The sequence below is a fragment of the Lagopus muta genome, chromosome 4 (assembly GCF_023343835.1).
Source record: "Lagopus muta isolate bLagMut1 chromosome 4, bLagMut1 primary, whole genome shotgun sequence".
In the NCBI taxonomy this organism is placed as follows: Eukaryota; Metazoa; Chordata; class Aves; order Galliformes; family Phasianidae; genus Lagopus; species Lagopus muta.
In genome coordinates this window covers 30,871,868-31,155,373 of record NC_064436.1, presented here as the reverse complement: position 1 = coordinate 31,155,373, position 283,506 = coordinate 30,871,868, and the positions used below count along the sequence as shown (strand labels likewise).

The following is a 283,506-nucleotide window of genomic DNA, read 5'->3' as shown; positions in this document are numbered from 1 at the left end:
TTTTACTAATTTCCAAACCATTTGTTGGATGCTGTGGATGGTTTATCTGTTTATATAACGTGTGTTGAGTAAAACGGGCAAGCTTCTTTCATTTATACCAAGATAAATCCAGAGCAAGTAAAATAAAATTACAGTGTAGCTCCACTGAGTTTGTGTTTAGCAGGCTTCCCCTAGATGTAAGCCAATGAAATCAGTAGCAGTTGGGTGTGTTGCTGTTGTTCATTTTAACTTTCCTGTTGTACGGAGGGGATGCTCGCTATCCTGAACTTTGAGGTAAAGTTGTTTCTGCAAAAGGTAAATTACAATTTCAGGTTTTTTTTTTTTCATTCCCAGAACAATGTTTATAATGATGTTTGGTTTTAAGCTTTTTCATAGTCAGTGCTTTTTTTCCAACGACTTTGAAATGTCTTCTCAGATCTATTTTTGAAACACTTACCTGCTAAACAAGATATAAAATTTCTAATTGACTCAAGCATTTCACTCTCTAGGATAAACAAATTTTAAAAAATCAAATAATATTGTTATTGTTTTTTCCAAGTTTTTCATATTGTTGGTGCATTAAAAAATGCAGTTGTCATAAGCCTTTCAATTTTATGCTCAAATGTAATACTCTAATAAAATCTGTGAGCTTTGTTTCTAGGTAAGACATTATATGCTTGGTCTATGCATTTCAGACCATTCTTTGTTGAAATTGAAACCAACCTGCAAAAAGTGTATTTTGGTAAATAATTGGAAATAATAGGCTGGAGTAAAGTACTCATTCATTGTGCTTGCTGATTCCTGCTGTGTGGTGATTAGTTGGCCTCCTAAAATTATTACTGGTGTGGAGAAATTAATCCTGAAGGAATCAAGCTATCTTATGCAGTTTACTGGGTTTGAAAGGAAGTTGGAGAAGTGTTGTAAGTTAACATTTCTCTGTAAATGAAATAACTTGCGCCTTTTCTTATTTTTCCAAGCACTTAATTGAATATCAAATACAAATAAGTAACGTTTTCTGTGTAAATTCAGCATCATACTCCAACCTCACTGGACTCTCCTTGTGTTTTGGGGTAGCTTTAATGTTTGTAACTGGTTCCCAAAACAGGTTTGCTCTTTGTTCATTCCAGTGGCTTGTACAACTTTCTCTCCAAAATTTAAGGGGAAAAAAAGCCATAAGGGGGACTCTTCCATGGCAGCTTGCTGAGGACAGCCTAATTGTGTCTATTTTAGCAAATCACAGAAGAAAGGGTTGCTTCTCTTTTCCTGGGTGAGTCTGTTGGTGAGTTCTGGCTTTCTTGCAGTTTTGGTGAAGGAATTTTGGCCATTGCAGGAGAAAAAAGAAGATTTTAAGTAAGGTACATGAATTTTCTAATAACCTTCACTGTCTGAGCAAATTGAAATTGCTACTGCTTGGTTTTCACTGCTGTTTTCACCCGCTCCAACTTCCAGTGCAGGTATATTTGCAGATATAAATGTGCACTCATCTGCCGCCATGAAGTTACATCTGTAGAGTTCAGCCAAGTATACAGTATTTTTCAAACTCAAGCAGCTTTCAAAGTATTTTGTGGCACCCCAGTGAACCTTTTCTCAGAAACGCTGCTGGTAGAGTATATTCAGGATGCTCTTGTGAGCCAGCTGCGAACTCTTTTCCCAAAACCCAATTTGGGGAAGGTTTTGCAGTAGAGCGGTTTCAGTTTGAATTCGAGAGCCAGTGCCCAGAAGAGGGCACCCCTGCCCCAGGGAGCGTGAAGACAGGTATTCAGGCAGTGCTCCTGATAACCCTGGGGAGGAATTAAAAAACAACAGTTATTTTTCTGAAGCGGCATTTAAAAGATGTATTCTTTTTTTCCATTATGTATGTATGTATGTAATACATATTTCTATTTATAGATAAATGAAGTTAATTTAGAATTAAATATAAAATTGACTCCTTCTATGAGGGCCTCACCTTTCCTTGGTGTATTCAAACAGTGAAACAGTGAAATTTGAGTAGAAATACTTGTAATGTTTGTGTGATACATCTTTGCTGCCAAGTTTTCAAGAAATTCAAACTGCAGAATTGATGCAGGTCTCTGGTTTATCAGCCAAAATAGATACTTGCTAGTGGCATACTGGCTTTTAGATGATATTAGTCCCCTTTGCAGGAGCAGGGGGAATACTTCCTTCATTTCAGTTATTCTATTTATTTACTTTAGTGCAAAAATTGGTTCATTCACAATTAAGAAAACCAAGAGGAACATTGCAAGATCTCTTTTTTTTTTCCTAAGGATAGAAATAAGCTGTGAAGTACCCGTGTACTAACACAACAATAAAAAGCAATTAGTTCACTGACTGCAGACAGCAAGTTAATAGACCATTGTTTTCCATTGCAAAACATAATTAAGAACATACTTTTCCAAATATATCACCTTATTTTAGCTAACACATTTAATTTAACTGCTTTTCCACAGTTTAATTTTCATAGTAGTATTCACTGAGGAGGAACAGATTGGATTGGCAGCTGTAAGTTTAAAGACTACTTTATTTAAAAAAAAAAAAAAAATCACTCTTAATTGAAAATATATTTAGAACCTTATTAACTAATATTAAAAAAATGGATATGTAGTTCATTCTGGTAATTGAAAAATTCAGTTCAGAGGTTTTGTTTGCCTGTCTTACTGGCTGTATAAGATATGTAAAACTTTCCTTATGATGATAAATAAAATTTGCAAATACAAACCAAAATTTAAATCCCCACCTGAAAGAAAGATTCCTTGTTTCTGAATGAAATTGAATGCTTAATCTGTGATGACTTACCCTAGATCCTCTTGTAAATCACTGAGTTCTGGTTACATGTTAGGAGTTAGCTACTCTGGGAGCACCTCTTTCTGTAGGTGTTTTCAGACTCAGATCTGATTCAGTACTGTCTTTGCCTATCTCTTCCTTATCACTTTTAGGTGTCCTGCTTTTTACTACAGGGATTCATTGTACAATGAAAAGGTAATAACTTACTGTTTTTGTACATGATTCATCTCTCTTCTTTTAACTAATTTCCTGTCTGTCTTAGCATCTAGGTAATAATTTCTGTTCAGACTACACAGGATTTCATTTCTCAGGTGTCAGTTTTAGGATGGATGGACATCTTAGGAAAGCAGGAGTCCTTTTTCTATTGCCTAGGTTTACAAAAGTTAGCCAGATTTCCATCTAAGTCCCCACACCTCCATGCCCAAGTCCTGAACTGAAGAACCTGAAAGCAGGAAGACTTTACTAGCTGTGTTCATAACCTTTCTGCAAATGCCATCACCAAGGGTGTTGCTAAATTGAGTGAAGTAAGAAGAAACAGAGCTGAAGTATCAGAATTAAGTGTTTCATTTAAGTAAGCTTAGAACTACTGGCAATATTGAGCTAATTTACATCTGATCTGTTGTGTTACTGTTCACATACTTCACCTCTTAATGTTTAGCATTCTCACTGTGTCTTGGTATATATATATCTGTGAAAGATATGATCCACATTAAGTTAATGGTATTCAAGAATGAAGTTCATGAGTGACCATTTTGATGTTTTGGAAGAGCAAAACTATTTGTTAGAAAGAAATGTCTTCTGGTTTTACTGAAGTAGTTGTAAACATAAGAGCTTCTTGCCTGCCTGGAGGTGTTTTTTTTGTTTGTTTGTTTTGTTGTTGTTGTTTATTTTGGGGTTTTTTTTTTTTTTTTTTACTGATCCTTTTTTGAATATATTTTGAGGCTTTTTAGTAGAAATGCAAATTGGAATGATGCTATTGTGATGTGTAGAGTATACAGGTCAGTAATAGTGCTGGTAGCAATGTGCTGTTGACACATGTAGCATCCAGCAAGCCTGACTGCAGCTATTGCTTCTACTGGGAAGCATTACTGCATCTCACTTTCTCTATGATCTTTTAGATGTGCTGCATTGAAATAGGATCTTCATTATATACATGTGATTCCCTGTTATTACTCAGAACAACCTAGTAATATTATTGTGGTGTTTCCTAACTGTTAAATGCCAACTCATGGAAATAATCTGACTTTAAAACTTCTATCATGGTTCTGGGAATGCTTTTTGTAGATGAAAAACAAAAACAACCTGTGTTGAAAAAAAATTCTTACTAGATATTTACTTTTTCTCTGTTGGTGTAGAAAACATAACATCACCCATGAATAAGCAACAAGCAAATCTCAAAAGATTTTTGTTGTCGCCACTTCCACGACAGATGGAATTAGATTTTCAGGTACTTAGCAAGTTATCCACATTATAACCCAGATGTCGTTAACCTTCATGTTGAGGTGAGAACATGAGAACTGGCTCACTTCAGAAAAGTTCGTTAGTATCAGTGCTTTAGCTGTGAATGCAGCACTGTGATTGATGGTCAATACTCTGAGCTATTTTTGTGTGTCCAAGATTGACATCCTGTCTGAGTCACTTTGGAAAAGTAGATAACTCAGTATATATTCTGACTATCTCTAAAATGAAAACAAACTGTGCTGGCAGATGTTTGTTGAAGTGGGAAAAGGGATAGCCTACAGGATGTAGGAACAGGAGGCAACAGAGGGAGTGGTTGTCTCAGGTAGAAGGGAGTTACGAGGTCAACAACCAGGGAAAAAATGAGCAGCGTGATATAAAATACATTTAAAATACAAAATATATGAGCTAGATAAATGTCTTACTTCTTGTCTATGTGATCAGACAGTTGTCTGGAAGTGTGGATCTGCCTGGGGATAGCGAGGCCCTACAGAGGGAGCTGGACAGGCAGCATAGCTGGGCTGGAGCCAATGGGATGAGTTTCAACAAGGCCAAATGCCGGGTCCTGCACTTCGGCCACAACAACCCCGTGCAACGCTACAGGCTTTGGGCAGAGTGGCTGGAAGACTGCATAGAGGAAATGGACTTGAGGGTATTGGTTGATGCTTGGCTGAATATGAGCCCGCAGTGTGCTCGGGTGGCCAAGAAGGCCAATGGCATCCTGGCTTGCATCAGAAATGGTGTTGCCAGCAGGAACAGGGAAGTGCTCTGGTGAGGCCACACCTTGAGTACTGCGTCCAGTTTTGGGCCCCTTACTGCAAGAAAGACATTGAGGCTCTGGTGCAGATTCAAAGAAGGGCAACAAAGCTGGTGAGGGGACTGGAGCACAGGACTTATGAGCAGCGTCTGAGAGAGCTGGGATTGTTCTGTCTGGAGAAGAGGAGGCTCAGGGGAGACCTTATTTATTATTCTTCATAACTACCTGGAGGGAGGTTGTAGTGAGCTGGGGGTTGGCCTCTTCTCTCATGTAACTGGTGATAGGACTAGAGGGAATGGCTTCAAGCTGTGCCAGGGGAGCTTTAGGCTGGACGTTAGGAAATACTACTTCTCTGAAAGAGTGGTCAGGCAGTGGAATGGGCTGCCCAGAGGCGTGGTGGAGTCACTGACCATGGAGGTTTCAAGGAAAGTTTGGATTTTGTGTTGAGGGACATGGTTTAGTGAGAACTATTGGTGATAGGTGGATGGTTGGACTGGATGATGTTGAAGGTCTTTTACAACCTTGGTGCTTTTGTGATTCTGTGATCAGTAATAGTAAGAAAGGAACTGATAGGAAAAAGGGGAAGTTCTACTCTGATTAATTTGCTCCACAGGACTTAGCCATGCTAAATGCTATCTTGGCTGGTGCACTGGCTAACAGAACAGCTGTGAGTCACTATGAAGAGTGATTTTTTTTCCACGTTATTGAGATAGCAAGCAGAACTTACTCAGGCCTGAAGAAGGGGAACCTCTGTGAAACTCAGTGTATTTGTAGACTAACTCAGTGCTGAGCTTACTGTGTTGAGTACACCATTCATGAGTGTATGGGAAACCTTCTACCAGGCTGTTTTCCAGCCGGAGGCTGGATTTGAAGTGATGGATTCTAGATGTACTGTTACCATCATGAGAGTGGAGTTCAAGTGACAGGTTACTCTAGAGCCAACAGTGAGTGTGCTTTTGGACAGTTGGAGTTCCTCCTGGGGTGAATGATTTGTATTTTACTGCAAGCTAGTGCAAAGTAATGTATGCGCGAGGTTTGCAAACATGAGGAAGAGTTAGTTTCAATGTGGTTGTCATCATCTCAATATCGTGTTTGAGAACCAAGTACAAAGGCAGGGAACTTGGAATATCCCTATGGTGGGTCATGATGTCAGTAAAGCAGGGATAAAATAATACAGTCTTAAATTCCTCCCTATTGCCTAGGTTTCTAGATGTTTCAGAATCCATGTACTCATATTCTCTGGAGTATGGAAAAATCCATGTAACTCTTCTGTCAAGACTTCTCTTCTGCTGATGAATGTATGTATTGATGTATATGTATACCTGATAAGGCATATCTGGCTATGAATGATTCAATGAAATGTGCTTCCTCTTACTGTTTTGTGAGTTAGTAAATTTAAGTGTCGGTAATTCTAAATTGTAGATTGTATTTCTATACATTTGATGTTTGAATGTAAATATTTTTGAGTGTCCTGAAGTGATTTGTTTTTACCTAATGTCTCGAACTTAGAGCAAAACTTTCAAGCCATTCCAAGCAATTTTCTAACGTCTGTTAGAACATTTAGCAAATGTAGTCTACAGAAGCAGTTAACTGAGCCAGAAAAGATATTTTCATCCTTCCACAGCACAGTGTTTTTACCACTCCAGAAGGAGCACAGCAACTAAATTGCGTTGCGAAGAAGCAGAAATATCATGATCTAATAGGCAGCCAGAATGTTACCATTTTAACTAGTGTATTTCATCGGTAACAGTCACTTACAACACCTATATTTTACTGTGAAGTGCTGTAATTCACTGGTCTTTATAAAAGTTATTAATATATTTTAAAGAAGAGCATGTCAGTTAATAAGGAAAGAGAAACTTGGCGATGGACTTCAGTCAATATATTTCTCTGACTTCAGTTCATCAGGACAAAGCATCTGCCTGAGGGTTAGTCCTATAGGTTATGTGAGAAAATCTGTGGCCAAAGGAGTAAAAAAAAAAACAAAGTAGGAGAAAGAAATGAAAGATGGAAATAAGAGCAGTGCTTTCACGTGCATTGAAAAGGAAGGGAACAGATCACGAGCGGATACAAGGTGCTTTGTATTTCTTCTTATATATGCTGATTTCTACAACTGAAAATGAGTGGTACACAGTTTGAGACTTAAAATTTTCATCAAAAATCAGTATCTATTCCAGCCTTTTATTAATCTTCAGTTAGAATTTAAGCTTTGTCTGATAGGACAATAGCTAATAAGCTGTTCTCAAATGAAGATTTCAGGGAGAGATTTTTTTTTAATACCATTAAGTTTCTGTATCTTCTGTAACTTCTTATCTAGTTAAATGGGACTTCTTGTTATAGAAAAGAGAAGGCTTGGAGGGGGGATCTTACTAATGTACAAGGGCTGCTCTGAAAGTAGTGCTTCCTATTTCCTGATGTTGGCCCATGACATTAAAGGTTGTAGATGTTGGAGGTACTGCAGCAGAGGTTGAGTCTTCCCCCCAATATTCTGTTACATGTTGCTGTGTTACAGATGGCAGCAGAGGGATGTTCTGACAGAATGGTGACTGATATGGAAGTGCATATGAAGCAAAGGGGTGGTATTGAATTCCTTCATGCAGAAACAATGGCACCCGCTAACATCCATTGACACTTGCTGAACGTTGTTGGAGACCAACCAAGTGGATGTGAGCACAGTGTGGCAGTAGGTGGTGCGTTTCGGCAGTGGTGACTGTGTTGCATCTACCGGTTCTGATTTGTACAAGTGCAGCATACAGGCTCTTATTCATCACTTGTGAAAATGCACAGTTCACGGTGGTGACTGTGTGGAAAAAAGTAGTGTTTTGTAATTGAGAATTTGCTCTATCCAACAGTGTTGTTGTGCTTTTAGTATCTGATGTAGCTTTTTGTTGAAATAAATAGGAGGCATTACTTTCAGAGCAACCTTCATATAAAAATGGTGGAGCCAGACTCTTTTCTGTGGTGACAGTGTGACAGAGCACAAACTGTGACCCAACGGGGTAGTAGCACTTCTATACTGGGCGGGTGCCAGAGTACTGGCACAGGTTGCCCAGAGGCTGGGGAGTCTCCTTGGAGATGTTCAAAAGCTTGCCTGGACATGGTTCTGAGCAGCCTGCTCTGGGCATCCCTCCTTGAGCAGTGATAGGACCTGGTAGACTCAGAGGTCACTTCTAATCCAAACCGTTCATTTGTTCATTTTTAAGATCTACCATTACATATGCAACATATCAACAAGCGAATGCCAGATACCATTGAAAAATCAGGAATTTCCCCTTGCTGTAGATGAGAGAGATAATGTAGCAGAGAGAAGACTTGCCTTCAGAAATACAGGTGGTATGAAGTGCAGTTATATACTAGATCTGTCTGTGTTTTACCTGAGCATGAAGACTTCAAGAGAGAAGTGCCACTGATTTCCAGGCTGAAATTAGAGCTAAATTAAGTCCTGCCAGCTTGAAATATAAGTGCATGCTTTCTGTCTCTGTCCGTGAGCAATTTCAAACTTACATACATACATACATACATACATACAGCAACCAGAATACTGAGTACTGCTTACTGTCAGCTGAGTTGGCATACGTGTGAGGGTAGCTTTTCACGTTTTGTGAAACATTTGTCTGGATAATACTTTTCTGAAGATGAGCAATGAACAGATAGGTAGTTCTGTCTGAAGTGCAACAGAGAGGGATTTGTCAGATGACCTTTTCTTATATTTATACTTTTTTACTGTTTGACTGGGTCCTCTGTTAGATTACAGGAGGTTTCTTCTGTTGTATCAACTTACTACCTGATCATAGGTGAAGGCTTTTATCCTAGAATGTCTCCTTTCTAGTTTTGTTTTTTTTTTGTTTTTTTTTTTTCCCCAGACTTCGGTCTTTCTATTTGCCAATCTTTCTGTTGTGGTGGGAATTTTGCCTCTGATGGATTTGACCATTTGTCCATACCTTTTCCTGCCCACCCGCCCCAACCTGCTGAGTTAATTGAAGGTAGTTGTTTAACCTTGTGTATGAGACCACACATAAAAATTTGATTGCAGCCCTGGGAGGAAATTTTCGAAGCCTAACACAGATTAAGTGTCTACTGAGTTTTGGAAGGATCTGAGCACCTAAGTTTTGAAAAATTCGGTTTAAGCCTTTCAATTGACTATTGTAGCTCAAAAAAAACCAAACAAACAAACAAACAAACAAAAAAAAAAAAAAAAAAAGACAACCCTTCAGTTTCTGAGAGAAAAGGTCCCTTGTATTGAAAATGCTCCCAATCCAAACTTGTGTTTCCTTAGCGCTAGTAACTGATCTGGGTCTGGCTAAATCCACCCAATGATGGGTTTAAAGTCAGGAACTTAAGTCAGGTTCACAGTAATGCATATAAAAAAAAAGTCTACATGGGTTATTTCACAGTAAGCAAAACAGCCAGCATGCTTCTGCTGACCAGACAGATCATTCTTCTTTAAGCAAAATGACTGAAGAATACATATTTAGGAAAACTAATGTGTCAGAATGGCCATGATGATAAAGAGGAGAACTTGCTCTTTCCATGGATTATCACGGCACAGAGATGCTAGTCTTGTGTTGTGACATTTTGAAGTAGCAATGTATGCAGACTGACACTGATGATTCTGTCAGCAGCTACAAGACCTAAAGCTTTATCTCTGTGCTAACAAATAGATGAGTGAACCCTCTGTGCTGGTGTTTTGGTAGCTTTGTGGAAACCTTTTGTTTCAAGTGATGTCAAACACTGAAGTAGATGTTGGAAAGGCACCACAGAGGAGCATTCTGAAGTAATTACTGTCCTTACTCTGTGCAGTCAACCAAGGAAGTTGAGAGAACCAAATTCATTGTCCTTGCTCTACGCAGTCAGTCACTGAAGGTGAGTACCAAAGATGACGTACATCCCTGTGGCTGTATCATGAATGGAACAGTACAAGTAAACATTAGCCAGGGACCTAAGGCGATATCTGTAATAACCTGGGAAGTGGATAAGAAGGAGAATTCTTCTTTCCACACTGGGGACTTTGATTGCTGGAGTCAGCATTCCACACTCTTGCCAAAGATAGCAGATGATTTTTAATGGCCACACCTACTTAGGATTGTTATTCTGTGTCTCATCCAAAAAAAAAAGAGGATGGTGTAAATGTTCTGTTTCAGAAAAATACAACAGACGCGATAAATGTTTCCAAAACTAACAAGTCTTCAGAAAAATAAGCATGTTCTGAGCAATAGCAGCCTCGAGCTCTTCACTGGTCTAACGCTAGCATAATGCTACTATTGTTGGTGTCATTAGTACTTACTGTGCTGACTCTGATTATAAGATGTGTACCATCTTCTTGTACTGTTGTGGGTTTTTTAACTGTTTTTTTGTATGGCGTTGTTCTTCATACGAACCAGATAGTGTTACTTCAAGGTAACTCTCAGGGGGAACACTCATTATCTCAGCTTGTGGCCGAGAACAGGATGTGTGCTAGCCTTAGCTCTGCTCTCATGTGTTATAAGGCAATGTGGTTATCACGTGATAAGTGTGATAACGGGGATATATTGCCAAGCTCAGCAGTGTGACAACAGTTTCTTGTCTGTTTTTGTAGCTTGTAGCTCGTGCTGCCTCTTTGCAAACTCCCCCTACTTTTTCATATTGCACACTTGTGCAGGTTCAGTTTAAGCAAAGTCTATCCCATCCCTACTCTGTAAAATGTTTTTGGAGGTCATTATATTCCAGTGCCCTAGTAGTGCTATCCTAGATCAAGAGCCAGTGGACTTAGTAGTATTTCTTGATTCTTTTATTCATTTATGTGTTTGCCAAAATAGAAGCTTAAAAGGAAATGCAAACAGTAGAGTTGAAGTGGCTGTTTTGCTTCCCTCAAACAGAAAGTTTCATTTTTGGACAAGAGTAGTAGAAGCCTAAGAAGTAAAGAATGCAATTCCTGGAAAAGTGGTGCTTGTGCTGCTTCTGCTTTACATCCAAGTAGATATTAACTGGGCTGTTGTTTAAGAGGAGTGAGAACTGGGGCTAAGTCTTTTCTCAGTTACTTATACTTACTAGCCTTTTCTGTGGTTTACAAACAACAGATCTAGCAAGCGTATTTTCTGAAGCACAGGTATATGCTTAAAAAAAAAATCAGAAAGTGTCTGTTTGCTTAGGGTCTTATGTGATTTTGACCGAAGAGCCTCTGCTCATCAGTGAAATATACAGTATATATATGAACAGTAAGTTTTATGCCGTATCTTTCAAGAATTTATATTACTGCATAATTTAAGCAGTTTAATATGTAATATATTTACACAGTTACCATGTTAACTTGTGGCACTGAGTGTTCTAGAGTGGTTTCCATCTATTGGTACATAACTATACTATCATTCCTGATAGAGAGAGCATGAATTTAAACTGGGACATATGGTGTTAATAAAAGCATTTTTCATCTTTGAGGCATTTTTTGAAAAAGTTTCTGGTTTGCAATAGCCATCTTTATTTGCTAGGCATCTATAGTCAGAGGCTTTTCACAGCCTTCACAAGAACAACTTCAAAATGGGCCAACTTACTGATTTAGATCCTATGGTATGATTACTGTCCCCAGACTCAGCCAGCATCATAAAACCGCAAGATTCAAGCAAACAATAGGATTTGTTTGGTAAAAAAGAATTTTTCCTACCCCTGAAAGATGTCATTTGTTGTATTTACGTGATTAATTGGAGGGGGTGGGGGGAGAATTCCACTGCTTCAAGCCTAGTCTCAGCAAAACATGCCTTTTGTCCTGTGAAGGGAGATGGGATGGCTAACTGTTAACATGTTTACAGTTAACATATTAACATGACATCTTTCCTGGTATTATATACATTTCTTAGTCTACCATAGACAGTATAGAACCCAGGACTATTTGGAGGTTTCCAAAGTGACTAGGATCTCTTAATAAAAGTTCTGGTTTACTTGACATAGTCTGAATATTTAATAAGCAGTTTTCTGGTAACATTTTATTTTAAAATAGATAGCATGAAGCAGGTATTTATTGTGCAAAGTAATTTGCACAAAATTTTATTTAGTTTATTTTGTGCAAGTGCAGTTTGAAGACTCCTGTTCCATTTCATACAGACTCAAGGGCACGCATTGCTGGGACAAAATCCGATGAGTATTTTAATAAACTGTAATGTTAGGAATGTTCAAAAAACCCTATCAAATATAATTCTCATTGCAACTGAATGTCTAAGAAGAATTCAAGCAGTCCAAAGCAAACATCAATTTGAATGATTAGTTTTACTTTGTCTTTTTAAAATATGTAATTGATACTTTTGGTTGTCTAAAATTCACGCAACATGATGGAAATAAGTGACTATTAGCAGTAACTTATGAGATGATGCTTAGAAGAATCAACCATACAAGAGCTTTCATGTCTTAAAAATATAGTAATGACATTTTGAAGACATTTCTCTTGTGTGATTGGATGTCATGGCTGCAGTTGGTTTCCTTATTATCCAATGCAGTAATTCTAAGACTGTCAGCTCTGTGTCCTTCTTTTTCACCAGGGTGACCTCTGTCTGTGCTCTTCCTTGGCGGTCTCTCTGTAGCCAGTTGAACCGTTGATATTCACTGCTGTATTGGGCCTTTAATAGAGATTTGCGACTTGAGTCATACAAGGTCTGAAGATCTTATACCCTAAACTACTCTACAATAATGGGAAAGCAATAACAGCCAATATTTCAGAGTTGTAGACAAAATATCAATGGTAAGATGTACTCTCTATTTTATAAAAACTCTAAAATTTAAAAGTACCAGTACAATCTTCAGAAGATAAAAAGAAAGGAAAGAAAGAAGAGATTGGCATAGGAGTCTGGTGTGGAACCAGCATTTCTTGGCTATACACAAATTCTTTCAAAGAAACATTTGGAAGAGTTCTTTGCAGCATTTTTATTGTGTTTTTCTTCATCAGTTTTGTTGCCAAAATAATTTAATGTGGGCTGAGCTGAATACTTGCTCTCTCATTCTCTTTAAGTTCTTTGACTTTGTGAACTTCTCATTTCAAAAAATAAAAACAACAACAACAAAGTTGTTCTGTTAGAGAATTCAGACTCTTTCTTTGGAGCATTGGAACATAAAGGCTGCAACTTTATTGTGCTGTAATCTAATCTAAGTCATAAAGCCTTTCATACCAAGGGTAAACATCCAATGGCTCAGCAATCTTTTTACTACCTTGCTGTGGCAGACAGAGATAGTTATTCCCTAATTAGGCAGTAGGGTTGTTAAGAGTGACAGAAGAGATCCTGCCTTTGAAATATCCCAGAAGCTATAGAATATAATGAAATCACTTAAATATCAATGGCTAAGGTGTTTAGTGATTCATATGGCATCAAGTCCAGTAAAATTTTGGAATTTCTATTGTACACCACTGTTTCTTTAAAGAGTAGGAGACATACCTCAGTAGAACAGACAATTGTCTATCTAGCCTAATAATTAATTTCTGATGGAAGCCATTACTGGATGCTTTAAAGCAAGGTGTTGATCTTCTTCCCTTTAGTGTATACTTTTAATTATGTAATACTATAACCATAGCAAGGTTGGAGCAGAGTGGATTTCTTTCTGATCTCAGCTGGTAATCAGCTTATGTCTTGATGATAGGAACTGATAGCCTGAATAATTTTTATATTAACTAACAATGATTGTTTTTTATTACTTTCCATAATGAAAGTTGTTGTGCAGGTGGGGAGGAATGTTACAAATATTCCAACAACCCTTCGAAATTTTCTAATCTGCAAGAAAAACACAGAACACTTGTGATAGCACTTTGTTGGTCCACAGAGACTTAGGTGTCTCCTGACAGATGTCTTCCATGGGTCTAGAAGCATCATTGGTAATTAGGATTAAATATTTTGCATTTCAAGGCTGGAATTTAGAGAAATAAATTCTCGATCTCCCCTTCTGATTTCCTTATGCTCTCATTTCCTCCTGCTTATTGGGGTTAATTTCAGTATAGTCTTAGTGGACAGCTGTAATCAAACATGCATCTTCATTAAGCACATTTTGTAAAACATTTGTGTTGTATCTCTGTTTTAATATTCAAACTATTACAATAAACTGTTCCAGATTAATAGCCAGTATGTCTGGACGAGGAATTTTCATGTGCTAGGATGCAAATAAACAAATGGAACCTGTGCTTTTCTCTTAGCAGTGCCTTTGGCTGAAACAGTTTTGCAACTCCATCTGTATATTTTGAAAGTCAAAGTCAATGCCTTTCTTATCTCCAAGGGAATGTAGAGTTTGACAGGGCCAAATTTCACTGGAATCTAGTATTGCCTTGACTGTGCAAGGGAAAAACAAGGTCAAAAATGTTGTTTGGGTGGCTTTGACAGCACCCACTTCAAACTTGCCTTAGGATTTCAAGATCAAAAGAAGAAACTGTCAGTGATAACCATATCTTAAGCATTGTTATCATCGTTATACTTCACAGCATAGGAGTCTTCCAGCTGCCTGAAAGTGGATCAAAGATACAAGAGAGAAATCTGGTAGTCCACATCTTGTAAACTCAACACAACTGAGATCATATGGTTACAATGTCAGTGAGCCAGACATCTGGCACTTCTGTGCCTGGTCTTAGAAGTAAATATAGTTAAAAGTTAATTATGCTGAATAAATGGAATCAAATTCATTTTAATGTTAGTGATGCTACAAACATACTTGGAAATGAACTGCATTGTCTTGCATCTTTTACTGCGATCTTTATTTCCAAATCTAGATGACTGAATGGAGGAGGGGTATGGGGAATGCTGATACAGAGCTATTCTGTGATTGAGAAGAAACAAATGCCAGAATTCACAGCATGAGTCCTTGCTCATTATAAGTGAGAAGTAGAGTGAGTTCGCTTAAACCACGCTCTGGGTAATGAAGAGACTTAAACTGGGAGGGTGAATTTTTAGTTTTAGCTCATTTTTTTTCTCCTGAAGTTTACTTTTGTAGCAGTATGAAAATGTCCATATTAAGAATTACCATGTTTCACCTGAGGGCAGTATCTTAGTATGTCCTCATACCATTTCTTGTAAACATTAGTAGTTAATTTTCATATATTGCAAATTCAATCACAACCTGATTGAACTATAAGTAGATTTTCATCAGGACCCAAGTCTGTTTCACGTTCTTTTCTTCTTGTGCTTGCTGAAACCAGTGTTCAAACTGCACTATACAATCAACTCTGAATTTGTACCATGCGTGTATGCAGATGCCTCTAATACTGCATCTATACAGCTGGCTAGGAAGTGCTGGGCATGTTTTTCTTTTAGTATTTCACTCACTCTGCTATTAAATGGTATAGAACCGCCAGGCTTAAAGTCATTGCCAGTTTGATGCCAGTGAAATAATGTAAATTAGATGTTCGGTAGCCCAGTCATATGCTTTTAAACTCTGCAGGATACTTGGTTTCTAAATCTGTTACCCATCTATTATCAAAACAGGGGCCAGTATTGTTTATGTTTTTTTCAGTTCTTTGCCTTTCCTTCTGTCTCTTCAAACAAGAATAACATGGAAGACCTTTTGTTTTCTGCGTCAGAATTTGAGAAGGAATAAAACATGAAGTTGTTTGTCTTTCTCCAACACGCGTTGCATCCACAGACCATGAAGGAATCTGTGTTCTGCCAAGGCCATGATAACCATTGCCAGATTTTCAGTTGATGGACAAATTTGCATTTTCACTGCGGTGCTATTATCAGACTGAAAAACAATCCTCCTATATGCCAGACGTGGCCCTCACTCTGATTGCTACTAGGATTGGTAAACATTACAGGAATCTCGTGTTCTGATTTAATTCCAGCATTCCTCAGTGATTCAGTTACTTCTCAGAAAAATACGTTCCATTTGAAATTAACCACTGGCTGTGGTAGTGAGCTTTTATGTAACAATGTTTAACCTGAAAGATCCCAACTTAAGTTCCCACAGTAGATCCTGGATCACATTCTCATTGGCACTGCTCTTAAGGTGTGACCTGTGGTGCCCGCTCTCAGCAACCAGTTTCTCAAGGCAGATATTAGGGCTGGACCACAGCAGGAAAGTGAGATTACACAGCACTTTGGGACAGGAAGTAGAAATCTCCTGCAGACAAATGGGGAGGTTGAAGTATGAAGTCTCCCTCCCCTTTTGTTTGATGACTGCAAGATGTTCCTCAGCAGTTAGGCATGATGAAAGCTGCTGTTTTATCTCATCCTAAGTCAGCAGTTTTCCACTCCATTTAATAGGACGCATGGCAATTTTGAGTGCTTTTAAAATAAAAACCTTAATTTTCTGAACTTAGCATCCTCCAAAAAGTGGAGTCAACCAGAAGTTCAAGCTTTGTTGGAAATGTGACCTTTGAAGGATTGCTATAAAGCAAAGGAATAAGACATTCTTCTTTTACAGTGAGTAGAGCCATGATTCTCAGTGTGCTTTTTTAAAAACTCAGTTGCTCATTTTCCCACTTAACACTGTGGAAAGTCTGTGCTAGATTGTAAGAACTTTCAGGGATCATTTCTCATATTTACAGCAACATGCTCTGCTGCTTTTGAATAGCAGTATGTACTGATACAGGCCACTGATAAGTGACCGTAGGATCAAGTGACACTGGGGTTGTTACTTGTTTTAATTGTTGTGTAGGTTATTTTCTTGATCAGAATTTTACCCTAATGAATTTAGATTTTGTAATACTTTGTGGAAGCTTTATAGATACGGCCAGGATAGGGGCTAGGAAAAGTGTTTAAAAATAAAATAAAATAAAAAAAAATCTTATGTGGATCTGATGGGAAAGTTTGTTTCCTTCTCTTTTTTTTTTTTCCTCTTTTTTTTTTTTTATCATTCAGACCGTATTTGCATTTTAGTTGCTAATCTATTTCAGCATGGTCATTTGACTTAGGTGCATGGAATAAGTTATGAAACGCAGCTTAAAGGCACAAGCTCATATGAATGATACATCTGTGTTTATTTTTTAGTCAGTGTTCATATAGATTGATAACATAAATAGTATGTGTTACAGGATTGATTTTTATACCTGTATTGATTTTTCTGAGGTATACAGGAAGAGCGTCTCATGTCATTTTATGAAATGCAAATTCCTTGCCAGTCTTCAGCTTTTAAAACTACAGGTTCATGCAAATTACTTGTATGTTTAAGCATATTGATGCATACATTCATCCTGTGACTGGCTCCAATCTTAGGTAAATAATTAAAAATTTTAGAGCAAATAATGCCTTTCTTAGTTATTTAAACAGTCGTGCTCTCAATCGTATAAAGGACTGACAATATAAAACCAATTTGTTAACAAATAAATAATTTGTTTTATGTGGAAACTTAGCTGCTCTTAGAATCAGCTATAGTAAAGCTGGAAAATATAATAATGATATTTTTGTAGCATAGCTTATACAGGGCCAGCCCAGGTGGCACTTTCATACACAGTGCCCAGCACCTGTTGCCAAATAGTACAGGGCTTGATCTTGTAGGAGGAAATTCCGGGCAGAGCTAATTCCTGATCTATTGATATTTCTGTATTCTATCTATAAACGCTGCCACTGAGTCAAAGATCACCTTTTAGCTGTAATCAGTTATGGAGCTAGATGAAAGCTGTGAACTGGTGAGGATCTTCAAAAATGTTTCAAGACCAAAGGGAGATGATGTTGGTTGCTTTTTAGCATGCACTCAAGTCCAAAGCAGCTAGTGGATGGATGCTAGTGGACAGTCTGATAGGAGCTGGTATAGCGCACTCAGTAACAGCAGGAAGCTTGACCCATAGCGATGTTATTATTGTCTTTGCTGGAGTGTAAAACCTATGAATAATGTAGTCTCAATCTCATATTCCTGTAACCAAAACTTCAGGCTTTTTTTTTTCTTCCTTTTTTTGGCTACACTTGAGAAAGACTTCTACTTAACAGTCTATTTATTTGTATTTTATTTGGACTGGGTAACTGGGAGGAGGCTTGCTTCTGAATATGGAGAACTACATTATAGAGATGTGTTAGCTTCCAGGATCTTTGCCTTGTTTGCTAAATCACATTCCCAGATGAAAGAGTTTTTTATTGGAAGTATTGCAAATATATAAGCTTCAGTAATCCTGCTTTTCTCTAACCTTCTTCCTATTCATCCAGGAGAATCAGGAGCTTGAATGGCAGGTCAAATGTGGTCTGCAGTAGTTAAAACTGTCATCCACCTCCCTCTTTTGTGTGCTGCTGTTATTCTCAGACCCAATACTTTCTCATAGCCTTAAATGTTTCCCAAAAATGCTTCCTGAAATGTAGCTATCTCATGGCCTATATGGTAAACTGTATGGTGTTGAGTAAACTAAGGCACAGCCAGAAGGCTTGCAAGTTTCTATGGGTTTGAAGATTTTTATATTCTTTTCCAGTTTATTGTTGTGATTGCTATTTTTAGGTGAACGATGAAGAAAATAGTACTGATCTTTAAAACTTTCTACTATGGAGCAGTACAGTTAGAGCTTTCAGTCCTTCTCTGTTTTTCTTTTGTGGGATGTTGAAAGGTGTTTACCTGTGAAAAGTCCTTTAAAGTTTGTCTCCTTGCCTTCATGTTGTGCAAGATCATCAAGTTAGACATTACTTTTTCACAGAACTTGATTATGAAGAAAGAATCCCAGAGAGGGGTTTGAACTGTTCAGGGTACTCGTGCCAGAGGCCATGGACAAGTAATGCAGTTGTAGTTGAGTGCACAGCATTTTTCTTTTTCATCTTTAAAACTACTGTAATTTTGTCACATAAGCCTTGTCATTGAATTTAAACTGATCAGAGGTCTCTGTGAAAACTTGAGCATTGAGAGGACTGAGAGAAAGAAGCTTGTGCTAGAGAGATGCTGAGAGTACAGTTTTCAAGAGGGATGGAAATTGCAGGCTTTTTGGATCATCTCCTTTCAGGGCAGCACTTAGTTAAGACCCAATTGGCATAATTTCAGGGGCTGTTGAGGCTAAGTTGAAAGGATATGAAGGGACGTGATTTGTATCCATAGCTGCTGCGCTGGAGTGTGGCAGCTCTGCACTTTTGGCATATAAGACCTCATTTAACAAACTGAAAGAGTTGCAGATTCTGCCATCTAAAATACAGGCTACTGGCAGCATCTATCTAAAGATGAAGACCTCCAAATGAAGTTAATAAAAGGAAAAATCGTGGTAATAATGTATAGTTAACAAGGCTCTCAGGGATACTTTCTCAGGTATGAAATGGTAACTATTAGTGGATGCTCTTGCTCCAGTGTCAAAAGTCACCATGATAACCCTTCTGGTATCTTTGGTTCTCAATACAAGAGGTTCTGTAGTAACTTCATGATGTCATTCTTCCTGTGAAGTGACGTTACCTCTGCTGGTAGCATTCTTCCTTACGGATTATCACTTAAGAAGCTTTTTAGCATCCAGAGAAACTGATAACCTTCCCTGCATGTATTTATTGCTGGAGCAAATTTAGTAGGATGTTGTCATAGAAACATTTGAGTTGGAAGTTGAGAAGTCATCTAGTGGGAACAGGGTCACCTACAGCTATATCAGATGCTCAGTGCTCCGTCCAGCCTGACCTTGAGTGTCTCCAGGAATGGGGCTTCTACCACCTCTCTGGGCAACCTGTGCCAGAGATTAGATCCTTAGGATCTGATTAGCTCCTTAGGATAGCATTTTGTAGAGTGGCATTAAAACCCAGCAGAATCACATTCATTATTTGATTTGTCAAAGTTTTCTAGTTTCTACAGAGTTTTACTGAATATCATTAATGCCACATTGCTTTCATTCCTCTTACACTACATAGATCTATTGAAAAGGTCTCTGGTCCTTCTGTGCATTTTTAATAACGATAAAAATGAGTTAATCTGCTTCTTCATTATCTGCACTGTTTGCATGTGTGTTTTCTTAGTATTTACTCATCAGCTGTGCTAGGTAGAGCATGTGTTTTGGTGATGGGTGAACCTAAAATCATGTGGGCTGACTCGGTCTTTGTGCTTGGTTCCCTGAGCCACATGACCTGAATGGAAATACCTGAGGATCTGCCTTCAGTATTTGTATCTGTGACAAGTCACTGAATGCTGTGCTGAGGTGTTTATGCAGTTCTCTGAATCTTAATGGCATACTCAGGAAGCACTTTTAACATGATATCTGACATTGCTGACCAAGGGAGGGCTCAGGAAGAGAAAATTCTCCTTGCTAAAAACTCAACTTCTTAGCAAGTTTATATTGAATGAATGTTTGTGTTGTAACCCGTTTAATATTTGGTTTCTTTGCTTCTGGGAAGTTCTGCTATAGGCAATTTAGGTAGAACTCTATTACAGGCAGATTAGAGCATGCACAGAAGACTTCAGGTTTTTAGGTGATTTCATCAAAAACAGTGCAGAGCTACAGTTTTTGAGGTTTTTTTAGAGCTATCTGCATCCTCCCCTGCAATGACAGTGGAACATTCCGTTAGCTATTACATGAGGCAGAATTTCCTTTCAAATGTGTTAGAATGTGTAGTCATTCCAGACATCTGAACTGCTGCAGGAAAAAAAGAGCAGAAGGAATATGCTTTTTTTTTTTCTTTTTAATCTAAATGCTCTCAGTTTGGACTCTGCAATAGGTAGATATATTGTACTTAATGAAAGATATTAGTGCAGATACTAGTAGAATGAAAGTATCTACACAAATGTTTTGACATAGATGGCAAGAACACTTTGCAGCCCATACTAAACTGTGAAACATTGCAGTAAAAATCCTTTCTGTTGTGTTCTTGTCAGGTTGATACAATAGAATATGTGAAGACAGCGAAGTCTAGTTATTAAAACAGGATTGAATGATACTCTGACTGGAAGACTGAAGCAGTCTGCTTTGTTGGTTGTTTTTTTTTATGAGACAGCCCCAGGATTTCAAGGTTAATTTTAAATGTCATATTTTGCCGCCATTCATTAATGATTGCAAATAGCTATGTTTAAAAAGAAAAAAAAAAAAGAAACAAAAGAGGTTTCAGATGTCGCAGTCTGTATTCCAGGAAAGCCTGCCAAGTCTCCAGAAAACTGAACTTAGCAAGTAAAACTATTAAAATCATAAAGTTTTATAGAAATTTTATTTTATGATGCTTTCATCCTAAGTTATTTAATGGAACACATGTTACACATAGCATGTCATACACTTTTCAGGCTTTATCTGCTTGGTCACTATATCTAAGAGCAATTTTTGCAGCAGACCCTATTATCAAGGTGCAGTAGTGTGGCTCACTAATATATTCAGGCATCTATGATATATGCTGGGTCTACACAATTGTGCTTTCACCCACTTAGATCAGAAAAATACTGTGCTCTCAGAGATGTTCTTCATTCTAACTAAGTCTGGAGAGGGCAACAAATAAACTTACTTGTTATGGGACTGCAGATGGAATGCACCACACATTTTTTTTAAAGCAGTTAAATAAAAGGAATTAAAGCACTTTCCAAAACATCGATCTCCATCTGACTGTTAGGACTTCAATTAATGTTTTCTTTTTGTGGGACAACCAAGGACACTGTCACCTTTTAGCAGTTATCTCTGGAAGTTAAATGAACTGTTATTCTTCCATAGTAAATTCAAAAGCAATGGTGTAATAAAAAGAGATGATAAAATAATAACTAAGGGAGAGAGTCTGGGTGACTAGAGCAATTGGCAGAGACTCCAAATTCTATGAATCGTGACACTGATTAATAATTTAAACCAAATCCTGTGTCATCCATATGAAAAGAGCTGGGAAGATACTTAGCTGTGTTATAGCACCAGTCCTCCCAGGGCTTAGTTTCACTGATACTTTTTGTCCTGCTTAATGGGATGTGAGAACTAATTGTTCCTCATTCCCAGTGCAAAAGATTTCTATGACAAACTGTGTAATAAAAGCAGAAAGGAGCGAAGCTGATTTTGGGCATGTGGTTCCCTGCAGCACTGTGTTGATATAGCTATATGCCTCCAGAGCCAAAAATGGCTTTGCCTGTTGCCTGTTAGTTCTGAGCAAGCTCTGTATCGCTAAGACCACGCAGATATTTGGGAGCGTCCCTCCATATTGGGATCACTGTGCCTGCTCATTCCTGTCCCTGCAGTCTCCTCCTTTTCCCTCTCAGAAATTAATGGAACATACTTTAGCTGCACCAGCTCCTTGGTCAGATTTAACTTAAGGTTGCTTAGTTGCTGAACTGACATTGTGAAAAGGCTGAAGAAAAAAAAAAAAAAAAAAGGATCTGAACCATGGTAATTTGAGTTGCTTAATCTTGTGCTCCTGGAAAACCAAAAGCAGAACCACAATTCATGTTGCAGTACTCAATGCTGTATTCAACTTCTGCACAAGTGCTTTGGAAGAGATGCTCCTCATTAGCCCTGGCATCGTGGCATAACTTTTTCCAGTTTCCCAAATGCCACTATCTTAAACAGTCTGGTAGACTGCAGCTGTGGCACGCTGTAGCTTTTCCTTGCAGTGATGAGTGCCTCAAGTGAAGGGATGACTTGCTTCCTACTCTGGACAATCCAGAAAATGTGGAACTCATTCCCTCTGGAGTTATGAAATGTGGACAGATTCCTCTTTTTTTTTTTTTTTTTTTTAACAGTGGAAAAGCATGAAATCATAGCCACATTGGCTAGGGTTATTATTCATTTAACAGTTAAACTTCCATTATGTTTTACTGTTTGCTACATGCCATTTTTATGCGCTTCAGTTTTATGTATTTTGCAGTTAACTGTTTGAAAGGAGAAAAAAGTAATTTGCCAGGACTGTGCCTTTCTCTCTACTAATTTTGTACTTTTCTTGTTACTAGGATGATACTCCTTTCACATTGCATGTGAGAGTATGGTGAAATATTATTGTATAAATTTTTACTGTCTGATTGTAAGAGACTCCTAAGGGGGGGGGGGAGGGGAAAAAAAGATGGTTTGTATGTGGTGATACGTCCCTCTGTGGGGGTATAACCACAGCTGCTGAAAGTCTTGTTACTTATTGATTTGGATCACAGATTACTGAGCCTTGTTGTGTCTTGCTGTTCTGCTAAAAATGCTTAAGGAATAGTGGTTGCTTTTTAAGTTAGTAAGCACTTTATGTATTAGTTTGAAAAACTAAAAAAGAAAACAAACACAAATGAATAGGCTGACACTTGTCATCTAAATAATTATTAGCCTTTCTGTTAAACTGATTAACCTTGGCCTGTGCCCATTTTCTTCTACTTATTACTGTTCATTAGAAAAGATTTTCTTAATGATGTAAGCATTTGGTTTAACTGGAAAATTTGCTTTTTATTTTTTCCAGTAGTTTTGTGCCGCTTAGCAAAGTTCTCTGCAAAGCCCCTATTCTGAAAGAAACTGCATAAAAGTAGGTAGGTGAAACATCATTGTTTTAAGTGTTAGCCTGAGTCTGTTACTTGGTCCAGTTGAATTTAAGCTCATGCTGAAGTGATGGGAGTCACTGTGCAGGAAAGCTTTGGCTCATCTGAAATTCATTCCAGAAGCCGTGGCAGCAGTAACTTAGTGTTAGGTAAATTAAGACTGCCTGAGGAACAGTACTTAGCGGGAAAAAAGGCATGGGGTATTTCTTCCTTAGCCCACCCATGCAGGTGCCAAATGTGGTGTGGATGGCTTTATTCCCAGAACCCCCACCCCACCCCCCAAACACTTGGAAGGGGAGACAGGTTCATGGCGGCTACTCCCCAGGGGAGGGAGGGAAAATGCCTGGGTGGTGAGTGGTACACATGGCTATGGGCTTGCTCCCCCCTTTGCCTTTCAGGCACAAATGTGAAGCTGTTTGCAGAAGAGAGATAGTGTAGACTCTATGTGAGGTGTCAGTGAAATATACTGCAGTATTCCTCCGCAGAGACTGGAAATGGTTATTAGAGATATTTAAGACTGAGCTTTTGCTGGAATAGCAGAATTTTAGCAAAGCAAAATTCATGAACATGTGCACAGCACCTAATACATTTACGGCATTCAGACCTAATTTCTCTACACCTACATAGCTTTACTAAGACAACTGCAACATACCAGAAACTACAGAAGTGACTATGCAATTAATTCTAGAATACTGGAATTATTGCTTGTACTTATGCAGTTTTTATCTCGTTTAAATGTAACTACGTTAATCTCTTCTTAATTAACGTATGCCCCGTTGTTATTATTTTATGTGACCAGAATGATTTTGAACAAGATGATGGAAATTCTGCTTGGCTTGGTATCTTACTTCTTCTCTGTGAAGCTTGTTTCAGTACTGTGCTGATTATGTCTGTTAGGCTGTAACAATAAAATTAAAGAGTTATCATACATGGGTTGCTTGAGGAGTTTGTGGAGTCTCCATCTTTGGAGATAATTCCAAACTGAACTGCACACAGTGGTTTTGTTGATCCCAGTTTGAACAAAGAGGTCAAACTGGATGATCTTCACCAGTCCCTTTCAATCTCAGTGATTTTGTAGTTCTTTTTGTCAGAATTGGGTTTTGGATAGTGCTACATTCATCAGATGTTAATGGCAGTTTTGGGGTTGACTAGCTCTTCAGCAAAGTGTATTGCCAAATGAATATTTTGTGAAGTACAGCATATGCTGTGATGCTGGGTTTTAGTTAAGGCCACTTCTGCTGTGAAGATGCATTTCAATAGTAAAAGAGTGCATCGGGATTTGTTTCACTATTGATGCATGCAGACCTCCAGTGTCTGCATTGTGCTGGTGATGCTTCATCATGAGCACTATCAGGACTCAGTGTTTTATCTGCTAGCATGACATAATCACTGTAGTAATGCTGCTGAAATAGCAATACCTAGGTATGTATCTGAAACTGAGTGGGTGTATAGAATCCTCTCACCTGATGCTTCTGTGGAGAGTAAGGACCAAGTCTGCAGGAGGAAATGTACAGCACTTTCAGTGCCAACTTTCTCAGTAAAAATAAATAAATAAAAATTGAAAGGCTTAGGTGTTGGTGGTGTAAAGCATTGCAAGTTAGTCTACCTTGTCATTCCTTATCGACCAGAGGGGAGTGCTGCAGCATACCTGTTGTGTTGTGGTGGTAACACCCTTCCCTAGCAGAGAACTCTCTGAAGTTGCTGAGCTGGCTTGTAGGTGCCTCATTTTCCTTTAGCTGTGGGGAAAATCACAGCTTGAGAAGTCTGCCTTTGAGTTCCAGAATGACAAAATTCCAGTTTGTACCATAACTGCATTATTTTAAAATACTCCCTGTCAAGTAAAAGAGCATTACCCACCATTATCACCTTCTCTGTATGCTTCTGGACACGGTATTTGTGTATCCTGCCGGATAGCTACAGTTTCCAGATCAAGACAATCCTAACTGTGGTGAAAAATCCAGAGGAGACTGTGTGTCCTGGAGCACCACTAAGTAACATTGTTCGAAGGGCAATCCACCGTTCATGCACTGGGAAGGAAGGGAGGGAGTGGGAAGTCGGGCAGTTTTGATTTAAATGTCAGATTGTTTTGAAACGTAGCCTGTACAGTATGTAGGTCAGTGCTAAAGGGATAGACTGTATCTGCAAAGGTGCTGAGAATGATTAATTTCCCTGGACAGAATTCTGTTTTTATTTTCAGTGTGTGCTCAAGTAAAGCTGCACATTCTCATTCATGATGGGCTCAGATTTCAGACTGTCTGCCCAAAGGGGAAATTTATCCTGGCAACTGCTGAAAGGGGAACTCTTGTGGATTGGCACCAGTTTCTGCATAAAAAATGAAATAAAATAATGCTCTGTTTAGGGTAATTTTTCAAGGATGGTTTATTTACGTTTCCTTCTGCATTCTCTAGCTATTTGCATCAGTGAGAGCTGATACCTTTGTGCTTTCTAGCAGCTGTCAGGCACCAAGTAAGATGTGCATTAGTCTCCTTTCACTACCGTGAGCAAACAATACCTGTATTTCTGTGGAAAATTGCACCCACAGTGCTGAGTGCTTACTTGTGAGTGGATAGACCTGCTAAGAAGTCGATCTAAAGGGCCCCATTGCTTAACAGAGACAATTTTTTACCTGCCAGTCAAATTTATGCTGGTGATTTTGTTACTTTATAGCTGTGAAATTATGTGGGAATGGAAGCTTCCTTTTGGAGTTTGTATGAGTTGAGAAGGCTGGGTCAGATCTTCTCTGAAGCACAAGGGACAGATTATGTTTAATTGCTGTAGCAGTCCTGACCAGAGAAAAACTCCAGAGCTGTGCCATTGCTTTAGGCAAGGCTTTTTTTTTTTTTTTTTTTTTTTTTTTTGAGGTTACACAATAAATATTATGCTATTATTATTATTTTAAAAATAATTAAATCCAGCCTGATGGAGTATTTAGGGAGGATTTAATCTCATTAACAGTCCTTTAAATGAGCAGTCACTTTGTTTTCCTTCTCTCGCCTGATCCCAAGCAGTCCAAACTTTTCTGAGACTTTGCAGTCTTAAACAAAACATATTTAAAATGTGACTGATACGAAATTGTAAATGGCAGTAGAAAAAAAAAATCTGAGAAAATTATTTCATATTGTAAAAACATTAATTTAAAATGTTAATTTATTACTTTTGCTACTTTGCTTACATTTGTAGGAATAGATTTGATTATTACGTAGTCCATCTTTGCATACTTTGCAGAAAAATAGTAGTCCTCAAATGGTTACTCAGGAACGTTTCTTGAAGGCTTAGGTATTTGGTGTGATTACCAAGATGGCTGAATACAAGGCCTACATTAGCTCCTATTCATTCTTTCCTGTCAAATATGCAGAGTCCTCCATGGATGAGAAGCAGGTGGAAGGGTTATGCACAGAGAAGACACTGGAAGTATTCTATGCACTAAGCTGCTAAGATGATTTTAAGATGGCTTTGCTCAGTAGTTATGTCAGCCATAGTTTTTGTGCCATTTGGCAAGTTCCTCCACATACTTCTCTTGGTACATGCACACATAACTTGTACGTGCTGTGTATATTCAAAGAATATAGCCTCATAATTTAAATGAAGGCTTGCAAAAGGTGCTATTTACTGAGTAAAATGTGTTTTCCCGGAGTTCTGATGGATTGATTTATTGCTTCTGCAGTTTTTTCTGTAAGCTACCGCATCATGGAATTGTGCCTTCTGGGTCAGAGATGAAAGGAGCTGGCCAGTAAGTCTGTAGAACTGAAACAATTTTTTCCGAAGGTACAGTGAGATTTTAGCTGTTGTGTTGAAATGGACTGTTTTGCCTGGTCGGTAAAGACTAGTAATTCATATTTCTGCAGAAAAGAGAATATTTGGATCCTGTGTTGCAGGACATCTTTGGTTGCTGCTGCATTTTTGAGGAGTTGGAGACAAAAAGTACTCTATTTTCCTATTAACCTCTTTTTCACGGATCATGAAAAAAAGCATGGTCTGGGATTCTGTTTGTCTCTAAGTGTACCCCAATGCTGAAGTGAATGTGTTTATCCTAAATTTGTTCATTAGCTAGTCAAAACTGAATAAACATTAATCATATTAGACTGGCCATGTCGTTGTTGGTAGGTGGTTGAAATTATGAAGGAACAATAATGTGGATATCTTAACATTATGTGACCTGTGAACATTATGGACGTAATTAGAAATTCCTTTGGTAAGTTGACTATTCCACAGAAGAATAAGCATTGTCAATAGCTCTCCTTCTGTAGTATAAATTCATTATTATAACGCTCAGGGTTGAAGTCATACCCAAACTTGCAGTCTCTAATAGATGATAGAAATAGGTGAAGTAAGTGCCCTGACATTAACCTCTCTGTGATATAACTTCAGGAGATGATTTAGCTTCAGTATCCAGTGCAATACAGTGTCACCTCCAATTAATTTTTTGTCCTGTCTCAGCAGTGTCAGGCACTGCTCTGGGGAGGAAAAAATGTTGTAAAAGGTTTCATCTGACTTTGTATAGTTTTCTCAAAGTAAGGTCTGCTGGACTCAGCTTAAGCAAAAAGCAGATATTCTTGTAAATGTAAGAGTGTGAGCAGAGAAAGAAGAAAATTTGCCAAGAAAGAGGGCATTATTTACCATCAGCAATTAAAAAAAAAAAAAAAGTGCCATCTACACATGAATTTATTGATGTATATAAAGATCTGAGACTGTTCTACTCCTGCCTTGTAGGATAAACCAACATGAAATGAGCACTGGGAAGAGTGTTCAGGAATGTACAAGAACTGAAATTCCCTGCTAAGGGTTTTACACAGTGGTGGTGTGATCTCCCCCCCCCCCCCCTTTACCCCCGCAGCCAATTCAGTGCTATCAATTCCTTAAGTTAATCATCATCTTTGTACTAGGAAAGAATACAAACAAAAATCCCCGCCTTTTAAAATTGTCTGCCATTCTTTGGTAGCATTTCTGCTGTATGTTGAAACATGATTAGTAGAAGCCAAAATGTGATAATCGATACGGATCAGTATAGAAAATTAAGAAGGTCTTGGTAGAAGATATGTATTAGGCCTTGAAATACTTTTTACATTTGACCCTGAATCCAGCTGTGATTGTAAATAGGTACCAGTACTAGCTGCCCAGTAGCTAGGCTTGCATATCTGGAACATCAAAATCTTTGAGCTTGAAGGAAGGCATTTGGTATCCATAGTATCAACTGAATTCTTACTCTCATTGATTTTCTAATGCCTTATTTTTTTTAAATGACTCATCCACTAAAGGTGGGTGAGATGTGGGCACAGACACTTTGCTAGCTCTAAGTGATGCCATTGCTCTTGGTGGCAGGCACTGAACAGGCAAAATTGCCTGCTTGAGTTGTGGGTCAGTAAGTCAGTTATGCTGTATGTATTGACCATTACAAAATCTTTTATGTCTCCTAATTCACCCATAAATTTAACTTGGTAATTCTAAAAGCAAAGCCAATTACATTGGAGTTTTTCTTACAAGTTTTTCCATTGGTGTGTTTTTCATTGACACACATTACCTGAAGCAAAGGTCATTATTTCAAGTAACTATTATTTCAAGTATGTATTCAAATCCTTAACTAATTTTGCATATACTGTGTGTATAATGCAGAATAATTCCTTCAACGTCTTCACTGTAGAATTAAATTAGTTCAAAATAATTATTGGTTGATAAACAAATATTCCTTTGATCTTGCGGTCTTAAAGTATCAACAAAATAAAGTAAAACTACAATCAAATTGTAGATAAAAACCATAGGAGTATGCGTACACGGTTTCTACTAGATCTTCTAAAAAAATCTTCACTTTTAGAGATTTAAAACTGTGCTACTGAGACAGTGGACTCTCTTGGAAGCCAGTGCTTTATGTTTGTACAAGATTAAGCTTATCTCTGTAGATGAAGTTTCCAATCCCAGCACTATTCAGTGCCAGCAGCCTTCCTGCTAGCTCAGGAGGCAGAGGAAGGAGTTTGTAGGGCCAAAGTAGATATGTGTACACTTTGAAGTTGGAAGGCTCCTTATCATTTGATAAATGGACCTGAGAATGTTAAAGAGAAAGTGTAAGCACAGATTAGTGTCAGAAAGTGTATTGCTCCTTATGATGTGTAGCTTTTTGCTGTTCTGGTTTATAATAAAAAAAATACAAATTGTTAGTTATGAGAAAGTGAAGCAATTGCATGCAGTATGTAATTAGCTAAGGCTCAGCTTTGGGCAGGAAATCATTAATTCCTGAAGAGATTGTGTCCATTGAATCTCAGGTTTTGTGAGAACAACTGCAGAAGTGCCATACTGGGTACTGAGAACTTGCAAAACATGGCAGTTCTGACGCTGAAGGGAAATAGTAGAAATGCTTCTTTTAGTAAAATACAGATAATGTGAAAATCTTCATAAAATCAAGTTGAGATATTGAATGTATCATTTAAGTGGCAGTATTTGCAGGAAACGAGAGGAAAAAAATTACTGTTTCTCTTGTCTCCCATGACTGTGCCATTCCTTGGGCATCTTGCCAGATGACACTTGGCAAAGGAAGGAACTAGGCCCTGCAGACAACTTGGACAGCAGAAACTGGGCTTAACTTCTGAAAAATTCAAAATCAAAATTCAAATATCCTACACCAAATGAAAAAAAGAAGCCTATTTTGTAGTGAAGTCCACTTCTATACAGAAAGAAAGCGCCTAATATCAAAAAGGGATTACAAGGTGTACTGTAAAGAGCTCCTTCAGTTCATCACTTTTCTCACATCAGCTTATATACAATATAGACTAGAAATCTAGACTAGAAAGTTGACTAGAAATCACTTCACAAGAAACTCTACATCTAAGCAAAAGTTAAAGACCACGAGGGCTTACAGTTTGACCAGTCTATAGTCTGTAGAGAATGTACAATAAGTATATTATTGGAATTAAATATTTTAACATGTTAGCATATTATTTGGAGATTCTTTCTTCTGACCCAGTAGAATCCTATTTTGCAGAGTTCTTATATTTACAATTAAGGATACCTGAAGAAGTTTGACATTGAATGCTCTCAATTTATATTAGACCTGCATACAAACAATTCTCATTCTTCTGAAAGATCTTGCGGTCTGATTATTTCCGATGTGCGGAAAGTATTTATGGTAGGAACTAGCAGTGTTAAGATAACAAAATGCTTCAGTCTGGAAGCATAGCTAGAGAGGAAAGAGATAGGAACAGGAAAAAATAGTCTCTTTTTTGTGTTTCTTGTCACCACTCAAATCACTCAAAATCCAACTGTTTTTTGATTTTAAATCAATACTTTTAAAAGTCTGCGTATGTTTTTAAAATTCCAGATTTCAGCTAAAACTCAGACTATTAAAATAGAATGAAAGAATCTGTGCTGGAGAGATTTCCAGCCAGGTTGAAACAAAACCGGTACTGGAATTTTCACTTTAAAATCTGATCTTGCAAAACTGGTTTGTGTATTTCCAGACAATTAAAGGCTGGACAACCCAAGATAAGCAACTAAACTCCACATATTTATTGCAGCTAACTCTTACCTGTAGGGACTCACTTGCACCACAGACAAATCCTTTGTTTAGAGGCATGTACAGACTTGGGCTTTGCAGTGCTTGATCATATTTCCTGCATGTCACATAATTCACAGAGATGTTTTTTCACAGTCTTAATGGCCCCAGAGATGTTCTTTTAAATTACCATTTTCAGTCTTACAGAGAAGTTTCTGACTCCTGCACAGGTTCGTGGCTTGAACTGCGTGGATTATCCTGACACATAAATGCAAAATGTTGCCAACACTAACGCAGAAAAAAATGAGAGTATATTTGTATATTTGACTTTCTGCAACTTGATTAAAATGAGATTTTTAATCTCTAGGAAATGTTACTAATTTAGCTTAAACTGCTCAGACTTCCAAATCAAGTTACATTGAAAAGGCTGTTAATTTTGCTTTGTTATATGTATTCAGTCTGTAATTAATCTGATCTCCAAAAGCAGCAACAAAAGAAGACTGAATTTTTTTAGAGGACTTAGTTTGCTTTTTAAATATTAGGGGTTTGTTTGTTTGTTTTGCTTTTTCAATTAGGGACTGTTTATCTATTTTTTCAGATGAGCAAATATTATTCTTAATGATATCTATACATTAAGTTAACAGCAGTAGATTTTTTTTTAATTTATTTTAGAAGTCAAAAACAGATGTTGCTTTGGTAGTTTCCGAACTAGAAATCTGGAACTGGTTCGTTTTTTCTGAACTTGAATATCGTCCTAAAAGCTGTAGTGGGAAGAATTCTAACAAAGGTAGAGACATGCCCATGTGTGAAGGAGAATAGGGAGCTGTAGACTTGCAGTCACAGTGTAACATGAATGTAGGTTGTGAGGAAATCTTTTTCTTTTTTTCCTTATCATTGTCTAACATACCCAAGAAATGTGTAGGAATACTGTGATCCATTTTTAGGAAAAGAAGATGAAAGGTGATGTTGTGCTAATATTTTCTACTCTATTATTTCACTAGAAGTGCTTTGTGGCTCCCCATGTTTTGGGTGATAGAAGGTCTCCTGGAGCAAGATGCAGTGCATTGTGCTGGCTGCTTTCTTATGTTATCATCAGGAGAAGCAGAAGGAGAATTGTTCTAATTGTTATTGTGTGTTTGTATGAATTCATTCAGCCCAGAAACTCTCAACTTCATACAGATAAGTATAGCAGCAGTTTAATAAGGAGATGAGCACATACACGTATGATGTTTTTGTCCACATTGTCTCTGTGTTCTTGACCCTTTTCCTCAAAAGCAGCAGTAGTCAGGGTGGCAGTTCTGCATCTGGATAAATATCAGCACACACGTAACTGCCATGGCTGTTCCTATCAAATGCAAGTATGTAGCATATTTTCTAGGTATTATGCAATTAAAACGAAGCTTGTTTTATTGCTTTTTGAAATTGGTCAACATTTTTCCTTCATCTCCTTCCACTGCCATGTGTTGAAGTTCTTGGAAAGGGTAGCAGCGTGGAGGTATGGCTAGCAAACCTGAGCAGAATTGGTTTCATTTGTAAATTTTTCCAATCTGCCTTAGTACTGAAGCTTCAGAATTTTACAATTACGGAATATATTTGTCTGTCTTTTGGGTTTTGAATGGAACATTCAGAATATCTTCTGAATGAACACAATGGCTTGGAAACGTCTCAGTTTTAGGGAGATGAGTGCTTCTGCAGGTACACACTAGTATTTCTGTCTGCCAGTGTTTATAACAGCAAATCAAACAGATTGAACCTGTTTCTTCTCTTTCTTAAAAATCAGTAATCCTGCCCCTGATATAAGTGAAGAGCTGCATAAATAGAGAACAAGTTGTTTTACTAAGGCTTTGGTTAGTGCTGTTTCATATAGAATTCCTGTGAATCATAACCTGGTAGGGCAGGGTCCCATGCTGAGCTGCTGTATCATATTTGTTAAGTATAGCACTTAACAGATAACACTGGTGTAAATGCAGAGTGAAATGAAGAAGTTCTGATTGCACCTTTTTGTCTCACCATAGTCTAGCACAGTGCTCTCATATTTGGTTGGCAACTGCAGTGGCACACATATGAATCCTCTCTGTTTCTTCTTCTTTAACGGTTACACAATTTTGTTTTTTTTATTCTTCAGTAATTCCGATTGCTGTGCTACAGTGGCGAACTTGAATAATTACACAATTAACCAAGTTTACATGGAGAAGCAGATTACAATCGTTTTGGTGTTTGGATTTTTTTTTTTTTTTTTTTTCTGTTGTTTTTTATGCTTCTATTGAAAAATCTGCTTCAGAAATATTAAAATTGAAAAGAAAGAGGTGATGAAAGATAGTCAAGGAAATTTGTTGCAGGCAAGAGTCTGCCTTTGAAGGAAACAAATCAGAAAGCCCAAAGTTGCTATACTTAAAAATAATAACAATATTATTGAAGAGTTTCATTTAAAATGAACATCGGCTTTAGAATACGAGATGTGAAATGCATCTGCACCTATCTCAGCTTTTAAGATATCTCAGGTTCAGACAAAAGTATTTGTTGTATTCATGCAATTTAAGTAGAAACAATATGATCGTGTTTGTTAGTTTTCCTATGGGTTAGCCTCTGGAAGTTCCAGACAAGTCTCTCTCTCCAACCCAGCAGAGAATTGAGTTGTTATTCCTGTGGGGATACTGTGAAAGTAATGGGATCACAGAGCTAATGTGGAGCTGAGAGTTGGACCCACCATTTGTTTTGTATTCTCAGCTAAGGTAAGGAACCCAATGACAGCCAACACCCTACATTTGATTCAGATGAACCAACCAATTCAAAAGAAGAAAGGGAACAGGAGTATAGGCAGACAAGGGGCATGGCCACAAGTGCTATTTCTTTGGAAACAGGTTTAAAAATAATGCGTGGTTATGAGTCTCCTGTTAGGTTTAAAAAAAGAAGTACTGTAAGTTTAACATGTGCTTGAGCTCTCTTATGAATAAGGACGGAATGATATTAAAGTAGTAGAAGCTAAGCATTGTCAATTAATCTCAGGTCCTTTACTGGAACACAAGAGAATTTAGGGACTCACTATTAGAAGTCTTGTCTACAGGAACCATTTCTGAGTCATAAATGCATCCAGCACAGATGCTTTTTTTTTTTTTTTTTTTTTCACTTCTTGCATCAAAGGAATAATGAGAATCCTGATTTCATCTCACTGGCTTGTTGTAAATTAAATCCTTTTCCTGCAGGGAATCCATATGGTAAGCTCACAATGTGTGAAATAAATTTCCAGTCGTTAGGAAACAAAGCATGGCAGGTAGTTCTTGCTCTTTAGCAAGTAATTGAACATGGTCTTCAAGGCTGAAGCAAAAGCACATGAACAAACTGGGTTAGCATTTAGCCAGAGCATGGCAATTTTGCAAGAGCTAGTATTAAGTGATAGACGTAGGTTAAGAAGCTTGATGATGAACACAGGAAATCATGCCAATAATGAGGTTATTTAGTCCAACAGAGATTAAGTACTTTGAGGTCTTGTCTTTAAATGAAGAAAAATCAGCGTGAAAAATCTCATTTTGCACGGTGGATCACATAGTCCTCAAAGAATAACCACTTAAGTTTAGCAAGAAAAAAAATTAATTTTCCTCCTAAAGGATTAGTTTCTTCAGATGCTCATCAATGAGTGCAGGAGTATTATATCATTGGGAATAACTATTTCAATCTTTTCCTGCCTCGTTCTGTAAAATGCTCAGGAGAATGAAAGTAGAATGAAATCATATTTTCTCTGGCCTCGTCCATGCTGAAGAACCTCGTAAACACAGAAGAGATTCAAACAGAGCACAGGAAACAGCTCTACTTTTTTATTAAAAAATATAAAATCCACGACCTGCTATTTTCATGGTGCTCAGAAATCTCATTTCTTATTATCAGCCAATTTATAGTAAGTGAACTGATATTTCCATAGTGCAAATAATATTAAAAAGTGCTGACAATATTTTCCATTGGCAGCCATGAGATAAGCAGTTACCCATGCATTCGCAAACATAGTATGTACAGTTGCAAAGCTTTTTTTTCTAATGGCATCACTATACTGGTCCATAGTAGTTTAAGGCTATTTTGTATGCTGCTTCACTATGTTTATGAAGGAATAGCAGTAGGCTTCTTCATTTGTTTGCTTCACATTTGTCATGGTAGCATCTCAGGCTTCTGCATCTGAGAATGTTTATTACATGGAATCCGGCGCTAATTTTTAGAGGCACCATATGTCAAGTATCCATATGCATAGCAGATGGTGCTCATACAGATGGGAGCTCTATATTTTGATACGTTGAATGAGATGCTTGGCTATAGGCTTCCTAGCAGCTTGGCATTTCCACAGCATCAAAGAAAAACAGAAAATCCTACTGGCATGAAGCAAAGGTTATGGGGCCCTTTCTGTCAGGTTTATATAGGTAATAATGAAATAGTCTATTTGAGAAGGGAGTGAGTGATTCCTGCTATTTCTTGTGCACCAATAGTTTGCTGTCCTTGCTGATCTGTCTTGGTAACTGTTAGAGTAGTTTATCATAAGGGGAGGTGATTTTTCTCTGCCTTAACAGTCTTAAGATTAAGATGTGCTCCATCTCCAGGAAATTACTGTGTGGATCTCTGTTGCAATGGGTAATAGGCAGCTCTGTTCAGCTGCTAAAATGGCATGGTCAAGATTTGCCTCCTAATGGAGTAATTATTGTATACTACAAGGATTACTCATCTCAATCAGCCATAAATTCAGGGAGATGCAAATATGTGTTTCAAAATACAAAACTGTATATATACTCAAAATAATGATGTTCAGACTTTGCATTTTGCATTCATGTGTATGCACTGCTTTGGTGTACATCACAAGAATTATCAGAAGTCTGCCACCTGCTCAAAATGACCCAGAAACTTCAGCATCTGCAAATACCTGAAATATATTGAGGAACTTAATGACTATGGGATATGAGCCTGTCACTGAAAGGAAGTTTGGAATCTGATTCAGAGTCGCTAAATTCAGTGGGAAGCCCAAGCCTTTCATTGGCAACGAATATTGTTGTTCTACCTGCAGTAATAGTTAGTGATAGATATTTGTGGTTTTGTGAATTTTGTTTGAAGCCTTAAGCCATTTCTCCCAGTAGCTGAGTGTCTACATCATGGAAATCACCCGTTATATTTGGCAGTTGGAAGAGAGAGCCAGAGGCAGATGACTGTGCTTGTAATCTTAGCTGTCCTCCTTCCCCTTATCTTATGGGGAGTGTAGGTAATGTGTAGAAGCAACCAGCACTGTCACGGTGGGAGGTGCCAGATTTCAAATATATTTATCTGCCAAGTTTAATGAGCATCAGCTTGAACTTTAAAGAAGTGCCTTTAAGATGTGAAGGACTAAAACTAAGGTCTGTCTTAAAAAGTGCAGTAAAGAACTGCATGTTCTTTTGGTGGTGGTGGTGAGCATCTCCAGACACAGCTTTTCTTAGGTATACCAAACTAACCTGCCTGTTGATGACAGAGATGTTAACGATGTCAGTGAAGACATCTCTAAAGACATTCTGTATCAAGGTTTTTTGAATGAATGTGAGCTGTGATACTGTCTATGTAGAAGTGTCATACCATAGTATGCTTTTTTTTAAGTGACTTCTTAATATGTCCTCATGAATTAAAATTATTTAGTAGGTATTAAACAAATATTGTCTTTTCTCCTGCAGTATCTTTATCATCTTGTGCTAACAATGGATTTCACAGTAATACCAGGAGAAAGCTGCATTAGAAATCAAATTTTCTGTGTTTTATACAGAAGCAAAGTTTGATCAGCATCATGTTCTAGACTTCCAAATATATACTGAATATGTTGATTAAATCAGTTGGTTGCAGTTGGCACTGTAGAAAGAAAAGCTTTCCAAAATGTACTGAAAGGAAATGTAACGTGATCCAGAGCAGTCATTCCTTCATGCAGCTATCCGTTGGGTGTCACTCTTCCCTTTGTTTAATTTATACCTTATAGAAGACATTAGAAGACCTGTCAGATTGCACCTTGTTCAACTGTTGCAAAAGGTTGTTTCTTCTTGGATGCATGTTGTTGCATAATGTTGATTGAATGGAAACAGTACAAGAAATGAGAAATCATAGTGAAAGTTCAGGCAGATTTGATCAGCTATTGCTTTCCAGCAAACAATTCCATTGACCTTTCCAAGGACTGAACTCTCACATAAATTGTTAATGAATTCTGCATTGGAAAATAAGACTAGATGTGCTATTTTGAGAAGCAATGGTATGCCATGGCTGTGCAATTAGATCTGAATATTTAAACAAGAAATTTCAGTAGTTTAATTATTGGATTCTCACACTATGGAAATATGGATCCTTTAATGTCATACTGAAGGCATGATTCTCTGTTTAAAAAGCCAGGCTGCCGGAAGTCAAAAATAAAGTGTTTCAAGCGCTGGCTTCTTTGGACAATTTGGGACTTAATGAAGGTCTTGTAATCAACTTTGAACTAGTAGCAATTTAACTCCGGTTTTCTTCTGTGTGTGAAATTTAAAATATTTGAAAACATAAGAAAAGACATGGTATTTTTTTAAACAGTGAAAGCTTTCATGAAGCTTGGAGAAATAGCTGGAGAAATATCCTGAAGAAGAATCTTCACTGAAGAATCTTCAGTGGAAAAAAAACAACCAAACAACAAAAAACAAACTAGAGTATAATCCCCATTTTCTTCATTGTTGGCACAAAAAATTATTACTTATGAAGAGCAGATAGCAGTGCTATTAGATGAACATTTTCAATTAGAATTCAGTATGTTCCTAGAGATATAGTCAGATAACAGTTCTTCATTAGGAAATGATAATCCAAAAGCATGAGAAGATCATTAGATAATTTCTCTATTTCTCCACTGGTAAGTCCCAATGAAGTTTCTTACGTGCAGCTGATGTATGTGCATACATGCTAAAAGCTGGAAACTGATAATATGATTTGTCATTCCTTGTATCAATGCATACATCCACCAGGTCGTGAAACCTCACTAAATATAATACATGACCAGTTTCAGTAAATCTTAAATGAAGTTTATAGATGTTCCACAAAAATATCGTTTATGTTGCTCTGGATGTTCGCAGTTTTCTATGAAAAGTGGAATTCTGAAGCATATGGTAAGTTTCAAACTATTTTTATTCTAGTTACAGATTTTTTATAAAGCTATAATTTAGGAATTCACTCTGGATTAAATTTGCATATGTCTATTCAGTGACAAGCCATGCTGGAAATTGCTGGCAAATGGGATTTTGAACAGCTCCTGGTTTTGACAGACTTGGAAGCATAACAAGAGTAGCCTTTCTGGTTTCTTAAATTCTTTCTGTCTTCAAAAGAACTTTTTGTCATTTTGGTTTGGCTTTTCAGGGTGACATGAATTCCAGCTCTTAATTTACTTAAACTTTGTAGTACATCCTCAGAATTGATTCAGTTGTAGAAATTTTGGAGGATTGATACGGAAATCTCATTTTAAGCTTTCAATTCATATAGCACTAATATTAAATGTGGTGTTTAAGCAGCAGTCTCACAAAAGTCCCTTTGAGCTTGGTGGTCTCTCTATTCACAGATCGATGACATACACAAATTTAATGACCTGTCCAAGGTCATCCAGGCCACCACTACTGAAGACAGTTTTGATTCCATGCTCCTACTGCAGCAGGCACAAGAAGCATGTTGTTCAATGTGGTCTTTGTGTTTGTAAAGATTATCCGAAACTCATTTCAGTTATTCACAGAACTATAGCGTACAGGATGTTCTATGAATGAATACTTGACTATTTTGATACAGAGCTGTGTTGCCATTATAATGGAAGCTAATGAATGTTTCCCCACAGGAATAACGTGGATGAAAAACACAGTTTAAAAAGGTGTCTTCTATGCACCTTCAGTACTGTACCATTGATGCCAATATATTTTTTTATGCATGAACTAATTTGCACACAAATTTTAAGGGTGTCTGTATATGCATTTCTAAAATAACTACAGAAGGAAGGATGAGGGAGCTCCCTGGACAAAGGAAGAAGAGGTTATGGAGAAGAAGGGAGGTTGCAGAACTCCAGGGAAATTCCAGGCTTCTGACCTCCTCTTCATGTCTTTTCTATCTCTTTCTTGAAAGCAAAGTCTTTCCTGGTAGCCATGTGATGTATAATATCTTCACAGTAAGCAGTATGGAAAGTTGGGCAAAGCTGGTTTGCAGAGAAGATGATGTAGGAAGTATTTTCATTTTGTTCGTTGCTTGTTTTTTTGTTGTTGTTGTTTGTTTGTTTGTTTGTTTTGTTGTTGTTGTTGTTGTTGTTTTTGACGGTGTAAGTCATTATATGCTGGTAATGTTTTTAGAGGCTTATGACAAACTAGATGTGTGTGGCAAGGTGGGTAGGTGTGAGTAGAGGCCAGGGAATACTGTTAGTACAAAAAAAAAGAAGGCAGAGCCTATCCTGAAAAATACAAAACCTGGTCTATAGAAGCTCTCTATTCTGGCCCTGGGTAAGTGGATAAGATATAAGTCTAGGCAAACTAAATATTGCTTCTTTAAGAAAGTTTGTTTAACTAATACACTTTATTTGCCAATAGTAATCTTTAACTCAGAGTTGCAGTCCTTTGCCTGATTGCTTCAATATGTACTTCTATTTTCCAGCAAGGACTCCTAAATCCCAGGAGAATTTCTCTGAACATCTGTTCTGGCTTCACTAGAGATAGTGATGGGTGACTAATGTGATACTCTAATTAGAGATGGCTGCTTAGTTAACTGTAGTTCCTCTGCATCCACCTGGTACCTTTTTTTTTTTTTTAATTTTATTTTCATATGAGCTGCTATATGCATCCTGTAAGCTAAATAAATGCATCTATTCAACATTCTGAAATTGGATTCAGGCTTGTTTTTCCTGCAAATTTTATAATTCATCAGAGTCTAACTTTGAAAAGCTTAGAATGGCGTATGAGCGTTGAATGCAAAATGGTCACATTCAGAATGTAAACGTACTTTGAGACAAAGCATATTGAGTCCATACTTTTTATGCTATATACTCTCACATGTTAAGAAAATGAAGTTAAAAAAAAAAAAAAAAACAAATGGATGCCATCAGAAAAATTTGCATTGTCTTATCCTAAAACTCTCTGGATGTATAGATTTTACCCATGTATAAAGAATAACATATTGACTATTAAAAAGCTACTGATACCTTAATTTATGTTGTAACATTTAATTTCTTTTATGGAAATTCTTTGAAAGTCATCACTGATGATACTCATGGTATTAAGTGCAATGAATTATGTGCATCCAATGAATATGATGTTAATTACCTCGTGCAGGATAGAATTCCAAAAAACTCAGCACTGATCTAACGCTACTCCTATGGAAACTGCCAGCTCACTTTTTAGATACTTGAGCAATACTTACTGTTTGTAAAATTGTGTGACACTTTCTGTTTTTTCTTCTTTTTGTCTTTTTCAGTCAGGTTCTGACCATTGCATTTTATGAAGCACATGATCTTGCTGATCTGTAAGCCACCAGTCTGGGATTATTTAGCAGATTGAGTTGTTCTTAGAACTGAAAGGAAAATTCATTTCCTGAGTCCTGAGAATGTATAGAGACGAGTTTGATAGCAGCTCATCTCTGGGTATTTTGGCTGGCAGGTCTGGCTCTCAGACTCCTCAGTTCTACCAAAGTCCTTTGTTTGGAACTAATCCTGTATCTCAACCTATAGCCTAAATGTCCGTTCTCTTTTACCAGCCTGGTTGGTCTCAGTGGAAAGGACAAAATGAGCTCTTGTAATACTGTTGTGTTGGGCTTGTTCACAAATGACTTGTTAGATTTCTGGTGAACATGTAGGCATTTCATGGAGACAGCTGGCTTTCTAGAAAGCTCCTTGTTCCATACTTCCCACCGGATATCATTCTAGTAGTTACATAGAACTGAGCACGCCTGAATATCTGGCTGAGAAGCCTTCTGTCTGTGGCTGGCTAGACCAGCGCAGGGAAATATTCTTTCTTCCTTTGCATTTTGGATGTGTTTTGAACGGGTTTTACCAAAAGCTGTGTTTTGAAGCCACTCTTCGTTTCTGCCTTCCAGCTGTACTTTCTCTGCCCTCTCCTCTCTTTCAGGTTGTTTTGAATGCTTTTGGAAGAGTCAGCCAGGATGGCTTCGTAATAAAAAAGCAGGGAATGGATGACAGGATGATCTAATTCTTTATGTTTCTGTTTCTTTCATTCCTTAAGTTTATTTTAAGCATCTGCATTAGCAAGAATTAAGTAGGAGGAATAAGTAAACATTGATATTTCTTTTGTGAAAATGTGTTGATGGGCTTCTGCCACAGATTTCAGATCTGGACCAGAATCATACTCTGGACTTTGCAAAGTTTGGTGATTGTTAAGGTGGACTTGGAATCATGTGGGAATGCAACTGGAAAACTTGTAGCTGTGTCTGATATGATTCGAGCAATGTGAGTAAATAAATGCTACCAAGAATTCACATGATTGTCACTTCTTTGATCTGCTGGAAGAATGTGCACAGCTCCCTGACTTCAGTGGAAGTATGCTGTTTGTGCCAGATCACCTTTGCTAATGCCAGGGCCCAAATTCTAGTATACAGAAAGAAATTAAACTCCAGCATTATCTCATTCTTGCTGTGGGTAAATATCAGGTTAAGGATGGCAACGAAAGAGCTCTTCTGTTGGGGAGGATCTTTTCTGTTGAAGAGACTCCGCTTATTCCTGTGGTTGACAAAGGATGAAATTCTTGACAACTGGCTGAATCCTTTGCACAGGAAACCTAGGTTGGTAGATGAAAGCACTGAGTTAATATTCAGAGCATCTTAAGAAGATGTTAAATACCCAGGAGGAGCTGTGATATGTGGGCTATGTTCCACATTTTTAGAACATATTTCAGAATTAATTGTGCTGACAAAATTTTACAAAGAGCAGCTCCAGACTTTTCATTTTGGCAACAGATGCTTCTGGCTGCTGTAGAACAGATGAACATGTTTTTCAGGTTTTATTACTTTGAGCTTGGCTCACATGCTTACTGTACCGATGATTATGGGGGAGAATTACCTGCACTCATTAACCAGGCTTAAAATACTTGCAACAGTCAACAGCTTTTTAGCATGTTGCCCAGAGATCCCAGAGAGGCAGGAGGGAGAAGAGCAATATGACTAGATAGGAAGAGTGAAGCCTGGAATAGGATCCAGGCTGTGTTGTCATTTGCAGCCAATATAGATGGCTGTCTGGGATGCAGAGGGCTGAGGTCTAGTCTGTGGAGAATTCCAGCGTGGTTTAGTCTAGACTAAACATTTTTGGATGCATTGAGTCTATCAGTCTTGCTCAGACTCCTCTGCCAGGGACTAATTGGAGGTGATGATCACCTACCCATGAGAATTGTGAATCTCACATTTGGAAGGTGCTTTTCTTTTTTTCATTCTTACTTTTTTATTTTATTTTTTTAAGAAGTCTTGGCAGTAGGATATTTTTGGCTTTAAAATTACAAAAATACTTTCAGCATGGATCCAAGGAGAAATTCTAATAGTCTCCAGATTCTGTCATTTAAGAATGATACCATTTACAAACAAACAGAAATCGAAAATTCCTCCCAACTTGGTTAACCAAATTTATTTTATATTCATTTCTCTTCAGACTTAAAAAGCTTTTTCCCTCAATCGCTGCAACATGGAATGTATTCCTTTGTTTTGATAGGTGTTTTTTTTGGTTCTCCCACAAAATTTGCATGTCATGGTAAAGCAATACGGGCGGGATTTCCAAAGCACTCAACCACAAACCAACATTTCTCTCCTTATGGAAGTGGGATCAGTGTTAGGCTGATGTTTAGGTGCTTTTAAAATCTTACTCAGACAGTTTGCATTTATTCATTCATTTCTTAAAATGCATTTCACATGAATCAACCTTGCATGCCTTAACTCCACACCGATTTTTCAGTATATGTCACTGGACTGTATGAACAAAAGGAAGAAAATATGTAGTGTAATATAATTAATTTTTTTGTAGATTTGCTCCCAGACTGTTTCAGGAGATCCAAAGCATCTTCTCACCATATATTTCCATCTTATTAAGAAAGATTTAAGGAGAGGTTTGAAGGGCACATATTTTTAGAGTTGCCAAAAAAGCAAATGTTATTCTGGAGAAATCTTCAGATACCAGCAGGCAAGCATTGTGAAAATGGTTTTGTTTTTTTTTTTTTTTAGAGTTATTCTATATATGTCAATAATGAGAATTTATAAGCAATTATATATTTTTAAAGCAACATTTTTTTTTAATAAGACAGTTTTAATGTATATTTTCCAATCTTTTAAAAAATGAAAAACAGGTTCAGAAGTACTATCTTGGGAGCAGTAGAACTGATCAACCCCAAAAATCAGTAGAAGTCTACATATTCAATAAAAGTCTTCAGGCTGCTCCCTCAAGAGGTGGTATTTATAAGCATAAGCTAGCCTTGCTATGTGGTTAGACATTTGCATTACTGTAATTAAAGATAATGCTAAATCACTTACAGTAAATGAGAAGATAAATGTGATACGGTGTTTTGGACTTGAGCAGCTTTTGCATCTTATGAAGTCTGATGTTGCTCTTACAAACTTGAATAATTTTCTTTGCCGTGATTAACCAGATCTCTCAAAATCATCAGGTTGCAAAATTCTTCCTGAAGTTGATAAAAATAGAAATATAATACTAATAATCACTGTTGTGTGTGTTGCTATGGAAATCAGAAAGTCATCATCTCTTATCTGTGTGATGCGATTCAATTAAGTGCTGTTCCTAACAGGTGTGGCTCAATTGTTTGTCCAAATGGGAAGAAGCTCAGACTTAAAGAAAACTTGCTATTATTCATGGTTCTTACTTTTCATAGTAAAACTTATTTTGTTTTCAGTTGGTTAGTTCTGGATTCCATTTTGCTACAGAAATTTTATGACAGCTTTAAGCATTATTCATTTGTCCTTCTATCAGGAGTGAATGTTCCCTGTTAGACTGGCTCTCTTAGAGCACCATGAGCAAGGAGAGTATGAGGTCAGCAAATGGGGCAGGGACTTTGTATCAATCTGTCAAGTTTTGCTAGTAAAGACAGGTTTTTTTTCATATTCCTGCTCTCTTGCAGTAGGATCTATAGACAAAACCCCTAATGCTGCCAGTCAGTTTCAGAGAAAGAGGCTTCCTGCTTCTGAGGAAGTTTCAGTATGCTTTTGTAGTCATTTTGAATGAACTTTCAGGAGCAGTTTTAGCAATGCTTAAAATCACAAGGAGGTGAAACGTCCTAGATTCCTTGTTGGACTTGGAGCCTCTTGAAATTTTTAGGTCTCCCATGGTCATTTCAGATTGGAAGGAGAGAGAAATTTCTACAGGACTCTTTGGAGCATTCTAGTTCTTGCACAGAAATATCCTAGAGATCCTGCTAACTCTTGCCTCAATTGTATCCTCATTTCTTGGAAAGATTTCTGGGAAAGTAGCAGCTGACCAACTCTAACAGGATCAGTCATCCTTCAGTTCTGTAACCATCAGCCAGCTGGGTTTTTTGAAATTATTTGAGGAGGGCAGGCAGATGAGGATCTGTGAGCAGTGCAGGATCCATCTTGCAGTACTTTGAGTCCTTTATGCTCCTTTTGTACATAAGATAAATGATTACATGTAGTATACCTCCCAAAAAGCATTGAGATAGGAGAATCTTTTGAAAACACATAAAAACATATTAGCTCGTGTTTCTAGACTGTCTTGTCTAGACTGCTGTCTATCAGTCCAGACAGCAGTTCCCCTTGTGTCAACACATATCTCAGCCTTGTGGTCTTTTGTCTCACTTTCTGTGGCAAGATTACAAATGCCTGCATTGAACATGGAAGTCCTAGTAAGTAGCTGAGATTTCCCTGTAAGACTCTCTAAGTCACCTACCTTCCTCTGCCTCTAAAAAATGCTGCTGTCTGCTCTGTGTCTTTCCGATGTCAACTGAAAGTCATCAATTGACATCAGTAAAGAAAAGGAGGATGTTCGGTGTTATTTGATGGAAGCCTCCTGTTTTGCACAAGGTTGTGAGAACTGTTGTAATGTCACACCTTCACTTCTGCTTAGGAAAACAAATTATTGCAGCTTTCTTTCTCTGGGATTACGGCAACAGTAAAGTTTCGTGTAGCATAAATTTTGGCTGCTTATTGTGAAAGAGAGCACCTGGCTGTTTGTCAAATGCTAGATGCAACCTGGAGTAAAAGGCTACTCTTCTCTTTCTTTGGGAGGAAGTTCAAGGCTGGTCTTGACAAAACATGCATTCTCTTTTAAGAGCTTGTGCCACTTGTATGCCCTCTAATTACGTTAACCCAGGAACTGAGATGTTAGAAACAGCACCAAATATTACAAGAGCTGCCCAAGAGTGCTTTCTTCCAAGCATTGATGCATAATCTTAGTTTGTGCTGATCAGGATGCATTTTGGAATAACTTCTTTCACTCTCAGATACAGTGTTATTTCAATTGTGTCCTTTTAACAGAGAAAGCGGAAAAGTCTAGAGAAACAGCACATTACGGTACATAATGCTAGACTGAAAAATACCAGTATCTTACATTTTTTTCTTGAAACGAGAACAAAAGGCAGAACAATAAGCCCACAATATTTTCTTCACAAATAACCAAATCAGTGACTGAAATAATCGGATATCATATCAGATAATGTGTATTAGCATCATTTTGCTGAAGTCCATGAATTTGTGTTGATTTATACCATCTATCTCTTAACAGATATACAGATCACTAGTGTATTTACTGTTGTACTGTGTTTTATGAAGAGATGTCTGTCAAGAATGCAATAATGCCAAGGTCTTTACTCATCTTAACACATGCATAACTCCAGTTGTCATTAACCCTAGTACACCAAATAAAATCCATGACACTATTTTAAAGATTGATGAACGACATTAGTGACATTTCTTGTACTGAGACAAGTTGCACTTGTGAGGTGTGCAGAGTATTTTTTTTTCTTCTGTGCTTTTCTTTAAAGCTCAGAGTTTAAAAAAAAAGTTGCAATACAACGTAGAAAAGGCTTTTTCACATGGTGTGAATTTCTCAGGCTCACAGCCAACAACCATGGATTTGATTTGTGTAACAGCAAGTCACTGGACAACATAGGATTTATATTACAATGCAGTTAACTTTGTTAAATGTCAGAATATACAAATAGTGTGTAAGCAATTAACATTATTAATAGAATTACCCTACCAAAATTTCCAAGAAAACTGACTAGTGCACTGATTTGTTCTGTTTTGTTGTTTCTCCTTTTTTTTTCTTTTCCTTTATTTTTCCTGTTCTTAAATTCATTACCTATTCCTAACTCTTCATGGGAATGGAAAAAAGAATTTTACATAATCATCATAAAACTGAAGTTCGTAGCAACAGAATTAGCCTGTGTATTACAAAAAGGCTTTAGGGAGTCAATATTAATTTATTTTTTTTAAAAGGTAGCATGCTAGAGGTGATTAATAGGCTTATACGTCTGACTTACTACATTTTGCATGGGAGGAACATACAAGTAGTTTTAATGGAAAACACACAAGTAAATATTTTTGTTGAAAAGAATTGTAATTTGTAATTGATTATAACAGGAAAAAAATATTTTCTCAATGAAACTTTTTATTCAGTACATTTTCCTTGCTTGTAATAGACAGGCATTTTGAACTTTCATCAGACTGTTTATGAGCAATATTTGTGCTGTGAAGTGGTAGGGCAGGCAGTGAGAGGATATAAGGAACAAAATAAAAAATGGAATTGCCTGATGAAGGAATGAGATGGAGTAACTGTAAAGGATTGGGCTTTTTTGCCGTTAAAAATCAACTGCCAAGGAGTTTCTTAAATATTCCAAGAGGCCAGAATGAGACTTCTTGGGTATACCTGTACCTCAGTCCATGCACTGGAGTTTAGCAACATCAATGTTCTCAGCAAACTGAAAGCATGCTACTATACTTCCAAGACATTAATGTTTAAAAATTGTGTTAGTTCTAATAAATGGACCATGTTTTTCTTTGTTGCAGGGAAAAATATGAGGAATGTAGCTAGATGGAATTGGAGTGCAAAATCTTCTGCCTCAGGATATTATTCTTACTGGTGGGAAGGGAAGAGTTTGTGGAGAGGGAAGGTGATAATCCCGTGTGGTATGCAAACTCACTTACTTGTACTTATACTTGTGCTAGTGGACAACTTCAGAAACAGAAAAGAGAGAGCAGTAAGTCATGCTTATGTGGTTTCCATAGTTCTGCCTTTTCTTACCTAGCACACAGAGGAGCCCTGGTGCTCTTGGATGAATGTCTTGGGTGTGATCAAGTTGGATGCTGTGGTTGCATGGGTCAGCTCTAGTTTGGCATTTTCTGTGCTCTGCCTTGAAAAATATTTGTCTTTTTTGTTAGGTTTGTGTGCTGTACAATTATGTTATTTGCAGAAGCACTGAACTCATCTTTTGTTTGGGTGATTTCTCCTCTTACTCATGTTCCTTACTACCTTGCTATACCAAGACTTGATTGCTCTCCCTGAAGCAGTGCTATAAGAACATCAGCCATTGTCTTCTTGGATCAGAGGCTCTGGGCATCCAGAATCCAATGTTCTGCTATTTTCTACTTTGTTCTATTATTTAACATACTCTGAACACGCACATAATTTCCATGAACTGCTGCTTCCTTTCTCTGTGGTTTAATTTACATAATGGAAGGGAAAACAAAGGAAGTTGGCATTACTGGAAGTCTTATCTGTGCAGAAAGGTAATGTTCACTCTGGATTATCTGAATATGGAAGTGTTTCTGCCTGGCTTCAAAGTTACTCAGATACCATGCATTTTGGAAGTCTGATTTCCAGTTCAGATAGGGTTTCAGTTAAGAATATAGCTGGAGCAACACAGGTTGAGAGGGGAATTATGGGAGAAGATAGTAAAAGGGAGTAGAAGCGGAGAAGAGAGAAAAAAGAAAAAGCCTGGAAAAGACACACATGTGCAAAAGGAAGAGTGTAGGAACTGACAGAAGAACAGTGAAAATCAGATGCTGAAGAAAAAAAAAAAAAAGAGGGGAAGGGAAAAGCTCAAATGGATAGGCAAACAGTGCATTTACAATAGCAAAAATTTGAGAAATGGTGTTTGTGTGAGATCATTCATGGTATCTCTTACTGTCACGGGCATATTCTCAGTTTTACCCTTCCACCTTTGTGCACCCTTTGTTGTGTTTTTTTAAAGCCAGTATGGTGAAGAACTTTCCTAATCTAACAAGCTTAGTCCCATGTCTCAGAATAGATCAGGAGGAGCAATCTCTTAAAAAACACTGAACACATTGGTTGTTTAGAGGTGTCTCTTATTTTGTCTGTGTCTTCATTGCTAGAACGCTTACAGTTTTGCCCTGGCTTTTGGTGGGATAACAGTTGGACCTGTTCAATAAAAACAACAATGTATATATATTAAAAAAAAAAAAAAAAAAAAGTAACAGGCAGAAATTAGCCTCTTAGGAAAAGGAATTCCAATTAAAAATGCTAAGCTTCAGAATGTCATTCAGCCTTCCTTTAAATTGGAAAGTTCTAATTTTAAATGCTGCAACTGATGAAGATCCTGGCTCTGCCTTAGATGATCAGCTCCCCAGGGGCTCTTTTTCATCCTTCCTTTCTGTTACTTTATTAAATTGATTCCAAGGGGATACCTTACTAAAACACCTCTGATACATTTATAGTTGGACGGCATATTTTTCAAGAAAAAAAACTGATGATAATAAACAGCAACAGCAGGAGTCTGTTCAGGTTTTACAGAGCAGTAACTCATTTCAGGGGCAGTCAAATCCTGAGGCTGATGATTGGATTACTGGGGTGGAAGAATGGAGGTGTCACTTCTGCTTTGCCTGTCAGACTAGGAGTGAAATTCTTTGGTACTAACAGCAATCAGGACAAGAGTCGTTTATGTATTAATAGAGAAATAAAGTTTTCCCGTCTCCTTGTCCAGCTGTCAATAGCTGGGTTTTGATGCTTAGACCACCCAGACTTTGAGATGATTATTGCAGCTGAAGTTTGAATTCACTTCCAGAGCATGGCCAAGAGGAGTAGGAGTGACAGAATGAGTTACAAAATGAAAAAAGCAATGAAATCTGTAGAGACTACTACTGTTCTGTATTTGTGGGACAGAGCCAGGAGGGCAGAAGTCAGAGACACCGAGGGAGAGTGCATGATGGAGAATTTAAACCTATAATTATCTACCTAGTCTGGAAAGGATAAATCCTAGATGGGATGTGAATGCTGTATGTAAAGCAATGCATGCTTATTTTTTATTTCTTTCATCCTCTCCTAGGTGATGAGAAGAAGGAGTTACCAAATATAGTAAAAGGGCAATGGGCTTTGAAGAGATGCTGATTAAAGATCTGTAGGATGTTAAGGAGCTGACTTAAGTGTCATAGAATAAAAGGAAATGCTGAGGTTAGATCTGCCAGCAGGCTGCACATTTCGAAGACTATTGAAAATGTCTGTAACACTGTGATGTTGAGAAAAGTTAAATCTCAGCTTTAGGGAATACCTAAATTAATTCTAAGTTACGTAGGCTTAAGAGTGGTTGCCTTCTTTGTCTGGAGTATGTAGTGTTCAGTATTACCAGCAGCCAACATTATCAGAGGACTACGAAAATAGGTTATCTGATTCTACTTGGCAAATTCTGAGTTTGTGTTAATCAAGGACTGGTAGTTAGAAATTGTTAAATACATTTGATTTTGTGTTGTGTTGGGAGTTATGGATGGGATACGTGAAATGTGCCTACAGCTACTGTACAGGAGGTGTAGAGAGATGGGACAGAAACCCCTTTGCATGTAATGATGCAAAATGTGTGGGATGGCTAGAAGCTATTAAGCTGTGTCCCTTTAACCTTCTTCAGGCTTCAACCAGTTTCTGCAAAGGGAAACGGCATTTGGCAGCATCCCCAACTCTGTGCAGGAGTTGTTTTGTGTCTTTCCCCAGCAGGAAAAAAAAATCAATTTTCTTGATTATGCCTTTCTTCAGGAAAGAAGAAATGTGGCAGCACTATCACTTCTTTCTTTTGTTCTAAATTGATGGAATAATTAGGGCTTTTCTTTTAAATAATTAATCCAAAAGAAGAAACCGTTGCTGGCCACAGAAATGAGAGGAAATCAATACTGTGCCTTGTGTAAAGAGAGGAGGTACAAACAGCAAAGCTGCCTCAGCAGCTCTACTGAAGGTTGCTCTACAGTGCACTCTTGTATTGATTGTGCTATCTTTGTTTTCTGACTGACTTTGGCTATCTTCCTTTGATTTGTGCTAGTAAATAGGCCATGATATACATAGTGATTCACAAATGCTGTAGAGCGTATGTAGTAATAGTAGAGCTGGAGGAGATCAGTAGGTTTGAGACAGAAAAATAATGAGAACAATCCAGAACTTACTGAAGTTTATGTGGATTGAGGCCATATTAAACTATCAGAATATGTCGGGAAACAGGAGGGCCTTGGTGGGAAGAAAAAGGAAGGGAATTGCTCACAGTGTTGTTTCTCTTTCAGTTTTTACCCGCAGTGTCTGATAACAGAAACTGGGACAATATTGTGGATCTTTTTTTTAAGCAATATCCAATTAGAATGATAGGAAGTTTTCTTTAAATGTTCTATTCACTTTGCAGAAAGGTGCAGCTAAGTGTAAGAAGACATATGCCTAAGAACAAGTGAACCCTTTCCAGTCTTATGAGACTTAAGGAATTCCACTATTGACAGTTATTGACATATATAGTACACTATTTCAGTAGTCCAATACTACCATAATCGGACACTGAGAAAACTACCCCTTATTTTGGAGTTTTCAGGTGACACAGTGAGTGGTGCTGAAAGTTGATTTGCCGTCTCTAATTTTTCTTGGTCTGGAATGGCTGAGACATTGTCTGTGTTTTAGTGGAAACTGAATGAAGTCACATGTTCAAGACAGTGAATGAAGTACAGAGAGCGTGGCTATTCAGTAAACTTGAATATATTCAGTTTTGATATTTCCAGTAGAAAATGTTTTGGAAATATCACCTGTATCTGCCTTCATTTTTGTATTTCTTGGATTTCTTGTTCTCATCTTTTCATTCTGATTCTTCCTTTCTAATTAAGTATCTCTGCCTTTTCACATTTCACTCCCTGTTTTCGTATATCTGTTCCCTTTGATATTTTCTGCTCTTTCACACCCTTCAAAGGGAAGAATGAAAATTCAGATGTCAGTACTGTAATTATTTTTAGTACAGTTGTTTCAGATCTTAAGCTTGCAGTTTTGCTTTGCTGTCCTCCTGTCAAATTCTATATGAGAACAGCTGCATTGATTTTCTGGACTGATCACAAGGTAACCAATTATTTAACATAACAGTGGAATTGAATATTTTTTTCCATTGATCTGGTCATAGCTGAATTGGACAAGGCTGCAAGCAACTGATTGTAGTTCTTCCCGCTCTGGTAAAGAAGCTGGACTAGAGAACTCCAGAGATCCCTTCCAGCCTCAACAATGCTGTGATTTTGAGATGATCTAATTTTCCACCCAGCTTTTCAACATACTAAGATAATTCTCTGTTCTGAAAACTGATATTAAAAAACAGATCTCTCTGCCATGAACCTCCACAAAAGTCAGCATTGATCCAAACACATCCCACCTTAGCCAAATATTTCATGATATATTGTCAATTAAACCTTTGGTCAAATTCTTCCCTGAATGCTTTTGGTAAACATGCATTCTTAATGTATTCAGTCTTGTCATTTCAGCACACCTCCCAGTCAGTCTAATGGAAACACTGAGATGGAAACACCGAGATGAAACAATGACACTTTTAACAGGATTAAAAATAAATAAGTAAATAAATGTGTGTGTATACATACATACATATATATATATATATATATATATATATATACACACCACCCTTCAAATATTCTCTTTTTCAGTATATTGATACAAGATTTTCAGATTATTGTTTTAACAATTGATTGTATTTTTTTTTTACTCTGAAGATTAATAAGCTGTCTGGATGGTGTGTTTGTTTAAAGTATTTTAAGATGTGAGACCCATACAGATCCAACTTGAGCCTCATTAAAAGAACTTCGCCAAAAATGGGAAGCCCACAGAGGCCTATTACAGAGAATTATAGAAATTAAAAGCATGAGTACTGTCTAGCAGCTCAAACTGCTTCAGTTAATCTGGATTTTTTCCCAAAGCCTGCAAAAATTTAAGGGCTAACTTATGTCCAGATAAAACACACTGTTTTGGCTAAACAATTAACAATGTTAATAAGTACTCTGGTTTCCTGCACAGCACCACTGTCAATAGCAGAAGTATCAGGTTAGTCCAACACTGCCTGTGCTTCTATAGATAGTGATCATAAGCACAGACAAAATTGTTCTGGATATTGCAGTGTCTTTCATTAATGCAACAACCATTACAGAAGCATCAAAGGACAAAACAGTGATTAAGACCTCACTGTTGACAATAATTCCTTGCCTGAATTCCACATGCCTTCTAACCAGGAGAGAGAACAGCAAAGGAGAGGTGGTGCAGTGAAGGCAAGGGATGTATTGGAACTTAAAAAGAGAAAAACAAAACACCTTCCTTCCTTACAGTGCTGTGCTGTCTCTGGTAGCTGTATCTTCAGATAAACATTTAAAACATTCTTAGGGAATAGCAGAAACTTTTATGGCTTTGCTTTAGTTCTGTACATCTAAAGGGATGACTTGAATTCTAATTATCACTGCTCACTGAAAAGAGCTGGTTAGCCTTGCAAAGAAACGACAGACTTGACTGAATGGTTTCCTTTAGAAGCCACGTTTTTTCTGATTTATTTTTTTAGACAACTCTCTTCTTGGGGACAAATAGGCTAAGGGTTTCTCCGAGAGGACTGGAACAATACTTTTAGAAAAAACCTACTTAAGTATTCAAAAGCATTAAAAAAAGTTCAATGAAATGCACTAAATGCTTATCTTGTCATGATTAGTTGTTACTCTTCACAAGGATATAAACGAAATACAGAAGAGTGTTTTTTTGAAGATACGAGAGATGAAAATAAGCAGATATAGCAGCTTTGCATCCTGTCTGAAGAAAACATTTGTTTCTTCATCATGTGTATTAGGCAAGTATTCTGTTTACTTGCTCACAGATTCTTCATCTCCCTCGGGAGCCTATTTTTCTCCATTAGCTCCTTCCTGTTTCACTTATATATCTGGGAGATAACTAGCCTGGTCTTATCTACTCCAGGTAGATCTTAGGATTTTATATTGTAATTAATGTGATAAATGAATTTAGAATTGTATTTTGGCAGTTCTTCAGTGCAATAGATCTTTGTCTTCAGCTAGTTCTCTTCCTGCTGTTAGCGGAGGGTTTTTTAACAATTCCAGACTACTCTGACTGATGTAACCAGAAACCGTATTATATATTACACATCAAAACAACGAAGGGCAATGGTGTTGGTGGAGTCTCTGCTTTCAGATTCTTAAAATATAAATCAAAGGTCATTAACGAAAGTTGCCATGTTGTTATTATCCTCTGGTCAAAACACCTTGTACTTGCTCCTTCTCTTTTCCAGCTTCTTTCTGAGATCTTCAGCAAAGGATAAGTAACACTGTGCCATTATCTGTTTTTCTACAGAGTATCTGAGTAAAAATGGAGCATCACTGTGGTCTTCATTTTCACCCATTTTAGTTTTTTTTTTTTTTTTTAGCAGGTCTTAACACATCTAGTTGTTTAAATTAATTAAGACTCACCCTATTTCTAAGTCTGTTTTCTATGAAAGGATCAAATTACTTTTGGCTCTAATAATAAGTATAGCTCAGGAGAAGCCATTTTGTGAGATTAAACCAACATTTGATAGACCTGCAAACACATGGCTAGCTAGATTAATGAATGACATCAGAAAATGTTTCTGTTGTTTTATGTGATTCATTTGAGAGGAGAAAGAAAAGAGAGGAATTTCATTTTTGTGCTTGTATGGTAGCAAATTCAACTTTGTGTCATTGGCATATGGCACATTCAGTCAAGTTTTCTAAAGATCTTGTGGCTACATTTTCGGGGACTTACCTGCAACAGTTGGGGCCACAGTTTTGAAAATGCTGTCTGCAAAGCAGCTTCAATGGCAAGAGTTCAGCTTTGCTTTTCTGACTTCCCTTGAAGGGATGGCCCTTGCTGTGTTGCTGATGTACTCTGAACTTCCAGCTGCAAAATGCAATTATCAAATATGTGAATCATTTCATCTCCATCAGTAAATCAGCCTCTATGGACGCATACTCTCAAAACCTTTGGTCTCATTACTATTTCTGAAAAATAATTTTTCTTCCTCTAATAATTTTATACAGGCGAACACTGGGAATTTAAAATCATATCTTAGTCTTCCACGAACCATTCAGGATGATGAAAAGCACAGTAGTGAATGTCCAAAGGAACATATATTTTAATTTTGAATGTAATCTCCCTAGTGTTTCCTGCACAAGTTTTTAGATAAAAGTTCACATAGAAAATAGTCACATTGTATAATCTATGTATTGTTCACTTTAATTCGGAGAGGTGTATTTTGAGTATTAGCTTGAAGTCATTGGTCTCCCTGTTATATGTTATGACTACATATATGTATGTATATGTATGTATGTATGAATGTTTGTAAGTGATGCACAAGCAATTGCTCATCATCCGCAACCAATGCCCAGCCAGCCTCTTGAGCAGCAGAAGAGAGTGAGATGAACTCCCACCCCCTTCAAAACTCCTTCTGTTTGATGTCATATGGTATGAAATATTCCCTTGGGCAGTTCAAATCCACTGTCCTAATTCGATTCCCTTACAACTCCTTGGACCCTTCACTGCAAATGACCTTGGTTCTGTACAATGCTACTTAGCGGCAACTATAAACATCAGTGTGCTATCAGCATTGTTGTTCTCCTAGAACCAAAACATGGCATCACACCAGACACTCTGAAGAAAATAATTCTATCCCAGCTGAAACTAAGACAATATCCATTCCTTACTCCCTACACCTATCATTTATATGTTTATGTGTGTATATATATATATTCACATATTATTTTCATTGTCCATGATATTCATTTGCTTAGGAGGGATGTTATTCATTTAGGAGGGGTGATTCACAGTGTTGAGTTACTGCATGCAGAAGGTAGTACTGGTTCCATCAGAGTTTATTCTTCTTTAACCTGGATAGTTCTTACTCTAATGCTGTTAACAAGACATATATGAAACTAAGACACCCTCAGTTTAGAAGGAAGACTATGTTTACTATCAATAGATATGCACATGATCAAACAGATGAGTGCTTAAATCCATTGCAAAGTAGACTCAGCCAATCTGTCAAGGAGGTTGGAATATTGAGGCATTCATTACTTAATGGAACTAGAGGAGTTCTTGTTCCACTGTGGGCAGATGAATTCCTTTATCCATGGGAGAGTTAATCTGTATCATTGCATTCCAGTGTAGCTTATTTCTTTGTCACAGTCTTCATGCTATGTTCTTCTAATCTGCAAATAATACTGCTATGGTGTTCACTTTGTCTTCATGTAGTAATAAAAATGGTAACTATGTAAAGCTTTTTGTGTGCTAGCCAGATATTATACTGTCTGGATTAGGTAGTAAAGAAAGAAAGATAAGACTGTAAGAGCATGAAACCACTCCAGATTTTCTGAAATTTCAGGAATGATTTCAGTGTATATCCTGTAGGAGGCTTAGATGCTACCTTGGAGTAAGGAGTACAGCTATAGATGATCTCTGTAGCTTTTTCTAACCCTATCTTCTATCATTTCTAGTGCAACTTAGGCACATGCTCATATGTTTTTGCACACTGAGTGCCCACTTTCTTATTGCCTTTGGCTTATGCTGGGTTTTGCCTCTTTCTAATACAACTTGTCCTGGCAATGAACCTATCAGAAGACTGAAACTTGAAACTCAAAAAAAATGGGCACAATCTCTTCATACTGATGAAATAACTGTCCTGAATCTAGTGTGGTTAAAGCAGTATAAAATTGCTAATGAGATCAGAATACAGTTTTAACCATTATCAAGTTAAGTGTGTTTTAAGTGATTGTCCTAAAATGTTTAAGAACTTTTTTTTTTCACTATGCAATTGCGTGACAAAATTTGACATGTTGCAAAACCTGTTTATGGCATTTTCTGTACGTACCGTTTTACTGTGTATTTACTGTGTATTAGTGAAACCATACTGAGATAGTGGAGGGATCTTCATACTGGAAATACCATTCTAAAAATGCTGTCTCTTGAGAAGATTGAAACAACTGATGTACAGAAATACGGGAAAGAAGAAAGATGCGTGTAGTGTCTTTAAATTACTATGCTTAAATGTAGCTTGCTGCCAAGTAGGTTAAATAGCACTGCCACTGTCTTTCAGTGAGAAAGCTGCTAAGCTGCTTGAAGCTTATGATTGTAGTGCTGTTGAGAAAGCAATGTTCATGATAAATGCTTTATGAAGTATGGATCTCTTTTTATCTCATGCAGAACTAGTTTAGATTAAGTCTCTTTCCAATCTGTATTGTTCAAATAATTATATTTAGCTGGAATTAGAGTTTGGATAATGCATTCCCAGCCCTTAGGTTTATTAACTGGCTCCACAACCAGACCACAATGTCAAACAGCCCATAGAGGTTTCCTTTTTACCCCGCATTTTGGCTATTTTCAGCTGTGCTGCTCTTTCCTGCTGCAGTCTAATCAATGTAGGCATTTGATAAGTGCTTCTCCATTATGTGACTCAACTCATTTGCTGAAGCTTTTCTTTTCAAACAGAAACATACACTTAAAATGCAAAGCCTCCATTTAAGACTACATTCTTCAGAGTGAACCACTTCCTAGTTCCAAGGAGTAAACCACAATTAAAACAATAATGGAAAGATGGTGTACTCAGCAAGGATCAAATCTGAGAGCAACATCTGGGTTTGTTAGCATGAGCAGTCAAAGTATGTAGAAGTGTTGCATTTAGTGCAGCTTTTTGTTTGTGTTTGGCATTGTGGTCACCCTGTGTATGTGCTTCATCCCAAAAATTTTAATAGATGGTCCAGGCAGAACAGGGTAGTGCAGTAACAGAGCTGAAATCTGCTGTGGGGTTAGAATGAAATTTGCAAAATTCAGTTCTTGGTGTACCATAATCAGCAACTTGAAGCAACCTAGTACAGTTGACTTGTTACTGTAGGCATGCTGCATAAAGTGCCAGATACTTTCAAGTTTGTCTTTGTGAGTCTATGTTTCATTTGAAGGTGACTTCCTCAAGTGAAATATCTTTCTATGTCCCTTGAAATATGTGAAAATTTACAGTGAATTTCCTCGAGTCACTTGAGTTGGGAAGCGAGGCTGCTTTTTTCCTCTCCTAAGTTCTACCGCTATTGATATCCATGTCACTGTTTCTCTTGTTATTCCTGACTGTTTCCGTTTAGAAGCAACTAGAATGCCTCAGTGGCTCCTTCACTGTTTCTGAGGGCATTAAATCACTTAGGCAATTAGTGTGGTCTTTTAAGTCGTACTTTCCTTTCAGTGGTGTGATGTTGCATAGATGTGAAAAGTTGGTCAGTGCTTCTTTTACTGTTGATAACCTCAGTTCTTCCTGACATCTCTATTGCCAGTCTATTATCAGTAGTTGCAGAGAATGAGCTGCCCACACATTTCTGAAAAATTTACTTGATACAACTGGCTGTTATTCAGCAGCCTGTGCGCATGAGTTTCCAATGACTGTTCTTTTCCAAGAAGAATAAACAAGTAAATTAACAAATAAACCTCCTGCTTATGTTTATTGCTGACAAGATACAAGAAAAAGGAATTGGAAAAGCAGACCAACAAGGACTGAGGAGTTCTGGATCCCTATGCCAACTATTGGGCACTGTATGACTTACTTCAATCCTGAGCATCTCTAATTATGTTTTCTTTCTTTTTTTTTTAGTGTATTTGCTAGCTCAGAGTTGTCTCTTATTATATGTTTACACACATTATCTTGCACAATAGAGGCATAGTTTTGGCTGTGATCTCCAACCATTACGCTAATTCTGGTGAAAAAATTATTTATTGCTTTTCTAAGATATGCTAAATCTGTAGTCATGTATCTCTGCAATGTTAAAGTAAGTTTCTAATGAACATGTGTTAATTACTGATCAGAACTGGATGCTGTGTTTCCTGTTCTTCATAACTTCTGTATTACCGTGAGGCTAAGCATTGCATTTTGAATGGGCTTTGTAGCCTGAGAGGAGTCCAGCATGTTGCAAGAAGCACGAGGACTGTATGTAAGTTTTGCTGTGTCTAGGTGATTCTCATCTCTGTTGGTCTTTAGATGTATGTCATTAGAAGTTCAGAAGGACAGTGACTAACTTGACTGTTTTGTGTTTGTTTTTTTTAACCAAATATTTGATATGCTGCAATGCATACGTACCTTCCCAGTTACAGCACTCTGTCTCTACATCTTACATGACAAAGCTACAATTTAGACAATGCACTAAGAGAAACTGTTCCTTATTTCTTAGGCTATCTTTTCCTCATGTGTAGATTGAATGTTAAATGTATTTTGTATTGAGCCTACTGGTGTGTTGCATGATTGCAACAGTTAAGTTAATTGGCAGTTTTTTATTATTTGCTTGCAATTTGAAAATATTCCTCCCTCTGTCTACAACAGAGACACTAGCAGTGGATCCATTCCAATTCAGTCACTGATTTCTTTCTTGAGACTGCCACAAAATTGGTTCAAGTTATGGTAACTGTTTTCATGATAGAAATGCAGGTTGCTGAGAACCTGACTGGATCTAGCAAATGTCTGTTTGATGATCTGTGTCTCTGTAAGGATGTTTCCCCCCACCTCTGACTGACTGCTATTGTTTCTATGTGGCCCAGTCTGTGTTTTGGTTCTCAAATGAGGTTAGCATTTACACCGATCAGGCAAAGCTAACCCTTAAGAGTCATTTTAAAAGATGGGGGGTTGGTATTGCTGAATTATACCAGCTCAAGGACTAGAGTAAAACCCTTGGATTAAATCACCAACTATGTTGTTTTGATACAATTGGAATTTGAATGTCCCCATTAGAGAAGAGAGAATAAAACAGCAGGCGATCTTGTCTCAGTAGAAAGCCAAGTTTAATACTTAGTGAGTTTTGCAATCCTCTTCTGCCACAGAATTGAGAAAATGATTTTATTCATTTTAATTCAACCCAGTGGCTCTTTTGATGATACATTAATGGAGGTTTCAGAGCCACTAAGTCATCAAGTTAAAGGTTGATGGTAACACTGCATGTTGCTTTAAATAGTATTTGATTTGGTTACAATTGAAGAATCCTTATCTCCTGTGGAGAATAAAACTAGATTCTGATTTTTAGGGAAAAAAAAAAAAAAAATCAAGTGTTGCCATCATATATTTTTTTTATTTTCAATGAGAAATTGTGAGGTAACTTAACAGTGGCAAACCAATCTGGTTACGTAAGTCTGCATAGATATTTGGTAGACACAAGTCAATGGTTGTCCCTATGAATTTGGATGTATCCCTTGGTGTAAGACAGAAGACTTTAGTCTTCTGTCAGATGTTCCTGAAGAATCCCTTCTGTGAGTCAACGTAAGGGTCTTGCTGAGACAGCAGTAAACAGGGAACATTTGCCTTCAAAAAGCAGGCCCTACTGAGACTCCCTGATTTTACTGCCTTGCTATTGCTTGCTTTTGTAAAGCATTGGTTTTGATTGAGAATTTTCATAAGACATGTTCCAGGTAACAAACATAATCATGGTAAATTTCATTTCATTGATTGGATTGCACCCAACATTGTTTTTATAACTGGACTATTTGACGCATCTTATTTGAAAATGCAGTGTGTTGTAGTGCATGTATGTGAAGTAACAGCAGGCCAACTTTGCTCTTAGGTAATGAAAACTAATTTCCTGGAAAGGTAACTGTAAATGTTCTCAGAACGTGAGGCATTAGCACATTACAATGTCTCACTTTTGGATACTGAAACTCCTGGGATAATTTTAAGTGCTAACACACGTACTAATATTACTCATCCTGCTTTCCTTCATTTAAAGCACTGAAGGAAAATGCTTTTGTTTATTGTCACAGGCAACTCAGTCTTGAAAGACCTACTTGAGAGAATAACAAAGTATTTTAGGACTTTGCTGGATCTAGTCCCTTCCTGCCTTCTGCTGTACATTTCCTCTGCCTATCTCAGAGAACATGGGTCAGCTGAAAATTCTGCCTTCTACTCACCATTCTTAAAGTAACCATAATGGATGTGGGAATGAGTAACTATCACAGGACATAAAAAAATGGAATGTTTAAAGTCTTATGATTTGAGAAGAGTCCACAACCAACAGATTTATTGTCAAAAGTATGTCAGATACTTGAAGCTAAAGGTAGCTTAATACCCTGAGAAGAAGCAAAGAGCATTAACTTGCTGTTAAAGGAGGAACTGAGACAAAAGCTACTGTTTTTACACATAGTGCTCTTGATCCTGTGCTGTAATTTTGAGCTTCTAATCCAGAATAAATGCACACACATTCTATAGGCAGAAGCATATGTTTTCCCTGAGAGCCTTTTCAATCCTGTTATTGGCAGCACCATCTGCAGATAAAGCTTTGTCTTTTCAGATCTTGAAAGTGCCAGTCAGTAGGCACAGGTCTGGAATTCTGTTTATTTTTTTTATCTCAAACCCAAAATTATATCCTTTACGAGAGCATCCTTTTAAGTGGTTAACTTTTGAACTGGTTTCCTTACTTTCTGTTCTTGTACAGAGTGATTCTGTATTTGGCATTGAATTCACATGAAGTGTACGTGAACTAGGTTAGACCTGCCCCCACAAAGCACTTGAGAAGCTGAAAAAAATAAGAGCACTTAGACAGAAGTGTACATACTTGAGGTTCTTCATGTACTCAAATATTTTTGCTGCAGCATAAGACTTAAGAGATGCCCAAGGAAAATTTCTGACAAGCATTAGATATAATCTTGTTTATCTACCTCCATTGAATACATGTAGCACTTAATCCAACTTTCTGCTCAGGCTTTTATTCAACATTTATCTGTGTAGTCAAGACTGAATCTCTGCAGTTTCCTTTCAGGAAGTGTTTTTGTGTACGTGATTTGCATCATTGCTTCACTAAAGTATGCTAAGTGCTGAGGTTAAACTATGAAATAGAAATCTCCCAAGATCATGAAAAATGACTTCTGATTTTAGATGCCTGTTTCGAAATATAGCTATGCAAAGTGCTTGGTTGTAAGCTTTCTTTCTTATGTCCCGGATTGTGATTCTGAATATTCATTTCTCTTCAGATCTTCAGAAACAGGGCCTTCCTTTGGGGCACTTGTATGCATCCCATTAGTGAATGCGTTATTATGTCATGGTATGATCCTTAGGTTAGGTTCTTCAAGCCAGTGTTCTGAAGAATGTCATTTAACTTCCATCATTGCACTAGCCTCAAAAATAATGCCAAATCTACACTTCGATTATGCTGTTGAACTGTGAATTACAGCAAAGTCCAGAAAAATATTTTTTTTCCTGTATGGAATCTTCTTATTTTTATGGCATCACTGTAAAACTGACTTTCTACCTGTATATCCATCAAGTTTTGATTCGTCCATCAGAAATAATGATTTTTAAAAAGTTTGTCTCTTTAGAAAGGCTATATCCTAATGTGGAGCAGGGTAAAAATTCTGCATTCCAGCTGCCAGCATTTCAAGTTTCTAGCTCAGTTTTTTTTTACAACACTAACCTTCACTGCTGTCTAATAAAATGAAATTAGAGTGAAAAGTTCAAATATTAGACTTTCCTGTGGAGCTGGTTTCATGGTAGCCTGACAGCCAACATCAACAGTATGATAGTAGGGAGTTCATGTTTCTGTCTAGTCTGTGGTGGCCTGCTGAGATGGCATATGCCTTGGAGTGAATAAAAACCCTAATGGGAAAACCTAACTTGTACCTCATGTAGACCCCTAGTTCAATGACTGAAGGAGATTTTTCTTTTCCTCCTCTGTATCGTTCTGTAGGTATCATTTATATGTATACATGGGGGAAGAATGGGAAGCACATCATGGCTCAGAAAAAATGTGTTTTAATTGGTTTAAAGAGTGAAGGAAACCTCAGTCTTGGATCCTAAATTCTGTTCTCAGATTCAGGCTGTTGCTGTAGAGTTGATGGAGAGAACAGAGAACAGAAGTTCACCCAGACATGCGTGAGTGAGAATCTCTTGTTTTTGCTATGGCTATTGTTAGGTTTTGTGCATCTGTGTTGGAGTAATTAAAAAAAAGTCAAATTATTCCACTTCTTAAAACATGTAGATTTCTTCCATGGAAAAGCAACCACACTGGATACATTGGAGCTGACAAAATTGAATGTGGCTTGGCTGTGCTATCTGAATGAGAAGTAACTCAAACCAGGACTACAGATTAGAGTGAAAAAGAACAGAAATCTTTGTAGCAGCTTTCAATTAGAAAGCCTTCACCAGACCTGCTCCCTATCCCCTTTTTTTTTCCCTGCTAGTGTTGTTTTTTAAAGGAGCTTAGCTGTATTTTCACTTTGTCTGCTAAAAAAGCTCTGTCATCTTTCAGGGACAAATTCGGGGACTGAACATCAGTAATAAAGTGAAATATTATCTCCTTCTTTGAGCATTTGACTCCCATACTTGATTTGGCGTCACTGCATCTGCTATGAGTATTGTGCCTGTCTTTTACTAACAGAACCATATGAAAATGACAGTAAAGTAGAATGCATGCTCCTCTATTTTTCTTCTTTTCACAAAAAAATAAAAGTGAAGGAATGCAAATTCATCAGCAGTGTTCTGTGCATCACGTGTGGTGTGTGAGAAGTAGCTTTGTATAGTGTTGTTCCTATTTACCAGCCTTCTCCCCTAGCACTGATGAGCTACATTAAGTGGACAGTGACGTCTGTTATCTGTTATTCAGCTATATAGACGAGGCACAGCTGTTCAGGAGAAAAGCAGACAGATAGTTCACTAGGCAGCAGACACCTCTTTTCCAGCTCATTCCTGAGCAAATATGACTGTGGGAGATGGTTCCACTTTACACTGGATTTAGTCTGGAATATAATACTACTTGCTCATGCAGTAGCTACATAGTAGGGAGAAATTGACTGTTCCTTTTTAACAGCAGCAGAGAACTCTGATTATTGATTTTGTTCTTTAGTCAGGATGTTCAGGAAAGCCCAGCACAATCCAAAATATGTTCATGTTGCTTTTGTATTCCATTCTCTTCTTTTGGTCTCCTGCATCTCCATTTTACAGATATCACAGAAATTCACTGAAATAAAGTCCCTTCCTGCAGCAACTAAAATCCAAATGTTAGGGTTTTTTGTTTGTTTGTTTTTTTAAAGGGCAAACAGAAATTAAAGTGTTTTTTTTTTTTTAACAATTCTGAAGAAAAAGCAGACTGATTATTCTAATTCTTGCAAGAAAGATTAATCAATTTTTATTTAAAAAAACTGGTGTTCAGTTTTCTAACTTCCTATTGTAAACTACGCACTATCATCAAGGCATACAGGGAGTAAGGGATTAATACAGTAATACTTAAATGTGCTCAAAATTAGCAGTGAATGCAGTCAGAGGTTTCTAAAATTTGTTTCTGAATTTACATTAAGCAAGAATACCATTTTTAGTTTTGAATTTTCTTTTCCTTAAAGTAAGTTGTTCTTTTGCTCCGAGAACAGGTTACAACTAAGAATGAAAAAGGGAGATTTATGTTTATGTAAGAAGTAGGAATACAGTAAAAGTTAATCATATTTATTTTGTCTTGAAGCACTCTTTATGTCAGTGACATGCAACCAAATGCATGAAGATGAATCACAGCCACTGAAAGGTTAAGACACAGTTTGTCCTGTCTGTGAATTTATCATTAAATAAGCAGTTCTGCAAGAACCACAAGTTCTGTTCTCATAACAGATTTTTGTCTCACTGATGACTGATTTTCGAGGCTAAGATGTTTGAAGTGAAGCTTTTCCAGTATGCTCCATGAGGCTGATGTTAAAGCTTTCCTTACAGGACATTTAGTCTTTCTACTTTACGTTACCGCCTATTTGCAAAAACTAGTTGTCTTGGAGATAACTATGCATCTTCCATATTTTGTTAGAATTGTAGAGTGTGATAAAAATTTATTAAGAAAGCATATATATATATATACACACAGTAATAAAATAAGTCTTGTTTCTGCAGTAAATTAGGCATAAAATGGGCTTTTCAAGTATTTAGCTTCCATTTGATCAATTTTCAAGAGGTCACAGTAGCCCGTGTGTTGATTTCCCCTAATGCCTGTTGACGGTTGTAAAGATGAAGAACTTTAAAATATGCCTGATAGTAACAGATCTGTAGTGTGCTTTGTCTATGCAGGAGCTGTGTAGGAGTTCCAGGTGTCTCAGTTACCTTTGCTAGCTAACTTCAGGATTCTGTGTGATGTGAGTCTATCCTAATAGCTCAGATAAAAAACAGATAATAAATACAAAAAAATTGTGCGTGGGCATTTTGTCCACGTTTAATGCCTGTGCAAGAGGCATTTATTTAACATGAGTGTTAAATACAGTGAAAAAGAGGGCCATGAGAAGGAATGAAGAAATAACATTGGCAGTGATGTATGGAAAGAGATTAATAGGAATGTAGTAACACCCACCCTTAATGTGAGACAGAGACCTCTCTAATTCAAAACTGCAAGCAAAAGTAAGTTACAAGATGTTGAAGGCAAAATTCATTAACTAAGACAAATGCTGGAGCTCAGAGGTTTTAGTACATATGTTTTGAAGTTTTCCATTCACTAGGAGGTATCGGAAAATACTGTTCTAGATTTTAATATTGGTGTTGTTGTAAAATATATTCCTAGACTGGGTGTTCATTTTAGAATCATATCAGGTCTCTATTTTTTTTTTTCTTTCTTTTCTTTTCTTTTTTTTTAATTAAAAAAAAGAGGACCTTTTTTCTACTAGTGGCAAAATGGTAGGCAATGTGCATCTTCATGAATAGGGAAGGCCAGAATAAGCTATTATAGTTTCAGAAAATGGGCTGTCTTCTAACTGGCAGGAAAAAGCTACTCACTTTAAAAAGTGTGTGGTTTTTTTTTTTTAAATAAGAGGTGAAACTTTGCTCATCTCAGGCAGGCCAAGAAGGCCAAGTTGTCTTAATAAGCAGTTGTACCAATCAGCAGGTTTTCCATGTATTTGCTTTTTTGTGTTATTTTCTATCATACTCCTTTTCACTCAATGCCTCTTCTCCTTTTGTTTCCTCCAATAACCTGCTTTACTAAGCTGTTTTCTAGGATGTTGAAGATCTATTATAGCTTTAATGTACTCAGTCCTTGAGAAAGTCAGATACTCACCCAGTAGTAACTCACTGTTTTCTAAGGAATTATACCAGTTTATACTAACGGGGTTTTAGTCTTTCTATATAATTGTATGAAAACTCTGCATGCTTTGGTAAATATGTAGAGGAATTAGTCTAAATAACAACATTTATATTTGGAAAAGTAATCTGAAAAAGAGCAGTTTGTAACAAACCTGTGAGTTGCTGACTCATTCAGGGTTGGCAGTTGCCGTTATGAAGTGCCAGCTGGATGCAAACAGAAGTGCAGATGGATAACATCAGTAAAAGCTTAGATAAGCAAGAAACATTTAGATGTTGTACTGAGAGATATGATTTAATGGGAAAAAGTGGTGATAGGTGGATGGTTGGGCTGGATGATCTTAGAGGTCTTTTCCAGCCTTGGTGATTCTGTGATTCTATTAAAAAAAAATGCAAGGGTGCTGGGCAGGGACAGGAGAAGGACTGTTAACGATGTTACAGCACAAATAGAAATGAGAGTCATGCAAGCAATCAAGCAATTAAGTCGAAGTCCAGGCAATTAATGGCCTCCTGTTGTCCGCTGTCGTCCCTGGACTGGTCTCATCAAGTAGATTCAGTTTGGTTTCCATCAACTAAGTATAAAAGCAGCTCTTATTCTTCAGCTATTTTAGAGGCTATTTCGGGCAAAAAGACAAATATTTTATTGGACAGATGTGATTGTCAGTCCAGAATATTTCAGGATATTTTCAATGCTGGTTTCTTTTTTACTATAGCTGGTTGAAAGGATACTGTTTCTGCACACTGTCACAGTTTTTTTTAATGTTCACCACTTATCTGGATGCCAAACCATAACTTCATTTCTTTGGGGTTTTGACTGGCGGCCGAGTAATTTGCTGCAGCTGAACAGCGTAACTATGTGAAATGCAGGTGGAGACCAAACATGTCAAAGTAAGCAGTACAGTCAAATCCTCAGTGCAAGGGAAGGAACCGCAGGGCTCTCTTCTGAACCATTAAAATATATTTGCCTATGGGACAATTTGAGCAGTGAGAGGAAAATCAGTACTCCAAGAACTGGAGAGAGAGGTGCTTTTCCAGGAAGATTTAAGGTAGAATTTAATTTTGCATGGAGCCTACCATACTTGAAGTACCTCAGAGTGTTTTATAGTCGAGTTAAATATAGAACAGTGACTCGGTAGGCAAAACAGAGCAACCACTAAATCGGTTCACAATGAAGGGCTTTAGTAGTAGCAGGGCTGTGATTCCTGACCTCTAGCAGCTCCTGATGGGGTGATTTTAAGAGGTTACGGTTTACTGCTTTCCACTCTGCCCCTTATCAGTGAGAGACATCTCACTTCTAGCAAAGCAGACCGAGAAAGGTAACTTTTAAACATTCCCACATGCTTTACCAGAGTTTGCAAGGTAGAGTTAGAGCTTCCGACTGTGGGAGCCATGTGAAATGAAAGAACTGAAACATCAAGAGAAGACATCAGCTTCTTTTGGAGATAAAATATAATGCTGGCTGAGTCAGGTTATTCAAAAGTTGCATTTGCATTGTTTTTACAGAGCTAACTCCAGGTGGTATCTCATTAAACATCTTGTATTGCTGCATCCTTAGCAAAACAGCCAAAATGTAAAGACACGGAGTTGGTAAATAAGAGACTGCTTATCATAAAGAGAATGGTTGGCAGAGAGATATCTTATCAATGTATGTAAACACCTGAAAGATGCTGCATGGAAGTTGGAAACAAGCTCTGTTCTGTGGTGACTGGTGACCCCCTAGAGGCAATGGTCACAATCTGGAACATAAGGATCTATCTGAACATCAGGAAACACTTTTTCATGATGCAGATGACAGAGCACTGGCACAGGTTGACCAGTCCTCCCTCCTTGGAATCTCCCTTCTTGGAGATGTTCAAAAACAGCCTGGATGTGGTCCGAGGCAACTTGCTCTGGGTGCCTCTGCTTAAGCAAGAGAAGTGCACCAGATGACTCCAGAGGTCCTACTTCAACCATTCATTGACTCTTCTGATGGCCATATTATGTTAAACTTACAGGAGCCTGTTAAATAGGGGACTGCTTTTGGTTGAAATTAGGCAATTGGTTTATGGCTTATCATTTATACAAAGCTCGCTACTTTCTTTTCTCATCATCTTAAGGATGGGTGCTTTCTCTCAGCTCAAGGCAGATACCAGCAATTTTGTAAAAACCTACTGAAATCAATCCAGAGAGAAAAGAAATGTATTCCTTGAGAAGTGTACAAGGATTTTCTTCATTTCCAGATCCATTAAACTGCAGGTTACTGCTGTCTCAGTATTGCAAAGAATGCAAAACTGCTACTTGTGAGAATGCTTAATTTATTCAGGAACAGGAAAAAGTCTGGGGAAGGACACTTTGCCATTATTTTTGCTAAGAAGGTCAATCCCACTGAAATTTACTATGATTCAAAAGATGTGAGAAGTTTTTTTTCCTAGTGGTCTTGTTTTATTCAGGTAAGCAGTTGTGCGCAGATTTGTCTGCTGGTTCTCTACTGATTATGTATTTGCAACCCAAAATTTTGTTACCTGATTTTCAGCCCATCCTGAAGACTAGTCTTTGGGCAGTCTATTCAAGAGACACTATGTGAGATAACTATGGAAATGTTTGCTTCTTGTATTTTCAGTGATCAAGACTGAACAAATAGTATGTTTTGTGTAGACATATGCCAAACTTGAATGTACACTTTTTTTTACACCAGTTATATTTTTATACCAGGCAGACATTCCCTGGTTCAATTTGATACAAAGATTGGCTGAGGAGTCTGTGTTACAATTGCAATCTGGTCTGCTTTTAAGAGAAGTTCTTTGAACATTTGTCTCTTCCTATCTCTACAGAATCTGGCTTATGTAAAATGAAATGTTATCCTGCACCATTAGTTGGTAGTAACTAGAACTACACAAAATATTCACAATTAAACCACAAAACCATATATACTTCATTTTGATTTCATTATGGTCTCAGCTTAGTAAAGCTATTTCATAAACGTGGTCTGATTCTTAAAGACCTTTTGAATGACCTGGGCTGATGAGTGGTTTTGCTGTTTAAATCACATGAAATAGGTAGCTTTGCACATGTGTGAAGAAAAATAGATAAAATCCTGCAGTTTTTATTATATTGTTTTTCAGGTGTTAGGTTCAGTAGAACCCAAGATTCAAATAAAACTTGAGGTATGCCAACCCACGTGGATCACCACCAAAAGTCATTTTTGCATGACTTTTGCACATTGTAGCAATCTGTAAAACATAAGGGGCTGGTTAGTAGTCTATTTCCCTAAACCACTGTAATAAGAAATTCTTTGTATGTCTAGAAGGGATTGCCTATGCTGTGGTCAGAAAGTTGACTGCAAGGTACTGCAAAGATTCCAGAGCTAGTTTTAAGCTGGATAACTGTGATGCTGTGAGTAATCTCGATACCACAGTCTGAACCTCAGCTCAGACTAATTTATCTAGTCATTAAGTTGCAACAGCTCGGATTTTAACTGAAGCTGCCTTGGATGCTGCACTGCATTCATTTCAGTGCAATGGCGCAGGCATCTTCCTGTTTTCAGTCAAAGATTGTGTGCTCTCAGGGATATCTGTAAATAAAAACGGAACTGAAATTATTTCCTTTCAAAAAGATGTGTTTGTAGGCATTGGGATTCACTTTCAGGAGAGGTGTAATTCGATGTCTGTTTCTTCAGAACTTTTATATTATTGCAGAAGAGGGAAGAAGAAAGGGGAAGAAATGTTGGATGAAGTGAAGCAAAGTGAGAATGACCAAGAATACCAGTCACATCTTAGAAATGTTTGCTTGCTTTTTAAGCTTTGCACTCACCGATTTTAAACATTCAAGCTGTAACATGTAACAGTGAAGTTCAGGAAGTGTTCTGATTTTTATTTAGGAAATTTGAAGTCTATGCATATGTTTAAGTTATGCATATGTTTAGTTAGAAACTCCATGTCCTATGAGACTTGACAGTACTGAAATGGTCTGTTATTTGCTGTTTGGTATATATAATGGAAATGTTACAGCGAATGCTCTCTTTATTTTCAGTTAAGACCTCTGTTCTGGTGCAGAATGAAAGGGATGCATCAGTAGCAGTGTTCTTTCACTAAGAAGTGGTGACTCCTCTTGCTTTTTCTGGCTGAGCAAGGGTCTAACCTCACTAGTACCTAGCAGAGCATTGAAATACTTCTCCTTTGCTTCCTTCTCCATGTGTTTGGAGAAGGAAGGAAGGGGCCTGTAAGCCCTTCTCTCCTCACTCCATTACTTCTTATTTCTTTCAAATACCCAGAATGGTAATCTCAAACCTGCTACAGACCTACTACAGTCTAGTTATCCAGGTTTGTTATGACGCCATTACTTTGCAGGAACAAGAATGAAGGGATCAGATATTTGCCTGGTGTGTCCTACTCAGTGGTTTGTGTAAGTAATACATGAAAAGGAATATCCTATTTTCTGATGCTGTTAAATTTAAGAAACATGTTCCACAGCTAGCTGAAACAGTTGAGGGAACATTGAACATACTTCCTAATCTTTTCTTTTAGGTTTCGTGCTTGAGATTGTGAAGTCCTGAAATCTGTATCTATTTTGCAAGCTTTTCCACCAGCCCCATCCCATCTTTGAGTTAGTTTTATTTCTGTTTGAATGAATGGGAATGGAACAAAAAGGAAAACTTTTCTTTTTTTCTAAAGGAAAAGGGAATTTCTATTCCTAAACAAAGTAAACTTCAGATAGACATTTTGCACTTTGTAACTCGCTGCAGCAGCATTTGTTCTGAGTGTAGAATCTGTCAGCTGTGAGCTGGCACTTTTACTGTGCCTAGCACATTGAATTCCCTTTCTCCTGTGCTGAATTCAAAGTTCCAGTAGTTGAGCGTAGAATGAAACCTATGAAACAACAGTGATAGCAAGTGTCTCTTCCAATAGAGCAACAAGGAACAAATAGAAAATAATAGAAAAGAAAAAGGATCATTGCACATGCTGCAAGCTACATGGCACTCTAGAAGAAGCATTACGTGAGAACTGTCCTAATGCATTTTATATGCAGTATACTGAGAGGGCTAAGCCCTATTTCTTCCTTTGAGATTTTAAATCCACATTTTTTCTTCAAGAGGAAGTTCTCTGCTAATAAGTATCCAAACATTCAAATTCTGAATATTTAGATATTATAATAAAGGACATGCTGGTTAAATGGGGGTTTGGACTCGGTGATCTCCAGAGGTCTCTTCCAACCACTACAGTTCTGTGATTCTGTGGTTATATGGTTGTTCTGAAAATGCCAAGGGAAAGATAGGCGAATGATGTCAGCAAGTGAAACAAATGTGTGGTAACAGTTACTGATACTACAAATTTGTCTTTAATTTGCTTAGGTAATGAGCTTATGCATACAAGGCTGAATGCTATACTACAGGAGGAGTTCTGAACCACCTCCTGTAACTGGTCCTGAAGTCAAAACCTACTTCACTGAACGTGAAGCTGAAGGGAAACTGAAGAACATAGACTAGGATTTCAGCTTAATGTGGGAAGCTATGGTAAGGAATATCCAAGTAAGTGGTTAATTGTAGCAGTGCGATTTTATCATTCTTGCTTCATTATTACTTAAATCTAGGAAAAAATGCAAAAAATTTCATCTCCTTTTGAGCTCACACTTATTCATATTCCTCCACAATTTTTTAATTCGTTGGCTGAACTCAATTGAATCTAATAAATCCATACAGGTCTCAGAGTGAATGAAGTTTGAACGTATGACACAGTATAAAGGAGAAACTGCTGTGTGAGTTCACATGTTATTGCACTGAGAGATCTGCCTTAAGATAGAGCCTTTCTCCATTTCCAGTGAAAGGAAAAGCTGCAGTCAGTACTCACAAGCAAGCATGTGATGCGAACCTGCAGGAAATCAGGCTTGATTAGTTCCAGTGCTTGGGCAATTGCCTTTCTTCCCATTCTTCTCTCCTATTTCTCTCAGACTCCCTCATCAGAGTGGAGAAATAATAACATTAGAAGACAGCTTCTGAGATTAGAGCTACATTTAGAAGTGAGATCTCTTGTTTCTAGTCATTGTACTAGCTATTTGAACTTAGGCTGCAATGAAATGGAACTGCAAGGAAGAAATGCAGATAAAGTCTAATAATAGTAAGCCTAATGTACAGGCCTTTGGCATCAGGTGACTGTTATGTACTGTTTAGAAGTTGCAGAAAGTACTGTGATTTCATTTGTGAAATACTTAAGAGCTGAATGGAATTTTATGGCAAATCCAGCAAGGTTTTTGTGTTTTAGCAACAGGTGTTAGCTTTCATCTCCTGGTATTCCTCTGTACAGTAAGTCTCCCAGACCTTGTAATCAATTCCTGCTGTCTGAATGCTGTTTGGGGAAGAAAAAAAAAAAGATGGAAAGAGGAGAAATTGATATCCCTTAGTTAGGCTGATCTTAATAGAATTACATTTTATTAGAATTCTACTGGCCATCAGTAGACCTGAGAGCTTTCTTGGTCTTCAGATGTTTAGCCATTTATTATTGTGTTGTATATTGCTGAGACACAGAGTGCTATAGGGCATTTCCTGTAACCAGAGGCCAATAAAAGCAAGTATTCCAAACTGAATAAATGTGCAAAAACACATAAATTGAGTAAGTAATTTTTTGTCCTTTTCCATGTAGTTATTGTAAGGAAAGGAGTGTGCCACACTTTAAAAATCCAGAAAGAGAATGAAATCAAGCTTGCCTAAGCCTGTGTACAGCACAAAGATGATTTGAGAAGGATGCCTCAAATTCTAATGGTGTTACTTGACTAAAGGCAGAGTGCTTGTTTTGTGATATCTGGATTTGATGATGAAAGAGTTACAAGAATGACTTTCTCCCTCTGTATCAATGTGAGCTGAATTTCTGCCTGGAATGAATATTGTTCACTGTCTTGTTGCAGCCTTAGAGTTTTATTAGAGGTGAACTTTTCACCCTTGAAATTTAAAGCTTAGCTTTTAAGAATTATTTTACCTATTCTTCTTGTGAAAATATTGTATGCGTATATGCATGTCCACTGTGTTCTGTGCCATAAGCACTGATAGTCTTAACTAATGGTCAGGAAATAAACAATAACTAATTAGGAGTGTCTATGTTAATACATATTTTTTTCCATGTATTCTCATGTGTATATGTGTATACCCATACATAACTACACTACTAACCTTACCTGAATTTTCACATGCTATCCTGTAATTTATTGCACATAGACAGCAATTTAAATGAAATCAACTCAGAACAGTCTTAAAACAACACACTATATAGTGTTTTAGTTTTCATTGCAGATAACAATATTCAGCTATTCCATGCTGTCCTGAGAATTTCCTGGAAAACGTGAGAGAAATTAAACACTGATATTGTAGACTTTCTGCAGTAGCACAGCTCTGGAGAATGCTAAGGTGATGGCAAACAGTCACACATTCGAATGCAAGCCTACAATGTAGTCTAATTGAAGTTCACTGGGATTTATGTACTTGAAGCTGAACATATGTGTTTGTATACAGTCCCATCTGCTAGAGGCCTCCCTCTCCTTCCCTCCCTCCTTCCTCTTTGGCACATGCAATTGAAACTTCTGCTAAAAGTTGCCTAGAAATTGAGCATTCTAAAGTTGCCTAGAAATTGAGGAATATTCTAAGCTAGGGAATGTGCTTTGCACATGAGCTACTGACTTGCCTCTGACTGAGCACTGTGCTTCCACCAGAGCATGGGTGTTTTTCAGGTGGGCTTGTGAGGCTGTTTGAGAATCTCTACTCTCTTTTTTCCACTGCTGTTCCTCAGCCTTGCAGTTGAAAAAGCATTCTCTATATAGTCTTGCTCCATTTTTTCAGTCTTCCTTGGCTATTGGCCACTCACAGAGGCAAAATACTGGGCTAGGTGGATTTTTGGTCTGATGTGTTTGACCATTCTTATGTTGTTTTCTGTGTCTGTGTGTTGAATTGCATCACCATCAGTGAATAGGATTTTGTGTTGCTTTGTAATGACACCTCTTAGAAGAGTCTTGAGGTTCAGAAAATTAAGTTTTGCATGAAGCTCTGTATTCCTTAGGAACCCAGAAAGAGAGAGTTTCCCTTGAGCTTGTAATTTGCTATAATTGTAGAAATCCTTAAGTGAATAAACATACGAATAAAATGTGATGAAAATAAGTAGTTACAATTTCAAATACTTGAAAACAGAACACCTGATGAAGGGTTTATCTTCTAAAAAAAAAGCTGCTTCTCTATTTCACTTGAGTGTTTCACTAGTTTACATACCAGTAAGAACAATGTAAGTCTTTTGCTTTAAATCTGCTACGTCCTTGCTTACATCACTCAGTCACAGCTAGATCCTTATTGGATATACTCTCTCTTCTACCCCATGTAAATTCATGATAAACAGGTTGCTGTGGTTGTTTCCCCTCTCAAACCATATACAAGTTAATGCTTCCTCTTGCAAACGGCTTTTCTTTTCCCAGAAACAGTGAGCAACTACATTGAATGGATTTCTCTACAAAGGTTATTTTACAGGTCAGGAGGTTAGCTTACTTTTGTCTTTTTAATTCATCTGTTTCAGAAGAAATCCTCTGTGTGTTCTCCTGAATCATAAAGGCTGGTGAGAACGAGAAGCCTAACTCATCATTAATCCACAGGCAAAGTACTATTCAAGCAGCTGTAGTGAAAGCTCTCGTACACTGCCCTGGAAATAACCCCAGCCTTGACGTGGTAAAATGACCCTAGATAAGGTCAGAAGATCAGTTCTCATTTTCATTTAAGCTTCTGGTTTTAAAACTGTGTTTGGAATTGTCTGTTGTGGTTTAGATGATTTCCTAAAACAGATGGATCCTCACAAAGTGGAGGAGTGAAGTTCAGAGAGACGGAGGTGAATTTGAATGATCTGTTTACACAGTGTAAGAAATGGAACCTCTTGGCTGGGATTTTCAGGAAGGCGTAAGGAAGCTGGGTGTCTCTGTCCTGATGGCCTGAATACTAACTGAGTATGGCATTTAAATGAGCCTTAGGTCAAACCTCTTTCAAAGTCTTTGAAAATCCTGCCTGTGCTAGCCTACCTTGTGCACTGGGGTCAATGTGCACTGCAGAATATGTACTAGAATTCAGTGATTTTGTGTATAATCTGTCTATTTAGATAAAATATGTATCTAATGCAGTGTAAGAGTATCTACATAACACACATAGTCCAATGTGTAAACTGGCACGGAAGCAACATGGATGGAATACTCCACATGCAAAGCAGCATTTTCTTATCCTATTACAAGGGCAAAAAAAATGAAAAGAAATCATCCAGCAGTATAGGCAGTACTTCTGGCTTAAGGCCTGCTACTAGTACAAAAGGACTGCTAAGCAGTACTTATGAACACTCATTCCATTTCCCAATTATGATAATTCCAGAAAAATAAGCTTTGAAAAGAATTGTCCCCAACGCAAATTGAAAAGTAAAGCCCTCCAAGGTCCAAGATAACTAAACTTCAGTAATTCTAGCACACTCTTTAGTAACAACATCTAGGAGATATTAGTGGTATTATACTTGCATGTGAGGCTTTCTAATTAAAAATTGATTATTTCCAATTTAGTCAGATGTGCAATTAAAAATGGGACTTAGTGTCTTCTGACCGTTAAAAGAGTTAACAAGGAAGTGAACTACGTAGGTGTATCTATGCAATATATATTTATCTTGAAATAACACTAGCATCTAAACTTCTTGGATGCATCTTTCTGTAGTAATACAGAAGTCTCTCCTATGCTGACAATATTTATTTAAGCACTTACTCTTATGTGCTGCTTCTAATTTATGCCTAAATATGGCTGCTAGGAGTGACCAGATGTGCTAACAACTGAGAACTTCCTTCTCATTTTTGCTTTTGATGCAATTTTGATCCATGCTTTGTTCTTGTATGTGAAACATATTGAATAGGTCAATATCCATTAGATTTATTGCAAGTATTTTGTCCTGTGGTTCTAGCACACTTATTTGCACCAGAAAACTTTCCTGCTTCCATCTAGAACTGGGATTGTCCAGAATAACAATGTCCATTCCACTTCTGCCATCGTATCCATAGTGACAGCTCTTTTATTTTGCATACTCTTTATCACATAATCCCAGTTCAGCTTTTTTCTCATGTATACTGACTTGAATATGCGTGATGACATAGGCGAGTGCTTTAGATGTGATACTAGGCTGAAGGAAATTTTAATTCCTTATTATTTCAGTTTTTCCTTCTGAGGAATCAAAGTTTCAGTATGTTTCACAGATGAGAGTAATTTCTGTATGACCTTGTTGAGATGGATGATATATGCATCTGCAGTAACATGGCTCATACCTATTGAAGATAGGAAAGAAGTGGGCGGTTCTTTAATGGAAAGTAACCTTAAGCATTTAAAGCATGTGATGAGAAAGCTGATTTTGTCCCAAGTACACAGTTAAAGACTTTCATACCAGTCCAGGTGTCAGTGACACAACACCGCCACCATGCAGCTAGTGGACAGATATCTGAAAATGTGTGAGCCCTTCCGAGTTCCAGGAGCCCTCCCAGAACTGCATGCAGTACTGCATTCACTCTAGATGAGTCCTTGGCATGTTGCATCTCCACAAAGGTTGCTTTTTGCCTTGAATTGTAGTTGTTCATCCCAACCATGGGGACAATTAATAGAAGAGAGTTAAAACTGACACAGAGCTTAAATTATTCTAGTTTTCTTTTAATTTGGGAAAGAACAACTGAAATGCAAAATGTATTCAATACAAAGATAGCAGCATAAACTGTTTGCCTCTTTTCTTTAGAAGCGCTAACACACTATGACGTAAAGCTGATGGTTGGAGGGTGGGAGATAGCTTATAACTTCACATGGTCCTAGTTAAAATGCCCTTTGAGGCATTGGCAGTTTATAGGAACAGTAGTGTCTCTTGGGTCCCAACTGCAGTCATTGTTAAAATGCTTACAAAAGGAGACACTACTGGCAACCATCCTCAAGCTGTTGTTTTTATTCCTAGGACACAGAATGAACTTTTGTAATGGAATCAAGGACATGGAAATAACAAAAACTGCAGACACAATCGACTTGCAGTGTTCAGTAAGGTAAGAAGATAACATCGTAACACTTTGGAGCAAACAGCTTCAAATTGGAGCTGAATCAGACGTTCTCAGTGGCTTGCTTTAGGAACAATCTTCAAACAGGACATTGTTAATTCTTACATTTCATTTTTTATTTCTGTCACTTCTGGTTTTAGAGTGAGAAGCCAAGATAGTTGATTCTTATTATGTTTCTGAAAGATAAGATAATGTGTGAGCGCTCAGTGTTAGAAAAGGAATTGGAATCAAAATTATTCACTTCCTCTCCGTGCAGCCATCCTCCTCCCCAAAAATTTTCTATAAGGATGTGACTAAAACAAAGCACTTACTGATAAATTACGAAGGAAGACTGTCAAGTTGGTGAAGCCAATGGGAGGTGAACATGCAGTAGGGCAAGATGTTGCTCTGGCTCATATTACATTGTAGTTTAATCTCATTGCTTTATGGGCATTGCTTGTGAGTCTAGTGGCTTGATGAAGGGCATGGCCTTTATTGAAAGGCTTTACAGTACCTTTGTTGAGAACCGACAGCTTGTCTAACCTGCCATAAATTATATGTATGTAGCATGTGCTTTAGCACTGATTGAAGAAATTGCACTGATGTGCGCAAATGATAAATAAAAAGTGTCTGAAAATGAGAATCTACAGTCAATGACCTAGCAGCGTAGTATGAGTATCTTTCTTCTTCACCAAGAACAGATACCTTATTGATTGCTAGTAGCGAGAGGAGCACGAGCATCATGTATGTATCTGTATGTGCAATGAGACTGCACAGCATCTCGCATTCCAGAAGGAGCGTAGGTATAAAAGTGTAAATCAGGACTTCTAGAACCAGAAAAATGCTAATAAAAATAAGCATGGATAGCACACAAGTTTCTGTACCTCCAGTACATAGGTATAGCTTAAATAAATCCCTTATGCATAGGTTTTAAGGCAGAGCGTGTGCAAACCACATATTAAGTGCACCAACCATACAAGACGGTACATTATTTTCCATCTGTATTTTCTTCTGAGGGCTTAAGGAGAAGCATTTAATGGGCTTTTGGCCCTATCAGGGTCTGTACTGCATGTGAGGGTCGCTGCCTCAGCACTTCCAGGAAACTCTTGCAACACAAGAACCACTGGTTTCTGTATCAGTACCACAGAATATTGAAAGTGTGGTCTTACTGGAGCTTATTTTTAGAATGATTTATGGGCATTTGTTTATTCATTTCTTTTGAGAATTTGAGGTAGTTTTAATTGAATTTTGTTTGGCACGCATCATTTCAAAATTAACCACCTTAAAATAAGAACAGCTTTATGGAATTTATCTATTATACAAAGTTGTCACAAGTACTGCCTCTTATATTTCTAGTACTACTTTATTTTTCATAACGTATTTTACAACTGTAATTTTCATGTCTCACATTTTTCTCTCCAGTTTCCTATGTACTGTGGTTAAAGTTTGACCATAAATCTTACACTGCTTTGTTAGAAATAATAGGTCTACTATGTTTCTTCATTTAATGATCTGCTAGATTAATAGTGTCTTTAAAACAATTAAATGTAGTCGCATGGTTTAATATTCCCAATTTTAATGCACCATGAAGGAGAAATTATAGCCATTTTCATTTATAAAGTGCTTTTATTTCAAGGGCTGTCTGGTAATTCTTGTCTGACACCCCGACTGAAATCTCTTTCTTATATTTCTGTGGTAAACAGATAAAAAGTGTAATATCCAAAAAAGTTTTTTGTGCAGCTTTGGAAACCTAAGCACAGAAGTGACTGGATGGTAAAATAGGCTGTAACATTAAACGTGGCACCTCAGCAAAAAACGGTATGAAACTGTGGGCTGCATAATGAGAGCTGTCATATTGAGGAGGCAGAGAGGAGGCAGTCTTCTGGATATTAATGTCAAGCACTCCTGTACTGTGGTAGTGGCGAGGTCCAGAGCTGCCCATGGCACCTTCGTTATCTGAATGACACTGACAAATTGCTGGCAGGGCAGAAAAGATGCTGCAGCTGTGACCTTGCTGCATGACAACTAATTGCAGAAACATGCGGCAGGAGATGGGTTCCCAGTTAAGAACATAACATTTGGTTCTTGTGTGTCCGGACTTTTGGGGTTTGTATTTCATGCAGTAGTACGACTACAGCCCCTAGACTGAAAGGTCTTTGTGCATGGCCTTTTTATTGTGTGCACTCACAATGCCTGCTACAATGGGACTCCAGCCCATGAATAGGACCTGAGGCATTACTGAAATGCAAATAGTAACGAATTTTAAAAATGAGACACAGACCTTTTCAGATGTATCCTGTGCTAAGAAACTGATTTGTATCGCCTTGTGTTGGTTGTGCTGTAGGCCTCCTGCATCTCCAACGTGAAAAATTAAAGCTAAGTTCTACCTTTCGTTAAGCAGTCTGTTAGCAGACTGAAAGCTTGGCTGGCTTGGTGTTGCGCTTAGGTTGGAAAAATGTATGCACAGGCACTTAGCTGCCATAACAGCACAGTCCCACTCTCCCATTTCACTGCCAGGCTGAGGACCATGCCCATTGGTTACACATAGATCAGGGCATGCCTCATAGAAAATGAGAATCCTATTCCCGATGTTTTGATCCATAGAAGAAATGAGACTTGGACAGCAGAGCTGAATTTCAGCACAGCTGGGATCTAGACGTGAAGTACAAACTCTGTTTTTAACAGTGAGGCTGAAAAGAGTAAGTCCAAGCATTGCGTAAGGGATGCTGACCTTAAGTTTGCACTAGGTGGCCAAGAAGGTAAGTGCATCTGTAACTACCTTCTCTGGCTTTGTGCCTTTTTCTGATCCAGCCTGCAATAACTCATGTTCAAGAAAGATGTCCTCCATTGCCCAGTGCAGCTTGTTTTACCCCTGGCTAATTTTTAGTGATGTGTATATCTCAGAGAGAATAGAATTAGTCCATTCCAAATTGGCCGCTACTGAGGAAGGTCATGAAATTACAGACTGGCAAAGAACACTGTAAATCAGGAAGTCAACAAATTATAATGTGGGAGAAAAACTTTATTTCTAAGTATCAGGAAACATCACTGCAAAAATTTGTATTAAACAACATCTGCACACATGATTGGTAAGGATATATGATTTGACTAGACTATGGATTTATTCATGGATGTTGTAGTCAAGTTTACTACTGGCTTGTCTCAAAATATGTTAATATTTAGAAACTGATGTTGAATAAGAGAAAAAAAAAAACTCCAGTTAATTTATCAGTTTTGTGTACAGAATATTTTTCTTTAGCATTTCTCTGAATTCTTGTTCCAATTAGTACTTCCTTTGAAATTGTTTTGTTGCAGGCTCTTCTGCTGTGAGAAAAATTGAGACTTCACAGAAACCATGTCCCTGAGCCCTTTGAATCAGGTAATGTCACATCTAACTTGCAATACTGAGTGCTAGCTCCCATAAATATTGTTCATGCTATTTAAATACTGCTGCACTCTTCACTCTACGGAGCCCGGCCCCGTGCAAAACCTTTTAGACTTCAGTGTCTCTTTGCTTCAGGGCCTAACCTCAAGTTCATAAAATATTTGTAGCTGTCAGCCTAGTGCATCCACAGAAACTGCACGGATGTAGAAAGCTTATCTGATGTAGTGTTGGAAAGAATAATTTTAGAGTTGCAAATAGTTAGCAGGTTTTTAACAGATACATATATATACACTTACGTATGTAAATGTATATATATCAGACAAAGTATACATGAGAAAATCTGATTGCTTTGATGATGGCACATCCAAACTGGGCTGTTAGCAATGAAAAATGTCTTTAACATATGAAGACAGTACTTGAAAATTCAGTCTGTGATATTCAGTCTTGTTTCATATTGGAGGTGGCTGATGAGACATGTCATTTTTTATTACTGCTTTGTTATACTTCTGCCAAGCCTTGGTTCTTTGCTTTCAAAAACTGCAGGACAGAATATCTGCCCTGGCCTCCAGGTCTGTCTTTTGTATGTTTTCAGCTAACTGGAAAAGTGAAGTCACCTAGGACCTAACACAGCTTTATTGGAAGACTGTGGTTATGATCACAGAATGCATGAGGTTTGGTTCTTGGTGTGCATTGTGTTGCTGTGTTCTGCACTTGGCTACTTGCTGTGCCCATCCAGTGCCTGGAGAACAGGGGGAAATAAGGAAGAGCCTGGTGTGGAACTTGGGAGTGCTATATTAAATGTGAGAAAGAGAGACCAAGTCATGAATTGTGCCTGTAGTTAGCTTGTGTGAAGCACTGCCTAAGTGCAGAATACTGTTGGTTCTTTGCTGCAGAAAACAAATTCTGGTATGATGTGCTGCAGATAAACCCTCAAGGAAATCAACACTGTGGTTCTCAGGATTTGAATAACATACAATAAATAAGGCCTGAGATCACATAATGAACGTCATGAGGGGAAGTAAAACATGAATAGCTGACGGCATGCGTTCTGAGCACTGCATGAGGAAAGAGTCTGTGAGAAGAATGGTGTGTTATCAAGTGACTGCAGTCAGTGCCTCAGTTCAGGAGCAGGGGAAAGATAGTGTCAGCTGGCGTTTCTTAACTGACAATTACGACTGGCAGTTTTAACGTATAATTATGTAGTTAGCCTTTACAGGACCTCAGCTCTTCTGATTCTAGCCTTTCCAAAAATTGGCTCATGTGCATCATGCCACTGCCCAGTGTTACAGCATGCTGGTTGGAACAGGCTGTTATGTATGTTGTGTGTGCAGAAATGATCTTAGTAATAATGGGTATTAGAGTCAGGCATTTCTGCTTTCTTAGAGTTTTTTTCCTCCATTATGAGACAAGCTGGTGGGAGTTCAGGGCCATGATTTACATAGTCAGGACTTTGCCATACACTGAGGCTGCAGCTCTCTCAAATTCTGCGGTGGGGCAACTTGGCTTTAGAAGAACCAATATTTTCTTTTTCATTTTGAGGTGATGGTTTCTGACAAACAGTTCCACTGAAAGTGGTGATGCAGTGGCATGGGCTGTGCGGGGAGGTGGTGCAGTCACCATCCCTGGAAGAGTTCAAGAACTATGGAGATGTGGCACTGAGGGACGTGGTCAGTGCGGATGGTGGATTGGATGAGGTCTTCAGGGGTTCCAACCCTAATGATTTTGTGATTCTTTGAGTATGGACAGGCTTTCAAGCATTTGTTCTGAAAGCTTCTGGGTAGCAATGATCTGCTTGTTTGTGCTAGGTGAAGGCCAACCATGGCTCATTTAAGCCGCTCAAAGCAGCTTCACATGAGCGCAGAAAGTAGGAGATTGTATACAGAATGTCCAACAGAACAGTGGGATTCGTATGTTTCTGCATTAAGCATGTCAGGTTCCACGGATATCCTCATCCCAGGGAAATTCAGTCATCTTTTTGAGTACTGCTGCAGTGCAGAAATGTGGGAGCGCTTTATCCCCCTGGATATTTGTTTATAAATAAAAAGCATCCGTAAAGTTTTCGCTCGCTTCTCCCCTTGGGGATACCCCCGCTCGTGCCTGTTCGCAGCTGCTCATTGCTGAGCCTTAACGGCGTCACGTCTGCTAGGCGAACGTACGGGACAGGAGAGCTCCCGGCGGGATTTGCGCGGGGAAGGCCGCTGGCAGGGGGTTAGGGTTTCCACCCGGGCCGGGACGCGGCTCTTTGTGGCGCGAGGCTGCGGCCCCGTCAGCCGTTGGGGCGCTGCCGGGGGCTCGTGCTGCACCTGCCCCGCGCCGGCTCCCCTCGGCGGGCCGCTCGGGCCGCGTCCTTTGTGAGCGGGCGGCCGAGCCCCGGGCCGGCCCAGGTGCGGCTCCGGCTGCCGGCGGCCGCTGGCGGCGGGGCGGCCCTGACGTCGGTGTGCCGAGCCGTGCCGAAGGCGGGGCCGCGCCCGGGGGCCGGTGCGGCTTTATTAGCGCCGCAGGTCGCGATGCGTGGCGCAGGCAGGGCGCAGCGAGCAACAGGAGGCGGCGCGGTCGCTCGCCGCCCCACCGCCGCCCGCGCCCAGCCCGCCCGGCCGCCGGCCCCGGGGCGCCGGCGCTAGCGGGGTGCTGCAGCCCGGGGACGGCCGAGGCGGGGGCTCGGAGGGAAAGAGAGCCGGAGAAGAAGGCGAAAGGAGGAGGGGAGGAAGAGCGCGGCCGGGGCCGGGAGCGTGCGGTCGCGCGGGGCGGCGGTACGCGGGCGGCCGGCTCGTGATGGTGCTCCTGCCCCTGTGGCTAGTGGCAGCCGCGCTCCTGGGGGCCCGCGCTGCAGCCGGCCGGCAGGTGAGTGAGCGGGAGAGAGAGCGACCGGCCCGGCGGCTCCGGCGCTCCCCTTCCTTCCTTCCCTCCCTCAGGGTCCCCCGTCTCGGCCGGGAAGGTGGCGGAGCTGCGGAGTTCGCCCGCTGGGTGTAGTGCAGCCCCGGCCCCACGCTGGTGGCTGCTGACCTCCGCCTGCCGCCCCGTCTCTGCTCCGTGGCAGAGCGGCGAGGAGCCGGCTGCCCCGTGCTCCCTGCGGCTCAGCGCCCGGTCACTCGCACCCACCCGACGCCTTTCTTTGGGCACCAGACTCTTTGCTTTCCGTGTTTCCCGATAGATAGAAGGGGTCGTTCTGAATCAGGATTTCCTAGCTCCTCTATTTATATTAAACTTACTAAGGGCTCTCTTAGTTCATTGCCGGATGCAGCTGTTTGTTCAGCTAAGGGAAAATGCCAACCCTGGAATCCAAAAGCAAAGATGTAAAAAGTGGTGCGATGCAAACTGGGGTTTTTCAGCCTTCTAGAAATGGTCGACTGTTGCATGTTGCATAGTAATTACACCAGTTACACTCTGTGCATGTGTTTCTTTTCTCTTCTGCAGGCTGGTGAAGAACAACAGGTCCAAATAGGTAAGTTTCTTTAACTGTTATTTCAGCTGTCAAAAAAGTAACAACAAACTAGTTTATTTTCTGGAAAAATGGTCTTTGCCTAGGCAAGCGTTCCCCTGTGTCCATCCACACTGTTACCACCCAGAAGCATTTGTGGTTTCACAGTGCTGTGGCATGACTTGGATTTGCATGGCCTCTCATTTCAAGCTCTTTCATCCCATTAACTCTGTACATCCCTTTTTAAAAATAAAAAAAACAAAAGTTCAAAGCTGCAGCATGCTTTAACCAGCCCTATGGATGTCATGGCAAATCTGTGCTGGGTCAAATGCTTTGTGTTCATTTGTGCATTACTGAACCAAGGAGTTAGCCAGGGAAAGTCGTATCTTCATACCACTTTCCTTCTGTCCTGAAAGTGCTCAACCTTTTATTCTAATGCAGCCTTTTCTTCTCTAATGTTGATATCTCCACCTATTTCCTTTATGGAAAGATGCTGCATGCCCAGTGGGTTTTTACTGCTGTGTTATGAACTGATACACCCACATCAGAAAGTATAGCACAGCAAGATCAGTGTCCATGATGAATGAGGGTGCTGAAATGAACCAGGGTACGTCATGCTGCAATCTGAAGCCTGATTTTTTCCTAAAAGAGATGGGAAGCTTCATATAATTAGGAGCATGTGTGCACAATCTAGTTGCTGTAGCTCTGCATTGATTTAAGCTGACAGATAATTCAGTGCCAGGTGGGGTGGAAGAGACGGTGGAAGGATGCAAAAGTCAGTGTCCTCTTTCCAGAGCATCAGTGTCAGACTGCCATGTCCCCTGCCCTGTGGTTTTGAGGGCAGCACTGGAACCAGCTGACCACAGTTGCTGTTGAGCATCATTGCCCTTATGGTGCTCTGGAGCTTTTCAGTAAGGAGCAGTAGCACCTACGCAGTTCTAGGGACCCTATGCAGTTCTGTTTCCAGTTGCCATTAGAGTTCTGATTTTTGAGGTTTGTTCAGGTTTTGACATGCAGTTTTGTTCAGAAAATAGTTTCTGGTATTTCTTTAAATTTTGGAGCTCTTGTGTCAGTTTCAGTTCTGGCACTGCATACTTAAAGGCTTAGGTTGATTTCCACTGTCATCAGTGAATAATGGGATTTGAGACAGTTAGGTACATTTAAACCTAGCTGGCAAACAGACTTCTTTTTTCCAGTGGCATTTCAGTGCTTTATTTCTGGTTGTTTCCTTGAGAAATGGATTGTATTTCAATTTCAGAAGCTATAAGCTATACATGAATGCATCATTTAAATTATACAATATGTCAGACAATTTCTTGAGCCTGGAGAACTCTTTTTCCTTTCAGTTTTTTCTTTCTTTTGAGGTCTCAATGTTGGTGTAGCCAGGGAGGGTTTGAGGCATGCAGGATCCATGGGAGAGAGGTGAACACACAGCAGAAGGTGAATGAAGGCCCCTAAACAAAGCCTCCCAGGATGGGGCTGGGTGGCCCATGTGGAACAGGCTCTCTATGTGGCTTGTAGCCCAGCTGTTAGCGATTAAGGGAGCGAAGCATTGGAATGGGTTGCCAGAGATGTGGTGAGTGCCCCATCCTTGGAGATATTCAGGATCAGGCCGGACCAAGCCCTGAGCAGCCAGGCGTACCCATAGGTGTCCTTGTTCCTCACAGGAGAGTTGGACTGGGGGACCTTTAAGGGTCCCTTCTAACTCATATGTTTCTATGGTCTTAGGTGGAGATGGGCAGGGTGTGAGCTGATGGTTCTGTCTACTCACAGGACCATGTGTGCTGTGTCCCTTTGTGTCGTTCAGCAGCACTTGGCCCCTTGGCGTGAGACGCAGTGTTGGTTGGTGCCTGGCAAAAGCGAGCTTGTGTCTCCTTGGCACACATGCATGGTGTCCTGGTGGTATTTTGTTCAGCCTGGCAAGACTGAGAGTTAGCTGTCTGACCAAACCAGGTTGTTTGTGCTAAGCTCTGGCTTTTGAGGGATTTCTAGTATTTCACTGAGGGGAAGTCTGTATTTTCAAATGAAAAAATACCTGGTAAACACAGATTAGATTTGTCCTTTCTGTTTTTTAAACTGTTAATATTTCAAGTAATGTTTTTATCCTGTAAATTCTGATTGGAAAAGGTACTGCCTATTCAGTTTAGAGCGTTAATAACTATAGTAAAACTTGCATTAGGATTGCCTCCAAATGGGCTGTCCTACTTTTAAGTCCTTATTAAGTGTCACTTTGCATTGGTGTTGTGTATTTTGATTTGGCCCAGGGCTGGCTGCTGTCAGCAGCTAATCTTTTTTTTTTTTTTTTTTTTTTTTTGTAGTCTCGAAAGTCACTTAGGACAAATTAAAGCGTATTGGATTTTTTTTTTACTACTATTACAGAATGTATTATATAGATAGGGACTTACTGTATCTTAATTAACCACTTCAATGCATAATATGCTGCAAAACCTGGAAACTGCAAAGAGGAAATCACGCTGTTGCTTGTGAATTTACTGGCCTGAATTTACTGGCACTCAGGGTGGTGCTGCATCTTCACTTTTCATGTCTCTCAGCATCCACACAGCAGAACATCAGCATTTTATGCTGCTACTGGGAGAAAGCTCTGATATTTAACTTGGGAAGAGCAGCATTGGGCTGCTACAGAGCCTGGATAAAACAAGCTCACCAGTGTTATGCAAGGTGACTTTGCAGTTCAAGAGGGGCTGTGGAAACATCACAAAGTTTCTTGGGTTTCTTGTGTGCCTGGGACAAATTGACAGTGATGTAGAGGAATGAGGACACTGAAGAGAGGTGTGTGTATATATGTATATATATATCTTGTGAGCCTGTATTCCTGCAGCCCCTTGTTTTTATTCATCCAACTTGCAGTGTCTAGCACTGAGATATGCTGCACAGCCTCCTCCCTGCTTAGGTGCAGAGTTCTCTGGAAATCCTCTAGAAATCCACCCTGCCTTGGACAGGCAGCCCAGTGCCTGCCTATTTCTTTCTTTGCACGTTGCCCAGCATAGCATCATCTTTGTAAAAACAGTCGTGCTGATATATAATTCTGTAGGTTTACACATGGGTATTCCTAATTAGAGTATATATGCCAGCAATCTAATGAGGCAAATGGTTACTGCATGTAGGAGTTAATTCACATCTCATTGCCACGGAATTGGAAAGAAATTGTGATGCCAGCACTTAGTGAATGTGATTTCGCAGGTCACTGTAAAGGGTGAAGGAGCTCCTGTGATCAAAAAATTACTTTCTCTGGGGCTAGTGGTACTCTGTCTGCAGTGCAGAAGACTGGAATGTGGGAGGTCTAGTTATAGAAAAATTCATGTTGCTTTGAAAGTATTACTTCTTACTTATTTTCATGAAAATTAGAACATATGTGAACAGCACAACAGTGTTATTTGATAGAGCAAATTGTCTGCTGCAGAACAGTATTTTTCTACATAGTCACCACCATTAGCTCTGTGTCTTCTGTAGGCAATCAACAAGAACCTGCATGCCGTGCTCATACAAATCTGCACTAGTAAAGGTGATCCACTGTTTCACAGCTGCTGTGGCAGCATCACCATTAGGAAAATGTTGCCCGCTCGGTCCATCTCTTATAGGCCTGATCAGACGGAAGTCAGAAGGTTCCAAATCCAAGCTATGCAGTGGGTGTGGTAGGACCTTTCAGCCAGGATTGTCACTGTCTTGAAACTGATATGGGGCCTGGTGTTACCCTGGTGCAAGAGAAAAGTTGCCCTCTTCCCTGGCCTGCCTGGAAGTGTGAGAGCCCTCAGCTTAGCACTGCAGTGCAGCAGTCATAGCTGATGATTTGTCTGGTCTTCGAGGAAGCCAGAAGGATCAGCCCTGTGCTGTCCCACCAGGCAGTGCACATCACTTCACCTGCTGAGGGCTGCTTCGTGAACTTTTTCTTCCATGGGGAATTCAAAGGTTGCCACTCCTCAGACTGCCATTTTGATGCCAGCTCATAGTGGTGGCACCATGTCTCATCACCGGTAATGATGTGATTGGGGGAACTGTCGCCTCCACCCCGTGTTGGTTCAGTCGGTCCTGATAAACCTGCATACAGTGTTCTTTCTGCTCCGTGTGAGCATCTGTGGGACCCATCTGCAGCAAACTTTGTGGTATTCTGACATTGCCACCATCATTTCCAATGCACTGAAATCAATATTCGGTGCAGTGCACAGTTCCCTGGTCACAATCCACCAATTAGTGTGGATGAGCTGATTGAGATGCTGTTCATTTCATGGTGTGGCAGTGGTGCATGCCTGCCTGGAGTGAGGCTTGTCTTTCACTGCACTGTTGCCACTGCTGAATGCACTACCCACTGCCATTCTGTGCTCACATCCACTGGTTGGTCTCCATCAACATTCAGCAAGTGTCAGTGAATGGCAGTGGATGCCATTGTTTTGATGTGGAGGAATTCAGTGTTACCCCTTCGCTGCATGTGCACTTCAGTGTCAGATGCCATTCTGTCACGCTGCCCCTCTGCTGCCATCTGTCACACAGCAACAGCATGTAATGAAGTACTGGTGGAAAGGTTCAACTTATGCTGCTACACCTCCAACACCTGCCTCTGATGTGGGCCAATAGAATAAAATAGGAGGCATTACTCTTGGAGCAGCCCTTATACATGCTGTGTTAGCAAAAATCCCACCAGGATAATGAACACTAAATGGCACTTAAATATTTCCTAAGAAAAAAGTAACGTCTTCAAATTTGTGTAGCTTGGTCTAGACATGGAAATAATTTTTCATGTATTTTCAGAAATTCCTGCCTTTCTGCTGTTTTTGCTGATTCCAGTTTATACTGTGCTTTTGAAATCTTGTTCCCTAAAAGAATTTTTATGATTTTCAAATTGTACTGTTGGCATCCAAATGAACAATTTTTGATCAGTCTATTTTAAATATATACATATAAGCTCTCCTAAATGCTGTTGATTTTAACTAATAATAAAAAAGGCTTAGGGCTTCAATTGTCACATGTTTCACAGTACAGAGACGACTGTGAGCCAGTGGTGTTAATTCTTCAGTTTCATGTGTATCTGGGAAGAAAAAAAAATTAGAGATAAGACTTTTGCAGAGGCATTCTCTAACTAATTATGTTTTGGCATGCACTGAAAGAATGTGATATTCTTTCACAAATGTTTCCTTTCAACTTAAATGTTGTGCAACTGGAACAGCAGTTCAAAGCCAGATGCAAAAATGAAGAAAATTTGAGGCTAAGTGCTTTTTCTGTTTCTCTGTGTTCTTCTGTGGTCATTACTGAAAGCTCTGAATTAGCAGAAAAGAATGACTCTGGAATTTTAGCATAGGAAAGGGAACACCTACAGCTGGCATAGTGTTTCCTAAGAGCTGTGGAAAAGGGGTAATAGAAGTCAGTGGAGGAGTTTAGATGTCCTCAGTTATGTCACTTAATTTTAATTACCTTTGGACAAAAGGCATTTCCTCTTCTAGCTCACTACTTAGAGACTCTGGAAGGGCTTTTGCTGACTCAAAAATGTGACAATTCTTATTTTCCATCGTTTATGCTTACCTTCTTGTGGCTAGTTGGCTATTCTTGTTCTTAACAAAAATAACTTTTTTTTATTGCGCTCACAAGAAGGAATTTAGGAATTCTGCTGCAAGATGTACAAAGCAATTTCTGAATTGTGCAGGGAACACAGAATTTGATCACTGAAACTGTGGTCTCTGGCATTGTACAGCCTGCTTTAAGAAGGAGAGAAAAGAAAGGCCATGAAGTGTCTGTGAGGTAAAAGGAAGAATATCAGTCTGTGAATTCTCATCACTGAAGCTTAGGGAGTTATGGAGATCATAGAATCATTTAAATTGGAAAGGACCCTTAAAAGTCATCTGGTTCAACTCTCCTGTAGGGAACAGGGACACCCTGTCCAACCTGACCTTGAGTATTTCCAGGAACAGAGCATCCAACACCTCTTCAGGCAACCTGTGCTGGTGCTTCACTACCTTTTTGCTTATATCCAGTCTAAATCTTCCCTCTTTTAGTTTGAAACCATTTCCCCTTCCCTTTCACAACAGACTGCCATAAAGAGTCTGTTGTTTTCTTCTAACCCTTCTTTAGATACTGAAAGCCTGCTCTCAGGCCTTCCCAGAGCCTTCTCTTCTCCAGACTGAGCAGCCTCAGCGCTCTCAGCCTGTTCTTATATAGGGGACATTCCAACCCTGGACTCATTTTTGTGGCTTCTCTTTGGAGGCACTCCCAACAGGTCCACATCTCTCCTGTGCTGAGGACTCTGCATCTAGACACAGTACTCCAGATGAGGTCTCACTGACAGAGTAGAGGGGCACGATCACCTTGCTTGACCTGCTGGCCATGTATTTTTTGATGTAGCCCAGGATATGGATGTCTTTCTGGACTGTGAGGGCACATAAGTGGCTCATGTCCAGCTTGCCATTTACCAGTACCTCCAAGTCCTTTTTGATAGGTCTGTGCTGCATTCTTACATGCCCCAGCTTGTAGGGATAGTAGGGGTTTCCACAACCCAGGTGCAAGATGTTGGCTTTGAACCTCATCAGGTTTACCTGAGCCCACTGTTTGAGCCCGTCTGGGTCTCTCCTAATGGCATGCCATCCCTTGGGCATGTCAACTGCAGTACACAGCTTGATGTCATCTGCAAACCTGCTGAGGGTGCACTCAATCCTACTGTTGACTCATGTGAGAATCAAGATTTTTGCTTTGACCCAGTTAGGATATCCTAATCCTACCCAGAAACTCCAGATCCTGCTCTTGGCATGATGTCTGTTTCTATAAAGCTCTATACTAATTTTTTTTTTAGAACCTGAACTTGTAGGTGTATGGTGAAAAAGACTATTGAGAAGCACAGTTACTAGTAGTGGTGGGACATGGATTAAGTTTTCAGATTGATAAAAATTCTAAGGAACTTTTCACTTTTCGCTTCTCTAGGATATAGTACCTATCAGTTTGTTGAGTAGATGTACGTCAGTTCATAGAATTGGATTGGAAGGGACCTCAAAGCCCATTTGTTCCACGTGCCTTCAGCTAGATGAGGTTGTTCAGGGCCCCATCCAGCCTGGACAGCATCTATGCGTTACATGAAGATATTTGTAGTGCAAAAACTTAAATGTCATTCTGTCTTCTACTAGTGCTATGCATTATTTTTCAGTCAAATCCCTCAGCAACTGGAATAAAAGCAAGCTGGAGAAAAAGCAGCTGTATGAAGCCCTTAGTAATGTTTTCCTACCAAATTTATTAGTTGAATTTGCAAGTCTTGTAAAACAAGCAGCCGCTGCTTCCAGGAAAAAGGCATTAGCTACCGAGCTTTTTATCAACGTATAAATTTTCAGTTCAAGTGCGATTCACCTTGAGAATGGGTAAAATTTTTCATTTAATTATATTTATTTGAGGAATTCTCAGTGGCACTTAGTGTTGCCATCTGAGCTACTCAACCCAGGAGGCCTTTAAACTGAAAGGATCAGTAATATCACTCTAATAGTGTTTTTGCCAGTTCTCTCAGGAGAAGAACTAGGGAGTAATTCTGTCCTTAATGTCTTTTTAACTGTCATATAGGTAATAAGACTTCAGAGTTGGTGCACTTCTTAGCAGTGTCCTGGCCTGGGAATGTGTCTCCTTCTCCTTTCACAGGATGGAAATCAGACACGGAATATCCTGATTACTCCCAGGTTGCAAAAGTCTTGCAGAAAAGATGAACTTGTTCTACAGTGGTGTTCCTTAAGGTGTGCATGTGTCATGATGAAGGGCTGAATGTGATAAGCCGTAACAGCAGAAAACCTTTCTCTGAGCGAAAGTCTTGCTTTTCTCATCAGTGTCTAATAGTACCAGACAGTGGAGAGGGCAAGTAATTGTTATCTAGGGCTAAGAATGCTATTTTCAGAGCTTCCAGGTAAGTGACTACACAGAAAGATAGAAAGGGGCCTTTATTTATTTCTTTCTTAAGTGTTGCATTCACACAGGCAAATTCAGAACCTAGTGGGAATTCTACAAGTCAGCTGATGTTGCTACTGCTGGTTAGGCAGCATCCTGATTTGACCCATGGGAATGTCTGATTGCAAATCTATACACTCCATTTGAAAATGTGTAGGTAATTTATTTATATTAACTTTAAACAGAATTGCAAATATACCAAAAAATGCATTTTTTTTTCCAGCACTCTTGAAACCTATTCTCAAATTCCTTTATGAGAATGGAAAGCAGTGCTGCGTATTTTTTGCTGTGCACAGGACTGTTTTTAGGCCGTCTATCACAGTGCATACAAATATTTGCTGTAACTTAAGTCAGCTGTGCCCCATGCCCTTGTTTCAATCTATATACACTTAATAGCTCACTGCTGTTTGGCTGGTGCTGAGCAATGGGTGCTCAGCTGGGACTGTGCTGAGCTGCATGCAGCCTGTGGGCTGGGAGTTGGGCATGCCTGCTTCGGGCAATATGATCAACAATGGTTGTTCTGCAGTTGTTATGACTGCAGTTGTACTGCAGGAAGATGCAAGATTTAGATGGAAATCTGTAGCGTAGGAAGAAGCAGCTAATCTGTTACCTTAGAGTTCCATTATTCAAGTTCTGCTAAGAGGAAAGGCATCAGCAAGTTAATGGGTGAGAGGATTTATTAGGTTTTTCCCTCCTGCAGAGGGAAAAGCTGTTGCTTATGCTACTATCAGTGATGTGATATCCACTGGATTCTTGTCTTTTCTGTTTTTTGAAACTGCAGAAAAAATTTAAAATTAGTATCTAAATTGTAGTTACATACCAAACACATCACTTGATTTTCGCAAGTAAAGTCACACTTTATTTAAACCTTGACACAGGAGCAAACAATTCTGTTTAAGGTGCATGACAGATTTGGCATTTCTTACAGGAGAGTTCGGAAGGGTTGCTGCCTCTTCTTTGGCTATCAAGCAAACCTAAACCCCAGGAAACTCCCCAGATAAATATAAATGAATATTTCAGGGTTTGCTCTGCAAGCTTTATGAAAATAGAGTCATGAAAGACCTGCTTCTTGAAAAAGTTGGCACAAGGAGGATATTTTGCATGCGCTTAATGTGCATCCCAGCATCTGTGGTGTGTGTTTATTTGAGGTGCATACCTGGGCACAGCTTCTTGTGTTCATGCACCTTGGCATGGTGTGTGCTTTTCCTATAGCTGAAATGTGTTGCCCATCTCTTTATCTCTGGTTTGTTACAGTTTGCATAACATGATGATCTGTAAAGACACTTCTTTCTAACGTGCCCTATGTGTGCTCACGTGATAATAGTACAAAGCATGTTTCTGAGAACAGTTGACGTGGTAAGAGTACTTCAGGCCTTGCTGTAAGGTAAAGGTCTGTAAGTTTTGAGTACAGTAAAGAGCAGTGATGCATATCCTACATTTGGCTATGACTTCTATCCATACTAACTGACTGTCAGATAATTTAGTACGTATTGGTGCAGTGACTTTGTCCCTCGTCGTTATAAAAACTTACACAAGTTGTTGCTGTTCTTCAGCCGAACTCATCTGCGGAGTGGTTTAGAGCAACTCTAACAGGAATCCTAAACTGGGAATACCAGCAGTGGAGATGAGAGGCAGAGGGGTCCAGCATTGCATTTGAATTTGCATTTGATGTTAGGACTGCAGGCACAGTAGTTGTGTGTTGTATAACAAACTGGGTGCAGCTGGAGCATTCTGTGCGTGAATGTAGCCCATGATGGTCAGGCCAGTAGCCGGCTGCATCCTTGCATTACTTTTTCTTTCCAGGGACACACACTTCTGTAGTTCTGCATCTGTTCTTCAGTCTTAAGGTTTTCTTCCACACTCATGTTCTAATTTTATTTTGTTTTGGGATATTTCTCTTGGCAGAATTACAAAAAAGCAGACCAAGACCGTATGGGTTAGTGATTCCAATTAGTACCGATGCAGATGGAAGCTATATCTCCAATATACTCTCTGCAAGCCATCAAAGAAGATCAACACGGGAGGTATCCCAGAGCCCCAAACAGCTGTATTTTAATGTCACCGCGTTTGGAAGGGAATTCCATCTCCGGCTGAAACCCAACACTCGTTTAGTGGCTCCTGAGGCAGTAGTGGAGTGGTACGAAGACTCTGTGGAAACTGGAAGTGGAAATGGTGCTGGTAACTCAAGTCAGACTAGAACTGCTACAGAGAGGTTGTGGAAAAGAGAGCCCCTGTGGACCAACTGCGCTTACGTGGGAGACATAACTGACATCCCTGGAGCTTCTGTTGCAATTAGCAATTGTGATGGTCTGGTAAGTCTTACTTAATGGCATTAATGTCTGGCGTTTTATCACTTTGTACACAGCTTTTGTTGTTTTTGACTATACAGTACTAATGATCTCACTTGAAAAAATCTCCATTCATAAATTCCTTAGAAAATGCTGCAGCATACTTATGCATAGTCCTTTGATTTAATCTGGGATCATTCCTCTGAGTTTGATGAACAAAGTCCTTAATGTGAGACGGAGAGAAATCAAACCTGCCGTTTGTTGGTTTTCCTTATTACTTTCCTGAGGTGGTGTTACAAATGGGAGAATTTATAATTAAGTTATTTAAACACACAAATGAGTGAGCATAGAATTTGGCATGGAAATTGTCACTCCTTACTTTTTAGGCATCAAATGTGCAGGGTGCCCTGTAGTCCAAAAATGGCAAAAGATATAAAATTTGAAGGATATATTTAGAAGGTAGGCATCTTTCTTTCTTTTTTCTTTTTTTTTAAGGTGTAGTTCTGTTTTATCTGAAGCTCTCATGTAAGAGTTGACTGATTCACATCTATAAATGGTTTATTCTCGAAACCATGCCAGCCTGGTTGCTATGTTAGTTAAAAACGCGTGATATTTCATTGTGGCTTCAACAGTTGCAATGACTGGCTTGGTACACAAATCCCATATTGAAAGACTGGGATATATTGAGTACACATACCATTCGTTAATTCAATCATGCGGTAAAGAAAGCTAACAATACTTACCTTGTGCTCTTTAAGTAGCAGGAGCAGTGGTGGAACATGGCTGCAACATTCAGGAAGATTAATGTAGTGGTTACTCTACTGCTATTCAGGGGAGGAATCATATGAACAAGTCTGCAACAAGAATCCCTTCTTGGAAATACGTTTCCCTCTTCCTGTCACATGCCAGAGATGTTAATGATTTGATTCCATTTTGTGATAAGTGCTGGCTAGCAAACCTCCCAGCTTCTGCAGCACATAATTTATTTCAGGTAAAGCAGTCACTGTGTGACTGTCTGCATGAATATCTGAAACTCCTCATTCCGTGCGTAGGGCTGTGCACAGCCGTAACTCCTTGACTTTCCTTACTAAAAGAAGGAAAGCACTGATGATGTTTACATCTTAGATTGTCAAATTCTGTAAGTTTTTCTTTTTTTTCCTTCTGTTTTTTTAGTGGAATCTGTTGACAGTGTGCTGCATTTACTGTGATCCTGCAGACATCTGCCTGGATAGGCAGAGCTTTGGATGTTACTTTGACAGTGAATGAGACCGTTGGGCTGAGAGCTGTGTTTTATCACTAATCCTGAATGAAGTTCTTGCGTTAAGTGCCAGAGCACTTTAAGACAGTAAATTGGATTAAACGGAATTAGATTAAGGGGTACAGCAATATCGGCAGGGATCGCCATGTGGCTGACAAGCTGTTTGTGTAGTGTTTTCAGTTACTGAAGTGGTTTCTGTATTCTCAAACCTCTGCATATGTGAGAAGAAGCCAACAGGTGCCAGCAAGATCCTAAAGAATGGGAGGTTTCTGAGTTGTGCTCCATATTGCTGCTGTTCTCTCACAGCGCCCAGGAGAAGCCCCTTAGTTGCTTTCCATGGTTTTAGGGGCTGAACTAGAGGAAAATGTGCTTTTTGTTAAAGGAGAAGAGTGGGTAAATGCTCCTGAGTCACTGTTGTCTCTGTTCATCTCAACACAAGCTGTCCTGTGCAGTCTTTGAGGGGCTTCTTTAAGCCCCTGAGCCACCTACCACATGGCAGGATTGAAGGCACCAGCAGGGCATGTGTGTAGTGTGAAAGGGTGAGCTGTCTGACCCTCCTGCCAGCAGCAGGCCTTGGCAAACACTCTGGCTCCTGTGCTGTGTTTTACAGTGCTGCTGAGGGACTCACGGGCTTGTGAAGAGTTACAGCAGCAGCTTTACTGCTCTCTGTTTTGGGCAGCTGTAATGACAACAGCTTGTGCTGAAAAGCAGATTTTTGGAGCACTTCAGCTAGCTTACTTCACCTAGCTCTTGTAATAATCCTTAGGAGCTCTAAACAGATGAATGTGAAATAAATAATCCTGAAGATTGATGGCATTTCAGTTGTTCTTTTCTCCCAACAGCTTTCAGCTTAGCAGAAGTAGCTGTAAGTTAGCATTTCTGACTTCCCTGCTGCTGTACTGTGCTTCTTACAGCCCAGCTAGAATACTTGATCCTCAGTGTATTCTAAATATGTGAAGAGTGAGATGATATGGCTTAACAGAAACTGGAACAACAGTGAGAAATTCTAGGGCCATGTGTCTATTCAAAAGATTTATTTTTGACTTCAAAGAAATGCATGCACTTGCCAGTGTAGTCCCCCCAGGTTCTTACCTTTTGGAGAAAAAGAAAAAGGAATCACTATGGTTACAATCCGCTCGCTGTGTAGCTTATAAAGCAAGCTTGATCTCATCAGTAACAGCAAAAAAACGCTTGACTTCCACTGGTTGGCAAAAGCCCTCACAAATTTTAGTATGTGTGTGAGGAGATTTTAATTATGATTCTTAGGTCACCTGCTGATAGGTGGGCCAAATTATGTTTTGCATTACTCTTTATTTCATAAAGCCTGCTGTATTTCATATTGTTCAGTGTTTGCTTTCAGTGCTTGGATGTATGAGGTTATGTGGAGCACAGTGGTGCTGAATTTTGACTACTTCACTGTAAGTATACAGAATTATTGACATTTACACTAGTAAAGCAGGATTTTGTTCATTGTCTCTTCCTGAATCTGAACTTAGGTTTTAAAAAACAAAATACTTAAACACTTTTGTTATGAATCAGTTTACATATCTACTTCTGCTGTAAAAGTCATCTGCGTGCCATAAGTTTTGGAAATTCCTATCTTCCCATCTGTTTAATATCCCTTGAAAATAACTGTTTGTTACAAAGATCCCATGCATGTGCATGCACTTGTCATAGCAAAAGAACACTTAATTCGTCATGTAAAAGCTGCCTGTTGTTTGCATTACTGTGTTTAAAAAAAAAAAAATTGTAGTGTTAGTGGGTGACAAATGCTAAGAAATGTGAGTGTGTCAGCTTATGATAATAATAAAATAAACCCTGTTTCATATTTTCCATACGTAAAACTCAGGATGAGTAGATTTGTAATGTTAATTCTAACTTGGGCGTTGTAAAGCAGTGCTGCATTTCAGAAAGCCAGTCTTTGGGTTTATGTGCCATATCTCTCTGGATACTTTCACCCCCAATAGCAGCATTTATTGTCAAAGTATTTATAGAGTTTGTCAAATACTTGACAGCATTACAGCAAAACTTGTGACTGAGTGCAGTCATCAAGCAAAATCATCCTTTGAGTCTAGATAGCATATCGGGAAGTCCTCACTTATCTCTCATTTCAGGAGGTGTGGTTTGTAGTTCACTGCTGAATTTGGCCTTCTGTAATTATGGCTGATATTTACTGTAATTAATACTGTATGTTTTCTTCTGTATGTTCATATTACTATGGTTTGCTCTGCTATGGCAGCTTTATGGAGTTCCGTTGGTGCTGGTGCAGTGCAGTGCTGTTGATCCAGTACTGGGAAGGGAAGGGATGAGTGCTGATGAAAGGAAAACCTGATGCTTTTCCTAGAAGGTTATCTTTGTGTCATTCTCTCATTCATGAGCTGAAAATAACATCCTTTAGCTCTGTGGGCTCGGAAAACTGAGGCCTGTGGTCTCTTGTCAGAGAAGGGTAGAAGGAGTAAAGCTCTTAGTGACTTTCATCTGCAGATGATGAAATGAGTTTACAAATAGCAGCCTAGATTTAAGTCCATTTTGCCTTTTCTTTATTTGGTTTTGGTTTAGTAAATGTTCAGAAATAGAATATGTTGCAGTGTTGGAGGAGCGTATCATTGTATGAACTTGACAAGATCAGAAGGAAGGCTCAGTTTAACCAGGCAGCGCTTGCAGGGTGTGATCTTCCCTCACACATTCACAGTTCTCCAGTTCTTACATTCCCACTTCTTGTACTGCTTCCTTTCTGCATTTCCTCCTTGCTGGTGCCTGAACAGCAGTGCTTCACCGTGGTGCTCTTCAGCTGCTGATCTCATTAGGCACAGACTGACCAAAGGGTTAGGACAGGTGTTCCTGCCTGAGTTGCACCAGCCTCTTCCCTATTTACATCTGAGTAGCAATTTCCCTTCTGTTCTCCTTAGAAAGATTATGCAAGCAAACATTAATGAAAGGCCTTATATTATAAAATCATAGAATATCCCAAGTTGGAGGGGACCCATAAAGATCATCAAGTTTAGCTTGTCAAGTGGTGTTAATGGTGCCTTCTTTTTTGGATAACTGTGGGAACAAGTTTTGTGCATCGCTGTACTAAATGAAGTGTTTTGTCTAATTCATATACCTAACCAAGACAGCTGAAGTTATTCTGCTTCCAGGTGCACGTATGATGGGCAGTATGTTAGTTTCTTGCTTCTGTGATTAAGTTTCTTGTTCCAAGACACCAAGATGCTACAGTAGGTTTAATGGCTTTGAGGAGTTTACTGTTCAGAAGTTACTGAAGCCTATCTGGCTTTGTAATTTTGTTACTAAGAAAGTAGATGTATATTTCTAGAGCAGCATATGGCTATAGAAAATTGGGAAAACAATTGCATGTTAAAGGAGGAGGAAGTCAGTCAATTCAAAGCAGAGCTCATAGGAGGCATTTTTCACAGATTGCTTGTGCCTTGTGCTGTTCCTGCTGTGAAGACACAGAAAGTGACTCACTTCAAACAAACATTGCAGGTGTTTCAGATTGTAAACAAAGAGAACACAGCAAACTTTACACTGGGAAATAACAAGGCAGAAGCTTTTGAATGAATCTCTGCTTTTGTTGTAAATAATTACTTTCCCAGTTTTTTTCTCAAATTTTTCTGTGTTGCACAAAAAAAAGTTTCTCATTTAGCTTTCTTCCTTTTGCAATAAAACCCAAACAGATGTTGGTATGTGATGCATTAGACTGTACTTACTATGGAGTCTGTCTCTGTAGACATATGTCTCCTTGTTTGAGTTGTGATCTGTTTTATATTCACATTCATGGAATGCAAGAATGTGTGGATGTTGCCTTGCGTTTCTTATCAGAGCATTAGGTGCTCTACCTTTAAATGCAAGGGTCAGCCCCGGTATGCTAGGTTTTCCATCTTTGACTTTAGCTGCCAAGAAATATGTGACTGACTTTACCCAACAGCCACGATCTTCAAGTCCAGGGCTGCATATGTCTGCGTACGATCATCTGGAAGAATGACTGTTTGCAAGTGAGAGCCCTTCAGGAGGCTGCTTGCCTTTTCGCATGCAGCTGTTGAACCAGGAGAATCCTTAAAGACAGGAAAGCTGTCAAGAATCTATCATTATTTATGACAGATGATTCCTCACTTGTTTATTTTCATTTCTTTTTTTGCTAAGGATATCAAGACATGAAGAAACCTGTGTATGTCTTTGAAGCCATTACAGTCAGTACTTTTATGCACGTTTATGTTCAGCTATTGGTATCTGGGGGGATTTCAGCATATTCTGAGAGGCTTTTTTTGTGATTATCTGACATTACAGTCCGTTAATACAGATCTCTTAAAAACAGGGTCTTCTCAAATGTTTGTCTGACTCTGTCTTAACTTCATGAAAGGAAGCTAATGAGAGTTGCCTACTCTCAGTGGTTTTGGCATTCTTTTCATTACTGTCTGCAGAGCCTTTGAAGTGTTGAAATGGAAGGATGTGCAGAGATGTGCGCAGTTACTTTCTTTTGTGCAAATATGTTTGAGAAAGTCAGAGAGACTTGCATGAAGATTTAAGCCCTGATTCAGAAAGACCCTTAAAAATATGCTTAAGTTAACGACATGCCTTAAGTGTGTACCTGGATCTAAACAGTTTTGAGGTGTTTTGATTAGTTTCAAATGCTAGTTGTTACCCATTGTTCCACTAGGCCTTGAGTAAAGACAGGTTTCACGTTCATATACTGGCACTAATGCGTTGTTTCAGCATGATTTCACCCATGCTCGGGAGGTTACATTACTCAGTGGTGAAATAGCTTTCTAGGAGCTGGTGATCCTTTGCTCTCAGTTTTTAGAAAAGCGTTTTGGAGACAAACAGCTAACATGGGAATCTCTTCTGAAGAAGAATATCATCAGGGATCCATCATCAAGCAGGGCTATGTGTGCTGTGTGTGGGGCTGCAGGAAGGGGATGGAAGTATCGTGGCATGTGAGCAGCTGCAGTGAACATAGTGGGAGCCAGCTGTGATGGGCAAAGGTGTGGGTACTCTTGGGGAGTATGAGATATGTCCTGAGGCTGGAAATGGGACTGTGGCCCCATGAGCTCTCCCCCGGGCTGAGAATGGCGTGGGAAGCAGTGCATTTCCGCAGGCTGGGCTGTGGCTGAGCAGACAGACATCTGTAACCTGGCACATTCTGGGAGCACAGAGCAGGCAGCTGGGGAGGTAGATGGACGTACTGACCATGTGCTGCTCTGTGCAGATGGTTGCAGTATCTCAGACTGATTTAACATTTTTATATCTGTGCTGCCTCCCGTGTTGCACACTTCCCACAGTAATTATATCCTTGCAGTGAACTCCCTTGGCCTGCCATGCCTGTTCTTACCACTTGCATTTCACTGCTCTTGGCAGCCCTACACACTTATTAACTGGGCTTGATATGTTGCAGCTGCCTCTCTGAACTGACGGGCCTGGCCTGGGAACCTCGGTCAGTCTCCCTGGCTCGACAGAGTGTGCCGCTGGGTCAGTCGCCTTTGGTTGCTATTAGGCTGGGCTTGGACTTCATCCCTGTCACCGCTCTGGTACGTAGCACTTCCCAGAGGCTGATAGAGACTTCTCAGGCATGGTAATCCACAGTAAATGGGATTTCTCAATGTTCAGAAACTTAGAAAAAAGCAGTGTCATCATGTCAGTTATTCAAGATTTCAGGCTCCTTACATAAGACACTAAGAGTTAGGAGGATTGAGAAGGGAGGTAATGGTGATGAAAGCAAAATATCAATACAGTGTAGAATGATATAATATTGAAGATTCTTTTATGTTTGTAGTTTGGTTCTTTGTGAGGTTGTCACTCAAGGGAAGCTAGTGCTTCATTCTTGAAGTGTGCAATGTAGTCAGTTTACGCCGGTGTTTACTCAAGCTCCATTTATTTCTTGCTTGATTTTATAAGTTAATACAGTGGGGCCAGATTTGGGCTAACAACGGATTTGCCTCTGCTTCATAAGAGACCTGACTATTAGCAGTTACGTCATTCTCTCTTCCTCTGTTACATCTGTCCCATTCTTGCTTAGAGCAAATTCCCCTTCCCCATGTAAGAACTTCCTTTTATTTTTTTCTTCCAAAGCTCATACCAAAACTCATTTTTTGTGAAGCTTCCTCTGTTGCAGTAAACCAAGGAACTTATGCCTGTTCTGTCTTGAGAAGACAGATACCTAAGGTAGATGGATGAGCCACTTGGAGACCTTTGCAACAAATGACAGAACCAGCTGAGGAGAAGGGAGGAGATGTGAGGTTTTCCAAGTCTCAGCTCTGCTCTTAACCCTCACTGCCTCCCCTCCCTGTTCCTCAGGACTGTTAGTTACCTTAACCCATTAGCAAAGTAAAATGAAACCAAGTGAAATGAAAGCTCTTTTTCAGAAACATGGGGTGAATCTCTTTGCTTCAGCAAGTAGTTCTGGAAACTGCTGTTGTTCATTTTGACTTTGTGCCTACCCGTTTGAGGATGATGAACTGGGGAAACCTCCATGCTTTGTGCTTACTGTACATAGTAAAAAGGACTGTGCTCAGAGTTTCCACTTAGTTATATGGTTCATGTTTTCGAGGCTGATTCACCCGTTAAATCCTCTTCTGAAATGATAATTTTCCTATGGGTTGCAGTTCTGTCTCCTTGCTGTTCCAAGGATTGTGTGGTCATAGGAAAAAGTGAATAGACATGCAGTAGTATTGCTACGGACTTAATGTAGATCAAGTTAGGCCAGGATATAAGGAGCCACACAAATATCTTTCATAGCACGGAAATGTACAATCAGTTTGGATAATAGGTTTTCCAAATGGAAAAAGGTGTTGTGTATTTTAAAATGGAGTACAACAGCGGAAGGCCTGACGGTTTCTTCAGAGAAAAGGGATTTATCAACAAGTATGAGATTGTTTGCCTCTCCTGTAGCCTTCACCCAGTCTAATTTCTTGGGTGAAGAAAAGAGCAAAGAACTAGGACCATAAGCAAATTTGAGTAAAGTGTTTGGAGTCTGCCTTTCAAGTAACTCATTATTCTCCCTCTTTGCTTTGGCTGCAGTAATTCACTGCTCCAAACTGGGACGAACACTAGGATGCTGGTTCCTCTGGAACCCAAGACAGGGTCTGTGTGCATTGCTGCTGTCATATGGGCACTGGAATTAGTCTGGGCACCTGTACTTGACGCTGCAATTTTTTGTATGTGTGTGTGTATTTTTCAAGAGTCCTGACAGGCTTCTGTGTAAACTGTCCAAAGATTAAATGCTTTAAGTTCCTTCTTCAAGCTGTGCTGTGAGTGATGCTTGATCAGGAAATAGGAAAGACTTCTAAGCTTGCTTAAGAACAGCCAACTTTAAAAAGATGTCTGTTTTAACATATTGAAGATTATTTTCAATTGAGAAAAGAGCATTTTTGTACTTAAGAACACGTCCATTTGAAAAGGAGTGCATTTATGAAATTTTCCACGTTGTTAGCCAGGTAGCATATGTATGAACACATCACCTAATGCTACGTGTATTTGGCTTTGATGTAGTCCACTGAGCCACTCAATCAAATTCATGATAACGCTACTCAATAATATTTATATATGCATCTGCCTTAATTCTAGTGGATTGTCCCAGCTTCTTATGGATTGATTAAAATCACTTTTTGTGTTGTGTTTTTGTGTTCCTGGGCTTTGTTACATTTTATTTTTTTTTTACTCTTCAGTGAAAGCGTTGCATTACCACCAGCATATTTCATGGACCTCTGCTGTAGGAGAGAACTTTACATCTGTTGCTGTATTGGAAAAAATCCTATTTAAAGTACGAATGTGTTGCCCATTTCCTTTCCCACAGTTTGGTGCTTTAATTTTCATTTAATTCCTTCCCCACACAATTCTTTAGCTTATTCCAGTAAGGCTATGGTGTCTGCTTTATGCTCTGTGCTTACTTTCTGCTTCCATACACGGATGTTGGAGGGTGAATGTGTGGGCTCATGTTTGCATACATGCACTTAGGAATACCTTACATAGAGAAAAAGCTTATGTTTCTCAAGGGGTGTAGCAGTTAAACTTGAAAATCACCTTTATTAGCTCTTAGTTTATTTTTTAATATTTTGGTGTGGCCTATTTTAAGGAAAGGGTCTGTCTAAAATATATTTTATTTCTGCGTGTACCCATCTGAAAGTGTTGTGTGTGTGTGTTACAAAGCAGAATGACTGTGTTCTTATCTCTTGGCTTACTCTCCATTTTCCTGATAGAGTGCCTTGCAGAGGCGAGAAAGCGGTTAAGGTATGAAAGGGATGCTTGTTTATGACTATGAATATGTGAAAATAAACATCTCCCATGCATAATTTGGACAGGTTTGCATTTATATTCCAAGAGTGTCCAGTTATGGTTTTACAGCCCTCCTTGAGCTAAACTTGATGGAAAGTAAATTTTGCTAAACTTCTCCTTTGCTCTTACATTTAGAGTATGCATACTGTAGCATTTTTGAGGTATGAGGAATATGCAGAGGGAAAAGAGAAAGTTACCCCTGTTTTTGTACGATTAAACAAAAATTTTCTTCCTTCACTTCTCCCTCAGAACACTGCTGAATCTGCTCTCAAGTCCATATTTTTCCAGGTTGTGCAGAGCCCAGGAAGAGCAGGTGTGGGTGCTGAGCACTTCCCATCAGAAGCAGCGTTGGGTGGGATGGAAGTGACATTACCAGCACTAGCTTTTATATCAGCATCTGGGGCCAGAACTCTCCCGTCTTAGCAGGTCTGGCGCTTGCTTCACTTAAATAGCCCATTTCACATGCAGCAACAAAGTGAGATTCAGTGCTTGTTTCATCAGTGTTTGTTCCATGAGTATTGTTCTGTAGTAAATAAACTTCTGCTGTCATTTTTGATTAGCTAGCATGTGGTTGGTCAGAGACTTGAGCTGCCTCCAGTTATTGGAGGTGGTTCCCTTCAGCTGTCAGGGTTTAGCGCAGGCTTGCTGTAGAGAGATTTTCAACCTCAGTATCAGTTCACAGTCACTCTGATAAAAGGTGTGATACAGTGTTTTGTAGGATTCATGCTGGAATAGATAGTTATGCCTTGCTTATCCCGTGCCACCCTCTTCTGCTTTCCATGATGGGGAGCAGGACCACAGGGATGCATCCCTCTTCTGCAGGACCATGGGTAAATGACTGTGTGCAGTGAGAAGCTTTGAGTGCAGGAGGGTGCTGCTGTCATCTGAGGCACTGCCATTAGGAACTGCCACTACTTTGCTTGTATAAGTGAGGTACCTGGCAGACTAAGGGTGTCTATTCCTTCATGGTTGGTGTGCAATTCAGGGTATAAATGAGGAGTATAAGAGGCAAGGATACTACATGTGCATGTTCACAGGTGCTGTTGCTTGCATGTAACGCAGTACCTTCCTGGAAATAGTTCTGCCTTATGAGTACCTTTCATCCCCAAATTGTAATAAATATCTGTTAAAAAGCTTTGACTGAATTGCTGAAGCCCTGCTTTGCTATGGCTGACCTTAAAAAGAATTGCAAGCCCTCACCATCTGCTGGCACCTCAAAGGGGGACAACCCTATTTCCTGAAGCATGTCTCCACAACCCTATTTCCTGAAGCATGATTCCATTTAGCAAATGCTTGCAAGCTTAGCAGAGCAAATGTCTTTTTCACATGGTGAAGGATCAACCAATCCCAACTGTTATTGGTGTACCAGCAATTCCATAATAGCTGGAGACAGAAACGAGATTTTCTTGGGAGTTAGCAAAGGGAGCCCTTCTTGTAGGCAAAACATCTTCCAAATTTCACAAGATCAGTTTTTTTCCTCATCTGACTGATAGGCTGCAGTAGCCACTGGCAGGGGCAATAAGCCTTTTTTCTACCTGAAAAGAGAGAGAATTTTACTGGATAAACACTTCACGCTGAAAACTAACCTCCCTGGCCTGTGTGGGATCTGTGGCCCTGGCTGCACTCAGAGGAACCAGAGGGTAAACGTTTTTTCCTTGGTGCCACTGGGATGGGATGATTTTCCCCATTGCTTCATCCAGAGGAAAGACTTTCTTTCATTATCTTGTTATTGCCATATTATATCATCTACTTGTGTAGATTTTGGAGGAAGTCAGTTCCCAGAGATCTTTTGCAGTTCTCTCCCTTGAACTATGACCATTCAAGAAAGGTGAAGGTGGTTTTGTTTTGGGTGTGGTTGTTTTTTGGTTGTTTTTTTTTTTTTTTTTTTTTTTTTTTTTGTTGTTGTTGTTGTGTTTTGTTTTTTTTTTTAAGTGGGCTCACAGGAAGCATCTGTATGGCACTTTTTGAAGACTGAAAAAAAGTTCTGATATTTTTCTTAAAACAGGGTCTCTATTATGCTTTCAAAAGAGAATGACAGTAGAATTTTAAATCATTGAAAGCAAGGATGAAAGTAGAATCATTTCCTTCTCTTCGACTGTCCTTCATAATTCCTCGTCCTTCATTATTCCTCGTCCTTCATAATTCCTCATCCTTCAATTAAGAAGTGATGACTGCCACCCACACTGTTACTGATGTGTCTTTTAGGCAATACTTCTACTACTCATTTTTTTCTTAAGCTTTCTGTCTTTTGCTGGAGCAGCAGCAATGAACATAATGTCCTGCCTGAAAGTGTGTTTGAAGAAAGTGAAAATAACACCGTTTTATGATACCAAAGAAAAAACAAAAAGACAGCAGGTTGGAAACTAGAAAAACAGCCTTGACTGGAATTCACAAAAAAAAGCATAATTGTTTAGCTGACTTTAAAGAATATTTCATCTGATCATAGAATGTTGAAATTCCAGAAGGCATATGTGTAATGGACTGGCAGACCTCTTTGCCTGAACGAAGAGTTCATCAGAAGCAAATGGTTGCATGATCTGTTATCAAGGTCATGGGAGTTGCGGAAGGACCATGGGGAGCTTGTGTGCTGTGATCCAAGGAGGGATGAAGCTGCTAGCCTTCCTTTGAAATGATTCTAAATGTCAGGTGGAATATGGTTACCCAGAGAAGGTGTGGATACCCCATCCCACCCCTGGAGCTGCCCGAGGCCAAGTTTAGTGGGGCCCTGGACCCCCTTGTCCAGTGGGTGGTAACCAACCTATGGCAGGATATTGGAACTGGGTGGGCTTTTAAGGTCAAGACATTCTATAGTTTTATTGTATGGAACTGCTGTGTCTGAGTGCAATCAATGCTCCTCATTTTGTCCTGTCTCATAAGACTCAGCGGAAACTATAACTGGTTGAGCAGACTGAAGTCTGTGAAGCAGAAAAGTGGGAATTTACATATTACCCATATTTGCATCTTCTCTGCTGATTTTCAGTAGTAACTTCTATTTAAAAGTATGCGGACCAACTCAAAAGTCAACAAGGAGGAATAGCCAGTACTATTGCATTTGGCAATGCGTGCATCCTCTACACGCATTTGGCATGTGGAAGATAAGCCCACACTTGGGGAGGTGGAGACACATCAGAGTGGAATCTGAGAGCAGTTAAATGATAGTGTCCTTAGTGAAGGTGGTTAAAAAATGACCTGAAAGGAATCTCTGTGACTGGAAGCTGCTCTGGATATCTATTTTGTAGCTGTTACTGAATCGCACCCTTTTGTCTTGGATATGTATTTTTACAAACCAGTGTTTTTAGGGCAGTTTGACAAATAATTTCCTTTCTGGGTTTTTGCTTTTTGCTACCAAAACTTTTTTATTCCTGGAGACTCGCAACTAACAGTTTATAAAATAGCCCAAGCTTATTAAAATTAGAAAGAACAACCCTTTTTTATAGTTTCTGTAATAAAAAACAGGTTGTGTAACTTCTGTGGATGCCTGATAAACATATATAGTGCACATGAATTGGGCGCTCATTCATGTTCTGCCTTCACATATCACATGTGGTAAAATATGTGTCTCAGTAAAAGAAAGTAAATAGATACTGAAGTAGTCAATGTTCTCAAAATTTAATCCTTGTAACCCCTCTCAAAGCTCTTACTGACTGTAGTGTTTGTACTGAATTTGAAACTGCATTTTGTAGAGTAGAGATACAGAAGCCATATTCACTAGTGCCTTTTTTCATGTTCCTTGTTTATTCAGCACCATACTTATTTGTATCTGGAATTTGACCTCAGAGCCACATGGTCTGAGGTTTGCAAAGGAGCAAGGAACAAGACAGGATAGAAAGTATCATGCAGCATTACTGAAGGGAAAAAAAAAAAAAAGGAAAAAGCAGAAGGCATGCAAATTGGGCTTGTCTGCTGTAGGAACTGACCATCTGTGTGCAAATTCTTACCTTGTTTGGAGGGTCCCACGGAAATTCTAATCATCGCTCTCTGATCCAGGCCCTGAAAGAATTATCTAAAGAAATAAACTGGTCACTTTGACCTCCTGACCTCATATTTCATTATGAGTTTCTTGAAATGATGGATAAAGTTAAAGCACTGTTGCTCCTGTTAATGGGCTAAAATATATACTTCATTTAGATTTATAACACATACTTAGTTTTCATAGGCTGCTTATGCAACTTGGTTGATAAATAAATTTTACTTTTTCTTTTCTAAGCAGTAGCAGTGAAGCAATACATTAACTTTCTAGCCACATGCAAATCACACTGTCATTTGCTTTTCTTGTTTTATACCTGAGTAAATTGCTAATGTTTAAAACTGCATTTCCTTTGTGGGATTTTACCGTGGTTTTACAAAAAGATGTTGAGCCAGTTGAAAAGAATGAGTCTGTTGTAAATATTACTCGCTTTGGCAGTTCGGTACTTTGAAATGTTGCTTCCTAGGTTTTGAAGAGTAAAATACATCAAATTTCTGTATGGTCTTTCTGGCATAAAAACAAAAAACACCAAAAGTCTGACAATTTTCTATTATTATGGAAAGCTTTTTATGTAGGGACTGTCTTCATTATCTGCACTGATAGTTTGCCAGTAGCATTAAGACCTGTACAGCAAAGGACCTCTGAGTACAGCACTTTTGACTCTGGTGAAAGGCCAAGTGCTTTACAAAGCTCATTTATTTGCTCTTTACAACATTAGCAAACCCTGGAAGTCAATACTTGTGAAAATGAAAACTGTTAATGTTGAGCCAAGCTGTCCAGTGTCTGTACCGTTTCTCAGGAGCATGTAAGTAATCATATTTGATTATTTTCAGTCTAGTCTAGAGCTGTGTAATTGTTATTCTGTGTTTGTGAAAATGATCTGTAGAAGAAGCTCCATAGGCAGAGAAAGTACAGGCAACAGTGGAGACAGTACCCTGCTGGAAAGCCTCAGTATGAGCCCACTAACCTCTAAAATCAGTGAAGATGATGGAAATAAACCCATCAGTTTCTACCTTATGAATACAGCACAGAAGAATCAGGAGTTTTAAAAGTGACTCAAATTACCCTCTTGCTGGAATTTGGTAGGTGCCACATGGGAGGTACTAGCTCATGGATTTGAACATTAGGACTCTAGGTATCTAATGCCCTAGAAAATGGTAGAGGTGATGTCAGTGTTGGAGTACTTCAGATGGCTTTGCCTTCCACGGTGCTGAATGTCGTCACATGAAGTGTGCTGCGTAACTTGGAATTCCTGAAGGAGAGGTAAAAGTGTGAATCTGTAGTGAATTTGTGAATTTTGTAAACGCACATGCAGGGAAATGGCAGGATGGGCTGATACTTGCTGCTAATGTGAGCACACAAATGTCACTGATGAGGGGATATATTCAAATCACTGTGGTGCTGAAATGTAGAAGTCACCCTCTAGCACTCAAGGTCAGGACACCCGTGAAGCTCTGTGAGAGAGTTCAGTGGTGCTTCGGGGGCCCTGGGGTTCTCTCCCCAGGGAGGCTGCGGTGCATTTCGGTCTTACAAGTGGATGTAGGGATTCCTTACCTTTCTTTCTTCACTCTCATTTCTCCTGAACCTCCTTAGACAGAGCCATCAGGCATAGCTTGGTGCATGGCTGTGGTGGGTGCAGGAGGAGAGCTGCTGCATGAGAGCTGGCCCCAGCTCACCTGCCCTGTGCAAAGGGAAAGATAACAACATGAGACCTGCTGGGCCAGCTGATGAGCTCTGCGTGGGCAGAATGGACCACGCAGATACCTCAACATTGCTTAATGCAGTGATTCATGTCATCGTGCATCTGGGACGTTTGTACTTGCTGATAGTTCTGCAGCATCATTCGTAGCTACTGCATACAGACAGTAGACAGATAAATATTGCTAATGTATGCCACAACAAGCATAATGCTGCTGGCCTCAAGTGTCCCCCTTTTCAATTCCCCAGATCGTATCACCCAGATAGGTGTTCATATTTCGGGATTCTTTTCACTTACTTTGTAGTTTTGGAGCATGCAACACTTGATTTGAAGTTATTTTTCCTTCCTTGAGAACTATCAAATGTCTTTGCTTTTTGTTTTCACTTTTTGAAGGAAGCTATGACTTTAATGTAATCCCATGACTCCGGGAGTTGGAAAAACACCAAGCTTACCACAGGCACAGGTAACACAGCGCATACAAATGTTACCTGTGGCAGTGGACCTGAGTGCCTGTTGTCACACACACCTCTGGCTGCTTTCACAGAAGTGAATTTTGCTGCTGCATGTATCTTTTCACCATAAAATAGCTACTAGCACAGAGCTGTATTTGCCACAAAGATAGAACTCATACTCAGTAAATATTTTCACAGAGATATGCTGGGCTCAGGGAGATGCCTGACCGCACTGAGCATGTTCCATGCATACTTTTCAGTTTTTAATAACTGATATTTTAAAACCACAATTCCTTCTTTAAGGACAAAGCATTTTTCATGCCAGTTTTGCGCTGTTAAAATGAATCTCTGTAGGTTTTCCAAGAACAAAAAATAGGGACACATTTTTCCACATAAAATCAATGTTTGTTATTTCTTTTTGTTTTCATATAACTTTTAAGGGGTTTATTGATTTTTCTTAGACTTTCTGAAAGGGAGAAAAAGGAGTCCAATTTGGATTAAAACCAAGCATGAGAAATTTTAGCATAAGGGAATTTTCCAATGTATGTTTGTAGAGAAGAAGTAAAAGCTTAATTTTAGTCCTGTGCAATGTCCTGATAGTATACCTGTTATTTTCTTTTGTTCTGTGCACGTTGAGCAGAATATTGGCTAGTTTTGTGACTCTTTTGAATGTCTTTTGTCTCCCTATGGTGATGCATCAATCAGCAGTTGAGAGCGCTTCTGTTCTGCAGAGAAGCAGGCAGAGATTGTGAGAAGGTTCTACTCTTGCATGGGATGCAGACAGTAACATGCAAGAGCAGTTTTAAGTCCTGTACGTTTTCAATGTGGTTACAGACAGAAGTCTGTGGCAGCTTCAGGTCATTTTTACTACCCCGCCTTGTGTCCTGTTTATTGTAAATTTACAGCTCATTACCAACCAAGGACTCCAAATGGCACCGTGCTTTTAAGGGTGGCTTGATCTCAACCAATTTTCATTATGTTCTCGGTTGTTCGTGGCACTTAATAAGAATCTAATTGTTAAAAACAGATACAAGAGATCTTTGTGGTTCTGATCCAAGTTCATATAGTGTAATTCTCCATCCTCTGTCTTTTCTTTGCTATATTAATGGACCATTCAGAGATCATGATCTCTTTCTTGTGTTCTTAGCTTTTACCTTTCTATGTTACAAAATGATTAGTTGTGCATGGCTTTTGTCTGTGTTATTTTTCACAGGATTGTGTCTAATTACTGCTCTTAAAAGGTTTACATTATTCAGATAATGCAGTGTTCTAGAAAAGTTTTAAATGCAAACATGCTTTTCATTTAAATTAGTTTATTAACCACAGAAAGAACTGTAGTTGAGGAAACAAGTGTACTGTTTCTGGTCAGTTTGACAATTGACATTTCAGTAAGAGTGTGTCTTAGCTTCTTATTCTTAACTTGTGTCTGTAGTTTGGAAGAGGATATTAAACATTCCTAAGTTTTCATCCTGTTTCTGAGCGTTCATCCTGGTATTCTGTCAAACAAGTAACATTTTTCCCTATAGCTGCAGAGGCTTTTTTGCTTTTAAAAATCTGATGTTGAATGATCGGCTGAATAATTCAACTGGTTGTGAAACCTGAGCAGCATGGGCTGTTTTAATATTTCAATTCAAAACTCTTTAATATTTTTAAATATATGCTATCTTACTCTAGGAGCTTCTTTAATAAGAAAAGGTTTATGCTTCTCTTTGCTGTCTGTGCTTAATAGCCTTCAAGAAATAAGAGCAAAACGATTCAGGAGCTCTTGCTTTATTATGAAATGTATTGCAAGGAGTTCTACAACAGATAAGACTTGCTTTAACATTGATTTTTTTTTTTTATCACATTAATCTTCTAGAGAGGAAAAATCAACCACTGCACTCTGGCTTCCTATACTAGAAACAGCTCAAAGGTTGTTGGTGCTGAGGAAGCCAACAAGTGCGAGTGTTCTGCCTCGAAGTCGCGAGGCCGTGTGTCTGCCTGGAGCCCAGGAAGCTCTGGAGGGGTCTGTGGGGATTGGAGGTCCATCTGTGGTGGAAAAGGAATTTCATGTGCAGCCCTCCTCTCTCCCTCTGTAGGCGCCCAGCAATTGTATCAATAACATCTGTTTCTCAAAATGTGCAGGTTACTGCCATATTGCTTTTTTCCAGCATTCTTCTAATGCGTAGTATTTTTTTATATGCCAAGTATGTCGAGGCCATAAATACTTTAACATGCAGAAGATGTGCAGCAAGAGAAGTATGTCCTTTTGGACGGCTTCCCCTCTCTCCTGCCAGCCCTGAGAGACAGGCCTCGACAGGGATCTGGATCACTTGTGATGGAGGAGCAGAACACAGGTGGCAGCCTGAGCGCTGTGCCACCCATTGCGGGTCCCAGGAACAGCCTGTGCCATCACCAGGCTTGGACACTTCCCAAGTTGTGGTGCTGCCTCTCCCACGTTCAACAGTTCCTTCTGTGTGTGTTTTCCTCTGCTAACACCTTCATATGGTAGGGAATGTACTAGTACTGGTGTCATCACAGTCTTGATTTGTCACGTTTTCAGCTGCACAAACAAGTGATGGAAAGACCTGTTTGATCAGCATGGAAGAGTGAAGCTGTGTATCGATGTGCAGTGCCCATCCTCAAGGCTTTTGCCTCTCTCCAGCTGCCTGTTGCATGGCCCAGGTCTTTGCTTGTCCGTTTCATTTTTTGGCAGTTTTGTTTTTTGAAGTCTGCTCAACAGTGGAAGGCTGTTCCTGCTGATACCCTCTTTCTCAAGGACAAACTCCATGCGCTCCATGGTAGTGAGGAATTGTGGTCCTTCTGGGGCTGGGACAGCCTAGCAGCTGCCCTCCATGCAATGTGCTAGTAAGTATCAGTGAGTCTAAATTACTCAGAAATATTCATAAATAGAATCAAATGTGTGCTATTTGATTGCTTTCACTTTCTTTTATTTTGATTAGAAACTATGTTTATCTAAGCAAGCAATAACTAGAGAAAATAGAATCAAGAAAAACGTAGGTAAGCATTAGGGAGATCCTAATATCATAAACAGAAAGTGAACTCTACCTTAGTTTGCCAGATGTGTTTTGTATTTAAGAAATGAGACTTCTATGTATCTGTTAAGTTACTTGACTCCAGCTATCCAAAGAAGTCTCACTGAACTGAGATTTTCTTTGAGAACTGACATGTTCTTTGAGGGTATTAGGAGGATGGCTGAGCTAATCATTTTTGTTTGGTATGGAGCACTGCTATGCGCAGTGACTACAAAATGATGCTCAGGGAAGGAAAGGGAAAAAAGAGATTATGAAGTCTTTTATCTAGCAGGAAAACGCAGCTGTGCTGTCAGAAGTGTATCTGTAAGCATTCTACCAGAGATTTTAATGCCTGGTTAAAAGATGATGAACATACTTTAGTATCAGTGATACATGAGCTTCTGTAGCTTAATAAACGAAGCTGTGGGGCTAGACAAATGTGCTTCTACTTGTCGGTCCTCTTTAGGGAGAGAATGTATTTTGTTTACTCCTGTTTCTAATTACCATTTTGTTTGTATAATGTGTTCTTTGCTAAAATGTGATGCCTTTTTCCTACAGGTGTCAAGACTTGATTGTGTATGTCAGTGACATGTAGTTATTCCATCAAGATTTAATGTTGTGCCCCACTGTGTTTAATAGATTGGATGTTTTTTGTGCTTGCTTTACAGACTGCAAATGCTCAGTTAAATCACTTCTCTGAGTAACCCTGTCAAAAACTGATCAGGAGTGATCTGCTGATACTGCAGCACCTACTGCAAGCTGCTCTTTGCCTCTGCTGTTGTCAGAAGCTGCTTGGCCTTTCATAGGATCACTAAGTTTGGAAAAGACCATTAAGAGCATCTAGTCCAAATGCCATTCCATCCCCAGTGTGCCCACTAGCCATTTCCCTCAGTGCCACATCTCCACGTCTTGATTACCTCTGGGGATTGTGACTCTACAATCTCCCTAGGAGACCTGTTCCAATTCCTCACCACTCTTTCTGAGAAGAAATTCTTCTCCGTGTTCAATGCTGCATGGCCTTGGCACTATAGGCCAAGCAGATAGAAGGGTCCCTTGCAGAAATGCTAAGGCCAGCCATCAATGCTGCCAGCATTCTGTCTCTGTTCCTGCTTCCATGCAGGAATCAAGAATCATGTCCAGTGAAAAAAGCCAGGGGAAGCAAGTCAATTCACTTGAACAGTTGTACCTCTTTGCATTTGTCTCCTTCAGCCTTTCAAAATTTGGTCTTCACCAGCCTGTTTCCAAGCCTGGGCATATGGGTATATATATACATGATGTGCCTGAGCAAAGGGTTCATTGCTCAAGCTTGCAGCTTTGCTGCTTTGCCCGATATTTGAAGTTGTGCCTATCTACAGCAGAAGCTCAAAAATACACCAGAATAGATGTTTTTACAGTGCATGAAAAAATTCTGGAAAATAGCAGTTATGAATTGAAATGGGGCATCATAGAGTGAAGGATTCAGCTTCAGAAGTCATAGAATATGTCACTCTTCTTACCTTGCATAAACATTTTTAAAGAAGAACCTGGAGGATCAGTTGATTGTTGACAAAGTATGGCTGCTGTGTGGCATGAGGTGTAATAGTGCACTGAAGGTATAACCTTGGAGTGACACATGTAGGAAGCTTATAATCAATTTCCACCTACTGTAACTCTGTTTTGGTGGAGGCGGGCAAAGCAAAGTGTGCTGCAGGCAAAGCATCCTTCTTTGCTTTTATTTTTCTTTCAATAAAACAACCAGTGTTCAGTGTGGCTCCAAAAAGTTTTCATCTTTGGATTAAAAAAGCGAGCAGCAGGTAGCTGTGACGCAGGTTTTGCACAGTCATTGAACTGAACACACCTTAAACTAACAGAGATGGTGAAAGGTAGTAGTGTTTTTGCACTGAATCTGTGTTTTTAGACGAGGCAGCACCTTTTTTATAAAAGCATGTTTATATCGACTCCTTAAGAAGTTTAGACTGGAGGGCTGTCTCCAGAAACTGTCCCCCTCCCCTTTTGCCAAGTCCCATATGTTTGTCTTGGCAGGATGCAGTGTCTGCTTGGCTGGTGCTGGGATATTAAATTGAGGGAACACAGAGCTCTTGATGCTTTTCAATAGGGCTTCTATTTAGTTAGTGGCAGGATAGAGCTGTCAGCCACCTGCGATTGTCCAACCGGGAAAAAGAGAGAAATAAAAGGGGTGGGGAGAGAGCCCACATTTTGTAATTTTATTGATGTGTGGACAGAAGAAAGCATTTTCTGGGAGGCAGCAGCTTTGTGTTGGTTCGATTTTCATTTAGTTCCACGTGTACTGGGTCCTTGTGCTGTGATTCTCTCTTCATCAGTGTTGGTGGAAGGTGAAATAAATGATGATGCAAGCTGAAACAACCCAGGTTGGCTCAAACAAGTTTCTCATTTAACTTATCACCTGTGGAGAATGCGTTAAGAGATTTTGTTAAGAGCCAAATAATTCATGGCTCAAAGTTGTGTCATATTCGTTATATAAGACTACTGTTGGCACTCCTTCAACAGAATGGTGCTCATCTTCTCTGTCTCTCTTCTACCACCATCAAGTGCTTTGAAGAATGGAAGAAAAAATTGAAAGGTTTGGGGAAATCTCCAGGGGGAGTGGAAAAGATTTTTGCATTTTTGCAAGCCTGAACAATGTGTTGTTAATTGCCCTTACTCATTCTCTGATTTGCTTTAGGTGGTATCATATTTCTTTCTCTCTAATTCAGTAAGATATGTGAGAAGTCAGTTTTTGGAGATTACAGACATGAAGGTGAGGCAGGAGGGCTGATATGCAGCACTGACTGGCAGCTTGTCTGAGAGGAGGTGACTTTGTCATGTGAAAGAAGAGTGTCCTTCCTTGTTGTGAAGGACAGATGTCAGGATGATGGAGGAACTGCTTTCTAAACAGGCTGATCAGCTCTTTGAGGACAAGCTGCAAGCCTAAATAGCTGTCACACAGGCTCATAGAACACTGAAGTATGTATTTTCACAAACCTGTAAGTATTTGGTTGTACTTCTCTGACCTTGCCTCTGTAGTCCCTTCGCTCCTGCTCAGATGACAATTGATCTGAACAGCTGTGGGCTCCGGACTCCAGAGATATTACCATAAATTTTACAGACAAAACCTGTCAATGTGTTTCCCCATGTCCTCTCTACTGGATTGCAGCCATAGAATATAGATCTTGTTCTTCTAATCAAGCAGAGTAATCACCCTCCTGAGCGTGGTCTCTCCCCTAGAACAGGAGTGGTTTATTGTGCAGGAAGTTTTCCCCTTTCGCACTGTTCTTAGCTGTCTTTGGGCTGGAAAATAACTATCCTGACTCTTTAACAGATGGCAGCTTGCACAGGTGCTGTGGTGAAAGCTACTACCATCTTCTCATTTTCACTTCCTAGGTAGAATCCAGCTGCATCACTTGTTCTTACTGCTCTGTATTTACACATGTAAAGCTACTGAATGGTCTAAAGTTGAAACGTTCTTCCAGGGCAAAGTTGGGTTTTGCTTCCTCAGATCCCTGTGGCTGTTGCTCATCTTTCTCCATGTAGTCTGTGAGTTTCTCTCCAAGGACTGTTAATGCAGTCTGAGTTCATTAAGGCAGCTTCTTTTGGCTCAGCAATTTTAGCCTGCTTTTTAATCTGCTTCTTCTGTTATTGGCAACCCACTCTTATTTGAAGATGAAAGCAGAGCCTTAAGTATGATGTTAAATTTCAGTTTTGTAAGCTTTTAATGTCTCCTCTTTGAAATCTTTGCACTAAAGATGTGGTATTTCTTAATTGTTCTTTGTATTACAGATGAATGTAATCATCCAGATAAAAGCCAGATAAAAGATGCCTGTAATATGAACAAAGATTCTTATGTTCTTATGTAGGAGAATGAAGTGAAGCTCTATTGATCATGTATCCCCTCATGGTGCAGTGTAATCAATTATATATTGGATGACTGACTTTTTTGGACTGCAAAATTTTATGCCTCGGGTACAGATAAAGTAAGTCTGAAATGTGTATTCAGCTGGAGCAGCTACCATTTTGCTAAAAGCCTATATAATGGTTAGTTGCAAGAAAGCTACATCAAATAGGCAAACATTTGACTTTAGGATTCCACGAGGGACTTTATCTCCCTCTTCACTCTCTTCAGTGTATTGTCTTCATAAAAGCAATTGAAAGCAGACAAGGCATTTAATCTAAGAGTGTGAGCTCATACAAAGCTAGTAAGCATGGATTGTCATGTATTTGTATACTCAATATCGTCAGAAGAGAGTGCCATTTGATGTTTATCCATTTTAAGCACTGAGTGCAACATGGAACAAGTATTTGCATCCTGGTCTCCAGAGCTAACTCGAACCCACCAGGCCTGATGTATCTCATGCAACGCAGTGCTGTTTGTCCTGTGTTTGTAAAAAAGCTTTCATTAAAGATGTAATCCCAATTAACTGCCAGAAAAGTACTTACATGATGATGTTAGTTGCTAGTTTGGAACAGAGAAAAGACAAATTTAAAAAACAAAAAAAGAAAGGAAGTGATGGGTTTTAAGCCTGGAACAAGACTGAAAATGAAAGAGTTGATTAGAGAAGCCTGAACAGAGCATAGAGAGCAGGTTTGGTGTGAGGAATGCTTATTATTGAAAGGAACATTTTAGAATGTGATCTTTTCTTTGTCACCTAAATTTGTGTGTGTATGTATATATACACATATATATACACATAGATAAGGAAGGGGGGAGAGAGGAACCTGGTGCAAGTAGCCTTCGGAACCAGCTTGCAAATAGCCCTGCGCTCTTTATAGTTCACTGCTATGTGTGCCACACTGATGTGGGAGCAGCCATGTCACAATTGGTAAATTCTTTGGTATTGCATTTCTGATATGCTTAAGGCAGTCTTACATGTTCGCTTCTCTCACTGTTTAAAGCTGGCTTAGGAGAAGTAGCTGTTAATTAATGCCTCTGTTCCCCTGAGTATCACAACAACATTTTAAAAATTCTTTCCATGTAGTACAAGGGCACAAGAGGCATCAAAAGAACTTAATTGGTGTATTAGCTTCTCAGTGGTAGATTAATTATGACCTAATGAAATGCATTCAACTCTAGGGTTTTCAAAATGGAGATACCAGCTGAAATCAAATATTGTGAAGGTAAATGCATACGTAGATGAAGTTGATAGTAAAACATGGGAAGGAAAGCATTCTTTTCTGAAAATGATCATCATACTGTATGCTCACTATAAAGTCAGTGGAAATACTACCTTAAATCTCTTTGAATTTCGCTATAATTCAGTGTCATTCTACTTAAAAATAGGAATTCTTTGAGATATTGAGATATTTGAGAAAATGAACAGCATAGAATTCCCTGAGCATGAATGTAAAGCTGCTGGCATACAGGAGACATCATCAGTGGTAAAGATCTCTATCTTACTGTCTTTAGTTTCAAGTAGTCACTTGTTTACAAACCGTGTTGGGAAGCACATCCTGAACCTTTACAGTCCAAGCTGAAAAATGGAGGGCTTCTCCCTTAATACACTTTCATATCCCCTGTTTGTGGGGTTTTTTTTCTTCTAGCTTTTAGCCCTTCTGATGGAAAGCTAAAGCGTACTGGTTTAATGTCCTTCAGGAGTCAGCTGTCTCAGTGAGCGCTGCTTGATGAAAATGCAGCCAGTAGCCAGTTACTGAGCAGCATTAGCTGGGATGCGCAGAGAAAAATGGGAAAGTGAACTCTCCCAGGAGGGGTTTGTGTGACACTTAGTCACTGAAGTCACTGTTCATGCTTTTCTCTTAGTGATTGATATACTGGTGTTTTTCTGAAGGACTACTGGATGAGCAGCATGGTTGCAGTCACCCTGCTCCCATAAGTAATCCTTGCTGCTTAGATTAAGTGGTGTGGCCTCTCTAAGGAAATGAAGCTTGAATGAGTATGCATGCAAGCCAGCAGTGCATAGCTGTGGTTGAGTTGGCCCTGCTGCTACCAGGGAAACACTCGTTTTCTGCAGCACAGGGTATTGCACCAGTCTGGGCTCTTGCTTACAAAGCTCCTAAGCTGGAGCCAGGAAAGTGCCCTGGGGAGGTGTCACCACATTGTCTTGCTTTTTCTCCTCTTTCTTTCAGAGCCCACAGTGACTGCTGTGGTATGTGATTTAAAAAAATAAAAATAAAAATCTGTGAATTGACGCTTGGTTGTCCCAGAGCTTGACTCCTTGTTCTCATCTGCCTTTGTTCACATTCATACCACACCAAATGCTCTGTACTTGCAATTTCTTTAGCACCAAAGCTGTACATGCTGAAGCAGGTAACTAGCAATAGAATGAGATGAGCCTTAAAGTTACACCAGCAGAGGCTCAGGTTGGGTATTAAGAAAAAATTATTCTCAGAAAGTGGTGATGCAGTGGCACAGGCAGCCCAGGGGGGTGGTGCAGTCACTGTCTCTGGAGGTGTTCATGGACCATGCAGATGTGGCACTGAGGGACGTGGTTAGTGGGCATGGTGGGAATACACTGGTGGTTGGATCAGGTGATCTTAGAGATCTTTTCCAGCTTTAGTGGTTCTGTAAGATCTAATGGACGTTGGTAATATATAGTATGCATACCTGGATCCATTGTAAACATGGACTGCTTGAATCATTCTGATCCCCATCTGACTGGTTGTTCCCATTAAAGATTCCATGATCTTTTCAGTAGTTTCTGTTGATGGTGTGCTTGGAATGTGTTTGCTGTAGATCAGCATCTACTGATGGGTCAAGTGTGCTGCCATGCTAAGTGCTGTAGCACTTGAAGGCAACCGCTGCCAGTGAAAGCTTGCAGATGTCAGTGTGAGATGGGGGCTGCCAATGCAGGCTGAGCTGTAGGTAGGAGCAGTGAGATATTACTGATGGGTACTGTAGTTAGAGGCCTTCGCACTTCAGAAACTCAACTGTTGTCAAGCTTTTTTCATGGGTAGTTGTGCAAATCAATGCTTTGTAAAGGAATTAGTGTGAGAAATTGTAGCTTTCATTTTTGAGGCAACAGTTTGTTCATTGTAAGAGAGGACAAAAACAAAAAAAACTACCAGAACTCACAGAGAGATGGGCAGTGGAGACTGGCATCAAGAGGTGAGAGCATTAACTAACTTCCCCATCTTAGGATGGGGATACTTCATCTTAGTTTTATTTTGTAAAATAAATGCACTGTAGATTGCAACAACCCAAAGCATTTCCTACCCTAGGGTAGCATTCAGTGTCACGTATTAGCAGCACTTGATTTGATAATGGCTGTAACTGCTGCCTTGCTAAACAAGTGCTTTCACTTTCTGCCATTTGAGGGTGAGCTTTTCAAAACACACCTGAGAATTCAGTGACATGCCCCCATTGCAAACCACTAGAAATGGGGCATTTAACTTCTTAAAATACTTTTGAAAATCCCACCCATAATGTTTACTCAAATACTGAAGTTAAATGTGTCCATTCTTAAGGACCACTCTACAGCTCTCTGTTGTATTCCTCCAAATAAATATTTCTTTCCCCCTCCCTGCTTTCAGTTAATGCCCTATGCATATTTATACAGAATCATGTTCCCCCTTAAATACTGTTGACTTTGGCTCAGTAGGGGATTCCTTATTTAACCTGCCCTTGTAAGCTATTTTCTCAAGGCTTTGTATCATTTGTAATTCCTTTATTATTGTTGTCTGTATCTTTTTGCATTTGGAAAAAAAAAAAAGCAGTTTTCCAGATTTGTCAGTGGATTATCCAGTATGAGTACATGGTTTGCTGGCTCTGGGAAGTCCTCATAGGTGGGCTGCCTGTGCCACACTACATTTGACCTTGCTCCCAGTTATCGGACAGGACCAGCTCCTGCATTTGTTTAATTTGACAGAAAGGCTTTCCCTCAGTTCTCTCTGCATTGCTACTTCTGGACCAGGGAGGGCAAGAAAAATTGCAGGGATGACATGGGATGATGGTCACAAATCATTTGAAGACAAAATTATGGATACTGTGCAGCAAGGTGGGTGTGGAGAAGGTGTTTAACAAGAGCTTCGGGATGTTTCCCCTATGGTACATTTCACTGAGGGACATTTGCTGCCCTTTTAAAAATGGGAGAAGTGCATCTGTAGGAAAGCTGAGAAATTAATACACTTCCCTTGAGTCTCAGTCAAGGTGGGAATAGTGCTGAGAACGGGCAGGTTTATTCCGGGCCTTCTCAGTCACAGTGCCACAAAGGCTTCTTTTGGCTATCAGTGGTTTTGTTGTGTTCTTGCACCTTTTAAGGAAAATGAGGGCAGTTCTTGATAAACACAGAAGCACGGATTTCAAACTGCATCTTTCCGTTGGTGGAAACTTTGGATGTTATTAATTTGTAAAAAAAAAAGTACTAAAATTAATAGCATTCCAGGATTTCAGACTCTGCTTTCCTGTATTGCTCCATAAATGTGCTTTTGTGGAAAAAAAAAATTCCACTACATACTTCTTTCTTGAAAATCCACTGCAGTCTTTCCTCCAAGTGAGTCTTTAAAAATATGTGCTCAAAACACCTGCTTGCTTATCTGGCTGGTCAGAAAGAAAATGCTGTGTTGACAGTAGAGTTTACAGTGAAGATTCACTTGGAAATGTAACACCTGCGTATATCCTCTCTGCATTCATTTGGAAAACTCCAAGCTCTTTTTATTGAAGAAAATGTAGGAGAGAAGAAAAAAAACACAATGGAAAGAAAGCTGGATTTTGCATTCACACTTGAGTATAGGCTGTTAAAATGGACCTGAAGTGTTCCTGTTGATTCTACATTTCTTTTTCCAATGAAAGGGACAAAAATAAAATAAAGGTTATTTATAAAAATGTGTCTTGGAATATGCTTTGAAACATAAGACCATTCTAGTAATTTTAAGTCCTATGTATTCAGTGCTAGCACATGTTAATATTTGGGGTTTTTTTTGCTGCAGCAGACAGTATAGATGAGTATTTCAGAAGTGGGCAAATTACATATTTGAAACTATGTGAAAAATTTATTGAACCTTCACACAGGTGAGAGAACACCAAACATACAGATGAAGCAGAGTGAAACAAGGCTGAGTGAAGAGTGCGGAAAGGGTGAGGAAGAAAGTCAGTGAGATGCAATGCTGAAAAAGCTCCAATTGTGTTCATGTCAATATAACAGATACTCCTTCTTCTGGTTTTAATCCGTATTCATTTTTCCTTCATCAGCCCTTTAGGTTTGGCCCTTTGACTACAAAATGACAATTGCATGGTCTCTGCTGTAAATCTTCCTTTCTCTCTTGGGACTGCGGGGAGCACTGTTTTTCCAAAAGGCACACTGTGGCATGTGGTAAATGGTCTGTGCGGGCCACCTTCAGTCTGTGTGAGCCATTTGACTCTGTACTTTTAATTAGCTTCTCTGCTGTGCCAGGGGGAGGTTGTGAGCTGTACTAGGGGTCAGGTCATTGGTCTTACACTGGATCCATGGGGGTCATCGTTCTCCAGGAGACCCACGTTGCTGACGAGCAGCCTGACCTCCAGCCTATGGACTCCGTTTGTAAATGCTGCAGAGAGTTTGTGTCACATTTATTCATGGTTACCTGCCTGAACCTCCTCAAAACTGTTCCAATCCACTGAACTTAGTGGAGTTATCTGCTTGCATAAAACTGAACCAAAGGTAGAGATGTGCTTTATGTCTGCATAAATAATCATCCCCAACAACTGTTAAAAAATAAAAGTCAGTGTGCATTGCAGCGATTAGTTTAGCATGATTATGTGAAATGGGTACAGCTCTTCTTAATTAGTAATTAGACTTGTAAAATAGCTAATGTTTTTGTCTCATTAATACAACAGGATTATTGGTATCTATGAAGTTAGGAGGAGTCTTTGGAGGAGCAGATAATGAGTTGCAGCTTAAGGGGGGTGGAATGTGTTAGGTCTGTCAGAGTGTTTTATGGAGAGCTGTAAAAATGGAAACTGTACTTGATACTTGCAGATTATTCTTATATTCCTTTCACAGGAAGGCACACCCATTCTCAAAAATATAATTGTGGGCTCTCTCTTTGCAGATTTAGCACATACAAGAAGAGGCATACACATTAAAGCTGGGAACTGGAGCCAAGGCTTCACTTCTGTGCTAAGCTCTGACTTTGGATAGAACTACTTTAAACTCATAACTCATAGGCAGTAGCTTCATAGAAGGCTTTTTTTGGTGTCATTTTTTGTTATTTGTTTTACAATTATTTTTTTTCCAAGTTAAGGTCTTACACAGCAATTATACATCCAAAACTTATTTCTGCTCCTTCTGCTTAGGAAGATGACAAGCAAATAAGCCATTAACAGCAAAGGACATTTGTTAATTCCCAGTCTAATTATGTGTACTGAATACATGAAAAACTGATTTGTGATGTCAACCTAATTTATTCCTACCAAAAATTTCACTTGCTATTGCTGTTTCTGTAAGGAAAATACAGGAAAAAATGTGGTAGTTAGATGTATGCAGTTTAAGTAAAATATGAAGAAACATTGAAGAAAATATTTGAAGAAAACAAAAATTGAAGAAATATATACATAGATGTAAGAAAACTCATGGAGCAAGGAAAGCTTGTGGTGCAATACTCTTTGTGCCATTTTGGATATTTTGATTAAAACATTCATTCTTATACTTTGTCAAAGACATTTGTAATTCTAATTGTATGTGATGAATTATCTAAGTTTGAGCTATGGTAATCTCTGTTTATTGCGAAATAAAATCAGTGTAGCCGTGTCATAAGTAAGTATGATGGCATTCAGAGCTGTAGTAGATGGCATTCAGGCTGGAGAAGCCCCTAGAGCAGTTTGTGTAACTGTTGGGATTGCCTCATTCATTTGGATTTGGGATGCACGCTTGCTTTTCTGTCCATTTGCCCAAAGAGTCATTAGGCAAATCAGTCAGTCATGGGAAACCCGGAGCCTCACTGGGGCAGCTCTGAAATGCTTGCCATTGTTTTTTCTGCTACATTTTATGTACATGTTCATGTTTTGTATATTAATGCCCTTGAGAAGAGCTTGCAGATTCATCAAAATACGTATCCCATTGGTGTGTTCTGACACCTTCGATTATTCCATACCTGGTTTTCATTCTGTGTCATGTTCCTGCTTTTACTGGTTGTGCCAGAAGGAACAATATCGTGCTGCTGCCTTTAAGGATAGTTTCAGAATCTAGGGCCTTTTCTAAGGATTTCCTAAGTGACTGTTTCCTCACGTGTGTTGCCAGATTTCCTTTACCAGTATTTACTGTGATTTATATGCAAGTGCAAGCAGAGAAATTTTCCCTCCTGAGTTCAAATCTCTTTCCCCTTGAACCAGACTGAGGCAGGTGTGACTGCAGCCAAGTTTAATTGTGGCAGTCATCAGAATGAATCTGCCTTCCCTCTGAACCCATTCCACAGCTTCTACAGATGAAAGAGATAATGTTCTGAAGAATCATCAGTGGCTATGTAGTTAGAGGATGGAGCCATGAGTGCTTAAGTAGGAAACCGTATGACATCTGCTGGTTTTAATTAAGTAAAATGAAAAGCCTGAGCTGTGAGGGATTCAGAATATGTGTATGAGTTAAGGATTTGCAGGACATTGCAGTACATAGTGTTCAGCATATAATACACAGATTACAAATTAGCTGTGTATAACATATAAGTGATAAACTCCTGTATGACTTTGGTGTTGGTTGTTTTTTTGGTGGGATAATGCATCCATATGTATACAAGATTTTCTCTTATTATCTTTGAATGCTGGTCTCAGCCAGATGGACATCCTTAGAATGCAGAGGATATTGCCTCTGGCTGGAAGTCTGCAGAAGGGAAACCCACTGGTAATTTGATACTTATAATACAGTAATATGCTGAGTGTTTTATGCTTCACCTCTGTTGATATTTGTTTTTAAAGCCACAGGCAAGGCCATTAGTCTCTCAGCTTATGTGTTTGTGTGATTTCTCTCTTCCTTACCAGGCTGGTATGATAAGAACTGATGAGGATGAATACTTCATTGAGCCTTTGGAAAGAGGAAAACAAATGGAAGAGGAAAAGGGAAGAATCCATATGGTGTACAGGCGATCAGCTGTAGTGCAACATATCACTGATACTCTGCCTGATGTCCACACTGAAGGTACAGTACACCTGTGTGCTTGTTTACAAATCTCTTCCAGGTAACTGTAGCCTACTGTACCTTTTGAAAGAGGCAGTTTTGACTGAGTTGCTGGAAAAGACAGTTTTTAAATATTTTGCTAAAATACATCAATGTCATGTATACACTTTCTCTGCCAAGAGCAGCACTTGTGCATGCGTCTAAGAGACCAGAACCTAGCCACGAGGTGTTCTCTTCAAGAAATGTTGCAAAATTCATGCTTGGTTCCTGCTTAAGCCAAAAGCAAAGTTTGTACTGATTTCAGTGGAAATAAGTCAGAGCTCTGCCTAATATGGTAAGATGTTATGGGACATGTTAATAGAAATACTCATATGACTTGAATATTCTAAGTTGTTATTAAGGTTTGCCTGTCTATGCAACTTCTGTTTAAAATTTGGATCTTATTTCTTTCCAGATAATAGCTGAATTGTGCCAACGGCTGATACTGTTTTCCCCCTTCTATGAGTTGTAGTCAGTGCAGTTTGAAAGCAATTGTCTTAACTGGATATATGCTTTGACAAATTCTGGAGTTACTCTCAGTCTTAAAGACAGTCTGGTCTATCTGAGAATAATTATTGTGTGGTTTTAATCCATTCCAGCGCATGTTTTTTCCCTTGTTTTAATATTAAATGAATGTTTACGAGCCAGCATATTGCATAGGGAACGCTGAAGTTTTTGATGCTGTGGATTAAAGAGCAGCTTCATTCCCCTTCTGCAGTCGGTTTTTTCAACATCTCTCAGCTTCTCAAATTCCTTCTGTACTTTCTTGTGTTCACTTGTTCATGCAACTTAGAAGTGTTTGAAAAGAGCAAAAAGTACAATACAGAACTAGAATTAGATACAAATATTAAGCAGAGAGGATGTAAGCACTCCCTCATCACCAGTCCTCATGAACTTGAATTATTTAGTGTGGGTTTGGAGTTTTGTCTGGAAAAATTAGGTAGGAATTGACAAGCATTTCAAATAAAATCCCATCAGGATTTTATTAGTCTTTCAGAAGGTTATGCTGGTTATGCCATGCTGCACTATGGCATGGCAGTATCACAGCAGGTTTGGGGACCAGCAGCAGTCTGAACAATACAGGCTAATACACCTAGCATTTCTCTGAGGTCTGTGCTGCTGCCAAAGGTACTTCACTTTTGATAACCCAAATGAGGTCATTTAAATCATGCATCTCTGTTGTGTGAGTGACTGAACGACGCTAAAAAAGAGCTTTTATGCTAATGATAACAGGCTTGATGCTGTGTTTCTACCTTGAAACCATTTTGTCAGTTGGGCTGACAGAGTCAAACCAGACAGACAACAAAACAGACATTTTGATGATGGAGCCCCAGGTCTGCATTGGTGAACTCAGCATCTCCTTCCTTTACCATACTTCATGTACTCACAGACTTTATTTGCACATGCTTTGAATCCATGGAAACCTTTGCAAATTCCAAGTAGTTATAACATGGGGAAAGGCTGCAGGAACATGCAATAGCTGTGGCCAATTATTCACAGCTCTGTGGAAGAATTTATAAATTGCAGTTTGTAATACATGAAGATTAGTGTGAGTCTTTGAATGTTGTTTGGCATGTGGTCAGTGCATAAAGCTCTTAATGCCTTCGGCATTTTCTGATCTTCTGCTTGATTGGTCGGAATCCTTAAGAACAGCAGCTACCTTTTTGAAACTGGTAGTGATCTTTTTACTGTCAAGGCCATGTGTCTGTAGCTGACTTCTTTGTGATCAAGAAGACCAAAAAGGCTTGTTTCTTACAGGTAGCTTTGTTTCATCCTTTGGCAGAGGAGATCTGTTTCTGTGATGCTGAGTGTTTGTTTGGAAACAATCTATGCAGTACATAGTACAGCCCTTATTGGTGAGGGGAGCTGAGAACCACAGAGGCACATGTGGCTACCTTGAGTGTATTCTGTGAAAAAGGAAAGTCATGAAATAAAGCAGAACTTGATCAAATGTAGACATTCTTCCTGGATTGGGGGAGCTTACTGTGTCACCAGGTTACTCTGGAAAAGTCTGTTTTAAGTGGAAGTGGAGGATATGGGTGAAGAGGTGCTGGTGTCTGCCACATGTGTGCAAGGCTTATCAGTCTTATACTGAAACAGTTGAGTGCAGTGTGACATTTCTAGGATTGCTCTAAGCCTGGTTGGTGCTATAGAGAGCTGAGCAGTACAGATCCCAGATTACCAACCTGTTCACTCCTAGCAAAAATGAAGAAGTACAAACTTTTAGTTATGGTAGAGTCCAGCCGTCTGTGTTCATTGTGTATTCAGTTAGGTGCTTTATTGATGTACTACACAAATATTCATACAGAATGTTTGTATATGTCAGTTGACCTGAGGCAGTATCTTCTGATGAGGGAGGTCCATCGAAGCTGTCACTTTCTCATACTCTCTAACTGATATTTCTGTATTGGTGCTGTCCAACCTTTTGGCTTGCCTGAGCTGCATTGAGTGAAGAAGAATTGTCTTGGACCACATATAAAATATATCTGTAGTTAATGTGTACAGGCAACGGAACTTTTTTTATTTTTTTCCATTTTTTATTAAAACATAAAGAAAAGAGAGCAACAAAAGCAGAAAATTAGAGGTTTGGGCAGCATTTGTTTTCTAGCCATCCACAAGATATCTTTTCCCTCTTCTTTCTTTCATAATTTAAAATACAAAACCAAGGAATGCTGTCTTGTTCATCCACTTATGTATCACTGTGTTTACAACTAAGTTGTTGATTAATGTGTTTTGAATTTTAAGTTCGTAGAAGTAGTATTCACTGATTTGTGGATAACTCACATAACTATACTTGGGTGAAAGTGTCCAGTGATGCCGAAGTATGACCCAGTCCTGTAGCACATGCAGATTATCAGGGTAGGAAAAAGGGAGTGCTTTATACTACATTGCTGGCCATCATTTTTTAGCAGAGCTCTATTCCTGTAAGACACTCAGACTGTTTCAGTCCAAAGTTTATATTTATAGGCAAAACCTTATTTAATATCAAAGAATTTCCTCTGCCAAATAACCAGAGTCTCACAGGCCTTTTGGTTCTGTGTGTGTGGTATCTAACTCTATCTTTTTTTTTTTTTTTCGTCATTTCCTTTATTGTGAGCTGACTTATATCCAGAGTGGTGTTGGCAAGTCCAGATCTGTGCTTCTGAAGTAGAAAAAACCTTCAAGCCTTGGTAAACTGTGTCTGGACAGCAGACTTTAAACATCCTTTTTGAAAGGTAATAAACACATAAAACCTCCCTCTGATTGTTGGCTTGCAAATTGGTTCAGTGTAATAGATAAACTGCTTGTAATGCAGCTTTTTTTTTCAGTTCAAAAGTGGTCAAAGAACCTCTTCTATAACCCACGTATGAGAACACTGGCTCCATTGCTAATCATGGCGTAGATAACAGTATGGCATGCCTGGGCTTTTGTGAGAACACTGTACATAGATATTTGAGATACTGTCATTATCTTGAACTTCCTCCCGGGAGGGTTTCTTAGAATGTGACAAATGAATTTTCTTCTAGCGATGAACTTCCATTCATCTGTAATTCTCCTAAAGTTCTCCTTTTCACAGGTAAACAAACCACTTTCTGGTCTGTTATAAATCGTAGAGTCATTGAATGATTTAGGTTGGAGGGGACCTTAAAAGCCCACCCAGTTCCAGTCCTCAGCCATAGGCTGGTTGCCGTGCACCAGATCAGGCTGCCCAGGATCCCATCCAGTCTGGCCTTGAGTGTCTCCAGGGATGGGGCATGCACAGCATCTCTGCACAAGCTGTTCCTGAGGCTGCCTCACCACCCCCTGAGTAAAGAATTTCTTCCTAACGTCTAGCCTTAATCTTCCCTCTTTTAGTTTTAAGCCATTCCCCTTTGTTCTATCACTATTAGACTATGTAAAATGTCAATCCCTCTCCTGTTTATAATCTCCCTACAAGTACTGGAAGGCCGCAGGGAGGTCTCCCTGCAGCCTTCTCTTCTCCAAGCTAAGCAATCCCAAATCACTCAACCTTCCTTTATTAAGAAAGATGCTTCAGCCCCTTGATCTTCTTGGCCTTCTGAACCTGCTCCAGTGGCTCCACATCCCTCCTATACTTGGGACACAGTATTCTATGTAGGATCTAACAAGAACAGAGTAGAGGAGGATAATCACATCCCCTCTCCCATGGGTGCTGGCCACCCATCAGTGTGATGCCGTCAGCAAACTTGCTAAGGGTACGCTAAGTCCTGCTGTCTGTGTTGTTGATAAAGATATTGAAGAGCACTGGTCCCAAGATAGTCCCCACCTGTGATTGGCCTTGGACATAGAGCTGTTGACAACAACCTGACTGTGACCATCCAACCAGTTCTTTACCCACCGAATATGCCACCCTTCAAATCCGTATCTCTCCAATTTAGAGATAAGCATGTGGTGTGGGTGTCAAAGGCTTTGTACAAGTCCAGTTAGTCAACATCATTTGTTCTTTCTTTCTCCACTCCAACAAAGAAGGCCTCCACACTGTTCAGGCATGGTTTGCCCTTGGTGAAGCCATGCTGGCTGTACTGGTTCACCTTCTTATCTCACATGTGCCTTAACATCTCTTCCAGGAGGATCTGTTCCTTAATCTTCCCAGGCACCAGATGTGAGGCTCACCAGCTGGTAGTTCCCTGGCTCAGCTATGAGCCATGGTAATCCTCACTCAGCCATAATAGTTTCCCGCCTCCTCTGCTTGATTTCTTCTGCTGAGGGATGGAGAGCTCTTGTGCTCTCAGAAAGGTGTCCTTAAAGTGCTGCCAGCTCTGTACTGTTCCTTTACTTCTAAGGATAGTTTCCCAGGGTATCTCATTCAGCAATTTCTCAAATAGCCTGAAGTTTGCTCTCCTGAAGTTCAGGGTCCTGATTCCACTCTATTCCAGGCCCACATTCCTCAAGGTCTCCCACGCATGGTTGCTGCAACATAGGCTGCCTCCGATCTTTACCTCTTTAGCAATCTCTTCTGCACTGGTCACCAGATCTAGCACCAATTCACCTCTGGTGGATGGGCATGTTCAGTACCTGAACTAGAAAGTTGACCATGGACACCAGGAATCTCCTGGAGCACCTCCAGGTTGTCATGTTGTTTTCCTTGCAGATTTCTGAGTGGTTGAAGTCCTCCATTAAGATGAGAGCCCAAAGCAAGAATGCCTCATCAACAGGTTCCCTTTGATCACGTGGCCTTTACTAGACTCTGACCACCAGATGCCCTTTATTGATCCAGTCCCTAATTCGAACCAGCGAGCTCTCAACCTGTTCATGACTGTTTCTCAGAAATAGCTCTTCACAGTCAATCCACTTCTTAACATAGAGGGAAACTCCCATATAACCCATGTGATGGGTTAACATAGCAGCCCTCCTAATCAAATAAAAGACTAAACATTACTCTTGTTCACAGGAAATCTTTATTACATTTGACAGTTTAAAGCTTTTATACACATTTGACTTCAGGAAATACATCTGGATGTGCTGCTTTGAAACAGTCAGCAGTGTTTAAGCAGTCTACTTTATATAGATTCATGAAATCATTCTTCATTTCTTCTGCCTCTGTCCTCCACTCAGGCTATAGGCAGAAATGAGGAATACAGATTGCTGGTGACTTAGAAATTCAGACTCATCTTTAGCCAACACAGACAAGTATCCAAGTTTTTAGTCATAGATGACAGATGACTCATCAAACTAGATACTAAGGTTAAAAAAGTACTTAAAATTGTTATTGTCGGTGAAGTGGAAAATATCTTTAAAACCCCTCTACCACAATGAAATAGCATATAGTGCATTGCATTCCCTCTAAAAGTAGTCAGTTTTGTTTGTAAGATACTGTTGTCAGAAAAGCTTCCAACTGCAGCTATATAGACATCTGGTGTTCCTTCAGGATTTTATAACATTTGGGAATTTGGTGTTCTTCAAACAATCGGAAAGAATGATATCAGGAATTTTAAGTCAGGAAAATTACCGGCTCAAGATCAAAATATTAGTAATGATTGCAATGTAATTGTATGTTTATGGGTTCATGTGCTGTGCTCTTATATAGATAGATACACATCTATGCTCTGTCTACCTCTCTGTTTTTCTGTATTCCAGCTATTTGTGATAAAGTTCCAGTGAGCTTTCTTGGAAAGGGGGTACCATAAATTGGGGTTTCTGGAGAAGGCATTAGGATGCCTGATTACTATGGGTTTAGCCTTCCCTCTTAGGCAGCAGTGTAATCTTATCCTTGAAGCTGCACCTTGTGCTTCTTTCTATTTACCGTATCCATGGCTATGAATAGCCACTTTAGAGAATGACAGCGTATGGTGTGCGCAATATTGGTTTCATCATTTGCTTTGTGTAGAGATTGTTTTCAATTAACTGCATTAATTCATTGATATAAAGAGCAGTGCTTATCTAGCATATGGCAGGCAGGGTTTTGTTGTTGTTTTATCCCTACAAAATGCCCCATCTGCTTACACCCTCACCCTGTGAGATCAGAGAAATATGGATAATTTCTCCATGTTTTGACAGACTGGTGGCAGAAGCATTCATTTTTGTTTCATGGAGTGGTTATTTTTGTTACATAGATAACCTTCCTGCTAATTCAGTTGATTTTGTTCTACTGTGTTTCTCTGAAACTGATCTTTCTTCTGCAAATGTGTGACAGTGAAGGGACCTGCAAGGAAGTAGTACATCCCCAGCAGTTGATGTTGAATATTGAATAAACACCCTGAATGGGTACTTGCAGTCTCCATTGCACTGGCTGAGCTTGTTTGCTGGTTTGAAATGCCATGGTAGTTAATGCCAGTTAATTCTTTTGGACAGAGAAAGCTATTCCTCTTCTGCAGGATGATGACCAAGACTTCCCCTGGGAAATCCCTACTATTGAAAACCACTTTAATGTAGTCGGATGTGACACAGCATCAGGAAACATCGAACGAATTTCTCCCTTGGGAATGTAAAACAGGCTTGGTTATTCTTCCTTGTGAAAAACTGGGTCAGGAGAGTTACACAGAAAACCATGTGAAAATGGCCAGCTCATAATGTTTAATGTAGTCATGACCCAGAACAAGGATTTCCATGCCATGGAAATGGTATGGAAAATATATGTACTATCCTCATTTTTGTTTGAATTTAAGAAAATTACTGGAAATTTCTCTCTGTGCTCAAAAGTGAAGTAGAATCGACCATCATGAGCCTGGTAGCAGAATACAAATGAGTAGATAGATGCTTACAGCAAGTGACAGTGAGTTGAACCAGGCTGCTGAAAATACAGAGGGCTTTCTCATCAGGCATAATCAAACGTGGATTTCTGCATTTCATAGAAATTCCCAGCTAATGCAACGTGCTTTCATCTAATCTTTTGTAGAGACAAAACACATCCAGTGAGAGTTTATAGCCCAACAGTCTCAGTAAATCTTTTCAGCTTTAGTAAAGGAGATAGATGAGCAGAGGGAGGAGGAGGTATTTCCACAGCCATGGTTACCATCGTTAACTGACCTGTTAGTGATAGGTAGAAATGAGTGAGCTGCATAGAGAGTAATCCTGTTCCTATGTGTTGCTACTAGAGATGTATCTATATCCAGTACTTTTCTTGAAGACAATTTATGTAAGGCTGCACGCCGTTTCTGGAAATATTTTAAGTAGTTGATATGTTCTAGAAACCATATGAAAAGCTCTGTGATGTGACATTCCCTACTAATGCATACATACCTTGTGGGGCAGTTGTTTGCAGGATGCCATCAAGCACATGCTCTGCTATAATATTTCACAAGTCTGTAGCGTCACTGGGGATCTGAAAATGCTCTGCTTGCTGTGAGTGTTGATGCTCAGCAAGAAGACAGTGCTGGGCCCCTAGGAGGGAAAGCAACTTTTGGGACTTTTTTTCCTAAATACATTGAAGACTTGCTTTTAAGTGTCGGAGATGAGCATCCCATCAGGTATAGTCTGGAAATCCTATCATAGAGCAGGATGATTTTTCAGTTCTTCATGGGTGTGAATGTGCACGATCATGTCCTAATGGCTTTTCCATGTCAGATTGCCCTAGGATGACGTTTTGTAAGCTTGACTTCCCCAGTAATCAAAGTCTTGATCCTAAGGACACGAAACATCTTTGCTTCTCATTTTATTTGAATACTACAGGTACTCAAGGTCAGTGTTCACATTATGAGTTAGTCCCAAATAATGTCTTAAGGACAAAAAGAAACAAAGATGGAAAGACTTCATATAGTGGATGGAAGTTCTGTGGGACAGAGGGGAGAGCAAGCTATGCATACAAAGCTGAAAAAAAACTCAGAAGAATATGAGAGTGTCATGTTAGAACATCGTTTAAAGAAATCTTCAAGATTTTATCACTGTTCCAGTTAGAGACAGAAAGATATACTCTGTGGACAGTCCTGAGTTGGAAGGACTTGAAAGGATTATAATATCACTCTGTCTGGATGAGATGAAAATAATCTGTTCTCTTTCATTAGTAAACTGACAAACATCACCAAGATGTGTGAATATGAACCATATTCCTTGAAAGCATTCAAGAAGCAATAGCAACAGGTGGAGAACTGAAGAACTAGAATCAAATTTGCATCCAGGAGGCCTTCTTTTCAAGTTTTTTTGAAGCAGAATTGGGAGTATGGTAAAGTAAAATCTAAATCATATTTCTCAAAAATGTAGAATTTAAGTTCAGTGGAGTTAGTGAGAAGACTCAGATTTACGCCAGTGAGGTAACGAGGCAGGCTTTGGATCATATTCTACTTGAGCTGATTACAAACAATATGATTTATCTTTCCTCCTGTTCATTCCTTTTTTATTTTTTCCATGCACTTTCCTTTCATATAGGATAATACTGACAACAACCTTTAGTTTGGAAGTTAGGCAGCATGTTAATGTACTCAGACTTCTCCTATTTTATTTTTCCTTTCACAATGTAGTGTTTTTTTAAGAAGACAACTTACATAGAGAGCACTTCAGATTAAAGTATTTTTGTAATTACTTCCTAACAGTGGGAAACAAGAAATAGGAGCCTTTATCTCCCAGCTTCCTTTCAAAATTTTCATTTTCCCTGAAGAACCAAAGTGCTTGTATGGCTGATGGAGTTGCCATGGCACTGGGTTCAAGTGTCTTTGTCCCAGGTGGGAAAAATGTAAGAGGAAGAAATGATTTGGGAATTGCTCATGGTTGCTGGGGAATGAAAGCCTGGAATAGAAGATAGAAGAATGGGAAAGACTATTGCTTGCTTCAGAGACCTCCCTGAGCACTTCCCCAGTCACATTAGTGTTTCTTAGAATTGTTGTTATGCCAGAAGGTGTCTGAAGGTTTTCTCAGCAGAATTTCTCATGACCTGTGTTCTGATGGAGGATATTTTAGGTACTGCACAGCATGTTGTGTAAGTTTGTAGTGCAATAATAATGAGAAAGACAGAACTGATTTCTATGAGGACTTACTGGAACACATTTTGTGACATGCTGCATTATGATATAGGCATTCTTCTCTTAAGTTGTACTGGTGCTAGTAACCTGAAGACATCTTTTCTCTTTATCCAGAACTGCTAGAGCTTTTGCGTATAAGTCAACCTTCTATTTTGCTTATAAATCTTATTCTGTCAAATTGAAACATAACAGGGTACATCAAAGTTCTTGATTAAATAGAGATTTGTTGAGTGAGCTTTTAAGATAACAGTTTGCTTAATCAAAGAGAAGGTAGTCAACAACACTGTTTTCGTATGCATGGTACAAAGGAAAATGAGTGTTGATGATGGATGAATTTACAGTGCATGGGGAAAAAGAGAGAGCTGTGGAGGAGGAAGACTGAGAGGGAAAACAATGAAAAATGTATCGCGTGCTTCTAGAAATAGAAGAAGACAAATTATGTCTTTGGCTGCAATGGAATTACAGCCCTCTCCAAGGGTATGAGTGGGCATGTTTGTATTGCAGACAGAAGTGTAGTCACATCCTGGTTAAGCATAACTTGAATTAGATTTAGCCTCACTTGTTTGGATACAGTATCAGTACAACTGTGGAGTCCGTTGCTAACTGCAAAATATAACCAAGAAGCTGAGAGTGTTGCTGGTGGGTTCTACTGTGCCATGCTTGCTTTGGTCTCAAACCAGAATGCCAGCGGTGAACATGAGCCAGAAAGTGTGTCCTCTGTATGTCTTCTTCATACTGAGGTCTAGACCATGATGAGGCTTCAGACTTGCGTACTTTGCCCTCAGAGTTCACAGCTGGGCTTGACCCTCTTGTTCTCAGATGGAATTTGGGATTTGTATTGTTCTTGAGAGGTGTCTTGGTCTTTTCTTTTTTAACAAGTCACCAGAGACAGATAGAGAAACTGGGCAATTTGGTGTAGAGTTTGGTTAGGGAGGTGTTCTACCTCACAGTCTATGTCAGTGGACTTTGGGTATTTCCCCTCATGTGCTGGACTGTGCAAATTAGCATCTAGCTACCAGATTTCAATGATTAATGCCAGTTTCTTTGTGTGTGCATTAAACCCTGCTTCAGAAACTAAAATACAGTCCATTTCTTACCATAGGTGAACATCCAAAGTTTGTGACATGAGTGGATAGAATTGAAGGTCCTTGTTTGTAGACTGTGTATTAGATGCTGTCTTCAGTGATATCTCTCAGCTCTCCTTGTGTGTTTCTGTTTGGTCTCTATATCTTGAAGTTCATAGAATCAAAGCACAGTATCTCAGCAGTTCCTTCTTTTCCAATATCTTAGCAGATGGAGATCCCAGAACCTTTCCAGGCCCTGGTTCCAGTGTTTGATTTAACATTACGAGTTATTTTTCCATAATGTCTAATTGGAGTTTCCCTATTTCTGGCTTACCTCTCATGCAGTAACAACTTTCTGAAAAAATTACCCCAGATATTATGTCCAAAAAATTTCATAGGCTGTGAGGTAGTTGGGTGTTTCCATCCAGCCATGCCTTATCAAAATTTACTTAATAATTGCTGTGCATTAAAGATTTTGTAAATGTACAGAAAGCATTTACATAAATCATGGCATGTTAGGCAGCAGGAGTGAAAAGTGTAGGTAATAATTGACTCAAGAATGTGCTGCAATCAGAAGGTTTATGGCAAAGCTAGGAGTAGAAACACATGCTACAAATACTTATCTTTCATTTTAAAAGGGTAAGTTTATAAGGAGTACTGAGATATACAGAAATTATATTCCAGATACATTTTAGAATTTATATTAGTTAAGCACACCACTTCTGGGCTATTGCACTCCATGTCAGCATGGCTGTGATAAAGAGGTTAAGGCCAGAGCAGTGCACAGCTTGGGGAAAGTCCTTTCAAATTATCAAGATAATTAAGAAAATTATAAATAGATGTATGATCCCTGGTCTCTGTTGTGCAGGCTTTATCCAGTTTGCTTTGAAATGTGTATAAGTGAAAGAGAACACAGACTCACCACTGAAAAAAAAGGATTGTAAAATGTTTTTTAAGAAAGAAAAGTTCAGGAAGAATGGATCAAAAGGTGCTGGAAAGTGACTTAAATACTGTGTCTGTGTCATGGAGGTTACACTTACCTCCCGATGATAGGATTAGGGACATCCATCTGTTTAAGTCATCTTTAATTCTTGGCAATAACAAAGGAAAATTATTCTTAAATACAACCAAGGATAAAGGCTTGATTCCCACTGCAGGCACCCAAAGCCAGAGTATTAAAGCACACACAGAAATCTATATGAGGGAAGATTTGGGGGGGTGGATAAAAAAATAGAAAGAGAAAGATCAGTACATGCATTTTGCAGCCATTGCAAAGTGTACACCGCTTCCCAATAAAAGCTACTTAAAGCACCTGAATTACATAAGAAGAAAAAAAGACAAATGGTGATAATGAGCAGTAGAAATTTTAAAATATTCTGGAAACAACTATTCTCATGTGAAAGGAGCCTGTTTGGTTTACAGATTATATTCTTACACTAATGAGTGAAGGCATAGCAAGATTGGGACCACCCTTTGTGCTCTTCCACACAAATCCAGCAATGTGAACAATTATGTATAGTGTTAGAGAGGGACATTGCCTGGAACTTGCTGTTGCCTCCATTTGAGAAAGAGATGCTAAACACTGAATGTGTTGCTGGCTTTATCTGTACTAGCAAACACTAGCCAGCATTTGAGTCTTTCCTCTAGCACTACGTTGACTAGTGCTGTTATGTCAGATGTGAGTAGCAGCAGGTTATGCTTTTCAGGGCAGCCTGATTCACCAAATGAGATTCACTAAGAAACACTGAAAGACTAAGTAACTCTTGCCAAGGTTTCCTCTCTTCTGCCATTTTAATTCCCATTACTTGAGGTGAGAGGAGAAGCTTCGAAGAGAAAGATGATATTAATATAGATGAACCGTTGCTGTGTAAGTGCTGGACAGCACTGTAGAACCAAGTCTAGTTCAGATGAAGATTAGCTCATTTCTATTGAGTTTGGTAAGAAGAATACAGACGAGATGGTTTAAATGCTTTGACGTTGGCTGGTAAGGCAGCATTGGGAGCAGGGGGACAAGGGCTGGTTGCCCACTGAAGTTCTGCGAGCTCTGGTTAGGAATCTGCCCTTCCCCAGCCCCTCTCACCTTAAGCTGTAAAACTGGACAAAAAGGGAGGAGCTTTGCTGAACCTCAGAGTACCAGGGCAGTCTTTGTCTGAGCACACACACTAATTGAAAGCAGAAGGGCTGCCTTATGAAGATGAATTTATCTGAATTAAAGGTCAGGAACATGAGGAAATGAATCCTCCTACAGCTTGCGGGGGCAGATTCTTTTTCTGTGTTTTACATGTGCCTCATACAAATTTAGTATTAAAGTGTAATTTTATGAAAATGTCAAGATGCTTTCCTTCACACAAACAAAAGATTCCTTTTTAATCAGTGTGTTCTATGTGAAAACTAATGAGAATATAGCAGACTGTAATGCAATATTGTACTTTTCATAACAAGTGACTGTTGCTGTTTTCTTTTTTTCCCTTAAGTTAATTGATTTTGGCTTTTTTTTTTTTCCTATTGTGAGACACCTTCTGTCAATTTGGTTTGTTATTCAGTATATTTTACAAAGATTTTAGAAATGCAGAAGTAGGTAAGAATCCAAACCCAAGGGGAACTATGCAACTTACTGTAGGTATTTCCAAAATTTTCTGGATACCATATCATCATGCTTCATTTATGATAGCTAAGATGCAAAACTGATCTTGGGTGTACTTTGAGCAATTTGGATGATGCCAAGCAGCCTTTGGATGATGACTGGCAGCCTGTGCTCTTTTTGGTAGAACTTTTCCTCTGTGGGCCACATGAGGTTCGTGCATAGTAACTCTCGCAGTACTGTGCTTTGAGTTTCAAGATGCCCTGTGGAGCTCATTGCATCTTTCCATTTGTTCTTCTAAAGCATTATGTAGATGATGAGTAAGAGTAAACTTGTCTTGTTTGTCTTAGGCAGGATGACACAGTATTGGGCAACTGAAGCTGATTGGAATGCATATGGAAACGACTAACATGAGAAAATCATCCTTGCAGTTAATTTTGCTCCCAGTGGACTGAGTTTCTTCAGCTCCATTTCTAGATTACAGATACGTAAATCTTTCCAAAATGCAATATTAAAACACCAGAGTAACAGCATGACCCAGCTGTTGTTTGCAGTAAAAATAATGATTTTTTTTTTTTTTTGCCAGAATGCCTTGCCTAATAACTCTTTTGAGTATTCTAATAACATGAGATAAGAATGTTGAGATAGTTAGGATTCTGGATGTTATTAAAAGACATACAAGTCTGAGTCTGCAATTTGAGTTGGAAAAGAGAATTGCTATCTAAGAGAAGCTGGCTTCTACTGCTGTAGTGACCTGTGGGAAATCAGTGTTAGTCTCTGTTAAATTCTGTGTGGTTTGCAAAGAAAACACAGTGAGTGATGAAGAGGTTTATTGGCTTGTACCATTAGAAATGGCTTAAGAAAGCTTTTTGTTTGTGTGTCTTTCTCGCTAGTATGAGTGACAGTGCTGTTTTTCAAAAAACATTCCTTGGAAAAATGAGAACATTTCTGGAGGAGATATCTCAGTAAAGGCTCTGGTATGTCTTGGGGGGTTTATTTGTGTCCTTTAGGGTATTAACACTTCCTACAAAAAAGCAGCTACTTCAGCTACAAAGTCAGTGACAAACATGCCAGAGAGCAGGTTTATCCCAGAACAGGATAAAGTAGATAAAATAACTCATGAGACTAATGAAGGCTGAGTTGACATGCACTTTCCTGACCTTTCTTTTCTTATTGCCCTCTATATGAGTCAAGGAAGAGTGATTGTGTGGGGCTCAGCATGTGATGCAGTTCAGAGACTTCAGAGAGTTCATACACAAATATTTGGTTATGCATGACTTATATAAGGAAGAGCTCTCCTTTCTATTGTTAATGACAAACAACTCTGTGGCAAGAAAGAGTAAGAGTTTCTCCCATGTTTCAGCATGGCCTATCTTGTCAACCCAGGAACCTGGAGAAACTTGGATTAATGTGCTTATATTGTCTAGTGAGGACAGGGAATGGTTGTGGGCAGAGTCTGCAGTCAGGGGTTCATTTAGCTGGGCCAAAGCAAAGGATGGATGAATTACTGTTGGTCTAGCTTGATGTCTGCCCTGCTCTGAGAGCAGGGGAAATGTTAGGGATTTGGATGTGCTTCTCTGATGTGTTGTTTTCTGGGGTGGTGTAAGCTGGGATAGGCATGTTGCAAAAAAAAAAAAAAAGAAGAAGAAGAAATCTTGCTCAGATGCTGAAAATGTCTTAAGCTAACTCAGCCCCTTTATACACTGTTACCTGCACTTTTTACAAGCACCTTTTTTTACAAGAAGCCTTACAGAAAATGTGCTACATATTAAAGTCTGGTTATCCAAGTGAGAGGTAGTGCACCTGCTCATCCACTTAAAACAGCTTTGTAGACCCACTGGTGAATTCAAGAGTGTATGTCTGCTATCTCTTCACTTTAATGCATGTACAGCTGCTCTGTCTGTTACTGCTTTCAAACTGGTCAGCTATTGCTAAAATTGGATGGATTCCGGCCTTTTAATTTGCTGCAGGAATAGAATAGAATTAAAGATTTTTCCTGTTTTTTATTGTTGCCTTTATCATAATAGGCAGCAGAAGAAATTCTGTTCATGTCTTTGTAGTGACAGTCAGTAGGCAGTGACTCATGGAGCAGCTAAGCTAAAAAGGGTTACCACTTGCTGAAATCCTGTGTTAATAAAATTTTCTTACAGAATTAAATGAAGTGGTCCAAATTAGTGTCACTTCTATATTAAAAAGCATTTGTGACATTAGTACAATCTGATTGTTAGTTGCTTTGGTGATAGGAGTAAGCATTAGAAAGCACTCTCTTCAAAGAAGGAATTGAGGTGTTGCTTTTCTTTACTCAGCAATAAATGTGTTAGCAATATTAAGGCAACAGGTCATAACTCTGTTAATTATTTTCAAAAGTCAGAGTGGTGTGATAGTCAGCCACAGGTTTGTGGCTGTTTCCTACCCTAGAGCATCTTATTAATCATGTTATCATGAAGTTCTTGGGCTTGCTTTTTCCCAAAAGGGAAATGTAAAGGTTAATGCAGTAATAATTTATCGCTTTAGTATATACTCTGATCCCTTTGATTCAATCTCTTCTTGAATGTATTTCAAAGGTACTGCAAAGTGGTGTGCTTATATTTGAGAAGATCTGCACAAGCAGGTATTGACAGATTGTTTTTTTTAGGGTGTTACTTCCTATAGCTCACCATTTCTATTTGCAACAATTGACCAAGTGGGAATGAAGTAATGATTCAGGAAAAGCCTTTAGGACCCAATCTGGACCAGATATGTGGGATGCACTGTCCAGCTACCATGAAAAACTGACCAGATTGCTAGTCAGCATGTGAAGTGCTGGGAGCAAGTGTTCTCAATCGAAGGCTCATTTGTCCAGGATGGCATGCTGAGTCATATCACCTCTTGCCTCTCCCAGCAGTCATGCTGCTGTGGAAAAAGAGATGTTCAAGCACGTAGATTAGAGAAGGCACTGCAGAAGAGAGGCTGCTGCTGAGCAGTTCCTTGGGAAATGTAAAAGCATGAGAGAACCTCATGGGATGATTGCAGACTTCCTGCCAGTATCACAGGCCTTACTGTCCTCTTAAAAACTAAAAAATAAAAACACAAGACCAGCATTGCCGAGAGTAACCGAACCCATAGAGGCTGTGGTACTGAGGTGATTGCCCCTTAAAGGGGGAAAAAAAAAAAAGAAAACCCACAATAAACCTACCTACCTTTTTGTCAGCAGCCAAGCTCACCTTTCTGTGCCTCTTGTTCTTTCAGATCGTTGAATAGAGTCTGATTCTTCACTGTTTTGTTTTGTTTTTTTTCCATAACAGGAACTGGCAATAGCATGCCTGGGCTCGTTTACTTCAGAAATGGATCTGTTCGTTGCCCTGTTGCCTAGAGCCATTCTGCTCTAATTGCTGAATGCTCTATAGAGGCAGGTGGACTGAGACATTTACTGTTGTGATACGGGAGGAGTTAACCTGGAAAGCTTGTCAGGGAAAAGCAAAATAGCCCCAGTTTTCAGAAAAACCTTGAATAAATGGCATAGTTGCTATTTTGTTACAATTTTTTTGACATTTAAGCTATTGAGAAATAATTTTGTCCAATGGGAATGAAGGCAACAATTTCATTTTATTGGGAATTTGAGTACTATTCACATCTCAAAATGGTTGGAAATGCAACTTATGTAACTCTTTGAGGTCAAGTCAGCGTTACCCTTCTTAGGATATAGAAGTCAGTGACATAAAATCATCCTTGATGATTTGTTTTTCACTGGGATCTTAGACTTTCTAACTAAGTCCAGCCAGAAATAATCGGTGTCATTTGGTTCCGTTTTTTTGCAGATGTTCATTTGACTTTTTTGAGTATCTGTGATTTGATTATAAAGATTCTTCATTATTTTTTTCAACTTGCTTGTAACAGAAAGGGATGCCATCAGCATTTTTGCCTGCGAGATGAGTTCTTTGTGAAGCGGTCCCAGAGTAAAACTGGAGCTTTTTATTTCCTCAACTATGCGTACAAACTGTGGTATGCGTACCACGGCCTTCCTGAAGACGGTATGCTTGGGCTGGCCAAACTAGCCTGCACGTGGCCTGCTGCCCCTGGGGGTCTGCCAGGCCTGGTCTGGGCACTGCTGTCCCTGCTGTCTGTGCCAGCACTGAGCAAACAGTGTTTGAGAGCACCTACCGAGGTGGAGCAGTTTTGATGTTAAACTATGCTGCCTCCTAGGCTTTCAAGGGTTAAACTCAACATTAATGTTTTCCAGGTGTTCTCATAACACTGAGTGAATACATCAAGCTTAACTTGAAATTCATGTTGTCGAACATTTCCGGATGCGTCACGTCCAAGATGCTTGCTCCTTTGCACCCATGCACTTATGGGAGTCAAGTGTCACGCTCTTGATTTTCTGCAGATTATAAATAACAAGTCTGTGTTGCTCAGTTTGCATGTGTGACCCTTTCCATGTGGAAGCAATGTTAATACTCAGCTGATTCAGATTTCAAGTGTGAGATACAGCATGCTTGTAAATTTTCCTTATGCGCTTTCTTTCTCTCTTGGTATTTTCTCCCGATTGGTTTCCTGTTTTAAAACTTACAGAAATATTCACCAGCTTTGGTGAATAGTAAGCTAATGTTGACCAGATACTTCTAGACTGAGCCCAATTTGAGGTATATCTGTTGCTTTAATTTGATCTGTGGCAACAGCTGTTTTGAAAATCCCTGAAAAATATCTTAGAAGGTTATCTTAGTATGCTCAGTGGGTTGTAAGTCAAATGTAATTAATATCATCATAGATTCTATTAGTATTTGGAGAAAACTGTATTTCTTTCATGGAGCTGTTACAACAGCAGAAGCCAAGGACATTTAAATATATATATATATAAATTAAAAACTCTGACAAATGCTTAGGAAGCATTGAGGAACCATGTAATTAATAAATAGTTTGTCCTTAGCAGACGTTAGCTGTACCAGATAAAGCTGGGTTCTTCTCAGCTTCTTCCAAAACAAAACAAAACAAAATTTTTTTTTTCATTGCTGACTGCAAGTGAATTTGCAAACAGATGCATTTGTGTCTGGGGTTTGCTATTTTTATGGTATTTCTCAACTTGCTTTCACAGGGCTGATTCTTGATTTATTTCAAGTCCTTTTTCTTAATCAGTTTGCAGAGTTTCCCTGCCAAGAATAAGTAATGATATATTTTCATTACTTCCAGCACTTCAGAGATTCCAGATTTCTGATGCCCAGAACATTAACTACTAGAGAAGAAAATAAGTGTTCCTTTTCTTAACAGTTGCTCTTCAACAGGGAACACAAGGTGAGATAAATCAATTAAAAGAGTCAGGTGTCTGAGTGACCAGCAGTTCAGTTCTTGTAATGCCATACAATGTTCCCATGGCTGATTATGAACTAACTTAATTGGACAAAGGCTGACAAAGCTCTGACCTCCTCAGATTTGCTTTGTTTGCTTTTTTGTCAAACATGCTTTTTATTTTTGCTGGCAAGACAGACTCATCATTCATATTTATTTTTTACATCTGAAGTTTGTCAAGCTGCTTGGAAAAATATGACAATGAAAGACATCTGGGCATCCCATCCACTTTCTATTTGGAAACATCTGCATCATTATTAGGAACTTCTTAGTAGCACTGAAGTGAGCAGATATATTCTCTTTCCTTCTCCAGGCTAATTAATAATTGCTGGTAGTGAAAGAAATTCAATAGGTACTAAAAAACAAGTATCTGTTTCTTGGCCAGTCTTTTTAATACCACATAGTTAGGATGCCTTAATGTTTGTTCCTGAGTAAAGAATAAACTCATAGCTTTGGATGGGGAAGAACAAGGAAAAACTGCTGAGAAAAGTCAGCAGTGTCTCCTTCAGATTGTTCATTAGTTTTATCTATAGGACTTTAAAAGTTAAGCACTTGTATTCCTGAATCTTTGCCAGGCAGGTTGATCATCAACCTGTTGTTCATCAGATGTTTTTTCTTTGTAAACCCAGAGTTCTCAGTCTCAAGCTGCCCTTCCTCCATTTTTAAAGCCTAAGAAATCTTCTTTAAGGTCCTAGCCTTTCTTTTTTTCACTTAGTGTGGGAGAGCTGCTGAATTGTAGTGGCTACAACTGGAGAACAGTATTTGATGAATCATCAAATACAAGATACATTCATCACATTACATGAGACATACACTGAACCTTGTAGTTACCAGAAGGTAAGACTGTCAATTCTAAGCTCTAGTGAATGTTCAGTAACCTGTCTGTGACACTGGGTAGGAACTGATGCAAAGAAAGCATTCAAATGAAGCCATGTTCCTACATTCACCAGTGTTAGACTTTCCAGGGCACTTCCCAGCAAGCTGTGGGTCTCTCCTACGTTCATTTGTATAATCCTTTTTGACCTTTTCCTGAAACAGTGATTTATACAGTTCAGATAGGTGCTGTGGAGCACTTCTGTTCATTTTGACCCTGTTACCTGGCTGTTTTATTCAATCCACCTTATTCCCTATGTTAGGAGAATATTGGTATATTGATTTTACTTGTCCCTCCTCATTATCTCTTTTCCAGTCTAGAAGGAAATACTTGAGTTTATCTCTCAGTGTGTAAGCAGTTCTTTCTTGTCACTTCTCCACAACTTTCCAGCCTCTCTGAGTCCTTCTGGAGATGTCAGTGTGGGTACCTGTGTGCAGCAGCCAGGATGTAGGCATGTTGTGTGTATGTGCAAAGGCATCATGTTTGCTTCTGTGCAATTGGTTTCTTTTCAGCTTCTCAGTTGAGGAAAGTTATCTTTAGGGAACTCTGCATTTTATTTGGCATTTCTAAGACACCATAAGTAATGACTCTGCATATGTGCATGTTTCCTTGTGTATTAGTTCTCTCATCTTAGGGCATTCCTTTGTTACTAGGTGGTTGACCTATGATGAGTGTCTCTTAGGAAGATGCATTTTCTTTCTGTAAGGTTTACTTGTGAATATTTGATGGTGAGCCTGCTACCTGTTCATAGGCTTTGGAACCACTTTGTTTAGCAAAATGCTTGTGGTCTTTACACCCATAAACTGCCCATGTCCACAGTTATGCCACATGTCTGAGGAGCATTTCATGTGTAGGGGTCTACCATGGTGACCATGGTAGGATTTGTCACTGCCATATTACCATCTGAGGAGTTGTATTAAAATTAATGAAAGAAGAATGGTGGCTTAGAAATACCAATGGATGAAGTTGTTTTTAAAAATCTGAAGTTTGATAGTACATGTAGATAATGTGGTTTGTGGATGACATCCCTCTGACCTAGAATGAACTTACTTTGTTCTTTCCATAGTAAGATACTGAACTGGCAATGTGCTGATTTTCTGAAGTTGGACTGTGTTTAGACTGCATGGAAAAGTTATTGTGATGCCACTGATGAAATACATGAGTTTGAGTTTAAAATGTTCTAAATGCTGAAAGGTAATTGAATATAGCATTGTAATAGCGAAAAGAAATCCTAATTCAGATACGTAACATCAAAATGTGCCACAAATTGTAAGCTTTTTCCATTTTGTTTGGTATTTTCTGAATGTAAACCACATTCTACTTCTTGATGTCACAGGTTAGATGGACAAATTAAATAAACCTAATACAAGCAGTATACTAGAGTATTCTGTACTGATGAGTCAAAGCCATTTTTTCAGACCAGGATACTCTACACTGTCATCATGAGCATATACTAAGTCCAGTTACCAGTGAATTTCTTCTGGGGGCTTTATATTGATCTCTGCTTTTATCATACTCATCAACTAGCTGCCTGATAGTAGAGAGTGCAGCTTCAGTAAATTCAGAGAGAACACCCAATGAGGGAATGCATTAGTGTACTTGGGAAAGGGCTTGGTGGTAAGGGGCCTTGGGCAGGGCAAAAATTGGGGTGCAACAAAGGCAAAACTTTCATCTAGACCTGGACAACCACATGCACAGTGCAGCCTACACTGCACAAAACTCACTTTACTGTTACTTCTTTAACCTTCATTAACCATGCTAAGATAAATGACCTATTGATTTGTAAAATTATTTCATTGCTTGAAGGTTAATCCTGGATTTGCTGGATGTACAAATTAACTTCGTTATGCGACTGTCCACAAAGAGGGAAGATCAATAAGCAATTACATCTAGAAATAAGTTTGTCTTTGAGGGTTCATAGGTGAGATTACAAAATGGTAATCTATTTCCAAATGAACACAGAAATCGCTTCCATGTGTTTACTGTGATTACATTCAGCACTTGCCAGAAAACCTTTCTTTAACAGGAGACTACAGCATGGTACAAGGTTTGTCTTGATTCTCACGAAGCAGTCACTTGGTTTCCCTTTAAATTAAAACAATACTAGCATGAAGCAAAACAAAACCATGATGCTTGCAGATCCTTTAAGTTCTTGCAGTTGTTTCTGATTTGTTTATTCTTCTGTCAGATAGTACGCAGTTATGTTTCCCCCTATTTTCAAATGACTTTTCACTGTTCTTCCACACCACAGTCTGCACAGGCAGCAGTAATTTTAGAAACAGTGTGAGAGAACTGAACCATTTAGAATTATTTTGGAAGCTCATTTATGTGCCACTGAAAATAGTAATTTTGCCAGTTTACTTTATATGAGGAAAAAGGAAAACTACTTGTCAGATGTCTGAGTGGTCTGGTCTTTTTTTTAAACAGTACTTATATTCTTGGTGCATTCATTATCCTTGAGCCAAAAGCATTTGTGCTGACCTCAGGAGATGGACATTTGCTTCCCTTTTCATTTTCTATGTAAACCAAACAGTTTTCTGATCCATTTTAAACTATTGCAAGGGTAAAAGATGGGATTCTGGTTCTAATGTGAGGGAAAGTAAGGCAGAAGCTGGCTTTCCAAAGCAAGGAAAGCCACTTGCTTTGATGGACAGGGAATTGCCTCAAGAAGGTGAAGATTTCAGATTTCACTCATTTTTCTCTTAGCAAGTGTACCTTCTTCCATACATTCTCTCTCTTTATTTTTGTTTTTGTTTTTAATAAAATGAAACTCCATTTTCCATTTTTCCACGGAAAAGTTGGACAAGAGCCTCTATGAAACCTGATAGTTACCTGAGGCATAATAAGCTGCTTTCAGCACCCCTTTTAAAGATGGTTATAATATTTACAGCCAGTGTAAGATTTTTGAAGGCATTGCACATCAGTGTCCCATCTGTAGAAGTAAGTAAGCTGATATCCAAGGTTAGAAAGAGATTGCACCACAAGAAGTGACAGATACCAAAGTGGATTATGTCCTCCAAATTGCACTGCGTGTCTCAGTCACAGAATCACAGAATCACCAATGTTGGAAAAGACCTTCAAGATCATCCAGTCCAACCATCCACCTATGACCAATAGTACTCACTAAAATGATGGCTACCTAGAGTATGAACTGGCTTAACTGAGAGATGGGTTTGATATTGTTTGTTTTTCAGTTCAGAATAGTTATGGATCTTTTTACTTAGTTATTTTATTGAAGTTTTTTTTTGTTGTGTTGTGTAAACCCAGTACCTCGTTTGTGCACATCAGCATGTTTTATTGGTGTACCCCTTTCCTCTTTTTATGTGGTGTTAGAGGCGTATGGCTTCATACATATTTTTGCCATTATCTTGGATGATATCTTGGTACATATACTGTTTAGAAATAGCTTGGATTTGGAGACATTTGTTGGTCTTGGAATGCTAGTATACAATGCATTCATGGAAAAAAAAAGCAGGAACCAGAGTTCAACAACATTCAGCAATAGTTTATAGTTGGAACTTTTCCTTTATATTTATGCCAGTGGAATTTTTAAAAATGGCTGAAATTCCTTATGGCAAGAAAGAGAAGCTTATTATCTGCATTTTTAAAAATCAGTATTATATATTTATGCATAAAATGCAATTATGCATTTTTTAAAATTGGCATTCTTATGCTACTTTTACATGACTGCTACCTTTGCTGATTGTGTTGTTTTATTATATTAAACAGCTTTTCCTCTAGCTTTGCTTGTTACTCTTGCATTACTCGTGTTGCCATCTTCCTCTGGGGATCTGGCCAGTGCAACTGCACTATTGAATCCAAATCCAGAGTAGGGATAAGCTAGCCTTTGTGCTACAAAGGCTGAACCCAAGTGAAGGTCTGGATTTTTGGATGATTTTTGGTAGTGAAATTATGTGAAGTCTTCAAAACAAAGGGCAGAAATACCATATTCACCTTTTTATTTTGTTGTCTGACTTACTAATTCAGGGTAGGTATTTTTAAAGATCAAATATTTTCACTTTTTCAAGTGACTGTTAATTCACAATGCAAAAATTAGTCCCCTGAACTTAGAATCTGTTTACTTTTAGATCTAACAAATGTAGTCCACCCTTATTATATGTGGTTTGACAGTCTGTTGCTTGTATCTGTATTGATATGCAGTAATCTGGAAACAGATTTTTTTAAGCATCAGTGTTACTGAAAATTTAATTGAAGATAAAAATTGAGTTAACCTTCTCAGAGGAATTCCAGAGAAGAATATACATGTGTTCAAATTAAAAGAATTTTTGCTAACTGTTTATCTCTGAACCTTCTGAAAAAGGAGCTGATTGACAGCACTGATAAATGTGCTAAGAGAGGCACAGCTCTGCTTTTTCTTCTTCTGTTTTACTGATAGACGCTTCCTGAAGATTCGTGCTTCTGTTGTTGGAAGCAACAGCATGAATACTTGTTAGATAGGATAAAAAGCAGGGGTAAGATTTGTGTTTTTGCAGTGGTTTCTCTGTCTGACAAAGGCGTAAGTGTAGCTCAGCACTAAAGAATCCACAGCTGACAACTAAAAGAGAAATTGTTCTCAAATACAATATGATGTTGCACACAACAGATTTGGAAACTGGAAATAGGTCAGTAGCAGAAGAAAGATGTTATCACCACTGCGGATATTTGGAGTAGTGCTAGTCTTGTATCGGCTGCAGTGTCTCTATGCTGAGTGAATCTAAGGAAGGAATGAGGACAGGGAAAGCACAAAAGCATTTGCAAACATTTTTCATCCATCTTTCTGAGCTGCTGTGAGAACCACAGCACGGGACATCACCACAGAAAGAGGTCTGCTAACTTGTCAGTTACTGTTTGCAATATAGAGCTGCTGAAGGCCTGAACCAGGATCTGTGGACTGACAGCAGTACCTGCACTGCAAGTGCAGTAAGGGGCTTTATCTCAAATGACTCCACCTGGAGAGGCAACATGGCATAGCCTGTGTCAGTGGCTGGAGGGCAAGAAGGGAGGCTTGAAATGGTCAGCCATCATATTTTCATAAATCAGGTCTCCAGTTTCAACTACAAGCTGAAAGAGGATGTGCTTGTATTAGCAAGCAGTGCTGCTGAAAGGGGGAAGTGTTGCAAAGGAAAGTGGTGAGCGTCCAGCATCTGTGCTCCTGGCAGTTAAATCAAACCAGCTATATTTTGGTTGTGTGGACCAGATTCCTGATCCTGAGGCTTCTGAGGCTATGCATAAACTAACCCTGGACATATGTGTATGCTTTGTTTTTTTTCTCCTGTGACATAATTTGTGCCTAACAGAAGTGAATGCCAGCTGCCAGGTTTTCCTAATTGATCTTATAAAGTTGCTCTGCAACTTCTGCAATTACTTTTACATGCAACTACATTACTAACCATGAGATGTGTCAGGACCTTCTGCTGTGTTGTTAACCATGTCCAATGCTGTAACACAGTCACGCTATTGGGATTTGTAGTTGTGTGAAAAGAAAGCATCATCTACGCACCTCATGTCTTCTTTTAACACCTGATTCAGCTTTCTATAAACTATACTGTTAATTTCTTTTGGTGGCTTGGACTGTCTTTGTAGCTTCTATTTGTGAACTAATTCCGAGTGCGCCTGTAATACAAATAATACTCTACTGACCAGTTTTCTTTGTAATTTCATTTAAAAGTCATGAAAAGTTCCTAAATAACATGACCTGAAGAAATCTTTTGAGGTGTTTAAAACTGACAAAAGGAAGACTACAAACTGGGTAGTCTGAGTTCACTGTAAAATGTGGTCTAATCTGGACCTCTGGTTCCTGAGGGTCAGAGAGAATCCTCAGGAATTACACTTTGATATTGTTTGAACATCTTAGCCAGCTTCATTTGGTACAGGAGTGTTAGCAGGCTGTCTGATAAGGTAAGACCTGTTGTATCCTCAGGCCTAGAGATCACTTCACTACGCTTTGAAACAGTTCTTGTCATGTGCTGGCCTCCTTTCTCTCCATTCTTTCCCTTGCCCACTCCACAGCAGTGTGCACACTGGAGCTGTTTTTCTCCTAGTGTTTAATCCACCTTTCATGGCAAGCTGTCCCTTCTTGTCATGCGTTTAGTCGGACCCATTGTATATTCCATGGAAAATTCTTCTCCCATCTCAGGTTATTCTTTTTTTTTATTATTATTTTTTGCAGTCTCTGTTAGCTTTCCACCAGACTGGAGGGCTCATTAAAGTGCACTGTGCAGGAAATCGAGAGAGGCGCAAGAATGGGACCCTTCTTGCCAAAGAGGGAAAGTTGGCAACACTCCTTTAATAGGGAAATTCCTTGGCTTCAAGGAACAGCTCCACAGAGGGAGTGCTGTTTAGAAAGGTATACAGGGCAAGTACTGCTTCTTGAAATGCCGTTCCATAGATGCATAGCACTGTGTATTCTCACACATTTTGGTGAGATTCTATCAGTATTAATATGAATATAATAGTTGGAAACCTATGGGGTTATCTGAGAAGTCTTAAAATCAAACTGCAAATGCCACGGGGCAGAAAATCAGTGCTGGGCATAAGGAAGTTAATGTGTGTAGTAATCTCATACAGAATGTATTTTCAGCAGACTTCATCTCCATTGTCAGATCGCAGGCAAAGCACTGAAATGAATTTATCTGAAAAAACTCAGCTTAGTTTCTGCTTTTTGAAGCTGTGGTAGATGGCACCATCTTTCAGGCTAGAAAGGGATGGAGGTCAGACAGGAGAATTTATGACTTTGTGCTATTTTGGATGGGATTGAGATGGGGAGGCGGGGGAGAAGAGAGGGAAATGATCAAAATATCTTGTATGGAAACATTGTGAGTTATATTCATAACACATCTGTGCGAGGTGCAGTCAAGATTGGCTCACTACTAGGAATTTGGTGAGATGGAAAGGAAAAAAAGTGCCTCTTTGAATAAGAGTCTATATGAGAAAAGTAAAGTATCGAAGAGTAATGAATCAATCATGAAATAACTTCTGTTGCAGTTACTGAGGCCATGGTGCTTTGAGCCTTGCAGAATATTTATCCCTTCCCTGAAAGGAAACAGGGAGGCTAATGTAGGATTCTCTTCTGTTTGTAAACCAATTTTGTGGTAGGACAGCTACAATTAAATCTTACAAGCTGTATTTTCTCTTTCTTCCCTGAAAATACTACAACATCAGTTACGCACATAATGTCAAACTGCGTGATTTTTAGAAGTACATTACAGTTGGGTCATAGTGTCTGTAATTACAGTGAGGGCTGGGCACGAGAGTTATACTTCATTAGAAATTGTGAGATTTGAGAACTTGTTTCCAATTCAGGACAGCTACCTCCCACTTTTAACTCAGTTTTCCATTTCTTTCTTACAGAAAGTGAATCTCTTGGGGAGGCTTTGACTGACTTGCTATGATTTTGCAGAACTTACAGTAAATGTGTATGAGAGAGGAATATGTTATTTTGTAATACAGAATCAGAACTTTTCAACCCAGAAAGGCTATCTGGAATATGCTTATAATCCTTCACCTCTTTTGTTTTGCTTTGTTTTGTTTTTCCAAATCAAACATTGCAGTTGCTGTTGAAAAATGATTCCATCTAAATTATTCCAATTAGTTTTTGCGTATATGTTACTTAAAGAAAGTATCCTTGAGAGCAGCCCTGCGGAGAATGACCTGGGGATCCTGGTGGATGAAAAGCTTAGCATGAGCCAGCAGTGTGCACGGCTCGGAAAGCTAGCGGTATCCTCAGCTCCATCAGAAGAGGGGTGGCCAGCAGGGACAGGGAGGTGATTGTCCCTCTCTACTGTGTCCTTGTGAGACCCCTCTGGAGTGCTGTGTCCAGATCTGGGGTCCCCAGTACAAGAAAGACAGGGAGCTGTTGGAGAGGGTCCAGAGGAGAACCATGAAGATGATCAGGGGACTGGAGCACCTCCCCTGTGAAGACAGGCTGAGGGAGCTGGGCTTGTTGAGCCTGGAGAAGAGAAGGCTGCAGGGTGACCTCATTGCAGCCTCCCAGTATTTAAAAGGGGATTATAAAAAGGAGGGGAGTCAACTTTTTACTTGTTTAGATAGTGATGGGACGAGAGGGAATGGTTTTAAGCTCAAGGAGGGAAGGTTTCGATTGGATGTCAGGGAAGTTCTTTACAGAGAGAGTGGTGAGGTGCTGGAACAGGCTGCCCAGAGAGGTTGTGGATGCCCCGTCCCTGGAGGTGTTCAAGGCCAGATTGGATGGGACCCTGGGCAGCCTGGTCTAGTGCCAGATCTGGAGGTTAGTGGCCCTGCCTGTGATAGGGGAGTTGGAACTTGATTATCCTTGTCTCTTCCAACCCAAGCCATTCTATGATTCTGTGATTCAGCTAGAAATAGGAGTTGACAAGCAAATGAAGCTGTCCTCAAAACCTCAATTTTATACATCTTAATATCTAAACATTATAATCTCATATATCTGTCTATGTGTATGTGTGTGTCTATATGTTAGATGATGCTTTTATAGAAGGATAACATCCTTTATATAGTTACTTTGTTACAGTGCAGTAATGATATGCAGCGTTTACTAGATGTTGGTTCAGATGTTGAAATGCATCATTTCATATCGTAGGCAGCCTCTTCATGTTTTGATCTGTGATCAGAACACAACAGGAATCTTTGCTTGGAAGTCAGCAGGCTTTAGGTTAGATCCCCAGTCTTTAATGCTTGCCCAAATCACAGTTTGCTGGGGACTTTCAAATAGAAATTGCCACAGTCCATCTGCTTCTGGGAAACCCTGGCTAAGATTGTCTTCATTTGCAGTCTGTTGGGGGTACATGCTTAGAGCAAACAGCTTTGTGCCTTTCAGCAGCCTGTCATGCATGCAAACTTTCATCTAAACCCTGGCTCCTGATGCTGTCTGGCAGTTGGTTGCTAGTGGTGGAGGAACTCTGCTTTGGACTTGAGTTGGTATCGCTGCAGGTGCATGGGCTCATCGAAAGCCAGTTTCCAAAAAACAGCTGTTGGGTTTTATAATGTCAGAAGGCCAGAATCCACTTAGTGACAACTGAACAATTAAGGACAATTATGCTTTCAGCTACATTAACGAGTAACTCAGTAGTAAGACACTGGAAGGAAATGACCCGTTGTTGAATGTTGGAGTAATTTGTGACTCATGGTATCATTGGAAGGATGTTTGAAGTTCTTTTTGTTTTGGTAATATGGGCCTATAATATTTCCCCACATTTTTTTCCAGTTTTACACGCTCAGTTATTCCTTTTATCTGACTGAATACTGTGAATTCCTTTCTTCTGTTTCTTTCAAGTCTCTGCATAAGCCATCTAACAGCTGAGTCTGCCCATTATATTCACCTGCTTTGCTTTAAGTTGCAGTAATGGCCATGTGAGGAAAGCATGCTTAGAGTCATGAAAGGGAGTGCTGTTCCCTGGAGTGTCCTCTGGAAAAATACTCCCAGGATTGGGGTTGCAATTGGTAAAGCAGTGGCACATCCAGCTTGGGATGAAGTTCAGTCCTGAGGCAGGAAGTACCCATCTGTGACCTGGAGCTTTCCAGCAAAATTATTATATGCCAAACACTGCCTCAACATTTTTTATAGAATTAGTTGAAATGCAAGGAAGAGGATTCAACAAGAGAGAATTCTTTCATGTACTTTCTATGTCACCATTTCATAGTTAAGGCCAAATGGATGTTATGTCTAAATCTGGAGTGTGATGAAAGTGAAAAATTACTAACATGATATTTTTTTCCTAATTTAAGTGTGATATGATTAGTCCCACAGCCTCTGGATTGCTGCTGTAGGCTTCCTCATGGTTATCATGTATTTTACCTCATGCTTAGTTTGATATCACTTCTCTAAGCACTCATAGGTTAAAATGCCAATATTAAATATCTCTTCTGAAACAAACAATAATGCACAGTGATACTGTTTTTTTTCTGACCAAGGCTTTACCATATCTGATCTCATCTATCAGAGCTGCTGCTTTACAGCCAATCAGCCTTTCTGAAAGAAAGGAAGACAAGTGCCATGCGTGCTTGATGGGGTCAGTATCAGCTGATACTAGATACATGCTAAAAAAAGTCCTCAGCACAGTGTCTGTTGTAGCCACATCAGAAGAGAGACTGAAGATGCTGATCAGTAACATTCCCCTTTACACATGTAAAGAGGTTCATTTAGTATAAAAGGGAAACAGGCCTAGGTATTCTTTCTCGTATATCTGTTGTTTGGACAGACATGAACATATGAGAGGTAAGAGGAAATGATTTCAGTCCTAAGAAGTTCAGAAATCTTTTGTTTCTTCACATGGAAAGCTTCTAGTTTTGGCATTTTGACAGTCTCATCTCTTTCCACTTCTCATTCAGATTTCAGATGTTTTATATCATTAGACTGAAAGTCTTCGGCCCGTGTCCTCAAATTGTACTGCCCAGATTCCATAGCCCTGTACAGCTAGGAAGGCTATTACAGCAGTAGAGAATACAGAATGCTCAGTTCTAGCAAGTCCTCTTTTAAAACCCTGTGTTGTCAGTGGTTTGTTCAGACTCTTGGGTTCAAGAGAACAGTGCAAGTTGATGAGAAATGTGTTTTGCCTGTGGCTGTTTATGGAAGAAAAGAAAAAAAAGTCTTTTTGAGTTTTCCAGTGTATTGCTATATGAGTTGTTCTTGCACTTTACATTTTTAAAGAAGCAGGTTACTGTGCCCCACCTTTTTGCAACTGAATTTTTTTCCTTGGCTTTTTACCATGTGTGTTCAGTGTTGGTAATTATATTAATGGAAAAGCTTAGCTGCATCATCTTCATCTTTTCACAGCTCTCCTCTCCAGCTGGATAGCGGTTTTGGCTTAGTCTGTGTTTCTAAGGCATAGCCACACAGCAGTTCACTTGAACCATTTTAGTGAGGGAACCATTCCTTCTGCTTCTGTGTAGGCAAGAGAATAGAAAAGATGCCCTGGAAAAGGGCAAAGACTTTTTCCTGGTCTGATGAGAGAACTTTCCCCTTGCAAGAATCAGACTGACAGGCTCCTGTTATAGTGATTTTATATCATTTGTGAACCTGATTACAGCACAGATTCTGTGATACTTATTTTCAGGTAGATAACTCAATTGAATGTTAGTAGACTATGGAAGTCCTTCTAATTAGTTACCAAGCTCTACACTTTGAAGGAACGAAAGCTAGGTTGTGTCATTTGTCTGTTTATTTTTCTGCTTTTGTCAAGGCGTTCCTCATGATTCCAAATAACTCTGTATCAAACGGAGCTGTTTTGATGTCTTGTTGTTCTGTCTGGACAGTGTAGTAGGCTTTGCAGACTTCAGAGGCTTAAGGCAGATAAAGAGATGATTAGAATGTAATTGTTGTTGACAGTAGACAGGGAGCTTCTCAGTGCAGATAATGACTGTGGTTGGGAGTACAGATGAGCTCAGGCTATGCCAGGCTTCTGTTACACATTTACTGTTGCAATAACATGTTCCACATGTTTAAAAACAAATTCCTTTCACAGTATCTAAAACTAAGCAACTGTATATAAATGCATCACTCGCTTCATCGAAGCAAAATGAACAGCCAAAGTAGTTAGATGACCAACAAAAGAAATGGTGTAAGAGCCACATTAATGATGGGGAAATGATACATAAGGAAAAATTGTAAAGAAAGGCTACTCCAAGAAGAACTTTGTTAGACTGTTATGATTAAGAAATTGGCTTGTTTGTTTCTTATTTTTGCTTTTCCTCTTTTCCATGCCACCTGTAGCTATCTATTTATAAATGCAGTTTACTACTTTTTTTTTAATCTGGTAGGGAAGTTATTCTCTTGTTACTGACTTCTTCTGTCATATCAGAGGTTTAAAGCTTCCACTACCTGCAGTGACCTCAAGAGTGACCAGTGGGGGATCTAAAATAGCAGTGGCTGTCAGTCTTGAAAGAACTACCTTGTGTCCTTCATGGATGTGTCAGATTTGCTACCAAAGTGAGTAGATTTACAAGAAAACCAAACATTTGACAGTTGTAATAGAACAGAATATATGTAATTTTGACTTTCACAGGTAGCATCAAGCAATCAGTAGCCAGCTGTCACTGCTTCGAAGAGATTTTAGTCCTATAATGTCCCCTGATCTGTCCAGATTGTGGAGGGAATTTTAAAATCCCTATATAGGAACTGTACATGTCCATGCTGATGTCACTTCTTACAGCAGATTAAACAGTGAAACTAAACTGAGAAAAACTAGATCTGAGCAAGATATTAATTAGTTGCTGACATTGTTGAAAACTGCATTTTAGAAACAAATGTACCTTTTCTGTTATTGAAGAATGGGGGGTGGTGAACTGACTGTTAGTGGAGCATTTCTTCTCTAATGAGAAATGTGTTTGAAGACGGTCGTCTGTGGCACGCTGAAGGCAAAGCTGACAATGTTTTCTATTTTAAATCTTAAAAAATACCAGGGAAATTTCTGGAGCTAGAAAATATGTCATTTGGATGCAAATTCTGTGGTGATACACATGCAGATATTTGCAAAGTGTCACTGGATTTCTCTTTCTTTGAGCCATAGTTTTTTACTGCAGCTATCCATGTTTATGCTGATAGTTTGTGAAGACCTTTCCTCTACTGTCCATCTCCCTCACTCTCACATTTTGACTTCTGAGGGTTTTTTCAAGCCTTACTTTGAAGATTAACTGTGACCAGAAGCTGAGTGTGTGCTGGATGTGTTTCTGATTCTAGTGATTTGCAGACTACTAAGCCATTTAATGGTTGTGACCTGCTTACAGTATGCCGTACAAAACTGACAATCATGTTTGGGATGTGGAAATGGTTTTCCTCTGAGGCACGTGACAGCTATGACTTCCAGTCCTACCCAAATCTCACTTTGAAGTTTTTGATCCCTGGTACCGAGTGGTGTGTACATGTGTTTGTTGAAACTGTTTTGAATTGGATAGTCATCTTGTGGTCACTTGAGACCATGGAGAACAGACCCTAGTGCTCTTGCTTTTTCCTTCCAGCCCATTTTTTTGCCCAGATATGGAGCTTTGCTCTTTCTGTGTTTTTGAACAGCTGACAGAAGCTGGCTTGGATGCCTACGGGTAAAGAATCAAAATTGTGACTGAAATAATTTTGAAACATTATTATGGCAACTTGGTTAATGAACACCAGAGGCTATATTGCTTTTAAAGCAACTTGTCAAGTATTGAAAATTCATAGTAGTAGTCAGCTCCTGAAAATAGCTCTGGTACTCAAGGGTTGTTAATACAGAGCTCTTCAGTGTTCCTGTGAGAGTGTCTGACTTTGAAAGTTACCCACTGTACTCTGTACCCTCACTAGCTGAAAACTTTGCAAGTGGAGACCTGGCCACTCTGAGCTGTACAAGTGAAGAGGATCCTTACATGCCCAAACCTGCATTTAGTTCCAGTAGACCAGATATCTAAGCATGCATTTCAGTGGTGGGCCACTGCAAATTGCTGTGGACTTAATCTTTCCCATCTGGAAACAAAGCACTAGAGCCTCTAAGGATGCCTTTTGCACCCTTTTATGCACCGATGCGTCTGATGACTGTTCAAAATGTGACTTTTTTTCTTGTTATTTTTCATCTTCTGTTAAAGTGGTGCTGAAAAAACAGCTCATTCATGACAAAGTATGGCATTATGTGATAGACTGATAGATCTGATAGACTTGGTTAGATTGTCCTGGTCACAGGTGAAGTTACATTGTCTGTAGGTACCCCATGAGCTGTCACTCTAATACACTGATAGAAGATGTAAGTGTTGTATAAAGTAGAAAGATAATATTTTTGCCTGTACTGTGTATATATAACACAGTGTAAACTTCCTTTCTGAGTGTATCCTGTATTTGATTGTTACCACAAGTGTAAGATATCAGGGAGATCTCTTAAACAGGGAGAACCACGTGTTTCTTTCATGTTAAAATCGGATAGAATGTTCTTGTGGTATTAAACTGTAACAGCTTTGATTTGTTAATGACCAGAGGCATAAATCCAACTTGTTCGACTAACTTGAAAGAAAAAGGTGTGTTTATTTTTTTCTTATTGCCTTATTAACAATATCCCGATTCTGGGAAAAATACTCTGGCTCTGCAAAGATGATGTGTCTATCATCCCCTTCTGCTAATGTCTAGTTTTAGCTCTTCCAGATAATACCAACAGCCTGCTTGCCATAGTCCAGTGTGCACTGGATTCTAGCCAGAAAAAATTCATCAGCTCCAACGTTTACCTAGCAAGTCTACAAATATGTATTACTTCATTCTCTGATGAAGGAAATAAATATGAACTACCCTTTTCTCTCCTAGGAACAATTGTTGCAAGTTTTGTTGATCAATATATCTTTTCTTTAGTCTCTTCTTTTACTGAGAGCAGGAATTGGTTGCTAAGCTTTTAAATGGGAGAGCTACTTTTCTAGCAGGGGGCTGGAAGGATCCCACTTCAAGAAGGCAGAAGAGCCTTCCTCCACTGTAGCTCCTGAGCCTCTGTGACCAGGCACCGTAGCTGTACTCCTCTTTTAGGTTATCATGATAAGAGAACAAAGGAATACACTTTTTGTATGAATATAAAACAGTTAAAGTTTGTTGTTAGTCTAATTAATGTATTAACATCCAGATAGAAATACAGAATGAACAATTTTACTACCATGTATAATTCAAATTCCCTTGCAGATGTTTGTCCCTTTCCATGTTGTTTTCCTCCCCCTTGCTGTGCATTACTGCCCCAAGTTGCAGTGGTGTGTGCTCCTCACAGAGGCTTCTGCTCCTGGTGGATTTTTTTTCCATGTTGGTCCTGGCCCCCCTTGGTATTACTAGTGAAGGTTGTCAAGCAGTCTGTTTCTAACTCCTTAGGGGACCACAGATAGCATTATCCCATGATGGCTTAGATTTTTTAGCTTTTTGCTGTATATAGCATAACTCTTTATGGCAATATTGAAAAGAGGAAGCTAAAGCTGAAAAAAATAATACATTAGTCATCAGTCCAGTGGGCAACTTTGCTCTTGGTGTTAGATGAACCAGACAGTGGTCATCTGTTGATGGGCAATGTGTTGTTACAGCTAAAACCAAGCTAAAAATAAGGTCAGGAGCAGATGAGCCAGGGCAAGGCCAGACAAGTCCTGAGTCCCACATTAAGCTAATGCAGAGCTGTGATCTGGTATTAGTGATGGTAAAGCAAGGTGCTAATGTATTCCTTAGGCTATGGGATTATACAGAAAGTGGGCTGTGGATTTTTTCTCTGTTACTTCTCTTCTTTGTTACAGTAGTAGATATGGGGAGTGTACTTACTGTGTTTTTAAGCTTCTGATTGCCAAAGTAAACGCCAATATTCCTTGAGCAAAGACTGGTAGCATGTTCAAAATGAGTTCAGTTTGATTCTGGGATTTGTCATCTTTTTGACAGCAATTCATTAAACCTAGGATATCTGAGTAGACTTGTATTTCAAGTCTCAATGCACCTGTGGTGCTTTTTTTTCTTTTTCTTTTCTTTTTCTTTTGTTTTCCTCTTTTTTTCTTTTCTTCCAAGTATGAGAATCTGAAAAGTGCCTTGTGTGAATCTTTGTGGTATTTCTTGCTGCAGATTCAGTGGTGACAGCTGTTTTTACTTAAAGCTGTAAAACGTATTGAAGGAGTTTCCAGCATGCGTAAATACCAAACCAGTTTATATCATGTCAGGACTATGGAAGGAAGGTCTTTTGAGAAATGATCTCATAGGCATTCTTTGTTGTAGATCTGGCACATGCCGTGGGCTTCATTCTTTTCTAAAAACAACTCCTGTCTTTAAAGTTGGCATGCCTCAGATGTATGCCTTTTGCTTGCTTTATGTTAACCAGACTCACTCTTGCTTGGGAATTTAAAGGCAGTAGATTGATGCAGTATCTCTTACATCCAATTATTTACGATAGTGCTGTGCCTGCTAACACCCCTCACCCACATATACTTTGTGGCTGCATTTAATCTTGGTGTTATTGTATGTATTACAACCTCAGAGTGACATTTTCTTTTCATCACAGCATCACTCATACATATCTTTGAATTTCTAGGACACGGCAAGTTCACAGGCAAATCTAAAATTACTTTTGTCCAGAATCATTTGCAGTGAGAACTAACTATCCTGTTAGTGTATCAAGTGTAAACTTGTTCTAGGAGGCTTGCATTCTCCACTAGTGAGAGCTCTAGAACTGGATGTTCCCCTTTTGCTTTTGGTATTACCAGTTTCTGTTCATTGGATGGAAAAGAAACAGTTTAAAATTGGCCCAAACTCAGACATAGTTAATTATGGTTTCCTTAATTCCTTTTAAATTTAGGCTTTGTTTTGTGTACATTTGCTGTCAGATAAGGAAAACCTACATTTCTAGCAAACCCTCATGCCAGGTAGGGAGGTGTTGACAAGAGAAGTATAGAATAAAGTTCTAGCGATTTGCATTGGAAAAGCTTATCCCAATTTGGCTCTAAACGTATTCAAATATAGAGAGAGTTATGCCTTTGGTGGCTCTACATGACCTTCTAAGTGTGCTGCTGGCATCAATCTGTCATATAAACATTTTTGCTGATGATGCATGGAAGTCAAGAGTTCTTGTTGTGTCAAAGCAGTGCTGACTCTGCAGAGTTAACAATAATACACTGCAGAAAATCTTCCACTGTTCCCAGAATTCTGTAACTGGATTTACTATGGTACCAGAGAAGCAAATATTTTATTAAGTCAGCCAGCACTTAAAAATCTTTTCTCTAACAATAAAGTAAGATAATGCTTGTATTTGCGGCCCATTGAGTTCATAAATTTAATGAATAATTCTGAAAGTCAGAGATCAAATCCTGCCTTTAATTCACATTTGTTTCTAATTCCCTGAACCACAGTCACTCTAAGGATCCAACTGAAAGTTTATGTATAGAGCTGAGGCTCCAAGCTAAAATTCACTTCTTCATCTAGAGAAGGTGGAAGATAACCAGAGTTAATACGAATTCACAATATTTTTCTCTTCTTTTTTTTTTTTCTTTTCCCCTCTAATTCCTCAGTGCAATTAATGCACTATGAAAATGAAGTTTTGCATAAATCTACTGGCTGCTATTCTTATAGTACACATACAGTATAGTTCCTCAGACAAGACACATTACTACCTTGCAGGTGCAAGCAGTTTTCTGCTGCAGGCTAGAAGGTCCTCCTTCCATTTTTGATGGTTTTTCTTTTTCCTAGACTTCCGCCGCACTGTCCTCACTGAATTACCAGCACTCTAACAGTTAAGTCACTCACTAGATGACCATCTTTGGTCACAGTTGCTGCTTCCTCCACAGTCCATCTTTAACACCAGTCAGGCACCTAATAAATAACCAATACCAGCTTGGAAGGAAGCTCACTGACAATTGATGAAGAACAGAAACATTGTGGGGGATATGGGAGGATATTACTCCAAAAATCCTCATTCTATCCCTGATACTCAAGGTAAAAAAATTCATGCTTTCAGTGAGATACTTGCTCAACAGGACATTTTAACCTTTCCCTGCCCAAATCCTTCTCCTGCACCATCCTTAGTGCTCTAAGAGCTCTAGAAGTATGTATCACTCCATTTTCCTTAGAAAATGCTTCAGCATCTTTCTCTTTTGCTGATGTCTCCTCTCATCCACAGATGGGAACTCGATTTCCTGCCACATAATCTGATCAGTGTTATTAATCTCAGAGCAGTTGTTTCCAGCAAGTTGTTTCCCTTAAAGATTTCTTATTTCTGCTTCAAAAGGGTAAGGTTGTGTTATTATTTTCCAGTTCCAGCTTGCTTTATAAGATGTAACATCTAGCAATGAATCTTGCTTATCCCATTCTTAGGCTCTCAGAGGTACAGCAGCATTTTGATACATGTGTGATATGTAACGTTCAGCAGAAAAAATAATTGATGTTTGCTATTTTTTCTTCATTTTGTTTTCCTATGCCTTCATTTTCTTGATATCTCTGGTCAACTTATACTGAGTTTTTCTTCAAAGTTCTTTAACTCATAAATGTCTTCAGTTAATATTTTAAACACTACATTGTTTAGTCTGTAAAAAGTTAGGCTTTTTGTAATTTCAGACCTCTTTCATGTTTGTGTTGTGTGACTAGCTTCTCTTTTTCTACCATCTTTTTCACTACCCTCAGGTGTAGATCACTTTGTGTAAATGTATTTACAATACCCCTCAGCTCAGTGAGTGTTGGCATGCAAATAAGTTCACATTCTTTTTAAGAAAGAAGTATTTTATAAACCTCAGAAGGAAATATATTCTATATTTAATCTGAAGCCATTTAGAAACTACATTGTATGTTCAAGTGATGCAAGTATTCCCTTCTCTTTGAAGTTACGTATGTGTATTTGTAATAGTATATAGGTTTGGATAGGGGAGGATTTGACCTATCTCCCCCTTCCTTCAGAAGCAGTCCTAGAAAGAGGAAAAGACCGCAGGGGAAAATAACTCAGCACTGCTTGCTCAAACAGTATGCCTAGTATCATATGCTTCAGCAGGAGCTGGATGGCTTTCACTGAGTTTTTACTTCACTTTTGAATCTTAGGTAATTTCTGTCAAAAAAAGTAGCCTGGAGAAATTGTGTTTGGAGATCTAGGGCTGTATTTACCACAGAGCTGCATTTACCATAGGGCTGCAGCTCTCACATGAGAGGCATGGCATTTTGGCTGTTTATCTCCACTTGGCTGTGCCAGTGAAAGTATTGGGGAACTACGAACTTAGTGCTCTTTTTATTCTGTTTTGGTGTAAAATCTGCTCATTTTAGAGCCTCACCACCCTGAGTAAAGAATATCTTCCTAACATCAAGCCTAATCACCACTCTTTTAGTTTAAAGCCATTCTTCCTGGTGTGCAGATCTCCAGTACAAACAATATGACTGTGGACACTTGCATGTTGAGCATTGCAAACCTTTTTTAAAAAGTTTTTGCCTTGGTGGTTCCACAGGAGCTCTGTTTTCTTCAGTATCCTCTGCTGTACATCTCGTTGCCTCTGAGACTCTGCATCTGTCATTCATGCACAAATCAACCTCCCATGAAGAAAAAGCCTAGTGTTTTTCCAAGGCTTTTCAGCACCTCTTCCTTCTCCTACCCACATTTGGTGTGGTGTTGACAGCAGCTCAGTGAATTAGGAAACACTCAAATCTCACCCATGTACCTTCTTAGCCTGAGGAACTGAGGGTGCCTAGCAATTATTAACACTTCACGTTACTTTGAAAGGACTTTAAAAAGCGAGCTGAATACCTAGCTGCCACTGCAAGTCATTTTTGGTACTTTTGAAAATCTGACTAAATTGTATGATTCAGAACTAACTGAATACAATTCCCATTTTCCATTTATTTTGTTTGGTAGTGAATAAAGCAGCATAACTGGGAGTCATACCCAGGTAATTTTCTGATAGCTTGGTTTTCTACTATGCCTTTTTCTGGTCTTTTCCTATGAATTCATACTAGTCTTCAGGAAAGGGGGAAAGACTTGTGGTTTTTCTGTGGATTTTTTGTTGTTGCTCTAGCAATGTTTCTGTCTTTCTTGAAGAGAAGGTACAATCTGATTCTCTCTTCTCTATACCTGCGCTATGTTTCTGCGGTATTATACCTGGCTTTGTTTATATTACAAAAATGTCATCTGTAATACTTACTGTGACATATTCATAGAATCATAGAATGGTTGGAGGGGACCTTAAAGCCTGTCTAGCCCCAACTCCCTGCTGAGGGCTGGTTGCTACCCACTGGATCAGTCTACCTGTGGCCTCATCCAACCTGGCCTTGAGCATCTCCAGGGATGGGGCATCCACAGTCTCTCTGGGCAGCCTGTGCCAGCGCCTCACCCTCTGAGTGAAGAATTTCTTCCTAAAACCTAACCTAGTCTCCACTCTTTTAGTCTAAAGCCATTCCCCTTTGTTCTGTCACTATGAGACCATGTAAAAAGTTGGCCCCCCTTCTGCTTATTGAGCTCCCGACAAGAACTGGAAGGCAGCAGTGAGGTTTCCCCGCAGCCTTCTCTTCTCCAAGCTAAACAATCCCAACTCACTCAGCCTTTCTTCATAGGAGAGGTGCTCCAGCACTCTGAGCATTTTTGTGGCCCAATTCTGGTCCTGCTCCAGCAGTGCTGTATTCTTGTCATGCAGGGGGTCCCAGACCTGGACACAGTACTCTAGGTGAGGGTTCAGCCTGCTGCCACCCTTCTGTTGATGCAGCCCAGGATACTGTTGGCCTTCTGGGCTGCAAGCACACATTGCTGGCTCATGTTCAGCTTTCTGTCCATCAGGACCCAAAAGTCCTTCTTCACAGGGCTGCTCTCAATGAATTCTTCTCCTGGACTGTGCTCATGCTTGAGATTGCCTTGACCCAAATGCAGCATCTTGTGCTTTGTTCTCTCGTGCCCACTTTTTGAGCATGTCCAGAACTCAATGAATGGTGTCCCTCTCTTCCATTGTATCAGCTGCACCATGCAGCTTGTTGTCATCAGCAAACTTGCTGAGAGTACACTTGATACCATTCTTTACATCACTGATAAAGATGATGAAGAGCACCAGTCCCATGATGGTCCCCTAAGGGACACCACTCGTGACTGGCCTCCACCTGGACATAGAGCCATTGACCTCAACCCTCTGTCTGTGATCACTCAACCAATTCTTTATGCGCTGAATAGTCCACTCTTTAAGTCCGTATTTCTTCAAACTAGAGATAAGAATGTCAGCAGAGATAAGGGTACTGCACAGAGATGCCTTGTAGGGTGTGCTCTGGCTTCTAGAAGCGCATAGCAGTAGTGCCCTTAATGTACAGTGAAACATGGGGTGAAAGCATGTATCATTGTAACTTTTTTCATCTGACTTTTTTGGTAAGGCTTGTTTCACATACTAACATATCCTTTCGCTCAGCCCTCAGAAACAAAGAAGCAGAAACTGGCAACAGTTAAGCAGTGAGGAGTAGCAACAAACTTGCATGCACATTCCATCAAAGACAACAACAATATTAAGGGTTTGGCTCTTAGTCAAGTTTGTAAGTTCCAGTGTACGTGTTTGTGTGGGAGTGGAGGAAATTCAAGGCAGTGATGCTAAGCAAAGAACAGGCTCTTTGCATTGTGAAATGTATGGTTGTGGTCCTATTAGGAAGTCATTCTGATACGCCTGATATAATAGGCAATTTCATGAAATTGTTGAAGAAAAGGTAACGGAGAATGATTAACATCATGGACTGTTTTGGAAGGGTCTAATAAATTAAAGCACACAACTTTCAGCACATCCTAGAATCTAATGAGAACATCCTGTCGTAATACTTTCCACATGACAGTCTGGGTGGTTTCTATTGCAAGCACTGATCCTTCCTAATTGGGCTGTAGCAGAGCCACAAAAAAATTACATATTTGCAGTTTCTGGGAAAATAAATTGGAGGACATAACTGGTTTCAAAATCTTCATTTGAACAAAATGATGGTTCTTCTCTTCCTTGGATTTTTGAAAGGCACACTCCAAGATAAGCCTTAACAGACAGAAAATTGTGGGCTTTCACAGATTTAGTGAAGTGCAGTTACTGACCTTTGTTATAATTACACAGCCTACTGTATTTCTCATAGTAATTCTTCAGCAAAAGCTTCAAAGAAGCCAACAAGTGTTCTTGTACTCCTGCTGAAATCTGTGGCAGCTAGCTGCTGAAGAACTTGGCCATCAGCTCCTGATAGCTGTTATATATCTGAAGCACATATCGAGGCCTTAGGTAGTTCTTTCAAGATAGCTGGTAAAGAACAAACGAAGCAGCCAGCAATGTGTGTTACAGAACTGTTAAAAATCCACCATAATACTTGAAACTCTTCCAAAATGGAATGGGTCTTGTGTGCATTTAAATGAGAGCCAAGCTTTATATAAAGCATGTCGATGAGGACAATTGATGTACATGAAACATCAATAAAATCTGGTTAGAATATCAATCTTTGATTTTAATAGTCTTGAAACTACTGAACAGCTTTTTTGTGCCAACTTTTTAGTATCTTGAGGGCACTTATGTTTGAGTGTTATACAGATCCCATATTTTCAGCTGATTTTTTCAATGAACAATCCCTGTTTTTGTGCTTATTGTCTTGGATGTGCTGTTCGGAGATGGTAAAGGCCTACCCTTAGAGCCAACTCTAAGAAGTAAGAACTGTAGGTGACTGACTTCTCTGGAAGCACATCACACCACTGCCTGGTCCTTGACAGCAAGGAATTACAAAGCTTGGCCAGAAGATCTGCTGAACTGAATGCCTTCATCAGCCATCCTGACGCAGCGATTACCTCTGTGCAGTTTACTCTAGATGTGGTTTCTGTGCTATTCTACATCATGAAGAAAACTTCTCAAAAAGAGAGTACAGTTTATTGAGGGTATTTTCACTGTTTCCGTCACAAAGTTGCTTTACTTTTTCAGTCTGGTATCTTGCAAAATGGGCAAGACTGCCTTCAAAGGTTTTAGACGTTATCTTTAGGGTGTAACAAAGCCACTGGTTTCATCGGCTGCATTTCTGAAGTGAGTCATCCTTTTCTCCAGGCCTTTCTTGCATTTGATTGTGAGAACAGCTTTCAGCTCATCTTTCTGTGACTGGGAATTTCTCATATTGTTGTCCTGGATACAAATGCACTGAAGTTTATCAGAGAAAAATAATAGAGTTGACTAAGCTCTGTAGCAACCTGGAAGATTTAAACATTAAGACAAGAGGGAAAGGGGCAGAAAAATTCTAACCATGAATGCCTATCTTCAGCCTGGTAGCACAGGTTTTGAGAGCTGAAGAAAATACAGTTTCAAGAAATGATAACTAGGAGAGAAAGTGGTCATTGTTCCAGTATATGATGGTTATTTAGTGCCACTATAGGAATGACATGTGTTGGCTTGGTTTCCTTTTTTTGAAAATAGCATAATGGAAATTTTTGGTTACTACAGAATAGAGCTGTCCTTGGACTTTTTATATGTTACCATTCCTGTTAAGAAGAGATATACACTGATCTCAATTTGTTGCAAACTGATTTCTCAAACTGAATATGAATTTTTAATTCATTTTATTCAATTATTTTATTATTATTTCTCATTCATTATGAATTTCTGGAGCCTCCCAGGCTGTCCTGCCATAGCAGTATTTTCAGGAAGAGGTTAGATTAAACAATCAAATACAATCAAATGATTACTTTTCCTAAGTTTGTTGTATGGTTTTAAAATTTTCCAAAAAGAAATTCAAGCTTATGGCTAACTCTGTGACATCATCCTGCTCCTAGAAAGTCTAAGTGTGGGTCTACATAACCTGCTGTGCAGCAGCAGTTTGGGTGCTGGGACACAGTTCTCACAACTGGTGATGAGCTCACGCATCCAGGCTCCCAGCTGTACCCATGTGCCCCAACATACACCTGACCTCCTCTGGCATCACTGCTGGGCCTTCCCAAGCTGAGAACTTCATTTCCATGCCTGCAGGTTTCTGACTTCTCCATTCTAACTTTAACCATTTTTCCTTTCTCTCCTTTGATCCGATCTCTGTTGATTACTGTTTTCATTTTTAGGATCCTCACTGCAGTGCAAGTTTTCTCCTCTATTCTTTTTTTTTTTTTCCTTGTAAGAGCATTGCTATTAATATGAGTCACTAAACTATGTGTAAGTGAGGTAGGTCACCTTAAGTCATTACAGTCCTGCACCACTGAATCTGTCCAACTTGAGATGTGAGAGCACCGATGAAGGAAGAAGCTGAGCCAGGCTTCTCTCCAGATAGTGGTCAGTGTTTGGGAGTGGAGCGTGAGTCACATCTTACTCTGCCACTGTTATGAGACATTTTCCTTTTTGTGCACAAATGTAGTAGACCGCTTGTCTACTGGCTCAGACGTGTTGAGATGAGAGAAGTGCCTCCAAAGAGACACAGGAAAATGCATAAATCACTGCCCAACAGCACAACAGCAGCTGTTGTATCGATTCAGCAGATTTAGATAAATGCAGAGCTCATCCCTGAGTCTCGCGTCCTGGAGAGGTGTTTTCAGAGCCAGGTGTGGGTTTCAGTAAATGAGGACCTTGGTGGGCAGGTTCATTAATGTACTTATACTGCATTAATCTCTGTCTTGCACTTTCAGAGGTAATTCTTCAGGACTGCTTATTTTTTACTTGCTGACTTTTCTTTGGCACAAGAGGAACAGTCAGGGACCAAACGAGACTCCAAGTTGTAGCCACCAAATTGTGAAGAAAACTCTGTTAGTACTGCTGAAGAGCTTGTTCCTGCCTTCTGTCCCTTGCCTTAACTAGGCAAGCAAGCATTAGGTCTCTAGTACTGGTTCTGAATGAGTACAGTGTTGATGTGTCACACTCGGCTCAATTTTGCCAGGTGAAATGTGCGTGAAGAAAAGGTGCAATACCCAACAATACACAGCAATATCTTGTTTTTTCTTAAGCAAGTGGGTATATATGAGGAACAGACAAACATAGGTATATGAAATGAACACTGCTGATTTCAGTGGCATTGCCAGGCAGCGCAAGCATCACAGGAATCATCCTGTATTTTAATGTATAAAATGTAAGAATCTTCCATGTGAGAAATGCTTAAGGTTTTCTTTAAGTATACAGAGGTTTAACTGATGACACCATTTACTAAATTAGACTTGGGCAGATCACAGCTTTATTTAACATAATAGGGAATGAGCTATAATTTCATTATTTTAAGTTGTTTTCTAGGAAAAGCAGAATAGGTACTTCTTGCAACCCAGAAGGACATGTTTTTTAATATAAGAAAGTATTCAGGAGGGATACAGTTACGCCTCGTTTTTTACTTAGGTGTTTATATTAAATGTTTGGTGTTTCTGAAAAAGGATTTGGAAAAGAGGCAGACCGTACTGGTGTGCAAAGCAGTTATGGCTTTCTGAATAATACACACATCTGGGTTCACAGGGAGGCTCTGAGATATATGCGTACTTGACAGAAACGTACTGTCTGATTCCAGCAGCATGGTTCCAAGTCTCTAGAGGTGGCACAAGGCAAGGCTAGCAGCCGCGGTTTTTAGCAAAATACGATGACAAAGCATGTGGGGGAGATTTCCTTTTGGTGTGTCTGTTCCATTTCCACTACTTCATTTGCTTCGTGAGCAAAACTCCTCCTGCCTTTCCTTGGCAGAGGAACCCCAGCTGGACTGGAAGAAGGTGTCATTCTTTGTTCTCCTTATTTTTGCTACATGATGCATGAGACAGGCTGTGATGCGTCCTGTGGAAAAAAATAAAATAAGAATACATGTCTGCACATGTGTCTACAATCTTGTATGTTCTGTCCTACTACCCACATGTTTACATAACCACTTCACTTGATGAAAGAGCATGGACTAATTTTTTCCTGATAGGTAAAATCTTGAAGTAAAAGATGCAGATGACTAGTAAAATAAAAAAGGAAGAGGTAACAAACCAGCTAATTCCAGAATGAGATTAGGGAGGATTAGTCTGTCTAGCACAAATCTGCAAACAAACAGGCTAGTTTCCTGTGTGTGTAGCAAAGAATTGCCATCCAGCAACAGTTCTGTTTACTGTGTTAGACAATGCCAATAGGCTTTGCAGATCAGTCTGTAGAGGACCTTTGTCTTCAGATAATTAATTTAAATAATTTATTTCACTAAGAGTTCTTGTGATCTCTTTCCACTCACAATAAGTGAGTCCTTCCTCCAGCTTCAGGAGTTTTATTAGGAAAGATTGATTTTTGTATTACACAATGACAGCAGCTCCAAAATGCCGGTAAGAGAAGTTCCAAAGGCCATTTATGTGTCTCTCACCTAGCAAATCTACAGGGCTACCTATGTGTAAACAGTTCATCTCAATGCCAAAATCACCCCCACGTTTAGATATCTGCAGATTATGTGCTCCCTGCGTTGATGCACAGTAGAGTTATGCCTCCCTCAAGGACCTCAGGTTTTCCAAAACCTTGAATCAACATGAAAAGATGATTTTTTTGAATGCTGATTTTCTTCATTGCTCATTACATTCCAGGCTATATTCACACATAAACATGTACATTTCCTAACCATTTGCTAGAGAGCACTAGAGGCTTAGCAGTGCTTTGCATCCTGAGCTACAATAGTGTGTAGTGCTACCATTAAGTATCACACATTTACTAATGCTGCAGATATCTGTCAGTCTCTAAAATTCAGCAGATTCATGCAGATATATTTGAGGGCAGAATTTGAGCTGAAGAAAACCATTCACGTATCTTTTGGTTTTAGGGAGAGGGAGAGTAGGAAAGAAAAAGATCATTGTGTTTGCTATTTATTGCAGTATAGAGGGGACTTCTGTGAAAGTGTTGCAGAATCACATTAAACAATTTTATTTGTGCTCTAAGAAAGACTTTGTGCAGGAATTATTCAGACTGAACTCTGCCCTTAAGTTACTGGTACCCATTATTACCTATGGAATGAATTGAATGTGGAATGCTGGTCTCTTTTCTGTCTGTATCAATCATATTGCAGTAAATAGCCTTCTGCTAAGATTTTTCCGTGTGTCCTCTTCTTGCAGTTTCTATAATGACATATCACAGTTTTTGCAAGGACTGTGAATGATAGGGGTTGTGGCCTTCTGAGAAATGGAAGCTCTCTGCTGAGAGGAGGCAGAAGATTACTTTCACTGTATCATTACTGTAATAGTTCTGTCATTAGTCTCAGTGGAAGCAATACAGTGCACAGATTGAATGCAAATGACTTGGATAACCTTATTGTTTTCTATAGAGCAGTTTAGATACAAATACCTAATGTGTTTCACTCTGCATCCATATGCTTGGGAGTTTCCAAATTGCATGTTTGTATTTTGTATGCATAATACAGTGCTCTCATCTGAAAAGGACACATCTGAGGACTCTTTCTGTGCTACTCAGAAGGAATGTCTACTGATCCTTCTTCTGGGAGTAAGTCTCTACTATAGTTTTTTAGAATTAGCCAATATTAATGATAACAAATTGTAGTAAAACATTTCATGTTGATGGAGGTATTAGGAACAGGCTTTAATCCCATGGAGAGCTTCACTGACTCTGAAGAGTTCTTCTAAGATTTCCGCAAGTGAACTAGCACTTAGCTGAATCATGGAGAAGAGTGAAGAGATTTAATGACTGGTTTCTGGGAACATAGGCATCTCCTCACTTTGCAGAGCTCTCTCATGTGTCCCATTTGTCCTTGTATTCTAAGTGTTTAGCAATAGATGGAGATTGCAGTGTTTGTAAACACAGAGCTTACTGTGTATGGACTGACTTTGTATATGGTTGTTTGACTCTGAAGTCATTGGAGTGATAAACCATGGAAACTAGACAAACAAGAGAACAGATGAATCTCTCCTGTTACTCTGGTTCCTGGGAGAGAGCATAGCAAATTATGGTGAGTGTTTAGGGAGAAGACTTAGCACAGAATCATAGAATATCCCAAGGTGGAAGGGACTGACAAGGACCATCAAGTCCAACTGCTGGTCCCACGCAGAACCAGTCAAAATCCAAACCATACATCTAAGAGAGTGGTCCAAACACTCCTTGAACTCTGGCAGCTTGGAACAGTGACCATTGCCCTAGAAAGCCTGTTCCATGCCCACCACCCTCTGGTGAAGAGCCTTTTCCAGTTTTGGTTCCCAGCACAGACGTGGGGAAAAGCAACACAGAGAATGCAGTTGATTAATTACTGACTAATAAGTAGCTCAGATTAGCCTTTAAATTAATACTTGTTTTCCTGTCTTAGCATTTCATAGTTAAGAAATGTTCTTATAGTGGCATCAGAAGCAGTGCACAGAAAGTTAAAAACCAGTTAGCATACCAAAAAAAAAAAGGGAAGAACTAGAGAGAGTGGATGCTGCTTAATATCCTGAAAAGTGTTGGTACATTTCATAGAATATGCTGCATGACAGGGTGAGTGAAATGGTGTGTGTTTGTTTGTTTGTTTGTTTGTTAGCCCAGTTTGGGGAAGAGTTGGGTCTTTCAAAGAAACAAACAAGATGCATTTAAGGAAAGCAGGATGCTCAATGCTTGAAAATGTTTCTGATACTTGTTGTGCTGTTTTTTTCCCAAATCTTGTCCAACAACAAATCTTGTCACTACATCACTTCCTAGAGTGAGTTTACTTTTTCTTGCTTTGTTGGGATTACACACTTGAAAAAATTCTGTGAGTACATTTATGGAAAATAGTGGCCTATTAAGTGCACGTTCTGTTTGCAGAAAGTGGCTACATATTAGAAAAGTGAGAAAAAAGAAGTCCTCTCTGACTCCTCCTGCCTACTCACATGAACACGGTGAAAGAGATTCTCCTCTTATTTGAACCACAAAACCACCCATTTAATAGGGGGAGTGACAGCCAAACCAAAGGTTCTACACAGAGCAGATAGTTGGTTCTTTCTGAACCGATGTCAAGCTATTCCATTCATGCCGTGGGTGTAGTGATATGATGACATTGCTGGTATATTTCCATTGGACAGTGTGCTCGGCAGCTTTGCCAGCTGCAGCAATTTTTAGAATTGGAGCTTGTCTATGAATTTCCCACTTGTGTGCTATCACAGGGTTTGCATTCTTGAGAGTGAAAGGACTTGCGGTTGAATTGTAAAGCTGTTTGCAGACCTGGTCTCTCACCCACAGTGACAGGCTAAGCTTCTAAAAACAACTGGGGACAACCTTTCCATTTGATGTGGAGTTTGGGGAGAGTTATTTATGTATTACTGTGAACCACTGTGGTACCATGGAGGGAGAGGTTTTCCAGTTAATTGAGCTGGTTGTTGAATCTGCTCTGGATGAATTACAGCATGGCTATCCAGCACATTTTGCAAAATTGGCCCTAGTCCTACTGTTTTTCCATGAGCATAGCTTACATCCAATTTACTGTGAGTCTTCACTAAACTATGTGAAGGACAAATGCATTTACTTGCAACCTTGGCTTCTATCACCTCCTATGTAGAGAAATAGGGCTTGAAAGCTGTGCCATCATTTGAGGAAATGTGCCTTTTTTATACAAGTCTGTATCAGACTTGGACATCAGTGGAGAGCAAGACTGTACTCTTTTCTGACCTTCTGAAGCTGGTTGCTTTTGCTGAGTTCACAGAGCAGGAAGAGCTCTGTGTATTTAAGGACTGTATTGTCTATTTTTCCTGAATGGAAGAGTTAAGGAAATGGGCACACTCCTGACTCTGTCACAGAGCCAGAGACTTAAGAGCAGTTCTATTCCTAGTGAGGACTGCAGTACTTAGCTGAAGATTTGCAGTGTAAGATGTTCCAAAAAGGCCTGTTCACTGTTGTTTATTGCTTAGAGCCAGTTGATGTGTTGGCTTGGATTTTGGAAGAATTAAATAGCCTACAGCTGTTACTTTTTCCTGTCAAAAATCTATGATAATGTTTTGCTTTACTGTTCTAAGAGGAAGAGATGGTTTTTAAGTCATTTCAGATACGGGCTACTAAATACATCCTCTTAAAAGCCAATTCAAAATAGTTTATTATAACTCTGCCCATTGACCTCTGTCCTCATGGGATTCTTCCAGTATTTCGCGATATTCATAGGGTAGGATATTTAAACATCTGTATTTTAAACAGAGAACTCTTATGAAATGTAAGAGGAATTGCCTAGCTGTTCCAGTGGTTCTGTACAAGGGCACTGAAGCCACAAGTTGAACATTGCACAGCATCCCACAGCCCATGTCTGTGGCACTCTGCAACATATGCCTTGTGCTGTAAAAAGAAGGGAGGAAATTCTGGATGAGGAAGAGAAGTATTTGGTCTAACTTGTACTTAAGGATGATTTTTATTTTATAAGAATCACATAGTAAAGTACAGAACCATATGGTGAATTATATTTTTCAGTGGTATCCGATGACTTCCCCACTCTTATGCCTTTAGAATATCTAAATCTTTTTTCTTCCTAGTTTCTGCTTTATTTTATCCAAAGAAGTGTTGACTATACAGCTGAACATGTTGTGCGGGGGGATGTTTCTGAAGTGGAGTTGGAGTAGATGTTTATATCTTACTGTTTCGTTGTAGAATCTCTTCTTGGGGGCCTTGGAGACCTGAGTTCCCTGTACAGCAGTGTAGAACAGCAACTGAATGAAACCCTGAGGCGACGCAGGCACGCAGGAGATGACGACTACAACATTGAGGTGCTGCTAGGTGTGGATGACTCTGTCGTCCGGTTCCATGGCAAAGAACATGTTCAAAACTACCTCCTTACCCTCATGAACATAGTGAGTATCTTCCATAGTATTGTGCTGTTTTGCTTTAAAAATGTTAAAGGTTTCTGTAAACTCTTGCAGCAGTACCTAGGAGATCATGATTGATACAAAGATGATAATTTTGTCTGCTTTTCGGTTTGCTTCTTTATTTTCAAGGTGCTCCTTCAACTGATCTTTTTCATAATGGTATTCTAGGGCACATTCTGGGGTAATTCCAAGAATTTACTGTCCTTCACCCTCAGTGAAAGTACTATCCTTCATACATCTCACAGAGCTGCATAGAATAATTCTATTAGCCCATGCATTCATGACTGTTCTTGCATGTGAATGCTCTTGAAATTAAAGACTGCAAGATACTGTGAGACTGGGAAAGCAAAGGCTTTCTCACAGAGCACTGCAGGACATGAGCTTCCACCGAGTGTCCTTTGGATGGGTAACATGTGTGTCACATTCTCCTTCCTTGATAAAGTGTGATTATACAGAGCTAAAGAGGACGGGATGGAGTTACTAGCAGTCCTGTTGATGCTTTGGACAGATGAGGTTTATTTAAAAACAAAGGAGGGCCGTTTTTTCCACAATCTGCATTATAAAAATGGAAACGCACCTGTATTCCACAATCTCAAATTCAAAAAACAGAAAAATGCCCAGATAATTAAAAAATGCCAGATGTTGTCCCTTATGTTCAGGGATAGAATCGTTATTCCTGACAAATGGCTTTTGGTTGATAGATGCTCTGTGTATTATGTGAGGCCATATGGGCTGAAGTTCCCCATGTTGTTAAGTGCTCTTGGAAGTCATTCATGATAGTGAGTGACCTGGTAGTCTCCTGGCTTCTACAAGCTTAGTTAACTACTGTGATAGTTGTGTTATAAACATAACAGTGGGATCTAGCAAGCAGCGCTGATCACTGCAAGACAGCAGAGTACTGTCATGGGAGTGTCCCTTGTTTTTCTCTCAGTCAGTCTCTTTCTCTGCTACTTGGCTAAACAAGAAGGTGTGAATATCCCCTATCACAACACAAGCTACAGATAACAGCAGATAGCATGATGTTTGTTCTGTAAATGAAATTCTGTGGGAGCAAGCCAAGCAGGTTTGTTAGGAGTGTTTAGCAAATCTGGGAAATTTTATTTCTGTTCCTTTTGCACAAGCAGAGGAAAGTGGGAGAACTGGGGCAGTGACAGCATGTATTTGTGCTCCATTTCTTCAGGAGGTGCCTTGGGGACTGGAGCCTTGGTATGCTGTGAGATTGCCTTTTGAAGGGGGGTTTGCTGAGAGAGGCTATTAATGCAGGAAGATTATGAAAACTATTTATTTAAAAAAATCTACTACTAGGTCTTTGCATAATACCTAAATAAGAAAAGATTAAGTTAAACTGATAAAATTGGAATGTGTCAGCTTACACAAATAACTAGATATAGTTACAAAACAGTGTAATTGCTTCTGCCAATACTGCCAGTTCAAAAAGTAGCAGTGTAAACTTAAAAAACTGTTTTCCTGTTTGAGATTTTGAAGTTCTTTTAACTCTCCTGTTGACTCAAAGTCAACAAAGCTATAGTAAAAGTGTATTTCTCAGAATAGTTGCCATTGGTTCCAAGGAAGTTTTGCCTGAAAGGCCTGGATGAGGACCCCACGACAGGAGTCTGATTCTACTTTCCTTATATAGTGAGAGATTGTAGTTGAAAAACAGTGGGAAGAAGTATGTAAACTTGAAACATTCTTGACAGCTCGTAATGTCTTCTGTTTCTGAGGTTAAAGAGAAAGTATGCAGAATGAAGAAGCACCCTAAATCATAGAATCATAGAATGCTTTGAGTTGGAAGGGACCTTTAAGATCATCTCTTTCCAGCCCTCCTATGGTAGGCAGGGACACTTCCCTCTAGACCACGTTGCTCAAAGCCCCATCCAGCCTAGCCTTGAATGCTTCCAGGGAGGGAGCATTCACAGCCTCACTGGGCAACCTGTTCCAGTGTCTCACCACCCTCACAGTAAAGAATTTCTTCCTAATATCTAGTCTAAATATATACCCTCTTCCAGTTTAAAGCTATTTCCCCTTGTCCTGTCGCTGCGTGCCCTTATGAAAAGTCCCTGCCCAGCTTTTCTGTAGGTCTTCTTCAGGTACTGGAAGGCCGCTATAAGGTCTCCTTGGAGCCTTCTCCAGGCAGAAGAGCTCCAGCTCTCTCAGCCTGTCCTCATAGGGGAGATGCTCCAGCTCTCTGATAATCTTCATGGCACTCCTCTGGACCTGCTTCAACAGCTCCATGTCCTTCTTGTGTTGGGGGCCCCTGAACTGAACAGAGTACTCCAGATAGGGTCTCACGAGAGCAAAGTAGAGGGGCAGAATCACCTCCCTCGACCTGCTGGTCACACTTCTCTTGATGCAACCCAGGATACAGTTGGCTTTCTGGGCTGCAGAAAATAAAGACGAGGTGATTGGTGGTAACCAGCATGGCTTAAGCAAATACAAATCATTGAATCATAGAAAATATAAATACCAAATGCTACTTTCAGCTACCTTCTAGCTGTACCTATTCCTCAAGTGATGTGACAATATCTATAGAAACTGCAAAGAAACTGTAAAGAAACAAACTTGTAGAATTCTAGCTGAAGAAGCTAGAGGGTTAGCAGTTATTTTGTGTCTAGATATACATAGATGACTCCAAAAGTAATGTCTGTTTATTTCCTTGGAAATTTCAACATATGGATGCAAAGAGTACAGTAATAGTATTTGACAGAGCACATTCTTGGCTACAAAACACTTCTTTTCCACACATTCACCACCATTGGCTGTGCATTTTTGCCACTGATGAGCAAGAGTCTGCATGAAGCACTCATACAAATCAGAACCAGAGCAGGTGACCCACTGCCACTGTTGCCACTGCTGAAATGCACCGTCCACTGTATCACTGTGCTCACATCTATTGTGAGCCATTTTTTTCTGCAATGAGAAATTCAGCGATGCCCCTTTGCTTCATACACACTTCCACATCAGACACTGTTCTGTCAGACTGCCCCTCTGCTGCCATCTGTCCCACTGCAACAAATTGTAATGAAATATTGGCAAGAAGGTTCATCCTCCACTGCCATACCACCAACATCTGCCTATAACATCTTGGGCCAGCATCATTAAATAGGAGGCCTTATGATATTACTTTTCTCCCATGCCTTCTCCCTTTGGTCCAAGCTTTGATCCTTGTGACTTATATTGCAACATGTCCTGCCCAAAGCACTTCAAGAACTCCCATTTAGTGCACGCTGTGCAATGATTGCATCACACTGCTACCCAAAGATGGAGAGCTGAGGCTGAAAATGTGACCTCTTGTGTCTCAGACTAGGGGTGAGTTGCAGTATCTAGATGATGTCTTTTGGGTTCCTTTGTAAGCTCTTCAGTTACCTAAGTAAACTGTATCTTCATAATGAACTGTGTTTCCAACAGTATGTGACCAGATGTACTGCTTAAGGAACAGAGAAGATGTATACATAATGGGAGGGAAGAATAGAGCTAGGATTGGAGTGTACCTGCAGTTATGGTCTCTTTGTTTTAAGATGCCGTTTATCTTTTAGATACTCAGAGCCAGGTCCACTAAAAAAAAAAATCCTCAGCACCATGCACCTGTCTCAATCTCGTCTCAGTTTCCAAGTGCACAAACACTCTGAGCATGCTTGAAGATCCATCTACCTGTTGAGCTTCCAAAATGAGGACCAGCAATCTAAAAATGGAATCTGTAGAATTTGGCCGGAAAAAATCTTGATATGAATTTAAACCAAGTGATATCTTTTCCAGCATCGCTGTGTGTAAAATTGTAACAACTCTGCTATAAATCTAGAATAAGAAACTCCAGACGTAACACACACATTGTAACAGAAAAACAGAATTCAGTCTGCTAAGTTTACAACCTGGAGCGTTGTTCAGTCTTGTCGCGTTTCCTACTGTTTCTGTAATTGGGAGCTTAATTTTTTTAGTACTATTTCAGTATGCCTGGGGAGTCGCTCTCTAACACTAAGTGAATGGATGCCGTAGAATCTTGGTTTGATGAAAAGGATCTGTTGAGTAACATCTGCGCGTTTGGTTTTGGAGCCCAAAACATTTAATTGTAACTTCCTCCATTCCTCTGACATGCAAACAGGAGGCTTTTGACTCTGGTGAGTTAGGAAGCTGAGTGTGAAGATCTCTGAGGAGAAACAAGCCATTGAACCTGAGCTGCTTTGTGGATCAGGGATAACACAGGAATGAATCAGCAGCAGGACTTTGGTGACTGTGAATGCATGTCTAGTAACTGTGTATCTTTGTTGTTAGTCGAAGTTTCTTTTTTAGACTTGAGGGAATTAGAAAGCACACGAGCAAGTAATTGCTTATTCCTAGATCATCAGCCATTGAGACTGCAGCTGTTGGCAGCCTAATGCACTGCTGACATCAGCAGACACAGTTTGGCCTGGCTGAACTTGACTGATGCAGAAATGAACCTGACTTTTGGGTTCTGATTTAGGTTTAGATCTATCTGTGCGAAGATTCAAGATCTGAATTTAGCATGTCTCAACTTGAATCTTTCACTCTTCCTAAAAATGGAAGGAGAAAAGCAATTTGTGATGTCCTAGGGTTCCTGGGGATTTTTGCAAGGCTGATGCTGATTTTTTAAGCCTAGCTTGCTTCCCCAAGTAAGGAAGTTATGGGCCGTTTTGCCACGTGTAATGCAGTTAACTCCAGGTTAGCTTTGAAATAACTAATATACATAGGCATCATAGGCAATTCTATTTCACTCACGTGCAGAAAAGCAGTATAAATCACACTCAACCCTGTGCTACAATTGGTTATCCTGGGCACAGTGCCATGGTGACACAACTGCACAGCTCTTAGTGCCAAAGCTGGCTTGCTGGCTTGCTGAGAGCGAAGGATTGCATGTTCGTGTGATGTCATTGGGAGTTCTGGAGCTAGAGGTTGAGTTTCAGCTAAATAAATGCCTGAAATGTTTCCCCTTATTCAGTATTTACGTGTTCTCTTAGCTTTAGGAACAGGGATGCATCAGAGGTGTGTATTAAACAGCTGTTAAGGGGCAGAGCTGGAAATCAGAAGCTCAGATGGGCTCATCTATTCCCAGATAATAAGATTTAGTTTCGTCCCTAGCTGGTAGGTGACACTATAGCCTTATCTCACAGCAATTACACTGGAGTCACATACAGCTTCTTTCCAGAAGGGCTGATGACTAAAGCAACCCACTGGGGAGAATGTAATTGCTAGGAGCTGTTTCTGGTAACACTGTGGCCTGCCTGCTGTTAGTCAGTTTCTGCTGAATTCCTTGAGGTGACACAGTTGACTTTTTCCTGATCTTCCTGTTACCAGAATCACAGAAGGGGTACCAAGCCCTTCTGTTGCATTAGCACTGCTTCTGATCCCCAGTGGATCAACCCTTGGTCACCCTGCAGAAATATAGTGGGAAACCACATAGAGCAAAGACTGGGAGATGGAAATGGGGCGCTGCAGGACTGAGAAAATCTCAACCTCCCCTTCCTTTCCTGTCTCTCTTCCTCCCTTTTTTCATTCTTCCATCCCAGTCATGCTCCAGAGCCAGACAGTCCTTCAGTAACCAAGTGGGTCCCTCAGGAGCCAGACCCTGTCTTTGTCACATGGCAGTGCGCTACACTGCCACTGAGGTCACTTTTCAGGGAAGAGAAGAATCAGTTTTCGCCATTTGTTTAATGTGTTATGGGAATGTGGCACTGACAGTATATTGCAAGCTTCAGCTTGCTCTACTTTTGTGTTATGTTGTCTCTCAGAACATGGTTTTCCTCTCCTCCACACTACCTGGGAGAAACATCAAACGATAAAAAGAGTTCTTTAAAGCACTGCATTCAGTTTAGAAGAAGTTTGATTTTCAGCTAACAAAAGAAGAGTGAAACATTCATGATCACTTTCAGCAAGAGGTAACCAATAGACTTTTTAAAGCAATCTCTTAAAAAAAAGCTTGATGTTTTCAGCACTATTTCCCTAGATTTGAGATACAGTGTCTCCTGTGTTAGTCATGTGACATTTGTTACTCACTTGGTAGTTACTTAAGATGAAGTTTCCCTGGATTAAAATAACTGAGATCAGAAAGATAGGCACACAAGATACCAGGTAATACTGTGGGATTCTAAACAAGTTTGGGCTTGTCAGTATTTATGTCTTTCTATTTTTTTCTTCTTGAGAGTAAACCAAAATTAGCTAGTAGAGTGGTACTTCTGTGCATCGTTCATTCTCAAATTGCAGACCGAATTCCAGTTCTGGCAATCACTGTCCACTGAGCACAGCAGCTTTGAGGATGTCACCTTTCTAAATAATAATTCTGCAATATTGTCCATTAATATAGCAGAGAAAAGCATGTCCACGTTTAATTTTATTTCTTGTGCAAAAAACATTTCAAGGAGGTGACTATCAAAGCTGCTTAGTGCTGAAGTTTACAGAAGCTTTATGATTCACCTCGGTAGGAAAAGACAGTGCCAGAAATGTCTACACCTTTATACCTGCAGCTCTTTATCTCCATCAAAACTTTATCTCTCTTAGCTTTTTTTATAATATGGATAGGACCACCATGAATTTTAGAGTCTTTCATTCACTTCAACTAGAAGTGCATAGCAGAGCCTAAACACACTGAGATATCTGACTTTGTCTGTTTCTAACCTGATCACCTGCTTGAATGTTACCAACATGGATAAAGGAGAAAAGGTACATTGAGGCTCATTCTTCTGTGAGCTGTTCCACATGGAAATGAGAGCTAATGCTGGTGACTGAGTACAGCGTAAATTAGCAGGTAATCTGCAACATGTTGCCATGTGGATCTGCTGGACTTTTCTTGCTACAAGTATTTCAGAAATGTCAGTTACAGATTTTCCCTGAGCAGTAGCTCGTGACTATGCTAAACTGCACAGATCATTGACGTTACTGAATAACATGAAATAGGAGCTAAGATAGTTCGGGCAAACATGGAAGCAAGAGAATATTTGCATCTAGAAGGTTTGAGATTAAAAGTTATGCCTGAGAGTAAAAAAATAACCTTGATACAAGACTTGCAAGGAATTGTTTTCTTTTTATCATACACCTCACTGATCATCAGCACAAACATGATTTTTGAGCAGTCTTCTCTTTATGTTACCAGATAAGGGATCTTGAAATAAGCAGTCATTGAGTGTTGTATTTAGAAGTTGTCATCTCCTCTGTGCCTTAATTCTGATCGTTGGCCACCGATGTTGTGGAAGAATTAACAGATGTGAGGTGTTATAAGCATGTCTTTGTTCTTTGCGTGAATTAATGCAGAGCATTGCTGGCAGGAAATGAAAAAAATCTGTTGTATTGTTTTTTCTTTCCGAAATAAATCTTCACTGAAGAAGATTTCAGAATATTGGCTTTTTAGTCTTAAAAGCATTTAGCTTTGCAAACAGTGGAACTGAAACATGGTTGAGTTGTGTGTTTTCTTAAACGTCAATGGCTCCATCTACTGGGAGTACTTCCCCATACAGTACCAGTGCAAGGTGAAAGACCTCATCCTTCAGGAGCTATAGGTCAATTACGGTGAAGATTGCTACTTTTTTTTTAGATTTAATGGTATTTTATAACAACTAGGCTTTCCTGTCAAGATTTTAATAACGTAATAGTTGTTACAAGACTTAAAAAACATGCAGTGGAAACAGGAAATGAGGGGAAAAAAACCCCATATTGCAAAAAAAGCAGATTCAGATGACAGACACAGAAGCATACAAAGCTTTTAAAAATTATTTTGAGGACATGTGTATAACGTTGCCAAAAAAGCCCAAACTGAGCACTGTTCCTACCAGTTCTTTTCACTCTGCTGAGTGGTGTTCTGGGAGGCACAGCAGTACTGCGAAGCTACTTGTGACGGCAGCAGTCTCACTGCTGACAGCTGGACTACAGGTTGTGTGTTCAGTTGGGAGAGACCGCTTGTGTTCTCTCACTTGAAACTTTGAATTGTCATTTCCCAGCCTGGTTTTCTGTGGAACAGCAGGCATTTTCTCACATTTCCAGATCACAGTGCGTACTGAGGGATGTTCTTTATCAGCAAATAGCCTATTCTGTAGATAGTGACAAAGATTGTAACTTACCTTGTTGTCTGTCAAGGTTATGGGTTGGGAGAGCTATTTCTATACTTTCTCCTATGTATTAGTTTGTCAGTTTTAATTTAATTTTGCCCCTAGCTTTTGATAAAGAGCTCATCTCACTCCTTGCTTTTTAATCTAGTGGTTTGTACCTATGCGTAGTCAATAGATCAATAAAAGGCTGTATTTTCAAGCTATTCAATTTCCAGTGATGCGAGCAGTACAGTGGATGATGTTATTCATCATTAGATTCTGAATTACTCAACTTTCCTGCTAATCAATAAACTGCACTTCCCCCTGCACAAGTCAGACATGGAAAAGTAAGTAGTTTTATCAAGGCAGAAAGTCCTTGAAGCTGTATTGCCCCCCAAATCCAAGGACAGTCAAATGAAACATTTGGTGTAAGGAGAGAGGAGCTTACTGTAACTGAGCAGAGGAAAATGTCAGCACATTTCTTTGGGTTAACCTGTAGCCCCTGCCTGCACACCATGAAGGGAGGGAGGGTGGGCAACCATGAATAGGAATTGCACAGTACCTGCACAAAAGCAACTGTACATCTCTGCTTTCTGTCTGTCTCAAATTTGAAAGGCCAGCTACTAAGAGCACATTTGATTTCACATCTTTGATTTCATCACTGCAGTTTACAAGTACATCAGTTTAGGACTGTGGGTTCACCCTTGGCATTCATAATGTGTAGAGAGGTGAGTGTCCACGAAGGCCCTGAAGTCCCTTGGTTTGCAGTTATCTCCATTTTCCAGTACTTCTTACTGTAGCTGTAGGGTTTCCTGCCAGGTACATTTATGTTGTCTGTTTGAATGATTATCCATTTAGTAAACAGATATGTCCCATATGTGGAGTCTCCCACTTGTCACCACTGTCCCAAGCAGAGCACTGATTTACTTCTTGCGTATATTTCTATTGAATTCAACCTAATCACTTTTTCCTTTTAAATACTGCACCAGAATCCGTATGGCCAGCTGGACATCTGTGATATGTTTCCCAAGTTCAGCTTAGACAAATCAAGCTTCCTGGGGTGTGATTTATATATGCATTTTGTACCAGTACCAGTATCTTGGAATGTAATTTGTTTTGCCAATATAACCACAGCATAGATGCAATTACAGCAGTCTGAAAGCGCTACAGTCTACACTGACAGTTTTCAGCACTTACTTTGATTTGTGGCCTTCTAGCAAGGTTACAGGTTTCCAAAATTTCCTGTGTCTAGGTCATGAGAGCATATATGAGCTTGCTCCTCATGGGAATCCTGCAGTGCATCCTTCCAAAGCAGTCCATAGAAAAAGGTGTTGTAGAAAAGTGTTGAGGAAGACTTGAAACTTTCAGTTGGTTCCAGGATCCTTTATGTCTTTTTGAAGGTCACTTCTGGGAAGCTTGTTGTTTCTTGGCGCAAGGGAAGTTGTGAACGTTTTTCTGAGATGAACTTTGGTGGAAGCAATACTATTGCATTGCTAAGGAGAAAATATGAATAATTGAACTTTGGAATAATTGCTTCATGAGGCGAGCAGTCTAAGCTATGTGCTCATTTCTTGTAAAACTATCCTGCTGACAGTCTGTTCTCAGTTAGTCCTAAAAGGGATTGCATTTTTTAAAACCATGGAGTGAAATCATTGTGCCAGGTCCCACAAACTGGACAACTCAGAACGACCTTTTTTGCCTCAAGGAAGGGGAAAGTTTTGTTTAGCCTAAGTAAAAAAAAAATAAAAAATCTCTAAATATTGCTCAAATATACCAACCTTGCTCCAAACAGTGGTATTTGCTTTTCACCAATTACCCATAATATAATATTTATTCTATTTTGATGGGAATAAGTAACTTCATTGATGAGCTGCAGATGTTTTAGCTCCCTAATTCATACTCTGGTGAAAGGACATTTCTCACCTTACCAGGCACAAAGAAAGTCCTCAAGAGGAACAATTTCTGACCTGTCATCTACACGATTTTTTTAAAACTTAAATTCCACTAATACTCTATTTAGAATTATGTTACTTTTGTACTAATTTGACTTTAAAGATCAAAGCAGCAGCATTTGTTGCTTCTGAAATAAATTATTCAAAGCTAAAACAACGGTGAAAAATTTCAGCTGTTTGGTGAACAGTGGAACTGCTACGTTACCTCTGGATGTCTGTCCTATGGCTGTGCTCTCTAATGGGATATAAGCTGTTCTCATGGGAGTGTTGAAGAGCTTCTGTGTGCATACTCTGAGCTTCCTTTCCTGCGTGTAGGGGAGAATATTCAGTTTTTGCTTGCATGGGAGCAGTAGTAACATTGTTATTTCCAGTAAACTGCTTACTTTCCTCAAATCTTCTACATACTTGATTTCTTCAAGGTCTTTGTAGTTTTGCAAGTGTTGCTGGAAAGCAATCAGCAGGCCCCAAATGTACTGGGACACTAGCACTGACAGAAGGAGCAAGTATCTGATCTTTATTTCATTTGGAAATCAAACTAAAAACACTGAAATAAAAATTCTGTCTTAAAACGTTGTGCGTAGACCTCATTGGAGACCTCTGCAAACCTTATTTCATGCAAAGCCATGGACTCTTTTGTGAGGGCTCTTTGTGAGATTTTAGTTTTTCCTGTGTGTTTTCTACAGCCCTTGAAGATGAGAGTTTTGATGTCTCATGAGGATGTCTTATGTATGGGTGTTTTCTCTGGCTAGCAGTTGTTTTTAATGTGCATAGTAAGTCTTTCCAGATCCTGTAAACGTTACATGCTTTCATGCAGTTGGTGAACTTTTAAAATGGAATGTGTTGACTTGCAGAAATTGAGTGTATTTGGAGATATCATTACTCTGTGAGGTATACTTCAGAGTTTATGTCTCTGGCAATGCTGTTGACTTTAAAACTTTAGATGAGAACATCCAAAGCATTTCTGGGATTTGGAAAGACTTTGCCCATTAATTTTAAGATTGATCTAGAATCTAGAATCAGGACTATTATTCAGATCTTTAAAGCTAAACACATGCTTACATGTGTGCAGAAATGGAGTCACATTGATCGTGTCGTTGTCTGAATATTCTGCCTTCCCAACCTAGAGCTTCAAAATGCAGAAATGGCCGTAAGTCAAATCCTCAAGTATTTTCTGAGGACAGACCTATGCTGAACTTAATGGCATATTTCCTTGAGCGAAAGCTACTGGCAGAAGAATCTTTTACAAAATGAAAAATATGTGCTCCCTCTCCCCACTAAAATATTCATCCCATGTGTTTAAAATGATTGAATTGAGACAAATGGTTGACGAAGCAAATAGGAACAGGATCTGGAGTTCATCTACAGTTAGAGTGGCCAGATGGCAGAGCAGAAGTGGCCATGTGGGCTGAATGGTGATGGTTTTATCTGTTGTTAATGCAAACTCTTAAATGCTTTTAAATCCCTCAGTGAATGTGACCATACTGCAATAGCCTTGCTTTCAGGAATAACTTCATTTTCCTCATCATGTTTATCAAACAAGTGAAATTAAGCATTTAGACAAGTATTTGCTGGGTTTGTAGTCTTTCTTTCTCCAAACAATTTTTCTGTTGGCTCTGATCCAGAGGCCATTAAATTTGAGAGGAGTCTTGAAATGTGCTTCAGAAAGTTCTCAGTGAGGGAGTGCGTGATGACAGGAAGTATAGTCTACATTTCTCACTGCATGGAAGTGATTTGAGACTTGAATCCTCCTCTGAGAAAAATAGTGGTTGAAGCTCTTGAAATAACAGATACATGGCCTTGGAAGTTCCCTTTGTATCATCCATGTCTTTTTCTTTTTAAGTTTTCCTTTCTATTTTCTCAGGTGAATGAAATTTACCATGATGAATCCTTGGGTGTTCACATAAATGTTGTGCTGGTCCGAATGATCATGCTGGGGTACGCAAAGGTAAGCAAGCCTCCAAACCAGTTCTTTGCATTCATAGTCTTTGTAATCATAGTCCATAGGAACTACATGAGCAGCTGTGGAAGCAGAAGTCTACCAAAGTGTAAATTCCAGGGAGCTGCCTCCTTTTTCAACACATGCTAAATGTGCTTGTGCTCGCATTCCTGCAATGAGCCATCACTGTCCCTTTTTGTGAAGAGTGGTGTAGAACAGGCTGCACTGTCACTTTGCACTTTATTTATCACTAAGAATCTGGAAGACTGCAGCAATCAAATATTTTTGTCATATCAGATGGATTCATTCCACTGGAAAGCTCCTTTTCCAGTGTATTTTCTTAATGTCACCAACTATCTGTGCTTAAATGCAAGATTGCAGTGATTGGTGCAGTACCTGTGAGGACTCTTGCTTCAAGAGACAGAAGTGATTAGTTCTGCCCCTATCCTGCTGATGCTGAGGGATAGGCTGAGAGGACGTGGGGGGCACGTCAGCCCACTGCAGTCTCACTCCAGGGGCTTGGGCTTGCAGCCTGACTTTTTGCCCTCACGAGTCCTCAGGGAAGAAAATGACTTTAGTGGTGGTAATCAACTTGACTGATCAACACAGCTTGCTGCTGCCCTGTCTCCATGCAGTCTTCTATGGTAACTATCTCCTTTTCTCATTGTGCTGTACACTCCTTTTACTGAGTCACAGCATACTCCTCCACTTTCTGCCTTAGACTTGCTTGTGCCAACATGTTGATTGTTGGTAAAATACATTCACAGAGCTTTGAAACAAATACTTGTTACGTTGTTCAGGATGAGAATGTTCTAAGTGCTGTTTGAGGTTTGATAAAGATCATGTCCCTTCCATCTAACTCATGCACTGAATTTGAGCCTGCTTTGATGTTTGCCTTGTAATTAAATTTGGTCACTTCCTTTTGAAGCATTGAGGTTGTAGACATACCGTGTAGTGAAAGTCTCAAAAAACAGATGGCTAATCTGTGTTAATCAGTACAGATTTACTGGTGCTATGGTGTTTTATACCAGTTGAGGCATTGTACTCTGTGTTTATGTTACTCACTTCCTCCACACAGGCTGTGTGTTGTCACTCCACTCTCATTTAATTAAACTGAGTCACATTGTCTTCTGACATTTATCCTGCATATTACAGGCTTTATCTAGATATTATTCAGGAATGTTGCACAGAAGGGCCATTATTTGTCACCATTTTAATAGAGAATGTAAATGCTCGTTACACTGTCTTTTAAAAAAATCCTAAATATGTGCTATTACATATGTACATTCACTGTTACATACAGGTATATTGATATAAGCAGTAGCACTCCGATTTGGCAACTCTTGTACGTTTCCTTGTCTCTGCCTGGGGATCTAGGACAAGAAAGCTAGGAGAGAGTATCAGTCCTCTTTAATGGATCAGTCAATGTCCAGTGTATTCATTTTCTTTTCTCATATCAAAGAGGACTGCTATGACTTAGACTGATAGTGAAATCGGGAAGGAGAAACAGGAACATGGCTGGTTCTTCAAGAAAATCAAAACTTGACTGAATTTCTTACCTTTAGAATATCCTGGCTCTAATATATTGCTTTTTCAGTCCATTAGCTTGATTGAAAGGGGGAATCCCTCGAGAAGCCTGGAGAATGTTTGCCGCTGGGCGTACCAGCAGCAGAAGTCAGACCCCAATCACTCTGAGCACCATGATCATGCCATCTTCTTGACTAGGCAAGATTTTGGGCCTGCTGGTATGCAAGGTAATGCAGCTGACGTGAAGCGAAAGTATCGGGACTTTGGGGTTTTTGTCTGTGTGTGTCTAGTGCCTGACAGAAAAGGAGAAAAAAATGAAAATTGCATTGTTGTGTGACCCAGAGAGATTAAGGAATGTAGGCATTGATTCAGAAAATACCTGAAGTGTTCAATTTTAAAGATAGATTGAAACCTGATTCTGTTCAGGAAAGCGTGTACACTCATAACTTTCAGTTTCGTATTCTGGGTTTAGAAAAGGCCCATATGGACAGTCTAAGCATGTACTTGCTAGTACATTGTGAAGAGAAGGTACTCACTCTATTTCATTCTACATGCTTTTTTAAAAAACCAGGTAGACCTTGCCACTTATATCTAACTGCAACAGATTAAATTTTACCCTATAGTATGTAAATAACTGTTGCCTTCTTCGGACAAATATATTTTTGCATGTGCATGCAGGGCACATGAGGAATTCTCAGTGTACTTTGCATTCCACTTTGTTTTTATTTTACTGCATCACTCAAAGTAGATTTTTTCTTATAACTAGCTTTTTACCTCGTTTGATAGATGCATTAGTCCTTTTCACTCAAGCAATTAATGATAATTGAAAGTAAATTCACAAAGCATGATTTATGTCAGTGCAGAAAAATGGGAGTCTGGGTGAGACTTCTGAAGTGTTACTGCTCTGTGCAGCATTGCAAAGTAGTCCCGTTTTTTATTTCTTTGGTTCTCATGTAGTTGCATTCAGAATATGCACCCTATAATCATTTCCCCAGACCAAACTAGCACTCATCTTGTATGCTGTGGTCTGTGGTAGGACTAAGGGCTCCTCTTAGCAGAAACATTGTGGGTTTGTGTGCTTCTTTTTTCTGCTTGCAGGTGGAAAAAAAGGACTAGAAAACAGAGCAGTTTCTGAAACAAAGCTGTCCAACTAAATGTGATGGCCTTCACTGCAAAAAATCTAACACTATACAGTCAGAAATGTCCTCTGTCTTCCATGTCCCAGTTTCCTCAAACACACAGTTTCCCCTCTGAATGTTCTCTATATCTGTTGCTAGAAAGATAAAATCCTCTAGCTCCTCCTGGTACTTGAGCCACATGCCACATGCTCTGCAAATGGTTCTTTGGCTTCATTCTCTCTGTCAGCCTTCATAGTCTCTTCTAGTGCGATGCCCAGTTTCTTTGCCTTTGATACAAATTCTGCAACTTCTCTTGGAAAAATAGGCCCCCATTCATTATCTAGTCATGGAGAAGCAGTAAGATACATGGTTTAGCATGGTATCATTCAGGTCTAATGTGCAGAATTTGCCAATTTTTGCTTAGTACAAGGTAAGAGAGACCTGCTTTTAGTCAGAAATATCCTTTATTAAGAAGGCTTTTCAGATTTTATGCTGGTGAGCTCTTACTGAGGCATGAGTCTGCTTCTTCACATAGCTTTTTGAAAAATGTGCCATGTTCTGACCATCTGGCTAGAGATTTTGTAGATGTCTATGTTCAATTCCTTCATCTTTCAGGATAAGGCAAGAGTCCTGAGTCCTCATTCATGTCTGGACTTGCATTCCAGGATGAGATCTTAGGCAGTCTCCCTACCTTCAGATTTTGGCTTTTGCTGAGGACAAGGCATGTAATATTTACTAAGCAGTAATTACATTATGGCATTAATATAAATACATACAAACAAATGAAAAAAACTCTGTCTTTTAATTGAATGGGAATCTTCTGCATTTTTTTTTATGAGTATAAGTGCCTGAAGTAATCTAGATGTATGCAGAATCAAACCGAGTTTGTCAGAGCCATTAGCACTGACAGGAATTGCAAAGACAGGAGAAATTGACAATCAGAGGAAGAGAATCCTTGGTTCTTCTCTGGTAGTAAATTTATTGGGGTGGCAAGTGGAACAGGCTGTCCAGAAAAGCTACAGATGCCCCATCCCTGCAGATGCTTAAGGCCAGGTTGGATGGGACCCTGGGCAGCCTGATCTGGTGGGTAGTAACCAGCTGCGTGTTGGAAGTGAGTGGGATTTAATTTCTCTTCCAACCCAAGCCATTCTGTGATTCTGTGAAATGTAATGGGTAAAGCAGTCAGACATGATTTCTCTCAATAGGATATGCTCCTGTTACTGGCATGTGTCACCCGGTCCGAAGCTGTACTCTCAACCATGAGGATGGGTTTTCATCAGCTTTTGTTGTTGCTCATGAAACTGGTCACGTGTAAGTCTAACATAAAATTAGATTAACAATATGGTGCTGCATCTCCTTTTTACTTAAAGTGATTTAATTTTAATGGCTATATGACAGCCATCTAAATAACATTATCATCATGGAACGCATCGGTGGTTTTAGCAATGAGTAAGTAAGCGAGGGAAGAAGACAAAGGAAAGAGAGAGCAGGAACCCATTTTCTTTAGGGTGATGGTGAGATAATTAAGAAAGAAACCTGGAAAGCCCAAGCAGTGGAGACGGTAGCTTACCAAGCATCCTTAAAATTCTTTCTTCTCATTGACTGAAAGTGCTGATTTGTTAATTTGATACTTCTTAAGGAGTGATAAAATGTTAGGCTGAGAATAATTGATTCAGGGAAAGATCTCTGTCAACTGCTGGGTGAATTAATGTTGTCTTTAAGTAGTGCAGGCTTCTTGTTCAGCTCAGTGGGCTCTGTTGTTGTTTTTGTCCAGAGTAATGTAGGAGGAGTTTAGCCAAATGTGAGGTGATCATGTCACTTGCCCGACAAGCTGCACCAGATGCACACTTTTGGAAATTTATTATGCTAACTTAGTTAGCTCTTTGGATGCACAGCATTACAACCGAGTGTTAGCTCGATGTATAAGTAGGTGCTTTTGATAAATGAGTATGCAGTCATGAGTAATTAAATGTCTGAATGAGATGCTCAGTGGTAAGCAGAACTGCCGTTTTCTGTTATCCAATGTAGAAATCATCATCTAATTAGTTTCTAAAGTATTTAGAGTCCTTATGTTTTGACATCAAAGTTCTGTTTGAAAAGCAGGTGATATCTGTAGCATGCAGAGAACAATTTCATCTTGAATGACTACATTTGCATGAGAAACTGTTTTCTTTACAGCTGTTCTACCAATTGAAAAGTAGAAACTGCTGAAGCTCTGATACCAATTCTTTGTTTCAGGCTGGGAATGGAGCATGATGGGCAAGGGAACAGATGTGGGGATGAGACAGCAATGGGGAGTGTTATGGCTCCCTTGGTGCAGGCTGCCTTTCATCGTTACCACTGGTCCAGATGCAGTGGCCAAGAACTCAAAAGATATATACAGTAAGAACTTATTAGCACTCATTGATGGTGGTTTTACTAAAGGAAACAGAAGTCTTTGCAGTTCCCTGAGATGTGGGGCCAATGGGCTGCCCTTCATCAGAGAGCAAAGAAGAGAAACAATCCTCAAGTGTCATAAATTGAACCCTTGTCTGTGGAAGTCTCTTTTATAAACACAGTGGTACTGAGGCTTCACAGATAGGAAGGAATGGGATCCTCTTGTGTAGGCTGCTCTCCTTCCAAACAGATATACAGAGGAATTCCAGTAGGCTTCCCTGTCCATCACTGCAGCAGCAGTGAGGAAGAGGAACCTCCATTTCTGGCTCTCTCCAGTAATACAGTTTTCTGATCACCTTTGTTGCCATGCATCTATATTAGAAAAGCAAAATCAGGAACAGTGCATCCTCACCTACAGTTTTACACAACACTCGTTGCATCTTCTGGGAATGGTACCGGGTCTCTCTCTGGAAGACTTTATTTAAGGAAGTTGGTGTTTTTCCTACATTTTTTATTTCTGTACAAGTGGTTTTGTGAAACTGGGAAGATGAAGCCTTAAGCTGAGAAGAACTAGTAAAATCTGTGGAAGAGAGAAAATGCAACATGAATGTCACTGAATTAGGGAGAAAAGGGAAACAGAGAGCATAGGAGTGATGTCTCCCTGTATTTATGTGCATAGTCTCCCATGTAAATGCTTTCTCATCCAGTTCTTACTCCTTTATTGCGAATAACTGGTTTTGCAAGTCAGAACTGAGTGAAAACTTAAATTGACCCACTATGGCATGGATTCCAATGAGGAATCCCATCAGTAACCTGAAGCATGAAATTTTACATCAAGACCTTTGAGATTAAAATGGAATTTTATCCTTGTGCAGGAAGAGCAGCCCACCAAAAGTTTAACAGGAATGAGTAAAAAGCAGGCCTTATTCTTGCCCTTTGCATAACCTGTTTTTTGTCCCTGTGTATGCTGTAGATTTCAGGTAAGAGGGCCTGTTCTCAGACTACTGTTCTATTTTAAAGCCCCGTAAAGTCAGTGGAAAGGCTCACTCTGACTACAGAAGGTGTATAATCCTTATACTGGGATTATATAGGATTCATGTTACAGTTTGAAGCACATTGAAATGTTGCCTTTTGGAACTGAGAATTGAGAAGTGCTTGTTTTCTGTCTCTGGTGATGGGAAAAGAAAGTGCAAATTCTACATGTACCATTAGATCAGGGAAGGGCGGGAGATGCTTCTCCTCAGTATCCAGCAAATACAGGGATTCTGTAGGATCTTCTCATCCAGTGCTCAGTCACATTTCACTGAGCAGTATTCTAGAGAAGGGGCTGTTAGTGCTTCAGGTAACAATAACAGGTTTGAGAAAATGAATATTGTCACAATATTGACATCTCAGAATGAAGAGTTTGATTGTATTGATAAAAGAAAACAATTACTACATTTTCTCACTATCTTTTCTGTGCATCTTTCCACAGCTCTTACGACTGTCTTCTTGACGATCCTTTTGAACATGATTGGCCCAAGCTCCCTGAACTGCCAGGCATCAATTATTCCATGGATGAACAGTGCCGCTTTGATTTTGGTGTTGGCTATAAAATGTGCACAGCGGTATGTCCAAGGCAGTCATTGCAAAGACAGACATTCATTTCAGCAAGTTGGTGTTTGGCCTTACTTAATAGTTGCAATGTATTTTCTCACAATTAAAGATCAGTTAATGGAATAGTTTAAGCAGATACAATAAAGAAGGAGAGAGATATTTATGGGTGAAAGCCAGAGCCAGTCATCTGAGTCATTTGGTATAGCAGTCAAGAGGACAGCAGCGTGGTCTACATGACACAGACTTGTGGCAGCAAGCCTGTGATCCCAAGAAAGAAAGGGAGAAAACTAATTTTCCTCCCACTTCTGGGCATCTCCTCCTTCCTTCAGCACCAGAGGATGTGGGGAGTAATCATTGCCATTTTCTTTCCAAAGATACTTGACTTGTTGGTGGCTATGCTACATTAGCATAGATTAGATTGGTTTGAATCCTTACCCAAAAGGTATCAGTAATCTAATGTTGTTTTTCATCTCATAAATGTCCTATATTTCAGTTCCGAACCTTTGATCCGTGCAAGCAGTTGTGGTGTAGCCATCCAGATAACCCATATTTCTGTAAGACTAAGAAAGGACCTCCACTCGATGGGACAGAATGTGCCCCTGGAAAAGTAAGTATTGCGTTTCCAACTATGTATTAAAAAGAAACACAAGCAGTTGCATTAATTTGGGTTGAAAAGCGCACAGGAAAATAGACAATTGCACAGCATCCCCCCAGTTGGCACCAAAGAAAGGAAAAAGTGGGAGCTGTGATTTCCCACTTTGTCTTCTTTGAAATGTACAAAGCTGGCTGTTACATAGGCTATATTTTGGAAGGTGAGGGTGTTAAAATCATAGGTGAGGTGTAGGGCACTCACATTTTCCTCTGTAGCCTTTTTGTTATGTTTTTTTTTTTTAATTATTATTATTTTTAATGTTATTCTCTCTTCTGCAAAGTGTCCTTAAAGTGTCATTAAGAATCCATGGTAGCAGATGACAGAATCACTGTAGGATGGGAGTACGTAGCCCCAAACTCTTCTTAGTACTTGTGGTCCAGACATCCTGTGGCTAAATGTTTGTACAGGCTTAGGATTAGCTCTTTAATTTTGTCTTTTAACATTAGAGAATGTTCTGCTGCTAATTCATTTTTGATCATACAATTATACTCAAGCAAATGTTTATTTAACAAATTCCATGTATTTTCAGCTACAGGAGAGCCACTTATGATGTCTGGAAATGCCCTAACCAGTAGCCAAAAAACTTGCTGACTAGTGACTAGCCTGCTGTTGCATCTTGTTTGCGTGAATATAATGTTTGAGTATGAGGAAAAAAAGAAAAAAAAGCTACTGATCTTCAGCAAGGATCTTATTCTGTGATACAGTAGTCAGAACATAAAAATTCCTTTAAAACATGGTAGGAATTAGGATTCGTATGAGACAAAGGATGACTTCAATGAAGTCAAAAGAACATTAGAACGTGTTGATCTTCGTGTTTCTGCCCATAGAAGGATACACGCTCAGATGTGGCACTGTTGTTTATCCATGGAACAGACTGCCATGAAAGAGAGGGATTGGGCACTGCTGGGCCTAGAGTACGAATACCCTCTTTGCTCCACGAGCTCACCTCTTTGCACTTTTAAATTTACTGTGATTATGTTTGGTTTGATTTTGTTTCTGCTCTCCTGCTTTCCATGCCTGTTTTCTCTCAGTGGTGCTACAAAGGTCACTGCATGTGGAAGAATGCTAACCAGCTGAAGCAGGATGGCAATTGGGGACCCTGGACAAAATTTGGCTCCTGCTCACGAACCTGTGGAACTGGAGTTCGCTTCCGAACGCGCCAGTGCAACAATCCAATGTAGGTCTTCTGCCTTGGTGGTAGTTCCAGTGAACTGGTAATCATTGTAGGTGTCTGCTGAAATGGCATTTGTGTTTTGAGATGGAATCTCCTAAAATTCACATTGTGTTCAAGCCCCTTGAAACATCACCTTTTGCAAGGAGCCAGAATCATTTTTAGTGAATCCAGTAATTTCCAGAGGAAAGCCTGTGGAAAACCATCCTATGAAAAATTTAACTGATGTGTGAGAGAGTGAAGAGAACATAGAGTGCAAGCTCAACAAGCTTTGGGATGAACTGTTAGATAGTCTCCAGTTGTAAATCAACTATTGACAGCATAGATGTGTATATGTATTGTTTCTGCATGTCAGCATATGCCTTTGGGATGTTTGAGTAAGCATGGAGGTTACGTTGCAAGTGCATACCTGTGCAAGGTAACTGCTTTGTTTCCAGTTCTGTCAGTTCACACTCCTATTTTGTGAAATTGTCTCTTTAGAATCGAGTGTGAAATTCCACTTAAGACTGATAACAAAATTGTAGACCCAAAACCTTGAGGGTTTTATAATCTCACAGATGTTTTCTTCTCCCAGGCCAATTAATGGAGGTGAAGATTGTGTTGGTGTCAATTTTGAGTTTCAACTGTGTAATACGGAAGAGTGTCCGAAGCACTTTGAGGACTTCAGAGCGCAGCAATGTCAGCAACGCAATTCCCACTTTGAGTATCAGAACAGCAAACACCACTGGCTGCCATATGAACACCCTGACTGTAAGTTCTGTTATTTGTGTTTACTACAAGTCAGTGCTGGAATCTCACAGATCTTATGGGGGAGGGGTCTTGTTTCTTTTGCCATGTAGAGACTACAGCGTAAGAAAACTGTAGTAGGTATGACTAAAAAGCAGGAAAAGAGGATGGCCCATGGTAAAGGAATAGCTGCAGTGTGAGACAGTTGTAACTTCACCAACCCTTGCCCAGCTGTTTTCCTCTGATTTTCATCCTCCTCCTAGTGAGAACAGGATGTAGCAAGAGGCATAGAGGCTCTGAGCTCCTGATGGAATAGCTGGTGGGTGCCATAGCAATTAATGCAGCACACTGTGAAGCTCTGGCTCTGCTGTTGGGGCCAAATGTGGAAAGGTGCTGCTCAGATCATGAAGGACTCTTCTTGGTCTCTCCTGTACAGCTGTTCATCTATATGAGTGCAAAATGTTAATGGTCAATGAGGACTGCTGCTAGGAAATTGCACTGGAAGTTGTAATAGCGTTCTAATTAGTGTTCTACTTGAGAAGTCCTTCTAAGTATTTTCCCATTCTTAGATAAATCCATCTACCTGAGCCTGACTCTTCACTCTTAACATTAATATAATCCAGCAGTCATCTTGAGTAAAAAGGACAGCTTCAAGCATAAAGATTCATTGCTTGCTGAAAGGGATTTCAGAGCTGCTTTGAGTTGCTAGTATTTTTTCTCAGGCATCTCCTTTGAAACTCTTCATATGCATGGCTAAGGGATCAGATTCAAGTAGTGATAAAGAAATATTTGTTCAGCTGGAATTTTCCAAAAAGACTAAAGGAATTTGAAATCCAAATCTTCTATTCTTTCATGTGATGTAATTTCCTAAACTCTGCACTGCTGCAACAGAATCAAACTGAAGGCTACTTGAAGAATAGTGGGGAACCCAGTTCTAGGAGCTTCTTTGGAAGCAGTCTGATTTCTGTGAGAGTATCTGTGATAATGATAGGCCCAAAATTCACACAACAGCAAATTAGTTGTTTTTTCCCCCCCCCGGTGTCTGCATAAGGTCCATTCTATCTCTGTAATATTCTCTTTATGCCTTTAGTGAGATGTTTTTCTGAAACTCATCTGAATTGCTTTTAACTTATGCAGTTACGTCTGTTTTCCTGCTATGCAGCTAATAAGAGATGCCACCTGTACTGCCAGTCCAAAGAAACGGGAGATGTTGCTTATATGAAACAATTGGCACATGATGGGACTCGCTGTTCATATAAAGATCCCTATAGCATTTGTGTTCGTGGAGAATGTGTGGTGAGTGACAGCTTCTCAAGCTCATTGCTGAGTTTGGACTGTGCTGTGTTAAATAACTGTTCAGCAGCAATCAGAGAAAAAGAGACAGACTTTGCAGATGCTTTGAAATATTTGCAGCATCATATTCATCATAATTACTTCAGAATTAAATTACATTAGAGCAATGACACAGGTCCATTCCACGGAAACAATTTACTTTTCTTCAACTGACAATTTCATTTGCCATTTTTTCACTTAGTTTTGCATCTGAAAGGAATTGTCCCTATTTTGCTCTTTTCCATCTTTCCTAGTCTTGATGTACAGTGGATATAATCTGAGAATCAATTCCTGTTCTTCACCTGAAAACCATTACCCAGCAACAGGCTTTCAAGTAATCTGTGTTTAAATGAAATAGATCACTGTTGGCTAGTAATTTCCTCTATGCATTGATTTTGAGATTGCATCCCTCTACAGCTAAACCTTACAGCTTATGATAAAGCCATGTTTCTTTTTGCTCTTCATTCTGCAGAAAGTGGGTTGTGACAAGGAAATTGGTTCTAATAAAGCTGAAGATAAGTGTGGCGTCTGTGGTGGAGATAACTCCCATTGCCGAACTGTGAAAGGAACCTTTACCCGCACTCCCAAAAAGCTTGGTAGGAATAGCATATTCATGCATCTGAATATAGTTTCTATTATCTCATATGTTTCTGTCATGCTTACTGTTTTTGAAGACTGATCAGAAACGTGGCTTACTTCAAGGTAGCAAAACAAGAATTTTAGCTTGATGTGCCAAAATGGTTTAGTGCTTGATAAAGAAATTAGATCCTTTAAAACACTGTAATGTTTCTGTCTTTTGAAGGACCTAACAGAAGAAAACTCCATTTGTGCAGTGTATCTAGAAATACTCCCCAGGCATAGCATGTTTAGCTCTTTGTAAATGTTGAAGCCCACAGACAGTGTTTGTGCTAAATGGGGATACACTGAGTTCTGCCAAAAAAAAGAACTATTGTCCCTAAGAGTGACATTCAGAAGAAATTGAGGTGCTTTGCCTGATGCTAAGTATAGCATGCCTTATTCTGTAGGAGGACTAGAAGAAATATTTTTCCTCCCTTTTGAAGTGTAAGCTATTCATGAGTTTTTCTTCTTAAACCTAAACTTAAGAGTCGTTAATTGAAGTTCTGAACTTCTTTTCACGTGAACACGTGGATTCTCGTGTCAGATCAGTCTCATCACAAATTGTAGCCTTTTAGTCAAATAAATAAATGAAAAATAAATTCAACTTAATTCTAAATCAAAGACAGAAACATTTTGGCAGAAACCCTCATTTCTCTCAAGTTGTGTGAATGACATCCAATGAAGCATATGATGACATTAACCTGGTTAAAGTTTTCAGACTGGACTGGGGTACTCTATAACAAATCTCTTATCAATAATAATTCAAGACCCCTTGGTCTTTTCAGAAATTTCTATCTGGTCAGTTATTTGTTGAGTTAGGGCAGTATAATGTTTTATATACATACATATATATATATATGTACATACATTTAAGAATACTGTGCATTTTAAGACTTTCCTATATGGCCTTTATTTCACTTTGGGGAATGTACTCAGGGATATGCATCTTCTGTATGACTGGTAGCAGCTATTTCAGGAACGTCTGTTTGGTAGAACCAAATGTTTTAAGATAGAGTGGAGAAAGACTTAGGGACAGATAACATGGATATCTGCATTAACAGTTTAAAAACTGGTAGTTGCTGCCATGAAGCAAGCTTTATTTCAGCATCAGTAATTACATTTGGACAGTAAGTGACTAACCAAACTAAACTTGGACAAAGATAATGTGCAAATGGAAAGAAAATATGTAAAATATTCTGCTGAAAATACATATTAATTACAAGCCAACTGGAGTTTACAGCTTGTAGCTGCAAGTGCCATAAGAGGACCTTTCTTAAAGTGATAAAAGCAACTGGTGGATTAGACATGAAATTACACAACAATTACTGTGATGTGGGGAGTAATGGAATGAAGATTATAATTTGAGCCTCTTATACAGGCCTGTGTGTTTCTTGAGCTGGCAGTCACTGTGCTTTTCTGAAAACAGAAAAAAAAACAAACTGTAATCAGCAGAAATTAGTGCACGGCCTTCTAAGCATATTTCTAATCTTTTTCACTAGAAGTAAATGATTGTACTTTTGGGGGCAGAGGGAATATTCATGTCACAATTCTGGATCCAGTCCAGTAGAGTTTTTTCTGGTGCATCTGGTTTCTGTATTCTATAGCAGTGGTTTACAAATTATAGCTTGCAGTTGATGTACAAGCCTAAGCTTGAGGTTTGGCTTACTCCCTAGGAGATAACAGGGCAAATGAGAGGTCAACAGAGGGCAAAGTATAATACTAACCCCATCATGTAGTGGCTCAGTATTTTTGCCTGGGAACCACCGAGTAACTGCATTGTCTTCTAAGGTGACAGCACGTTACTGGGTGTTTTCACAGTGTTCTCAGTGTCTGGAAAGTGCTACGTCTAAGTGATAGAGAGTACTAGAAATATAGTTCAGGAAATACTGCTATTAGTGAGCCATTTCCAAATGTTAATGAAAGCGTTTATGAAATGTTTATTGTTTTACAGTATCTGTGGCAGTCTAGTCATTAAAAAAACTAATTGACCTCTTCCAACAGGAAAACATTTAAGCAAGAGGTGCCAAAAAGAATTCAAGTTTCTGGAAAATGAAATCTGCAAGTATCCAACTTAAAATCACCTACCTGAATTTTCAGTGGTCTAAATTTCATTGACTGTTAAAAATTGCTAGATGTGTCTAATGCTGCTTTAAGTGCATCTGAACACATAATGTAAATTATACTTTATATTTGTTAAGACCATCTGGCTGACAATGCAGTCAATGAAATAGCAAGACTTGGCTCCCATAACACTAATTATAGACATTCTATTTAAGGGAAGACGAGAGGAGCATTTACATTGCCCAAAGGAGCTCGCAATATTTCCCTTTCTGAAACAAGGGAGTCTAAAAATACTCTGGGTAAGTTCAGGTGCTTGCAGAAAGAGGCATCCATGGCAACTGGAGAGTTCTTGCTGCAGTTCTCATCTCCAAAAAGGCACTGACACATAACACCTATTCAGGCAAAAGCTTTGTTTCATATGCTCAAAAGATGGACAGTAAAAAGATCATTGAATGCTGTTTTTGCAGACTCTCATCAGCCAAATCCATGAAATTACACATATGTGGCTCTTTGTTCTTTAAAAATGGATCTAAAGAGATTTGTCATAACTGAATATGCAGACATTAAAGGGAAAATACAGAAATATGAAAGTGCCATACACTAAGAGTTTTGCATCCTTACATCAAATTAATTAGATTCACTTCAGTGCTTGTGAAGCTCTTGTTTAAAACTTGCAATAGAAGTGACTGTTGACAGTTTCTCAGGATGGATTTTAGTCTTCCTGAATGACAGAATGACATACTGAACATTACATTAATTATTTAGACGGATAAATAATTGAAATTTAAAATATGAATTACTGTCTTTGGGGACAGCTTTTTATTCTTAACTGCATAGAGCTGAAATCAGCCATTTCATTTCAGCAGTAATACTTGAATTGATACATTTTACATCTGTAGTTTTAAATTGTTTGGATTAACTTCCATGTAGACAAGCCCTTCCTTATGTGTAGTGACAATACAATCTACTACATCCACCTTTCTCCAGGATCACTGATGTCTCAAAGGGAAACAGACACACTGAAGAGACATATGTGTATCAGTACAGTAAGTAAACTCAAATCCCACAGCCTGGCTGATGAGTGATTTGGAAAAAAATAAGCAGGAAGAATCGTTCTTCTCCCTTGTACACTCAGAAACATTGGAAACATTTTTTTTTGCCTGAATTGTTAATCAATATGACCAATAGCAATATAGCTAATCAAGAGACAAATAGATTTGTAACTGGTTTCTCTTTACTCCTGGAAAGAGGAAAAACACAAGGAGGTCCTGTCAAATATGTTACAAAGCTATTTGATCAGTTTCTTTCTGACACTGCTTCTCAGTTGGTGGATGCCCCTTTCTGCAAGTAGAAGCTGAATAATGTAGAGCACTCCTAACCATGGCTATTACTTTTTATTTCCTCCTCTGCTTTCTCCATTGACTACTACACATGCCAAAGGGTACCTTAAGATGTTTGACATCCCTCCTGGTGCTCGACATGTGTTTATCCAAGAAGACGAGGCTTCTCCTCATTTTCTTGGTAAGTTCCTCCCTCAGGTTTGGCTTTGAGGCATGATGAGAAGCATGGGCAGTCATGCAGAAGAACCTGAGAAATGAGAACCAAACTAAAGTAGTAAATTTCTGCATTCAGAATCGCATGTTACAGATTGACGATGTAAGCTTAGTAATGAAATTTACTTCTCATATGAATTCCTCAAAATATTAGACTGATCCCAATTTGCATGTTTACTAATAAAAGACTCTCATCACTCTTATTTAAATGATACTGTCAAGGTAAAAAAGATGCATTTTAATATGTGAATTCAGTATCTTCAATTCAGTGTCTTTAACAATCTTATTTGCTGCAGATTGCAAACAACAGCTTTTTTCATGAAAAGAAGATTGGGAAACTTGTGATGTATTTTCGGTCCCTTTCATTTTGGATTTTTCTTTTGTAGGAAAGATCATATATTGTTATATCAGTCTGTAACTTGCTACTTATTGCTGTATAATGCTTAGGGGATTTTTAGCTTACACTGAAGGGATGAGGTCTTCCATTGACTTTGACATACATTTAATCAGTTTTTTATCTGCCCTGGCAGTGTCTGAATTATAAACTCTTCTGGCAGAGTTATATCTGTTATTAAAAAATTAGTAAGAACAGAAAAAGAAATTTAAAAAACAAAGCAGAAGAGAGGAAATAGTTAAGGCTGTGATAATGTCAGAGAGAAAAATTGTTGGCTTTTGAGGTTTGAGAACTTCAGTTTGGACCAAGCACAATGTGACAGTACCCCTGAGAGAATCATTTTGTTTTGGTAGTAAGTAGTTTTATCACAATTTCTAAGTAGGTACACTGCAAAACTCTTGCATTTTGATTGCTATAATAATAGGAGCATGTAAGATGTTGGCATATTTTTAAATTTAAATTAAATGTTTAAATATTTTTAAATGTTTTACGGTGATTTAGAAAGGGATGTACAAAGGAAAGTAATGAAAGTCTTTCTCTAGATTTCTAATTTATCAGCTTGTAATCCAATTCCTACAGGACCTGATTTGCAAAATGTGTTGCAGGAACAGTTTCCCAGAGGTTTGAATGCCTTGACTCTGCTTATTCATTTTAGCATCTGGCACATACATATGCTGAAGAAACTGAAGTGTGAAAAAAGGTGTCACTTGTATAATCTGAGGAATATAAGAAATGCATCTGTAGTCTGCTGAGATGTCTGTTACACTAAGGGGAGTTCTCAGTAGTGTTGGGTTTGGTCTTCTGCAAACAAGGAGGACAAGAGACTTTGAGGATTTGACCTGAGTTTCTTGCTACTACTGTACTTCCTGGGAACTATGCCAGTACGGAAAACATACGTAATACATGTGAAGAGGTACTTTCTGTACCTAATTCATATGAATAAGGTGGTGCAAAATTGAATCAAATATTCAGATGTACTTGTCATCAGCCTGGAATGTGAAGGTTACATGGGTTGGCCTTGGAGGGCCTATTTCTGTGCAAGTGCATCTACAGCACTAGCTGGTTTGTTCAAGAGGCTTTCTGTGATGTCTCCTGACAAGTTTCACATAGGCCTTCATGACTGGAGATGGTATGATAAGAGGCACAACTGTCACTCTTTTCAATCCTTTCAGCAATTAAGAACCAGGCTACAGGGCACTATATTCTGAATGGAAAGGGGGAGGAGGCCAGATCTCGATCTTTCATCGACCTGGGTGTGGAATGGGAATACAATATAGAAGACGACATAGAAACTCTGCACACTGATGGGCCTTTGCATGATGCAGTGGTTGTCCTGGTAAGTAGTATGCCAAGCAGTGGGAACACAGTGATTTTGTCTTTTACAGAAGTCCATGGCCAGCATGGAGATTGTGCCAAGATTAGACCTTGCTGTGTAATGCCTCTCTGAAAGACCTATGCAGATGGAACAGCTGACAGGCTAAAGCCCTTTTCTCATTAGCTTTTACTCTCCTTGGTAAAATGCTGTCTGTTCATGCTGCAGTAGTGTGTTCTCAGATGTCAGTGGGACACTTTGGACAAAAACAGGCATTACATGTCAAACGCTGTTTGCTCTCTTGCCAAGTAGATCACTGGGCCACAGCATCATTTCATCCTAGGTAGAGGTGTTCTATTTGGCCAGCGAATAAATCTAGCATTATAAAGATGTCTCATTTTAAACAGCTCTGTTGATCTTTCTGTTGTTAGTTATAGCTGTGAAGATAAAAAAGAAAACCTTTTTTTCCCAATTAGTTAACCAGCAGTTTGCACGTTTCCCTAGGAGGCTGTACTTTCTTTACTCTGCAACAGAATAAATAATAGCTTTGGTTTTCTACCACTGTTTGCATTTGATTATTAATAGATCATTCCTCGGGAGAATGACACAAGATCTAGCCTGACTTACAAATACATCATTCACGAGGATTCAGTACCAACTATCAACAGCAACAACGTCCTACAGGAGGAAATAGATACTTTTGAGTGGGCGTTGAAAAGTTGGTCACAGTGCTCCAAACCCTGTGGTGGAGGTAAACAGATGATGTAGCACCCTCTAGTAATGACAAATTACCAGAAGTGGAAGAGTAAAAGGTGGGGGAAGTGAATGCTTTAGAAATCTTGAGCTTCCATTTTAGAAACAGCTTGTTATTTTGGGTGCCCAAACTTAAAATATCTTAAGTGTCTGATTATTCAAAAGTGTCACTTCCAGCCTAGAAAGAAGTAGTCCTTTTTAGCTGTTAAATTCAGCACCAAGGTCACTTTGAAAGCATGCATTCAGCCATTTTTTGCTACTGATTGTTCACTTTGCTTACAGTGTGTTATTCCTATGCAAATAATGGGTAATGTAAATTTCTAATTAACTTTAACTCCTATGTAGAGCAGTTGAGCAAGTAATTTGAGTAGCAAGAATGCTAAAACGTGACCTGGGTCTTGAGTTAATTGCCCACTTAGTAAGTGACCTGCTGCTTGATGTTAAGGAGGTAGTTTCTCCCCTCTCTGTACCATGATCTGTGTGTGCAGTGCAGAGGTTAAAAGGTCCTAGAGCCCCTTCCGGCCTTATAAATCTACCATAGTGCCATGTTTTAAACAACATCCAAACAGCACTCTGCAACAATATTATGCCTGACAACGGAACAAATTGTGAGCATGTTTTAATACCTTGTAAATATCTGTCATGTAAAACTATTTAATCGTACTTGAAAGTTATATTTAAAAAAAACATTTCTAACAAGAGTCTGCTTTTCCTAATTTTTCTGAAATATTTTCAGGATTCCAGTATACCAAGTATGGGTGTCGCAGGAAGAGTGATAACAAAATGGTTCATCGCAGCTTCTGTGAAGCCAGCAAAAAGCCAAAGCCAATTCGTAGAATGTGCAATCTTCAGGAATGTACACGGCCTCTGTAAGTTGGTCATGCATAAGAATACAAATGGTTGCTCCTTGTGGTAGGGGTGAAAATGAGCCTAAGCCAAATTTGGTATGATACTAATAGCTTTCTGGATTGGAGATCTTGCGTAATAAATGTGCTTTGTTCTTTTTTGGTGTTTTTTTTTTTTTTTTTTTTTTTTTTAACCTTTGTACAATCTTGCTGAGTGTTTTCATCCTCCCTACCCTTCCCATCCTGCTCACTTCCCTCCTCCATCCCCCCAAAAATGCAACAAAAAACAACATGCTAAGAACTGACTGAACTGGCAGCAGTTTGGATAATGGTAAAAGTTGTGAAGGCATTTAATTCCTTTTTTACTTTTAAGGTGGGCAGCAGATGAATGGGAATACTGCACAAAAACCTGTGGGAATTCAGGCTACCAGATCCGCACTGTGCGTTGCATTCAGCCCCTTCATGATGGTGCAAACCGCTCTGTCCATTTCAAGTACTGTAGTGGAGATCGCCCTGAAAGTCGCAGGCCGTGCAACCGAGTACCATGCCCTGCGCAGTGGAAAGCTGGGCCCTGGTCTGAGGTAGGCAAGCAGCAATTGTGAGCGAGTAATGCACCTTTGTAGCACCTCACACCTCTGATGTTGGAGCTGTGCCTGTGGTGAACGTTCCTGTCTGCACTGGTCAGAGATCTCCAAAATGTGAAAATCAGCAGTAGATAATGTCTTCCTGGCTCTTGGGCTTCTATAGCTCTCCCAAATTCCCTAGAAACAAACTCTGAAAATATCTCCAGTGTCAAATACATAATCCTGCTGAACAAACGTAGACATTTTGTTTCTGTCAACTTTCCAACGTTTCATTTCCCCAGTTCTGAGGATAGCATAACTTTTTTTTTTTTATACCGGTGTGGACTTGCATTGGAATCACAGAGTTTCTGTAAGTGTTAATATTCCTCTGATGTCATAGGAACAAACATCTGAATGCTACAGCTAACGCAGTGAACACTAAGTTAGAATTCCATAGTCTTTTTTATTCTCTTTCTGTTACACTGTCAAGTAATAAGCTATAGGAAGACTAAGAAGAAAAATCTATAATATATTCTAATAATAAATTTGATATTGCAAAAAGCAAGGACTGATGAAAATGCTATCCTCTTGCTTGACATATTTTTCCATAATGTCAGCCTTCACTAAAGGCTGCTCTCAAAAACAAACTGCTGGAATGTATAGCCTGATGTGAAAACCAGCCCTGGGCTATTTTAGACACATTAGCTATTGCACATTACTGTGAAATACCCTGAATTGTCTTGTGTCTGTTTCATAGTGTTCTGTGACCTGTGGGGAGGGAACCGAGACCCGTCAGATCATATGCCGTGCTGGTGACCATTGCGATGGAGAAAAGCCAGACTCAGTGAGGGTTTGTAAACTCCCTCCCTGTAATGGTAAGGAAACAAACTGATTGCAGCAAATGAGAGTAACCCTTCCTGTCTCAGTGCAGTGTGTCAGTGCATAGTACGGTTCCAAGGTTAGAGACTTAGATTTCATACTTGAGTGAACTCTGATGAAAAATAATACACTTTATTTAATCCTGCCTGAAGTTTCAGTTCTACCTGGTGAACCTACTGTGTCTCTGTGTACTGGTTTCTAAGATGAGTCAGAGCCTGTGCTTATGATCAGATAGTGTACGTACCAAATTTGTACACTACTGTGTTTTAAAGGTACTACACTGATCAGGTGTCAACCACACAATTTACTTCTTGCATGCTAGGACATATTCAGTGGTGATCCCCCTGCTTTATTCCAGCTAATGGTGCCTTGTTTTTCAGTCCAGCACAATATTGATATTCTAACTCAGGGTGATCTGTGTTTCTCACAGATTGGGGCCCTCTCTTGTAACGTACTGAAATAGGGGGGTTGGACATGTTAGCCTAAGTTGTATTTGCAAAAATCTGTGCTAGAGATGAAGGTCAGTCCCAAGTAGATCCTACTTGACCTCTAGATCCCAGCATGAGGCCAATTAAAGAAATGAAAATACAAATACAAAAACATTGAGCCGTAAGGTATTAATAGGATTCCTAGGAATTTCATTACATTATTTTCATAGAATTTTTTAAACAGCTTTTTTAATCTTTTTATGAACAACAAAAAAGTCTTTGTTCCTTTGAGCCGTTAACTTTATTAGATTTTGGGGTTTTTTTTAATCCCTCACAATAGCCCTAATATTCTGACCACTGGCTGGTAGAAAAAATAGAAAAAAGAGTTCTTAGAAAGTGCAGTATGTTTTCCTACAGACTGAATGTAACTGCTTGCCACAAGTCTAGTGAAAGTATGCTTTGCTCTTATTTGTTTTCTGCTGTTGCCAGTGAAAGGACTTAAGGGAGGAAATGATTCTGAGAGCAGTGAACAGTTAAGAGATTCTGTATCCACTAGGTGGGAGCAAATCACTATGTGACTTTATAAACAAGTAGCAGATTTAAAATTATTTATTCACTGTGGACTGATTTTTCACTGGTGATACAAATATTTCCAAAGCTAAAATAAGGGCTACATCTTCACAAAACGATTCAGATAGATTTGATCTTGTGCTTTAGCATCAGCTTTAAGAATCTGTATTTTAAGCATCAGCTGAGATTTTCTTTAATGGCCAGTGTTAAATTCCAGCCTTTCAGAATTAGGCATCAAACACTCTTACTGTGTCTCTTTCACAGTCATAGTCAGAGCCAAATGCCACTGACATGTTAGACTATGGGAGATAAGCAATAGATGGCCTTATACATGCCCTCTACCAGTGCTCTTGAATCACACTGGTTAAAACTCTGTTATTTCATTTCTAGATGCTTAATACACAACCCATCTTACTTGCCCCACTGAAGGAAGGATTTATGTGGTCATGTCTAAGTACTGCAGTAGCTTACCAGGCTTCTGAAAAGCCAGATTCATTCCCTAAGGAAAGAGGATATAGAACACCATGCTGCAGTTAAAAAATAAAAATAAAAATGTAATGGCCAAGAAAATGTACTGATCCATCTGGCCTTGCTGCAGCAAACCTACAGCGCAAACTGGTCTTAATAAAAATGTTAATACAAGGGCAGCTGCATCCAGCCAAGTCCCTCATACCTTTGACAAAACCACAGGGTACCTTGTGGGTTCTGCTCCTTAGACACATTATACCAGCATCTGTGAGTGCAAACCTTTCTATTCTGCTCAGGAATTTGGGCCGTAGCTTTTACCAAGCATAAGCATTTTCTGCCTCTGCGCTAAGTAGCTGACAGTATTCTTTCAGACCAAATAGTCTGTCTTTTTCACCACACTCTTTTAATGTGGTTTCTATTGCACTCTATGTTTAGGGAGAACATAGCTAAAATATGAATATTATTCCATAATATTTATGTAGGTAAACCCTTTATGCATGGAAAGTGTGGTAGTAGTTTATTTTTAAGTTTGTATAGCTTTGATTACTATTTTGATTTTTGGGGCATTAGACATAGCAAAATATTTGTCTACAGCAGATGTTTTTGACAAATGATTTGTTGTATAAATGCAAAATTGCTGAGAATTCAATCCAACTGGAACTGTGATGAACATTTGCCTCAGTGTGATTCTTCCTGCAGTATGAGGCACATTAACCTACATCTTCCATTTCATTAGAAAATATATGTCTGTGTAAAAGAGAAGAGCCACCACTTCAATCATATGCCTCAGCAGAGATTACAAAAACTGATTTCATTGTACTCGTACAAATTGATGAACAGGTCCTTGGATAGTCTTTTTACAAGCTATGTCTTTGCAACTCTTGATTCAGAATGCAAAAATATCCACCTGCTGTTTCAAATATTAGTGCCCAAATATCAGATTCCAGCTCAAAGCAAGATTTCTCAGGCGGATGCTCTCACCCAGCATCCCACTGAATGTACAATTACAGTGATCCTTTTTGTAAGAACTGTGTCACTCCTAAAATGTAATGTGAAATTTTTGCATCAATTTAGATTACTAGCTTCATCTTCTACAGATTCACTAGAGAACCGATACAACCTTCTTGTGTCTTCTACTCTTAGTTACCGTGAAGGAAGTAACAAATTGTGAGAAGGAGAATTTTTACCATGAACATCAGCAGAAGGATACAAGCGCTTCCATACTGAATAGGAAATTGTTGACTAGGTTGTGCAGAGTTAACCTAAAAAATAAAAAAAAGGGATTATGTGAGTATATAGCTCCAAGATTGTACTTATGGAACCTACTGGAAGTAGATAAGTACAAAACCAAATCTTTGCACTATCATTTGAGTCACAAAATCAAAACTATTGCAAATCAATACCACAAAAATTAGCCATTAGAGAACAGGATGAAATGAGAAGAACTGCCATTATGAAAGTGCAAAAATAATCATTTGGTTCTTTCTTTTTTGGGTTTGTTTGTTACTTTAGGTCATAATATTTATTTCACTTATATATAGATATAAATTAGAGTGTGTATATATGATGACTGTCATAATTTTCCAGATCAGATCTCATTTACATGGAAGCACATTTATTACTCTATATACGATGCAAAGATTTGTGTTTCAATATTAGCTTTTCTAGTTTAGATGAATTATGAATGTAGCCCTTGAATTTAACATGCTAATTCTTACTGAAAATAGTCTTACAGTGCCTTCATGGACTACATATATTCTCAGGCAAATCTGCAGGTTTAACTCAGGTTTGTCAAGAACCAATAAACATCTATCCAAGGAATCACATCAGGACTAGGAGCAAGGAAAAAAATTATATTATGTGCTGAACTCATATAATTTGGTATTTATAAACAGCATCCCACAAGCCCACTGATGCAACTGTGTAATTTTACTGAATTCAGTGCAATTAAACTGATCTATACTGATTGAGGGGTTGGACTACAGTTAATATTTAAAAAAAGGAAAACTTGGTTGCCTAACATACTGTTGACATGTGGTAAGACAACATCTATACTAGTGAGAAAATATCACAGTACAGAAGGCTAATTTAATTTCAGAGCTTAATAAGTGGCATTACGTGCCATCTGTTGCTCACTGAAATGTTGACTGAATAATTGCTAACTATGAATGGAAGACACATATGGAACAGATATTCTCAATGGTCAGAGTTAGCTTTTGGCCATTTACATTATGGTTTCGCATACTTCTATTTTAAGTAAAATCCATCAGTACCTTTACAAATAAACTGTGATATCTTAGGAAAAATCTGTTAATGGAAAAGTCCTGCTAGTCTCTTCCTAAAGTATTTGAATAGTTAATGGATGCACCAAGCAATTTATTTGTCCTCACTGCTGGTTTTCTGTCCTGGGAAGTGTTACATGTCTGTATTTTCTTCATCTCATTCGGGACTGCTGCTAAAGCCTTTGCACCTGATTTAGGTGGTATAGTTGGTACAACAGATAGCAAGACTAAAAACATAAATGCTCAATATTGCCACCAACTCTCAAGTGCTAAGAAACTCTCAATGTTTGTCCCAGTTCAAGTGACAGTAAAACTTAGAACTTTGCCTTTGAGTTCACATGATGGATCACACCAAAGAAGTCTGGGTATGAACATACTTTTATATTCAGTATAAAAGTCTTACATTTCTTCTGACTTACTGTGTTTTAAGATTTTCCTCTCTACCTTTTTTGACCACCGTGACTGTGTCTCTATCCGTACAACACAGGTATCCAGCAAATGCTCAAAAAAAGACTGATGTTTCTGAGATCTCAAGTACAACTTTGACTTCTTTAAGAAGTCTTCTTTTGCTGACTGAAAGGAATGCCTCACATGATCTGAAGGCATCTTACATCTGACCTATCTGTTACAAGCTTTCCATCAGTTCTCCATTTATGTTTGGGTCACTGAAAAACTAAGAAATGTTTCTAACACTTTATTTTAAGAGATTATGCAAGAGGCATCTTTGAGAGTTCATGGAATTGTAGAATATCCCAAGTTGGAAGGGACCCACAAGGATCACTGAATCCAACTCCTCCCAAAATGACTGGTTGGGATTTCTTTAAAGGAAGATTTAACAGTTTTTAATTTTATTGATAGATAATATCCTCAGGCTAGATTTGGGGCAGATAGAATGACTGGTACTGGAGAGTTAGCACTGTTAATTGCTGTCTGTAGCCCTCCACAAACATGACTTTCTTCTGTTTGCTACTAGTCTGCACAGAAGCCAACATTTTCAAAGTAACTGATGATTTTTTTTGTTGCTGTTCACAGAGCTGCCTCTTTAAAGGGGCCGATTTATTTTCTGGGGCTTGGTGAGTTCTTTCATGGATGAAACATCTCAGACTAGCCCATTATTTTGGAAACAGGCATAATTTTATCAGTGCCCATCTAAATGCTGTACAGGTATTTCAGTGCTCTTCATTAGGTTTACAATCAGCATTGCATTTGTTTTGCAGATGAGCCCTGTATGGGAGACAAATCTATCTTCTGTCAGATGGAAGTGCTTGCACGTTACTGTTCCATCCCTGGCTACAACAAGCTGTGCTGTGAGTCCTGCAGCAAGCGCAGCAGCACTCTCCCACCACCATTCCTTACTGAAGCTGCTGAAACTGAGGAGGAAGTGATGTTTGATCAAAGTGATTTGCCTAGAGCTTTGGTGATGCCAACACCTTTAGTCCCCCATTATGCAGAGTTCCTGCCAGGGAGAAGGGGCCTGGGCAGGCTTCATTTCGCAGAAGAGGATACAGATACACACGTCTTCCAGTCAAACACAAAGCCTAAGGGTGCTGAGTTTCCACAACGGAGAGTTCCTCTAGCAACCAAGACTTCGAAGCTATTTGCTTTGTTCCACCAGCCACCTGCCAACAGTAGCAGTCTTGGTCCTCCAAATGACCTTGCTTTGGTCGCAGCTGTTCCTGTGGTGTCAGCTAATAACACCGCAGTGGGTGCTCCTTCTCCATCAAGAACCTCACAGAAGAGTGAGAGGCAAATTGACAAGAGATGGCCTTCAAGGTCCTCCACTGTGGAAAGATGAATGTGAATGCCACATGGAGAATAGTTGCAGAAAGAAGCTTTGGTTCGCTTTGTGTTTCCCTTCTTTACTTCTGGACACTACGGCGCATCCACGAGCAGGACGCTGCAGATCATCAACTAATTCTCCTTGTAAATACAAAGAACAAGAAGTGCTGGTTCACTTTCTAGTTGCTACCCGTCCCTCCTTCCATACTGTGTCATCTGCTTAGCTTGAATGCGTTGGAGGAGAGCACCAAAGAATATTCCTAACAGTGCACAAAAGTTGCCGAGGACATCGGTCAAGCTTTAGTACAGGGAAAGTGGCCACGTCCTCAGTAGTCACCTCACGATTTTTGTTTTTAAACACTCACATGTAGAAAACACCCCACTACAAGAAGTACCAAACGTTTACATGATACAAAATACTTTTGCAGTGGAACAACTGAGTTAATAAGACTTGTTTTGCTAATTTATCTATATAAATGGATATTGTATGAGCAAATTTGCAGCTGTTGTGTAAATACTGTATATTGCAGAAAATCAGTATTATTTTTAAGAGTTTTGTGCTGTCAGACAACCGTTTACCTATGTTACATTCTGGACAACTGCTAGGTGCCTGCCATTGAGTACTGCCTTATTTACATTCCACAAGTTGATTTTTTAAGCAGCATTGTCATAAAAGGATAAGTTCCATTTTCATATGAATTACATCTACTGATACTAGGAAAGAGTTTGTTGTTTGATTGTTTTTTAATATCAACAATGTGATGCTTTCTTTTCAAGTAGAGGGGGAAAAAAAGAAGTATAATTCTAAAAGTATGAGTCTGCTTATTGCCACCTGCCCATTAAAAGTCGGTTTAGACATTTTAGCGTAATTCCAGTCACAGGTTGGAAAAATGCTTTTATGTGCCTGTGAAACGAACACTGAGACCTGCAGCCTACACTGAGCAGGCACTGCTTTGGTTAGGAGTTGCAGTGCTGTCCCTTAAGTCTGCTCTTGCCTGAGAGGTCAGACCAGTGTAGGAAACCATGTATATACTGTAAGTACTGTAATATTCACAAGTCAAAAAGTTGTGTTTTCCAGATGATCCAGTTGTTTTTAATGAAGCTAAAAAAGCACCATAGTGGTAGCACTAAGAAGAAATAGCTGTGGCAAGACTTAAAAGATTTTTTTCCTATTGGAAGCATTGGTTTAAAGGTGAGAGAGATATTTATTTTTCAGCATGGTTCACCTCAAAATCTCCACAAGCACAATGCATCTGACTGCAATAATGTACTAGTAATTTATGTCAATAACCATCTTGTTCACAGTCCACCCAATCACACTCTCTCCTGTGTGTTGCTGTAAAGTACTTGTATATAGGATTGAGAACTAAAGATATTTATTAAAAGTTGAATTCTTGATAGTATTTTATGTACTAAATATTTACACTAAGGGCAGTTGACTATCCTTTTTGCCAAGATAAAATAGATGTAACTAGATACTTGTACATGCTATGTCATATGGATAGAACAGAAATTTAAGCTAACTAAACTACTGTAGAGAAATTGTTGATCTTATTCTTAAAAATAATAATAAAAAAAAGTGACAATTTTTTTTTTATTACAAGCATCTTTAATTTCTAAGTGAGATATTAAATATTCATGTGCAATTTTTGTTTCCCCATAAGAAGTTCTCATGATTGCCCTATTTGACAGAACAGCGGATGTGTACCTATAACCTACTATAAAACAGTAGCATTCCAAATTAGGACTCCAAAGATTAAATTCTGGAAAGAAACTTCTGAGGTGATTATGCATAATCACTAGGATAAGGTAAGGATGAAAACTGTTGTCAGAAGACTTTTATTGTAAATGAAATTTAAGAAGAATCCTTTTCAAGGAAGTATGGGGTCACTGCGCATCTCACATTGTGATGTGCATTATCTAACCCACTCTAGTACCTACTCACCACCTCTAAAGAATTGCTGCTACCTTTCTGCAAGGCTTTTGAAGGTCAAAGAAATTAGTATTAAATATAGTGTACAGACAATCCCTGAGCCTCAAACAGACAAATAGGGTGTGTTTTATTACTTGGAAATTTCCAAAAAGTCAAATTCTCTGTCTTTATCTTCTACATATATACAATGTGGGTGTAGATAATCATTGTACCTTTTTGCTTTCTTTTCTACCAAGCTATTTTCTCTTTCATTAAAGTGTACACTACTGATCCTGTTTGTTGTACTGGGGAGCATGTAGCAATAAAATCTTTAAGATAATAAGGCTTTTTTTTTTTTTCTGTTTTGATCCATGATTTTGTTATTTTATCCTTTACAAAATGAAGGAATACGTACATCCCCAAACTTCATTCTGTAGAAAAAAGCTCTTTTCCCTTCATATGTTGTATCTTCAAAACCCATTACAATTTTTTTTATTTTGTAATTTAGAATTAACAAAACTGAATGTGCAGAACAACATTTTCTTTACACAGTGTTCTTTTATAACATGTACTTCACAGAGTTAACATCAGTGCAGGTGGCTCAAGGGACTTCAGTGCCCTCTGCGGAGGCTTGTGCTTCTTTCTGAGGAAAAACAATTGCCTTCACCATGTCTTTGTCTGGAAAACAGGTTTAAAACACTTCCAGGTTCCTGTGACTTGTGGAAGAGGTACTAATAAAAATCACTGACAATAGGATATAAAAGCTGTTTAAAACTGAAGAGTGGTTTCTGAGTCAAAGTAAATGCATTTTGAAAGTTCCTGAGCGGTTTGCTTAATCCCCTATGCCCCTCAGAGTAGATTAAACACATTCAGGTGTTTCCAAATTCCTGATGCACTTAAGAAGTGGAATGAATCATCAGTGAAGAGGGGCTAAAAGCAACGTAATTAAAACTCCCTTGTCAGATACACATACGCAACTCGCCCAGATTTCTGCAGTCATATGCACGTGTAAGACTTTCTCAGATTTGAAATATTTGAAACAGCATATTTACAGAAACCTCAGCCTTTGCTTTGAAGATGCATGCTGCAGAAAGAACTTGTATAGCTACCTCTGTCTTTTGAGTGCTTCCTGTGACTTTCCAACACTTGGGAAGTTCCTCCTGAACAAAAGTCTAACATTGAAACAAAAATTCTTCTCCAGGACATGCATGCATACATTGAATAGAGAGGCACGCCGATGTACTCACTCAGAAGGTGGATAGCAAGGACCAAGCAGAGTTGAGTATATGACATCGTGAAGAAAAATATGCCAGCCCTTTCTGGAAACAGGTGTTCATAGTTAGTGTGAAATTGAATATGGCATTGATAAAGATGGAATACAGAAGGAAAAAAGTTGAAAGATAAAAGATTTGCTGCTGGATGATTTCTGCTTTGAATCAATTCTAGGAACTCCAGAGTGTTCCTGTCACAGAGTACCGTATCTGAACTCATCTTGAAGGGAGTACAGCAAATCTGTGCTCCAGGGCAAGCTGACTTGCTATAATAATGCATAAGAAAACAATACTGGTGACTGAGTAGTTGGTTCCCAAGAGTTTAGAGAGGACTTCTGCAGAGTACTGTTGGTCAGGGCATCATAGGATACCACCTCTGCCACTTCTACATGTTCTTCTCTCCCTCCCTCTAAGATGCAGCATGACTGTGCTCTGCCACAAAACAAGCATGCCATACACTGATTTCCATTTGCCACACAAAGACTTCAGGAGAAAGCGCTGCCATGGACAAGTACGCATGCACTTTTCAGAGAGGAGGAAATAGAAATGGACTTTAAGTTCAACTTTTTCAAGTTCTTTTTTATTACATAGTCTTAAGTAGTGGAGGAAAATGGAAGTACCGAGGCATGGCATGACTCATTCTAATCAAATAAAGCTTCAAAAGAAGGCTGTGTTTCCTATCTCCCAGGCTGCTGGATTACACTGCTGCTGCAGACTATTTTAATCTGTCATTCTAAGGTGTTTATTATTCTCTGCTAGTATATGAAGCATCAATACCTTTGCACTGCATTATTCTCTGGAAGCAGAGATTATAGTGTCCTGATAGACAGATCTCACCTGCTGATGTGATAATGTATATACTTGGTTTTTTATGCATGGAAGAAATGATGCATGCAGGTGAAAGTAATTTAAAAAATCAGCATGTAATTAGAGCAGCCTGTGATACTGGGAGGAGGTTCCCTTTCTACCCCAACAACAAAATACAATCACTCTGCATTTACATGCGTATTTCCTTACAAATGTTTAGTTGCCATACAAATAATGAGATATTGCTTGTAGACAACTTGCTATTTCTAAATCCAAAATTTACTTTTATAAAGCACACTTTAAAGCATCTGAACTAAAAATATTAGTAGTGGTGTGAAGTTACTGAGTAAGGGATCTGTTTCTTTCTCTGGATAAATGGTTTAAAGAAGAACTGGTATTATCCTTGCTGAGTGTAGGTGGTCTTGGGACCTTACTGTACAAAGTCCACCCGAAAGAGTTGTCAGTGCTTGTGAACATTCACTCCAACTCAATAGCACAGCCCATGCCTGCCATGATTTTGCAACTAACAATGCAAATAATTCATCTGTGAAGAAAATATGCTTTCTGTGTGTTCATCTGGGAGGAAAAAAAACAAAGGTAAAATAAGAATACTTAGCATTTTGGAAGGACACCTGTGAGAATGAGCCCTCCACCTGTGCTTGTTTTGAAGTTTACCAGAGCTGCTGAGAAAACCTTGTAGAAGAAGTAGAAAGTGTTTTCAGCAGAAAATCTGGGGAGCTGAATGAACCATCTCACCCTGCCATGGATTTGCAGCCAGAGTCCCCTCATTCCTCCAGTTGTGATTCTTTCATGTCTGATTTTAAATTGACTTTTACAAGTTTTTTTCTGAGAAAGATGGGATTACACATGGAGACTACATCAGTAGGAAATTTAATGTGATTAAGTCAATTCCAGTTAAAACTGCAGCAGCAGCAGAGAGAGACACAAATTCTCTTTCACACGGAGACTTATCTAAAATCCCAAAGGAAAAAAGGAAGAATCTTGGAGCAGTATTTATTACTGTGCCTGGAACTGGGACCGCATGCTGACTTAAAAAAATCCAGTTTCAACTGAAAAAGGTTCAACAGAGTATCTGGAAAGCAAAAGGAGTTAAATTTTAAGCAGTATTTTTAACAACTGGTGCAGCAAACTCCTGTGTTTGAAGCATGAACCCTTCCACCTCAGTCATTCATGCCCTTTATCTGAATGCCCAGATCCTTACAGGAGATGGTTTCTCCAAACACTGTTCTAGCTACAGGAGAGCCTTTGAACAAAAACAGGCTAACTCTCCTTAGCTTTAAACAGCAAATTGAGGGTGAGCGAAGACAAAAAGGAAACATTCCCACACAAACCCCTCACAGTGCTGCCTCCAGCAGCCATGCCTCCACACCGGGTCCTGTCCCCACAGCTGTTACCAACGGCCCATCAGGCTCACGAGGCACACCTGCTGGCTCTGCCTGCACGTGGCCATTTCTAACGGTCTCAGGTTATAAAAGCCTGTGCCAGCTCCTCAGTAGCTTCAGCAGCCTGGTATCGAGTGTGGAGTTCTTCAGCTCCTTGGGTGTTAAGCAGCGGTGGTAACAGCAGCAGATGGAGCCTGGTGGCTGAGGTTAGTGTGGGGAGAGTGGGTTCTGAGCTTTGGCCCTATCCTGGGGGCTTAGGTAGACTTTGTGCTGCTCCCTGTGTCTGGTTGGGGAGTTTGGAAATGGACTGAATGGTGTCTTTCTAAGTCTTGAAAATGGAGGCTGAATCCTGCTTTCTTAGGGTTTGAAAGCAGGTGCGTTGTGCTGCTCTGCAGGCTTGAGAAGTGGGACTAAGCATTGTGCTCTTAGAACTTGGATCTAGCCTTACTTTGCTGGTTTGGGGGTTAAGAAATAGAGGCTTCAAAAAGGCTCCTTTAACAGCTTATAACACTAATTAACTTGTACTGGGGGCTCAGAACCTAGCCTGTTGGCAGACAGTGGGGCTCAGACTTCAGGCTGAGTTACATTTTTCCTATCTTTATGCTGGGCTCGTTGGGTACTAAAAATGAAGGTATTGTGTTCTTGGGACTTGGAAGGTTCATTTGTCCGGTTTTGGGGCCCGATATTACACATGAGTGAAGCTGAGATGGAAAGAACAGAGCTCCCATTAATGGCGTCAGGGTGCTGTTAACGTGCCTGGGAGAGAAGGTTGAGACGTCAAAATGGCTGCGGTGCTGGCGCACAACGCGCCCGTTATCACGGTAGCATCTCGGTGCAGCTGCGGGCTCTGCGATTCGGGCGGGTTTGCAGCGCCACCTGGCGGCCACTTCAGAAACTACAGCGACCCCGATGCCTCGTGGCCGCCTAGAAGTTTCGAAGGTAACCGCGCACCCGTCCCCAGGGCTGGGCATGAGGGCGGCCTTAAGACGTGCTGGACAAACAGCGATCTGCGTGACGAGGACCTGGCTTGGTGTGTTCTGGCAGAATGCGTTAGCTGCTTTTGTTTGTTACAAAACTGAGAAGGTGCTCAAGCATTTGCTTCTTGTAGCCTTGCCTTAAGGTCAGTTCCATCACTGAAACTCATTTTTTTTCTCCAGGTATCCATGGGCTCCCAGCTGCGTTCAGTCACTGCTGGGTGACTCCTAGGGTAGGCATGGTAAAGTTGCTGTGGGTGCGTGACCTCCCGTTAGAAGGGCTGCTTTGAACTCTGTTCCTCTTTGCTGGGGGTCAGTAGCTTTATTGAAAAGGTGCAAGCATGCCAAATCTTCAGCTGCTCAGCGGTAGCAGTAGGGCTTCTGCTTACAGGGAAGGAGTGCGGGCTTCCTGATAGGTGTGTTTTGTCACCTGTTGTGTGACTGATGACTTACAAACTTAATGTACCCGTTTAATGAGGGTGTTAAGACCACAGTTATTCTCTGTGCTTAACAGTGCAGGAGGGAAGCTTTATTGACGACTCTGAACTTGGTTTAAATAGCAGTTGTCTCCACCATTTTCTGTTAACTAGAGAGGGTGTGTTGAATTGCCTGATGCTGGCTGTGAGATGCCCTCAGGTGTTAATAATGAGTCACAGTGGGCTTATGTGGTGGAGAAGGGTTTTTGTTAGTTGACTCCCAGGTTAACGTCCTTACTGGGGTTCTTTAATCCTGGCTGGACTCCTTCAGCAGTACTGCCAGCATGACCTGTTTAGTTTGCTTCCTGCTGGCAAGGTTTAATTAGAAAATGCTCTGCTCTGCCTCATAGGTGTATCCTGAGAAATGCAGTATGAATTTACTGTTTTGTTACTGAGTTACTGGTACAGCTGTACCATGAATGCTGTGCAATATGGGTGACTAGATTTTCAGGAAAGCTGGTGAGTTGTGGTTCAGGAAGCATAATGATTCACTGTAGATGGATTTGATGTAATTTATATTATTCTTCCAAGGGTAAAGAGAGGCTAATTTTCCAGGGCTAAGTAGCCTCTTATAACAAAGCTATCCCAAATGGATATTTTCTCTTCATGAGAAAATGTTCAAGTTGGTCCTACCTTAGAAAAGGGGATGTTTGATAGTGAATCCTTGGAAGAGTTGTTAAGCAGCTCTACTTCCTTTAAAGGAGTTATTGGTCTTGGATGTTTAGTGTGTATTTATGCTGTTTTGCACTCCCTTTAGAACTGGATTTTAAATGTAATATAGATAAATAGTCTGATCATAGCAGTCAGTGCTATTGAAGTCTTTCTGTTAAAGCATCTGTCCTTGCTACAACTGTACCTGCAGGCAGTAGCAATCCACTTAGTAGTTTGCTTCTCATAACAGCATTCAGGGGAACAACATTAATTCTAATATACAACCTCATAATCATCAAAGGCAAAGGTGCAATGAGAGGTTGCTCATGATGATAGTGAGGGGAATGAGATGGTCTGTAGGGAATAGATTCAGGGGAGTCCTGGTGCTCCTGATGTGCTGCTGTTCTGTCATACTTGACCTCATCCTGCTTTACAAGAATATTTTTGTCTGACTTGAAAGACAGACTACCAGACAAACAATTGTAGTGTCAAATTCCTATGCCGGTGGCTGTTCTGCTGTAGTGTGAAGTTTTTCAGACTGTTCAGGTAACAGTTGCATCTCAGATAGAAACATTAAATAAATTTTTACAGAAAACTTGCTTGGGAATACTTCTGACAGGAGTGTCAACTTGCCACCTTGTCAGGTAGCTTAATAGGTTTTTCCTTTCATTTGAAGCACTCGGGTGACAATGAGTACTGTTTATGTTCTACTTAAACAGCACTTAGGAAGAAAAATGGTGCAATGTTATCTCTCTCCTTTCAATCTCCTCTCACTTGTGTTTTAGCAGTAAGGCTAACATCAGTCTAATGACTGTATAGCACCTTTTCCTGCTTGTTTGCATGCGTCTCATATATTTTCTAGATGCCTCATTAATGATCTAAGTGGCATGAATTTTAGAGCAAGTGGAAAAGTTTTGTTAGTCATCAGGTGTTTCCCAGGGAAGGGCAAACAGCCGCTCTCTTCTGAAATTAGCTGAAAATGACAGCCGTTCTAGAAGAAAAGGAAATATTGAAGGAGGTGAGAGAAAAGGCTAATTGAAGACAGTTCCTCAATGGTTTAGAGAACTTGTGCTTGAGCATCTTCACTGTGCTTAGCATCTTCTTTCGCTGACTCTTTTATGTGCTTGGAGACACTTCAGTGTCTTGTAGTTAATTCAGTGAGCTGTACTAGCTAGAGACCTTGCCCTGAAACTAGTTGTTAAATCCTTTTAGCGCAGTGCTTGCAGCAGTGTACAATTCTAGAACAAAGCTTTAGCCCTAGCAAGGATGCAGCTGCCCATAGGGGCTGTGTCAGCTGAGAGCACTGTCTACAGCTAATTTCCCTCCCCTTCTTCCCAGCTGGGAAGAGGAATCCTGCTTTGCCCTGGCACGTAGTGTTCTCTGTGGCAGTTACTGCAGTGTAGAGCATTTAGGAAGACAGTGTTGCTTGGGGTTGTGCTGTTTGATATGCAGACAAAATCCAAGCCTGTTTTCCCCTTTCGGTTCTTACATTACTGTTCAGTTGCCATTAGCACTTTTATCAGTGGATGTCTGTGCTGAGTATTAAAAAAGTAACGTAGCCACAGGAAAGCTGTCTGGAAATGGGAGAGGAGTTAAGTGGCAGAGAGGAGAAATGCATTCTGTTGGGAAGGGTTTTCACCCAGGCCTTGGTCATTCTAAATGCACCATGGACAGGGAAAGATGGTGCCCTGCACTGCAGGTTGCATAGTGTTAGGCTCACTGGCCTTAACTGAGAGCCCTCACTATATTGCTGATGTTGCAGGGAGGTCTTCATGACCCCCTCTGTGGCCTGCAGTGGGAGCTAGTGGCTGTGAGCTGTCTTTCCAGCCAAAAGTATATGCTGTGAAAGTGCTGGTGCAGGGTTGCTCATCTGTCTGTGTACTGTAAACACGAGCCTGTGAGTAGAAGATTTGCGTTTACAAGTCACTCCATTGCTTATTTGGATAATGGATGGGAGCCTGATATTTAGTGTAGTACTTGGATGTCAAAATGTCACATCACGCTGTCAGTTTCAGTAAGTAGAAAAAATTTCTTTGTCTCGTGCAGCTCGGCAGCTGTTTTTCTGTGCAATCCATTTGAAGTACAAAAGAAAGAATGTACTGTAAGGCAGCAGCACAGGATTGAGACATCAGTACAGGCAGGCATTTAGTTGTGGTAGAACAGTTCCTACTTGTTCTCTCCTTGATGATGGACCAAATTGAGCTTCTTATTAAAGCTTTGGATAAGGCTTTTACAGGTTTTTAATGCAGTCTTATTGCATTGGATACCTGGTATGAGGTAGAGGCTTGGAGTCCTGTACTGGGGACTTGGGGCTGCCAACTCCTGAGCTGCCTTTTGTTGTTTTGAAACTTAGGAAGAGGCCTTTGATCGCTGCTTGGAATTCTCAGGTCCACTGGTCAGGGCCTTACAGATCAACAAGCATGTAGCTCTATTAAGTCTTTACCAGTTTTGCATTATTTTACAGTTTGTCTAAATTGTCTAAAATTTCTTAATTAGGGGTATCAGACCATCAGATGAACAACTTCAAATACTTGGGTGGTTTTAAACATCTTACATGCTCATGTCAAGGGTCTTGGGAGCTTCTGGTTTTAATGGAAGCATAGAATAGTTCATGGAGAGCTGAAGTATGCTTCTGTTGTACAAGATTCTCCTTACCCTCAAACTGTGTTACTTGTGTTGCTGTTAGCTCATGATGCCCTCATAGGCACAGACGGTTTAAAGTGGCAGGCTGTGCTCAGCAGCGTGGTGGAAAGCTTATCAAAGACCCAGGTAGTAGTTCCTGCATTCTCATCTGTGCTGGGGTTGCTGATGGATGTTCTGTGACCTGAGTGTCTTCTGTGTGTCCTCTGCATCCTTAATATTGCTTCAGCTTTCTTCAGAGGTCCTGTAAGGGCCTGGGGGGGTTGTTAAGTCTCACTGCTTCCCTGGCTCATGTTTATGGTCAGACCTGCATCCCCTTTGGAGCAAGTGCTTGGCCAGCATTGCAGAGCTTTGTGTTGCATACCCACAAGTGAAAAGCCAGTAACTAGCAAGCACCTGAAGGAATGCATTTGTTTTACTGCATGTTTAAGGCATTGACACTCCTTGTCCATGTTAACTCTGTGATGGATTAGGCCCAGATGGCAGGGTCAGAGAAGCCCAAGAATGTCTGAACTGTAGAACCAGGTATAGCTGTTGTATAGATGTTCAAGTCTTCATCACATACCTAAGCAATGTGAGCTGTGAGTTCTGCTTGCATGTTGTGGCAGTTATGTGTAGAAGTATTTACTTTCTTTGCACTGCATGACAGAGCGAACTCCTTTGCTCACTTTTCCTCTGGTTCTGTGTATACCTTAGGTTAGATCCAGTGTTAGGGACTTACAGGCTATGGACAGTCTATATCAAATAGTTTTATCCTTTTCCATGTGTCTGAGATGTGCTCCCAAGAACTGAACATGAAAGAGGTACTGGAGTTGTAGCTGGGAAGGCCTGTGTTTCTCAGTGTACAGTGCAGCAGGTAATAAAACTCTTCACACTTGTATACATCAAAGGTCCAAAATGTTTTGATGTGTCAGTGTGTGAGTTTGCGGTGTACATTTAACCTTAACTTAAAGTAACTCTTCTTGTAGTTGCCTCAGAATCTCAAACAGAATTGCGCTGATACTGCGATGTGATTGCAGTGGTACCTGATGGTGGCTTATGGGCTTCTGACAATAAGTACAGCAGTTGCATTTTAAAGCAAAATGTGAGACAGTCTTTTCTTCAGGAGTCCCCTACTGAGAACTATTTTTGTATGCAGTGAAAATACAATGGTGATGGAAGTGCATGCCATTTCTCACAGTGTTTACTGAAGATAATTAAAGCAAAGTATTTCTTTTTTTTTTTTTTTATCAACTTCTGGCCTTAAACCTGCTTAGAACACAGGCGTTAATTGGGTCTCTAAGTATGCCTAAGATCAAGGAGCACCCTGTGGGGTTTTGTATTACCGAAGTAATTTTTTAAAAGAATTCAAAAAAACAAGTGGTGCCCAGTTTGAATTTCAATTGATATCAGTGTGGCTACAGTCTTTATGGATCTTCTGGTATAGTTTTTCAGACATGTAGCATTCTTTTCCATCTGCTTACTGCTTCCCTTTGTCAGACACTTTGTTCAGTCTTGATGATGCTTAGTATGTTCAAAGGAGTATAGATTGTTTTGAAGGCTTCATGTAACTTCCAGTGTAACTGAGGTAGAACAGCAAGTGGGATGAAACTGTATGATGCCCTGTGGTTTTATATCAATAGTGTTTGTTTTGTTTGATGCTCAGGTAGTAGGCACTGACGGCAGCTCTACTGAACTGGAGCGCTGCCTTAAATTAATTGACATGGGGTAAGTTTTACAGGTAGCTTTCTTTTTGACCTTTCATGAAGCAAATCATGCATATCTCAAACTGTATCTGTGCTATGCTGTTGGAAGTCAAAATGAAAAATATACTTCATGCAGGCACCTGTATTGCTCACCTGTTTATTTGTACAAGCAGGTTAACTGAGACTTTACTGTTTTCAGTGACTACTCCAAGGTTTCATTTATGAGACTGGAACTGGACACCCAAAGCTCTTATTTCTTATAGATGAATGTCTTGTTCTTAAATATGTGTATTGGCTAGAAGCCTGTGCTTATGCCATCTGCAGACTTGAGACAATGTAGCTAAGATATTTTTCATACTAAAAGTAACACTTGCTGTTTTGACGGCACAAAGCCAAGATTTTATGGGGTCTATGATGCAACCTTGAATGTAGCCATTATGTTCCTGACACTTGTTTTGGGGGGGGGGGGGGGGGGGGGGGGAGAGCTGGAACAACAACAAAAAAAGTCTTTGCAGTTGGCATGTAGTGCCTTTTTTTCCTCACATGCAGGCTCTTCTTTATTCAAAGTGATTGTTATAATACTGGGCTTTTATGGTCAATGGGGGCTTAATTATCTCAGTACTCATTCTAATGTAGGAGGTCAGTTTTAATTAGGTAATTGCTCCCATATAATGCAAAAGTACTACTGCTGACACTCTTGTACTGTTATGAATAAACATTTCAGATACAGGTTATTCCAGGAACTGTTCTTAAAAAAAAAACTGCCTCTGACTGCTGGTTTCCTTTTTTGTAATTTCTTTCCTACTTCAGCTGTTTCAGAAACACTTAAATATTGGACTGGTTTTGTTATGATTATGTTAGTAGAATATGGATGGGAACTTGGAACTAGCTCCACATGGCTGTCACTTTTCTGCAACTCGTAGTTCAAGTGATTATTCTTGTGGGCCACTATTGCTGTTGAATTTGCTGTGTGTCTTCACAACTTGATCCCCTGTCATATGGTGTTTTTTTTTTTGTTTTTTTTTTTTGTACTGTAGAAAGCTGAATGCAACAAACTAAAATTCAAGGCAGCTATTGTTGATAATTTGGAAGCTATTGAAGCAGGTAGAATGTACTGGAAGGGAGTGCTTCCTCTAGAATGTAAATGATGTCATGAGGCTATGATTGACTATTGTGCAGCTAACCTGAACTTGAAGATTGGCAATTGAAAACTCAGTAGGCTTCATGATACAGCAATTGCTGTAGTGTCAAATGTTGAGTTGAAATTGTTGGAAATTGAATGAACTTGAGTGCAGGTTAAGGTGAACACCATTTTCCTTCTCAAACTCTTACAGTTCTATCCATCTTGGAGGAAGCAAGTCCTTCCCATTAGGGTGGTCTGCATGAAATCTTTGGTTACTCCATGTGAAGTTGCTTTGTGCCATGTACTTCATCAGACCTTCCAATTCCAAAACTGTTTGGAACTCCTGAAGCCTTACAGCACTCTGAGGACAAGCCAAAACAACATTTAACATGCGTCTTTCTGAATCCACTGTGGGATTCCAGTGCTTGTAAAAACAGGGTTGACTGTGGAGTCTTGTTTCTTTTCTCAGAGTTTGAGTGTTTGCTGAAGGCAAAAACCTCCAGCTGACGTTTGTCAGTGTCTTTGCGAATGCTAATGGTAGATAACTAAATCACAGCAGGTTCACCTCCTGTAAGTGAAATGTAGTAAAACTCAGAGGTGAGCCCTACTAAGTCACTGTGCTTTCTGAGCAGTTGGAGGGCATCAGGTTGAAAGGCAATGAGGTGCCTGGCTCTTAAGGTAATTGTCAGAGAGGGAAGATTAGCCTGCAAGGTGTGATATTGGTCAAGGGGGAAATCTAAAGAAGCTCAGAGTACATAAAGGGTGGGTGTGGAGTCAATTTCACAGGAAACAGTATTGGTTTTGCTACTAACTCTGTCTAAATGAGTGGAAATGTAGTGAGCAGGCTTCAAGTTCATGCACTCTCCCCAGTAGCCAGCCTTCTTACTGTGTAGTATAGGAGCCCAGTGAGAAAAATAAGCTTTTTTTTTTTTTTAAGAATCTTTGACCACAATACAGAGGGGGAATACAGATATGATCATCTTGTTAGAGAATCTGCAGATGCTTCAACTGGCTGCTTGTGCGAGTAACCTCACAGACCTATTTCTTGACAAGGTTCGGAGCTCCTGGCAGTGAAGTGTCCCTTCAGCTAGTTTCTCTTTTGTAAAAGGCTGTGAATAAGTACTTGTAGCTACAGTATCTACAAAAGCTCTAGAAAATCAAAACTGAAGCAGCTGAAAAACAGGTGTGACTAGATATCCATACATGTTGAAAATGTTGTTTCACTCTTTGCTACTGCTTACCAAGCATTTGGAAGGCCTGATTTTGAATTGCATTGGTTTATCCTGCATGCTTATAAAGGGCTTGTGCTTCTCAGGCATTAGAAGTACGGTTTCCAGAATGAAACATTCTGAGTGTCTGATTTCTTTTCTGATGTAGGTTTAAGTACTTCTGACTAAATCTAGTTAGAAAAAAGTTTGGCTTTGTGAATCTCAGTATCTTAGTTCTAATGGAAATCTATTCAGAAACATACTCATTTGCAGCCTGTGCTGCTCAACACACTTGATGTAGCAGAAATAATGCTATCTATAGGACGATGTACCAGAGGAACCTGTGCACCAGATTGCCAGACCTGCAGTGTGCAGATTGAATGATAACAGTTATTGCTTTCAGGTCATTGGCTGTGGCTCCTGGAAGTGACATTCCAGTTGTATAAAATAAAAATCCAGCTGATGTCTCCCTCTGAGCACCTACTTACTTTAATACCTGATCAAAACTTTGAAGGCTGTAATTATGGCTACACAGTCTTCCTCATAGTAGGTAAGAGGCTACTGTGTTGGCTTACAGCTGGTGCTAGTAAAGAGGAGGCATGTTCCTCAACCTTCTAGTGTCTGGTGAGTGGTGTCAGATAGGAGTGTTGTAGAGTTCACCTGTGGCCATATCCTTGAATTTGCCATTTGGTGTTGCCATATCACATTGAGGCTATAGATGAAAGACTGAAGGCATGAACCTAAGCAATCCAAGCATTGGTTCTTGTTTATCATGCTTGTATTCATTAGAAATGCTGAAATGATGGGTAATAGGCCACCTACTTGTATTTGATATTTGCAGGACTGGTTGTTGTGGTAGGAGCATGTGCACATCAATATCAGTGAGTAATGAACATAAAGAGGTTGGAAGTAACAGGTATTAAAAAAAAAAAAGATAAATTGACATCTTCCTATGTCTGAAAACTTTCATGTCCTTCTGCTTTAAAAATTATTTTAAAAAGTTGCATGTAGAGGTGATCACTTATCTTTTAATTAAGCTTTGAGGTGTTTATTCTGTACCATTGTTTAAGCAGCTGTTGAATGAATAAGTGCTCCTTTTTAAAGCTGTAAAGGTCTCAGTTTTATTAGTCTACTGCAGAAGTCATGAGGAATGGTTTTCCAGTGTTACCTTATAGCTGAGTTAAAGGTGTTTCTAAAAACTGGTATTCCTGTTTGGCATTCAAATGTGGCTGCGGGGTTTATGACAGTTTGCAACAAGAGCATTTCCTATGCTCTGTGCTCCAGAGCCTTGGACTTCCAGACCTGTGCTGCTTTGAGTGATGTTTCAGGTTGGCCTGACCAAGTCATACACTACAGTTGATGTCATGCAGCTTGATCTGTGCTTAAAAGTGGAGGATTAGCAGTGGAAGGTTTGCTTTGCTATCCATTGTGTGACACAGGCAGCCCTCACTGAGACAATTGTTGTCTTTTATTCTCTCGTTGGTTCTTGAGTGCTGAAAGGGCCTTAGTTGCTCTAGTCACCTTTGTACTTAATGGAAAAGAAAGGTCAAGGAGTTTCTGGCTTCAGGAAGACTTAATAATCATTTTTCCATTGTGTCGTGCTCAAGTTAATATACAGCTTTCAAAAATGTAGCAAAATGGTTCAAGCTGTGTCAAGTAAATTTTGGATGTGGTAGCTAGGGAGAACTATAAGCTTTATTCCAGAAGGGGAATAGGAAGTGAAGGTGAGAGTTAGCACCAGAGAGCTTCTAGATTAGAATAGGAACAAGCAGCACTGGTTCCTGCTTGTTTGTGTACTAGATGTGTTTGGAGGCAGACGGGCTGGGCTTAGTGAGACCTTCTGCAAAGAGTTTGAGATTTGATGGTTTTGTGTGATTACTGTTTGTTCTGCAGCTGTTGGGACCAGTTAATAGGTCTGTATGCAACTCAGGGTCTTGAGAGCCTCAGCATACTTTCAGTGTGCTCTGACTTTGTTCTTATCTAATAATAAAATACTGTAACTTTAAACCAATAGTAATAAAACATTCCTTTATCTTCGGCTTTATAAATTTCTTAAAGTAAGGGTTATATCCAGCACACGCACAACTGAGTGTGTCTCCTGTCCTCTACATTCATATAGTATCAATGATTCTGTTGTTGCATGTGCAGAACACCAACGTTTGTGATAGCTGAGAAATCCTTCTATGTGGTATCATCTAATATTTCATTTAGCCACTTGGAGTAAATAAGAGGCTTTAAGCTTTGTTTGTGGCTGGTACTCAGGTTTTGTTTGCACAATTATAGCATAGTTGAAGAGCTCCGTTTGGAAGTGCACTTACTGAGGAAAGCAAATAGACTTTGGCCTCAGAGGACAAATTTGCTGTTAATAAATGATTTCAAGAGCATGAAACTATTCACTTTCAGTCTTTAAAGCTGTTGCCCTGCCAGACTACAAGTGTTCCTACAAGAATTTGTGTGGTGGCTGAGCAGTATCTTTTGCTCTACTTATAACTGGCTATTAATTAAAATTATTCTACACAGTGTTAGAGAAGTTCTTTTATTGTGGGGAATGGCTAGATCTGCTATAGATGTGTATGGATTTCTTTTTTAAGGTTTCTGAGGAATATAAGGCTCTAAGTGATCTATTTTTTTCTGTGAAGTTTTGTTTTACAACTGGAAGCCAATCCAATTTAGCTTGTATGGTGCTCTGTGCTTATCAGACCTTTGGAAGTTGATGTCTGTCTTATCTGTCATTTGACAGGTTTGAGTAATTGCTTTTGCTGGTGTTACTGAAAGGCCATTGGGAATAAATGCATGTAAATTGGGCTCTTTTGCTTCACTTTACACTGCTGGGGCTGTTGCAGTGGACTTGGACTTGCAGTGCTTTCTTTAATTTAGCTGCAGTGTGGAAAACTTTCCTGTGTCATAACTGTAGAGCAATCACATGCTCTCCTGTTTGGATTGTCAGTCCTAGGAAGTGTAAGGGGAAGAATACTGTTTTCTATGTAGATACAAAGCAGTAAGGCAGTTATCCCCATGGTTTCCAGAATGTATAGCACTGAAGAGATAGTAAGAGAGATGGTTAAAAAAATAAAAAAAACAAAAAAAAATTCCTAATTCTGTTCTGCTGGTGACAGAATTCCAGTCTGTTTAGGTGTGCTGAAACTCCGCAATGGCTTTATGGCTTCTCTGTGTCTGGTATTCTAACTGTATTTAAATGTTGTTCATGTGTTGCAGTTCAGTAGATATTAAATCAATTTTGGCTCTTCTTGTGCGAGGACTTCAAGGAGTTGATAGCTAACATATGCAGTGTAGATACTATTGGCCAATCAACCTGGGCCAGCTCCTGGTGGGTGTAGGGGTCTTATTGGTAGGATTTTGATTAGCTGCTATAAAAATGAATGGAATTCTAAAACTTAACACTTTGTAGATGCACCTCCTCCTTACTTAGTATTTTAGTGCGGAAAAGCTGTTAAACTTTAATCTGTGTCTTTTCTTGGTAGTTTCACCTGGAATACAAGCCCTAAGTTTTGAATAACACAGCCACTCAGGTTTTTTTGCTTGCATCTGGACTATTTCTAGAAATAAAATGTGCAGTGAATTGGTGGCTTATGTTGGAGTCAACTCTGCCAGATTCTGGGTATATGATGTTCTAAAAGCCAAGTTTATTACAGATTCTTAGCTTTCTTGCTGTCATTTAAGTTTTCCTTGTGAAGCAAACTTGGTAGAAGGTACAGTAGCATATTGCTTTTTTGAGACAACAAATAAAAACTAGAGGTGTGGGATGTCAAAGTATCTGGTCAATTAAAGCTTATATTCCTTCTAGAAGAACTAAATACCATTGGTAGAAAAGCTTTTGCATGATTGGTGTCTGAAAAGTCTTAATATTCACTGTGTTAATAGAAAGCATAAGTAACAGTGTAAATATCAGGGTGTTCATTAGAAAATCTTTCACCAGAGCAAACTGCAAGCAGGTATTAACAGAAAAGGTGCTTGCAGCCAGCTTTCAGTCTGTCACACAGTTTTATAATAGCACTTGGAAAGTGACAGTTTCTGTTTTTGGAAAATGTAATTGAATCTTGCTCTACCTGTAAATATGCTAAGCAGAGCAGTTGAAATTGAAGGGTGCTTAATCCTAACAGTTTATTCAGCTTGCTTAGCTGCTCTAGGGATGATATTTGCCTCAGTAAAAGGTTTAGCCAATTAACACCCTAGAAAGAAAAAAGTTCTACCTCAGGCTGCTCTGGGGAAGCCAATTAAAGATAGCTTTGCTACATCTAAAGAAGAGAGAGCAGTAAAGGTTAATTACAGTTTCTAGCAATGCTTGACTTGTTTGCTCCAAATCTATGGCTTTCTCTTGCCAGAAAGCAAGAAACATGCTGCTCAAAAGATTCTGAGGGTACCTGGGTGGCAGAAGACTGATGGTGGAGGGGGATGTATGCTGTGCTGTGTTGTGCTGATCTGTCTGTATGGGAATAGTTAATGCTTTGTAGGTGCAGAAAATCTTGCAGATCAGAGGAACCTCAAGCCTGTTCTAGGTGTGCTTATTTATCTTTATCTTGAATCAGAGTTCATCTTCCACTGTTAGACTGCAGTTCTTAAGTTTACCACTATAGTTTAGCAACCTGTTTAAGTCTACAGGCTGATGTAGAGTTGTTCAGTAGATCTTCCCCTTTTCTACCCATCTGCACCCTGGGGCTGGAGCTGCTCTCTTGCTGTTGCTGCGTTATGATTGAGAAGTTACCAGGGCTGGTAGGGAGCTGGCTTACTGCTGCCTGTGTTTGGATTCTTCACTGGGTGCTTTGTGACTGACCCTCCTTCTGAGGACTGATGGGGACCCACAGTATCTCATGGATCCTGTTTTTTGTTTTCAGCTGAACAGGCTTGAGTTGGAGTGAACTTTGTTCCCCGCTTCCACAGATAGGATGTAACTGCTGATCTTGCATTAGCCTTCAGACTATCGTGCTTTCACATATTCTACACATGCTTAGCTGTGCAATGTAGTCGTTATTCTCTTTCTGGTGAGGGGATGTGTTAAAGGAACATTCTCCTCAATTTAAGATGAAAGTGGCCATATTTGAGTTAAGTTTGAAATCCTAGCAAATGTAGTTTTTATAATATCAAATATGTAAAATCAGTGTTGAAATTAGAAGTCTGTGAAATAAAGCCTGTTTATTTTGTGAATATTTACACAACAGATTGGACCTAATTCATACTGAACAATAGCTTAGGAAGACTTGTCTACCTAAATTGCAGTTAATTACCACAGGCACTAACCTTCAGTGGGAACGTTTTCTTGGTGTATAATACAAAAACTCTGCAGAAAAGAATCTGAGCAATGGATAACAACAGTAAAATGCATTGAGGCAGAATCAAGTAAGCCAAGATTGGTGCTGATTGTTCTATAGTTGTTTTTGTATTTAGTTGAAATGTGTTTTTTTAACATCCTGGGAATGTCCTACATAAAGGAAATGTCTCAACACGTATGTGAGTTTTTAGTTCATGCTACATCAAGTAAAGTATATGGAGAAAGTTACTTTTTTTTTAAAGTAAATGAAAAGTAAAGGATAACTTAACAGTGCCTTTTGGTTTGTAGTATGGTTAGGGCCGCTAGGCCATTTAATCTGTGTGAGGAAAGAAGCCATGCTGTGGTCATGTTCAATGTGGTCATGTTGAACAAAGGTAGAAGCTTTCAGAAAAGGTGGAGCTTAGAAGTTGCTTGCAAGTTCCCTTAGTATTGTACAAAAAGCTAAAACTTGAGCTGCACATTACAAGCACTATGGGAAAGCAAGCGTATGGGGATGGCAGTGTTTTTCTTGCCAGCTGCTGCTTCTTCCTGGAGTACTTGTTTGTGCTGTTCTTTATTGGCATTATAACTAAGGCTTAGTTCTGAAACAGCAAGGAGCATAAATCCTTGGGCTCATCTTCACTCAATTTGTTGAAGCTATTCATGGAATTGAATGCTTTTACAGGACTGTATTCACAGCTTATATTCTTCTCTCACTGCTGTTATTAGCTGATTCTGGAGGTGGTGGTACATGTTCTGTTCTTTCCTCTTTAAAAGAATGGTGTGAAAGCTGCCCAGGTTATCCAGTGACATTCTGAGGCTCTTATTTTGTTGGATATCATTTTAACTTCAGTGCTAGTTAGGACAGCAAGATAGTTATTCATGTCCAAATTGGAGCTTTGCAGGTGCTTTTTCTTAGCGTGTTATGCTAAGGTACTGGGGCATGAAGTAGTACAAGAATGCTAATGGATGAATGTTTTTCCCAGATTGCTCCATGCTTGTGTGTTTTTTTTTTTTAAAGCAAGAATATACTTTGTTTTGCTTGATTGTTTAGGAGGTGCTCTGAAAAAGTGCGATGCTAAATGTATCCAGGGTCTGATCATTGTCTTTTTTTTTTTTTTTTTTACAATCTTCACCTTTGTTTGCAGACCTTAGCACCATCATCTTCTGTGAGAAGTGAAGAACTGCTTCAGTATAATAATTAATTTAATCACAATGTAGTGATTAAATCTCTAATTCAATGTGAGTGAAGACTTCCAACTGTAGCGAAGTCCTCGTAGGAAATAGATGCAAGTAACTCGTTGATTTTACAGGCATTTCATTTAGTTAATCCTTCCTGTTAGCAGGTGGGCTGGAATGACATACATAGCCCGTTGCTTAACTGCATCAATTTATGTGATGACTTGCCCAGAATGTCTGGGAAGATAATCATAAACATTGCTTCTCAAAATGGAAAGGTAGCTTCAATTTTGAAAATGCATTGAAAATTTTGCTGCCCCGAATTAGGATGCATCTGTGGCTGTTCAGCATTTAAACTTGTCAGACACGTTTGACATAGAGTTAGCATGAACTAGCAAGATATAATGTTATTTCTGTCTCCTGAAATGTCTTGAAACCTTTCTTTGTCATGTTTTTGAAGTATTTCTTTTCAAGGTTTTCCTCCTTTAATCCATGTAGTTAGATTTTTGTCAGAGGTATTTTCCTTTTTGCTCGGCTCTGTGATCTTCTTGCACGTTTCAGACAAAGGACCAAAACACAGAAAGCTGGGATGTTTGTTAAATTGCATCCACTGTAAAGGTGTACATCATCACTGTCAGTGTCACTGGGAAAGATTTTGTTCCATTACAGCCTAATGGCAGAAGTTCCCTGTCTGAGCTGTCTCTGCAGAAAGAGGAAAATGCCTGGATTGGGCTTATTGTTGCAGTCTGTGACCAACCTCACAGAGATCAAACCCCAGTGGTTTAGAACACTTGCAGGCATATGGTGGCAGGTAGCCCTGTGTGTTTTTCATCTTTTACCAGAGACAGTACTTGTGCATGGTGAAGTAAATTTGTGATTAATACAATGCAAATAGTTGTATAGCAAAGTATGCTGAATTCATTAGGTTAATAAATCTGTAGTTGTATTAGTAGTATCTATATATAGAGACTTCTGTGTTTCAGAAATAGAGATCCGCTTTGTTCCTGTTAGTTATTGTAACGTTGTTTTAATGGAGTTGAGATTGTTTACATAAGCTGATCAACCTGATCAACCTCCAGGCATGTTCACTGGGATGTTACTACCACCCCAAGTAGCATTGCTCACCTCTTCCTTTAACTTTTAACTTGCATTACAGCTTCTGTTTTGAGTTTCTCAGCCTTTGAACTTCCCTGCCTACAGGCTAAGTATTGAAGAAAAAAAAAAAGCCTAGAAATTGTTATAAAGCTAGTGACATGGTACATCATGTTCCAAACTGTTGCCTGGAGTCTCATTTAAAGACCTCAGAGCAGCTTTGAAAGAAACCTGGTGGAGAAACTGCAAAGTAATGAAATCACCTGCGCTGTTCTTTGCATTTCAATAGAAACTGATTTTTTTATGGGTGAAGGATTAGTTGATAACAGAATTTGGACAGCAGTGTTCCTAACTAACTCCTGTCTGGAATGGAATTTCACACTGAATGGTAAAACTTTCAATGGCAAAATGACTTTAGAACTTTTTAAATATTTCATGTGAGATAAAAACTTAGGAGTTAAAGTTAAGTAACATTCACAGAGCTATCTCTCCAGTGCATTAGGAAGCAATCTTTGTTCTCAATATCAATAATACTTGCTTTTGTAACAGCAGGAGTTTGCTTTCTCTTTGTGTTTGCTCAATGTGCCTATTTTGGCAGCATTCCATATCTCTGTACATGTTTATAATGGGGTTTTACCTGCTGGGGCAAAGTAGGAATTTTACTTATTTGTTTTTCCAGCTCTTCAGTTCTGCGGAGTCCTTTTGAGTCTGACATGGAATCTGCTTTGCACCATTTTTCACATAGTGATTTTTTTTTTCTGGTTTCTTGGTTTGTTTGTTTTTTTTAATCAAATTCAGCAGCGTAGGTCATGAAAGGGGTCATTGGAAGGGTCCTGGTGAAACTAATGGTAGCTTGACACTACCTCCCTCCCCAGTGATGATAGTTGCATTGTGTGATACCTTCTTAAATCAGGTCAAAAATTCTTATGTACAGCCAGGCATTGGAAGCCCTCTTTTTCCTTACTTCGTTAGACATAAGACTTTCAGTCTCTCCCTGAGATGCCCCTCATTAACAGGTATACACCACAGGTTGCTACCCACTGTACTGTGAGTCTTCCAGCCAAACCTCTGTGAAAGGCAGACCCTGCTGGCTGAACCTTCAGATATCTCATGCTGCTGGCAAGGGGGTGTGTTGGTTTTGATGCAAGTACAAATATTGAGCAGCAGGGAAGGGTGAAGGCTGAGATTAGGATTATGGTCTGATGGAGGTGGGACTTGCAAGACATCCAGGAGTAGACTGTATGCCTGTTCAATCAGGCGTAACTGCCTTCTGATTTGCTGTGATATGGGTCACTAATTGTGTGGAAGAGTCTGAGGGTAGGGTTGAGAGTTTATTACAGCAGGAGCCCAGGTTCTTTGCTTATTTATTTCAAATCTTACAGGGATGACTCACAAACTGGGTCTTAGTGACCCAGTCACTCAGACTGGGTCTAAGCTGGACTTGATGCAAGCACTGGTAATTGGAAAACAGTTGAAGTTTGGGAAGGATTTGGGGCTTACCTCTGGGAAGAGATGAGACAGAAGAGTACCATTATTTGTTGGACTGCCTTAGAGTTAATGGAAGAAAATGAGTGCTGGTGCTGGGTGAAGTGATTGACTAGTGCTAGTTTTAACACAGACCTGTGGTTTAGTCAACTCAGGTTAGACTTGGCTTTAGCAGCTGTGTTCAGGAATGCTAGGTCTAGGGAACTGTATTCATCACTGTGTTTCTGTGACACCATGGGGAAAAAAAAATCTGGTGACAGAACTGTGTTATATAGGATAAAGTTTTCTATCAAAGACACAGATCACTGGGCTGTTGTTGAGGTTACTGTGAGGTTTTTCAATAGCAGTTGAGATAGTAGGGGAACTCTTAATATCAAGTGCTGACTGGAATGATTGCCTTATGTTAGTTTAGGTTCTGTCCATGAGAAATTGGTTTTGGGCTGCAGAGAAGTGAAATTATTTTTGGTTATTGTGAATCATCCCAAACAGAAGTGGTCTACTGTTTGGGTCCTCCCAAGAATCAATTGGTGTGCAGTGCTAGTGGAGTTGTCTGAGTAATTTCAATGCTTGAGAGACTAAAGTATTGTAGACACTTAGTTGTAAAAATTAGATCCTACAGTTTGAGACTGATGAGGAAAGAAAAGAACAAGAGATGACAAGAATGAAAATAGGTGCCATGAAACTCTGGGATATTGTGCAGTTGGGGCTCTAATAAGAAAATAGCAAACCTAGCTGTCTCATTAAAATCATCAATTGCATCCCACCAGTCTCTTGGCACTGCTTTTCTGTTTGCAATTGTTCCTCCTGTTGAAAGGAAGCAGATGGCATAATTGCTTTTCCCTATCCTTCATGGGTGGAAAAGGAAGGATTTTTCGTTAAGCCCTTTCTCTACTTGCCCTGATTCTGTGTCCCTCCTCCATCTGCACCAAAGCATTCAGAAACAACCCAGGGAGCACTGCCCAACTCTAGTTTCATGGCAGTAGTCCTGTGAGTTCAGTATAGTCATTGATGCTGTGAAGTATTTCAGAGTTTATTATTTCTTAAAATTTGTTGATCCTGAAACTGATCTTGTAAATGAGAAAGTCAGAAATAATGAAGTTAGGAAGTAAGGCTTAAAACACCTGAAATCAACAAAAGACATTGCTTCTCATTTGGCATAGCAAATGATAAATGTGCATTTCAGATACCATGGGCTCCAGCTAATGAGTATCTTTTAGCTCTGCAAGATATCAGCAAGGTTCCCTTCTCTCTTAGGAATTTTGTGCAATGTGAGCTTTCCGTGGTACGCCTTTGCAGTCAGCTTGATGTTTATGCTCCTCCTGAGTTGTAGGTGTTGTACAGATGTGCTTCTTCCCCTTTTGACTTTTTTCCATTGAGGACAAAAATGGGGACTTATTTTTTTTTTTTTCCTGCTGGATTCATCTGGGGATTGCTTTTCAATGGAGAAGCTGAGTCAAAAGATAGCAGCACTTTCTTGCATCTTAAGATTTTATATCTTGACTTGAGATTTCCTGCCGCCATGTAGCTGTTGCAGAGGATAATGCTTGCATCTAAGCAAACAGGATGCAGATCTGGATCTGTGCAGGTATTGCTGGTATTTTTGCAGGAAGTTCTGCTGGAAAATAAGTTGAATAACAGCTATGGGGGAGAAAATATTGATAGGCAGTTTCACAGGAAAATCAAATCTATCTGATATACTTACCCCTATGCAGTCATCTTTAGTACATTGCATCTATGTGAGAGGTGGATTTCAGGTCTATCTGTGTTAGAGGATTGGGAAGAAGGATTTGCTAGGAAGTTTAAAAAAAAAAAAAAAAAGTAAAAAAATTTCTGCTACAGAACAGTGGACTTAAGCAACTTCCTCAGTGTTCAAATGTTCTTTGATTTGCAATTCCAAATTGCAGTTTTCAAACCCAGTACCCACCAGTTCATGCACCAGTTCATGGTTTTTTTTTTTTGGTTTTTTTTGTTTTGTACTGTATGGAGGTCTTTCAAGAGTCAAGCAAAGCAACTGAGCTGTAACCTCCAGCAGACCACACTTTAGCATGGAAGCAGTTGTACTTCTTTAATTGTGAGCTGGGGTGGTTACTGATGTGCTCTTAAGCGTAGCAGATTCCCTAGAAATACATTTTTTTTTTTTTGTATCACTGGATTGCATTTTTTTCCCTAACTGCATATTTTTTCCACAAAGTTTTCCACAGCTGCTGGTAAAATTCTACAGGGAATGAAGTGAATAAATCTTATATTTAAATCTTCCTAACTCTATAATGAGGATAACTTGTAGGGCTTGTTACTACCATTAAATTGGATTTTTCAGGATTTCCCATTGTCATGCTTAGCATTCATGTGAGAGTTTTCTTTGGGGAATACTTGGAAATCCTAGAACGTGTATTTTCTTTCTCCCAGGAAAGGGTACATTTGAGGGCTTAATACATGACGAAGTCAAGTCACATTTACTGCAGTTGCCTGCAGTCAGCTGTTCTCTTCCTCCTCCCCCATTACAGATTACATTTGGACACTGGGACAGTCTTGGTTGTAAACTGGATGGTGTGGCAAGATGTGCTCTTATCCTGCTGTGGTGTGCTTCTCATCCTCAGCTTTTTCTGAGAAATGAGCCCTCTCCTGTTGAATTGAGTTGTTCTAGACTTGTCCTTTATGCTTCTCTTTTCAGAGACTGGGATGTTTCACCAGGGTGAAGGGATCAGAGCAGGACTATCTGATGGTGCTTTTGTCTACCACCAGAGCCAGCCCTGACATAAGCAGTGATGCAGCTGTGGTTTCTCTCTCTGCATCCAAAGCTCCAGGTTGCCAGCATTTGCTTAAGGGATGCTCTTCTATGCATCTGCTGATGCAGTAAAATGAAGTGAAATATGCTGGGAAATACATATATTGACCTCTGTCCCTGTGCCATTAGAGAGGTCTGCCTGAGACTACTAGGGTACTGATGGTTGTTGAAGGGTAGCTGTTGCCATGGTAGGACAAAATGTGCAAGCTAATATGGAAGATATCTGATAGTTGCAAATCAGCTTTGGTCAGTGCTGGGGTGCCATGTGCATTTTTTTCTTAGAGGAAAATACTTCTTGCAATTTGTGCTCCTAGTAACTATCAACTAAGATGCATTGAACCATATTTTTCCCTGATAACTTTTCAATTTTAATTGAGCAAGCGGAGGAGAGGGAAGTCTGTGTTCTTGGATAGCTGTCAGATTCCTCTTAGCTTTTGCACTCTACATTAAATATCTGCTGTATGGGAATGAGCATAGTAGATGCTGTGATGATTACTGTATCAGCTGAGACACTGGAAACCAAGTGATGATCTGTTTTCTGGAATTAACACTTACTTTTAAGTCATCTTTCAAGATACTACCTTGAAGACCTCATGCAATTCCTTTAAGAAACTGATGAATGGTCAATAATGTGTGTGTTGGTGCTTGAGAGCACAAGAACCTGATGTAGCTTATATTAAAAAAAAACAAACAACAACAAAAAAAATACAACAAAAAACCCTGAGAATATTTTTAATTAAAAAAATACTATAAATCCAAGTGATAAAGCAAGCCATGGAGAGAAAAAGCTGAAATGATTTGAAGGCAACTTTGCCAAACTCGGCTTTTTCTTCCTTTGGGTAAGAGAAAGTTCTGAAGCTGTCCCTAAAACAGCAAGGGGGGAACAGTGAGAGTGTTCTGCAGGAACAAGAACAGCGTGTCTTGTCCTTACAGAAGGCAGAAGCTGATTGGGATGAAAAATGTAGCCTTGCTGCAGTCTGTATCTGATGCTGTGCAAGATGTGTCAATTTTGCAGCTGTCCAGTGATGACACAGGCAGCATTTGCAACTGTGGGGGGCAGCCAGTTAGTGGGTATGTGGATGTGCTCTATCTGAACGGCTAAAATAATAGTAACTAATTCTCTAGAGAGTAAAACACAGGCATTTTCCTCTGGAGACTGAAATAAGTGTGTAAATCCAATACTGCTACCGGTGTGCTTTGATAATGTAATTTTGTTAATGTGAAACAGTGATTATGGGCCAGTGGGCTGGGGTGTTCTCATGCTATCAGAAAGCTGGCAAGAAAAATGGATGCATCAGTATTAAAAGCAGATTCTGTAACAGTGGGGAAAAAAAGTAAAAATGACTATCAGGAAAAAAAATACATTAAGGGGAACTACTCCGTGCTCAGAGTGTGACAGAGAAAACTCTGATTTGTGATAGTAAGAGGTGGCATATATGAAGGAAGACTATGTTGAAGTACTAGGGGTTGTCCTTACAACCTTTGCTCATTTTTTGACTTTATACAAATCCAGAAAAAGTTGTTGAAAAGTGCATCTTGTGCACTGAGTGCCTGTTATTTGTCGGAGCTTTGCTCACACCTAAAGCCTTTTGCCTGAAGTGTGTGAAAATAGAGGTGGTAATATAGACCTTGTAACAGGTATTGCTTCAAATTGTGATGTTGGTCTGCAAGTAAAAAGAACTACTTATGGGTTGAGTATTTCTTTTTCCTTTGCCCTTAATCATTCTGTTGTTTAATTGATCTGTAGAGACTTTATGCATCTGGGTTCATGTGTCAGGAGGGAGAAGGCTTTGCAGTAGCCAGGTACATAAGTTTATTTATGAACTAATCCAGGAAACTTTATTTTTGTTATGGGAGAGTCACTCTTTGGCAACTACTTGCTCTGTTTATTGACAGAATATGCCAAAGTCCATCTCTGATGTTGAAATAAGCCTGAGGCTCAACCAGAAAACCTTCCCACTATTAATTTGGGTGAGAAGAAAGATCAACTTCTAGTGCCTTAGATGCTATGGAGTAGCAGCTGAGTGTAGGTTGGAGCTGTTAAGGCACAATGGTATTTTAAAGTGAGGATGGCGAAGTGTTTCAGTCTTCCATTGAAGGAAAGCTGATGGCTTTAGCCTTGAAATCTTAAATAGATGAGTTCAAGATAAACTTGTCCTAGAAACTGTCATCATCTAGATGAGCTGCAGCAGCAGCTCCTATTTTGGAGGTCATTGCTACTGAACAGAACAGGGAAAAGTCCTCCTGCTGCCTCCCATATTATGTTCTCTCAAACCTAAATACTCACCAGCCACTGCTGCCTGAAGTGAGATTTATAGATGTAGTAATTTTGCTGTTGAGAGCGTCATCAGAGATTCTTCTGAGTAAAGCTATCTCTCATTAAGTTGTCTGAAAATCAAGCCTGCTAATGTTTCTGCCTTAAGCTCCTTAAGCTGTTACTTTAAGGTCTAATGTAGTATGCCATTAGGAAAATTGGAGTATTGTATCCATCAGTCTGAAAAATACATTGTGAAGGGACTTTATTTCTTTAAAATGCTGCGTGTTGAAAAAGGAAAACAACATTTCACTAATGTCTGAACCCTGGGGCTACTATGCCCAAAGGAGCACAAAACCATTACCATGCATTTGGAGCCAATGAAAATTGAATTATTCAAAGTATAGACTTTTTCTGAGGCATCTTATGAGGTAAACATTTACATCATTTTTTTTTTCAAGAAAGTAGCAAAAAAAACAAACAAACAAAAAAAAAAAACCCATAACTTGGACTATGTATTTAATTTGCAGATTAAGGAAGGAAGCTTACTAAAACTATGTTGATTTATATGCTTGCTTACTCTCTGCAAATGAATTTGTCTGAAATGCCTGAGAAAGCACTACAGAAGGTATCAGTCCTGCTGCTCAACTCTGGCTGTCATTACAGAAGCACCTGCAGATTACCTCTGTATAGCAGGGCAGTTGGCTGTGTTGCAGAAGCCACTTCCCTGACAGTGGGAGGGTAATTATGTTTCCAACTGAGATCAATGCCCTTCCTGTATATTCTTATATTTGAGACACATCACATAGGCACTGCATGTCTCATGTCCATAGGCTTGAAAAGAGCCCCTGTTCCATGGATCTGTCAGTTCAAAGAAATGAAGTGGGTTGCTGTGTGAATTGCTGGCTCAGATGAATGCAGGTAGCCTGAAGAGCTGGGATTTGGAGCGCATTGTCTCTGCTTGCCTGCCTGTCATGCATGGGGTGAGGAATGTGACGCCCTAGCTACAATCATTGTGAAAGATTATATTCCATTTGCTTAATATTACAGTGATAACTATTGAAGGCTTGAGATAACTCTAGTGTCATAGCACGCAATTCTGAACTACAGTTGCACTGTTAACATGTTTTGGCATACTTCTCATTACCAGATTCTTTGTTTTACTAACTGTATTTACACTCTTATTTGTCCACCATCTGCGTGACAAATTCTTAAGACTCCCACAGAGTAGTGAAGGAATTGACTCCTTTAGTACTCTTTGTTAACATGGCTTTCTGAGTTTGTGCAGTTTGCTAGGTCGTGTGGTTTTTACCTTTGCAAGAAAGGGACCATTGGTAACTTCTGCCATGTGCAGGCAATGTGCTAGCTGATAAAAGTGGCCTGAGGAGGAGAATATGCTGTATACAGACCCATGTCTGTATAACCTCCCAGCCTGACTCTGGGACTGCTGAACAGTGGGGAAAATTCAAGGTGGTGGGAGCAGGAGTATTGAACTTCCTGTGGTAGTTTGTGGCCTCAGCCATCAAGTGTATGGGTTGTGTCTATGTGGGAGTCAGCAGAGCAACTCTGGCAGAGACAAACAATTCTCATCCAAAACAATGTGGGCCTGGTTCCAAACAGGAGTCTGTGTGATCTTAAGTGTGGTGGCAGCTCTAGGGACCCCTAGGGAAGGGTGCGCGTATGTCATGTTTGTAAGGCAAGGTTTCTCAATCTTCCTAAAATTCCTCTGCGCTTTTTCTGTGTCATGATAATATAATATGAGCAGTGGCAGTATCACCAGAAATTGTGGTGTTCCCCCACTCATGTCCTGATAGTGTGACACTCTGCCTCCCACTACTGCAGTGGGTACAGCACCATTTCCTGCCTGTACAGCTGGTTTCCTAAGGCTCACTTTGAAGAGGAGTGCCCTGGTGCAAGGTGCCTTGAGAGCTAGTTTTAGAGTTGATGGCATCTCCTCTTACCTGAGAAGAGCATTATGGTTTGCCCGTTCGTGTCTTTCTATGCCCTTGTCTTTATTCTTTGGTCCGTATTGTTTGGCAACGCAGGGTCGTGCAACCACTGGCAAGACTCTAAAAGTATTTTGAAGATCAATTGGAAACCATATTCAGCCTTTCTATCTGTAAATATACCAGTGCGTGAGAACAGAAGGGGAAGACAGCATGTTTTTCTCCCGGTCTTAAGCCTGGCAAGGCAGTATCTTTTATTTCCTGTGTTGCTTGCTTTAAAAAAATAAGAGGAATTCTCATGTGCTGAGTCATGTAATCCTATCTGTTAGGAACTTTGTCTTGTAACAGTAGAAACATAGGAATTTCAGTTCTTATCAGAAATTTATCCTGATTTGCTACAGAAAGATGCATCTGCGACATGATTAAAAGCCTTTCCTAAAGCTCCGTGTGGGAGGCCTTAACTGTTGCTTAGAAGCTTAGCATCTGCTGTTATGTCTGGATAGTAGCAAAGTGCATTGTATTTTGTGGTTTTTTGACATAAAGCTGAAGGATTTCTTTAAACCAGCCTTCAGTGATGATGTGAACCTTCCAAAAAAAAAAGCTACAAAGCAAAGCTCCTTTTGCCAAATCCGTTTTTGTCCTTACGGGACAAACATATTTTTACTTATGTTGTGGATTCAGTCAAATATACAACTGTTGTTAATTGTGTATTTCTAAACTGTTAACGAAGGAGAAAGCTTGCTGCCTCCAAAAGGGAACTGGCCTGCTCTGCAATTATCTCTTTTTAGATTGCTGCTGTCACAAGTGGATGGACTCAGTTTTAGGCTTCCAGATAACCTTAGCAGCAAGGTGTTCTACTCTTCAGAAGTCTGTATGGAATCTATTTCATATCTGACATGACTTCTCTGGTTTGTGTAGATTTAAGGCAGGAATTAGCTGGTCTCCAAGTGTTTTAAAAAGGAGGACAGCAGACTGATGATAAACTAGATATTGATAAAGCATGCTAAAATATAAAAGTTCCAGTACTTTCATTTTCTTTTGTGAAAAGTACTTCTGTCTTTTCCACTTCATTTCATAAGATCACTGTTTACCGGGTGTCAGTAGCACAGTGCGATGTGGGCAGTAAAGTCACAGGCATGTGGTTTCTGCGGAAGAAAATGGGATACTTTACAGCCAACTGGTAAGCTGTGAGTATCCAGTCAAGTCCAGTGTCATACATTCCTTCCTTTGTGCTTGTACCAGGAGAAAATGCATAGGTCGTGTCTAATTCTTTGCAATTCTGCAATTGCAGATGAGAATACAACACTATTCCCAAGGCATCTTTGAACATGTTAGTGTGCCGTGTCTGGTTACGCTCACTGACACAATGAGGTCTGACTAGCCTGGCCTACCATGGGTGATCTTCCAGCACTCTGAAAAATTGGAGACAGAACAGTTAAAGTATTTTGTATTTCAGCAGTAGTTCAGAACAGGGGCAGTGCTTGAAGTCTGCCATGATCACTTCACAAAATGAAGCTTTTCTTTTTTTGCTGCAAGTATGCAGCAGAACAAGCAACCATCACTGTTTAAACTCCCCATTTGTCCAGTTTAAAAGTGTAGGTAACTGTTGAAGCTTTACTGTTTTGTAAAGATGCTCGTGCTTGAAAGTCTGCTATAGTAAATGTGGGAGCCCTTTTAAAGAGAGACATTATCTTAAGACTTGTAAATAAAAACACATACTTTGCTTAGTTTTTCACTGCCTTATGAATCTGAAATACCCAGCCTACTTCCAGAACTGTTTTTTAACCTCTGAGGTGGATCAAGGTGGCAGAAAGTTCCCTTTTCCCAGTGCTGGAGTCTGAATTTAAGAAGCTGATGGGTTAATTGTCAAGTAAAATTATCATGGATGAAGTGGGTGTACTTTGTTCACAGCCAGTTAGTCTGTTTCTCAACGTACTTCTTAAAAAGTGAAGGCAACACTGTGTTACGCCTAGATTAAAACTTCTCTAGTTGTGAACAATTAAGCTGATTTGTTACTAAAATGGAACTGATCATGCTGCAATTCTACACCATGCCTTCATTTGTACTTTGGGCTTTACCTAGTGTTGTGCTAGCAAAACTTGGTTAAAAGAATAGCATTTTATTTCACAAGGAATATCATGACATCTGTCTAATGGTACCCATTTACTCAAATGAGATTTTCTGTTTGCAAGTCTGGCTGTAGTTAGAAGGAAAAGTAGCAGAAGAGTACCTCATTCAGCTCCATTGGCTTGGGATGCTCTTCTTTGAGGATAAGGGTCAGCATGACATTTAAGAACACAGGAGACTTAAACGCTCTGTGTACTCTGTTCAAGCTTCTTGATACTTTCTCATTCAGAGATTAACTGAGCCACTGTCACTGAAGGCTGTGTTATCTTTGGATAGTTGTTTATTTCTTGCAGCTATTTACAGCCTGAAATATGAGCTGGTGTTTATTTATTCTATACTGTCTCCAAATGTTTTCTAAAAACATAAATTTAGAATGCACCATCTGTGTGGTGCGTTATTTTTCTGGACAGGACTGAAAATCATTGAAAGTTTAGCCTTGTTAGCCTAGAAGTCTGAATTGATAATCACTGAGGGAGGAAAAAAAAAATCAATTTTAAAATTCTGGTGCTTTCATGCACCACTTCAGCCTTTGTTTTCTATTTTAAGTTCTCATCTGTTTGTAATAAGAACTCAAATTTCTAAATTCAGCCCAACAGATCACAAAGATGAGTACATGAATATTTGTTCTTTCAATCACACTGACTTAATCTCCAAGCTGCCATTAGCTGTTTCTTCATTTCCCATTGAGAAAACCAGATGATAACAAGCAGTTTGAAAAGGAGACCTTAATTGTGTTTCTGGAGTCGGTGCTGACAAATCAGCCTGTTTGTGCACCCTAAATATTGCAGTATCTGCATAAGCTACAAGAAAATGAGTCAAATATGATTAGAGGAAGAGGTATTAATTCACTGAGGGAAATTTTCTGACTTAGAGATCAGTCACTGAATATCAGAGTTGTGCTTCAGGGCTTTTCACAGTTTTCTGATGTTTGGAGTATTTTGAAAGTATAAATAGCTGTTTTTGTGTGCTAGCTGGTATTTTAATTTTTTTGTCAAATGGGAAAAGAAGGGAAACTTGGTTGTCACTGCAAATATTTTTAAGATCATGAGATTGATAATGCAGTCATGGACCAAGCTGATTGGAGGATATTTTCCACTTAGTAAGAGCCTCTGAATTTTTGTAATCTGGTAAACACATTAAAATCTTGATTTAGTTCAAGATAAAACATCTTATCCAAAGCTTCCCGCACTTCTTATTTTGTTAAAGACAGTAATTGCATATACTAAGAAATTTTTATGGCCACAGAAATCCTTTGGTGCATTGTCTTACTGTGGAAGTAGACATTCTGTAACTTAATTTGTATTTTAGGTCCCTTAATTTGAGCTGGGCTGGACATGGCCTGCCAACTGTAGAGAGGCAGGCTCGCTGGAGCAGCTCAAGTGAAGCAGGGCAAACTTCTAAGATTGTGTGATGCTGGGGAGCTGGAGGCAAATCTGGTACTTGGTAACATTCCCCAGTGACACTGTTCCCAGTCTGAGGCACTGGCTGGGCAGGTAGGCCTTTTGTCAGCTCCTTGTAAGAATTCTAGGCATCATATTGGCTGGAAATGTTTGTTAATCAGAGCTAAATTCTGTCACTGAAAGTCATTATGGCCTGTGTCCACTAATCATTATCACCATAATAAAAATCAAAGGCAAGTACTTTGCATGAAAATACTTGGGAAAACTCTCCATTTTTACTTCATTTATATAATGAAATTTCCCTTTTGCTCTCTGGAAGTGCCTTTTGTTTTCGCTGTGGTTGGTTTTTCTGCTCATTTGGAGTTCTTAAAACTGCCTTAGGATGTTGTATCATTTTGCATGTGGGGTGGGTTGCAGCTGAGAAAATTAGTTGATGGCAGAGTACAGCAAGTGGGCTGCTCTATTTCTGATGGTATCTTTTTCTCTGACAGCTAGTTGGGAAAAGAAAAAAGAGAAGTTCTGACTGCTTTCTGTAATAGCTAGTACTAGATTGTTTTCAAGGGAAGATTGTCTGTATGCAGTACTGTGCACAAGTTTATTATTTTTGTCACAGGTATCTTATTGTATACAGGTGATGTGTAAGGTACTTCAATGTCAAGGTTTAAAACCAGCTTAACTAACAGCTAGAGGGTTATTGAGATCAGGGGCTAATAGCTCCAGCATCTTGTGAGCAGTTTCCATGCCACATACAGCTGTTTCTTCTTGCAGTGTGACAGAAATGTGCACGGGACAGATGACTCAAGGAGGTTTGTGTGCAGAGCCAACTTTGCCACCTCCTCGCTGCTGAAAAAGACAAAGAATTGCAAAGAAATGAATTCATTACTATTCCAGTCCTGTTCTTGACCACTCTGGTGCCTGGGTAGCTGTCAGGTCAGTGCCAGCTGATGGTATATTAAGGTGTCTCTTACTGTGTAGACCAGTCTCCTTTCTTTGGTGGTGCAAACAGTGCTCAGACTTCCAAGAATCATTAGAGCTGTAAAGTAATAAGTGACATAAAAATGACTTGAAAAGCAAGAGAAAATAAAAGAGATTTAAAATAGAATCAGGACCAAAGTAAGGCCTGAACAAAATTGGCAGGACTAGGCTTCATTTAAGGAGTAGATTTGCTGGGTAGGAGTGTGCCATGGTGACATAGCTGAGCTAATTTAGAGAACAATCTCCTATAATGAGTTCAGAGACTGTGATGGAGCCTGTTGCTCTCTCAGTCCCTTAGTAGTTACTGCCTTCACAACTCCAGCTATCCACAGCATTGCTATTCCTTAACAGAGCCTTTTCAGGTACACTCTCCTCTTCAAGCTGCAGTGTGGCTCCTGCTCTACTTTTGTGATGTATAATCAAGCAATGCCATTCTCAATTCAGAAAGTTTCACCTTTTCTAAGACTCATTAATATAAAGATCTGTTGCTTTAGAAGGTAAAGCTTTGGCAACTATCAATTAGTAGTACCTTTAGTTTGAAGACTGTAAATAATTTTCATTCTCAATTAGAGTGTAGAGATGTGTATTGAAAATTTTCCTTTCTCCTGACAGATCTTCTGTTCCTATCTAGTATGGGACTAGGATTCTAGCTTATCTGCTACCTCCATTCCTTTTGAATTTAGAGGTATTTCCTTGTGTTGTCTGACCTCTTGCCTGAATTTCCTCAACTCCTACCTTGTGGTTTACATTAGTTGCCTTTGTTTTTCTTCTATTTGTTTAGTACATGTTATAACAAGCCAATTATTTTTCGCCAGTCTGACTTTCTTCCCTTAAAATGGATTTGTATTTTTGGATAGTGAGTTCAGTATTTAGAGGACTATTATCCATCACCTTCCTGTTTCATTTTTGAAATATGTATAATAAAAATTGTAGCATTTCTAGTCTGCCTGGACTTCAGCATATAAAGCTCATAGCTATTTTGTCATATCTGCATTTGGCAAAAAGTGCTTTAAGTGAAATATGGATTATTTGCATGGTATTGTATAATGTACTATGTGTTTATTAGTAACCCCGTATCACAGATGTAAGGCTTGCTGCTTTTTTGTTCATTCTTTTTGAATGTCTTTGACTTACTGCTGCTAGATTCCTATTTGTTCCAATGAAAAAAGTCAGATCTTGAAACAGCAAGCAAAATGAGTCAGAGCAGGTCTCAACAAACAGCTCATTAGTGTTTGGTCTTAGACCTACTCATATAGTAATAGGACATAGCTGACAGTTTGTCCTGCTGAGCCTTTGCTTGTTGGCTACTGAAATGAAGTGGCTGCAAATATGACTAATGTTGGTTAATGGGTTTTACTTGCAGTCAGAGCTCAAATGAGAAGATCCATTTTGCATTGATGCAATGCTGTTTGCATATGCACAAGTGAGATCCTTTTCTGGCAAGACATTTTGATGTGAATTTGCGCATGTTATGAGGCTGGTAACTGACTATAATGAGTAACTACTTCCTATTTAGTTTATAATAGGTTACATTCTCTGTCCAGCTACTCCATCACCCCAAAAAAGAGAACATCTAGGTCTTTATAACTTGTAAATATAACATATTGATTGTAAGGGAAAAACTTAAGGCACAAGATTTTCCATGATGTTGAATTCAAACAAGTCTGTACTGCAAATAGCAGTTTTATCTTTTGTTTAGTATTTTCTCACTGCATCTTTGACTTGAATATTGTTTTGGTAGCTTAACTGATGTAGCTCTTTGCCTTCTCTGCAGGAATTGTGTGGCAATTGCACACGTTGTGGACTTTGAAAACTTCTTAAAGTGTTTTTTATAAAGGGTTTTAAAAATCAGTGAGGGCAACTTATGAAGCCAGACTTCCATGGGATATGTTTCTTTTTAGAAGTTAAGAGCTTTTAATGAAGCTTGTATTGTTTAATGGTCACTGAAAGCAGCGCTTGTACATTTCAGTTAGGAAGACCAAACTTAGTTGTGTGTTGACATTTAGTTGTGTGTAGACGCAATGGAAGGAAGGGATGCCATGCATTGAGGCCCACACAGACTAGAAAAGTAGGCTCACAAAAAGCTAATGAGGTTCAATGAAGCCTTGCTCTTGGTTTGGATCCTGTGTATGTGTATCAAGTTGGAGAAGTGCTTGACAGCAGCACTGCGGAGAAGAACTTGAGGGTCTTGGTGGATGAAAAGCTGAACATGAGCCAGCAGTATGTGCTTCCAGTTCAGAAGGCCAAATATATCCTGGGCTGTATGAACAAAGGGGGTGGCAGGAGAGCAAGGAAGGTGGCTGTTCCCCTCTACTCTGCTTGTGTGGCTTCAATTGGAGTACTACATCCAGGCCTGGGGCCTCCAGCAGAAGGATGTAGAGCTGTTGGAATAGGTCCAGAGGACTGCTGTGAAAACTGTCAGAGCAGGACCACCTTTCCTATGAAGATAAATTAAAGGGATTGGTCTTGCTTAGCTTGGACAGGAGAGGATGCTGGGGCAACCTTGTTGTGGCCTTTTAGTACTTGAAGGGAGCTTACAAGCAGGTGAGGGTCTGACTTCTTTTGTGGTCTTACAGTGATGGGAGAAGAGGGAATCGCTTCAAAACTGAAAGATGGGAAACCTAGGTTAGATGTTAGTAGGAAATATTTCAGAGGGTGGTAAGGCTGTGGCATAGGCTGATCAGAGAATCTGTGGACACTCCATCCCTGGAGGAGTTCAAGGCTGGGTTTTGTGAGGCCTGAGATGGCCAGATCCAATGGGTGGCAACCCTCTCCATGTTGAAGACTCTTTTTTTTTTTTTTTTGAGAGTCTGCTGACATTGGATGGTTTCATTTTAATAATCTAGATTTTTTTTTTTACCATTCAGCAACAATGTTTACTTTTCTTGTCAGTGTAATTCTGCAAATTAGCATCCTTATTTAAGGCAGCTGATTTTTTTTTTTTATAATCATGTCTTTATTGCACAAATTATGTTTGCTTTGTATTCTAAGCAAAATGAGAGAGCAATAAACACCTAAGTGGAGCACTGTTGATTTCTTGTTAATATTTACAGGTGGTTTGCTAAGTGATTTTTGAATCATTTCATTACAAATGCCTGTTGACAGGCTCTGTTTCATTTAAATGAGGCAGAAAATGAAATATTCAATGTCTTTCTGAAGATGACAAGATGAGTCAGCCAGTAATATTAACAGTACAACTATGACATAAATCATGAAAGAGAGGACCTCTTTTTATTACGTATCATGCAGATTGCATACTGAGGAACAGCCCTTGCACCCAAAAGATTGGAACAGGGGGCAACAGAAATAGCAAAGAAGGTGCCAGAGATATGAAGCCCAAAGCAGTGCATTGGCATTGTCAGTCTTGAGTGTGCAGGAGGAAGGAGAAATATTGAGAAATCCTCAGTTCATTTCTTCTTAAAAATAAACATTTTGTTCTTTTTTTCTGCTGTTTGGATTTTGAGCTCTTAAGCATACATCCAGAATTAACTCTGGCTCTGGGACAAGTGTGAAGAAAAACTAGGAGTTTTAGACATATGCCACATCACTCCTCAATCCTTAAGATGCTGAATCAGGGTGATGTGATATTTGAACTCACGTGAGTTTGCTGTCAGCTGCTCTGTCCTGATCAAACTACCACTTCAGTTGTGGGTTTTTCCACAAGTAATTTTTTTTTTTTTAATACTCCCAAGCGTGCTTGCTTGATATACTGAAGGTCCATGATGTTACAATGTAGCAGCCTCTGCTACTTCTCTTGTTACAGGTCCCATTCAGGTTGGGAAGAAGAGAGCGTCTGTTCTCATGGAGCTGTTCCCACTGTAAATTCAGCTTCAGCGCCTCAGAACTAAAACTTCAGTGACATCTAGTTTGCACTGGGGAACTGTTTCTGTGCTTTAACAGCTTCAGTAAGGAGAATCCAAGTGCATCTCAGGGTCTAGGCTAGTATGCTGACGTGAGATTTTTTTCAGTAATAAGTTTCATCCATTTTTCATCTTAGGTTTAATTTTTTTTCTCTCTCCATTTAGTAGAAGGCAGACATAGTGTGGTGTCCAGAACTTGCTTATGACCTACTGTCTAACATCTGTGTACAGAATGAGTCTCTCTCCAGGTTGTTCCTGAAGTTTTTTATTGTCAGAATAAACAGACAACTCCTCCCTCTCTGGAGCATACCTGTCAAGCTGTGTTTTTTTTGACTGAATGCTGACCCAAGTAGAACAAAATAGGTTTCTTCATCAGGGAGACAGGGTTCAGAGGCATCTTCTAGGATGTTCAGTCCTAAACTGCAGCTGTTATTAACTGTGAGGAACAATCAAACCCAGGATTTCTGGAAGAGTTTACTTTTTGTGAGCAATTAGTAAGGTGAAGAGGAATTGACTTACTCAGTTTAACCTCAAATCATAAAGAAATGGTGGAACAATGATAGTGAGATTAACATGACAGAGGTTTTGATAAGCTTGAAAGGGCAGGATTTAATCCACACTTAGAGTACAGACAAATGTTGAATATCAGTTTTATGATGAGGGTTTATATAAAAGAGGATACCAAGTGAATATAAGTTCTCATAAGAAAGCTGCTCATGAGAATATGGAGAGGGAGAAGAACAATTCTAGGCAGCTGACTTCAGTTTAAAGAGGCAGCTCAGACCCAGAGGTCTGCAGTGATAGGAGTATGGGTAGTCGTTCTGGTAGTCATTCTGGTAGTCACAGTAATTTCTGAGGCCTGGAAGTCACTGCAGACAGCAATATCCTGAAGTATAGGGTATGTGTTTGTAATATTTCAGCCTTAGACTTGGTTTGGGGGACATTTTTGCAATAAGTGGCAAAAAAATAATATGGAGAGAGAAGAAAGCATTTCAGTACTGTTGGAAAATGCCTGCTGCATGATGTAGGACCTTCATTGTTGTAGTTTTACTTTCTTTCCCTCCGTGTCAGCTGTGTGCTTGCTGCAATCTGTGCTTCTGTTTCTAGAGCAAATGGTGCTTCCTAAGCAAGTGTTTGGTGAGTATTTTCCACTGTCAAGAAAAAGCTTCGTGAAGGACTGGAAATTTATCCTTCTGTAAATGTCCTGTTAGTTCCTTATGCTCTGTAATCTTCCCTCCACATCTCTACGTGTTTTTTCTTTAAGTGATGGTGCTGCTTAGCAAACAGATAAGCAGGCATACATAAAACAAGTGGCAAAGAGTATGTGGATTGCTACTTGTAGTGTCTGCTGATGTCTGATGCTTTGGCAGTCCCCTGGGTGAAAGGCACTAGTCACCCTATCAGCAGGATTCTGCCATCAATCTGAGTACAACTGTACTTCCTAAGCTAAAGAAAGCCTTCAGTACCAGCTTTGTGGCATTTTGTTTATTAGGCCTTCCATGAAGACAGGCAGTAGAGTATAGAATGGAAGAGCGTTTCTAATACAGCATGAAACATTTACAGGTAAAAACTGAAGAAAATAAAAAAATGCAGTCTGAACCTTTGAGCTGAGGAGCCAGGGTGTTGAAAGCTTTGGAAATGTGTGCCCAGGGAGATGAGATATTCATTATTTCCTCTGTGGGGGGAAAAAAAAACATATCCCTGTGTGATACTAAAGGGAAGACTAGAGAATTATTTCTATGTGGCATCTCCTAGTGTATGTGGCTGAAGATATGATTTCTTAATAATCTAATAGCCAGAAATGTTTGCTAGCAGATGCTGGGTTCTGAATACCTGTAAGCACTGTCCACTAGATAAGAGCAAAAGTACTTTTCTGAAGGCTTTCCTCAGTTCTTGGAGAAGGCAGACCTTTTAAGTTTTTTTTTTTTAAGGGTCTTGACTGTGGCAGTCCCCATCTGAAAATCTGGAAGAGCACAGTTGTAGAGCAACAATTTGGGAATAAGCCACAGGGAGGAGTCGCAAGATGCTTGCTTCTCCTTTAGTGAGCTACCTGCTCCATCTGGCAATTGTAGAACAGCCTACTTAAGAGGTGAAAATAATTTGACTTGAACTATTTTTTTGGTGAAGTTCGCATGTGACAGGGCGTCCTCAGTGTTCTTGATGGAGTTGAGTACTTCAGATGTGATTTGTTGTATAACAACAAACTGTGCCCTCTGATCTCTAAAATTAGAAAGTGTTATTTTTCTGAGTTAGTGGGTAATGAAGAATCAATTAGGCTTGAACTAGCAAGTATGGCTTGGTCTTACTTAGTTTTCACTAATCAGAGCTAGCAGTTAATCTTTCAGTTTTGCATGTGAATGCTGGGGAGCTGTAACAACAGCAAAGTAAATAATTCTTAAAGATATGTGGGGAAGAAAAGGAATGCTACAGATGGACTGATTTGAATCCTGAGATCTTGAGATTCATCAACACTGCTTATGCTTTCATACTTGAATGGGAAACTAAAAAGATTTAAGCAGGATCTATTTTCTTTCACTTGCATAGAGCAATGAAAAATCCACTTGTCTAGCTACCTTCATCTCCCCACTTGCCTATATGCTTTTTGAAGTCTTTCCTGACTTTTCCACTTTTTGTGTATTTAAACAGCAATTTCACTGCATTTATGACAGAGGCTGCAATGGGAGGCCCTATTACATATGTCACTACTTCAGTTTTCCTGATGCTCTCAGCTTCACCTTTTATGCCTCTTTCATATTTTAAGCTGTTTGTTTTGCCTTCTGTAAATATTAATATTTGCTGAATGTCTTCACTCTCCAAAAATGCTTCTCCCAGAAGCGATTCCTTCCTCTGTGCTTATTAATACTAGTCTCTTGGTGCTTGGTTACCTGTGTTATCTTCTGCATTATTTCTTGCTGTTCATTCTTCACTCTGTCTTCATTTTGCAGCTAATATCCCAACAGAAGTGAGTCACTACCAATGGGAGAGCTGTAATCCATCAGGTTCAAAAGCACTGACTTCTCTCATTTTTGGCAAACTGAGCTTTACCACACTGTTCCTGCTTTCACCCACCTGGGCTGCACACTGGAAAGTAATGTGGTATCTGTGCATTTATCTTAGCTTTCTGCCTCTTATTATATATATCTCTTATTATATATATATCTCTGCCCCACAAAAACCGCAAGATTTTCACAGATCTTAAAAGCTAAGATCTTTGATTGAAACTTCCCATCTATGAAAGACACTTAACATCCTGTCTATTGTTGTGGAGGGAGAAAAGCATCTAACGTCTCTCACTTCAAGGGATGGAAGAGATGCAGGAGCTGTGGAATACCTAAGAATCCAAAAACTTTTTATGATGGAGTTTTCAATAGTGTACAGCTGGATCAGTGATTCTTATTTGATCAGACCTTTAAAAATCCAAGTCTAGGTACCATGCTTATTAATAATAATAAAAAAAACAACCCACAAGCCTGCAAAATCAGTTGTTACTGCAATTTTCCCCACCCTGTTATTCAGTGAATGTTTTCCTTTTTTTCTGGTAGCTCAGAAAGGTACAAAGTTTGGGGCAATACAGCTTGAAAAGTTCTTAGGTTTCCTTGCCTCTGTAAATCTGAAAGGTACTCCAGTTTACCTGCAGGAAGACTGCAATTTGATGAGCAAGGATGCCTCCTAATCACCAAGGAATGACCCTAACTGGTAACTAATTCCCAGAGACTCTCGCAGGACAAGGCATGGTGATGTTTTAATCTTGTAGCAGATCTGTGAAGGCTGTTCTTTGTGCTAAATTGTGTGCCTGATTAAACTTGAGAACCAGTCTGAGATGCTTCCACAGTTGCTCTTTATAAGTGCTGACAGGTCCTAAAGGTGTTATCTCTTGCTTTAATCTCTTTAAGTTTAAGTCATCTTAGGTGATCTAGACACCAAAAAAGCCAAGAAACAAAAAAGCCATACCCAAATTGTTCCAGAAGCCATTCTTTCATCCTTTATTTCACAAATTCTCACTTTATTTATTTATTTTTTTTTAACTCCAAGAACAATTGATATCACAGAATTAACAAGAGGGGAACAACCAGAAAAGGGAATAACGGGAATGTGACTAACAGTGCTTGCTTTTGCCATTTGATAGGAAGTGATTGGCATTCGAGATTACCAGGCAGAAGTACAAGTACATGAAGATCTACAAACTGGTGAGTGAAGTTCAGATATTCAGACTGTATTTCCAGCATTTAAGAGAGTAACGGACTAAGTTCCAGGGACAAGTTTATGCTTCACTTGAAGCACCCAAAAGCGTAGTACCAAGAACCCACTGCTGAACAGAGAAATGCAGTATGTTAATCATGAAATGAGTTTACTGGATTAGTCAGGCTTTTAGTAGAGGACTTTATATAAATCTCACTTGCAGATGTATTGGTTTATAGATGCATTTATCTCTCAATGCAACAGAAAACAAAAATATCCAAACCAGATGATTCCCTTAGAATGCTGCAAGAGCTGTCTGCTCCCCATGAAGATGAGGCGTGTTGCAGGGCAAGCTCCTCACCAGGGATGGATGTGAAGCCAGGTTTAGCTGAGGATTCAGACCATCAGACAAGTTTATGGTGATGAGTCAGGCCTGGACTCAGGCAAGGAAGTTGACCTGCAGAGCAGGCTTAGTGCCTGGTCGATGGGGCCTATGACCAGTCCCAGGGAAGGACTGTGAGGCAGTAGAGGCCCATCTCAGGAGCGTCACTGTAAAAGCAGCTCATAGCATGTGCTATGGCATTCCCATAGTGCTGTCTGGGAGCCTCTCTCTGGAATAACCAGTGGGAAGGGATGCCTCAGAGCTGCCCTGAGTCCTGGCAGTCAAAGCCCTCCAGGAGAGCACGTGTGCACAGAGGGCCCTGGTGAGTTTTGTGGTTCCCTTCTGTACCTGGCATGGTAGTCCAGATGGCCACTGCAGACAGCTGTGTTAGTTTTGTTGCCTGATATTGCAAGAAGATTGTAAGTGTTAGTAACAGCCAGCCTTACATGCTGAATTGTTACCACAAATATTGTACACACAGCCCTATTTCAGCCATTCTAAGAAATTGGGGTATATAACTGTAGTACTCTTTTTCTTTTAATTCACGATAAAGGGGAGATAATCCCATTGTAATCAGGACTTTGCTCTAGTCCAGTGCAAGAGCAGTGGGTCATCACTCACTCTGGAGAGTTTGTCCCTGGTTTAAACTGGTGATAGAGAAGGATTAACGTTGCTTCTTCCTTGTGTCAAATACTTAAATGTTTTGCAAGTTACATATCACTTCCTAAACAGAAATGTCTTGACATTATTTCTTTTCTTAGAAATAGAAATACCTTACAGAGCTTGAATTCCACAACCCAGTAAAGAAATTGTTGGACATCTTCTAGAGAGTACATAACATGCTTTATTTCATACTGTTGTTCTAAGGCTCTTCAAGATCCTCCATCTTCAAATCCTGCTGGTTATTCATCCAATTTCCTTTCCTAATTGTCTTTCTCTCTGCCTTGACATCTTGACAAGCTTGATCCTGGGGTGTTTGGTAGTTGGCAACTGGCAAAATGGCATTGCTTTGGCCTCGCTGGGAGTAGACCTCCCTATGAATGATGTCCTTAGAGCAGAGCTGAAATTTGAAGGCTGCCTGAAAGCCTCTGCGAAAGTTTTCATTAAAGAAACCATAGATAATGGGGTTGACACTGCTGTTGAAAAATGCCAGCCAGTGGGCAAAAGGGTAGATATAAATGTTGATGATCTGCAGCTGGATATTTGACAGGTTGGCATAGTCTGAGAGCATCATCAGAGTCCACAATGGAAGCCAGGACAGGGTGAAAAGCAAAGCCACAATAATGAGCATTTTGATGACTTTTTGTTTCTTCTTGGACACAGTGTGTCGCTGCTCCTGGCTGTGCTTTCCCACTGTAGGCACTGCTGTATTGAAGAGAGCAATGCCTATCCTAGCATACATAATAACAATGAGTGACAAGGGAGCAAGGTAGATATTAGCAAACAGGACTGTTGTATAGATCCTTCTCATTCCTGGGTTAGGCCAGTTCTCCCGGCACCAATATACAGGGCGGGTTTCATTGCCATAGCCAAGGATTACTCTTATATGCTTCTCTTCTTGTACCTGCAGCATGACTGCTGAAGGACACATGATTGCAATGGCCAGAATCCAGATGACTGTTATAATGATGATAGCGGTTGAGGTGGTCAACTTCTGCTTAAATGGATAAACGATGCATCGAAACCTGCAGCAAAGGCATCCAGGAATGTATGTGGAGAAGCCATTTAGAGAATGCTTAGAGAGGTAAACATAAACATATACGCAGGATAAAATTATGTATTGTTAAAATTGTATGTTGTTAAAATTGTGTATTTTTTTTTAAAAAGTACAGATGAAATTGTCTTATCCTGCATAACCAGTGGAGTTGTGTGTAATTGCTCCATTTAAGAACTGTGTTGAGGAAAACAATCTAGAAGAAAATTGGTGTAAGATGATCTCTTGATCATGTGTCTGTATCAACCTGCTGGTGCTTCAGTTAACTATGGCAGGCACCACTGCTTCTGCTATCTAGCTTAACTAGGGCACTAACCAACCCTACACAGTCAGGCACAGCACAGCTGTGTGATTTTTAAGAGATACTGGCAGAAGGGCAATTACTGTGGATGCACTTCTGAGATGACTGTGTTCATAAGGCTGCCCCATTAAAACTGCATCTGTCTAATATGTTGTGGTATTACGTGAATTAATCTGCCTCGTTGTCAGGTGGCATAAGGGAGATGAAAGTGACAGTTCATCTCCACATCATCTTACCTGTCTACAGCAATTGCAACCAGAGTGAAGATGGAAGCAGAGACAGAGATTCCTTGGACCATCCCACTCATCTTGCAAACCATGCTCCCAAATGGCCATCCTGGAAGGAAACAGGTAATTGAGATTTTTACCGTCTCATTGCAGCACTGTGGTCATATGCATAAGAGAAAATTTCTGTCCCAGAACAAATACTTTCTTTTGCTCTGGCAAGCCACTGTAGGGGGGTCAGAAAGGCATAGGTTATGTAAATAAGTGCACTGCCAGTTGCCTAGGTGAGTTTCTGATGTTTTGAGAAGCAGCAGAGCAAGCATTTGTGGTTTCACATAACATTGAAGAGAGACCAGCAGACAAGAAAAGGGTATTGACCGCTACAGGATTGCTCTCTGCATGTTGCTGTGAGTACCCACGTAGTCTTCCTGGGCATGTAACACAGTACTGGGTGATCCCTTGTTAAAGATGCAGGATGTGGAAGTCAGCAGGGACAGCCCTACTAAGAGGGTTGTTAGAGGCTTGTTTTCCTCATCTGTGACTTCCACTGACTTGAAATGCCAACTGAACTCTCTCAGAAACAGCAGTGTGTAAACAGGGCCATTGACCCAGTGCTTTATTAGGTGACTTTTGTGCGCTGTCTCCATATGTGTTGCAAAGTGAACCTGAACCCTTTCTGCCCTATATGCAAGATAAGGGCTCTGAATTTGCCCTCATCTTTCTCAGTGGAGTTTGGATTCTGTATGCCAGTGACAGAGATTAAGAATAGTATATGTGGATCACTGTCACATACAACCAACTCTCAGGTTTCCCAAGGAGGTCAGCACTCAGAAATACAGGTGAATCCCCTTCGAGCTCTTTTTGCTGTGCAGTGTGAACCAGCATACCTGCAATGATGTTGTCTAGTAGGGTGGTGGGCATGCAGAAGATTCCCACCAGTAAATCGCTGACAGCCAGGTTCAAGATGAAAAGATTTGTGACTGTTCGCATATGCTTGCTCCTCAGAACAATATAGCAGACTACTCCGTTGCCAACCATACAGAGCAGGAAGATGAGGAGGTAAGAGACAATGAAGACAGCTGCCACTGAAGGCTGATGATGGTAGAAGTCCACGTAAGAGACATTGCCTTCTAAGTAGAGGTACTTGTATGTCCCGTTATAACTCAGCAGACGAGGCCATTCAAATGAAGAATTTGAGTCCGTTTCCTTACTCATGTTGTAACGTGCCTTAAAAGATATTTTTAAAAGGTCATTATAATGCAGTTTAAATTATTTGAAGAAATGTGGCTAGTGTGCTCAAAGCATACTGCATAACCAAACATTTGAGCTTGTGTATTCTCATCCCTCTATGGCTTATTCTAGTGGTCCATATTCTGCCCTCCTCCTCCCCCTCCCCTTCAAAGTGGAAAAGCAACAAATATTATTAGTTAGTATTTGATTCTACAATATAGGTATACAGAAGTGACCAGTAAGACTGCTGAAAATTTTCTTCCTTCTCCAGTCTTTGTAAATGTTCTTCCCTTCCCAAATAAGAGGAAATGTAGACAGAATGTAAACAAACCTATTGTGATGTGTCAAGCAAAGAAAACATTTATTGGAAGGGGGAAGGGGGAGGGTGGGAGAGTGGAAATCAGAATTCTTGAGAAATCTATTTACTCAACAGCTTGAGTAAACTAACTCTTAGGCAAAAGTGATGTTACTGAGACATTAAAAACAGTGGTGAAAATAAAGCATTCAGAAGACATGAATCTTCACCTGAATGTATCCAAATCCAGTCACATTTAACTGAAAAAATTTTTGTGTACAACTGACATTAGACCTTAATTGATTTTACTTTCCTATGTGCAATCTACACAGATCAAGAAAAAAGTCAGGAAACATGGATGACCTCTGTATTTAAAATGTGTTAAAGTACAGGATAGCTGGATGTATTTTCTAGCTTTTCTACTAAATTCCTTCCTTGAAAGACTTGCTAATTAGAGCTTTCGTTTCTGCCTATTTTTTCCCTGTTACATTTACTCATGTCTAGTTCTCAGGAAAGCACTGCAGTTCTTCTATATTTTGTTTGCTAATGAAATTCAGTAATGTCAAAAGTTTTGCAAGTGTTTCACTTCCGAGTAGTTCAGAGAAAATATATATATTCTGGTATGCCCCAGGTTTGGAACAAGTATAGTGGTGAATATTACATAGATGTCTTGTGTTTTCTGCTGTGTTGGCTGTCAGCAGCTATACAGCGTTTGCAATGCGTTTGTATTTTTACATATTCTTTATGTATTTTAACAAGGCAATGTACTAACTACCTGTAATGGTTGTGCATTCCTTTTGTTTGCCTTTGTGCTGAAAAACTGTACTAGTTTATTTCATTCAAAATATTTTCAAAACTATTGAATTGCTTTCATTCAAATGTTTTATGTGCCAAATGTTTTAATTATGCAGATCAGATTCAGCTATTGTAGGTGTTTTAATAGTAGCTTTATTATTCCCTGAACAATACGGGTACTGATGAAACTGCATACAAACATGATGAACAGTGAGAGCAGTAGTCAAAAATAGACATTTGTCAATAGTAGCTGATGCCATTCCTTTAATCACAGCTCTCGAGCTGTGCTTTGTAGATCCCAGGAAATGTTTCATCACTAAAATCCCATCTAATCTTAGCATCTCTTCTGCTCCCTTTTGGCCTCTGTCAAGAAATGATTGCTCACTTGCCTCCTCTTCCCTGGCCAGCTTCTCAGGGTACTAAAGAGCAGGATGCTAAGCTTTCCCTGCTCAGGGAGATAACCCTGTAGATGAGAATCACTGCTTGTTGTAAGATCTTCCCCACAAAGAAAGGGCAGTATCATGACCTTTCCACTTAACATAGTTATTCTGGGTGATGAATGTAAAATCCAAGCAGTTGGCCTGTAGCTCTAAGTCATTTATAAGGCTGCTAATTGATGGGGTTAATCAAGTTAGAAATAGAAGTGTTTGCGAGTTCAGCCTTTTTTTTTTTTTTTTTTTTTTCCTAATAGCTAGTGCTGAAATCAAGTAGAGGTGCAATAGTGAGGAGTGGAGCAGATGGAGCCAGTAATCTCATATTGCTGGATGTTTGCTCATATGTTTGGAGCAAACAAAGCAACAGATGAAGTTTTCCTAGGCAAATTGCTGCATTTTAGGTAGTGAATGCAACTGTGCAAGAAAATAGGAATTCTGGTGTGTGCTGAGTAAGCACATGACTAATTTGCCTGGTAGGTCTCACACCTACTTTGAAAATTTTGGCTGAGATTGATAGTGCATCCAGTCCCAAGCAAGCTTCTGGGAGAAGTAAGGCCCTCTGACCTTTCTCATCTAACAAAAATAAGTACACACTTGTCTCTTTTGGTTGTTGCTGTTGCTTCCTCTGAGGTTCGTTCCAAGTTCATATTCTCTAGCATTTGTGTGCAAATAGGAGAGCCACAAGTGTTTTTTACTGTAAATGAACACTAATTTTCCTTCCCTTGTTTCCTGGAGGTGGAGCTTTTAAGACAGGCGTTCCAGACTAGGGAAGATTGCATTTACTTTGCACTCTGTTGTTCATGATCCATGCTGTCGCAATGAAACCCTGCAGATAAGACAGGTGGGTTCCCTTCAGTATTGTGCTTTTTGGAGTTCTCTGTGTTGGGGGAGAAGCTCTTTGGTAGGTAAGCTTTGTTCTTCTGAGCAAGAGCACAGAAGGAATACTTATGGTTCAGATTTCATTGCTACATAACACCTTTATACATACACAATAGTTCATAGCCGCACAGGCTTTGCTGGATGTTTTAAGAAGTTCTTGATGGTATGAAACTTTGGTCCCAGGGTTTACAAACCCTTGTGGGTCACTCTTATGTAGTGGCTGTATTCTAATAAATTAGAATTCTATTCATTAAAACAACTGAAATTATCCTTTATCATGCTAAAAGCATAATTTTATTGTGCTTCCCTTTACCTACTAATTATTCACTAGGCTTATCTTGGATTCGGCCTCTTTTTCTGATGGTATATTGTGAACCAACCACTTTCAATCTTTTTAGTAAAGAACCTTAATTATTAACATTTGTAACCAACAAGCAAGAAATTGCAAATGGGAGCTGTCTCTGTCTTACAGCATCTGATCACACTTGCACTCGTACCATTTTGTACCAAATGTGGTGAGCTTGCTGTACAAATACTGTAGCTTACAGGAAATGGCAAAGTACACAAGTTTTCTATGTTTTATGTTCAAGGGGGATGGGATTGGCTGGAAGAAGAAACAAAATGTAGTCCCTTGTGTTTTATAGGTAAAACAGACTGATAAATAGTAGAGAGACACAAGACTAAAACATAATTCATCAAAGAAAGGGGAAAGTAATATAATGCCTAAATATCATGGGATGATAAATAAGAGTAATTTGCTTCCACTTAGTAATTTTATAAGGGCATGGCTGCACTATGAAAAATTGCCTGCATGTTGTTTTTAAACACAGTAGATTGATGCGTTAGTGAAACATCTGTGACAGCATCCCTACACAAATAAGCAGCATTAAGTCTCACAGGACAATCTTGTGCCATTGGATATGGAAAATTAATTTCCCTCATAATGGCAACAGATCAAAGTAATTATGAAGTGAGTGCAGTTACTTTTATGTTGGCTACATGGAAGAATTCTGGTATTCTCAGGAGCCAGGCGTTACTACTTCATCTCCGTGCACTCTGACTTTTATCCATATCGTTGCGTGCATAAAATCTTACTGTGAATTTGACTGATGGCTTAGAAGCAAAAACAAAGACAATGAACTGTCAGAGACATGAAGAACTGAGGTGTTGCTGGGGGGAAAAAGAAAATGTACTGCAGTAAGTGCTAAAAGAGTCATCTTGTCCTTAGCTGCACACTCGGTAACGGGTTAACTGCAGAGACTTCCTGTAGACCTTGGTAGCACCTCTGTTCTGCTTGGAAGTTATAAACTTGTGATAGCAAAATACAGCAAAACAAACAAAACCCTAAGCTGTAATGTTTATGGAGTAAGAGGAGGACACTTACGGAAGTAATACCAGGGAACACGGACCAATTGCATACTGGGTGCTTTGTCTGCAAGTTAACATTGCCTGTGGAAAGCAGCCTAAAATCAAAAGCTGTTCAATCAGAGCAGCTGCATAGCAATGTTTGGAGAAGCAGGGGAGGAGAAGTCTGTGGCAGCATTGTGGATGAGGATCTGTAACTTAAACCAAGTTTCCGGCTGAAAGTGAAGAGCAGCATAGCACAGCAAAACAAGCACATAAGTAGAACGATAGCTGACAAAATGCACAAAATACCTCCAATGTTAATTACTTACAGCTCATTTGGTATGTTGCATACAGATTTGAACCAAATCAAAGAAGTCTAAAAGAAAGCTGCAGGAGAAATCAGAAAGCTCTAAAGAACAGCTTTCAGAGGAACAGTGCAAGTTACAGGATCATTTCGTTAAAAGAAAAAATATATTTAAAAGTATATTGTAGTGTGCCTCCATCTTATTCTAAGTTTCAGAAATATTTATTTTACTACCATACATTTCAAAAAGTTGGCTAAAATGGACATGTGTCTGCAGTACATTGTAAGAAGGACTCACTTCCACTTTCAGTGGAAGAAGACTTCAGCAACAGCCAAATGGGCTTCAGAAGTATGCAATAGGCAGAAGAGCAGAAGCCATTCCTGATAAAACAGAGCATTGAGGCTTGTCATGTTAAACATCACAAGCAATACAGTGTTTCTATAAAGAAATGATTTCATTACAGAATACTGTTAAAATCTTTGGAAGTGTTAAAACACACCTAATAAACCTAATCTTGAGTTTAATTTTATCTTCCTCTATAATGAGAGATGCTTGGTCTGTAGAAAACTTGAATTGCGGAGTGCAAACTCAAAAGATATTTAGGAATATGAATAGAGTACTCTGGAAGCAAATGTTTGATTTATCTTGTAATACATCATAATTTCATGGAATACTTCATGAAGCACTTAGTGTCCTATCACAGTAAACACTGAATGCGTCACAGGTAAAGAGCAGGCTTTCAGCTAAGAGGAAGCTGTAATAGAAGAGACATTTAAGAGTATTGAGTTTATAATTAAAAACAACTGACTTTCATTGCTGTACACTTCTGCAAACACAAAATATACACTGAGAAGCAAATCAAACATCTATAAATGGATAATAGCAGGGAGACATGCTCATGCAAGACTAATGAATGGGCTTTATGCTTTGGACATTTGTCTTTCCCTAACAGTCATCTGAGAAATCTGAGCAGAGAAAAATGCAATATTTTGCCAAAGGCTTTTTTAGTTTTGTGGGTTTTATTTTTCTTGTTTCTAAAGATCTTCCCCTTTTCCTGTCTTATTTATAAAGAGCAGTGCTATCAGTAGGAGTGCTATAAAAGACAAAACAAGACTTTAATTGTGCATTACTCATCCTCATCAGTACGAAGACACTCTTCGCCAAAAAGCCAAAATGCAAATATTATTCAAAAGATGCTATAGCATGAGGCTTTCACAGCATATTTCTTATTTGTCTAGAATATATGAAATTTTGACTGTTTCTTATTTTTGACATTCAGATAATATCACAGCTTAAATAGGCCTTATTCCCACACCGAGTGAAGAACCTTAATGCTGAAAATTTACTGTAGCAAGGCTTTGCTGTAGCTATTTTCTGCCATTTGCCAATGTCAGTGTGTCAGCACGTTGATGTTTTTAGTCGTATTTGTGACTTCTGTCAGTTTGCTGAGAAAGTTTCCGTATTTGAAGTTTCCTGCTTGGCTGTAGATTGAGCACAGGGTGGAAATCTGCCTTCATCTGTCATGAAGATGTGTGACATGCCACAGAGGAGACAAGGAAAGAGAACTCAATAAACAGGTAGTGATAGGGTTTCAATAGTTAGCTGAAAGGGTACTTAACACAGTAAATGAGGATTCCTTTACAGCAAAGGCACTTAGAAAAAAATGTTTTCTGTGTATGTGTTGTATTTAGGTGGCTCTTAACTATTGTTTTTCATTATTATAAAAGGTTTTATTGTTAACACTTAGCCTTCAAGCTTCTGAGTGTGGTTTCTGTACTGATGTGTCACAGGCTACTTTGTTTTAACTAAAACCTCAGCCAGTTGTTCCCTGAAATAAGATTAAAATTCTACTACAGAAGTCTAGCCACTTTACTAAGAAACCAAGTCATAAGATACATTAGTTCTGTTATACTTGCAGATGGCTTTTATCATTTTTCTCAACAACTCTTTCAAGATCACTTGCATCCCAAGCCTCAGTCTTGAATTTCCTTGTGGCGTTTTTGCAGCTGAAGTCAAAGAGTCTTTTTACCCTTATTCCTGCCTGTCAGCAGCAGAATGAGAAACCAGGATGTTACTACCACTAATGTCAGCAGCATAGGAGGAGATAAATTATCAGATAAGCACTCATTAAATAAACTGCAGGGAAGTTATAGAACCCATTCAGTACAGAACTTAGCTTGCTTGTGGCAAGAGAGCCTTTTCCCATGCTGTAAATTAATAGTAACTGAGTCAGAAAACACAGCACCTACAGGAGAGAATCTGTTTGGAAGATGCACAACATCCAATTGAAAGCTATCCATTTTTATTGAGGCAAAATGAAGGCACTCACTTGACCTGGTGCTTGGTACACTTTTCAAGACATCTGTCACTTTGGGAGATTACCCCTTCAGAGGGGTTTCCCACCATCGACTGCCCTACTGCTACCAATCTAACGCTGTCAGGAGGAGTGTTGAGCTTGCTACAGGGTGAACAATATATGAGCCATGACTGTGCAGAAAGCAAAGTGTACTTATTGCATCTTAGCTCTGTTCAGGCATGCATTCAGTAGAGAAGTAATGAGGTTGTTATTAAATTCAGTGACTCTTTCAGGGCTATTACCAGAAAGTGTTGCAGAAAGACTAATACAGCAGACGTAGCGTTCTTCCTGATACTAGTGCATGTGTTACTACCAAATGTAGCAAGCTTAGCAGTATTTCGAAAGCAGCCTATCAAGCCTTTCAGATTGCTCTCTTCTCCTTAGTTCAAGTTGACTGATCAGAAAGAGCTGCTGTTCCTGTGAGCCAGACACTGAGCATCAAATGCCCTCTGGTATTCCCTCGTATCTTGCTTGTATTTCTGTTCTTTATTAATACATTAATTGAACTCAAAAAAGGGTAAACACTTCCTCAAGTGCATTAGTTGAGAAGCTTTGAATAGAATTAAACTATTTAAATTTTAAGTCCTCCTGAGATAAAAATCTTCAAGTAGTGGCTTTCCAGCCATGAAGGGAAATTACCAGGGACCTCAGTAAATACAGTCAGCCTAGACAGCTGGAATAGTGGAAGTAATTGAGGTCCTACAGCAGAACAATTTGTAAGGAATGAGTGAATATGCCTTGGATCAAAAGCATAGATAGAGCTGAAGCATTACTTCTGTTTTGACAGTATTACTAAGAAATTGTTCCAATTTATGTTGTTTTGTGGTTAAGATACAATCATACCTTAAAGTAACTACAGAAGCTTCTGTCACAGGTACTAGTGTGTGAATTTAAGGATGACAAGGCATGCCAGCAGAGTAGTAACCCCAAATGCAAGTGGGAGCAGATTACTGCAGCCATCTCTCCAGGTGGAGTTTTAAACATTAATCTTAGCATATGTAGTGGGATAAACAGTCACAGAATCACAGAATTGCAGTCACTAGTTGAAAGCTGGTCTAAAAGTTCTTGATTAGGAGAGAGCATTAATCTGCTCTAGCTTCTCATGCCTACCCCTGAAGCCCATCCAACTCTTAGTTTCCTAGCTCATATCAGAATGCTGATGTTGCAGTTGAAAGACAAGGATCCCGATTATGAAATCATGAAGTGTCCATTTTATTTCTGGTAATGTGGAGCTTAATATGCCAGCAAGGATTATGCTTCCCTGTTACCAAATATACAGCTTGCTCTAGTTGCCCGTGCATCTTATTAGGTTATGTATTGGAGGAAAGTTTATTCATGTAATGATGTTTGTGACAGCTTTCTGAAGTACTGTCTTGCATCCAGTCATAAAGACACTTAGTGTTTAAAGGGTAATACTTCGTAAACCTTAGTTTGGACGACAGAAGTTCTGGAATATATGATGAAAGACCCATCTAATTGTAATATTCATGTATTCTAATTCATCTACATACAACAGAACACAGGTAGTTTGTTTACAAATTAAGGTGAGAAGAATATAGGAAAAGCAGAGGGAGCTACCTAATAAGCATCCATTTCTGACAAGAATCACAGTAACAGGTCCAGAGTTATGAGAGAGACTCTATCTTTCCAGGTACTTGCTGTCATTTCACAGAAATATAGGTGTTAGTGTGAGCTACTCTTCTTTATTTCCCCCCTCATCACCCAAGCCCACTCAAGCCTGAGTAGAAGCAAGTCAGAGCAACAGCTGCTAACCCTGCTTGTTTTCAGTCAAGGCTTGAGTGAATGCTGCTCTTTTAGGGTGACTTACTGTTCTATGCAACAAACTCCTTAAGTTTAGTAGCTCAAGCCTGTATCCTCTCCCCATCCTCTATTGCTATATGCTAGTTCAAACTCAGCCAGCTACACACCCAGTGTATGACTTACAAAATAGATGAACCTTTTGTGTTTTACATCAGGGATAACTACCTAGGGCTTATTATCAGAAATAAAGATTTTATGTATTCATATCTTAACTTCCCTGCCCCTCAGTAATCTCAGAGGCTCAAACCATTGAGTTGCTTTTTTGTCCTGATATAAGCTATCACTCGTACTCAGTGTCCCTTTTGTGTTGTTCTGCAGGTGCACTGTGTCCATAAAGATGAGATGGCATATAGCACTAGTGACAAGAAAACACCAGCAGTTTTAGTGGCAAGGTAAGGTGTCCTGCTTTGTCACTGCTGCTTTCCTAATTAAGTCTTATCACTTATTAGCGTTGTTTCAGCAAGTTACAACTCAGACTTCAATTAAAATAGCTGTCAGAAACCACCGATGTATAAATCTTAGCCAAGTTAATCATGCAGGTGCCTTTGAGCTCTAAAAGTGTTTGTTTTGTAACTGTACTTCAAGGACTCTGTCAGACTTAACTTGAGCTCACATACTGGACAAAGTCCTCTCCACAACTTAATTCTGTTCAACAAGTGATAGATAGCTGAAAATGAAGCATGACAAATTGTTCCTGATTACATTCATTTCTGTATTCAAAGCAACTCATGTTGAATAGTGTTAGATTTGATGGATCATTAAACTGTCTTTCTCTGGCAGGCTGATGATATACTTTAACCACCATAACCTGTGCTAGTCATATCATAATACTGTTGCAATAACCTGGATTTATCCACTAGAAGGTACTTATTTTGCTGTTAGCTTCCAACTCGATTGACTGGAGCATTTTAATGAAAACCTCAGCATTTTAATCTTTGGTTTTGGGAAGTGTAGGAACCAAACCATCAAGTAACTATGCCCTTGAGAAGGGGGAATTAAACAATAATATTTTTCCCCCATAAAGACCATTTTCTGTACACCTATGCACACTTGATTTTCTGTTGATGTAATTACACTGCCAGCATTAACAGCAGTACAGCGTGGACTATTGCAAATGTAAGAACTGGAAGACTTGCTCAAAAATATTGTACCAGGCATGCAGCAACTTTGTTCACAGCCAAAAATGTGAACCTCTAATTTCTGACATATAGATTTGCTGGACTCAGAGCAACTGTTAGAGGCATCTGACAATTGCCCTGTGAAACATTTTGTCAGCTCTTTAACATTGATAGCCACTTACAGTCAGCCAGGGGAAAAAAAAAATGGACAGATCAAGGTACACAAAGGACTCTTAGATGACTGTTTCACGAGTGCACCCTTAGTGGGAACAGTCTTTTCTCTGTAAGGACCTTGAGCTTTGTATAAAGATGAAGTGGCTGTCACATTGAGAAGGGCATTTCTAGCAGTAGCTGTGCAGATGCTCCCCCCTGTCCAGTGATCCCTGCTGATGGTAATGTTGCTCACATTGCTTTTGAACTACAAAGCCGTTTATACCAGATATGCATGTACTGTCACATTATTGCACCAGTATCCCAAAAGTGACCAGTACAAACTAGTCAGTAGGGCTGCATTATACTCCCTTGGACCAACCGAAGCAGCACACAGGGACTTGCTTACCAGCAGGCAAATACTTGACACGCCCAGGAGCCCTATGCAGGCACTGTTATGTACCCAACTCAGAGCGCAGGATTAGCATTTCCTTCACACGTACATGCACAGACACAAAGACCTGTTGCCAACAAAGCACTTGCAGTTTCACCTCAGCTCCCAGCTATAGCAGAACAGTGAATAGCCCAGCCCAACTTAAAGCCAGCCTCCCCTCTTGCTTGCATAGGCTATCCCCACTTACAGTTAAGAGTTCTCCGCAGCAACCACTGGTTCAGTGCAGGGAGGAGGAAGGCTGCAGCCCTGAGTGTAGCAGAAATGGAATGGACCTCACCAGTGCCTGACAGATGCAGGGAGGAGGGAGGAAGAGAGAGAAGGAGGGACTGGAGAGAACAGACCAAAGCCACAGTGCTGAACCCTGGGGCTAGTGGGCTGTCACTTGCAACGCTCCCTACCCTGGGGTAGAAGAATGCACATCAGGGCTGTGTTTCTTGCCTGTATTTCTTTATAGACCCTCCTCTTTTTCTTTTTTTTTTTTTTTTTTTTAAAGCATCCCTTTGTCTCGGGAAGCTTGTTTGCAGAGTTGGAGTTAACAGCTACAGCTACCTCCCCAGGTATCAGCCCTCTAACAGACTCCCACTCATGCATTCCTGGTCATTACAACTGAGAAGGCAGCAGTCTAGAGAAATCTCCAATGTGCTGAGTGTTCCCCAGCACAGCGTGCAATGCTCAGGCCCTTGTTCTACATGCTGTGCTCCAGCAATTAGATCAATTCTCTCTAAAGATAAGGCATAGTTAGCTTTTAAATCAGAAGCAGGAACCTAGGGAAAAAAAATAATCTATGCAGTTCTTATCAGACTACTTGACACTTAAATTTAGGATTACAGCATTTGCCTTATCTCTTTTTGCATTCCTTCCTCCCCCTCACTCCTCCAAACGCAGCAAACCTTGGGCCCTGTTAGCCAATGTAGTAGTACTCATTCCACTGTGACCATTAGAGCTTCCTTGTTCCTCAGGAATCCAAAGGAGGTTGGGAAGACCAAGAAGTCCAGCCTTCCCTCTTGCATACAGAGGGAGACAACTAGGTCCAGAACTCTCACTTACCTGGGATGAGAGCCCCTGCTCTGGTTCTAACTTTCAGGAGGTTACTGGAGTGTCACTCTATGGGGACAAGTAACAAGAGACCTTTATTCCAGTATACCAGTCTAGGCTGAAGCAGGTAATAGAAATGTTGCTAGAAATCAGGAAAATGAGGAGTACTGCCACAAGCTCATTATCCAAAAATAGGTTGAGAATTTCTAAGAATAAGAGAGAGAATGATCAGACGTGCTTTGAAAAGGACAAGTTCTGGCTTTATTTGTATCAACTGTCATAAGGAAAGAAATCTTCAGTGACATACTACAATTAAGTCACACGGAGATAAAATACACCATAGTTGGTCTGTAGGGGAAGAAGGGGGTGGGGGGTTGGGGGGAAGTATATATGTACACACACATATACAGGAAAGGAAAGCTTAAAGTTAAAGACAGCTAGAAAGCAGTGCTCTCACCATCCATAGTCACAGTTCAAGGTCTGAAGTCAGTCCAACAGCATTGCCCGTTTCAAGACAGGAAAGAAACACAGCAACAAACAAGAACACTCATTGCATTCTCTACAGTGAAGCTGGAAACCAACTCCTTTACCAAAGCTTAAATTCAGTACTGAGGCCAAGGGAGGAGGCTGTGGAGGCCCTGGGTGAGGCCATTAAGCTGAGTACCTTAATCTGCAAATGAAACCTAGCAGCTCTCGCATCTCTACTGCAATCCTCACTGCTGGTATTCTGCAGGCACAAGTGACACAAGTTGGCAGCATACTTCAGAGTGGAGGATGAGAGAGAAACATCAAGCTGTGCTTTTGTGATATAATTGCTATAAATGGAAATGAAGGTACAGTGTTGTTCACTGGAAATTGAGAATTAAGGTACAGCACTATTTGCAGGGGTTCAATAGCAGAGTGCAGCTGGTATGCAAGGAATTCGGTTCACAGCAGTTCCCTAGGTAACCTTAGGTGTTGGTAACATCAGGAGAACATGATTTGCTGATGCTAAGAAGAAATGTCATGGAGGATGGAGCAGAGTAGAGACTGGCCAGGTTCTAATATAACATCGCTGGAATGGGAGCATGAGGGTACTATGGTAGTGATTAACTGCATACCTGCTACCCAACGGTTCGCTATCTCTTGACAAAATGCCATCCTGAGTGAATTTAGCTCCTTATACACTCATTAAATGCTCATTATAATACCAAAACACACCTCTGTCGCAGAGGTTACTTGCCTCCAAGGTGCAACTGTCCCCCACTGAGCCTGTGCTCTGAATTTTTTAGCCTATAACTTTAGAAGTGAGGCAAGAGAATTTTACACAAATCATAAGCAAAGGTATGTATGCGGCTAGAGACACTCAAGCTCCACCTGAAAAATAAGAAATAGTATAAAAATTATTTAACTTTTATCATTGAACATTTAAATGATAATCATTTATCATTAAATGATAAAATCATTTTATCATTCTCCATTTAAGAGGCGGAATGTCAGGGAATGCACCATCAAATGTCAGATATGAACCATATGACTTCTGGGATCAGTTGATTGGCTGAGCTTCTCTTTTCCCATTTTTGGATGCCTATTGGGTAAGATTCACAGGGTCAGTTATACCATATGCTTCCTTGGGAAACTTAGAAGGCTCTGTAGAGTTGCTTATAATTTAATGCATTTGTAGTTGGTTGCATTATTGGTATTCTTGGTTAAACTCATGCTTTGCAGACAGTGTTTTTATCACTGATAATCCAAGGAACCCGTGATCTGTTACTTTAATAAAGTGCACTGTTCATTAATCTAGCTGTAAGAGTTCTTAATCTGGGCATGGCCTAAGCTCTTAAAGAGTGATCATGCAAGCTCATTTGATGCCATTAGATTAATTGGGCAGTGTGCTGAAATAGTGAATGTCGCTGAAGTTATAGTGCCAGATTGGACATCAGTCAGAATCTAAGATCAGCTGCACCCAGCCCTTCTGATGTCTGAGGACAACTAGAAAATAAGGGGGTATGTTTTCTGCCGAATTAGGTTGCTCTTTATTGTGCTACCTCTCTGCAGTGGTGTGTAGAGAGGGTGAGTAGTGGGAAGTGTGTGTGTATATGCTGCCAACACCCTTTACACAGTGGTCTTTATTACTCATGCCGTAAGATATATATGGTCAGTTCAATCTTCTTTTCTTTCATGGCAGTGGGAAAGTGATTGATGAGCACAGACCGAACTGATTTCCCTACTGTCCCTCAAAGCAGTCAACAGCTGGAATTAGAAGGGACAAATTAAAGTAATAAATGTGGGGTCAAACAGGCAAGGAAGACACTTCAGTTTTTTTCAGATCCCAGATTCACCCCAAGCCTGTTTAAGTGTTTAAGTATGGGCACTAGGCTATTCTGACTTGCAGCTAGTGACACAGTCAGCTTCTGTAGACACAAGAAGGTCTCCACGGAGTCTTTGTGGAAATAGGAGCATAGGTCTCACACTCAAGTGTTTGTCTTTCATTATACGCCTCAAAATATGTCATGAGGCTTGTGACTGTTGTGTCCTATCTGGCCTGATGGAATAATTCCCCTGAAATTTGAAATACCTCATTCAAAAGAAGCCTGTTCTGCTAGGAAAAAATAGAAGTGTCCCTGGTCAGCTGTAGACTCTGCTTTTTTGTGTGTGCATACATTCAGATGTGCTGGTGTCGGATTTGTGACACAGGTGAGTTGCTCACTTGTGATGGTGTGAATGTTTGCTTACTCTTCTTCTGAGTGGCTTATAAGGAGCTAATGCACTGGGGGCTACCTTGTGGTCTAGTCTCTTCTTCTAACTAGAAAGTCTTTTAGTTGTAAGAGGGGAAGTTGCCATGCAGGGCATGAAGTATGCCTAGATCTGCAGTTAAAGACACGGCTTTGTTCTTGCAGCTCCTGAAGCAGATTGTGATATTGCTGTTGCATGGCATGTGGCTGTAGGAATATTCACATGGTATCCAGTGAAGATAATTATCCTCTCTTCTCTACGTACTAGAGCAAGTATTCCCAAAAGGTATCCTGCCCAGGGTGAGTACTTTCTTTTTTTTTTTTTTTTTTTTTTTAATATATAAATAAAGGTTAGCTGGACTTCTTTCTGTCTGCCGCTAGACACATTAGAGGGAGTTATCTGTCCTCTCCAGCATAGCATCTCAGGCACGTATACAGTCATTATGTGCTGTGTGAGAAGCGTCTGAGAGGCTAGGATGTCACTGACAGATAAAATAATAAAAGTGGTTACAGACTTCATACTAAGTGTAAAGCCATGATTTAAGTTACAACAGTGATTTCTCACTTAGGTCTGGAAGCTCATCAATAAGAAATGTCAGGGATTAAGGAAACTCTGGAATTATTAACCCAAGGAGTGTATGAATTATTTTAATAACTCAGCAGGATCTTAGGACAGCACAACATGGAGTGTTTCTGATGGAGGTGATGGCTTTGAAAGTTTCCCAGGATATTTAGAAGAGTTTACCTGGAACAGCTGTTATTAGTTAAAGCCCATCCAGGAAGGTTGTCTTTAAAATAAAAATAAATTAACAGAGATAGTGCTGGAAGACTGAATGTGGGCACTCTTTGAAGGAGGGAAACTACAAAGAGTTACCTGTTGTGTAGACTGGCTAGCACATGCTGAGACAAGATCTCATTTTCCTCTGTTCTGGTATCTCAAATTAATGCTAGGAAACACCCAAAATATTTAGCTATGGGAAGATATTGGAAATGTACGTGTTGGGTGTGAGCTAGCAAAGTGCAGATTTAGGAAATTAAGAATCTTTTCCATGGTTTTCTGTAGAAGCAGAAGCCAGAAAGTATTCTTAAGATGGCAGTTTTTCACTTGGAGAATAAGAGATGCTCCCTAATGAATTCTGAACTCTTGGTAAAGCCTGACTCTTAAGAAGCTATCCTGGCATGGGGATGGGCATCAGTGATTACGCTCTGACTAGTGCAGGCAGGGAAGAGTATTGAAAAAGGATTGCTTGTTGGTATTTCAGAGCCTCAAATAACTAGCTTTTAAACTTGAGGCTCTCCTTTCTCTTTGGATGATGTATCTGTCCTTTTTCTCCATTTTCTATTAGATGGCAATTTAAAAGGGAACTTTTATTAGCTAAAGTAACGTTCTGCAGCTGGTGGCAATAGCTCTCTAGCTGTGATTTGTTTTCAGTCAGATGGGTTGCTTAGGGCTTGAGGAAAATAAGGCTAGGAAGACTTTGCTGGTGTGGCGGGAATAAATACTATTTTAGAGGAGTAAGAAATTAAATATGTGTTACATACAGAAATGAGTTCAGAAGTTAAGGCAAGCTCAGAAGTATGTTTAAGATATAAGGTGTGTTTTTATTTCAGAATAGAAGAGCATGAACCCAGAAACTCGAGAGTTTCAGCATTTAACTTCATTGCCTTGCTGTGACACTGCATTGGATAGACTCGAAAACTGGATTTTGGCTATGGGAGACTACATGAGAGATGCAGGTAAGTCCTGGATGCTTCTAAGTGTAAGTCAAAAAAAAAAAAAAAAAAGTTTTTTTCATCTGTACAGCTTGTTTGGTGCCCCTCACAGGACAGTGAGATGTGTCTGTTTTTTGAGATGCATGTGCTTTATTTTTCTCCTTCCTTGCTATTTCAGAATAAATGATTAGAGAGACCTTTTGGGAAGACACCTGCTGAGCAGCAGGTTATACAGGAGAGGTTACACAAAAAGACCTGAGGGAACTCAGGAAAGATGCAAGGTTTGGCTGGGTGCTTGTAGTGGTGCTCTTGAAAAGGAAGGAAAAAAAGGAGAAAGGAAAGGAATGAAAAAGGTAAGCAGGAAAGAGGAAAAGGAGAAAAGGGTCAGGTAAGGGGAAATGGAAAGGCACAAGATGAAAGGGAGAGGATGAGGAGAAAGCAGGGGAAAGGCAAGGAGAAAGTGGAGAGAGGAATGTAGGAAGGAAAGGCTTGAAAAGGCATGTCTGCTTTTTTTTTTTTCCTTCATAGTTTCTATTTATTTGTTTCAATGACCAAATGGAAAAGCAGAGGCTGGGGTAGTGTTGCTGTGAGAGGGCTGCCCTGTGGCTGTTGAGTCAAGGCTGATGTCTGCCCCAAACCACGGGACACTGGGGAGCCATGCTTCATCTCTGCGTTATCCCCGCCCTTCATGTTCTGGCATAAATACAGGTGCAGCTCCAGGTGATTCACGGATAACTGCAGAAATCAAAGTTCAGGGAAATGGCAGGGGTTTCCTTCAGATAGTCTTTAAGTGTGAGCAGTGTAGCAATGGCTTAAAGTAGTCAAAGAGCAGATAAGAAATAGATCTCATGTCAGTGAGCCTGCTCACATTTATCTCGTGATGAGTAAATACAAACTAAAGAAGTACTGGCTGATCTAGTTTGAGAGGATTGGATGCACGCTGGAAATGAGGAAAAAAACAACAACTATGCAGTTCAGGTAATGGCTGCTGTACAAAATAAATGAAGCAATATAGTGGGGATGAAGGGAGCCAAAACATCTCCTGGGAGAACATTGTGGGTAAAGGCTGATTTTTTTAGAAACCTTTTAATAATATCAGGAGTGATTTAATGAATACCAAAGTTTTTGCTTAATATATGTGATTATTTTTCTTCATGTACATTTTATATCTATTGTTTTATACAAATCCATTGTGAAATGCTGGAGTTAAAATAATAGCTGTCAGTCATAATGCCTCCTTTAATGTCTCCATGTGAGGAGAAAGGGGATTTAATCTGAAAATGAGGATTTTTGCTCTCTGGACTCCATCTGTGATTGAGATATGGCATAGAGTGAGTGGTTTGGCTGGGGAACCTTTTTTGTGGCTGCACATTGCTGTGGTCACATCCAATATCCCATATCCCGTATCTCACGCCCCGCATCAAATCACATTCTGGCTGCATCTTAGGGAGTTTATTGGGAGGTCTTTGCTGAGGCTGAGTGGACAGGTGAGGGGCTGCAGGTGATGCTGATCTTGGTGTTGCGACTGGTCCTGTTCTCATGGTGCTGTGAGGATTGGCTTTGTTTTTCCCAGCGGAGCATGGTGGTAGAAAGGCAGTCAGTGGCGTTCATCTCTTTTTCCAGTAGTAGTAGGTGACACAGACACGTGTATACCCTGCTAAGGCAACTCAGTGGAGAGCATTAAGCATGTAGCTAATTTTAATTACAATTACACAGGCCAATATAATAAACTCATTCACTGTCACCTTTTTTCTTGTCCAGTGGCGTGTTGGAAAACCTTCGATTCTTCTTGTTCTGGCGACTAGGGGGCACTCTGCCCTGGCCTCTGGGGTGCCCCTTGTGCTGTCTGCTGTGCCCCCGCTGGGCCCTCACCATCCTTGTATCCACTCAACCCCCCAGCTCCCTAGACACTCATGTGTCTGATGGTCTGGAAAGACGCTGGGGAGAAGTTCCTTTGAGCACATAGCAGAGACCCTGTCACCCTGGTGATCGGGGGGGGGAGGAATCCTGCCTATGAGCTCACAAGGACAGAGATACTGGCAGCATCTCCCTCAGCATTCCAAGCACCAGATCAGCCACCTGAGACCTTCCTATTCCCCCCATTGGTACTCAGACCATGATCATGCCTTTCCTTATGCTTGGTGATGGAGAAGTATCTTTGGGATGAGCCACTGCCACATGCCCATGCACAGGGGTGGATGGACACCTCCTAAGTGCTTCATCCTGCATGGTGCTGGTGCTCAGCATCACCTTCCTTGTTTTTTTTCTTGCTTCCTGGGCAGCTTTGGCGGAGCTCTATGCACCCCAGCTCCCATACTCAACTCTACCATATACCCTGCCTTTGCCCATCTCCCTGTCACCTCACAGCCCTTTTCCACCAGCACCATTCCAGCAGTGAGACAAGACAAGGATGCTTTCAGGACTTCATTGGCAGGCTCACACCCTGTGGGTGGCCCTGTTTTTTTTTAGTGGAGGGAACACTGAGACATGACATCTTGTCCAGGAAATCTGCCAGTGTGCTAGGAGCCAAATTACTGGTCTGACTTCTTTCTTGGGGAATTCTGCAGCGCATGTTTTTGACCTGCAGGACTCAGCATTGTGAGCTCCCCTTGTTACCACAATGACCTTACTGCCACTGTTTCTCTGTTGGTAAATGTCATGGAATCATTGAAGTTGGAAAAGACTTCTAAGATCTTCTAGTCCAACCATCCCCCTACCACCAGTACTGCCCACTAAGCTTATGTCCCTAGATGCTACATCTACCCTTTACTTAAATGCCTCCTGGAATGGTGACTCCATCACCTCCCTTGGCAGTCTGTTTCAATGCATTACTACTCCTTTAGAGAAGAAATTCTTCCTAATAGCCAACCTGAACCTCCCGTGGCACAACTTAAAGCCTTTATCTCTTATCCTATTTATGTTACCTGGGAGAAGAAGCCAACTTTCACCTCAACACAACCTCCTTTCAGGCAGTTGTTGAGAGCCATAAGGTCTCTCCTGAGCCTCCTCTTCTCTGGACTGAACAATCCCAGTTCCCTCAGCCACTCCCCATAAGACTTGTGCCCCAAACCCTTCACAGCTTCACTGCCCTTTTCTGAACCCATTCCAGGACCTCAATGTCTTTCTTGTAGTGAGGGGCCCAAAACAACATGGTACTTGAGCCTCTGCAGAGCTGAATTTAGGGGGATGATTACCTTCCTGGTTATGTTGACTACATAATTTCTGGTACAAACCAGGATGCCGTTGGCCTTCGTGGCTACCTGGACACCCTGCTGGCTCATGGTCAGATGAGTTTGTACCAGCACCCCCAGATCTTTCTCCTCCACACAGCTTTTGCTTACTTACCATGCTTTTACCTAGCCGCCTCTTTTTTTTTTTTTTTTTTTTTTTTTTTTGTCTGCCTTTTGCCATGTACCTTGAAGCAGTTGGATTTTCACTCCCCTGGCGGTGGCCACACTTGGGCTTCTGGGCTGTCTTATAGTGTGCCATGTCAGCCTCTACTTTTGTACCTTCTGATGTGCACCCTCACAGCCACAATCTGGCTGATTGTAAAGTGGTAGTGATACAGTGGGGTAGCTGTTGGTTTCCACTACTCAGACTGTCCCTAAGGAAGCAAAATGAGAAGGTTTGCCTCAGTGTGCCACCAAATAGCTTATAGCAATGCCTCATCCAGTGTTTCATGCAGCATTTCCAATCAATTTCCTTCTCAAAAGCAGATTTCTAAGCAAATAAATTACCAAAAAAATGTTGTTAAATAGACTCGCTAGAGTGTAGATGAGTTAGGAAAGTCTCTGGGTAATTTCCCAACTTGCTTCAGCTCCATACACGGTCTCCAAATGAGTGAAGTAGAGCTATAGAGCCCTTGAAATGCCCCTTCACCAGGTGGTGTACGTGATTGTTGCTTCTTGTCAGATTCATTTATGGCTTTTTGTGGGCAGATGAATATTCATCTTGCTGGTCTGGGGCTGGTCTGAGGTAGAGCTCAGCTGTTGTCCACTTTTTCCCTGCTTAGCACCAGAGGGTAAGCTGTGAAGCACCCCTCGTCAGCAGGGGTTCATGAGCAATTATTCTAAAGCTATTTTTAGCAGATTTCCGTGTTTTTTTTTCTTGAGAACTGAGAGAGTAGGTGGTAATTCAGCATTATAGCATAGTCAAAGAATAGACAGACTATCAGTGTTTATACCAAAATAGCCTATTATCCAGGTGTCTTCTATAGATAAATGGTAATTGGACACTCCTCAGCTCTCTAAAGGTCACTAATCCTTTTGAATATCTAGGCTTTTGAGTATCACATTTTGTTATGTTATTGTTCTGCACATCTGAAAAGGCTGTCACCATCCTACATAATGTGTCAGCTGGCGTATTTGCTCCCATGGGACATCTTGCAGGGAAAAACACTTTGCATTTTGCTGCATTTTCCAGCCATAGGTGCAAGCCATTTGTCTTCCCAAGGCTGACACCCACCAATCACTAATCTCCGGAAGAGCCACCTCTGTCCTCACAAGGAGACTTATTGCATGATCCTTAAATGCTTGTAGGGTACGAGGGACAATTTCCCTCCACGTCTTCTTCTGCACTGATGTAGGGCAAGAAAATCCTATATGGGGTCCTATAGCAATGTGTTACTGTTATCCCTGAGTTAATTATTAAAATCAGTCCCGAATTGGATGTGCTGGTGCGCTGGGCCAAGGATGCTCGCCCCCTGCTCTGCAGCCAGGATTAATCATTCATCCAGTGACACACAGGAGCTCCATATAAATTCTGGGCTGGGTTTCCCACTGATGCTTTTTTTGCACGGAGAGGAAAAGCAGTAGTTGTGACCACGCTCTGCTGTGGCTCCACCACACCATGAAGGCGGTTGTTACCTTCCTGCTCCTGCTTTTTGTAGTAACTCATGCCGAACATCGAGGTAAGAATGCTTACTCTCAAAATCCTTGTACTGCTGTGGCTGGAATGGATTTACTGCCCCATACTAAGTAGGGTCTATGATACTGTACATATTAATGTATTAATGATTTTGAGCTTATAAAGAAATTCAAAAATGAGGTTTACCATCCCCAGTTCTTTTTCTGTATGGAGCCAAGTAAATTGAACACCTAGTTTGTGCTCTCTGCTAAAAAATGTAAGGAAGCATAGATCTGCCCCAAAATCGTGCCAAGACATGTTTTCACTGCTGGATTATGGAAATGAAGAGGAATTCAAGATGCTCACATCCAGAGCAGGACAGGCTCATATTCACTTTAGGATAGCCTCTCAGTTTCTTCTCCTTTCAGAGACCGCCTCCCCAGTAACAACAGCAACAAAATTCTAAACCAATACAAAAGAGTATTGACTGCTCCTCTTCATCTCTCTCTGCTTCAGAGATGCAGTCTTCTCTGCAGAGTTGCCAGGATTTGTAGCTGTTTAGCCACCTATCTCTGTCTTGCTTTTCTGTTTCTAGAGCTTTGCTTGGTTGCCAGTAGATAAATCCTCCCCAAAACGGCCTCTGATTTCATGCTGGATCCTCAAGTTTACCTTCTTTAAAAAATGTATCCTTTTTCTTTTCCCATTGCAACCTTGCAAAATTACTTTTTTTTGTTTTTTTCTTTCCTCCTTCTGAAACAGTTTACCCTTTGGCTGATATATGATTTACCCCATGGTTTGGGTAAAATGACCCTGCACCACAGTGGTGGAGGCAGGGGCTGACACTGCAAAAACAGAGAGATTTGCAGCAGCATGAGAGATACAGACAGGAGAATGCAGCTATGACTGGAACCCTTGGGAGAACAAAGGAGATCTTTCTGTTCCAAAAGCCTCTACGAGAATCATGTTAAAGTTGCAGTAGAGAGGCCAGCAGGGTATCAGTGTTTACCCTGCTGGTATCAAAGTCTAAATGATGCCTTTTGCAGCAAAAAGTCAATACTGTTTCCAAGGAATGCAAGAGTATCTGGGGATGTTTGCTGCCACCTGCTTCTGACCTCCACAACTCCAGATAAAAGCCAACACTGCCTGTTTCACCCAGACAGAGTGGGCAAGGGACAAGTGTCCTTTTTCTTCATCTCTCCCAACTTTAGGGAGGATTTTTCCATCTCCCCCTTTCTCTGGATGCAAACTGCAGCAGTGCAGTCAGGATACCAGAGCTGCTGCCTAGTACATTGTAGGTCTGACAGGAGGGGAGAAGCTGTTGCATAAGAGAAGACAACACTTAAGCAAGGAATAGAGCAAGATTTACGTTCTTATATACGACCATTTAGTAAAGAAATGAGAAGCGAGAATAAAATGTAGACATGGTAAAAACCTCCCTGGGTGAACTTATGGGAGAAAGAGTAACACCATTACATTCCTCATCGTAAAGTATTTAATAATTATTTTTCCTTTATAAGAGAAAGACATGAGCTATTTTCTACAGTAGATTCAATGGAGCTGAGCAGTACTGTTTAGTTTTTTTTCTGCATTAAGAAAGGTCACTGGGAAGGAGGCATCCACTTAAGCAGAATTGGTGAACTGATCCCACGTCCTCCTTTTTCCTTGTCTACAGGTAGACCATATGTTCGGGACAAAGTCTGCCAAGAGTTCAAGACCATGGGGAAAGATGACTTCCGAACCATGTAGGTACCTCCTACAATATTTACCCTTCTAAGAAACTAAGTTCAGAGATCTCCTCAGAATTAAACAGTAGCTTGGAAACAGACAGATTTGCTCATTTATTTATTCCCTGCAATTGAGGGCTCCTGTAGCTCTTAATGGGCCTGTCTACTGGAGAAAGGCTTCCTCTGTAGTTGAACTTCACAAGACAGCTATGTGGTCAAATAATGAAGAGTTAATGTGCCTAAGGCCTCCTCCAGGCAAAGACCTGCCACCTCCAGCCTGGCAATGCTTTTTCAGAGTGTGCTGCTGGTTCTTGAAGGACTAGCACTGATGCTTTCCAGGTGGTTTTGTTAGTGTTTTCTGAGGCTGATGTTGGTGTAGGTAATTAGGAAACGCAGTGAGTTCATCCTTTTGTCTTTGTTGTTCCCAGGACCCTCATCATGAACAGCAGGAAATTCTCTAATGCCACCTTCAAGGAGATCAGCCACCTCGTGCATGAGATTGTCTCACTGGCAGAGACCTGCTGTGCCGATGGTGTTGACCCATCCTGCTATGATGCTGGGGTATGTTGACAACAACCAGACCTTGGTCCCTAAGATTGTAGATGCATTTGATTCAGGGGAGTGTTCTCCAGCCCTTGGCAAGCAGCGTCTTCCCTTCCCACAGTCTTCAGCCTTGTCAGCCAAGTCCTGCAGCCCTGACTCGCCTTTCCCTGCCCATCCGGGGATAGCCGCCTGCTGTCTCCACCAAGGCCTGGAGCAGAAGCTGTGCCTGGCTGCCCTAGAGCACCCACCACGCCAGCTGCCCCACTATGTTGAGCTTTCCAATGAGGAAATCTGCCAGGCGTTCAAGAAGGATCCGAAGGATTTTGCTGACAGGTAAGGGCCAGCAGGTTGAGCTGGGCTGGAAAAAGGGCATGGTCTTGCTGTGATGCCAAGCCAGGGAGCACACAAGCTGGCCAAAGAGTGGAAAACAGCTGAAAATTAGAAAGCAATCTGGAAGGATTCTTGATGTTTATCTTAAAGCCTATCCTTTTCTTTCTGAGATGGAGTAAGAAGGTGTGCACCTCTGTCACTTAGGGCCACCAGGCTCTCTGCCAGGAGTAGCCATGTCTCTTCACAAAAGTGCTTTGATCATAAAAACACCGTATTAATTGCTGTAGCTATCTATAGGGGCCGGGAGGTGATAATCCTTGTAGCTCAGAGTACTACACATATCTCTCCCCATCTTGTCCCTGCACCATTGTCCAAAGCAGAAGCAACTGTCTTGGGCCTTGGCCAACCCCTTTCTGGGGCTGCAAGTGCATCCAAACAAAATGTTGGTGTATTCTGGATTTGTGCAAGCCCCAAGGACAGGATTATGCAAAATGAATGAGAAATGGAGGTAGCCATGCAAGTGATTAGAGAGGGGGTATCCGGTGGGTTGATGGATTGATACATTAAGCCAGCAGCACAGGAAGGTACCTGCAGGACTGACATCCCCAGTATCGCTATGATATTCCCATACAACACATCTGCAACTGAGCACATGGTCCTGGAATGTCTGAGGGTTGCCTCTGACACAGGTTCCTGCATGAGTACGTCAGTAGCTACAGCCAGGCGCCATTGCCCGTGCTCTTGGGCTCCACCAAGAACTTCCTTTCCATGGTCTCCACTTGCTGCATATCACCATCGCCCACTGTCTGCTTCTTGAAGGAGGTGAGTCTGCCCCCCACAACCTGCTTTTCCCTTTTGTTCATTTACCCCACAAATGCCCATAGCCAAGGGTGGCTTAGCCCTGGCCCCACTCATCTTCAGCCAAGCAGCCCGAAGCTGCTGGTTATTTCCAGGTTTTCTTCTACTTTTGTTCTCAAGGATTTTCAAGTTAAGTTACTGGGGATTTTCAAGTTAAATTACTGGTCACCACACTGAATTTCTAGATACACATGAAGTTGGTGGGACATTCACCCAGATGATGGTGGGACAATTTTCATGAAACTCTGATTAGCTTCAAAACTCAGTATGAGAAGAATTGTTTTTGCCTTTTGTAGCTAATAGTAAAAGAAGACCTGAATTACAGGGCTGCTCACAGTATAGCCAAGCAGCAACTTGGCAAGTACAGTATTCTTTATCTTGCCTGGGAAGAGTTATCCATTTTTCCTGATGGATATCTCCACTCTACCATCCACTCTACTGCTACGTATTCTTTTTGCAGAAACTACAAAGAAAAACTCTTTCTCTACTCACTTTGATGTCAAACAGAGCTTGCTCCCGCTTAACAGGATATGGGAAGGACAAAATGAAGTTCAGGTAAAAAGGGGAATAAGGTGTTTTCTGCTCTTCAGGGTAGATGGGGAGTGCTTTCCTATTTTAGATGGTAGTTCCTTTCTGGTTTTCACCAAGATATATTCCAGGAAAGATGGAGGTTACCTCCAATGGAATAAGGCTGGTTGGTCTGTATGGGAGTGCTCGGTTGCTACAATCGTGGGTGGCATGCGTGGTGTGTGGGGAAAGGCAAAAGTACAGATACAAAAATACTAGACATGCTTATGGTCTTTACTTAAGTTTGTGGAATAGATGGTCTGAAATTCTTCAGTTCCCTGTATGCTTTGTGTCTGCCCAGCTACCTGACCATGCTTGCCCAAAAGATACCAAGTGCTTCATTTGAGGACCTTTCCCCTCTGGCAGAGGATGCAGCTGAAGTGTTCTCCCAGTGCTGTGACTCAGTGGCTGAAAATTGCATTCAGCAGAAGGTAGGACTGTCCTGAGCCACCTTAGTTCTGGGAGGCTCCCCGAGCAGTAACCAAGCTACATATTTCCTCTCCTCCTCCCTCTGCAGTTGTCGGAGCACACCACAAAGATCTGCACCACACTGTCAGCCAAAGACAAAAGGTTTTCTGACTGCTGTGCAGGAAAAAACATCATACAAAACTACTTCTGCATCTCTGCCTTGCAACCAGCTGTGGCCCCCAAACTGCCTGAGCTGCAGAAGCCAACCAACAAGCAATTGTGTGATGATAATGGGGCCCTCCACATCGGAAGGTCTGTACTCCAGTACCCACTGCAACTAGTTTCCTTACTCCTTCTCTTTGTCACATACATATTTATTATATATATATATTGTAATTATATAATTATATATAATTATTACTTGAATTTTTGTCAGTAGCCTAAAGAAATCCACATGCTATTAGGAGAAGGGTTTGGAAGTGCAGGCTCTACATTGTTGCTGCATCCAAGAACTGGCAGCTTTGATGGGATCAGCCAGTGCTAAATTTTAACTTGTTTTTCCTGTCATGCTGCAGGTACTTGTTTGAGTTGGCACGGAGGTACACCAATGTCCCTGACGTCTTCCTTGGTAAGCTGTACGATGCCTCTGAAAATGTCATCAGGGAGTGCTGCTCTGCTAAGGATGCTTCAACCTGCCTTGACAGCAAGGTAGCTGGGAGGAATGCCTGTTACTTCACACAACATAAACTTCCTTGACATTGTCCACCGCCTCCCTCTCCAGCTCCCGCAACCCCCCAAAACCTATGTATGTATGGTCCTGGTTATAGAAATACCCCTCTCTTATGCCACACAGCGACAGCAAATGGGAGCAGAGCTGCCTGCCTTCCTCGAAAGGGCCAACCAGTTCTGTGGACAGTACAATGAGCTGAATTTCCTTGACTTCAAGAAGAGGTAAAGGCTCCTCACCCTCTGGTGGTGCTCCCAGAAATGCATGCTTAATTTAGCCACGCTTTTGCACCTGAAATCTGTCTGTATGAGCTTAACTTCTCCCATGGCATCAGGAAAGTTTTCCCTGCAGACCATGTCATCAAATTTTGGCAGTGCACTATGGTTTGGAGGTTAAATGCACCAGGGTCCTTGTAAAAGCTCACCCCACACACTGACACATTCTCCTGTCTGGCCCCAAATTGCAGGCTGAGGGACAGCATCAGGCAGACCAGGCCAGATGCTAGCCCCGAGCTGCTGACACAGCTGACAGACCAGAGAGCTGATTTTGCCTCTACATGCTGCCCAGCGAACTCACCGCCACTCTATTGTGTTGCACAGGTAAGGCATCTCCCATCACCCAACATTGTGCATGAGACTATACCTGCCCTGTGTTTGCCAAACTTCAGTTCTTTCTCCCCTCTTGCAGGTGACCGCAGAGCTAGCAAGTACTTGCAAGCAGGGCTCCTGCATGCTGGTCTAGGTGTGAGACAGTGAAAAACAAGGTGAGGGGTCCAGCTGGAGGATGCAAAATGCTGCTGTTGTCTGGACCAGCTTGCAGCCCCCTTACTGATACGTTGCTGCAGCCACAATAAACATATTTTAAAAAACACCCTTGCCCTGGGGAGCACCAAAACCTTGCTTTCTTTATTTTTCCATTGTGGTATGCCCAGTTCCAAAGGGGGCAGCTCACAGACAGGAGGTAAAGGTCCCAGCTTTGGCTGTGGGAGTTAATGTTCTAAACAGTTAGGCAGGAAAATCAAAATCATGTGTCAAGCATCCACTGAGATGGTTTTGCTCTTTCTGACTGTTCGGATATCGTCACTGTGGAAGGAGGCAGTAACATCACAAGGTGGGCTGTCTGTCTGAAGTAAAACAGCTCAAGTTTCAGCAATTGCCAAGAGATGGCGCCTGTAACCCAGGGAAGTGAGGAACGTGCTGCGTCTATATCATCTCCTGGCCTTGCTGCTTCCCAAAGTGGGCAGGGTGACGCTGCTCCCAGTGCTCCCAAAACGGGATCTGCATAAGGCTACCTGACCTCACCCCAAATAAATCTCCCTGTCAGAAAGCTGGGAAAAGTAACGCTATGTCCCTGTCACCTGCATGAGTTCTTAGAAGGAAGGGGATCATTTTGATACTGTTTTTGGCTGATGGTACCTTTTGCCACCTGTAAGAAACTTCTAAAATGAGAATTGAGCTCCAAGTGCTGACCTTGGCTATGCTGGATAAAGTCTAGCCTCAGAAGATATTACAACA

General features: G+C 39.8%; 3 protein-coding genes and 1 long non-coding RNA gene across 7 annotated transcripts; 3 read left to right on the top strand and 1 right to left on the bottom strand.

Moving 5' to 3' along the window:
* The first annotated feature begins 70,414 nt into the window (after window positions 1-70,414).
* Window positions 70,415-212,280, top strand: ADAMTS3 (ADAM metallopeptidase with thrombospondin type 1 motif 3). 3 transcript variants are annotated; one of them, XM_048942691.1, is made up of 25 exons: window positions 70,419-70,508; window positions 73,540-73,708; window positions 75,970-76,054; window positions 79,361-79,424; window positions 82,845-82,872; window positions 92,674-93,080; window positions 123,611-123,767; window positions 172,893-173,092; window positions 184,948-185,031; window positions 186,620-186,776; window positions 188,873-188,978; window positions 189,906-190,049; window positions 191,518-191,650; window positions 192,133-192,246; window positions 193,323-193,468; window positions 194,037-194,212; window positions 195,351-195,484; window positions 195,993-196,116; window positions 199,640-199,720; window positions 201,319-201,482; window positions 202,044-202,209; window positions 202,948-203,080; window positions 203,430-203,637; window positions 204,377-204,494; window positions 209,464-212,280. In XM_048942691.1, the coding sequence occupies exons 4-25, from the start codon at window positions 79,401-79,403 to the stop codon at window positions 210,039-210,041; spliced, it is 3,582 nt and encodes a 1,193-aa protein (XP_048798648.1). In that variant the 5' UTR covers window positions 70,419-70,508; window positions 73,540-73,708; window positions 75,970-76,054; window positions 79,361-79,400; the 3' UTR covers window positions 210,042-212,280. The 3 variants fall into 3 exon arrangements, with proteins under 3 accessions (XP_048798649.1, XP_048798648.1, XP_048798646.1); XM_048942692.1 differs by lacking the exon at window positions 73,540-73,708 and having other exon boundaries at window positions 70,415-70,508; XM_048942689.1 differs by lacking the exons at window positions 70,419-70,508; window positions 73,540-73,708; window positions 75,970-76,054; window positions 79,361-79,424 and adding an exon at window positions 82,064-82,271.
* Window positions 212,281-215,549: 3,269 nt separating this feature from the next.
* On the top strand, window positions 215,550-271,993 carry LOC125692354 (uncharacterized). 2 transcript variants are annotated; one of them, XR_007376598.1, is made up of 9 exons: window positions 215,550-215,624; window positions 252,671-252,731; window positions 254,676-254,849; window positions 255,309-255,470; window positions 256,350-256,484; window positions 258,834-258,939; window positions 265,125-265,198; window positions 270,443-270,577; window positions 271,894-271,993. It is a non-coding gene; the product is annotated as an uncharacterized LOC125692354 (long non-coding RNA). The 2 variants fall into 2 exon arrangements; XR_007376599.1 differs by lacking the exons at window positions 270,443-270,577; window positions 271,894-271,993 and adding an exon at window positions 269,029-269,043.
* Window positions 253,512-266,772, bottom strand: NPFFR2 (neuropeptide FF receptor 2). Its single transcript, XM_048942726.1, has 4 exons — window positions 266,716-266,772; window positions 256,232-256,571; window positions 255,357-255,456; window positions 253,512-254,790 (listed from the first exon to the last, which is right to left on the bottom strand). The coding sequence occupies exons 2-4, from the start codon at window positions 256,557-256,559 to the stop codon at window positions 253,968-253,970; spliced, it is 1,251 nt and encodes a 416-aa protein (XP_048798683.1). The 5' UTR covers window positions 256,560-256,571; window positions 266,716-266,772; the 3' UTR covers window positions 253,512-253,967.
* A 4,774-nt stretch (window positions 271,994-276,767) lies between the features above and the next one.
* On the top strand, window positions 276,768-282,862 carry GC (GC vitamin D binding protein). The gene is made up of 12 exons (XM_048942724.1): window positions 276,768-276,899; window positions 278,508-278,577; window positions 278,988-279,120; window positions 279,224-279,435; window positions 280,122-280,254; window positions 280,751-280,845; window positions 281,159-281,288; window positions 281,375-281,577; window positions 281,841-281,973; window positions 282,119-282,216; window positions 282,459-282,591; window positions 282,680-282,862. The coding sequence occupies exons 1-12, from the start codon at window positions 276,839-276,841 to the stop codon at window positions 282,731-282,733; spliced, it is 1,455 nt and encodes a 484-aa protein (XP_048798681.1). The 5' UTR covers window positions 276,768-276,838; the 3' UTR covers window positions 282,734-282,862.
* Window positions 282,863-283,506: the final 644 nt, after the last annotated feature.

What these genes read in the sequence shown, in the direction of transcription:
- ADAMTS3 (XM_048942689.1), top strand. Translation starts at nt 82,203, where the DNA reads ATGGTGCTCCTGCCCCTGTGGCTAGTGGCAGCCGCGCTCCTGGGGGCC. An exon ending in GCTATAAAATGTGCACAGCG is followed by an intron (nt 191,651 to 192,132) that starts GTATGTCCAAGG and finishes CCTATATTTCAG; the next exon opens with TTCCGAACCTTTGATCCGTG. An exon ending in CTCCAAACCCTGTGGTGGAG is followed by an intron (nt 202,210 to 202,947) that starts GTAAACAGATGA and finishes AAATATTTTCAG; the next exon opens with GATTCCAGTATACCAAGTAT.
- NPFFR2 (XM_048942726.1), bottom strand. Translation starts at nt 256,559, where the DNA reads ATGAGTAAGGAAACGGACTCAAATTCTTCATTTGAATGGCCTCGTCTG. An exon ending in ACTAGACAACATCATTGCAG is followed by an intron (nt 255,457 to 256,231) that starts GTATGCTGGTTC and finishes GTTTCCTTCCAG; the next exon opens with GATGGCCATTTGGGAGCATG. An exon ending in GTTGCAATTGCTGTAGACAG is followed by an intron (nt 254,791 to 255,356) that starts GTAAGATGATGT and finishes CCTTTGCTGCAG; the next exon opens with GTTTCGATGCATCGTTTATC.
- GC (XM_048942724.1), top strand. Translation starts at nt 276,839, where the DNA reads ATGAAGGCGGTTGTTACCTTCCTGCTCCTGCTTTTTGTAGTAACTCAT. An exon ending in CAACCTGCCTTGACAGCAAG is followed by an intron (nt 281,974 to 282,118) that starts GTAGCTGGGAGG and finishes TATGCCACACAG; the next exon opens with CGACAGCAAATGGGAGCAGA. An exon ending in TTCCTTGACTTCAAGAAGAG is followed by an intron (nt 282,217 to 282,458) that starts GTAAAGGCTCCT and finishes CCCAAATTGCAG; the next exon opens with GCTGAGGGACAGCATCAGGC.